At 36.8% G+C, this 288,358-nt stretch overlaps 1 protein-coding gene and 1 non-coding gene across 2 annotated transcripts; one reads left to right on the top strand and one right to left on the bottom strand.

The window, feature by feature from the left end:
• Positions 1–69,937: 69,937 nt before the first annotated feature.
• Positions 69,938–273,012, top strand: FAT4 (FAT atypical cadherin 4). Its single transcript, XM_049885365.1, has 17 exons — positions 69,938–76,612; positions 166,420–166,551; positions 174,147–174,408; positions 175,741–176,091; positions 181,788–182,710; positions 183,412–183,586; positions 210,568–210,748; positions 230,228–230,478; positions 232,572–236,921; positions 247,346–247,450; positions 252,303–252,610; positions 258,485–258,570; positions 259,399–259,578; positions 261,715–261,839; positions 263,514–263,731; positions 268,117–268,378; positions 270,104–273,012. The coding sequence occupies exons 1-17, from the start codon at positions 71,438–71,440 to the stop codon at positions 271,966–271,968; spliced, it is 14,949 nt and encodes a 4,982-aa protein (XP_049741322.1). The 5' UTR covers positions 69,938–71,437; the 3' UTR covers positions 271,969–273,012.
• Positions 200,609–200,715, bottom strand: LOC126077611 (U6 spliceosomal RNA). The gene has a single exon (XR_007517787.1). It is a non-coding gene; the product is annotated as a U6 spliceosomal RNA (small nuclear RNA).
• Positions 273,013–288,358: the final 15,346 nt, after the last annotated feature.

Raw genomic sequence — 288,358 nt, 5'->3', positions numbered from 1 at the left:
CAGCAAATTGTGGCTTTCTAACATACTTTCCAGATAATATGAGGCATCATCCCATTTAAAATACTTAATTAATGCTCAAAGACCTACAGCTGGGAATTTCCGGTGCCATACCAGGGTGCATATTTAGGGTTTTAGGGCGATCTTTCTTGTTCCTCAAATGGTACTGCGAAAGCAGTCCTTCCTTTGGTAGTACTTCAGTGACATTAAGTTTGATTTTTGTCCCAAATCATTAAGTAAGTCCCTGCAGTTTCCCTGGGATAATGGGATGGAGCATAGACTAGTAAGTAAGCACTGATGGCCCTAGCAGTTCAGTGTGCTAGAAACACTGGAGCACACATGGGAACATGGTGGCAAACAAAAAAACTGGAGTAATAACCATTCACTAGTTTGAATCTGCCAGGTGCTCCTTGGAAACTCTACAGGGCAGTTCTACTCTGTCCTATAGGGTCGCTATGAGTCGAGACCGACTCAGCAGCACTGGGTGGGATACTAAATTAGATCCCTAGACGGCACATATGGTTTGCTCTTGACCACTAACCAAAAGGTTGGCAATTCAAATTCACCCAGAGGCACTACAGAAGAAAGGCCTAGAGATTTGCTTTTGTAAGATTACAGCTAAGAAAATTGTTGAGAAAAGTTCTATCTGAAGCATATGGGGTCGCCGTACATCAGAATCAACTCAACACAAAGCATTTGTTTTCTTTCTTTCTTTTTTTTTTTTTTGGTAGGGGGATTATACTAAATTGTCATTTTTAAGCACATGTCAGCTCACCAATTCACTTGAGGGCTATTTCATCAAGTGAACAGTTTTCTAACTTTTTTTTGGCTTTTAGATGCTTAGTTTTAATAGAGATATTTTTATTTTGTATATAAGGATTTTAATGGATATATAATTTGTCTTTGTGTCTACTGGTCAACCAATGAGAGAGAGGTCTTTATATTTATAAGGAAGATATGATTTTGTAAGCTACAAAATGTCTATGGAAAATACCTTTATAAGCAAGAATATTACATATTTATAAATAAGTAGATGACATGCTAATGAAGATCATCAAAATACTTATTAGTTTTATCTGTAAATGTTATTCATCAGCAAAAATATATTCCAAAATAATATTAAATAGAATATATTCAAATTTATTCTTGAAAATATTATTAAATGTATTCTTGAATAAATTCTGTTTTTATGTTGCATATAAAGAACTCCTATAAATATACAAACCAAAACCAAAAAACCAAACTCACTGCCATCAAGTTGATTCCAACTCATAGCGACCCTATAGGACAGAGTAGAAATGCCCCATACGGTTTCCAAGGAGTAGATGGTGGATTTGAACTGCCGACCTTTTGGTTAGCAGCCATAGCTCTTAACTACTATGCCACCAGGGTTTCCATAAATCCATAAGTTCTTGAAAAATATGTTTATAAAGACTATGTATAAGAATTCTTTACATTTAGAGGTATACTTTTTATTTTATATTTAAACAAACAAACAAAAAAACCTGCTGCCATTGAGTGATTTCTGACTGATAGCAACCCTATAGGACAGAGTAGAACTGCCCCATAGAGTTTGCAAGAAGCAGTTGGTGGATTTGAACTGCTGACCTTCGGTTTAAAAGTGGAGCTCTTAATCACTATGCCACCATGGCTCCTATTTTATGTTTATTCATGTGTATTTATAAAATATATCTACTTATAAGATTATCTTCAAAACGGATATGTTTGTGAGCATAATCATGAAATGCATTTTTATGAATATGCTATTCAGTGCACTCTTAGACAATTTTCCAAAAGCTAGATCTCTGAAAGTCAACACAAAAATGATGTATTCAAAACTGGAATCTTCTTTTGGAAACAGTCTTGAAACATCGATGATTTTTTTTTATGGTTATAAAAATATAGATAAAACACTTGCCAGTTCAGCATTTTTCACATGTACAATTCAGTGAGACCAAATACATCAATCATGTATCTATTGCCAAAATGTCAATCACCATAAACAGAAAATCACTACTTCCTAAACTGTGATCCCCTTTCCCCTCTCCTTCCTGCCAATGGTACCCACTCTTAAACTCTTACCCCTATACATTTGTTGCCATAGAGTCTGCAGCTAAGAAAATGCTATGGGGCAGTTCTACTCTCTCAGATGGGGTCGCTATGAGTTGAAGTCACTATGACAGCAGCTAACAACAACCTTCATAAAAATTGTTACTCTGCATTTTTTCATGATGTCATACAATGATTAGTCTACTGTTTTATAAGAAATTTCCATGAATATATATGTTTAGAATGCAAAAGTTATCAAAAGAATATCCTCAAAAAAACATGGAGCACCTCTTCCTTCTTTCCACTGAGCAAGTCTAGTGCTCTATCGTAGCAAATAGAGCTAATTCTCCTATCTACTTTGTTAAATATACTCAAGGTTGCTACTGCTGGTTTATGATTTCATCATGAGTTAGACTGTCTAAAAGATCTGTGACATGAATTATCTTTTTCAAATCAACAAAATACATACTCACACACGATATGGAAAATATGGCCTGACTTGACTCATTCTTTTATTAAGACATGTCTAGAAAACTGAACAGGCAAAGATTTAGTCATTATGTATACACTCTTGGCTTATACATTTTTATAACCCTTTGTTCTAATCTCCAGGAAGCACATTTCTTTTAACACTTAAAGTGAAGTAACTAACACCTGTTTCATTAAAACCTAACCAGTATATAAGTTCTTGTCTTTTTGAAAATAACTTGTAATTTTGCACATCAATCTTATCAAGAAGAAAATCGAAACCCATTACCTTTGAGTCAATTCCAACACATAGCAGCTGTATAGGACAAAATAGAACTGCCCCATAGGGTTTCCAAGGCTGTAAATCTTTATGGAAGACTACTGCCACATCTTTCTCCTACGCATCCACTGAGTGGGTTCAAACCACCAATATTTCAGTTAGCAGACAACTGCTTTAACCACTGTATCACCAGGTCTCCTTCTCACTGAGCATAGTGGTAAGATAACAGGGATTTGGCAGAAATAAATTTTATCCCTAAAGAACTTCTTGTTCATTTAGAAGGAAAGGTAAGACATATGTAAATACTTTTGATACTGTAAAAGGCAGGAACTAATAAAGGTCAAACAATAAGCATTGATAAAAAGCTGTCCTGTTTAGAGGAGGGGCAGATAAGCCCCAGCTGGGAAACTTAAGGAAAGATTCATGGAGGCCATGATGATTCAAACTGGCCTCATAAAAAGGTGATATTTGCATAAGTGTAGATGGAATAATAGCAAGGACAAAACCCAACATCAAAAATAAAAGAGAACTGCATTCACTGAGTACATTGTGGCAAAGGTTTTACATTCACCATTAGTGTGAATTAATAGCTCCAATGCCAGTGTCAACAGCACCATAAAGAGGATTCAAGTGGTAAGCAAGAACTCCATATACATTCCTTGAAAGAAACCTGGGCCTTTGCCCATCCCTACCATCACTACGACCATCTGCCTTGGGACAATCTGCCTGTGGGCCATCAAGAACACTATCTCTATGCATATTTCTCTTGTTTTTAGTTACAGAGAACCTCATAACTCACAGGTCTGATCTCCACAGATAGGGTGATCGTATAGCAAAATTTACCTAGGAAAGTTTCTGTATCTACCTGTCTTGGTGTAATCATAACTAAGGCATCCTTTTGGATCTTCTGTATACACCGCTTGCCTGAACACCAGATTTACATATCCAACTGCTTACTCAACATTTTCACTTCGATATCTGCTGGGGATCTCCAACTTAACATGTTAAAAACTTAGCTACTGATTTCTCTTACTTCCAAAAACTACTCTTCTTTCAGATATTCCCATTTCATTTAAAGTGAACTCACTCCTTCATGTTGTTCAATCAAAACATTGTAATCATCGCTGACTCCTCTCTTCCTCTCATTCAGCACATTTGTACAGTGTGCCAGTTAAGTGTCTTGTGTTCTTCTGTGTGTTCCTGGAGCTACCTCAGTGAACAAATGAGAAAAAGAATTTTGTTCTCTTGGAGCATATAGAGTAGTGGGAAAAGTCAGACAATAAACAAAACAAATATGAAGTATATATCGACGACACTGGGTACTGGGTTTTGTAGTGTGTTATCATTTGACTAGTGGTAGAGATAAAAACAAAGCTGTGATGGGGGATAAAGACTCTTGTGGGTTTTAAATAGGATATCATTGAAGGCTACATCAAGAAGGTGACAACTGAGCGAAGATATGAAAGATGTGACAAAGTGAGGCATGTGGATATGTGGGGGAGGAGCGTCCCTGTCAGAGGAAATAGCAAATGCAAGCATTCTGAGTCAAGAGTGTGCCAGGTGTGTCCTGGGAACAGCAAGGAGATTTGTGCAATAGAGCTGTGTGACCCAAAGAGAAGGCACTAAGAAATAAGGCTGCAAAGTAGGTGAGGGTCATATCTAGGTCATTCCAACAACATTATTGTTTACAAAGTGAGATAGGAAGCCACTGGAGCTTTATAATTTGATTTCCCTTTTAATTAGATGACTTCATATCTTCTTTGAGAAGAACATATTGTTTTTAGGTGCTGTCAAGTCAATTCCTACTCATAATGACCCTATGTACAACAGAAAGAAACACTGCCTGGTCCTGCTCCATCCTCACAATTGTCGCTATGTTTAAACCCATTGTTGTAGCCACTGTGTCAATCCACCCCACTGAGGGTCTTCCTCTTTTTCACTCTCTACTTTACCAAGCATGATGTCCTTCTTCCAGGGGCTGGTCCCTCTTGATAACATGGCTAAAGTACATAAGATGAAGTCTCACCATCTTCATTTCTAAGGAGAATTCTGGCTGTGCTTCTTCCAAGACAGATTTGTTCCTTCTTTTGGTAGTCCATGGCATATACAACGTTTTTTGCCAATACCATAGTTTAAATGCATCAATTCTTATTCAGTATTCCTTATTCATTTACAGTTTCCCATGCATATGAGGCAATTGAAAAATACCATGGCTTGGATCTCTCGCTCATCTATGCCAAGAAATTTGGAAGGCAGCTACCTGGCCAACTGACTGGAAAAGATCAGTATTTTGTGCCCATTTCAAAGAAAAGTGATTCAACAGAATGCAGAAATTATTGAACAATATCACTACTAATACACTCAAGCAAAATTTTGCTGAAGATAATTCAAAAATGGTTGTAGCAGTACATCGACAGGGAACTTCCAGAAATTCAAGCGGCGTTCAGAAGAGGACGTAGAATGAGGGATACCATTGCTGATGTCAGATGGATCTTGCCTGAAAGCAGAGAATACCAGAAAGATATTCACCTGTGTTTATTGACTATGCAAAGGCATTAAACTATGTGGATCATAACAAATTATGGGTAACATTGCAAAGAATAGAACTTCCATGACACTTAATTGTGCTCATACAGAACCTGTGGATAGATCAGGAGGAAGACATTGGAACAAATCAAGGAAGGAGATACTGCATGGTTTAAAGTCAGGAAAGGTGTGCATCAGGGTTGTATCCTTTCACTATACTTCAATCTGTGTCCTGAGCAAATAGCCCAAGAAGTTTGACTATATGAAGATAAATGTGACATCAGGATTGGAGGAAGATTTAACAACCTGCCATATGCAGAAGACACAACCTTGCTTGCTAAAAGTGAAGAGAAGGACATACATGAAGGCAATAGAGAAATCAAAAGATGAGTTAGAAGGGCTACTGTAATAATCTAAATTTTATGTAGTTGTTAATTCCAATAACAACTTGTTGGAAGAACTATTATTTTTCCAGGTTCTTGGCTAAAGCAGTATGCAAATATTTAATAAAGATTAAGAATCACTAGTCTTAATCAACTAGTACAGACATGTCCATGTAAACCATGTGACTACCAATCCTTTTCGGCTGAAAACAGACATGTGGAATAAAATGGGCTGGATCCCTATTCTGTAATACTTTAAAAATATTTTTTCTTGTAGGGCCTTATAACATATCATGGATGTCAGTCCATTGCATAAAATTGAACATGCGAAAGAATTTTGTTGTTATTTTAATATAAATTATTTTTGTTATTTTACAATCTCTAGAAGCTAGAATGCATTTTTTTGTCACTGCATATGCTGAAATGCTGATGATCAATTTTAGAATACAGAGGCAGACTATTTAGTAAATCATTAAGTTTTAAAATTTATCAGCCATTTGACAGAAATGGAATCCCTATACTAAATAGCCATTTAATATTTAACTCCATTGATTTATTATGCTACATATAATGGTAAAATATGTGAGAATGATAAATTGATTTAATAGAAGGAGGATTTATTTTTTACAGGCTACAATTTCTTCGATCTAAATATCACCTCTGTATTGACTTAAAGGAATCGATCTTAATTGTCAGGAAAAATAGATAAACACTTCTTTTACATTTCAGTTACTCTCTTTGCAACTTTAATGGAGTTATTACATATTGTGCCTAAATGTTAATCAAACATTGTTGAACTGCTTGGCTCTCCAGCGAATTGGAAGGAAGGCAATGCATAGTCTTGGCTGCGAACTATCTACCAGTGGGCTTATTGCTACAAGGCAAGCATGCAAGGTCAAAGAATTTATGACACACTCAAAAGTCCTGCTTTGTTTCCTTTAACTTTCTAGTATATTGTTGTGTGTCTATACTTTTCCCATGCTTATAACAAATACACATATATATATACACAGGTAATATTTTTATAAAAGTCAGATTAAATTATTCATGCTACTAAAACTGATTTTTCCAGTACGTAATTTGTCACAGGCATTTTTTTCAGATCAATACTTATAAAACTAACTTAATATTTTAAATAGAAGCATAATATTTTCTAAGGTAGAACAAACATCATATTCAATCACTGTCCTAATAAGCATTCAAATTATTTCTAGGTTTTTTTTTTTAATGTATTTTATTATTATAGGCCCACAATACATTATTTGCAGTCACCAAATGATTTCTTTTTTCTGATTCATTTGCTGGGAAACCTGACCTGAAGCAATATGTGACTATTAATAATCTTTATTTAACCCACCTAGCTTGAATAATTATATATTTTGTTGCAGAAATGTTAATATGTTTGATTATGAAGTGCTGGCCCAGGTTCCTTGGTGGTATTAATACATGGAATATGGATCATAATATAGTCACAAATTCCCCAAACACCAGAATTCTTTAACATATCTTGCCCCAAAGGTTTTGGTTAATGGCTTACAAATCTGTATAAGGAATGCTGCAATAAAAATCCTTGTACCTATGTCCTTACAGACTGGGACTTTCATTTTTATAAATTAGTTTTCTAGAGTTGACATTTCTGGATTATATAATATTTAGTTTTTAATTTTCATAAATACTCTAAATTCCTTTTCAGAATTGTCGTAGTTCATACTTCTACCAGAAATGTGTTAATGTTTCTGTTTCATATGATTTCACCCACAATATGCTTTAAAAATATTTTGATATAATAACTACATAGACTGCCTTACTTTCTATACTGATACCTGTTATGATTAGTATGTCATACTAATCATAAATAAATAATCTATATACGCAGGAGACAATTTAAAAGAGACAACTCAGGATTCCTTTCCAACATCTATTGTAACTTCAGTTGATTTATTTTATGTCCTTTACTGCCATCCTATCCATGTTGTTGTCTATTAAATGTAAATTTTAATGATAGTCCATATTAGTCAGTTGGCTCTCGTCTTCCCCGCCCACTTCTCTACTTCTTTTAAGTTTCACATGGAGATTACTCATCTTCCAAACACACCTTAACTTTTGGTGTCCCCTAGATTTCTTCTTAGGAGTCCCTGGGTGGTGAAAACTTTTAAGCAGTCAACTACTAGGTGAAAGCCTGGTGGAACTCAACCCAACCTCGGAAGACAGGTATGACAATCTGCTTCGGGAAGGTCACAGCCTTGAAAACCCTAGGAGCAGTCCTACTCTGCACACATGGAGCCGCCATGAGTCAGAATTGACTGGACAGTAAGTAACAACCAAAGACTTATTTTTCACTCCCTATCTGCTTCCATATTCTCCTTACAAAAGTATTTTCACTTACTTTGTTGTCAAGCTAATAATCCTCAAATTAATTTCCCTTGCCTAGTTTCTCTTTCCTGTTTCACACACATACTGCTACAAAATGTGCAGTACAGTGTGTGTGGTCCAAACTCCAACAGCATTCCCCATAGGCATTGCATACCCCACCTGTCCCTCACCATCTGCCTTCTTAAAATGGACAGCCTATATCTCATGTGAAGTCTCTGGGTGGTGGAAATGGCTAATGTGTTCGTTGCTAATTGAAGGATCGGAGGTTGAAGTTCCCTCAGAGGCACCTTGGAAGAAAGGTCTGGCCACCTACTTCTGAAAAGTCAGCCACTGAAAGTCTATGGAGCACAGTTCTATCTGACACATAAAGGGTCACCATGGGTAGGAATCGACTCAGCAGCACCTGGTTTATATCTTATGTATCCCAGAAGCAAACAATGACTGTATATTGATGGACTCAAGAAATGTTTGATAAATATGTGATGAAAAACAATAGTGCTCTAAATTTCTATGAAACATTTTCGCAGTCGTTAACCAACATTTAAAGATAGTCAACAAGATCACTTTGATAAAGGCAGGATAGTTTTGAAGTTAAGCAGTTTGAAAAAGGATATAAGAGTCATGTGGCAAAATCAGTAATAAAATTAAGTTTTCTGGTTTCAAAGCTACATCTCTATGCATTTAATTGTGTATTTTAACATGTAACCCTTCATTTATTCACTTTTATTAAGTGTACCTTGACTTCTTGTTGTACTGTAGCTTAAGCACATCATAAAAAATGTAAAACCACCCTGAAAGATTAAATCGACTGGTTGATTTGGGAGTGGGTAATGAATGTGAAGCATTCGCTTAAAATTATTGCCTGTAATGTATAAATACATAAATGCATGTATGTGTGTGCATACTAAATTTCACTCAGCTTGACTAATAGCCCTTCTCAGTGGAAATCAAAGGGACTGGCAGAGCCCCCGTAAGCCAGAAAATGATATATTTGGTTTTAGTCTGCCCATTCTGTATCTAATGATAATATGGATGTAAGTAAATGGGTTTGATTTTTCAAACAGAAAGTATTTTATTACCTGCAGCATGACAGTACAAAGAAATGCTGTTTTATTTCATGACTAGTTACATGAATCATAATCAGTTATTTGCATTGTTTCTATAGAGGTCAAAATCAATCCAAGGATACTATCTTCTCTTATTTCACAATATTCCCGAAAGATATATGGCCAGCAGACACCCCTGAGCCTGTTCCTACATGTGGGGACGCTGAAGCGTGTCCATTAACCAGACCCTCCTTCTTGCTGCTTCCTCATTGTGGCACAATAGAATTTTCTCACGCTGGGTGTCTTCGAATGACTCAGTAAAACTTTCAGCTTGTCTGTAAAGCTTTTCTCCAAGCCACCCCCTTCCAGAGTGTACAGAGTGCATGCCTGTGGTGCCTACGTGTCAGGATTTGATCAAGAAACTGAATGTGGCTCTGCACCTGGTTTGCATTTTACAGTCACAAAAGAGGTTGGGCAAACCCATCTTTCTGTAGACCTTTTCCTTGCCTGGAGCGTCAGGCCAATTTTGAAATCACTGGGTTCCAGAGAACTCTCTGGCCTTTTGAACTGACTACTTTTCTGCTTCATTTAGGCCAGCACTTTTTAGATATCTTTTTTACTGACAATCTTTTACCAAGTCAGGTAATTATACAAATCCACGATCGATCTCTTTTGCAATTCTGACATTAACTCATTTTGAGGTAAACCCTGACCTGAGCAGACATAAAGCTAGCCTTAATCTTTTATTTATTCTATTTAGTATGACTGTGCATTAGGGTCCTACAGAAGTATTAACGTGTTTGACTATGGGGTGCTGCCCAGTATGGGGGATGTGCTATGTAATGTACGGTATGTGTATCATATTATCTTTTTAAAATAAAAAAAGAAAAATCAGCATTTTGAAACAGAGTGAATACCAAGAGTTTTAGGCAAAAGATTGTGAACCTGTAGGTAAATACTGGGCTAAATCTATATGTACTATCTTGGAAAAATGCCCAGGAGTAGTAGATTTTAAATGTCCCAAAAACGTATAGTGTCATCCTATTAAAAAATATATATATATGCGTTTGTATACAAGGTGTGTGTTTACATGTATGTAAAATGACTAGAAGTAAATGTTATTCTATTGTATTTTGTCTTGCACAAATCAGTATCTTCATATGAAAGATCATGAAGTTTCTTTGGACAGTTGGATTAGGTAGGGGGAGCATGGAAGAGGAGACAGTTATGGAATATTCGTGCTACTACAAATATGGTTGTAACTAAGTCTGCTACTGCTAAAGAAAATTTACTAAGCGTTTACTATGACCAATATTGAAGTAAGCACTTGGATGCATTATCTTATTTAATATTCAAAATAATTGTTTGAAATAAGTGTTATTATCATCATTATTATTGTTGTTCGCATTTAATTTAATGCATGTTTTACTGTTAGAATTTGTTAAACGGATCAAAAACACATAGGATCTAACACATAGTAGAGATATCCATTTTGACTGTATGACATTATAAATCGGTTAATTAAGAACATTAAAAAGAGATCCAATTTTTGAAATGCAATGAATATTTACTACAAAATATATCCAAATAAGAGTAATAAGTAGTAATGTGTTGATAAGTGATTAATTTATGAGCTTCTGGGTCAGGGTGAGGACAGAAAAGTCTTGATTTATAGCATTGGCCTGTTCCTGTGATACAAATAACTCCCATCCTGGCCAATTTCAAGCGACCAGCCCAACACCCTGAAGAAAGAGATGCAATGCGATGTGCGTAATTGCTCTTATGAGCCAGTGCAAGTCAGCTCTAGCGCACCCCAGATATGACTAAGTTAATTTTAAAGCACAGATATAAATGACAGTGCTAAAATATCTTAGGAGTGTTCATTAAACAGGAAAAAATATAAGTAAAACAAAATAAGCAAGGTTATTCTAATTAAGTTCATTATCTTGTATAATATAGACCAGAATTTTTAAAAAACGTTAAGTAGCCATAATTACCGACTGTCATTGAAACTATCTGAAAAGTCAGGCTAATTAACTACATTCAGAAGTTTTAAGGAGTGAGGCCCTTTAAGGTTACACAATCCACTTCAGGTCACAGGACTGAGAGAGTAAGCACACGGTGAGAAGGCCAGTTCAACATTTTTCAAAGCTCTGATTCCTTAAACTATTGATCATAAAACTCTGATTATTTTACCCAGTGTTCTCCATACTGGAATTTGGAAGGCTTCTTACAGCAAAGTGAATGAGAAGTTTAGAAAACACTGGCAAAAAAATTAAAAAAAATGGTCCCTGTCATATAGACTATTTAAAGTAAAGATGAAATTTCTTAGATCCCAGTAGAATCCAGATGAAATTTTTGACTGTTGTCACTGAGCCATCAATAAGTTGTATTTTTTTATGTTTGCTTACTGTGTCCTGGCTTATTGTTTTGTTTCATTTTGATATGCACAATTATGCTGGTCATGTGAACTACTTTGATTACTGGAGTCTTTGAACTCTCACGTTCTGTCACCAGGTGGTTAGAGCTGTTACTAGGCATGTGAGTCCAGGAGTCTATTTTCTTGTATGGATTCAGCTCTGGTGTCCAGGTCTTCACTCACCTACAGTCCTAGATGGGCAGGGGTGGTTGGAGTAGGCACAGGTATCTGGCTGCAGTAGGGGGTCATATACTTAACATGGCTGGGGGTTGGCAGCTGCCCCTGAGTGTCTGGGTGGAAGGCTTGTCCCTGTTCCCTAAAGCACTTAGGTGGATGGGTTTTGCAGCTGGATTATGGGCATCCAATGCTGTTGGCTGTAAGGACTGTGAGGCACCACTTATTCTTGGACCCTTTTCGTGGGTGGCTAGGTAAAGTCGGTGGAGCCACCAGTCCTCCTGCCCCTGATGTGGGTAGGTGAGGACCCTGCTTAATGGGCAGGATGGTGTCAAATGTCATGAATCTGCCACTCCCTCTTATAGCTGATGCAATTGAACATAGGCTTCAGGTATATAGCCTGTTGTATTGTGTTAATGAGGGCCTATGCTGTTGAAATGGGCCCACATGGGTCTATGCAGGGGTGAAAGGCATTCAAAGTCTATGGACTCCTTATGCTTGTCCCTAGACAAAGGGACTGTGCCTGCCCTGAGTTCCCGAATTTTTTCCTGTTTGTTGATTTGTTCATTCTCCAAAGCCAGGAAGATGGCTCAGGGCTTGCTAGGGAAACTACTTCCCACCCGGGGGCACAGCAATCACTGAAGCTGGACCTGGACCTGGGGCAGAGCAGGGAGGGGGCAAGTAAATGGGAAAAATGTACTTTGCGGGGAGAGGGTTGATCCACCCAGTAGGTTAGATGCTTGTACTTATCTTTCGCTGATTGAGTACCGCTTCTTGATGATTCTGGAGTCTTGAGCAGATTCTCCACCACCTGGTCTCTCCCAGTGTGAAAAACGCATCCTGAGAGCCACTGCTTTCCTCATCCCACATGCGCAAGCCAATTCAGCCTTCAGGGTGCTAGTGCCGGCCAGGTCATTTCTGGCAACTCCTTGCTGTTTCTGAACCGTCTTTCCCTCCCCCTGCTACTCAGTCCAATTCCTCAACTTTGTCTTTGATGTTCAGGGCTCCTCAATTGACTTGTTTTTTAGGATCTTTTTTGTAAAAGGGAACCACAGGAAGTGTCTGACTGCTCCACTATCTAGGCCCCACCTCCCAGATGAAATTTTTAAAGGGAATTGCTACATAATCACTGATCAGATCCATGAAAAATATAATACCCTTATCCCCTTTTCCAAAAATTAATTATGAAATGGAAAAATTAGTACACATTCATTTCTTCTAAATTGTAATTTAGGTATTGAAGTATTCATAAAAAATGATATTTAATTTATTTTGTTTGAAGAAAATCCATACAAAAGATTAAAATAAAATGAAATCCAAAGTCCTTGCTTTGACCTACAAGGCCCTACAAGATTCACTCTGCTCCACCTCATGAATGCTCTGGCTCTATCTCTTCCTCCTTCTCTCCCTTGTGACCATTTCTTTCCAGGCATATCCTCATAACTCTTCAAATATGCCAGACAAATACCTGTCTCAGGACCTTTGTACTTGCTGCTACCTCTGCTTGAAGTGACCTTCCACCAGATAACGAGAGGAGAAACCCCTCAACTGTTTCCTCGTCTCTTTATTCAAATGTCCTCTCTCCAATAAGACATTCCCTGACTTCTTCATTTAATGTCCCAATAGCCTAAATGAAAGCCAAACTATAAGCCTACCCAATACTTTCTATCATTCTTACTTGCTTTGTTTTTCTCCCTTAGCACTTTCTGGTGGGTTTTTTAGACTTATTAATATTCAATATACTGTAAATTTACATATTGTGTAATTTGTTGTCTCTGTTCTCCACCAGAATGTCATCTCCCTAATAGCAGGAGTTATCCTGTTTTCTTTACTGCTGTATCCTCAGTGCCTAGAAAGGTGTCTGTGACAAAGAAGTTATTCAACAAATAGTAAATGAATGAATGGATGAGTCCTCCTTGTGGCAGATGTGTACTATGTATGAAACTGTACAGAACTCTATACAACAAATATCAGATGTTTCAACACTATAAACATTGAAAGAGTGATAATGAAGAGACTATTAAGAAACCATCCAATAAAATATCTTCATCCTAGTTTCAAATAGTGACTACATTATATTGTTCTCAATTTGTCTTTTACTCCTATTTTATTAATATCTATTCCAAATAATCATAATTCTGTCTGTCTCTAATACTAATGATCATGCATGGCACAGCTTAGTAATTTAAACACAATAAATATTTATTAAATAGCTAGTGATTGATATTATACACACTGTTATATACAAGGCCCCATTGAGTCAGTTCCAGCTCATAGTGACCCTACGTGCAACAGAATGAAACATTGCCTGGTCCTGTTCTATCCTCACAATCATTGCTATGTTTGAGCCCACCATTGCAGCCACTGTGTCAATCCATCTCATTGAGGGTCTTCCTCTTTTTCAATGACCATCTACTTTACCAACCATGATGTCCTCCAGGGACTGGTGCCTCCTGATAACTTGTCCAAATTATGTAAGGCAAAGTCTTGCCATCCTTGCTTCTAAGGGGCATTCTGGCTGAAGTCTTTCAAAACAAATTTGTTCTTTCCTTTCTCAGTCCACAGTATATTAAATATTCTTAGCCAACATCATCATTCAAAGGCATCAATTCTTATTCCATCTTCCTTATTCATTGTTCAGCTTTTGTACGCATATGAGGCGATTGAAAATACCATGGGTTAGGTCAGGAGCACCTTAGTCCTCAAAGTGACATCTTTGCTTTTTAACACGTTAAAGAGGCCTTTTGCAGATTTGCCCATTGCAATATGTCGTTTGATTTTTTGACTGCTGCTTCCATGGGCATTGATTGTGGATACAAGTAAAATGAAATGTTTGACAATTTTTCTCTGTTTACCATGATGTTGCTTATTGGTCCACTTGTGAGATTTTTCTTTTCTTTATGTTAAGGTACAATTCATACTGAAATCTTTGATCTTCATCAGTAAGTGCTTCAAGTTCTCTTCCCATTCAGCAAGCAAGGTTGTGCCATCTGCATATTGCAGGTTGTTAATGAGCCTTTCTCGGATTATTTGAACACCATACAATTTGAATAAGCATGGTGAAAGGATAAAACTCTGATGCATGCATCTCCTGATTTTAACCCATGCAATGTCTCCTTGTTGTATTTAAATGACTGCCTCTTGGTCTGTGTTCAGGTTTCACATGAACAAAATTAAGTGTTCTGAAATTCCCATTTTTTGCAATGTTATCTATAATTTACTATGATCCACACAGTCAAATGACTTTTTATAGTCTGTAAAACACAGGTAAATATCTTTCTGGTATTCTCCGCTTTCAGCCAAGATCCTTCTGATATCAACAGTGATATCCCTTGTTCCACATCCTCTTTTGAATCCAGATTGAATTTCTGGCAGTTCCCTGTCAGTGTATAGCTACAATCATTTTTTAATTATCTTCAGGAAATTTTACTTGCCTGTGTTATTGATAATATTGTTTGATAATTTCCACATTCTGTTGAATCACCTTTCTTTGGAATGGGCAGAAATATGTATCTCTTCCAGTCAGTTGGCCAGATAGCTGTCTTCCAAATTTCTTGGCATAAACAAGTGAGTGTTTCTAGGACTGCATCTGTTTGTTGAAATATCTCAGTTGGTATTCCAACAATTCTTGGAGACTTGTTTTTCACCAATACTTTCAGTGCAGCTTGGACTTCTTCCTTCATTGCAATTAGTTCTTAATCATATGATACCTCTTGAAATGGTTGAATGTAGGACAATTCTTTTTGGTACAGTGACTCTGTTTATTCCTTCCATCTTCTTTTGGTGTTCCCTGAGTCCTTCAATATTTTGCCCATAGAATCCTTCAGTATTGCAACACAAGGCTTAAATTTTTTCTTCAGTTCTTTCAGCTTGAGAAATGCCCAGCATATTCTTCCCTTTTGGTTTTCTAACTCTAGATCTTTGTACATTTCATTGCAATACTTTCCTTTGTCTTCTTTGAAATCTTCTGTTCAATTCTTTTACTTCATCATTTCTTCCGTTTGTTTTAGATACTCCACTTTCAAGAACAAGTTTCAGAGTCTCTTCTGACATCCATTTTGCTCTTTTTTTTTCTTTCCTGTCTTTTTAATGGCCTCTCGTTTTCTTCATGCGTGATATCCTTGATGTCATTCCACAACTCCTCTGGTCTTAGGTCATTAGTGTTCAATGTGTCAAATCCATTCTTGAGGTAGTCTTTTAATTCAGATGGAATATACTCAAAGTCATACTTTGGCTCTTATGGACTTATTCTAATTTTCTTCAGCTTCAATTTGAACTTGCATATAAGCAATCTATGGTCTGTTCTGTAGTCAGTCCCTGAGCTTGGTCTGATTGATGATATTGAGCTTCTCCATTGTCTTTTTCCACAGATGCAGTCGATTTGATTCCTGTAGATTCCATCTGGTGAAGTCTACACGTACAGTCTCCATTTATGTTGTTGAAAAAGGTATTTGTAGTGAAGGAGTCTTGGGAAATTGTCATGCAATCTTTGGTGTAGTTTCTATCCTCAAGGCCATATTTTCCAACTACTGATCCTTCTTATTTGTTTCCAAGTTTGAATTTCAATCACTGTTACCTATCAAGGGTCTTAATTGCATGTTTGATTAATTTCAGACTGTAGAAATTGGTAAAAATCTTCAATTTCTTCATCTTTGGCCTTAGTGGTTGGTGTGTAAATTTGAATAATAGTCCTATTAACTGGTTTTCCTGATATGCATGTGGATATTATTCTATCACTGACCGTGTTGTACATCAGAATATATTTTGAAATGTTCTTTTTGACGACGGATATGAAGCAATTCCTTTTCGCTTTGCCATTCCCTGGAGAGTAGGCCATATGATTCTGCTATTCAAAATGGCCAATAACAGTCCATTTCAGCTCATTAATGCTGTTACCGAACCTGGGAAGGTGGGTCCTTGTCTGACAAGCTCAGACTTGCCAATTATCTGGACACCAGTCTTTGAGAAAGTAACTTTATTGCAATGTGAAGAGCAAGGAGCTGGGAGTAAGTTTCTCAGATCAGACTCCTAGAGCTACAGAGAAGCAGGGAGTATATGTGATTTGGGCAGTAAGATGGCGGCCGCACAGGAGCACTGAGGGGGGGGAACTCTAGAAGGTGGCCAGGAAACAGGAGGTGACATAGTTCTCGTTGGACCTCTAACTTTGGAATAAGGTCTGGGTGATGATTTTTCTTCTGATTCATTCCACCTGTTGCTGCATCCTCTGTTGAGGCCAACCAGCTTAGTGGTCACAGCTGGCCCTTCTGTACAAGCAGGGTGGGCAATCTGACTTGGGCTAGTTTAAGGACTAATGGGAATTTACTGGCATTCATAGGGTCAGGTTATAATGCCTAGAATATCTATCTGCAAGCATTCTACTTCATTTTTGACAACTTCCACTTTTCCTAGATTTGTACTTTATATATTCCACATTCTGATTATTTCTTCTCATTTTGAGCTTTGTCACATCAACAAATGAAGGTCTCAAAAGCTTGACTTCATCCATGGCATTTAGGTCAACTCTTCTTTGAGAAGGCAGCTCTTCCCCAGTCTTATTTTGAGTGCCTTCCAAACCAAGGGGCTCATATTTCTTCACAATGTCAGACAATGGCCTGCTGCTATTTATAAGGTTTTCATTGGCCAAATTTTTTAGAAGTAGATCTCCATGTCTTTCTCCCTAGATGGTCTTAGTCTGGAAGCTCTGCTGGCGCCTGCCCCCCATGGCAACCTTGCTGGTTTTTGAAATACCAGTGGCATAGCTTCCAACATCACAGCAACATGCAAGCCAGCACAGTAAGACAAACTGATAGACGAGTGGTGGATATACACAATATGTTCACTGATACCATTGTTTGATACTGAATATTAAGTGAGTGCCCCTGTGTATCCCATGCCTTGGTTGCCTTACATTAGAAAGTGCATATTTAAAATATTATCTTAAAAATGTATCTTCAGTATAAGACAGTTATCTAAATATCTCTTTATAATTAAAAAAAAAATCAAATAGGGTCTTTGCTTAAATGTCTTATTTCGGAAATTTGGCATCTCCCACTCCAAAGTTGCTTTACATGATTTTTAAAGATACCCCTAGTTCTAAAATAATGTAATATTATAAGAATGGAACATTTAGCATTCATTTCATTTTAATTACGCAGCTGAAAAATGATATAGTTTAACACAGTGTAGTAAGGATCCTTGAATTCTGAAGTCGTCACTTCCACGTTTGGTGCATCGTTTTACTTTCCTCTGCTTTAGGTTCCTCATGTCTAGGTAGTATTAGCTTATTTCTAAGGTGCTTCTCAATTGCAAGGAGCCCTAATTGTACAGCTAACATGCTTGTCTGATAACCAAAAGGTTGAAAGTTTGAGTTCATCTAGCAACACCTCAGAAGAAAAGTTCGGCAATCTACCTCCAAAAAATCAGTCATTGAAAATCCTATGGAGCCCGGTTCTTCTCTGACATACATGGAACCAACTAACTGGCAACTGGTTTTCCCAATGCTGATGCTCAATTTTTTGAGTTTAAGGGTACTGACATTTCTAGATACTAAACTATAAACTGTCAAAATACCGTCCACCCAACATAATAATGTGTATTCACCAAATTCAAATAATCCCAGTGTTTTTATAAAAGCCACCTTCTTGTCTTTTGTTACTTTCTGGAATTTACAAATTTGGCCTACAGCAACGCAAAAACAATGCCAGAGAAATCTTAAAAGTGCTGTGCAATTGAGCAATTACCTCCCTTGGCTTATTTGTTTGCCTTCGTTTGCCTTGCTAAGGGATTCATTTTCCTCTTTCATTACAAACAAGCCCTAAGCCCTCTATTCCTGGCTTACTATCATTACTTGCTAAATGTTGCTCTTTTTAATTTTTGCTGGTTCCTCTTGGGGACTTCATTATGAGAAAGAATTAGGAACAACAGAGCCTGCTTTAAATAAAGATGTTTGCCATTGTCCTTACAAATATTTGGATACTAAAAATCTGTAAATATTTGTGGGCCCACAAACAAAGAGAAATAATTCTTTTTTTAATGCAGTGAAGGCTTTATAATTTTTTTTTTCTAGTAGAAAATACTGGTAGAACTGGTATATGACTGGATGTAAACAACATTCATTATCCCTGTATTTCTTTTAACCATTGTTCTTGAGAGTAATGTTGCTAGAAAATGTACTAAAAGAAAAGGGAACAAAAAGAAAGATAATATTACATACTCTTGACGTAAAGGAAACATAACCTGGATGGTTGATGGAGGCATTAAAAAAAGAGATAAATAACAATCATAGAAGAAAAAATGAATATTAAATGTCAAATGATTATCATAGATATATAATTTTAGGTGTTGGGAAAAGAGACTTTTCACAGGTGTCTGTCTAGATTCTTTGGGAAGCTGACCCTGAGGTTAAGATTAAGTGCCGACCTATTATTTGGTAAGTATAAGCCCGGAAAAATGAGGATGAGTAAAAAAAAGTAATACAAGGAAAAATATAATGCTATCTAGTGATATAAAGCACTGCTCTACTGGCCCCTTCTTCCTAAGGAACCCTGAAGGGAAAGAGTGTGTTGCTGGCAGGCATGTTCACTGAGCACAAGTATATCTCCCAAAGGGTTGCAAGACAGAATCACCCCTCAGGGTGGTCCACAGGAGAAAGAAAGGAAGTGGTGTTTATGTCCCACATCCCACAAGTTCATATCCTAAGCTTCTAGGACTGTATTTTATCTAAGTCTGCAAAAAGGGCAACTCAGCTTGGATGGTGTGCCAACTAAGAAAGAGAAAAAGGAAATCAACAAGGAAATAAATCTGAGAGAATACACCATGTTTAAAAGGTAAGACAAAACATCTGTGCTTAATCTAGGCTTTACGAGTGGGTAAAATTTGGAAATTACAGAGAAGAGAGAATGTTTTTGGTAGGGAAACACTTTAAAAACAAAGTAAGAAAGAGGGGAATGCACTTGCCATTTACAGCTTGGTGAGAGTAGAGAGATGGTTTTGGGTAAAAATATCACTGGACAGACAGTTGGTTGGAGATTTTTAGCAGCACTGAGTGCCAGGTGAAAATATTTACCCTTATCACAGGTTAGGGCCTGACTCAGTTAAGGGAGGCATCCGTTACTCCTAAGTAGGTTAGTTAAGTGATGAATATGAGATATTTGGAGTGTCAGTTTGACAGTATAGGACCTCTTTGTGAAGTGAGAGAATGATGGCAGAAGAACAATGAAAGGAAGGTGCTTTAAAAACTGTCATTTGTTGTTGTTGTTAGGTGCTATGTTCTACAAAACCAATGTTGGCTTTTGCCCTCATGGAGTACACAATTTGGGAATAAGTAGTCCAAAAATATAGCCAAGTTGATAAAAACATAGATTCTGGAAGCAGATAAACTTGCAAGCTGTGTAAAGTGTAGATAGGTCACTCAATCTCCCTGCAACTCAGAAACCTCACTGATAAAATGGGGATAGTAACAATATAGCATAAGCAGCCTTATGTTTAACAGAATGAAATGGTGCCAGGTCCTGTACTGTCCTTAGAGTCTTGGCTAGGTTTGAGCCCATTGTTGAAGCTACTTTGTCAATCCATATCATTGAGGGTCTCTTTCTTTTTAACTGACCCTCTGTTTTACCAAGCATGATGTTTTTCTCCAGCAATTGGTCCCTCCTGATGACATGTCCAAAGTAAGTGATATAAAGTCTCACCATCCTCACCTGTAAGGAGCATTCTGGCTGTATTTCCTCTAAGAGAGACTTGTTTATTCTTCCAGCAGTCCATACTGTATTCAGTACTCTTTGCCAACACCACAGTTTGAAAGCCTCACTTCTTTGGTCTTCCATGCGTATGAGGCAATTAAAAACATCATGGCTTGGGCCAGGCACGCCTTGGTCATCAAAGTGACATCTTTGCTTTTTAACACTTTAAAGAGTTCTTTTGCAGTAGATTTGCCCAATTCAATTATGTCACTTGATGTCTTCACTGCTGCTTTCATGGATATTGACTGTTGATCTAAGAAAAATAAAATCCTTGACAACTTCAGTTTCTTTGCCATTTACCATGATGTTGTCCAGTTGTAAGGATTTTCATTTTCTTGTATTCAGATGTCATCCATACTGAAGGCTATAGTCTTTTACCTTCATCAGTAAGTGCTTCAAGTTATCTTCGCTTTCAGTAAGCAGGGTTGTGTTATTTGCATATCTCAGGTTGTTAATGAGTCTTCTCCAGTCCTGATGCCCCATTCTTCTTTAAACTGCCCAGATTCTCATGTTATTTGTTCAGTATATAGACTGAATAAGTATGGTGAAAAGATACAACCCTGTCACACACTTTTTCTAATTTTAAGCCTCACAGTATCTTTTTGTTCTGTTCAAATAACTACCTCCTCATCTATGTATAAGTTCTGCATGAGCACAAAGTGTTCTGAAATTTCCATTCTTTGAAATGTTATCCCTATTTTGTTATGATCCACAGTTGAATGCCTTTATGTAGTCAATAAAACACAAGTAAAATAGTTCTGGTATTCTCTGCTTACTACCAAGATCCATCTGATGTTAGCAATAACATCCCTTGTTCCACATCCTCCTTTGAATCTGGCTTGAACTGGCAGTTCCCTGTCGATATACAGCTGCAGTAGTTTTTTAATCACGCTCAGCAAAATTTTGTTAGAATGAAATATTGATGATATTGTTCGTTAATTTCCACATTCAGTTTGATTGCCTTTATTTGAAATGGGCACAAATATGGATCTCTTCCTGGCAGTTGGCCAGGTAGCTAGCCATCTTCCAAATTCCTTGGCATAGCCTAAAGAGCACTTCCAGTGTTGCATCCATTTGTTGAAACATCTCAGTTGGTATTCTGTCAGTTCCTGGAGATTTATTTTTCATCAACGCCTTCAATGTCACTTACACTTCTGTACCAGCTGTTCTTGATTATATGCTACTTCCTGAAATGGTTGAACATTAACCAGTTCTTCTGATACAGTGACTCTGTGTATTCCTTTCATCTTTTTTTGATGCTTTCTATATCATTAATTTTTTTTCCCTATAGAATTCTTCAATATTGCAACTCTAGGCTTGAATTTTCTCTTCAGTTTTTTTTAGCTTGAGAAGTGTCAGTTTTGTTCTTTTTTGGTTTTCTAACTCTTTAGTATTCACACAATTCATAATTGTATTTATCTTGTCTTCTTGAGCCACTCTTTGAGATTTTCTGCTCATCTCTTTTATTTCATCATTTCTTCTGTTTGTCTTCAGCTACTCTGCATTCAAGAGCAAGTTTCAGGGTCTCTTCTAATTGCCATTAAATGTACATAATATGATAGATAATATGGTAAGCACCTTTATGTGTTTCTCATTTAATTCTATACAATAAATATGTGAGGCATCTTAAAGATAAGGAAAATGAGGCCCAGAAAATTAAGGACCTTGTTCAAAATCACACAGCAAATACTTATACCCATTCCGCATTCAGATACAGACCAGTGACAAAGTTTATATTTTAAATACTATGTAAGCAATCTATTTTTTTATTGCACATCATTTTCAGTTAATAAAATCCAAACATGTATGGAATAAAGTTTAAATATGACTTTTCCATTGTATTAGAATTTCACTGAAGTCCCAAATGTTGAGACCAATATAAGAACCCACAAAACCCTCATATTCTAAGGTGAGATAATAGACCAACTACTCAGAATATTGTGAACCCGTATCTGTCAGCATTAGCCCATTATTCACACCTGCCTTACAGAAGAAAAGATAAAGAGTGAATTCGAAGTTGAATTTTGAAGTTAAACAACCCTGGAGTGCTGTTCTCTCCATAGTTCCCAGCACATAGCATTGTAGAGAGAAGGGTGGTGTGTGGTATCAGTTTTTAAATTTTCAATTATAGGAATAAAATGCTATAATTTGTTTTATTATGCAGATAACATATATATGAATATGCTGACTTACCTTTGACTCTGTCTCCTTTGTTTTCTTTTCTCACACCATTTCCTGTAGCTTTCCCGTCAGTAAACCATGATGTTTGCTCAAACTACATACACAGACATGCAAACACGAACACATCCAGTAGACGTAATTGAGTCTCATATATGTTTCTTATATGAATAGGTAGAAGAATAAATGAAGAAATGAACAAGTATATTTATACTTATCTCTCTCCATGTAGAGCTGGAGCACTGGTGGTGAAGTGGTTAAAAGCTCAAGCTGCTAACCAAAAGGTTGGCAGTTCAAATCCACCAGCTACTCCTTGGAAACCCAATGGGGCAGTTCTACTCTATCCTATGGGGTCACTATAAGTCAGAACCAACTCGACAACATACAACAAAAACATGATGAGCCAACAGTCATTTTAATTTAAATTCTTAGAGTTTTGTTCATGTCATACTGAGGCTGGATAAGAAAAATTAAAGAAAATGTATAATTTCAAATGGCAGTCTTTATTTCTCCTGGTCATTCTTTTTTTTAGCATTATTTTTCCTCATAACTTCTGAGTCCAACAGCTTTCCTGTTTTCTATTAATGTTACTGCAATTTTGCAAGTTAGAGCCTCCTGCCACAAACAGCCAATTCTTGAGACAGGGATGAGGTGGGTAGCAAGAGCTTTAGTATATGTTGATATATAGGAGACAGAGAGGAATAATCTCCTTGAACTGGAGGCCACCTAGGGTTTTATAGAGGACGGGACATGGGTTTTAGGAACTTGTTTGTGTGGTTTTGGTGGTCACGTCTCAGACATGTTGACCTTTTCCTGTCATTATCCTGTCAGCCCATGGGGTTACTGGTGCCATCCTGGTTCCTGGTCACAAGATGACTGCATTGTCCTGTCTGACAGGCTTAGATTGATATCACTTGTTTTTCCACTAAAAAAAAAAAAATTTTTTTTTTTTTTTAGGGGGAACATTGGTTAACTTTTAACTTTTAGGGGAACTCAACAGCAAAATCATAGTTGGAGATAGAGACAGGCTAAGGAAGGGAAAAATGGCTCAGGCTCTGTTCAAGATATGGCTGAGCAGCCTGTTCTGCTGATAGTCAATTCTGAGAAAAATAAGAAACACAGATTCCATATAGAAATATTCTTCTATAACTCCCCCTGTGCCCTGGGATCACTGAGTGAAGGCTGGGAAAGGATTCGACAGATAGCTTTTTCTTTTTCTCAACCTTCTTTTAGTTATACCTCAGAAACACAAATCAATGTCTCTATGCTACAATTGTCTTCGTTTTTAGAATAGCATTGCGTTCTTGGATGTTTCTAGATGTAGTACTACCTATATCACTCTTCTTTCAGCTGCTGGGTGTGTGAGAATATGCATGTGCCCCTGTGCTATTGCCTGTGTGTGTGTTCATGGGGGAAGTCACCGAGGGGAGGGATATGGTTAGGAAGAGAAGCGCAGAAGGATGGAAAAGTATCTGGGAATATGTGCTGATTTAGTGTCTCCAAGTACACTGTGCTATTCCATAAAAAAATCAAATTTACTGTGCGGTGATGTTTTATTGATTTTTCAGGTATAAGTGATAAGCTTAATTGCTCTTTATTCTTCTCTTTCCTTTGTTAATGATAATGTCTTTGTATGCCATTAAGTCAGTTCCAACTCATAGCGACCCTACAGGACAGAGTAGAGTACCCTATAGCATTTCCAAAGCTGCAGTCTTTATGGAAGCAGACTGCCACAACTTTCTCCCGTGGAAATGCTGGTGAATTTGAACTGCCGACCTTTGGTTATCAGCTGAGCACTTTACCACTGCACCACCAGCACTCCTTTTAATAACAAATAGAGATAATAACAACAACAGCACTCATAGCATGTTAACTACATGCAAGTCCTCTTCTAGGTGCTCAGCATACACGTTGTAACACTGCTTTTAGGCAAATGCTTTTATTATTCCCATTTTGCAGGTAAGAAAATTGAGGCAAGGAAAGATTAAGAAACTTATCTGAAGCCATCCAAAACTATAAATAACAAAGACAGAGTAAGAATCTACAAACAGCTATCTTGACTCCAATATCAGTGTCTTAAACCACTTATATTACAATTGATTTTTGCTTTTAGGTAGAACCTGTATCTGCCTGGTCAAAAGGAGGAGAGTCAGGAGAAAATCTATTCGGTGAAAGGAAAGTTGTCTTCCTCCACCCTACATTGTAACCTTTGGGACTTGGGAAAGAGGGTCCCATCTAATAATGAGGTGAAACCATCTGACCAAAACAGAACCCTTCAGAGTACATAAAACCCCATTTCTAGATTATGAGATTATGAAGATAACTAAGATGCAGTGCCCACCCTGGATTTAATTTTGTAAATTTCTGGATGTTACAAATCATTTAAAAGAGTAAAACGTGACAATGATGTTTTTTTTAGAAACTTTGTCCTTTTCTTGGTTAAAGTCTGCCACCATGTGGCTACTTTGAAGAACAACATTTTTAGAAGTGAATTTTCTTAGATAACGTGGGTCTAGATGGGGAGACAGCAAGGTACACAACATAAAATGTGAATGTCCAACACTATAACCTTAATTTAATCCGTACAGTTAGCCCATTAGTTGTGACAGTATTATTATTCAAAGCATTCTGCATGAGTTATTTATGTATTTCTCACTACCAGCCTGTGAGGTAGATACACGTGATGTCTCTGTCGGCTGCAAGTGCTATTCCCTTGGCCCCTCAGAGCTCCTAGGAAAGCTCTGGACAGCTATCCTCAGATTCTAGCTTGGACTTGAAGGTCGTCAACTAGCTGTACCTCTGTAGTATCACATGACTACCACGTGGTAGACTTGGATTTTAAGTCTAGACCTGTCTGAGACTGAAACTAGATATTTTAGAGCCTAAGCATTTTCTTTTCCCATACCTTGAAGTTTCTAGCTATTTTTTACTGTATTTACATTTGTCAGTTAATGGAGCTACCTAAAGTTCTCTTGTGTTAAGCTGACAAAAAAAACAAGTAGCAGTGCTAAAAACCAAACCAGCTGCCACTGAGTTGGTTCTGACTCACGGTGAACCCGTGTGTGTCAGAGTAGGCTGTGTTTCATAGGGTCTTTACTGGTTGATTTTTCAAAATTCGAAGTATTGTCATCTTACTAAGAATTAGTATCTAAGGATTTCAAAGGTTTTTTTTTTTTTTTTTTTCCACATTGCGTCAAACAAAAGACAACAAAAGCAAAAATAAAAATAAGTCATGCCGTAAATGCGGGATCAGTAGATACATACAGGATACTTGCTTCACGAGCTTCCTACTGAAATGAGATGAGATATTATCACTGTGTAAGAAGTATTATCCATTTTTTATGTAATAGAAATCACTAGCAATATACTTGGATTAAGAATTGTTACTAATTTTTAAGATTTATGTTTTGAACCCACAAATAAATTTTATAAGGTGGATTTCCCCTTTCCTTGTCCTCAGAATTCTTCACACCAGGGATCCCAATCAGTCTTCTCTTCACTAGAATTCTAGGATTAGTTCAATTTATTTTCCTAAGAGCTAAGCTGACATACTTCACTTTTCATAGTAAAATTTCTGAATTGTTAGACAATTTAGGTAAAGGATTAGTCAAGAAAAAGATAATCTTAACCTTCTAGATGCTTTTTCTTTCTTCTTCCTAATGTTATACCAGAAAGGGACAGTGAACGGGTAACCACCTTCTTTTATTTTCTCCTAAAAATTAGAGGTAGAAGAGAGTCCAAAGCTTTTAGAGTATTTTTATTTAACCTTTCCCCCAAAACATAATTGGAAAAACTGTGGCCTAGATCTCCAGGAAATGTCAAGGAAATTTTAGAACATTTTTTCACAAGGCACTGAAAAATTCACCAAATTTGAGCTGTTATGCTCTGATTTGATCTTCTCCAACTTTCTGAAGACAGATTTACCTTCAAAAGGTTGAGGTACGATTTGTAATACTATGGATGTAAGGTGATTTGGCACTAGAGAAATCTATTTCCCTTTCTTTATTTATTTTAAAAAATCCATAGTCTTTGCACCTCTGCCGCTATGCAATATATATTACAATTTTCCCTGTCTGCAGTCATCATAAAAAACTGCTCTAGACAGCTGCTTAAACTCCAGCTTAAGGAAGTTTATGACATTTCAGGTTGGGAGGCTATAACTAGTGATAATATTCCTTGTATTTATTCATTTGACGTATTTTTGTTGAATTTAAAACTGCCCCATAGGATTTCTAAGGAACAGCTGGTGGATTTGAACTGCTGACCTTTTTGGTTAGCAGTGGAGCTCTTAACCACTGTGCCACCAGGACTCCAAATATTTACTTCCTGGTACATTTTGTTCTAAGGACTACTGATACTGTTTTAAGAAGACAGTCAATGGCGCCACCATGTGGAACTTACTTTGTAATGGGGCAGACAGACAATGACAAGTAAACAAATAGGATAACTTCAGGTAGTCAGTGACAAGTACATTAAAGAATATTAAACAAAACACTAATAGTGAGTGACTGGTGGAAAGCAACTCGAAATATAGAAATTGGAAAAGGGATTTCTGAAAAAGGCACATTAAACCAAAAAAAAAAAAAAAAAACCAAACCCAGTGCCGTCGAGTCGATTCTGACTCATAGTAGGCACATTAAACCAGGGACTTAAATGATAAGAAAGAGTGAGCCGTATAAACACCTGAGGGGAGAGCACTGACTAGGAAAGAACACAAAGTACAAAAGCCTCAAGGGGAAAAGCTAATTTAGAAAGTTCCAGCAAATAAATGAATAAGCCTGGCTAACTGGTTTGGAGCAAGTGAGAGGGACACAAGTTGGTTTGATAAGAAGTTTTTGCTTGTTAGTTTTTTTTTATTTGTTATGTGTCAATTGCCTTAAGAAATTTGTTGTTGAAGGTTGAACCATCACTTAACAAGGATGACGTGTATCTCAAGTTACTTCTCGAATTACGTGGAGCAAAGAAGAGTGAAGAACATCAAAGACACAAGGAAAATATTAGCCCAAGAGACAAAAGGTCTGCATAAACCAGAGACTCCATCAGCCTAAGACCAGAAGAACTAGATGATGCCTGGCTACCATCAATGACCGCCCTGACAGGGAACACAACAGAGAGTCCCTGACGGAGCAGGAGAAAAATGTGGAGCAGAACTAAAAATAAATAAAATACTTCTAAGAGTGTTTTTCTAACTTGAATATGTATAGTATTATGTTAAAATAGAGTTTTGATTCATTAGATTCTGATGATTGAGAGAGGCATTCGGGATTCCCTGTTTCTAACAAGCTCCCACTTGAAGCCAGCCCTGCTGGTCTGCGGACTCACTTTGAGAAGCAACATTGTAGACTTTGGTGGTTCACAATCTTTTATGTGCATTTGTTAAAAATGAAGATTATGAGTTCCTACTCTTGGTAAAGTAGAGGGTCAGTGAAAAAGAGGAAGACCCTCAACAAGATGGACTGACACAGTGGCTGCAACAATGGGCTCAATTATAAAAACGATTATGAGGATGGTGCAAGACAGGGCAGTGTTTCGTTCTCTTGTACACAGGGTCACTATGAGTCCAAACCAACTCAACAGCACCTAACAACAATTCTTGAATTAATTCTGTAAGACTAAAGTAAGGTGGGAAAACACGTATTTTAACAAGAACTCTCGATAATTCTGATGAAGATGGTTCTTCAGAATTCAATAACAAAAACTCTGATTTTCCTTCCATCTCTAGTGCTCATTCTCAGAGTGATTTGATAGTTGACATGGAGAACTCCTTCACCCCTGCCTGCACCTGTTTTCAGAGTCATTTGACAGATATCCAGTGAATATTCAGTGAATATTCGCCAAAACAACATTTATTGATTGTCTACTCAAAAAATACTGCACTGTGTTCTACACAACCAATGTTGGCTCTTTCCCTAAAGGAATTCTCAATTTAGGGATGAGTAGTCCAAGAATATAACAGAATTGGTAGCAGTTTGACTGCTTTGGGAAGCAGATAAACCTGCAAGGTGTGTTTGGGCAGGCCACTTAATCCCCCTGGAACTCACAAACCTCGTGGATAAAATGGAGATAGTATCAATATCACACAAGTTTCTGTAAGGATTAAATGAGATGGCATAAGTAATCACTATAATATCTTCCACAGAGTAAGTACACAGACAGTATTGAGCTATTGGGTAGCTGATGATTTTAAATAATTATTTTTAATTTTTTTAGGCATGGTAATGCCATAATGGATATGTGAAGGCTAGTCCTTAAGAGTTAGAGATGAGTGTTGAATTCTTGTGGGTGGAATGACATGATATCTAGCATTTGCTTTTTTTTTTTTTTTATAATGATTTTTATTGAGCTTTAAGTGAACGTTTACAAATCAAGTCAGTCACATATAAGCTTATATACACCTTACTCCTTACTCCCACTTACTCTCCCCCTAATGAGTCAGCCCTTCCAGTCTCTCTTTTCGTGACAGTTTTTCCAGTTTCTAACCCTCTCTACCCTCCCATCTCCCCTCCAGACAGGAGATGCCAACACAGTCTCAAGTGTCCACCTGATATAATTAGCTCATTCTTCATCAGCATCTCTCTCCTACCCACTGTCGAGTCCCTTCCATGTCTGATGAGTTGTCTTCGGGAATGGTTCCTGTCCTGGGCCAACAGAAGGTTTGGGGACCATGACCACCGGGATTCCTCTAGTCTCAGTCAGACCATTAAGTCTGGTCTTTTTATGAGAATTTGGGGTCTGCATCCGACTGTTCTCCTGCTCCCTCAGGGGTTCTCTGTTGTGCTCCCTGTCAGGGCAGTCATCGGTTGTGGCCGGGCACCATCTAGTTCTTCTGGTCTCAGGATGATGTAAGTCTCTGGTTCATGTGGCCCTTTCTGTCTCTTGGGCTCATAGTTATCGTGCGACCTTGGTGTTCTTCATTCTCCTTTGATCGAGGTGGGTTGAGACCAATTGATGCATCTTAGATGGCTGCTTATTAGCATTTAAGACCCCAGACGCCACATTTCAAAGTGGAATGCAGAATGTTTTCATAATAGAATTATTTTGCCAATTGACTTAGAAGTCCCCTTAAGCCTTAGTCCCCAGACCCCCACCCTTGCTCCACTGACCTTTGAAGCATCCAGTTTATCCCAGAAACTTCTTTGCTTTTGGTCCAGTCCAGTTGAGCTGGCCTTCTGTGTATTAAGTTTTGTCCTTCCATTCACCTAAAGTAGTTCTTATCTACTAACTAATCAGTAAATAACCCTCTCCCACCCTCCCTCCACCCCCGCCTCGTAACCACAAAAGTATGTGTTCTTCTCAGTTTATACTATTTCTCAAGATCTTATAATAGTGGTCTTATACATTATTTGTCCTTTTGCCTCTGACTAATTTCGCTCAGCATAATGCCTTCCAGGTTCCTCCATGTCATGAAATGTTTCACCAACTCGTCACTGTTCTTTATCGATGCGTAGTATTCCATTGTGTGAATATACCACAATTTATCTAACCATTCATCCGTTGATGGACACCTTGGTTGCTTCCAACTTTTTGCTATTGTAAACAGAGCTGCAATAAACATGGGTGTGCATATATCTGTTCGTGTAAAGGCTCTTATTTCTCTAGGGTATATTCCGAGGAGTGGGATTTCTGGGTTGTATGGTGGTAGTTCTATTTCTAACTTTTTAAGAAAACGCCAGATAGATTTCCAAAGTGGTTGTACCATTTTACATTCCCAGCAGCAGTGTATAAGAGTTCCAATCTCTCCGCAGCCTCTCCAACATTTATTATTTTGTGTTTTTTGGATTAATGCCAGCCTTGCTGGAGTGAGATGGAATCTCATCGTGGTTTTAATTTGCATTTCGCTAATGGCTAATGATCGAGAGCATTTTCTCATGTATCTGTTAGCTGCCTGATTATCTTCTTTAGTGAAGTGCGTGTTCATATCCTTTGCCCACTTCTTGATTGGGTTGTTTGTCTTTTTGTGTTTTTTTTTTTTTATTATTATTAACTAAATCCTATAGATTTTAGAGATCAGGCACTGGTCGGAGATGTCATAACTGAAAATTCTTTCCCAATCTGTAGGTGGTCTTTTTACTCTTTTGGTTAAGCCTTTAGATGAGCATAGGTGTTTGATTTTTAGGAGCTCCCAGTTATCTGGTTTCTCTTCGTCATTTTTGGTAATGTTTTGCATTCTGTTTATGCCTTGTATTAGGGCTTCTAACATTGTCCCTATTTTTTCTTCCATGATCTTTATCATTTTAGTCTTTATGTTTAGGTCTTTGATCCACTTGAAGTTAGGTTTTGTGCATGGTGTGAGGTATGGGTCCTGTTTCATTTTTTTGCAAATGGATATCCAGTTATGCCAGCACCATTTGTTAAAAAGACTATCTTTTCCCCAATTAACTGACACTGGGTCCTTGTCAAATATCAGCTGCTCATACATGGATGGATTTATATCTGGGTTCTCAATTCTGTTCCATTGGTCTATGTGCCTGTTGTTGTACCAGTACCAGGCTGTTTTGACTACTGTAGCTGTATAATAGGTTCTGAAATTAGGTAGAGTGAGGCCTCCCACTTTCTTCTTCTTTTTCAGTAATGCTTTGCTTATCCGAGGCTTCTTTCCCTTCCATATGAAGTTGGTGATTTGTTTCTCCACCACATTAAAAAATGTCATTGGAATTTGGATCGGAAGTGCATTGTATGTATAGATGGCTTTTGGTAGAATAGACATTTTTACTATGTTAAGTCTTCCTATCCATGAGCAAGGTATGTTTTTCCACTTAAGTAGGTCCTTTTTAGTTTCTTGTAGTAATACTTTATAGTTTTCTTTATATAGGTCTTTTACATCTTTGGTAAAATTTATTCCTAAGTATTTTATCTTCTTGGGGGCTACTGTGAATGGTATTGATTTGTTTATTTCCTCTTCGATGTTCTTTTTGTTGATGTAGAGGAATCCAAGTGATTTTTGTATGTTTATCTTATAACCTGAGACTGCCAAACTCTTCTATTAGTTTCAGTCGTTTTCTGGAGGATTCCTTAGGGTGTTCTGTGTAAAAGATCATGTCATCTGTAAATAGAGATAATTTTACTTCCTCCTTGCCAATCCAAATGCCCTTTATTTCTTTGTCTAACCTAATTGCTCTGGCTAGGACCTCTAGCACAATGTTGAATAAGAGCGGTGATAAAGGTCATCCTTGTCTGGTTCCCGTTCTCAAGGGAAATGGTTTCAGGCTCTCTCCATTTAGAATGATGCTGGCTGTTGGCTTTGTATAGATGCCCTTTATTATGTTGAGGAATTTTCCTTCAATTCCTATTTTGGTGAGAGTTTTTATCATAAATGGGTGTTGGACTTTGTCAAATGCCTTTTCTGCATCAATTGATAAGATCATGTCGTTTTTGTCTTTTGTTTTACTTATATGGTGGATTACATTAGTGGTTTTTCTAATATTAAACCAGCCTTGCATAAAAATTTTAGCTACCTGGTATAAATCCCACTTGGTTGTGGTGGATTAAGTTTTTGATATGTTGTTGAATTCTATTGGCTAGGATTTTGTTGAGGATTTTTGCGTCTATGTTCATGAGGGATATAGGTCTGTAATTTTCTTTTTTTCTAATGTCTTTACCTGGTTTTGGTATCAGGGATATGGTGGCTTCATAGAATGAGTTAGACAGTATTCTGTCATTTTCTATGGTTTGAAATACCTTTAGTAGTAGTGGTGTTAACTCTTCTCTGAAAGTTTGGTAGAACTCTGCAGTAAAGCCTTCCGAGCCAGGGCTTTTTTTTGTTGGGAGTTTTTTGGTTACCTTTTCATTCTTTTTTTTTGTTATGGGTCTATTTAGTTGTTCTACTTCTGATTGTGTTAGTTTAGGTAGGTAGTGTTTTTCCAGGAATTCATCCATTTCTTCTAGGTTTGCAAATTTGTTAGAATACAATTTTTCGTAATAATCTGATATGATTCTTTTAATTTCAGTTGGATCTGTGGTGATGTGGCCCATCTTGTTTCTTATTTGGGTTATTTGTTTCCTTTCCTGTATTTCTTTAGTCAGTCTGGCCAATGGTTTATCAATTTTGTTAATTTTTTCAAAGAAACAGCTTTTGGCTTTGTTTATTTTCAACTGTTTTTCTGTTCTCTAATTCATTTAGTTCAGCTGTAATTTTTATTATTTGTTTTCTTCTGGTGCCTGATGGATTCTTTGGTTGCTCACTTTCTATTTGTTCAAGTTGTAGGGACAGTTCTCTGATTTTGGCTCTTTCTTCTTTTTGTATGGGTGCATTTATCGATATAAATTGGTCTCTGAGCACTGCTTTTGCTGTGTCCCAGAGGTTTTGATAGGAAGTATTTTCATTCTCATTGCATTCTATGAATTTCTTTATTCTCTCCTTAATGTATTCTATAACCCAGTCTTTTTTCAGGAAGGTATTGTTCAGTTTCCAAGTGTTTGATTTCTTTTCCCTAATTTTTCTGTTATTGATTTCCACTTTTATGGCCTTGTGGTCTGAGAAGATGTTTTGTAATATTTCGATGTTTTAGATTCTGCAAAGGTTTGTTTTATGACCTAATATGTGGTCTATTCTAGAGAATGTTCCATGTGTGCTAGAAAAAAAAGTATACTTTGCAGCAGTTGGGTGGAGAGTTCTGTATAAGTCAATGAGGTCAAGTTGGTTGATTGTAGTAATTAGGTCTTCCGTGTCTCTGTTGAGCTTCTTACTGGATGTCCTGTCCTTCTCCGAAAGTCGTGTGTTGAAATCTCCTACTATAATTGTGGAGGTGTCTATCTCACTTTTCAATTCTGTTAATATTTGTTTTATGTATCTTGCAGCCTTGTCATTGGGTGCATAAATATTTAATATGGTTATATCTTCCTGGTCAATTGTCCCTTTTATCATTATGTAGCCTTCTTCTTTATCCTTTGTGGTGGATTTAACTTTAAAGTCTATTTTGTCAGAAATTAATATTGCTACTCCTCTTCTTTTTTGCTTATTGTTTGCTTGATATTTTTTTTTTCCATCCTTTGAGTTTTAGTTTGTTTGTGTCTCTAAGTCTAAGGTGTGTCTCTTGTAGGCAGCATATAGACGGATCGTGTTTCTTTATCCAGTCTGAGACTGTCTGTCTCTTAATTGGTGCGTTTAGTCCATTTACATTCAGCGTAATTATAGATAAGTATGTGTTTAGTGCTGTCATTTTGATGTCTTTTTATGTGTGTTGTTGACAATTTCATTTTTCCATTTACTTTTTTGTGCTGAGATGTTTTTCTTTGTAAATTCTGTGTTCCTTATTTTCATAGTATTTGACTTTATGTTTGTTGAGTCGTTACGTTTTTCTTGGTTTTTATTTTGAGTTATGGAGTTGTTATACCTCTTTGTGGTTACCTTAATATTTACCCCTATTTTTCTAAGTAAAAACCTAACTTGTATTGTCCTATATCGCCTTGTATCCCTTTTCATATGGCAGTTCTGTGGCACCTGTATTTAGTCCCTCTTTTTGATTATTGTGATCTTTTACATATTGACTTCAATGATTCCCTGTTTTGAGAGTTTTTTTTTTTTTTTTTTAATTAATCTTAATTTGTTTTTGTGATTTCCCTATTTGGGTTGATATCAGGATGCTCTGTTCAGTGACCTTGTGTTGTGCTGGTATCTGATATTATTGGTTTTCTGACCAAACGATTTCCTTTAGTATTTCTTGTAGCTTTGGTTTGGTTTTTGCAAAGTCTCTAAGCTTGTGTTTATCTGTAAATGTCTTAATTTCACCTTCATATTTCAGAGAGAGTTTTGCTGGATATATGATCCTTGGCTGGCAGTTTTTCTCCTTCAGTGCTCTCTATATGTCATCCCATTGCCTTCTTGCCTGCATGGTTTCTGCTGAGTAGTCTGAATTTATTCTTATTGATTCTCCATTGTAGGAGACCTTTCTTTTATCCCTGGCTGCTTTTAAAATTTTCTCTTTATCTTTGGTTTTGGCAAGTTTGATGATAATACGTCTTGGTGATTTTCTTTTTGGATCAGTCTTAAATGGGGTTTGATGAGCATCTTGGATAGATATCCTTTCGTCTTTCATGATGTCAGGGAAGTTTTCTGCCAACAGATCTTCAACTATTCTCTCTGTGTTTTCCGTTGTCCCTCCCTGTTCTGGGACTCCAATCACACACAAGTTATTCTTCTTGATAGAGACCCAGATGATTCTTAGGGTTTCTTCATTTTTTTTTAATTCTTTTATCTGATTTTTTTTCAGCTACATTGGTGTTCATTCCCTGGTCCTCCAGATCTACCAGTCTGCATTCTAATTGCTCGAGTCTGCTCCTCTGACTTTCTATTGCATTGTCTAATTCTGTAATTTTATTGTTAATCTTTTGGATTTCTGAATGCTGTCTCTCTATGGATTCTTGCAACTTATTAATTTTTCCACTATGTTCTTGAATAATCTTTTTGAGTTCTTCAACTGCTTTATCAGTGTGTTCCTTGGCTTTTCCTGTAGATTGCCTTATTTCATTTCTGAGGTCATCCCTGATGTCTTGAAGCATTCTGTAAATTAGTTTTTTATATCCTGTATCTGGCAATTCCAGGATTGTATCTTCATTTAGGAAAGATTTTGATTCTTGAGTTTGGGGAGTTGTAGAAGCAGTCATGGTCTGCTTCTTTATGTGGTTTGATATCGACTGCTGTCTCCGAGCCATCACTAAGATATTGTAGTGATTTATTCTATATTTGCTCACTGAGTCTTATCGTGTTTTGTTTCCTTTCAATATACGTAGATGGGCTATTAGATTGAGCTGTCTTGATTGTTGTAGCCCTTGACTCACTTATTCCTACTACCAGCTTGTTTGGGCTGTTACCAGATATGTAAGCCTGAGTCCATTCACTATTCTTGGGTAGAATCTGATTTTGGGTCCACCTAGAGAATTAGTGGTGATAGTTGTGTGCACCAGACCTCAGGCCCCCAATGCAAGTACCTCTACAGATTGGTAGGTGTCACCATCCTTAGACCCCTAAGGCAGGAGGCTAGGTGATCTGGGGGGAGCTTCAGCCCTCAGTTCCCTTTTGTGGGTCAGTGAGGGTTCTGTTGAATATGCAGAGATATCAGACCTGGGAAACTAAATCCGCTAAAACAATTGCAGTCAGATCCCTATCAGAAATGCCTTTGCATTATAATAGCCACCTTGTTCCCTGTGGGGATGAAAGCCGGAGACTGTGGATCACATATGCTTGGCTGGAGCTGGTTCTGTATTTTTAGTCCAATTAGGGAAGGATTTTTGGTCCCTGGGTTTTTTGTGGTTGCTTCTCTCAGGCCAGATGAATAGGTTAGGAAAAGACCAAAAAAAAGGAAAAGAAAAAAAGAAAATCCGCAGAGCAGTTCTCCCTCTGGCTCAGGAAATTCCAATGTTAATGAAGCCACCTGGGAAGGGGACGGGAGGGTTCAGATAAACAGGAGAGAGTAGTACCCCAGAATATAGACAAAGTTACTTATCTTGCTTGGGATGACTGTTTTATCTGAGATTCCCGAGGGGCACGTGGACTGTGTGCGCTGGGTGGGTAGAGATTGTCCCCGATGGTCAGGCCCGCGTCCTGTGCTTGCACTGTCTCAGAAGCTGCGGTTAGTTCCTCCGCTCCCAATCTAAAGCCCAGCGCCAAGGTTCCCCAGCTGGGATGCTGCACTCCCGGCTCGAAAACCAGTCGCTGCCTCCCATTGACTTCTCCTCCTGTCAGCCGCGTCACTGTGCTGCCTGCGTACACTGGCTGGGCTTCCCCCGAGGTCAGTTCAGGGGGTTAGGGCTGCGCCCCGTTTTTGCGCCGTCTCAGGGTGCCGTGCTCAGCTCCCCTGCGCCCAGTCCAAAGCTCGGCGCCAAGGTTTCCTGACTGGGACGCTGCCTCCAGGCTCCGAAAACAGTCGCTGCTTCCCCTTGGTTGTTAGTTCTCAGTCTCTGGCACTCAGGTCAACTCTTTAGATCTGTGTTTGATGGTCAGAGTTCTTAGATTGTCATGTATGTGGTCGATTCACTTGTTTTTCTGAGTCTTTGTTGCAAGAGGGATCTGAGGTAGCGTCTACCTAGTCAGCCATCTTGGCCCCGCCTTCTAGCATTTGCTTTCAACTGCCTCTGGGGGAAATAAAGTGGGAGAATTAGATGAAATAGGATTAGCAAAATATTGGTGATTTTGAAGCTGGGTGATAAGAACAACTTTTATATATGGTTTCTAAATACAACTTTTATATATGGTTTCTAAATACAACTTCACATTAAAGGGAACCAAAATTCCATGGAGAAAAGGCTGATTTGGGGTCTCAGCAGGAAAAGTACAAGGTGAACCCAGACATCTTGCTGTTCCAGAAAGAAAAGGACTGATCAAAGAATGTCAAACAGCCAAAAAAAGTTTTATGGAGCTTGTTCCATCCAAATTTAGGGCATTTTTCAGCATTAAAAATAAATAAATAAAATAATGAATGCAATTGATCATAGAATATTGGACTAATTAAAAGCTACTATTAACTTTTGAGTAATAAAATAAGTAAGCTTTTTAGATAGGACTCTGTTACTTACCAATATGAATTTCAAATTCACTCAAGTCTTTTTGTGGCTTCATGGCTTATTTGGTTTGTTTGCTGAATAATATTCCATTGTATGAATGTACTACAGTTTGTTTATCCATTCATCTATGAAGAACAGCTTGGTTTTTCAGGTCTTTGACTATTACAAATAATCCTTACCCCACAAAAAACAAACAAATAAAAAAATTGCCTTTGAGTTGATTCTGACACGTGGCAAACCCATGTGTTTGAGAACAGAACTGTACCCCATAGAGTTTACAATGGCTGTAAGCTTTCAGAAGTACATTGCCAGGCCTTTCTTCCAAGACACTGCTGGGTGGATTCAAAATGCCAACCTTTCAGTTAGTAATAAGTTGCTATTAACATTTGCATGTAGGTTATTATGTGGACATAAGTTTTCAAATCCGTTCAGTTAATACCTAGGAGAGCAATTGCTTGATCACATGGGAAGACCATGTTTAGCTTTGTAAGAAACTGCAAAACTGCCTTTTAAAGTGTCTGCACCGTTTTGCATTCCCACTAGCAATGAACAAGAGTTACTGATGTTTCTCATTCTTGACAGCATTTGATATTATTGCTTTCTTGGATTTTATTCATTATAAATGATAAACAGAGGCATCTCATTTAAATTTGCAATTTCCTAATGGAAAATAATTTTAAGTATATTTCATATGATGATTTGCCATCTGTATATCTTCTTTGGTGAGGTGTTTGTTCAGATATTTTGCCCATTTCTTAATTGGGTTTTCTTTTTTAAAAAATTTTATTGTGTCTTCAGTGAAAGTTTAGGCACAAATTAGTTTCTCATTCAAAAATGTATACACAAATTGTTTTGTGACATTGGTTGCAATACCTGAAACATATCAACACTCTCCCCCTTTCCCTTTCCACCCTGGGTTCTCCATATCCATTCATCCAATTTTCCTGTCCCTTCCTGTGTTCTTGCCTTTGCCTTGGAGCAAGTGTTTCCCATTTTGTCTCCTATACTTGATTGAACTAAGAAACATGCTCCTCACCAGTGTTATTGGACTGTTTTATAGGACTGTCTAATCTTTTACTGAAAGTTTTATAGGACTGTCTAATCTTTTACTGAAAAACACATGTTTTATAGGACTGTCTAATCTTTTACTGAAAAATTGACTTCGGGAGTGGCTTCAGTTTTGAGTTAGCATGGTGTCCGGGAGCCATAGTCTCTGAAGTTCCTCCAGTCTCTGTCAGACCAATAAGTCTGTTTTTGTGTGTGTGTGTGAATTTGAATTTTGATCTATATTTTTCTCTTGCTCTGTCCAGGACCCTCTATTGTGATCCCTGTCAGAGTGGTCAATGGTGGTAGCTCTGCATCATCTAGTTCTTCTGGGCTCAGGCTGGTGGATGCTGTGGTATTTGTGGTATTAGCCCTTTGGACAAATATTTCTCTTGTGTCTTTGATTTTCTTCATTCTCCTTTGCGACTAATGTGATGGATCAATAGGTGTTTCTTAGATGGCCACTCACAAGCTTTTAAGACTCCAGAAGCTAATCCACAAAGGAGGATGTAGAATATTTTCTTCATGAACTGTGTTATGGCAATTGACCTACATGTCCCCTGAGACCATGGTTCTAACCCTCAGCCCCAGTAACTCGGTCCCTCAATAGGTTTGGATATGTCTATACAGCTTCTATGACTTAGTCAAGTTGTGCTGCCTTTCCCTTATATTGTGTGTTGTTTTTCCCATCATCAAAGTTAACTTATCTACTGTTTAGTGATTTTCCGTCCTCACTCCTCCCCTCCCTCGTAACCATCAAAGATTGTTTTATTCTCTGTGTAAGACTTTTCTTGGGTTTTTATACTAGTGGTCTCATACACCATTTGTCTATTAGTGATTGACTTCTTTCACTCAGCATAAAGCCCTCCAGATTCATCCATGTTGTGATATGTTTCTTGGACTTATCATTGGTCTTTATCTTTGAGACCACAGTACTCCATTGTGTGTATGCACTATAATTTGTTTATCCATTTATCTGTTGGGCACTTAGGTGTTTTTCTCTTTCTGCTATTTTGACTAATGCATGCATATGTCTATTTGTGTGACGGCTCTTATTTCTCTAGGATATATTCTTAGTAGCGGAATTGCTGGATCGTACGGATTTCTATTTCTAGCTTTTTAAGGAGGCTCCATATTATCTTCCATAGTAGTTGTGATATTTAACATTCTCACCAGCAGAGCATAAAAGTTCCAATCTTCCTTCAACCTCGCCAACATTTGTTATTTTCTGTTTTTTTGATTAATGCCACTAATGTCGGGGTGAGATGCTTTCTCATTGTAGTTTTGATTTGCATTTCTCTAATGGCTAATGATTTCAAGTATTTCATCATGTGGCTCTGAGCCTCCTGAATGTCTTCTTTGATGAAGTGCCTGTTCCTATCCTTTGCCCATTTTTAATCAGATTATTTGTCTTTTTGTTGTTGAGGTGTTGAAGTATTTTGTAGATTTTAAAGATTAGATCCTTGTCAGATATGTCATAACCAAAAATTTTCCCCAGTCTGTAGGTTCTTTTCTTATTCTTTTGGTGAAGTCTTTTGATGAGCGTAAGTGTTTAATTTTTAGATTCTCCCAGTTACCTAGTTTCTCTTCTGGAGTTTGGGCATTGCTATTTATGGTTTATATACTATTTATGCCATGTCTTGGGCCCCAAGCTTTGAACTTATTTTTCCTTCCATGATTTTTATTATTTTAGGTTTTATATTTAGGTCTTTGGTCCATTTTGAGTTAAGGATGAGTGTTGAACTTTATCAAATGCCTTTTCTGAGTTGATTGAGATGATCATATGATTGTTTTCTTTTGTTCTATTTATGTGGTGGGTTACACTAATTGCTTCTGTAATGTTGAACCATCCTTTCATACCTGGTATAAATCCCATTTGGTCAGGATGTATTATTTTTTTTATATGATCCTGAATTTTATTGGCTAGAATTTTGTTGAGAATTTTTGCACCTATTGTTATGAGAATGTTGGTCTGTAATTTTCTTTTTTTGTGGCATCTTTTCCTGGCTTTGGTATCAGGGTTGTCCTGTCTTGGCAGAGTGAATTCAAGAGTATCCCTTCCTTTTCTATGCTCTGAAAAAGTTTGAATAATACTGGCGTGAGCTCTTCTCTGAATGTTTGATAGAATTCTCCAGTGAAGCTGTCCAAGTCAGGGCTTTTTTTTGTTGGGATTTTTTTTTTTTTTTTTTAATTACGTCTTCAATTTCTTCCCCTGTTATGGATCTCTTCAGATTTTCTATCTCAGCTTGTGTTAGTTTAGGTAGGTAGTGTGTTTCTAGAAATTTGTCCACATCCTCTAGGCTCTCAAATTTGTTGGAGTATAATTTTTCATAGTATTCTGTTATGATCCTTTTTATTTCAATTGGGTCTGTCTTAATGTTCCCCATCGCATTTCTTATTTGGATTATTAGCTTCCCCTCCTGTGTTCCTTTTGTCAGTTCTGCCAATGGTTTGTCAATTTCGTTGACCTTTCAAAGAACCAACTTTTGGTTTTGATGATTCTTTCTATTGTTTTTCTGTTCTCTATTTCATTTTTTTGGCTCTAATCTTTATTATTTCCTTTCTTCTGGTGCCTGCAGGCTTCGTTTGCTGTTCTCTTTCTATTTGTTTGAGTTGTAGGACTCATGCTTTGATTTTGGCCCTTTCTTCTTTTTTGAGGTGTAAGTTTATTGCTATAAATTGACCTCTGAGCACTGCCTTAAGTGTGTCCCAAAAGTTTCAGTATGATGTGTTTTCATTCTCATTTAATTCTAGGAATTTTTTTTTTTCTGGTTTTGATTTATTCTATTATCTAGTTGTTTTTAAGCAAGGTATTATTCAGTTTCCAAATATTTGATTTTTTTTCCCTTGCTTTTCCTGTTATTGATTTCCACTTTTATAGTGTTGTCATCTGAAAGAATGCTTTGTATTATTTCAATGTTTTCGCTTTTATTAAGGGTTGCTTTGTGGCCTGAAGTGTGATCTATGCTAGTGAATATTCCATATGCATTGGAAAAGAATGTAAACTTTGTTGCTATTGGGTGGAGTGTTCTATATATGTCTATGAATTCAAGTTGGTTGATTGTGGCCTTTATATCTTCTGTATCTTTGTTGAGTTTCTTTGTAGATATTCTGTCCATTACCAAGAGCCATGTGTTGAAGTCTCCTACTATTATCTTGAAACAATTTCTTTTTTCACTGCTGTTAATTTGTTTTATGTATTTTGGAGCCCTGTGATTGGATGTACTGGTATTTACTGAGATTATGTCTTCTTAGTGGATTGTCCCTTTAATCATTATATAATGTCCTTCTTTGTCTTTTATGGTTGATTTGGCCTTAAAGCCTATTTTGTCTGAGATTAATATTGCCACACCTGCCCCTTTTTTAGTTACTCTTTGCTTGACATATTTTTTCCTTACTTTGATTTTTAATGTATTTATGTCTTTGTGTCTAAGGTATGTCTCTTGTAGATAGCGTAGTGATAGGTCCTGGATTTTAATCCATTCTGCCACTCCCTGTCTCTTTATAGGTGCATTTAAACTATTTAAATTCAATGTGATTATCAATAGGTATGAGTTTATTGCTGTCATATTGTTGTTGTTGTTGTATTATGGTGCTGTTGTTTTCCTTGTTCCTCTTATTTTCCTGTGCTGAGTTCCTTTTCTTTGTGGATTTTCATTTCTTTTGTTATTTCAGGCTTTTTGTTTTTTGAGACTTTATGTTTTTCTTTTTTTAATTTTGATGAGTAGGTTTGTTAACTTTCTTTGTGGCTACCTTAAATTTATCCTTATCTTCCTGGGTTTGAACCAGTTTTTATTACTTGTGACCATCTTGACATCCTCTCTGTTTGAAAATTTTATACCTACACATTTATTCCTCCTTTTACTGTTTTAACATTATCATCATTTGCAGATTGATATCTCTGTTTCCTTGTTTTAAGTCTTTTAGCTTTGTTTTATTACTGAGACTTCTTTACCTAGGTTGGTATCTGGCTGATGCTACTCTATGTCTAGACTCCATCTGTTGTCTGATGTTGTTAGTTCTTTAACTGAAGGACTTCCTTTAATATTTCTTGTAAGTTTGGTTTGGTTTTTACAAACTCTCTCAGTTTCTGTTTATCTGGAAATGTCCTAATTTCAACATCATATTTGAGAGAGAATTCTGAAAGATATATTATTCCTGGTTAACATTTTTTTTTTAGTGCTTTATATACATCTTCCCATTGTCTTCTTGCACCTGGGTTTCCTTCTTATTGCAGAATTTTAAGAGTGTTTGTTTAATATATTTTGGATGTCATTTCTTCCCTCTGCTTGTTTTAGCTTTGTTGCTCTTCTTTCTCTAGTTTCTTAAAGTACAAAGTTATTGATTTTCTTTTCTAATATATTAAAATTTTTTTTATATTTAGCGATATAAATAATCATTGCATCCTACAAATTTTGTGGTTTGTTGTCTGTTATTAACTTTGGAAGGTTTCAGCCATTATTACTTCAAATATTTCTTTTGCTCTGTTTTCTGTTTCTTCCCCTTTGGTATTACAAGTATACGTATGTTATAACCATTGAAACGTTCTGAGTTCTTGGAGGTTTCAGGTTATTTTGTTTTTCCTCTTTGCTTTTCCAGTTAAGAAGTTTCTATTAACCTATAGTCAAGTTCGCTGATTCCTTCCTTGTTCATATCCATATTAATGAGTATATTCTTAATTTCTATTATCATGGTTTTTATTTATTTTAATTTTTCATATAATTTTAATACATTCTTAGGGTTTCCATCTCTCTGTTTTTATTACTCCTCTATTCTTTAATGTGTAGCCTTCTTTTTTTTGCTATAATATCTCTTAACACATTAATTATGTTGTTGTTGTTAAGTACTGTTTAGTTGGTTCCAACTCATAGTGACTCTAGGTACAACAGAATGAAACACTCTCCAGTCCTGCACCATCCTCACAATCATTGTTATGCATAAACCCACTGTTGCAGCCATTGTGTTAATCCAGCTTGTTAAGGGTCTTCCTCTTTTTTGCTGACCCTCTAGTTTACCAAGCATGATGTACTTCTCCAAGGACTGATCCCTCTTGACAACTAATACAAAGCACATGAGATGAAATCTCGCCATCCTCACTTCTAAAGAGCATTCTGGCTATACTTTTTCCAAGACAGACTTCTTTCTTTTGGAAGCCTATGGAATATTCAATATTCTTCTCCAAAACCACAGTTCAAAGGTGTCAATTCTTCTTCAGTCTTCCTTATGCATTGTCCAGTTTTCACATGCATATGAGGTGATTGGAAACACCATGGCTCGGGTCTGGTGCACTTTATTCTTCAAGGTGACATCTTTGCCTTTAACACTTTAAAGAGGTCTTTTGCAGCAGATTTGCCCAATGCAAAAAAAAAAAAAGCACCATTTAATTTCTTGACTGCTGCTTCCATCAGTGTTGATTGTGGATCCAAGTAAAATGAAATTTTTGACAACTTCAATCTTTTCTCTGTTTATCATGATGTTGCTTATTGGCCCAGTTGTGAGGTTTTTTTTTTTTTTTTATGTTGACATGTATTCCATATTGAAGGCTGTAATCTTTATCTTCATCAGTAAGTACTTCAAGTACTCTTCACTTTCAGCAAATAAGGTGGTATCATCTGCATAACACAGGTTGTTAATGAGTCTTCCTCCAATCCTGATGCCCTGTTCTTCTTCATTTTGTTCAGCTTCTCGGATTATTTCAACACCACACAGATTGAATAAGTATGGTGAAAGGATACAACCATGATGCACACCTTTCCTGACGTTAAACCATGCAGTACCCCCTTGTTCTGTTCAAACAACTGCCTCTTGATCTATGTACAGGTTCCTCATGAGCACAACTAAGCTTTCTGGAATTCCCATAAATCACAAAGTTATCCATAATTTCTTATGATTCACACAGCCGAATGCCTTTGCTTAGTCAATAAAACACAAGTGAACATCTTCCTGGTATTCTTTGCTTTCAGCCACGATCCATCTGACATCAGTAATATATCCCTCATTCCACTACCTGTTCTGAATCTGGCTTAAATCTTTGGCAGTTCCCTGTTGATATACTGCTTCAGCCACCTTTGAGTGATCTTCAGCAAAATTTTTACTTGCCTATGATATTAATAATATTGTTCAGTAATTTCTGCATTCAGTTCAATCACCTTTATTTACGATGGGCATAAATATGGATCTCTTCCAGTTGATTGGCCAAGTAGCTGTCTTCCAAATTTCTTGATGCAGCTAAGTGAGCACTTTCAGTGCTGGATTCATTTGTTGAAACATCTCTACTGGTATTCTGTTAGTTCCTGGGCCTTGTTTTTTGTCAGTGGCTTCAGTGCAACTTGGACCTCTTCCTTTAATACCGTAGGTACCTGATCATATGCTTCCTCCTGAAATGGTTGAACAACGATTAATTCTTTTTGGTTTAGTGTCTGTGTATTTCTTCCATCTTCTTTTGATGCTTCCCGTGTCTTTTAATAGTATCCCACAGAACCCTTCAATGTTGCAACTTGAGGCTTGAATTTTCTCTTCAGTTCTTTCAGCTTGAGAAATACCAAGTGTGTTCTTCCCTCTTCGTTTTCTAACTCCAGGTGTTTGCACTTATCGTAATGTTTTACTTTGTCTTCTTGAGCTGTCCTTTGAAGTTCTTCAGTTCAACTCTTTTAAGTCATCATTTTTTCTGTTTGCTATAGCTATTTAACATTCAAGATTAAATTTGAGAGTGTCTTCTCTTCTGACATCCATTTTGGGTCTTTTCCTTTTTTCCTGTGTTTTCAATGACCCCTTGCTTTCTTCATGTATGATGTCCTTGATGTCATTACACAACTCATCTGGTCTTTAAACATTACTATTCAATGTGTCAAGTCTATTCCTGAGATGGTCTCTAAATTCAGGCGGGGTATACTCAAGGTCGTACTTTGGCTCTCGTGGATTTGTTCTAATTTTCTTCAGCTTCAACTTGAACCTGCATATGAACAATTGATGATCTGTTCCGAAGTCAGCCCCTGTGCTTTTCCATCATCTCTTTCCACAGATGTAGTCAGTTTGATTTCTGCGTATTCCATCTGGCAATGTTCACATGTAGAGTCACCGTTTATGTTGGTAAAAAAGATGTTTGCCTCGAAGAAGTCTTTGGTCTTGCAAAATTCTATCATGCGATCTCTGGGTTTTCCAGCTGCTGATCTTATTTCTTTGTTTCCAATCTTCATATTGGAATTATCAGTGCGTCCTGATTGCATATCCAACCAATTTCAGACTGCACGAGTTGGTAAAAGTCTTCAATATCTTTATCTTTGGTCTTAGTGGTTGGTACATAAATTTGAATAATAGCTGCATTAACTGGTCTTCATTGTAGGCATGTGGATATTATCCTATCACTGACAGCGTTGTACTTCAGGATAGCTCTTGAAATGTTCTTTTTGATGAGGGATGCAATGTCATTCCTCTTCAAGTTGTCATTCCTGGCACAGTAGACCATATGTTTGTCCAATTCAAAATGGCCAATACCAGTCCATTTCAACTTACTAATTCCTAAGATATCAATGTTTATGCTTTCCATTTCCAATTACTGTTAATAATATATTATTATATTAATTAATATAACACTAATCATTGTTATTTTTAATTCTCTGCCTAGTTCTAAAATATGTGTCATATCTTGAGTCTGGTACTGATGCTTACTTTATCTCTTTAAACTGTATTTTTTGTTGTCTTTTCATGACTTGTAATCATTTTGCTGAATGCTGGTCATGTATTTGATGACAGAAACTGAGGTAAATAGATTTTAGTGTGAGAATTTGTGTTAATCTGGTTAGGAATTGTGCTGTGTTTACTGTTTGCTGTAGCTATAGATGATAGAGGCTTCACTTTCTTCTACTGTCCTTATTTTTGTCTTCCCTTTTGACTTTGATCTTCCTGAAGCACTCCCTCTCAGAAGTCTACATCTTGTACCTCTTTCAGTTGTATTCCTCTGTCATGATACTATGTATGGTAGTAAGGTGTGGAGGAGAGAAAGAGCTCTATAATCTTATAATTCAATCTCTGTCTTTTTGGGCCTCTATCTCTGGAATGTTACCTTACCTTTGTCTCTGTAGTTGAGTAGCTCCCTCCCTTAGATGAGACAGGAAGACTAAAGTGGACTGAGTGGGAGGGATCCTCTTCCCCATCTATGATAAACCAAAAAACCAAACCCATTGTCATTGAGTTGATTCTGACTCATGACAACCCCATGTGTTACAGACTAAAATTTTTCCATAGGGTTTTCTTAGCTGTAATATTTACTGAAGCAGTTCATCAAGCCTTTCTTCTATGGTGCCTCTGGGTGGGTTTGAACCACCAGCCTGTAGATTGGTAGTCAAGCCTAAACCATTTGTGCCACCCAGAGAGACCAATGATAAGGCTCTGTTAAATTTTTTTCCCCTGGAGAGTCAGCCTTTGTCATTCAAGAATGTACTGGGCATATTTCTTAATGAGTACTCTCTCTCTCTCCCTACTAGAATCACAAAGGAATATTTTTTGAATGCTCACTGTGAGAACTTAGTGAGGTTCCTGGAAATAAATTCCATGAAAGTGTAAAAAAACCGCCAACACTATAATCCCCACTAGTCTTACACTAATCCACACTTAGCCTTCAGCAATTCATCAAAACGACCAGTTAAGTATTCCTATCAGTTTATGTCTCCAGTAGCATCTGCGCCATCCAGGTTAGCAGATCTCATCTGTGATTCTCTCCCTTTGCTGCCTTTTCAGATTTCAGGGTAACAAATTTCTTAGAAGCCCCAGTTCTCTGACGAGTCCAAGAAAATTGATTTGTAGTTTGTTCTTTTTGTTTGCTTTAGGAAAGGGAATGACTACTTCCAAGGTCTTTACATGTTGTAGTTGAAACTAGAAGTCCATATTGTGGTGTTCCTCAGGCTTCTTTTTATGAAATAGCATCTTCTCTATGGGTTCATAATGTATAGAAAGATTCCACAGAGAAAAACTAATTGCATAAGGACCTCTATTTTTGGCTTGTCAAAGCAGTGCACATCTTAACACTGTCAGTCATTTTACTTTAAAAAAATCAAACATCTTTCCATACAGTACTGCAGCCTCTGAATTTAGGGGGCTTGCTTTATCAACTTTGCATGGATGTATTAACTCTTGCTTAATATGTTTAGGAGTCCCAGGATGGTGCAAACAGTCAATGCACTTGGCTACTAACAAAAAGGTTGAAGGTTTGAGTTTACCAAGAGGCACCTCAGAAGAAAGGCCTGGCCTTCTACTTCTGAAAAAGCAGCCATTGAAAACCCTATGGAACATAGTTCTACTTTGACACATATGAGAATCTTCCCCAAAAGTCAGAATCTATTTGATGGCAACTGGTATGGTAAATACATTTATGGTTCTGACTGCACTTTGCAAATGCTCTTTTAACACCCAGTTCACCTGAGCTGGGATCAGCTAGTGAATGAAAGACAGGGACATCAAACACCAATCATGAATAGTCACTACCTGGGAAGTTATCAGTGATATATTCTGTGAATTTAAATACGCCATCTTGACGAATTCCATGTCGTATGGTATGGATTGAATTGTGTTCTCCAGAAAGATATGTCAGAGTCCCAACCCCCAGTACCTCTGAATATGACATTGTTATGACGATGTTATCATGTAAATTAACGTGAGGTCATACTGGTATAATGTGGGTCCTAATACAATGTGTCTGTTATCCTTATAAAAAGAAGAGAATAAACACAGAGATGTAGTGACAAGGGAGAAGGAAGCCATGGGAAGATGGAAACAGAGATTTCAATGATTCATCTACACCCCAAGGAACACCAAGGATTGCCAATAACCACTAGAAGGTGGAAAGAGGCGAAAAAGGATCTTTTCCCAAAGCATTCAGGGAGAGCACTGCCGTGATGACACTTGAATTTAGACATCTAGCCTCCACAGCTGTGAGACAATAAATTTCTGTTGTTTAAAGCAACTAGTTTGTGTTATTATTATTATTATTTTTAAGACAGCCCTAGGAAACTAATATATGAAGCTCTGAACTGTGTAATTGAGCAACAGTATGATGGCTGCACATAAATGCCAGGTAACTTCTGTTTCTCAACCGAGGTGAATTCTGCAAGAAGAGAGTATTCCAGGTATAAGGGTCTATAAGAAGCATGTGTTTCTTCATTATCCTACAGTGGTCAAAGATGGAGTCTTAGTTATGGGCCAAGCATTTTTGGGAATTGTAGGCAACTGGTGTTTTGGAGCTGTGCACAGGCGTTTTGGTTTTCACGCTCCCAGTTATTGTATTCTCTTGATTCTGAGGTCATTTGTTGATAGAACCTGACATGCTCCAGGAATGGTTCCTAACATGAACTGCAAACAAAGAAATTAAATGATCTGTGTCACTATCACATCTATCCTTAGCACGCACTTTACTGGAGGCCTACAGTGCTCTGGTCCCTTCAATGTAGTGCTCTCACCACTCAGCTGTCTTGGACCAACATCTCTGTCTGCAACACAAACCTGGCCCCTATCTAACCCCCCCTCATCTTTTCTGCCAATATTAATTATTTTTAAGAAGGTTACTTAAAAGAATAAGCAAAGGGGGAAAATATATTGAATCCATCAATAAATATACAATAGGATATTGTGATGGAGTCTTCATTTGGAGCCTGTTATGGATTAAATTGTGTCCCCCAAAATATGTGTTGGTGTCCTAACCCCAAACCTGTGAATGTAGACTTGTATGAAAATAGGGATTTCTTTGTCATGTTATTTACAGCATACCCAAGTAGGGTGGATTCTAAATCTAATCACTTTTGAGTTATAAAAATAGTAGATTAAACAGAGATATACACACACGGTGGTGGGGGGGAGACTACATATAAGGAAGGAACTGAAACATGTATAAGACCCTAAATTGGACTTTTATTCTCCAGAAATGTGAGAAAATAAATTGCTGTTCTTTAAAGCCACCAATTTGTGGTATTTCTGTTACAGCAGCACTAGGAAACTGAGACAGAGTATAAACTCTGGTTTGTAATCTTGAAATTGGTATTTCTTTAAGCCTCTATTTTCTAATCTGGAATAGTACTATTCATGAAATATCAATACATTGTAAACTCTAAATTGCTATGTAAATCTCAGATAATCATTTCCTTTTAATTCCTTAGTACTTAAAACATTAAAAAAGAGATATTTTTGTCAAATATTTTGATTAGAAATAAAGGTATTTCATCCTGTAATGGAAAAAAGAAGAATATTAATGAGTTTAAACAATAAACTACATTTTCTGCTTTATGATTTTTGTTTTTACGGAGTGTGGTAGATCAACTATAGGGGAGCTCTAGAATCTCCATCTTCTGGCTTCCATATTCTTGTATGATCTCCTTCCCTTGAGTGTGGACTGGCCTTGCCACTGGCTGCTGAGCAAAAGAATGTGGTGAAGATGATGTGACGTACTAAGTCATGCGTATGTGTTGTGAAAGATTGTAACTCATCTAGATAAGAGATACTATCTCCCTTCCTTGCTTTGAAGAAGCAAGCTATCATGTTGTGAGCTGAAAAGTGGAGAAGACCATGTGTCAAGGATCAAAAAGTGGCCTTGGGCTTACGGTCAGAAGGAAGCTAAAGCCCTAAATTGGGCAGTCTGCGAAGTACTAAATTCTGTCAAAACCATGTGAGTTAAGAAGCTGGTCCCTCCTTATTCGAGCCTCAGATCTGACCACTACCAATTCCTTGATAACACTTTTGTGAGACCCGAAGCAGAGGACCTGGCTACTGATTTAGAGAAACCGTGAGATGATAAATGTGTGTTGTTTTAAGCCACTAAGTTTTTAGTAATATTGTTATGCAGCAATAGCTAACTAATACACAGAGTTATACAGCTTTCTTTTTAATTTAAAGACTGACCATAACCCCTATGGGCAATCCTATTTATTTGCTCTAAATGATCAGTTTAGTTAAATTTGCCTTGATAAATGAAAATAAAAAAACAAAACAAGCAAGCAAACAAACAGCTTAGGTTTATTGAACTCTCCTTAGGTATCAGGCACGTGCTAAACACTTTACATGTATTATCTGACCGGCATTATTTTCCAGCATGTAAGGTACACCTCTCAACCACCACCCATCAAATAAATAAATAGATGTGTCTGAAAATGACCCGCCGTTCAATGTTCCTACAATACAGATACAAGAAAAAGCACTTAATTCTAAGAGATATCTGGTGGACTGTAAGAATTAGAATTCACCGAGCACAAAAACTGTGATCTCAATTGTACGGAATACTGAAAACAAGCAAAATAATCATAACTTTTGTCAAAATTTAAAGACAAAAATGGTTTTGAAGCAGTATGACATTTACATCATGTTTTTTAAACTTCTTGGCAATAGCACCAATTTAGTTCTTCCAGTTATGTAATTATTCAATATATTTAACCATCCAAATGGGGTGAAAAAATAGATTTACTATTTGCAAGCAGTAGACTACAATGAGGCAATAACCATGATGCATCTTCCAAGAGGCAAAGATGAAACACAAATTACTAAAGTAAAAGTGTGTACTTCTTACCATATTATTCTTTTAAAGAGAACTCTTAGATAAAAAATAGTAGGTCACAGACCCACTGGAGATCAGAATTTGGGTGATTCTCCTAATATATTGGTTGTAAAATTATTACCACCCATCCCCTGACTCAAAATCAACAAAAACAATTTTATAAAATTAAATTCAGCCATAACATATAGATTCTCCAAAGAACCTGGAGATAGGACTAAAAAAAAAAAAAAAAAAAAAATCCATTGCCTTCAAGTTGATTCTGACTCATAGTAACCATATAGGACAGAATAGAACTGCCCCGTAGGGTTTCCAAGGAGCAGCGGGTGGATTCCAACTGCCAGTCTTTTGGTTAGCAGCTGAGCCCTTAACCGCTGTGTCACCAGGGCTCTGGTGATAGGACAGCAGAGTAGTATTTTGCTTAATTGCTATTTATTAACATTCAGTGACATATTTACTTTTATCGAAAATGTTAATATAACATTAGATTTTTTCAAATGCATTTTTTGTTTAGATCCAGTAAATTTTTTACCAGCTTTTCTAAAATATTTGTCTATCTGTTACTTTGACTACCTATACAGACTTCTGTTCAATTTTATATGGTTTTGCTGGTCTTTTGTATTAAATTTTATTAATATATTGCTCTGTTTGAATCTACTCTAAAAGAATTTACTTAAACATTTTATAGTAAATACACTATTAGTATTTCCTTTCAAACTGCCGTATTATAGAATTTGACTTTATTATGCATAAATACAAGGGCATTGTAGTTCAGTGGCAGAATTCTTGCCTTCCAGGTAGGAAACTTGGCATTGATTCCTGGCCAACGTACTTCAATCTCAGCCACAACCCCACCTGTCAGGGGAGGCTTGTGTACAATGCTGAGCAGTTTTCAGTGGAGCTTTCTGACTAAGAGGGAGTAGGAAGAAAGGCCCAACAACCTACTCTTGAAAATCAGTCTATGAAAACCTATGGATCACAACAAGTTCAATCCCGTTGTGCTTGTGGTGACCCTGAGTTGGGGGCTGATTCATGGGCAGCTAACAACAACAATATCCATAAATATAACAATATATTTATTTTATAGTATTTTTCTTGTTTTGTTCCAAGGTTTGTAGAATATTAGTATAGACGTCAAAATTCTATGTGTACAAGTATGCAGTACATTCTTAAATGCAAAAAATATATATATTTCCCCCTGTGAAATTTAAAATTATGTTTTCGGCCTTTCCCCCAATATGTGCATGAATAACCATATTTATCTTTTATCCAGGACTTTTTAAAGATTCTTGAAATGTGTTTTATACATTGTCAGAAGGCAATCAATTCACAGCTACTGTATAAGGAACCCTGGTGGCATAGTGATTAAGAGCTACGGCTGCTGACCAAAATGGTGGCAGTTCGAATCTGCCAGGTGCTCCTTGGAAACTCTATGGGGCAGTTCTACTCTGTCCTACAGGGTCGCTATGAGTCGGAATCAGCTCGACGGCAATGGGTTTTTGGTTTGTGTATGCTAACTGAATTTCTCTCATTTTATAAATGAAAATCACGAAATGTCAAAATGACTTGTGTTTGACCCTAGAGAGAGTGGGAAACAGTCAGAACTGGATCGAATGATTGTCAGATTTTAAAGCTGCTTTTTTCTTTAAAGTATAAATTAAGTCTTAACCACAATAATGTTCTTAGTTTTTATGTTATTTTAGCTTAGCATTGTTTTGTGTGTGTTAAACTGTAACTTTTTGTTTGTTTGTTTCTCCAGAAACAGCTCCTTAGCATAGCTGTAACCACAGATTTGAACTGACAAGTATTCTTTTTTTTTTTGATCCTTTGTTTGTTTGTGTTTACTGTTTTGTTGTGCCTTGTTATGAGTTCATGAGTAGGATGGGAAGAAAGGGGTTAATATGTTCTGCCACTCAGAAATTACTACCCACCACCAAAATCATAGTTTAGTTTCTTCCCGAAACATATGTTTGCCATTTTTAATCACAGACTCGGTGATTAAGAATGGAATGAAAAAGAGACATGACTAAGGAGCAATTCAAACAAACAAAGAATTAAGATGTTGTGATATGTTTATAAAGACTAGGAACATCTGGAATATTCCAGCTAAATAGTACAGATAATGCACCCTTTCTTTTAATAAGGGCTTTGAGCACCATAATATATCAAAATTGTTCAAGTGCCACTAAACACCTATGTTAATTTTCCTTTACCTTCTAGCATTCGCCACGTTCGGAGTTTTTTTCTTTATTTCAATGTGTATTATGTTCATTACTGCTGACACATATTTTAAACATCTTTATGGAAGAGAATCCATCTTGTTATAAAATAGTATCATGTTAATCAAATTTTGATGAATTATGCTTTGCATACAGGACTATTCACATAGACCGTTTTCGTTGCTGTTGTTCAAAAGGAAGATTGGCAATGTTAAGGAGAAGTTCAAACATTTTGACATCAAGCAAATAATTTCTCCTTGACTTGAAAGAGAAGTGAAAATATAACTTTTTAAAATTTTTTTATTGTGCTTTAAGTGAAAGTTTACAAATCAAGTCAGTCGCTCATACAAAAAATTATGTACACCTTGCTATATACTCCTAGTTGCTCTCCCTCTAATGAGACGCCACACTCCTTCTCTCCATCCTGTATTTCCGTGTCCATTCAGTCAGCTTCTGTCCCCCTCTGCCTTCTCATCTCCCCTCCAGATAGAAGCTCCCCGCATTGTCTCATGGGTCTATTTGATCCAAGAAGCTCGTTCCTTACCAGTATCATTTTCTATCTTATAGTCCAGTCCAATCCCTTTCTGAAGAGTTGGCTTTGGGAATGATTCCTCTCTTGGGCTAACAGAAGGCCTGCGGACCATGACCTCTGGGGTCCTTCTAGTCTCAGTCAGACCGTTAAGTCTAGTCTTTTTATGTGAATTTGGGTTCTGCATCCCACTAGAAAACTGCTCTCCCAGAAAACAGAATAACTTTTATCATCTTGTGATTGTATCAGTCAAAGTTCAGATGCCAGAAACACAAGGCACGCTAGGTGGTTTAAGAAGGACATTTACTGTAGCGAATTGGTTACTGTCAGAAGAGCTGTAGAGAGAACTGCCTCACCTAGGACAACAAAACCAACAAGGTGGAGAAATAGGAGACCACCACTGGATTATTTAACTTTGAGAACATACCAAAATAACTGTGATCCAAGGATAAGAAATTTGCTACAGCCGCAAATGCCATGGCTCTTGCTTTTCAACACTCACGTGGACTGGATACTGGCACACCGTGTGGAAATGCCTGCATAGTTGTGCTGACCAACAGAAAAAGAGCTAATGGAAAAGGAAACAGCCATTGCCACATATTTGCCTGCCAAATTCCATGTGAGTGCATCTAAATATAGAAAAATAAAATGAAGAACCATGTATGAGAGTCTGTAAGAAAAAAAGGCTCTTGAGTGTTGGAGTAGAAGCTGAATGTCAATCTATAACACCATGGTGTTTTGAATCTTTTTTTCTTTACTGTATTATTTACCATTCTCTTCAAAATCCAGGACCTCTAGTTGCATGGTGGTTAAGAGCTCGGCTACTAACCAAAAAAAATGTCAGTAGTTTGAATCTACCAGTCCCTCCTTGGAAACCCAATGGGGCAGTTGTACTCTGTCCTATAGGATCGCTATGAATTGGTATCGACTGCGGGGCAACCGGTTTGTATTTCTTTCTTTTTTTTTTTTAATTTTCTTCAAAACCCTCTCCTTAAACTCCTGGAATAATTTGTGGGGACCACTATTATTACCACATTTTAGAAAACAATGTTTTAATCTGTGAATTTTCAAACTGTTATGCTTTGGCGCCATAGTAGACAGAGAAAACAATTATTTATGTCCTCTACACCTGTGGAAACCCTGGTGTCGCACTATTTTTTTTCTTTTTTTATTTTAACACCTGTGGCGGAAACCCTGGTAGCATAGTGGTTAAGAGCTACAGCTGCTAAACAAAAGGTGGGCAGTTCAAATCCACCAGATGCTCCTTGGAAACTCTATGGGGCAGTTCTTCTGTTGCTGTTAACAATAACAGCAACAACCAAAAAACAAAACAAAAACAAACAAACAAAAAAATCCCTGAGACCCCAACTGATTACATTGGTAAAGAACATAAATTCTGAAAGAAGAGATACAAACAACTAATATATGAAAAATATAATAAAAGCACAGTTTAAAAGAAGACCCTTTCTGGCTTCCCCCTCCCACACACATATGCAAGGGGCCAGGATTTTAAGACATGCTACACTTAAATGTGTTTTTTTCTTTGTTCATCAGCTTCATCAGGTTCAATTATAAATTGTTGCTTCATTTCTGGAAAGCAGCTTGGCAATACACAATAAGGGTCATTAAAATTTTATATTCTTTTTTAAATTTCTGTGATTTGATTAAACATGACAAAAGCTGTATCTACATTACTGAACATTTTATGCTCTGTAGCTTTGAGGTAACTGACAGTTTCTTTTCAATAAATTGTTGGAATAAATGAATACATGATCATTATCAAAACATTAATTATAACGGCAAAAATAACTCAGAAGAATTTTAAATGTCAACATAAAAGGAATGACTAAAAAAATTGGTCTATTCATATGAGAAAATGTTATCTAGCCAGTAAAATGATATTCATATCAAATTATTTTAATTACAAGAAAAAGCTCATTAAGTAATAATGCATAGTAAAGTAGTCTGTATTGTATCTTCTCGAATAAAAAAAGTAAACAAGAAAAGTGAAGAATACCTTGAAGCACTTACTGATGAAGGTAAAAGACTACAACATTCAGTATGGATTACATCTGAACATAAAGAAAATGAAAATCCTTACAACTGAACCAATAAATAGCATCATGATAAATGAAGAAGAAATTAAAGTTGTCAGCGATTTCATTCTTCTTGGATCAACAATCAGTGGCCGTGAGTGAAAGCAGCAGTCAAGAAATTGAATGATGCATTACATTGGGCAAAAGATCTCTTTAAAGGATTAAAAAGCAAAGATGTCACTTTGATAACTAAGGTGCACCTGACCCAAGCCATGGTATTTTTAATCACCTCATGTGCATACAAAGGTCAGACAATGAAAAAGCAAGACCAAAGAATTGATGCATTCAAATTGTGTTGGTGAAGAATATTGAATATACCACAGACTGCCATAAGAATGAACAAATCTGTCTTGGAAGAAGTACAGCAAGAATGTTCCTTAGAGTTGAGGATAGCAAGATTTTCTCATTTACTTTGAACATGTCATCAGGAGGGACCAATTGTTAGAGACAAATATCATGCTTGGTAAAACAGAGGATCAGCAAAAAATAGGAAGACCCTCAACGAGATGGATTGACACAAAGGATGCAACAATCAGCTCAAATATAATAATGATTATGAGAATGGTGCACGACTAGGCACCGTTTCATTCTGTTATACCTAAGGTTGCTACGAATTGGAGCAGTGGTGTCCCTAGGGTGATGTGGGGGTACAGATGGCTCAGGGTGACACTGTCAGAGGAGGTGACACCAAAATGACTGTCCATAAAAATATTCCTGTAGTTAGTTATAACAACAAAAACATTTTTTGTAAGCCCAGGTTACATGTATCAATATGCTTACAAGACTAACCTCTATGCTAATTTATTTCCTAATCTTCTAATGTGCTCCCATAAGAGCTGTCACTGTTACTCAATTACACTCACTACAATCAAGTGCTGTTGTTGATACTGGTCTTTTTATAGTCACTGATTTTGTCACATTTTCTGTTGTTTTAGCTACAGTATTGTGGTAATTGGTGTTTGTGAATCTATCTCAATAACTTTTTTGAGAATGAAGTGGTAATTAAAGGAAAAGAAGTGATAATATGGGAATTACGATTTGAGTAATATTAGCACAAAAAAAAAATTACCTGGGTGCTGAGTGGCTGGTATAGAAGGGGGTCCATGTCAGGGGGGTGACACCACGAGTTACTGCAATGGGTGACTCCAACCCTAGTGACACTATTGAATTGGAGCTGACTTACCAATAGCCAACAACAACAACAAAAACCAGAAAATGTGATAAAATGTTAGCTGTGGATCAGGGTTACTTGTGTTCTTAGATTCAACAGTTCCAGCAGCAGTGCCCTGATTGTCCAATTCTCCTTTTGATGATGGAGGTTACAGTTAAATTGTTCTGTATCTTCAAAATTTTTCAAATAATAAAATCTAGCCAATCCAGACTGAATATCATATTTTACCGAACTGTTCTCTGGCATGGCAAACATATGTATTTATAGAAATTAAAGACATCTATTCTTTTTTCTCTTTATATTCCTGCATGAAATTCAATGCCAGCTTCATTTTATTGTTTTTGATAGGAAACATGTAGTCTTTGGCTGTAATGCAATTAATTTGTTTCTTAATATTGTTTAAATTTGAGACAGACTTAAGACTCCATTACATAATGAAGAATTAAAATATGACCAATTCTTGACATATTATATAATCCAACAAAATGGCAGATTGTCACAAATAGTTCTTGGACTGAGAAGCATCTCCAAATTACGGTAGGTAATTACTGGTTTGTGGCAAATGCCACAATATTCAGCAACCTAGTCTCACATTTAGTATAAGCAATTTCCATTCCAGCGGGTTTGCTCACAAACTCACATGTACTGTACTATGCGGGATTTCAAAGCAAACCCTTCATTTTGTTTCTCCCATAAGTGTGATGTTAAAAAATATGATTCTAGTTTCCATCATGTAGTTTTATATTTATTTACATACACAGTTGGTTCCACGTAACTTTGGAAATTGAATACTAACTAGAAAAAATTGGGTAAACATATACCCCATTGCCCATTGCCGTTGAGTCGATTCCGACTCATAGCGGTAACATATATAACTACATGTATTATATATATTATAGAACAAGGAGATATGGATAATAGAAGAAGAAAGCTAAGTACCAAATAATAAAGGCTAGAGAGTCACATAAATAGTTAGAAAAGATAAATGGTTAGGAAAAAAAAGTAGCTTTCTCCTATACCCTCTGTTGCCTTGAGGCGATTATTGCCTGCTTCTTTGCAGACAGAAATCATCAGCAGACGGCAAGACAGCACTGTACTCATAAAATAAGTGCAGACTGGCCAGCTGCCTTTAAACATTGGGTCCCTCAATTCTACCATCTGAAAACTCCCAGGGCTGTAGATTACAAATTATTACCTCCCAATTCTGCTTCACTTCACTCTTTAAAACTAAAGACTACAAATGGGAATGATCAACAGCGGTCATCTGGTGACGCTCTCTGTACGGAGCTCTCCTTCTGTGCTCTAAACCAGGGGTTGGCAAACTACAACATGCAGGCCAAATTCAACCTGCTTTCGGCCTGCTTCCTATTTTTATGGAGCCCAGGTGGCGGACATAAAAGCGCAGCTGCTAACCAAAAGGTCGGCAGTTTAAATCCTCAGAAACAGTATGGAGCAGTTCTACTCTGTCTTAGGGGGTCACTAGAGTTGGAATCGACTTGATGGCAATTGGTTTGGTTCCTATTTTTATTGTAACATAATCACATCCGTTCATTTACATATTATCTATGGCTGCTGTCACACTATTTAAGAGCAGAGCTGACTAGTAGAACAATGTCTGGCTCTGAAAGCCTAAAATATTTACTATCTTGCTTTTTACCAAAAAAAAAAAAAGTTTTCTAACTCCTGCTCTAAGCTAACAGACTAAAACCTGGCCTTTGATATCTCCTCTTCAACAAATTTTATCAGAGCAGCTGTTGCCCACGAGAATAAGAACTCATAAACTAAACTAACTAAATACATAAGGAACGCAATACCTCAAAGAAAGACAGACTGAACAACATAGGTGTGTGGAGCAAAAAAACTCCATTTGGCCTTTTGTCTCTAGTTTCTGAAAATAACCCTTGGAATTCCCCAGCAATTAAGATGTCTTTGTTTTTCTAAAACAAATAGGCAACACTTAAACATGTGCATATGAGTTGAGAGCCCCCAACTCATCACCTGGCAACTAACTTCAGGAACTGAGTGGTATATGATGTAGTCAATCATGCGTATTCAATGAGTCATGCATATTCATTATCTAGAGTCCCTGGACCTCGGTGCTGTCTTGGGGCTTCTTGGAATGGCAAGAACATCCATGCACAGGAGAGTGTAGCAAGTCTCTGGGAACAATGGAAACTTTGTGCCATGACCTCTCTCAGACCTTGTCTGATGTGTCTCTTCTCTTGTATTATATCTGGTTATAATAAATGTGTAACTGTAAGTGTACGTAATAGTCTCCATGAATTTACTGAGCTGTTATAGAGAATTAACAAACATACAAGGGGTCATGAGACTCTGACTTAGATCCAAGTGGCTGGGAGACAGAGAAAGGCTGCACGGGCAGTGAATGAAGAAGGATAGAATCCTTCTAGCTGACGTTCTAGCAGCAGGTGGCTAGACAGGCAGTTAGTTTGAAGTGTAGGGAGTTGTGCAGACCCCTGAGCCTATGACTGGTACCCAGTAACCTGACCATGGGTGGCCAGGGATGTTTTGACCTGGCTCACGGTGGCTAGGATAAAGTCTGACCTAACTCTGTGTCAGAAAGAGAGGAAGTCCCATGAAAGTGGCTATCGATGAGGAATGAAGATGTGGGAAGGTGAAGCTTGGGTCCACTTCCAGGTGGGAATTGGATTCATGCTTATTTTTACCATGTAGTTTGACTATCGTGTCCTTTGCTTGGTGCACTTGGCATCATAAATGGACACAAGAAACAGAAGAATTTTAACAGATGGGAGGAGAATCTAAAATGAGTGTGAAACAGACAGACACATAGACAAGTAGATAGATGCCTGTTGTTGGCTGAATTGGTTCTGACTCATAACAACTCTATAGGAGAGAGTAGAACTGCCCCATAGGGTTTCCAAGGAGTGGCTGGTGGATTTGAATTGCCAACCTTTTGGTTAGCAGCCGAGCTCTTAACCACTGCACCACCAGAGATCCAGACATGCCCCACAGGGTTTTCAAAGATTGACTGGTAGATTTGAACTGCCAGTCTTTTGGTTAGCAACCATAGCTCTTAAGCACTGCACCAAATATTTCCAATATAAAACAAGAATTAGAATTAATTGAAAAAATTAATGAAGTGGACATTTAGGCATGAAAAAAATATTTCGATAAATGAGAACAAAAGATTAGTCAGTGGTATACCTGAAGAATGAAAAAACAAGTTACGTGTATCGAGAGAAAGAGATTTATTTATTTCAAGGAATTGGCTCATGCAATTGTGAGTTTTCGCAAGCCTAAAACTCATCAGCCAGACAGTAGCCTAGAAACTCCAGCAGGATAGCTATATTATAGTCTTGAAGCAGAACCCTTCTTTTGCTTCCTTGTGAAACCTCAGTTTTTGCTCTCAATGCTTTCAACTGGATAGAGGCCCACTCACATTATGGGGAGTAATCAGCTTTATTCAAGGTCAAATGATTTAAATGTTAATCATGTATAAGTGCCTTCACACCAAGATCTAGCATTTGACCAAACAACTGGGCAACATAGCCTAGCCAGGCTGACACATAAAATTACCATTACAAGCATCAAATTCGGTAATTTTCCAAAAAGACAGGAAGAAAAAGCTAAAGAAAAATGTATGACAGATGGAGAAAGCCAAGTAACAAAAGAGTTGCCAAAGCAGGGGCAGGAGGGATGGAAAGAAGAAGATATTCTGATAATATGCCAGGTTATTATTTCATTTCTGAAAACAACTAAAATTACTGATTTTTTAAATATTTTCTTACATGATCAAAAAGCTGCCATGATAGTTAGATGTTAGCAGATAGAGTTCTAGGCAAAGGTGGGACTCCACAGTGGTAAACACAGCACTAAAGTTGCTTTTATCCTGAGGACATTTGCCAAATTTGGCAAACTTGAGCTTTGAATTTTAAGGTGTGATAGGGCATGAAAGAAAACTAAGAGATAAATCCTGGGTTTCATCTCAGGGTGTGGACTCTAGTCAGAGACTTCTCCTGTTGAAGCTGTGTCCCCCGAATTATTCTTGTCCTCAGAGGTTATCTCTCTCTCTCTGTATGTGTGTATACATATATATATATATACACATATACATATGTGCGTGTGTGTGTATATATATGTATATATATATACTTACTGATCTTGCCTTCCTCAAGACACTGAAAGTAAAGTTGCCTTAGCAATTGAGTAGAGCAGGAAGGAGAGAAAAACTTCATTCTGGAGAAGTTGGAGCCACAAGCTGACTCTCAAAATTACATTACTAGGGTGTTAAAACAAATAAAGATCTTCGAGCTGTGAATTTACCATATTTCATTGTTTTAAGATCCACTTTTGCAGCGTATATTGTAACACTTAACAAAGAAAGATTTAACAATCAGGATATGTCCTTACATTTTTTTGATGGCCCAGCAACAGTTATGATTTAAATATGATTGGCTGCACCTGAGTTTCAAGTTTGCACTGTCAGATATTAGAAAAAAATTACAGCCACAATAATGGAGTGCTCTTTTAATAAGTGTTTTACCCCTTTCAGCTGCATTTTCAATGTGAAGAAAATGTAAATGTTCAATTTATTTTACTTATAAAACATAGAGAAAAATGATATAACAATGTAAATGAGCTTAAAGAGATCTTTAAATAAAAAAATTGCAGTGATGAGAAAGCATTTTTTTTCATGGCTTATTTGGCAGATTTTTTTTTTTTAATTGTTGGCATCTTACCCTCAATGGAAACAGTAGCAGTTGCAGCCTAGTAGTTACTCACATGTTCCCAGTGAAAGCATAATCAGATATTCTTTAGAGAAGAACCCCTCTCCTAAACAGCAAAGAACATTCACAAATAATGTTCCGATTTTAAATGAGCAGTTCTTATTCAAACATAATGAAACACACAAGGAAATAATTTACTATGAGCTAGAACTAGCAACAACAATGGAAAGTTGAAATAGATCATTGATTATTTCTGATATTGGAATTATCAGTAACATAGCTAAAACAATAAAACTGTGTTATTGATTGAATTGTGTCTTCTCAAAATGTGTGTTGTAATCTTAAATCCTATACCTGTGGATGTAATCCTACTTGGAAATGAGGCTTTCTTTGCTGTGTACATTAGGTCATACCTGAGAAGGCTGGGTTCTAAATCTAATCACTTAAAAGTTACTAAAACAGCAGATAAGATATACACACACACTTACACACACAAGGAGGTTATGGCGGGTGTGGGGGAAGAGACAGATGACACGTAGGGATCATCTACAAGCAAAGGAACTCCAAGGACAACCAGCAGACGTCAGAAACTAGGAGAAAGGCTCACTCACAGAAGGAATCAACAAGACTAAGACCCTGATTTGGATTTTTAGCCCCCAGAACTGTGAGAAAAAAATTTTCTATTCTTTAGAGCTCCTCATTTTGTGGTATTTGTTTTACTGCAACACTAAGAAACTAAGACAATATGCATAGCATGTTCAAAGAAATAAAAAACAAGCTTGAAAATATCTGCAGGGGACAGTTAACTACGAAATAATAGAGAAGAACATTTAGGTGTAAAAATTCAGTAATTAAACTGAAAAATTAAATGGATGAGTTTAGTAGCAGATTAGACAAAAACGAAGAAAGAGTGAACTAGAAGACAAACACAAAAATTATCTGGAATTAAGTTTATGGAAAATATGAAAGTGATATTAAGAGACATAAAAGATATCAAGAGAATTTCTAATCTGTGTCTAATTGAAGTTCCTGAAAAAAATAGCAAGGGAAAAGGAACAAGGAACAATTTTTGAAGATGTAATGGCTGAACATTTTCCAGAAATAATAAAACAACAATTTGTATCATTAAAATCTCAATGATTTTCAAGCAGGGTTACAAAAAAATCACATCTACACATAAAATAAAAAAAATAAATAAAAATGCAACCCCATCCCGCCCCACTGCCATAGAGTCAATTCCAACTCACAGTGACCCTATTAAAAAAAAAAAGAATTTTAACAACAACAAAAAAAGCTCCTTGTATTTTAACAATAACAATAAAAAAAAAATAACAATAGTCAGTGGAAAAAGGCAGATCACCCTGAACAAAAGCAAAAAAGGAAAAAAAAAATTAGATTAACAGTGAAATGAAAGCCAAACTTCAGTGGAATGATACTGTATTAAAAAAAATACAGAGAGTAGTGATTCTGATCACCCCCTTCCCCCCCAAAAAGAAATAGATTGTTGATGTGAAGTGGTGTTAGATGTATCCTAATCAGTTTATGCCCTTTCTGTTTCCCTTTTTTATATTTGCACAATAATGGCGTCTGTTAAACATCTTGGTCCCAATGAGTCTAAAATAATTTTGGATTTAGAATTTTATTCTTAGAGTTAAAATATTCAAGAACAAGGACACAATAAATTTATTTTTTGATCAAAAGAAGGAAAAGATAATATTTGTTACCAGCAACTGCCATTCTAAAGAAAATTCAGAAAAATGTATTTCAGGCAGAATACAAGTGATCCAAGATAGAATATCCATGACAGAAGACTGAAAAAAAAAATGTAGAAAATAATCATCTTAAAAATATAATAATGCTATAAAAACCAACCAAATCACTTGCAGTGGAGTCGATTCTGACCTATGGTGACCCCAGGTGTTGTAGAGCAGAGCTGCACTCCACAGGGTTTTCAGGCTGTGACTTTCTGGATTCTGACCTATGGTGACCCCAGGTGTTGTAGAGCAGAGCTGCACTCCACAGGGTTTTCAGGCTGTGACTTTCTGGATTCTGACCTATGGTGACCCCAGGTGTTGTAGAGCAGAGCTGCACTCCACAGGGTTTTCAGGCTGTGACTTTCTGGATTCTGACCTATGGTGACCCCAGGTGTTGTAGAGCAGAGCTGCACTCCACAGGGTTTTCAGGCTGTGACTTTCTGGATTCTGACCTATGGTGACCCCAGGTGTTGTAGAGCAGAGCTGCACTCCACAGGGTTTTCAGGCTGTGACTTTCTGGATTCTGACCTATGGTGACCCCAGGTGTTGTAGAGCAGAGCTGCACTCCACAGGGTTTTCAGGCTGTGACTTTCTGGATTCTGACCTATGGTGACCCCCGGTGTTGTAGAGCAGAGCTGCACTCCACAGGGTTTTCAGGCTGTGACTTTCTGGATTCTGACCTATGGTGACCCCAGGTGTTGTAGAGCAGAGCTGCACTCCACAGGGTTTTCAGGCTGTGACTTTCTGGATTCTGACCTATGGTGACCCCCGGTGTTGTAGAGCAGAGCTGCACTCCACAGGGTTTTCAGGCTGTGACTTTCTGGATTCTGACCTATGGTGACCCCAGGTGTTGTAGAGCAGAGCTGCACTCCACAGGGTTTTCAGGCTGTGACTTTCTGGATTCTGACCTATGGTGACCCCAGGGGTTGTAGAGCAGAGCTGCACTCCACAGGGTTTTCAGGCTGTGACTTTCTGGATTCTGACCTATGGTGACCCCAGGTGTTGTAGAGCAGAGCTGCACTCCACAGGGTTTTCAGGCTGTGACTTTCTGGATTCTGACCTATGGTGACCTCCGGTGTTATAGAGCAGAGCTGCACTCCACAGGGTTTTCAGGCTGTGACTTTCTGGATTCTGACCTATGGTGACCCCCGGTGTTGTAGAGCAGAGCTGCACTCCACAGGGTTTTCAGGCTGTGACTTTCTGGATTCTGACCTATGGTGACCCCCGGTGTTGTAGAGCAGAGCTGCACTCCACAGGGTTTTCAGGCTGTGACTTTCTGGAAACAGATTGATAGGCCCTTCTTCTGAGGTACTGGGGAGGTTCAAACCACCCCGCTTTGGTGAGTAGTTGAGGACTTAAACATTTGTGTTGCCCAGGGACTTCATGCTAATATTAAATAGAGTTAAAATAAAAGGAAGAATTTAAATACACCACCAAATTAAGATGCAAATTGGGAAGTGAACGTATGTATATAAAATGTATTGTCTAGGAAGAAGTCTGCTTTTCCTTAAGGCAGTAATCATTTTAGACATGGAGAAGTATCCAAGTTGTTAATTTCCAGAGTTAAAACTAAAATAACAGAAACAGAGTATTAAACACCAAAAGTAGTAGAGGGAGAAAAAGGGAAAGCAAAATAAGAATAATAATTAAAAAGCAGGCAAGAAACACAGAAACAAACAAAAATATATGACAGAGTAGAATCACCCCATAGGGTTTTTATGGCTGTAATCTTTTTTTTTTTTTAATCTTTATGGGAGCAGATTGCCAGATCTTTTCTCCTGCACAGAAACTGGCGGGTTCAAACCTCTGATCTTTTGGGTAGCAGCCAAGTTCTTAACCATTGCATCACCATGACTCCTTTAAGGCTTTGTAGGACTAGGCTAAACAAAAACAAAAATCCTCACAATAAGCAGTATCACGATAAATGGAGAAAAGGTTGAAGTCGTCCAGGATTTCATTTTACTTGGGTACACAATCAACATCCACGGAAGCAGCGGTCAAGAAATCAAACAACACAGTGCACTGGGTGAACCTGCTGCAAAAGTCCCCTTTAAAGTGTTAAAAAGCATTCAAGTGCACCTGCCCCAAGCAATGGCATTTTCAATCACCTCATATGCATGCAAAAGCTGGACAATGAGTAAGGGAGATGGAAGAGCTGATGCTTTTGAACTAGGGTGTTAGCAAAATATTGAATATACCATGGACTTCCAGAAGAATGAACACATTTGCCTTGGAAGAAGTACTGCCAGAAGCCTCCTTAGAAGCAAGAATGGAGAGGCTTTGTCTCATGTACTTTGACATGTTATCAGGAGGGATCAGTCCCTGGAGAAGGACTTCTTCCTTGGTAAAGTAGGTCAGCAAAAAAGAGGAAGACCCTCAAGAGATGGCTTGACACAGTGGCTGCAACAGTGGGCTCAAACACAGCAATAATCGTGAGGATGGTGCAGGACTGGTGTTTCGTTCTTTTGTACACAGGGTTGCCATGAGTCAGAACTGACTCGATGGTACCTAACAACAAAAACAGAACTAGGCTATTGTAGTAATCAGCAGGAAATGTATAGCTTTAAATATTTATTAGGGAATAAGAACATTTAATATACTGAATTACACTTTTAGCTCAAGAAGTTGGAAAAGAAGAGCAGAGCAGGATCATAGAAATAAGGATGAGCGAAATAATACAGTTAAAGACTAAAATCTTATCCATCTGTATTCACGAAAGTCAACCAGTCCCTAAGCACTTCCATCTCCGAATGTTTGCATCCATGAACTCCACGTTTTCCCAAAGCTCAATGAGTTTAGCTCTCTGCTTTGCCCAGAAAACCTGTGTTCTACAAACACTGCTTTTTCTTGTTTAGCAAGCAATACACTTGGCTGTTGTTTCAGATTTTGAGTAGTGGCCTCTTCCTTTGACACTACAGATCCAATTCAGTTCCATATGGGGACAGTTATAAGGATGCACTTTGAAGATTTATCTGTGATGCCAGAGAGTTGGAAGTGAACTGAATGTTTCTATACCTGTGTAGGTGGATAGGTTAAAGGTAACGGATATTTACTGAACCAAACCAAACCCAGTGCCGTCGAGTCGATTCCAACTCATAGCGACCTTATAGGACAGGGTAGAACTGCCCCATAGAGTTTCCAAGGAGCGCCTGGTGGATTCGAACCGCCAACCCTTTGGTTAGCAGCTGTAGCACTTAACCACTACACCACCAGGGTTTGCAATGGATATGTACTTTATAGTAAAACACAGAAATCAGAAGCAACAGTTTAGATTACACACAGAAAATATATAAATATTTCAAACATAGTACTGGGTGGAAAAAGGTAAGAAGCAGGATGAGATACATATATACTATAACATAGTATCATTAATCTCAACTAAAATTACCAAACAACTAAATAATATACATTTTTCAATTACATATAGAAACAGTAAGGGTGGGATAAGGAGAGTGGAAAGAAAAAAAAAAAAAAAAACAGACCCGTTGCCATCGAGTCTATTTTGACTCATAGTGACCTCACAGGACAGAGCAGAACTGCCCTATGGGTTTCCAAGGAACAGCTGGTGGATTTGAACTGCTGACCTTTTGGTTAGCAGCCAAAAGCCTAACCAAAGCACCACCAGGGCTCCAAAGGAGAGTATAGTCAAGCCAATCAAGTGAGGGGAGAGGAATGGAGAAGCGAGAAGGGCAGTTGAGCCTAGAGGGGCCTAGAAGAGGGGGGAAAGGAAAGGGAAAGAAAGGGGAGGAGAGGGGAAAGGAGGAGAACGGAAAGAGTGAAGTGGAGGCTAGGTCAAGGAAGGAGGAAAATGTTGCTAAAATGTTATGACCTCCAGGAGTATATTAACGTAGTTTCTTCACCTGTAGTCTAAAACATGAAAAAAAAATCAGTTATTTAATGAAGTAATTATGGTAACTATGTATAGATCATGATAACAAAGTGTTACAAGAGTTATTTGTTTTAATGCATATGTTCTAAATTTCCCATGAGATTTTTTTTCTTTATTTTCTTTCAAGCCTGGACATACAAATACTATTTCCCCCCAGAGTCTATTAAAAATTGATGAAAACATTTCTCTCTTAAAAGCATCTAATTTCATATTTATTAAATGGCTTGACTAAATAACCCTTTTCTCAAGTAATTAAACTTTTGATGAAAAGGCAAAAATAAACTAAATTTGTTTTTATAAGGGCAATTAATCAAAGGAAATGCACAATGATAAATTACCCTTATGTCTATCACTGTTTTCCTGGGATTTTTGCATATTTCATGCACACAATGAGCTGGATATATCTTTAGTTTCTTTCATTTTATTATTATTATTATTTTTTACATCCTTATTTTCATTACTACAGCAATTTGTGGAACCCTAACCAAAACCAAACCAAGCCCATCGCCGTCAAGCCGATTCTGGCTCATAGCAACCCTATAGGACAGACTAGTACTGACCCCATAGAGTATCCCAGGAGTGCCTGGTGGATTCAAACTGCCAACCTTTTGGTTAGCAGCCGTAGTTCTTAACCACTATGCCACAAGGCTTTCCTGTGAAACCCTGTGGGGATAAATAAATAAAACAAAGGATTCATTCATACACGTAAATTTTATCTGTAAACGATTGTATTTCTTTAATCATCATGGATGATGTCCACTTATTCAAATATTGATAACATTGCCTACATAGGCTTTGATAATCTTTTTATTAAACTGTCCAAAAATTATTCTATGTAATGAAAATATACACATTTTCTGTATTAATTTATTTTACCACATCTTGTTTTTTTAAAACTAAAAACAGTGTAGTGCACAGATTGAGCATTCCCCGTTTTCACACAATGGACTACGAAAGATTTTCACCTGTTCAAATTAAGTCCACTTATAAAGAATTTTGGCTTTGGTTAGTTAATATGAAGATCTTTCATGGTAAAATTACACCAAAAATAATTATATGAAGATAGTAACTTGTCAACAGAGACACGATTTTTGAAAAATGGCTTAAAAATGCCTCTTTTTAAAAAAATCATTCCAATGCTTTTCAAATCCCCCAAATGCAGAAATTGTTAAATTTAACTTTGTCTGTTTCCAATTCCCTCATTACATTACAGTAGAGGAATATGTAGAAGTGAATGTACTAACCTAAACAAAAGAACTGATGACAGCACTTTTAGAACTAGGTTTCCATATATCAGATTTGGGTTACCCGGGCTGTCTGCATCAGCAGGACTTGATTTAGCTGTCTGCCCTGTTGCTCTTACTGTTATTATTATTATTATTTTACCTTAAATAAAGAGAGGCAATAGGAGATTCCTAAGGATCTTTTTTCTTTGCCACTATCCCAAGGCAAGAAGGAGGAATTAGCCTTGTAACCAGATACTTCGGGGTCTCTGCATCCAATTTTGAAGCAAGAAACGAAGCAGCTAAAGATGTAAGATTAACATAAAACAGCAGAGGGCAGTATTTACTCATGCCTGAACTCTCTCTGCGTGCAGAAAAGTTTTAAATTTGGAGGGGTCATGTGGCAGAAATGTATGACACATGCCCTATATTTTGTATTGTTTGGCTTAAATTCTTATTTTCTACCTTTTTTTTTTCTAAAAGAAAAAAACACTGACCTGATTCCTAGTCACTTTTTTTTTTTCTTTTAAAGAAGCGACATATGCCCACAAAAATTAGCGGCAGTGAACAGCAGGGAAAGTCATCTGAGCGCAGTGTGTGGCACATGGGCATTTTTTAATATTTAAGCTTATATTTCATTTTATTTATTTCAATTTTTCTCAGATCTATCCTTCCCGCAGAAAAAAAAAAAAAAACCAAACAAGAGTTCATTAGGATTCCTTTGGCTATAAAACGTCCAGGGGGAAAGTAACTCCATCGGGATTAAAATGCCGAAAGAACTAACTTTGTAACAGGAAAAGGTCTCTCTCTCTCGGTTCCAAAGGGCTTCCATTGTTATTGTTGTTGAAACTCTAAGGTTCGGCTACTGGCACCTGGGATCCAGTGAGGAAGGAAAACCAAACAAAACAAACACTGAGTTCCCCTGGTTTTTCCTAAAGGAAGTCGAAAGCGCGGCTGCTACCGAGGCCTTGTAGTCCAGAGTCACCTGGAAGGTGAGGGAGGGGGCAAAAGAGTGCCGGTTTAGGGATGAGCTCGCCCTATACTGCAAGGAGCCCTCTCTGTGGACAGAAAAGGAACGGGGAGGGCTCGGTTTAGGTTCTGTCGGATCACACGGTACAGTTCTCCCTCTCCTCCCTTCGAAAGAAAGGGGGCAGGAAACAGTTAAAGCCAATCTGCGCCGTGCATTCCCAGACAGGCTTTGCTTAATCCTTCCTCCCCGCTCGAACAGACCCCTACCCCCCGCCTTTCTTTTATTTCTCTCGACCCCCTTACCCCTGAGTTATTACCAGCATAACAACCTAACGGTCTTACCCCAGAGCCCGCCACCAAAGTTATTTATCTGCAGACCTGACCCCACCCCCATCTATTCTGCGGCAGCCTTTTGCTGTTATTGCTCTGACGCCGGCCAAGATTCGACAAAAAAGAAAAAAAAAAAATCGGACCCTTTCTCAATGCCTCCGCCTCTTCGGGCTCCACACTGGACCGCCTACAGGCCTCCGGCAGGCTGGAGTGATTAGCATCCCGGCAAGCCAGTAGGAGGCGGGCAAAGCTGGAGGGCGCTCCGGGTAGGAGTGCCAGGCGCGGAGGCCTCAGCTCTGACCCAATGGGGCTGGGGCGAGGGAGGGGCAGTAGGTGACAGGACCCGGAGCTAGGAGGAGTCCCGGCGAACTGAAGTGCGGGGATCAATGAGTGGCCAGCAAAGTTTCTGAGTCTGGCTCCGGCTCGCGGTTTTCCCTCCCCCTCTGTTTGTGTTTTGGCGACGCGCTGTGTGTGTGGGTGTGTGTGTGTGCGTGTTGTGTGTGCGCGCGTGCAGCAGGGAAGGGGCGGGGAGAGCGTGAGGCACCAGCCGGAGGATTAGAGGGTCTCCCTGAGCTCCAGCTCCAACAGCGGTACAGCCTTCAGCCGGGGAGGCGAGAGCCAGAGCGCTGACAGGCGCCGTCCGAAGCTGCTGCGGGCGCCGCCACAGCCCAGCGCCGCCTTGCCGCCTCCACCGCCAACAGTGAAGGAGAAAGAGGGAACCACTCCCCCACCCCAATACAAAAGCCTTGTGGATTACAAAGTGAAACTGACACAGGACAATAAAAGCAAAGATAACGAGGGCAGGGGCAAGGCGCACTACAGTGGGCGTCTGACTGGGACCGCTGGAGAAAGACGCCCCTGGCATGGTGAGGGGAGGGAACTGGGGGATCGCGCGCTGCTCCTGCCTGACCCTCGAGAGACCAAGAAGAAAAGAGGACCTGCGCTCGCTTTGGATGTACAAATAATGGGTTGGCAGACGCCCCCGCAGAGGTGAAAAATGCCGAGGAGCGCTGGCTGTTGTCTGAGCCCCACCACGGGCACGAAGCCGCAGCAGGGGCGGCGGCGGCGGCGGTGGCTGCGGGAGAAGGGACGGAGCTGAGTGCTCCCGAGTGTCGGAGCCACAGCGCAAAGGCGAGCGCTTGGAACGCCTTTCGAGAGCTGCCTGAGAGCAGACGCCGCCGCTTGGGCCTCAGTGGCCAGGGCTGCAGCCCTGTTGGAGGGGAGTTGCAGCCTTGTTCTTGAGGAGTGGGGACTGGAGGAAATCCCTCTTCTCCAGCTTTTGGGAAAGGAATTCGATTCTCCCGGTTTTCCACCATCCTTCCCCGTGCGCAATTGTGCTTGCACACAGAGCTACCGGCCTTTTTTTTTTTTTTTTCCTTCTCTCTTCAGTTTCTTCGCAGTGGGTAAGTTCTAAAGTTTCTCAAGACAACTGTTTGCAATGATTCCGCATGTACCTTAAATACAAGCCTTCTCTCTGAACTCACATTCACCCGGCAAAAGACTCTGACTTTCTAGATTCAAATCAAAGCAAAGAGGGGAAATGTACGTGGCTTGAGAAACTTTCTGGAAACTCATCAACGCACACGAGGTCCCGCGGAATGCTCTGCTGCTTTTTGCCACGGCATCTTTCTCGCATCACTCGTTCAACTGGCTACCTGGAGACTTTTCGTTGATGCGACTTGCTTTTGTTGGACTGGAGGTTTTTTGAAATAACAGAGCTCTCAGACAGAGCCTTTGGCTGCTTTTTTTTTCCCCCCCCCCCGGGGCTACTTAATTCCTATAGATATTATTACGTTTGCTTAACCCCTTCTCTTCATCACACCGTTCAAGGGAACTAGGACCATGGACTTGGCAGCAGAAAGGGCTCCTGGCCGCCCGTGGCTCCTGCTGCCCTCTGTATCAGTATTTGAGATCCTTCGCGTCTTTTGGTTGCTTTCCCTGCTCCCGGGGCCGACTCGGGTCCGCGGGGCCGAGCAGCGCCAGGTGTTCCAAGTGTTGGAAGAGCAACCTCCCGGCACGCTGGTGGGCACCATCCAGACGCGCCAGGGCTTCACCTACCGGCTCAGCGAAAACCACGCCCTGTTTGCCATCAACAGTAGCACCGGAGCTCTGTACACCACCACCACCATCGACCGCGAGAGCCTGCCCAGCGACGTGATCAACCTGGTGGTCCTTTCCAGCGCGCCCACCTATCCCACTGAGGTGCGGGTTCTGGTGCGGGACCTCAATGACAACGCCCCTGTATTCCCGGACCCTTCGATTGTGGTCACTTTCAAGGAGGACAGTAGCAGCGGGCGCCAAGTCATCTTGGACACTGCCACCGACTCGGACATTGGCTCCAACGGTGTGGACCACCGCTCTTACCGGATCATCCGGGGCAACGAGGCGGGCCGCTTCCGTCTGGATATCACCCTGAACCCGAGCGGCGAGGGTGCGTTCTTGCATCTTGTATCCAAGGGCGGGCTGGACAGGGAGGCCACGCCGCAGTACCAGCTCTTGGTGGAGGTGGAGGACAAGGGCGAGCCAAAGCGGCGGGGCTACCTTCAGGTAAACGTGACTGTGCAAGACATTAATGACAACCCCCCGATTTTTGGCAGTTCTCACTACCAAGCGGGGGTGCCTGAGGACGCGGCTGTGGGCTCTAGCGTCCTCCAGGTGGCGGCGGCGGACGCGGATGAGGGCACCAACGCGGACATCCGCTATCGGCTTCAGGACGAGGGGACCCCCTTCCAGTTGGACCCCGAAACGGGACTTATCACGGTGCGGGAGCCTCTGGATTTTGAGGCCCGCCGCCAGTACTCGCTTACGGTGCAGGCGATGGACCGAGGCGTACCCTCCCTCACTGGGCGCGCGGAGGCGCTGATCCAGCTGCTGGACGTGAACGACAATGACCCCGTGGTGAAGTTCCGCTACTTCCCCGCCACCTCGCGCTACGCCTCAGTGGATGAGAATGCTCAGGTGGGCACCGTGGTGGCTCTGCTCACAGTGACCGACGCAGACTCCCCCGCAGCCAACGGAAATATCTCTGTGCAAATTCTCGGGGGCAACGAGCAGCGCCACTTTGAGGTGCAGAGCAGCAAAGTGCCGAACCTGAGCCTTATCAAGGTGGCCAGCGCCCTGGACCGCGAGCGTATCCCTTCCTACAACCTCACAGTTTCTGTCTCTGATAACTACGGGGCGCCCCCTGCCGCAGCAGTCCAGGCCCGCTCTTCTGTGGCAAGCCTGGTGATTTTTGTCAACGACATCAATGACCACCCTCCTGTCTTTACACAGCAAGTGTACAGAGTTAACCTTAGCGAGGAGGCACCCCCAGGAAGCTATGTGAGTGGAGTGTCTGCCACTGATGGCGACTCTGGTCTCAATGCCAACCTGCGTTATAGCATTGTCTCTGGCAATGAACTAGGCTGGTTCTATATCAGTGAACATAGCGGCCTGGTGACCACTGGGGCTGCTGGGGGCCTGGACCGTGAACTTGCTTCTCTGATTGTACTGAATATCAGTGCGAGGGACCATGGGGTGCACCCCAAGGTTTCCTATGCCCAGCTTGTAGTAACTCTCCTGGATGTGAATGATGAGAAGCCAGTATTCAGCCAGCCAGGAGGGTATGATGTGTCTGTGGTTGAGAATGCCCCCACAGGGACAGAACTGCTGGTGCTTGGGGCGACAGACAGGGACCTGGGTGACAATGGGACAGTGCGCTTCTCACTACAAGAGGCTGAGACTGTCCAGAAGTCCTTCCGTCTGGATCCTGTGTCTGGGAGGTTGAGTACGATCTCCTCTTTGGACAGAGAGGAGCAAGCTTTCTACTCCCTCTTGGTCCTGGCAACAGATCTGGGCTCCCCTCCCCAGTCATCAATGGCTCGCATAAATGTGAGTCTCTTGGATATGAATGACAACAGCCCTGTATTCTACCCTGTCCAATACTTTGCTCATATCCAGGAGAATGAACCTGGAGGTAGCTACATCACCACAGTGTCTGCCACTGACCCAGACTTGGGTCCCAATGGAACCGTCAAGTATAGTATATCAGCTGGGGACAGGTCTCGGTTTCAGGTCAATGCTCAGAGTGGGGTTATTTCTACAAGAATGGCCCTGGACAGAGAAGAAAAAACAGCTTACCAGTTGCAAATAGTGGCAACTGATGGTGGCAATTTACAATCCCCCAACCAAGCGATAGTGACCATCACTGTATTGGACACTCAAGATAACCCACCTGTATTTAGCCAGGCTGCCTACAGCTTTGTGGTCTTTGAGAATGTGGCTCTGGGATATCATGTGGGTAGTGTATCTGCATCCACCATGGATCTCAATTCCAACATCAGTTATCTCATTACTACTGGGGATCAGAAAGGTATGTTTGCTATCAACCAGGTCACTGGGCAGCTTACCACAGCAAGTGTGGTTGACAGAGAAGAGCAATCCTTTTATCAGCTGAAAGTAGTAGCCAGTGGGGGCACAGTGACTGGAGACACAGTGGTTAACATAACAGTTAAGGATCTGAATGACAACTCTCCCCATTTTCTTCAGGCAGTAGAGAGCGTAAACGTGGTGGAGAATTGGCAGGCAGGGCACAGCATTTTCCAAGCCAAAGCTGTGGACCCTGACGAAGGTGTCAATGGCATGGTACTCTATAGCCTGAAGCAAAATCCCAAGAACCTGTTTGCTATCAATGAAAAGAACGGTAACATTAGTTTACTAGGGTCCCTGGATGTTCATGCCGGTTCCTATCAGATAGAAATCTTGGCATCTGATATGGGTGTTCCGCAGCTGTCCTCTAGTTTCATCTTAACAGTGTGTGTCCATGATGTAAACGACAACCCACCAGTGTTTGACCAGCTTTCTTATGAGGTCACCCTTTCTGAGTCAGAACCTGTGAATTCTCGATTCTTTAAAGTGCAAGCTTCTGATAAGGATTCAGGAGCAAATGGTGAAATTGCATACAGTATTGCTGAAGGAAATGCAGGAGATGCTTTTGGTGTATTCCCAGATGGCCAATTGTATATAAAAAGTGAACTGGACCGTGAACTTCAAGACAGATATGTTTTACTGGTTGTTGCTTCTGACAGAGCCGTGGAACCCCTTAGTGCTACTGTGAATGTTACTGTGATTTTAGAAGATGTAAATGATAACAGACCTCTTTTTAATAGTACCAATTATACATTTTACTTCGAAGAGGAGCAGAGAGCTGGGTCGTTTGTGGGTAAAGTGAATGCTGTAGATAAAGATTTTGGGCCAAATGGAGAAGTAAGGTATTCTTTTGAGATGGTGCAGCCAGATTTTGAGTTGCATGCTGTTAGTGGGAAGATTACCAATACTCATCAGTTTGATAGGGAGTCCCTGATGAGGCGGCGAGGGACTGCAGTGTTTAGCTTTACAGTTATAGCAACAGATCAGGGGCTCCCTCAGCCTCTCAAGGATCAGGCCACTGTACATGTTTACATGAAGGATATAAATGATAATGCTCCCAAATTTTTGAAAGACTTTTACCAGGCTACAATATCAGAGTCAGCAGCCAACCTGACACAAGTTTTAAGAGTATCTGCCTCAGATGTTGATGAAGGTAGCAATGGACTTATTCATTATTCTGTGATAAAAGGAAATGAAGAAAGACAGTTTGCTATAGACAGTACTTCTGGCCAGGTGACCCTAATTGGTAAATTAGACTATGAAGCAACACCTGCCTATTCCCTTGTTATTCAAGCAGTGGATTCAGGGACAGTCTCCCTCAATTCAACCTGTACCTTAAATATTGATATTTTAGATGAAAATGACAATACCCCTTCTTTCCCTAAATCAACATTATTTGTCGATGTTTTGGAAAACATGAGAATTGGCGAACTGGTGTCCTCTGTTACTGCAACTGATTCAGATTCGGGTGACAATGCTGATTTACATTACAGTATTAGTGGGACCAACAACCATGGAACTTTTAGCATTAGCCCAAACACTGGGAGTATTTTTCTTGCCAAAAAACTGGACTTTGAAACACAGTCTTTGTACAAATTAAATATAACTGCGAAAGACCAAGGAAGGCCTCCTCGTTCATCCACAATGTCAGTGGTTATACACGTGAGGGACTTCAATGACAATCCTCCTAGCTTTCCTCCTGGGGATATTTTCAAGTCTATTGTTGAGAACGTTCCCATTGGCACATCTGTCATTTCAGTAACTGCTCATGATCCCGATGCAGATATTAATGGGAAGCTATCCTATGCGATCATTCAACAGATGCCAAGAGGCAACCACTTTGGCATAGATGAAGTCAAAGGGACGATATATACTACTGCTGAAATAGATCGGGAGTTTGCTAATCTTTTTGAGTTAACTGTAAAAGCCAATGATCAAGCTGTGCCCATAGAAACTAGGCGGTATGCTTTGAAAAACGTGACCATTTTGGTTACAGACCTCAATGACAATGTTCCAATGTTTATATCACAAAATGCCCTTGCTGCAGACCCTTCAGCTGTGATTGGTTCTGTTCTGACAACAATCATGGCTGCTGACCCAGATGAAGGTGCCAATGGAGAGGTGGAGTATGAGATCATCAATGGAGACACAGACACCTTTATTGTGGATCGTTATAGTGGAGACTTGAGAGTGGCTTCTGCACTGGTGCCTTCACAGCTGATCTACAATCTCATAGTTTCAGCAACAGACCTTGGCCCTGAAAGGAAGAAATCAACCACTGAATTGACAGTCATTCTTCAGGGCCTTGATGGACCTGTTTTCACTCAGCCCAAGTATATAACCATCCTGAAGGAAGGAGAACCCATTGGGACCAATGTAATATCAATAGAAGCAGCTAGCCCTAGAGGTTCTGAAGCCCCAGTGGAGTATTATATTGTTTCAGTTCGATGCGAAGAAAAAACTGTCGGACGTCTCTTTACGATTGGACGACTTACTGGCGTCATTCAGACTGCAGCCATTCTGGACCGGGAGCAAGGAGCATGTCTTTACCTGGTGGATGTTTATGCCATAGAAAAATCAACTGCTTTTCCCAGAACCCAGAGAGCAGAGGTAATGATTTTGCAGTCATTTATTAATTATTTGATGATGTGCCTTTCAGAAGGGTTATTCTCTTTGTGTTCACTTTCTATGATTGCTTACCTTTATTGTTTATTGTTAGTTTTATGAAGAGGGGTACATAAAACCGTTCTGTCACAAAGAAATTCTATAAAGTTAGCTTTAGTCTTGGCCAAAAGCAAACAATGAACATTGTTCACTTTATTTTCACCTCATAGCAATTGTATATATAAGGCTAGGGAGAAATCATTGTCCATATTAGGAATAGAGAGAAGAAAAAAAAAAGTTTTTATAAGCTAGAGCACTACATTGGGCTAACCTCCTTTCAGTAAGGATGTCTATTAGTGGACAGGCAATTCAGGATTATGAGATCCCTACTCCAAAATGAAGAACATTAATAGAAATCAGCATTACACCATAGCTTTTTGAGGTGGGAGTGGCGAAGCAAGATGGACTGGCATTTTACATCAGGGCAGTATTAATTTTCACATCCTCAGCAGTCTTGGTAGTTTCTTTATAGACAGTGACTAATTTTAATGTGCTGAGCCAAGCCTCGAGAGATTCCTGATTTGCCTTCCCGTTTTAGACACTGTCTTTTGACTTTGGGTAATCCTTTCTCTTCCCTACTGAAGTAAAGCAAGAATGTACTGTGAATGATCAGAGATTAGAACCTTTCTTGAGACACAACTGTGTTGTCCTATGCCAAGGCATCGGTGCATTTTGTTCTGTCTGCTGCATAAGCCAGAAGTATCCCAAGCTTCGTCTTCCTTAGGGTTTTAGGCTACTATGTCTTTGTAATTTTTTTTTTTTTAAACTACTTCCAATGTTGTTTCGATAATCAAGTTGAAATGATACAGCTATTTTATGGAAAGCTCTTGTTTACCCTCTTCTAAGTTCTTCCTTCCCTCCCCACTCCCCCCAAAGACATTCTGGTATCACTCAGCCAAAAACACCAAATATCAAATGTGGTTTGTGATACTTGGCAGCGGCCCAGACACAACATGCTTGTGAAAAGTGTTTGTTTCCTTGCTTTCCTTTTTTTTTTTTTAGAAGTGGGCATTTTCTTCATTTAAAATAGTTAGTTATTATTATTCATTTAATCCTTAGTGATTCTTTTTTCCATAATAGCTATGTCTGCTGTATGGAAGGTGAAGTATATTCAGGACTTAGAGAATATTAGTATTCTAAGTAAGATACAATTTTATATACTGCATAGCCCTGAAGGGATTTCTAGGCCAAGTATCCTTTTTTACCTAGTTATTGTTTTTAGAGATCCCAACATAGATAGGTCTTACATGTTGGGCTATGGGTATGTGGTTTAACTTGGGCCATGCTTTGCATGTAATTTTGTTTTGATTTGAGGTCATCCCTCTCCCCAGACCTAAGCCTATCTATACCTTCCTCCTCAGGAGTTATTTCTTAGATGAAGAGATTTGATCAATTTGAAAACCAAAATATTTATTGAAGTAAGCAAATAAGCCCTTCCAAACTTTAGGTGAGTTTGTTGAACTGTAAAGCAAATTATGTTATTAGTTGTTTGTTTTTTCAGGGTATTACATTTTATTAGAACACTCTGGAGAATGAGAATAAAGGTCTATTATCATTAGACTTATATTGTCTTGTTATCTACTCATTAAATAGGAAAATATCACCTTGGCTTAAATTTATTAAATAGTACTGGCATTGCACTAGGCATGGGATATAAAAATAATCATTATAAATCATTTTGTTGGTAATAGGAAATGATATATGTTACTTTTTTAACTTCAAGTGAAAATGAAGTTAATGAAAATTAAAAACTATTATTTTTATTCATTGTACTCTAGTCATTTAAAAACCTGAGAAGAATTCAATATGATGACTTCTTAAAAAAAAAAAGTCAGGGTATCTTCTGTGAACTAAAGTGCTGAAATTTAAGCCAAGTTTGAGCTCCCAAGCTCCAACCACTCTTAAAATTAAAAGCAAATGTGTTTCTCCAAAGAATATTGAAAGCAATGGTTGGGAGCTAGAATTTCATATTATAATTGCTTGTACCTTTCAAGTATATACAAGAAAGTGCTCTTTTCCATCTACTCAAGCATGACTAATTTACCTTGATTCTGCAAAAAGAAAAAAAAAGAAGAAGAAGAAAAAAAGGAGTTATCAATTACCTCCGGTTGTCAGAGGTGATTTTTTTATTGTTTGTTTCCAAGTGCAGACTTTGCTGCAATGCATTTTTTCAAAATTTATTCATGTGCACTGAGAGGAGTCTGGGTTGCTTGCTCAGGTTTCTGCCTAGAGTCATGGCTTATCGCATTCCATGGGCAAGCTGAGGGTCAGTGGGTAAAGGAGAAACAATTTAATCTGCATTCTTGTTCGGGCTCGAACATTTGGGTCCTAGGGCTGAGGGCTGTGATCCTGATATTGCTCCTTCCAGAGATTTGTCCACTTGTACACCTTCACTTGCCTTACCTATTGTATCTAAAACTTTGGCATGCATAAGAGTGTCTTTGAAGGATGGTTTTTGAGTGCGCAGGGCTAATCATCCATTAATTTTACCTCTTTACATTCTAAAAAAAAAAATTTTTTTTTTTACATTCTTAGAAGAGGGCGTGTTGTCTTGATTATGTTAGTTCACATCAAGTTTGTGCCATTTATTTTTAGGTGCAATGGGCAATAGAGACACAATGGATAAATATACATTTCTCTTTTAATATGTGTTGTACAGAAACATGCAAGTTAGGGGCTTGTCTGGACCTCATCAAGGTCTGGGGCTTTGTTTTATTGTTATCTCAGGGCCTAGTATATTATTTGATGTCTAGTAGGTGCTCAGTACATGTTTGTTGAATGAGACGGTGGAAGAGCCAAGACCAGAACAATGTATGCTCTTGTGCCTCAGGAATGAATCAACAGAGAAAATCTGATGGAAGTGGACAGAATTAGTAAACATGATCTTGAATATTAATTGAACTAAAAAACAAACAAACCAGTTGTGTCTAGTTGATTCAGGCATATTTGGGTTTATAGGTGAATTGAGAATTGGCAGAAAACTCAAAGAGAAACTTGGGTGGGTGGTCTGACATGGAGCTTGGAGTTTAAATAGGGAGAAACAGAATGTATGCATTAAGATAGTCTCCAGGGCTGCAATTCTCAAACTTTTTAGTCTCAAGACCACTTAAAAATTATTGAAGACCTCAAAGAACCTTTTTTAGGTGAGTTTTATCTGTTGATATTTACCATTTTAAGCACTGAACTGAGAAAATGTATAAAATATTATTTGTAATTCAATTAAAATTAAACCCATACCATATTTTTATTTTATTAAAAAAAATATATTTTCACAAACTAGAAAAATACTACTGAACAGAGTGGCATTTTACACCTTTGCAAATCTCCTGGCTTAATGGAAGACAGCTGAATTCTCAAAACTTTTTCACCCAATCTACTGTGATATATTGTTTTGGTTTAAGTATATGAAATAGGGTCCATCCTTACACACATATATATGGATTTGGATAAGGGAGGAATATTTTAAAATGCTTTTCAGATAGTCGTCTTTTGTTGTTGTTACTACATTAGAAAATGATAAGTGGTATTTTGTTGAAACTTACTTGCAGTTTGGAATCTGAAACCACCTTTGTGAACTTTTCATACCATACTCTCTTACATAAAAATACATTGGTCTATACTGGACTTTTAAGTAGATTTTTTACCTCTGCATGGCTTAGAACCATCATGGATCGGTCATTTGGTAAATGCCGGTTAAGTGAATTTTCAGATTTTCAAAGCATAGACGTATTTCATTATACAGTATCAAAATTCACATTGGTTAATATCACCAAGGATCTTATCAGGATAGTCTTTAAATATTGGGACACACAGCCTCATGGCTGAAGGATAGAAGTTTTCTAAAATTTGAATTTTCACTTGAGAATTTTATCTTTAGTAACATATATTGTTAGTTGTTGTCCTTAAGGTGCCAGGCTCCATTTGTTTATTAAAAAAAAAAAAATGCCAAATACTCATCTATAAAAACCATAGTTTCCTGTCAGTTATTCTTTCAAATTAAAACAGTATTTCATAAATAGACTGGCTAGTTCAGCTTGCAACTCTAACAATTACATATGTGCTTTCCTTTAAGACAATTGTAGCACTTAGGTATCAGCAATGGTTCTTTGTGTGTATTTCACGTTTCGTCATACAGAATATTGAAAAGACATTGAAATTTAAGGGTCTAGATTTAGTACAATGAATAATTTTACTATTTCTTTAAGGAAGTTTCTTTACTTTTTAAGTAAAATTACAGTTTTAATTTTTACTGTATGTGCCAGTGAAGAATACAATAACGGCTAGAACAGTTTGGAGCCACTGCTTTGATTTATGCCAAGGTACTGGCAGTTTTAAGGAACCCTAGTGGCACAGTGGCTAAGCACTTGGCTGCTAACCTATAGGTCAGCTGCTCGAACCCAGCAACTGATTCTTCATGGGAGAAAGAGGTGGCAATCTGCTTCCATACAGATTCACAGCTTTGGAAACCAAATGCCAACACAATGAACAAGGTAAATTATATTTTGCATTTTTATGAAAATAGTTTTGCCCTCTGAAGCCTTTTAAATGGGTTTCTGGTATGTCTAGAGGTCCCTGGTCTACAGTGGAAGATCCGCTGATCGAGATATTATGTTTAGTGTCAATAAAAAATGTCACTAGAAATATTATATTAAAAGTATAGTTAGAGTATTTAGTAAATGAATTATGATACATTAAAGAGTAGAAATTAATTTTAGCAATTGTATAGTAAATGAACTCATTTCCACACTGAAACCATCAAGATGTCCAAGAGAAATGATGAAAGCATTGTTAAGACCATTGCTGAACACCACGTTTAGAGATTAGTTTCTTTCATGAGACTTAGAATCGGGATGAGCGTACTACAGATTAAGTGACTTTATAAATTGATGTATTATCCATCACAGGCAAAATATAGGCAACAGAATGAGGTATATTGTAATAAATAAATAATTATTATAATTCCCTAAAAATATATTGAGTATTTTTGTGTTCAAAGTCATTGAGTGAAGTAACTTTTAAGCATTTTATCATCTGAGCCTCACAAGAACCCTAATAAATCATTTCCATTTCATAGCAGCAGAAACTGAGGTTCAGGGAAATTGTATAACTTGCTTAAGGCTGTCTAGATAGAAAGCAAAATCACATCTTGACCTGCACAACTCCAGAATTTGTATTCATAACTGTAACCAAATGAAGGTTCTTGTCCTGTCCCATTAGCTGACCGAAATAAGATGGATGCCACACCAACAGTTGCAAGGAAAACAAAAGTGGAAATTTATTGTTTGCATAAACAAGGAGCAACTGGGGCCTAGCAGCCAAAAGACCATGTGCTCCCAGCCCCAGGGGAGCTTGGAGCTTTTATGTCCTCCAGTCCCCACAGGACAGGATTGCTACCCAAATCTGACGCCCCGTCCTTCCCATGTCCATAACTGGAGATTCAGGTACTGAGTCATTTGCAAAGGAAGGGAGCTTTCACTTTGCAAATGGCCTCTGGTGCAGCTGTGTGCCAGAGAACATCTTCTTCTCCTGCAAAGTTCGAGTCTGAGGTCAAGTTCAGGGTCACGGCTCTTCAGGTCCTGTGCATGCCCTGAAATCTTGGTTTGCGCCCATCGGTGGGATTTGGGAGCCAAATTCAAAACCCGGTTAGGGCCCACTTGTGATGGGGCCATACTGCAGTTAGAAACTGTGGATTGGCTGGCTGTGAGGGGGGAACTGCAGCGGAGTGGGGGGAAGCCTCCTCAGTGGCTTTGTAGCCACTATTCTATAAAACCAGGGAATCCATGGTTTTAGTTAAGAGAAAGGTTCTTTGCTCTGTAGATATGGGCATATGTTTCTTAAATTTTTTTTTTACCTCCCTCTTTGTCGTTAAAAATTCTTTACCAAGTGTAATTATGTACTCTCTGAACTATGGGGCAACAAGATTTTTGCCTGCCTCAATCAGAACAATCAGCACATGCAGTAGATTGCTAGGGGTCAGTGAAGAAGTGGTAGCAGCCACTCCAAACTGGGGATCTGTGGATGTGTTTTGGGAGAAGGGAGGTGGGTGAGAATGTGGGAGAGAAGAACCAGTGACAAAGGAAGAGCACAGATATATATAGTGTGTGTCCTAACCCACTACACACCGTACAGCGTATGAGGGTGGAGGGTCCATTTCTACGTTTGTAGGTGATGAATCTTCCTCTCCACGGAGTAATGATGGGGCTGGGGTAGATACAGTATGAAAATTATATTAAATGGAGGTTTAAAAAAAGGGGGGGGGAGGAAAAATGTATTGCTTTTTCTGCTTTGGATCTCTGGAATATTTCTTTAAAGACACCCTATGATTTATTTTCTGATCCTTTTTTTCCTTTTGGTTTTTTTTTTTATTTTCCAAAGTTCTTAAAATACTGTGAGTCTTCAGGACATGTGCAAATGTTTGTCACAACCAGGATTATTGATGGCCAGTTAAGCTCATGCTGCTTATTTTATATATGTCTTCAGGATGCTTACATTGGCCATGCTGTTTTGGTGATAGATTTCCACAGACATAATTTATATCCTGATGAATGTATTGCTTGTTTCTTTTTTGCCATTTTTAAAACACTTACCATTTTAGTCCTTTATTGTGCCATTAGATTCTGAGGCAGCTATTCTAGGAATAGTTTTCAAAAATACTTATGTATTTAGCATTTTGTGGGATCAATTTTTCATTGCATTGTCTGCAGCCTGCACTTCGTCATCATTAGAATGAAAAACTGCCTAAGAACCTCATTAGTTGTGAGGATATGTTGTGTTAGGCCCTGAGGTGGGTCTTTTATTCCAAGAATTAATAAATCTATGACTCAGTTCTTTACAATACTGATAAAAGGAGCCTGTGAGTGGAACTAGGAAAAGGATGACTGGCAAATGATATGGCCAAGATGGATTAAAAAGTTCCATAAAGTGTCCTACAAACAGAGGATGATAAATATTCTCTAATGCTTCCAGGCTTTAAGTAATTCTCGGACAAGAGTAACCAATTTTAATACTATGCCAAGTAAAAATGAAAGAGTAGGAGAAGCAGACAAGTGGAAAAAAATTCCATGAGACAAATGTTCTTTTTAAAATATACACATACAATTTATATGTTAACATATATGCACCCATTATATAGTGCCTGCTGGTTTTTCCCTGATGTTAATACTCTGACACAAAATCAGACAATCAAGTTTGAAAATGAAACATAATCCAGTTGGCAGGTGATTTATATGTTGTAATGGAGAATTGACTATAGGAATACAGTCTATAGACACAGTCTATATATATATGTATATATATGTATCTCTCCATGTTTAAGAAATGATCAGTAAGTAAAAGCAAAGAATTTTAAGGGTTTGGAGGAAATGGTGAGAGACATGTACAAACCATGCTGTTGGCAGCTGGAAGCCAGTGGCATTGTTGTAGGTTATTTGTTACAGATTATTTATTTGACATTGTTCTGAAGCACTTTATCACTCATATTCTAACATGTATAAAGTACTTAAATTATGTCAGGCACTGGTGAAAACTAGGGATTATCTTGTCATCACAATGATTTGGTAGGTGGGAATGTACCTCATCATTCCATAGATGAGACTACTGAGGTTTATGGAGGTTAAGTTTATGGAGCTGGTTTATGGTGAAAGCAGGATTTGAACTCAGGATTCTGACTCTAGACTCTGTGCATTTAACCCCTACACAATAGTGACTGTTTCTAATTATTATAAGTATGGTTAATGCTTTCTATACTCTAGTAGGCATATAATTTTTACTGCATAAAAGTTTGCCTTCATAATTTTGTATTTCTTTATATGGCTGATTGAAGAAATATAGGGTAAAGTGAAATTTGGAGAGGGACTCAGTAGCAGGATTGCTTTACTCCCCTATCATTCTTTGTTTAGGTTAGGATTGAATAAATGGTGCTGTTATCTGTCAGTTCTTCATTTTGCTTTTTTAAGCGTGGGGGGGGGATTTATTTGCTTTCTTCCAGGGACTGCCTCATTTCATTTCTTGTCTTTTCAGCAAACCTCCTTAAAAGAGTTGCCTATAGCCACCTTCGTTCTTCTTATTCCTTCTAAAATCCACTCCCATCAGGCTTAGCTCCTGCCCACCAATGAAATTGCTCTTGGCAAGGCCACTATGACAGCCATATTGCTAGATCCAACCATCAGTTCTCAGTGTTCATCCTATGTGACATGTAAGCAGAATTTGACCAAGTTGATCCGTCTCCCTTAGGTGAAATACTTTGTTTATTTGGCTTCATGTCATCGTGCTCTCTTGGTTTTATGTCCTATTTCTTGGACCACTTCCTTAGCCTCTTTCACCAGCTTCTCTCCATCTCCCCAAATTCTAAACGTTAGACTGTCCCTGGAATCAGTTTTTGAAACCCTTCTCTTTTCAATTTTCACTCATTCCATTGAGGATCTCAACCATTCTCATGACTTTTAATAACTTACATACACTGATGACTCCCAAAATTCTGTTTCCAGTCCACGTATCTCTTCTGAATTCTGTATTCATTTAACCAAATGCTTACTCAGTATCTTTGATTGGATATTTAATAGATATTTAAAATTAGCATTTGCAAATCTGACACCCTGACATCGTCCTCAATAATAACCTACTCCATCTTCATCAATCCCCTCCTCAGTTGATGCTAGTTTCAGCCTTCAAATTGTTCGGATCAAAAGCTTTGGAGTCATTTTTACTGCTCTCTTTCTTTCTCATCCTTTGTGTAATCTGTCAGCTAATCTTGTTGGCTTAACCTTAAAATATATATCCAGAAATTTATCATTTTTCATCAACTCAACTGTAACTACCTTTGTCTAAGAGACCATCATCTTTTCCTTGAGTTATTGAAGATATTCCCATGTTGGTCTCTGACATCCTTTCTAACTGTTCTTGCTTTTTCCCTCTGCTTTTCCTACACTAGCTTCTTGCTAGTCCTAGAAATTGCTAGGTACACACCCGCCTTAGGGCTCTTGTTCCTGTCTGTTCCCTCTGCATAGAATGCTCTTTTCTCCAGACACCTATTAGGATAATTCTTTCCAGTGCTTTAAATGTTTGCTCATATCTCACATTCTTAATGAGGCTAGACCTTCTTTTACTAACTTATTTATTACTTCAACCACCCCCTCCGCCTGCCCAGTCCCAATTATTCTGCCGCAGTTTTTCATATTCTATTACCCCAAAAGGATTTAGCAGCCTTCATAGTCAGCTTTTCCCTGTGTCCCCAAATGTTAAATGTCCAAACGCCCTTGAAATCCAGTTCTGAAAATTCTTTTCAGTTTATACTACATCTTTGAGGAACTTAGTAAACCTCATAACTTTCAATAACATATATCCACTGTCTATGTATTGCTCTATAGTTTTTTTGTGTTTTATCTGTCTTCCTCCAAAGGTAATGAAGTCCCACAAAGGCAGGTATATTTATCTGCTAAGTTCACAGATATACCTCAGGAGACTAGGACATAATTTAGAACAAGGTAGGCACAAGATACATTTTTGTTAAATGATTGAATAAATGAATGTGTTTAGGAATGAATGAACTAGCTTCTCTGCTTCTGCCATTGTCCCCCGTTCAGTCTAGTTTCATAGCAGCCAGAGTGATCCTTTAGAATGTAGGTCAGATAATTTCACTCATTTGCTCAAAATGCATGACTTCCCATTTCACTCATGCTAAAAGCCAACTAATTCCTCACAGTGACCCATAAGGCCCTGTGTGACCTGCTCTTTTCCATTACTTTTGTGACCTCTCTTCCTCGTGGATCTGCCCCACTTGCTTACCTCAGCAGCCATAATAAGAGCTGCAGGTCCAGGTATCAGGCACTCTTGCCTCAGAGTTTTTGTGCTTGCTTGCTGTACTCAGCCTGCCTTGATCACTCCCTCACTTCTTTTACATCTTTTCTCAAAGTTATCTCAAATTCGTCCTTGCTCCCAACTTCTGTTTCCTCTTTTCTTCTTTTTATTTCGCCTTAGTCCTTATCCTCATTCAGCATAACACCTATGTTACTTCTTTGTTTTATTTATGACTGACTCTTTTTGAAGTCTCTGGGTGGTACACAGAGTTAACATGCTCAGCTGCTAATAGAAAGGTTAGCAGTCCTAGTCCACCCAGAGGCACCTTGGAAAAAAGGTCTGGTGATCTACTTTCAAAAGGTAGTCATTGAAATCTCTGTGGAGCACAATCTTCCTCTGACACACATGGGATTGCCATGAGTTGGGATTGACTCCAAGGCAGCTGGTTTTCCTCTGGTCCCTCTAGAATATGTTCTATGAGGGGAGAAATTTTCTTTTATTTTACTGTTTTGTTATATTTTTATTGAAAGTATACACAGCAAAACGGGTTCTCACTTAAGAATTTCTACACACATTTTTTCAGTGACATTGGTTCCACTTTTCATATTGTGTCAGTGTTCTCATATTTCTGTTCTAGTTGTTCCATTCCCATTAACTTAGCCTCACTTTTGTCCCCCCTCCCACTCCTAACCTTCCCATCCATGCTTTAGAGTGACTGTTGACCATTTGGTCTCATATAGATAATTTTTCCCCAAAAGAGCTCAATACTCAAGGGTGACATTCTTTACTTTTTGAGCTAACCTGCTATTTATTAAAATGTCACTTCAGGGGATAGTTTCACTTTAAGGTTTAAAGAATATGTCAGGGTAATAGTCCAGTCTCAATGGGTCCAGTAATTCTAGATTTTTTGAGAATCTGAAGTTCTATTCCATGTTTTTCCACCTTTCTATCAGGATTCTTCTACTGTGACTCTGATCAGAACATTCGGTAGTGGTAGCCAGGCACCATCTAGTTCTTCTGGTCTCAAGGTAGAGGGGGCTGTGGTTCAGGGAGACAGTTAGCCCTGTAGACTGGTTCCTTCTCTGATTCTTAGGTTTCCTTCTTTCTATTTTGTTCCAGGTGAAGAGAAATGGATAGTTCTATCATAGAATGGCCACTTTCAAGCTTTTAAGACCCCAGGCACTACTCATCAAACTAAGATGTAGAAATAAACTTTATGAACTATATTATCCAATTTGACCAACTAGTCCCATGAGACTATGACCCTAAGTCTTCAAACCAAGAATGTTAAACCCATGAGGTGATTGGTTATGTCTAAGAAGTATCTGTATCTGTAGCCCCTATTTGTTTATATGTATACAAGAAAAAAGATGTATTGGTAAATGCTATGTTATATATAGGAGCCCTGGTGGTGCAGTGCTTAAGAGCTTGGCTGCTAACCAAAAGACTGGCAGTTCAGATCCACCAGCCGCTCCGTGGAAACCCTATGTCGCAGTTCTACTCTGTCCTTTAGTGTCACTGTGAGTCGAATCGACTCGATGGCAATGGGATTTTTGGCTTTATGTTGTGTATAACCTTGCAAGAACAAAAATAACATATTTTTTCTTTTGTACAACTTAGTAGCGTCAGTTACATTAGTCAAGCTGTGTATATTCCACCCACATTCAGTGCTACCTTTCCCATCACCATAAACAAAAAGTGACTAAAATCTAGAGAATGATTCCCCTTCTTCCCTCCTTACCCTACCCCCGGTAACCACCAATGAACTTGGTCTCTGTATATGTACCTATACTTGTCATTTCATGAAAGTGAGATCATACAATATTTGTCCTTTTGTTATTGTCTTATTTTGCTCAGCACAATATCCTCCAGGTTCACCCATGTTGCCAGATGTTTTAAGAACTCATTTTTCATTGTGGCTGCATAGTGTCTCATTGTATGTATATACCACATTTTATTTATACATTTATGTGTTAATGGGCACTTAGGTTGTTTCCATCTTTTTGCTATTGTGAATAGAGCAACAATGAACATAGGTGTGCATGTGTCTATTCGTGTCTCTTTCGCTTATTATAGATTCTCAATATTTCATAAAGTAAGAGATTCCTGTTGAAAATGCTGAAAGCATGTTGCTTAAGTGCCAGGGAGCTAGATTAGTGATGCATGCTGAAGTAAAGGAGTTATTTTTCATATCCCAAGCCAAATCTGTGTAGCTTCTTCTGAAAATAGTGAAGCTAGCTAATTAGGCAAAGGCTGATTTTCCTGAATAAATTGACAGTGGCTGCATGACTTGGCTGGCTAAGAGCCTTGAAACCCAATCTCCAGAAATCTTTAGTGTCGGCAGTACGGTAGGATCACCAATGTTTATTTTATAGATACTTTGAGAAAAGAGAGCATTTAAGTATGTATATCACAATCTATCTACACTATTACCATGTCTCGTTGCTTCCGTAGAACTTATCTAATTTTGCTTTACAGAGCAACTTTAAACAAGTTGTAAACTATCTCGTGTCTCAGCAAAACGTTGAGTGCATTTAAAAGAAAAATACTACTTTCAGAATTGGTAAGTTTAAATACTACTTTTTTCCCCCAAATATACCATTCTTGCTCAACATTGAGTACTAATAACCTCCATAAACTTGATAAATAAAATGTAGAAAAGAAAATATTGCTTAATAATCATCCTGATTGAGGTTCAGCTGAAAGAGCATATGGTTTGATTTGGAAGAAACTTGATTGCAATGTGGTCTTGGCTGCTCCAGGAATCTCCTGTGTAAAATGGAAATGTAAAACCTATTTCATAGCTTCTTGTGAGAAAATAAAAAAAGAAAGGCATTCAGTAAAGTCAGATCCCTTCATTCATTCTTTCCCCAAAGAGTGCTAGCCTTTTTTCTTGATTTCCTTTAACAAGTCTGTAAGAAGGCAAGAAAGCATTTTCACCTTCTTTTTAAACAAAAAGGACAGCATTTCCCAACTTGTGTATGGTCAGAAATCAGGACACAAATCAACATCCAAGTTTTTCTGACTTTGGTCAACATGGTTGGCACTAAACTACACTGCCTAGTCTGTGGTTCAGTTAATGCAATTTATCCGTCTATCATTATATTGTTGTTGACAAAATTCAATAATAGCTGGAGTCTCCCAAGAGAGGCCATTTATTAATTCTTAAACTTTGTAGAGAGGCTTAGTTGCTCATGATACAAACAAATTAATAGATTATTCAGAGTTTGGTTTATTTTGAAGCTTTTTCTCTGATTTAATTGGAGTGGAAGCAAAACATTCCAGCCAGAATATTCCTTAGAAGCAAGAATAATTACACTTTGTCTCAGATACTTTGGATCTGTCATCAGGAGGGACCAGTCCCTGGAGAAGGACAACATGCTTGGTAGAGGGTCAGCAAAAAAAAGGAAGACCCTCAATGAGATGGATTGACACAGTGGCTGCAACAGTGGGCTCAAACATAGCAACGATAGTGAGGATGGCACAGAATCAGGCAGTGTTTCATTCTGTTGTCCATAGGGTAGTTGTGAGTCAGAACCCACTTGATGGCACCTAACAACAAGTGAAACATTGGCTATCGTGAAATTGTGTGTGTTTATCTGTGAACTTGTTAGGAAAATTTTTTTGAGTTATTATTAGATGCAGTTATCTTAATTGAAATCAAATAGGCTGGTTCCATCAAATCGAGGTAAATCTGTCTTTTCTTGAAAACACCTTTGTTTCGTACAAAACATAAATTCTGCTAATATCTTAAGAGTTTTCTAACTCATAATGATAATATTTCCCTAAAAAAAAAATTTGTTACTTTCTGAAATTTTCAAAATAAACATATCCAAAGAAGATGCACTTTCCTTCTTCGTTTTTTTAATGGACTTTATTTTTTAGAGCACTTTTACATTTATAGAAAAATTGAGCAGAAAGTACAGAGAGTTCCCATATACCAACTTCTCTTTTGACATAGTTTGTCTCCTATTATTAACATCTTGAATTCATGTGCTACATTTGTTACGGTTGATGAACCAATATATATTTTTTTATTTTGTTGAGAATATACACAGGAAAACATACACCAATTCAACCGTTTCCACGTGTACCATTCAGTGACACTGATTATATTCCTCGAGTTGTGCGGCCATTCTCATCTGAGTTGTTCCATCCCCGTAACATAAACTCACTGCCTCCTAAGGTTCCTACCCAATCTTTTGAGTCACTGTTGTCATTTTATCTGATGAACCAATATTAATACATTATTATTAACTACAGGGCATAGTTTACATTAGGATTCACTCTGTGTTGTGCAGTTCTTTAAGTTTTGACAAATGTAGATCATGTGTCCACCATTATAGTATCATACAAAATAGTTTCACTGCCCTAAAAATGTCCTGTGCTCCACCTGTTCATCTCTTCACCCCTTCTCCTGAACCCCTGTCAACGACTAGAGTTTTCCCTTTTTTAGAAAGTCGTATATTTGGAATCATACGGTAGGTAGCGTTTTGAAACTGGCGTCTTTCACTTAGCAATATGCATTTAAGTTTCCTCCATGTGCCTGGGTGGCATAAATAGTTAAGTACTCAGGTACTAACCAAAATGTTGGTTGTTCAGACACACCCAGAGGTGTGTCTAAAGAAAGGTCTGGTGAACTACTTCTGAAAAATCAGCCATTTAAAACCCTACGAAACACAGTTTTATTGTGAAACACGTGGGATTTCCATGAATGGGAATCGGCTCAGTGGCAACTAGTTTGTGTCTCAATAGCTCATATCTTTTAAAATTTCTTTTTATTGCTGAATAATATTCCATTGTATGTATGTAGTCCCTTTTGCTCATCCATTCGCCTATTGAAGGGCATCTGGCGTATTTCCAGTTTCTGACGATTATCAATAAAATTGCTATTAAACATTCTCGTGCAGGTTTTGTGTGGACATAAATTTTTAACTCATTTGGGTAAATGCATAAGATTGTGATTGCTGGATCACATGGTGTCATGGGTTGAATTATGTTCCCACCGGAAAAAAAATGTGCATATTAACTTGGTTAGGCCATGTGTGGTTGTCCTCCAGTTTGTGATTTTCCTGTGTGTTATAAATTATAATCTCTGCCTGTGGTTAAAAAGGATAAGGGTGGGATCCCTGATCAAATAAAAAGGGAGTTTCCATGGGGTGTGGCCTGCACCACCTTTACCTCTCAAGAGATAAAAGGAAAGGGAAGCAAGCAGAGAATTGGGGACCTCATATTTCTAAGAAAACAGCACCAGGAGCAGAGCGCATCCTTTAGACCCGGGCTCCCTGTGCCTGAGAAGCTCCTTGACCCAGAGAAGATTGAGGACAAGGACCTTCCCTTCCTCTGGAGCCAACAGAGAGAGAAAGCATTACCCTGGAGCCAACGCCCTGAGTTTGGAGTTTTAGCCTACTTTACTGTGAGGAAATAAATTTCTCTTTGTTAAAGCCATCCACTTGGGGTATTTCTGTTATTGCAGCACTGGATGACTAAGACACATGGGAAGACTATGTTTATCTTCGGAAGACTTTGCCAAACTGTCTTCCAAAGTAGCTGTGCCATTTTACATTCCCAGTGGTAATGAATAAGATCTCCTGTTGCTCCACATCTTTGTCAGCATTTGCTATTTTCAGCATTTTGGATTTTAGCCAAACGGTAGCTCCTGGTTTTGAATCGCAATCCTCAAATGACATATGATGTTGAGTATCTTTTCGTATGCTTATTTGCCATCTGTATATCTTCTTTGGTGAGGTGTGGCTTCAGATCCTTTGCCCACTTTTTAATTGAGTTGTTTGTTTTCTTATTGCTGAGTTTTAAGAGGTTTTTTTTTTTAAATGTAAATCCTTTATCAGATATGTGTTTTGCAAATCTTTTCTCTGAGTCTGTGAGTTTTATTTTGATTCTCTCAACAGTGTCTTTTACAGAGCAGAAGTTTTTAGTTTAACTGGCATTCAGTTTATCAAAATTTTCTCTTGTCTATCATGATTTTGGTGCTGTATGTAAAAATTTATAGCCAAACCCAAGGTCACCCTAGATTTTCTCCTGTGTTATCTTCTAGAAGATTTATATTTTCGCTGTTTACATTTAGGTCTGTGGTTCATTTTCAGTGAACTTTTTCATTTTTTTTTTAAAGTTGTAAGGTTAGTGTCTAGATTCAGTTTTTTTGTATGTGGATGTCCAGTTGTTTCAGCACCATTTGATGAAAAGAATATCCTTTCTCCATTGACCTGCTTTTGCTCTTTTATCAAAGATCAGTTGACTATATTTGTGTGGGTCTATTTCTGGTCTCTCTATTCTGTTTCACTGATTATTTGTCTATTTCTTTGCCAAAACCATACTGTCTTGATTACTATAGCTTTACCATAAGTCTTGTAGTCAGGTAATGTAGGTCTTTAAACTCTGACCTTCCTCAGTATTGTGTTGACTATTCTGGGTCTTTTACCTTTCCGTATAATCTTTGGAATCAGTTTGTTGATAGCCACAAAATAACTTGCTGAGATTTTGACTGGAATTGAAATGAATCTGTAGATCAAAGTGGGAAAAATTAACTTCTAAATAATATTGAATCTTCCTATCTGTGAACATGGAATATCTCTTCATTTAATTAGATCTTCTTTGATTTCTTCTTCCCTCCTTTCTCTGTATAATGTTCTATAGTATATAGCCTTTTTTCTTTAGTTCAAATAGTTACTATTTATATTTTTACATCCACTTGATCCCACAATGGATTCAAAGCAACTTATAAAAGTGTATGTAAAATGAGAGGATAGACTAGTAAAATGAATCTCTAGGAAGAGAAAATAAGTGCAGCTAAATCAAAAATCCTGGAGTAAATAATATTAGCATACAGAAATATGTGATTTAGGAAGGCTTCAGAGTTTATGTTTAGCTTTCTAAAAGCCAAATCAAATAGAAAACTAAGATGAGGCATGTAAGTCACGGTATCCTAAAACTAAATAAACACATACACACATAAAAGAGTTAATAAAAGAGAACAAATACAAATTTTCCAAACCCAGAGACCTAAGAGGAAATTGTCCCACAGATGCTCAAAAAGCAATCATACTGTAAAGTGATGATTTTCTCAATGGCACCCTCATGAGTTCAGTGGCAGATTTTTGACATCTCTTTATTGTGATGTCTTTTAGTGTGGTTTCACAGAAAATTGTAAAAGTGCAGTTCTGGCAAATTATTTATAGATCAAAAGAGATTTCCCATTGGCAAAGTGCTTTTTCTCTAGTTTTATTTCATGGAGTCGATTAATATTTTATTATCACACAAAAGAATGCTCCTATTGGGGTTTTCATATTAGCATATCTACTACTCATCACAGGGAAAATCTGACTATAGGGGTTTTCAGTAATATTTTAGCTTAATTCATGTGGAGATGTTACTGGAATTAAATATATATATATATACTGCAATCGATTAAAATTTTGTCACAAAATCTCTAGCAATATGCATCTTACATTGCAAGCCTCTCTCAGGAATTGAAGCAATTATCTTGTGAGATAACAAAATTTCTTATTGAAAGCACTGATGCCATTTTAAATATGTGATATAGTTTCAGACCCTAAAAATATAAAACAATAACTAACAGCCACATAGAGTCTGCGTTGTCATCTAGTAGAGTCACTAACATCCTGAGGCCAGTAAATGAGGAATCAGCACTGCCTAAAGGATGGAGCACGGGTGGCAATGGCGAGGAGCCTCAGGTTTGTCATTCTAGTACAGTCATTTGGCACCTCATTTTCAAATGATAAACTGAAACAATAGTACTTCAGTAGCTCACTCACTTGACACTCTTGACGGAGGAGTCACAATCAGAACTCCTTTCAATCAAACCTACGCAGTGTTGGCTCCGGTTCTTAAATGGGGATGTGAGGAAGGAGAGGTCCTGCTGCTTCATAATCACCATTTCTCCATCAGCATCCCTCCAAAGACATCCCAAACAGATATGGGATTTAAATTAAAAGAAGTTGTTGTTAATGCCAGTGTAAATTCAGGATGAATCCTTTCGACTCCTGTTTCTCCCTCCTTCTCACCTGCCTCTTCACTCCCTCTCGTGCACCTCTCGCCTCTCCCCAACCAGGCTGCTATTCCTAAGCCTCTCTCTCTTTTCCCAAGATTCTGGAACCATCAATGGCTATAATTTTAAAAACTTCTTGAAAAATTAAAGATTTAAAGACTTCTAAATCTTTTATAAAATTCCAAGAAATTTATTTACTATCAGGCGCTGGCATTATTTGATTTCTAGGCATTTTATGCCTTCAAATTAAAAAAAAAAAAAAAGTATTACACATGCCACGATTATTTCAACTTTAGGACAATTTGTAGATGTTGACAGTCCCGTGAAAATATTTGCTTACAATAAAACATGTTCTTTGTTTATTTAATACTAATTGCAATTTTGATTATGCTAAGCTTTACCTAATAGGGAACATTATCAGGAGATCGTAAATGCTGCTTGGAGTGATATTGTTGGAGGATTTTTCCTCCTCAGTAGCTGTATGAGAGTCCTTTAGTTACTACAAAAATTTGACCCACATTCTATTGTTTAGATAGTACATTAAATTATCCACTGAAAACATTTAAATACTAATTCATCTGAATTACTATGTGGGACAAAAAAGCCTATGCTGCCACTCCAACTTAATATTTTATTACTTTGCATAATAAAATAGGGACACTTATTTACTTATTCATCGAGGTTGTAATTAATTATAAGTAATGATTCTTCAGTATTTCAAGTCCAGAGCCTGGCAGATTTAGAGAACCACTTGACTGTTGGCTTGCTGGAAAATGAAGGAAGTGGGAGTGAAAATTTTCTTTGTAGCGCAAGATGAATTTGGATGGGAGGGACAACAAATACTTGCCAAAAATGTGGGTCACCCTGAACACAGATGGCTGTAGCTGATAGAGTTGTCTATTATAATTTTTTTCTTCTCAGCACTTTGAGTGTGTATCAGTATATTTATAGTTAAATGAAGAATTTTTGTTGCCCGGCAACCAAGAGAAATACATTCAGAGAATCCATTTTTGTTAACAACAACAACTACAGAAAAATGGTGCTGGTAGATGGCGCATGATTGGGAGGGCAGTCAGTGGTGTTGTTACTGAGTGGTAGTAACATGTGAACAGAGGTGAACTTCCAGGAGAGAGGCATCTGCTATACATGTTTTCTTAATCTAAATTTAAATACATCACATTACACATTTACTTCTTGGCTTGTCTCTACTTTCTGCCTGAAATACTATTTGAAACAAATAACCTCAGTAATTGTATTATATTAGTTGATAACTTTTTGTATTGTACAAGGTAAACATTTGAAAAAGTAAAACTCTAATTTGACTTTTATTTTCATGCAAATTTAATATTTTCTCAAGTTTTTAACCTCACTTAAAGGATTTAATGTATTCTTTTTCAAGAAGTTCTGTAGTATCCTTAATATTGAGCGCAGTTTTGCAGTGCACGGTTATATAGTAAACACAAATTTGTAAGTCAGAATAGTTTTATTCAAGTCCTGGCTCAACCCTAGCATGCTGTGTGACCTTGAGGAAGAACCAGAACTTCTCTGAAACACATCCATTAAGTTGTAGAATTCTGTTTACTTTATTAAGTGTTGTGATGAAAATGCCCAGGCCACAAAGAAGTGCAGATTTTCTAAAGGACTGTTTGGTTTAATTTACTGAAGTGCTTTCAGTTACTCACTGCTTGTGTGGTCTGGAACGCAATGATTGAAGAAAAAAATGTAAACATTTACTGGGCATGTAAATAGCTACTGTTCTAATAAGAATTGTGATGACATTTCTAATGATATTATGGAGATGGGAAAACAAAACGAAACAAATTTTATTTCCTAGTTTTCAGGAAATTATTAAGGAAGCACATTAAAAATACCTCTGGGGTAATTTTATTCACTATACTGTAAGAAAAAGAAAAACAGTTTTAAAATGCCAGTGACTAGTGAAGCAAAAGACATTACTAAGAAAAGTTATTAGCTAATACAGAGAAATGGATATGGTTTTAAAATATCGGTTTCACATATAATTTAAGTAAATTGCAGGGCTCTTTTTAAATTTTAATATAACAGAAGGCTAGATGAGTATTCTCCAGTTTACAGACTATGCTTGAAAAGGCTGTCAAAGACTGAAGTTATTTTTAAAACATAGGCAACCCACTCAAGAAAAACAATAAAAACAAAAGTTTTATTGTAAGTTAGGATAAGCAGGTTGCTAACAAATATCCCAGGAACTTGACTTCACGATGTATTTAGACTGTAAAAGATCTTTATTTCATTTAGCAGAGACAGACCATTACGTACTCCAACTAATGTGTGATCATTGTATGCATTGCAATTTTATGAGTTCACTTTCTAAGAAAACTTATTATGAAAACTACCCATTTTATTCGTACTCTTCTGATCAAAGAGTTTTCTTTGTGTTCTAATTGAGGGAATGGAATGTGTTTATTTTGATTTGCCCTTCTTTTGGCAGTCCATGGTATATTCAGTGTTCTTCATGGGAAATATTCTGTTGTGATTTATAAGGTTATTTATTTATTTATTGTGCTTTAGGTGAAAGTTTACAGCTCAGGTTAATTTCTCATACAAAAGTTCATACATATATTGTTTTGTGACATTAGTTGCAATTCTCACAACGTGATAGCACACTCCCCCTTTCCACCCCAGGTTCACTATATCGGTTTGACCAGTTTCTGTCCCTTCCTGCTTTCTCATCCTGCTTTTGGACAAGAGCTGCCCATTTGGTCTCGTATATCTGATTGAACTAAAAATTTAGCACATTCCTCACATGTATTATTTTTTGTTTTATAGTCCTGTCTAATCTTTGTTAACCCAGAAATGAGATCGTTCCCGAGATCCATAAGGTTTTCATTGTCCAATTTTCAGAAATAGATCACCAGGCCTTTCTTCCTAGTCTGTCTCAGTCTGGAAGCTCTGCTGAAACTGTCCACCATGGGTGACCTTGCTGGTATGTGAAATACTGGTGCTGATAACGTCCAGCATCACAGCAACATGCAAGCCAACGCCGTACAACAAACTGACAGAGAAGTGGTGGCTATAAATATAACTATATAAATTACTGTATACTGTATACATACATAACTATATTTAACTATATATATTTTTTTGAGGATTCATGTTATTCATGTTATTGCAAGTCTCCCTTCTCAGAGTAAGTGATCAGAAAAAAATCTTGAATTCAAATATAGCAAACCATTTTAGAGAGGCTACATGTTTTTTTTTTTTTTTTTTTTACATGGAAAGTGCAGTGGGAAGAGCAGGACTTTTGATTCAGATACACTTGCATACAAATCATGACCTGCCTAATATTTCAGATAATCAGTTACCTCTTTTGTGAAATCTGTTTCACAGAGCTGCTTATTAATAAGTACACCCAGGATACTCATACAAACTAAGTATCAGTTCATTTCTCTCCCCCCTTTACATTTGCGTAAATGCTAATTTTGCTCTTTGATCAGGCAAGTAGCAAGGACATAGCACTGGACACTCATCTTTTCATCCCTGTCTTTTACATGAGGACAAGCTTGAGAACTTTCCTGGGGTATTTAGGATTTTGGTTTTCTTCTGAGATGGAGGAAGGGTGTGAAAACAGAAGTGATGTTAACTTTTTTCCTGGCCATTTGCCCAGTTGTATATTTTCGCCTTGCTAAAATCGTGGTTCTGCAAGTTATCATGCAGGTAATAACCCAGGCCTTCAAAATGAGAAGGAATAAATACTAGAGTTTTTTCCTCATATTTTATTGTGAAAAATTTGTTTGCTTTTGTATCCCCTCGCCATCCTTTTTGACTTTCATTTCAGTATTCACTATACCAGACATAGTGTTGAGTTGTGGAATTCAAATTTGAGTAGTCCAGATTTATGCCCTCAAGGGACACTCTAATAGAAAGATAAACATCACAGAAACCATTACCATAGAATGTAGAAGATTGTTGTAATGAAAAAATTACCTGTATTGTACATAGGAAGAATCAGAGAAAAGTAAGCAATATCTAAGGAATCAGAGAAAATTTCACCAGTCTGTTTATTTTAACTGATTTCAACCAAATGAGATTATTTATCCTACTTAGTTATGCACTTTTTTGGGTTTTGTTCATAATAAGAGTTGGTCTGCATATTTTAAACTATTTGAAATAAAATAATGTTTTTGGTCTGTGAAACAATACTACCCTTTATTCTTATTCTGCTTTTAAAATATTTGATAGTGAAATATCACTGTGCCATCAAATGGAATCTAATTTAAAGTGCACCCATCTTGGACCTCATCGAAGGGATACTGTAGTGCACTTTGGGCTAAGTCTCATCACTCCTTCTGTGCCTTCCCTTTCCTTCCTGATTTAACACAATCTCTTTTGTAGTGCACAGAGGCCCTGGTGGCACAGTGGTTAAGCACTCAGCTGCTAACTGAAAGGTTGGCAGTTCACACCTCCCAGCTGCTCAGCAGGGGAAAGAAGTGGCGGTTGGCTTCCCTGAAGATCGTTTTTGTTAGGTGCCATCGAGTGGGTTCCAACGTACAGCCATTCTAAGCACAACAGCATGAAGCACTGCCAGGGCCTGTGCCGGCCTCACAACCACTGTTGTGTCTGAGCCCATTGTTGCAGCTGCTGTGTCAAGCCATCTCGTTGAGGGGCTTCCTCTTTCTCGTTGACCCTTTACTCTGTTAAGATTACAGCCTTGGAAATCCCATGGGGCAGTTCTGACTCTGTCCTGTAGGGTCCCTGTGAGTCAGAATCCACTCCTCGGCACCTGGTTAACGCTGTCATGCTACCATCTCTGCCCTTAAGAACTTCTTTTGCCCAAAGATGCCACAGAGCATGTTTATATTTGATGACATATTGTATATCTTGGTCAGGAAAGGTATTTATTCATCTGTCTTCAATTTTTTTTTTTTTTTTATTTCTGGTAATAATTGTTAAACAATAACAAAAAAAAACCCAAACCCACTGCCATTGAGTAGATTCCAACTCATAGTGACCCTGTAGGTCAGAGTAGAACTGTCCCAGAGGGTTTCCAAGGAGCAGCTGGTGGATTCGAACTGCTGAACTTTTAGGTTAGTAGCCGAACACTTAAGCACTGTGCCACCAGGGCCCCAGAGGAGTTACTAAAACCCTGTTAAATAAGTATTGAACAATAATAGCAAATACCTCTAAAATAATAAAAAACTAACATTTATTAAGAACATAGTATATGCTTATTTAATTCAAACCTCAAGACAGTGCTATGAAACAGTATTGTAATTACCGTTTTACAGACAGCAAAACTAAGGCTTAGAGAAGATACATTTACTCCCATTTGGTCATATAGTTAGAAGATAGTAGATCTGGAATTTAACTCCAAAACAGATTCTTAACAATAACACATTTCGACTACAGTTTCTTTCTGATAAACCTGTAGGTATGGAAACTTTCTCCTCCTTCTTCTTCCCTTTTTTTTTTTTTTAGGAACTAATATTTCCAATTTACATGGTAATTATTGGTATAATTTTATATGTGTATATGGTTTAGATTTTTTTTTTTAATTTCACTTTAAACTTCTTTTGGAATGAGTTATAAATAAAAAAATAATTTGAGTGCAGAAGCAGGATTTATTCAGATGAATCTGAGAAAAATACTCTTTAAGATATTGTTGGCTCAGACAAAATGTGGTAATTTAAGAAAAGATATTCTTCCACCTATCTTTTCAAGGGCTTTTATTGTTCCTATTTTGTACATAGTCAAATTAAGCAAAATTTAATCTTAAAAAATCCATTTCCATGTGGTGATGTATCATTATAGTTTGATTTGTCCTCAAAACTTAATGTACCTAAGATTTTTTTATGTAGATGCTTCTTTAGAGTACAGATTATTTTTCAAACTGTTTTGGGGGAGGTCTATGGAACATGCAACTTTAACAAGTCCCCCTAGTGATTCTCATGCAAATAGCTCACAGAGCACATTTTAAGAAACCGGTCTTCTTTAGCAGGCTGTGTTTTGTATAGTAGATTAATCACACATTTGCAAGTTTGGATACTCGTCTGTGAAGTGGTACATGTGCGGACCAACACATGGAGCACTAATGGATAGTCAGTTCTTCTGATTTAATGACTCAAAAATACTATAACAATTTGGCATTAATTGGCAACCTATTTCAGGTATCTGTAGCAATTAATGAAGTAATAAATGCAAGATAAAACTACAGTTACAAAATAAAAATATACATTGTCCTTGTTATTGATTCAGTAAACTCTGATAAATGTATTATCTCTATCTTTCATAATCTTACACTGGATTCTAGAAAATTATCTTTAAACATTTACATTTATTATATATTTAGACAAAAGATGAGAATAATAGATTTGTTAGAGTAAATCAAACTTTGATTCAAGCTACTTAGGAAAAGCAATATTTCAGGAAGGTATGAAGAGAAAAAGAACAATAAAGAACTGTGTAAGGTCGCCAGTGTAAGGAATGGCTTTATGAGGCATCCCTAGGGTAGGGTAGTATATTTAAAATAAACAAAAATCATAAGGATCTTCTGCTTGGAATAGAATGCGTGAAGTGTTTTAAAGAGTATTTGAGGTAGCCTGAGGCAGCAGGTATATGGGAATTTATGTTACTCTTAGAGATATAGATATAATAAAAGTAAATGATATATTATGGGCTTTATTGATTTATTGGAGTAAGCCCTTTAATTTTCATATGATATTAATTATCTATTTTGTTCTATTATTTGTAGAATTGTTATTAGTATACAGGCTCAAAGTGTTTATTTCCGAAGTCTTCTAAACATGAAATCATGAGTGGTTTACCAATGCCCATTTATGAGAAAATTGGTTAATGATTAATAGAACATTTTTCAGTTGTTGGAACCCATTCTGTGCTCAGTATATCTTTTTAAGTTCATGGCATATTGTGTTATGCAATGCCTTTTAAAAGTACCGTCCATTTGCAGATCAGGTTATAACCAGCAGCAATCAAAATACAATCAATAAGCTATAAATATAACATTCTGTATGTAAGAGAATAAGAGAAAACTTGTAAAAATTGTAATTAAACATACTTGAAACGCATGCCTAGCCATCTGGAGCACTTCTGATAACATAAAGATATTTTGCATTTTAAAAAAAGGTTTCTGAATTCAATCAGAATCCTTTTGTACCTTTCAAAGACATTGATGTATTGAGCGTATGAGTGGCTTTCCATCTTATAGAAGAGATTAATGATTGCCTAAATGCCCTTTTATTCCTTCTTTTAATAAAATAGAAACATACATTCCAGCAAAATGAAGTGTTGGTGAAAGTAAATAATGCTGAGTATTTTACTTCAACAATCCGCCAAGTAATACAAAATACAAATTCTTCCAAGTATAATGTGATGCTTGGCATTAGTGAATGTCAAATGAATGAATGAATAAACTTTAGATTATCTGACTATATTACATGCCAGTGATCTCTGTGATACACATAAAAGAATACTGTAAAGCAATTCTAATTTATGATGACAAACTTCTAAAAAAATTAGCATGTCTATTGATGTTGATAAACATACAGAATCGAGCAGACCTGGTCTTACTAATGTGAAATGATTGAAATAGAAACATTTTGGAGAGTGGAAATTTTTATTAAGTTCAAGTGATTATGAAATCTGAAATTAAATTTGCTATTGTTCTGACTGTAATAGCTCCTGGTATTTGAATTTTTTAGTACTATTTTTTATCAAGATCACAAAATTATATAACTGAACATTTTAATTTATTATTTATAGTAAAAAATAAAACCTAGACCCAATTCTGCAGTGGACTATTTCTGTGTAAAATATTCATAGGCAGTTGTCATCAGAGAAACATATATTTGTCGTTTTTTCTTTAGAACACATGGGAATCTCCATAGCCAAATATACTATATGGCTTTATGTAACTACATGTACGCAGGTTTGGGTAACAGAATTATAAAGAAAACAAAAACAAAACAATTTTAAGGGCTAGCAACAACACCCTGAAAACTCAACTTGACAGTGACCGAATTTAAGCTATTAGGTCTTTATTGGCTAATGAGAAGTTCCTTTCAGTGACTGACAGTTATATATTCTGAATAAAAAATAAAACCACATCTTTCAAAAATGCCTTTTGTGTGTCCATTAAGCTTGTCTTATGAAGTTGACTCTTGTTAAAATGTTATTTATCTTATAAAATATATCGATTAAATTCACCAATAATTATAATTATAGTTTGATTTTACTTTATTTATCATTCTAAAATGAATGAATATGAGAATTGCTGAGTTTCTTCTCTGATTAGGTTTGTATAAGAAACATGTGAATTGCTAGAAATAATAACTAAAATTATTCTTAATTAAAAATATAATTTTGTTTCACTGATTCTTACCTTGAGCAAATGCATTCTCAGAGTAGGCTATAATCAAAAAATATTTATGAAATTGTTACATGATATCTATTTTATCTAACTTTACAATGTGCTGTGGGGTTTAATGTAAATATATCTAAATTAAAAAAAAGTAAACATTGTAACATTGAGAGCGTGAGGTATGTACATCATATATATTTAGAAAAACATTTTTAGGTTTAGCATATCACTTTTTATTTAATGTACAAAAGGTTTCTCTCACTTTTTTTAATGTTAACGTAAGAATTTAGGTTTCTGTATTTTTACTTTTTATGGCTTCTATTATGTTTTAGGCTGCTGAGTTTTCTGTCTCCATTAGATTTTAAAAATGTCCTTAGCTGTACTGAATGATGGCCGTCTTATCTTATGTTTCTGCCTTCCTGTGTCAGGCAATATATTTTGATCCATATTATAAATCATTTCAATATACTCATAAAAAAACTTATTTTCCTTAGTAGTCTATTTAGACTGGTATGCCAAGTGGTAAGGACAGTGTCCAAAGTTTGCTAATTAAATTATTTAACAATTACACACACGCACACACACACATTCATCCACTTAAAAACTATTGAGTTCTTTGATGATAGCTTATTTTCTTTTCATACTTTAAATCCAATGATTACATGATTGCCATTGTGCTTTACTTTAGATTAGGCTCATGAATTTCAACTATAACCTTTTTTTTCCCAATAATTTTCTCATCTATTTTCTTACTGTGAATGTATTTTTAAATATTAAAAATGTCTAAAAATAAATAATCACAATTTTATGTGTTATGGCTGACATTTAAAAATTCCTTAGATGCTGTGATACATATTCGAATGTTATTCTTCATAAGAATAACTGATCAAAGAGATAAACCAAATTTTATACTACTCCATTGCTAAAAATATTAAGATGCTATATAAAACTTCAGTGTATAAAGTTTTAGTTCTGTTCATTCATTTGCACTGCTGTTATCATATTTCATTTTTTTGAATACAGCATCATTTATTTATCCATTACTGATGAGAAAACAAAGCTCTCAAATGGGTTGTTTCAGAGTCCTAATGGATCAGTGGTATGAAAATTTTGAGGGAAAAAAAGAAAAACATGTAACATCTATTCACTTACTCTTTTTAAAAAAATATTCAGAGTATAGATACTTTTTATTGCTCGGTTATTACATTAAGTCAGTGTTTTTAAACACAGAAATGTTCCATCTGTGTACATTCTTTTGAATAACAAATCAATATTTGTGATTTTGAAGTTATAGATTGGGTTATAATTAACTACACTTGCCAATTTAGTTGTATAAGTCTTTAAGTTACTATATAGCAACAGCTCTGCCCAATTTTAATCTTATTTCTGCAGAAGTTTCATAAGCTTTAATGATTAGTTTTGCAGTTTTCAATTCTCTCCAGTGGTTTCTTTGAAAACAAATCCGTGGTTCTCAAAACAAGGCTTCTGTTTTTTTTTTTCTTCCGTAAAAACTGAGATATATCTTAAATTCTCTGGTTCTGTTCTTAGGCATAGTGAGAGGTTACTCACTGTCATTGACAGGTGGTCTTTTTAGAAGCTACTTAGTGCTTTTTCCCAGTTATGTGCATCTATAACTCTAATGGTTTGAAAGCAATTGTGTATTAAGTTTCTGGTCCAGGGGGCTGGTTATGTTAACGCTGCAGGGGCTAGAATCCAGAGTGACAAGGCCAGAGGCTCCTCCCACGTCACCGGCCTGCCCAAGTTACCATCCAGTTAATGTCCTTCTATTCTTTGACCCCTAAATCAGCCAAGAATTCTCATTTGATTTGTAGTTCCTTTTGGTAATAAAGTTATTTTGATGAGACTGTATTTCATTTCTTAACACAGTATTATCAGTATGTTTAATGATTTTAATTCTTAGACTTTTTAAGCATATTTTTTTAAAGTGAGTTTGAATATTGACTACCTTGTGTGTACACAACTTCACTGCTCAATAGTTTAAAGATAGATATTGACCCTATCACCATAGAAGAGAAATGGAGCAAAAGTTGTGGGAAGTTACACAAAACAGGTAATCACATGATTAGATGAATTCAAAATGGCTTTCTGGGAAGGAAGTTGATCTTGGATTTACGTGAATCACTAAACATAAAACAACAGCAACAACAACAAAACTAGGCATTTTCAAATACAAAATCAACCCAGGACAGTGGAAAATGAGGACCAGGAACAGTAACTGAGGTGGCGACAGGACAGTGGTGTGCAGTAATAGATGAACTGGTAACAATTTAGTTTGTGATGTGAGTTGGAGGAAACGAACAGAAGTGTATTAGGTATTATGTGTTTTCCTTCTTTTTTGTAATCTCATGCCGTGTTATTTACACTGTAGCTCAGTGCTACAGTGTAAAAAGTTCTTAAACATTGAGCAGTGTTGTAAATTTTCCCAGAACGTATGAAAGAGGCAGTGCTCGTGGGTTTTTAATACGATTATCTGAACTATAAACTTATTATTTAAACATACTGTACTTTAAAGTCTCCTTTTCTGGGGTGAATGAATCTTCAAATTACCTGGAAAAAATTCCGAAGCAAATTTATTAGATAAATTATTCTATTGTTTGTGATAATCGATCAAACAGCAGGCGCACAGTGAAACTAGGAGGCCTCGTGCCATTTTAATATATTTTTCCCTGCAAGCTCACTCACGTAGAAACAGCCCATTAGTGCCTAAGTTTTCCTCTCCAGAAACTTCTACAGCACCCTGCAAACCCCGGTCACCATTTTGGAAATACCCATTACCGTGCACGGTGTAGCTTCTTTGCAGTGCTCGTGCTGATGGCCATGATTTACCTTCCCTGTGTGGAAAAGTCCTTCTAATTATTCACTGTTTAGCTTAAGAACACTCTTGTGAAAAAATCCTCAGTTGCCTTCCAGGTAGAATTAATTAGTCCACTCTCCTAAATTCCATGACTTTTCTTTCACCCCGCAAATTAAGTTACCGCATGGAATTACCGTTACTTGGATTTCTAGCCTCCGGAACCTGATCATGTCTTCTTCCTTCCTGCTGTAATTTTCACCTATGCCTCGGTCGTCAGTGTCTACAATACTGCCTGCCAACTAGCAAGGCTTAGTTAAGGGAATGAATGCATTGAACTGAATTGAATAAATGAATAGATTTTGCTTTTTTGGTGTTGCTGTGGTGGTCATTTTCAGATTATTTCCCTCTAACTTTTAAAGGTACACGTACACTCTAGCCAGAGTCTGACTTGCTAACAGAAAGAAAGGGCACAGTTTATTTAAAGTCCTCTAGTAGCTGGCGCTTTCTTTTACACATTGCACGTGGACTCTAATGTTTGTGAAACTGGTGAATTGAATGAATGTCCAGGTATCTTCTGAAGAAACAGTGAATGGAACAGGCCTTGCTCCTGCTTAATCATCATGACGCTTCTTTTACATTGAGGAGAACAGTGTTAAGAAAAAGAAAAAAAATCTTTGTAACCAAAAAATAGCGGGCAGTTAACCGAGTGTGAAGTTTGCCTTTTCTGTGCTGCTGGTTTGGCAACTATGTGTTTGAAATGACACCGATGCGCTTCAATTTACTCTCTGTTAATCTGCTGCTTACAGCCCCAGAGAAATGTCTAAGGAACTGCTAAGAGCCACTAAAAAAAAAAAAAAAGGGAAAGGTGGTTAAAATAATATGTATTATTTTCCTTTTAGTAAATTATTTTACTTTATTTTTGGGGGGAGGGGATTTTGTTGATGTTGTTTTATTACCATTTCAGTTTAGCACCTCTTAATGATCACCTTGGATACCACAAAAGGAAAAATGATACACAAATTATATTATTTTCCCTTCACTTTCCTATTAGTAGAGAAAAGCATAACTTTTTTTATTCTTCTCTCTGAAGCCCATAGCCAGGGAGGTTGGCTTTAGTAACACTTAATGATTTTTCCGTTCCCCTAAATATTGTTCTGGCTTGAATTAATGCCCTTGGATTTGTATTTGCATGTTGACATTACTTTTTGGGATATACTTTGATGAGAAAGACACGACGTTTTGAAAAGTAGTAGTTTACACAGCTTGTCTTAGTAGGTATTGGTAGAGTATATATATATTTCGCCTTAAGGTGAAGTATTACCTACATTTTAAGGGAATCTGTACATACAGTGCTTTCAGTGTTAACCAGGCAGATTTTTCCCAGCTGCCCAGTCAGAACACCCTGTATTCAGTGTCACAGTGTAGCTGAGCCCTCCTCATCTGTAGGAGATCAATCTCTCAGAGAAGTCAGGGAAGGTTTTCTTATGTAATTGGCGTCCACAAGGCCCTTAAAAAAAAAAGAAACGGTTTTAGTGGGCCTTTGGACTTTGAGAGTTTTTCACTTTGTTAGCCCAAACACTAAAACCTTGTGTCTTTTAACACTGATTAGTGACACTTTAATAAAGTCATTTGAAGTTCAGTGGACTGAATTTTCCAACTTTTCTGATGTTTCTATGGTCACAGCAAAGCAACCGGTATCGAAGCTTGTATACAATCTTTTAAATGCAAATCTCGGAAAAACTGTGTGTAATTTTGTGTATCTGACTTCAACGCTGACTGCAAAATGTGAAGGGCTAAAATAAAAGCATAGCAGTTTCTTCTCTCTTGTTTTTTCAAGTCCGGGTGTAGTAAGGGGTGGAAAATGGAGGAGTTGTCACTTGACTAAACTTGGGTCTTTGAGGATAAAAAATTTGCAGATAAAAACTTTTATGGCTATACTTTTTTTGTTTTGTTGACACGCCAGTGGGGAGAAAACCTCATTTTCTTCCACATGGTTAGATAATTGTAGTGCGATCTCTTGAATGAAAACTTTCCTCAAGATAGATCCCTGAATTTTTTTTTAGAAGTAAAGGAAAAGTATGTCCAATTGGCTGTAATTAAATCATGCATGGTGAACTCACTTTGGGGGATTTAATGCATTTTGTATTGGATTGCGACTTGAGTGAACATTTACAACACGTGAGAATGGGAAGGATGAAAAATTATGGTTGTCTTTTGGCTCACAAGAAGCCAAGGAGGCAGGTCACTGACTTGATTTTCATGGGAAGACTGACTCTAGCCTGCTCGCATATTCAGGGGCCTCACAACCTGGTATTGACAGCCGGGGTTTGGGAGTGGAACTTGCAGTAGCATTGTGTCATGGTTTGTTGAGGAAAAACAAGGGAAGATCTAAAACAAAGCTGTGAATGGGAACAGTAATCCTTGTGTCTTGAAGCTGACTGACTTTTCCCCTTTAGTGCTTCGTGAAAGTGTTATCCTTTTCTCTAAGTCTATACTGTGGTAAGAGAAATATTTAAGTTATAATTCAGTGACTCTTGGGAGTCGAAGCACTTAAATTCACTCAAAGGAAATAAGATTGGAGCAGTGAACTCCAAATGCCTTGAGAAAGCATGAGCCTGTGAAGTAGGCCCTGGGCTAGTCAGGGTACATCTAGACATGCTAATTCTTAAGATTCAGGTTCGTTTTTTTTTTTTTTTCAAAATTAGTACCCTAGCATGTATTTTGGTTTTCCAAATGTTGATATCAGTAAGTTTGGATATTTGTATAATATAATCAGTCACATAGGAAAATGTGGCTCAGCATTTAATTATTGACTTAATGAATTGTAGAAAACATTTTATTTTTTTTCTTGTATCAGTTTAGTTAATCCCTGGATGTTTTCTATGAGTTTATGGAAGTGAAACAGAACTGGTATAATTTAGATAGGATTCCATACCAAAAATATCAATATATTCACTAGGGACTTAATAAATTCTCCTGTTTAACAAGTGAGAATTTCAATAAATTATGATAAGGTAGAGAGAAACTAGTGGCTAAGGGTGAATACAGAGCTTCTTTGCATTTTTAATGAGTAAATATATTGTGCAATAATGAAAATATTTACTTTTAATGAAGCAGTCTTCTGAAAACTGACAAAAACAAAGGTGTTCTTTGAATTCTTTATTATTGAGTTTTCCCTTCATCGTATCTTGTGAAAATAACTAATAGAAATGCTTTACTTCTTCCTGTAGCTTTAATGAATGAATATCAACCACAGATATATTTTCAATCATATGATATAAACTATATATTACAGGCTTACTAGTATGTATGTATATATTGCATACATACTTGTCTATGTTAAGAAATTTGGAAGATAGCTACCTGGCAATCGACTAGAAGAGATTCATATCTGTATCCATATTTGTGCTCATTGCAAAGAAAGGTGATCCAACAGAATGCAGAATACAAATATCATTAATATCTCACATAAGTAAAATTTTGCTGAGATAATTAAAAAATGGCCACAGCAGTACATCGACAGGGAACTGCCAGAAATTCAAGCTGGATTCAGAAGAGGACGTGGAACAAGGGATATCATTAATGACTCAGATGGATCCTGGCTAAAAACAGAGAATGCTGAAAGATATTCACCTGTGTTTATTGACTATGCAAAGGCATTTGACTATGTGGATCATAACAAATTTGGATAACATTGCAAAGAATGGGAATTGCAGAACACTTAATTGTGCTCATGAGGAACCTGTACTTAGAACAAAAGGCAGTCATTCGAACAGAGCAAGGGCCTACTGCATGGTTTAAAGTCAAGAAAGGTGTGAGTCAGGGTTGTAGCCTTTCATCATACCTATTCAATCTGTATGCTGAGCAAATAATATGAGAAGCTGGACTATATGAAGACCATGGCTTCAGGTTTGGTGAAGACTCATTAACAACCTGCAATATGTAGATAAAACAAGCTTACTTGCTGAAAGTGAAGAGGACTTGAAGCACTTACTGATGAAGATGGAAGACCACAGCCTTCAGTATGGATTACACCTCAACATAAAAAAAAAAAAAAAATTTGAGTGGACTTGGATCCACAGTCAAGCCTATGGAAGCAGCACTCAAGAAGTCCAATGACGTATTACAATGGGCAGATTTGCTGCAAAAGACCTCTTTAAACTGTTGAAGGCAAAGATGTAACCTTTAAGACTAAGGTGCACCAGACCCAAGCCATGGTATTTTCAGTCACCTCATATGCATGTGAAAGCTGGATGATGAATAAGGAAGACTGAAGAAGAACTGATGCCTTTGAATTATGGTGTTGTCAAAGAATATTGAATACCATGGACTTCTAGAAGAATGAACACATCTACCTTGGAAGAAGTACAGCCAGAATGCTTCTTAGAAGCAAGGATGGTGAGACTTTATCTCACATACTTTGGACTTATTATCAGGACTAACTAGTCCCTGGAAAAGGATATCATGCTTGGTAAGGTAGAGGGCAGTGAAAAACAGGAAGACCCTCAACAAGCTGGATTCACAAAATGACCGCAACAATGGGCTCAAACATACCAATGATTGTGAGAATGGCACAGGACCGGGCAGTGTTTCATTCTGTTGTACGTGGGTTTACTATGAGTTGGAACCTACTCAATGGCACCTAACAACAATGACAAACATACACAATATATAGTATATATTCTCTCTATACATATATGTTTATATATATATCATTCATAAGATTTAGTGTACATAATTTCAATGGTTTTATATAGGGATATGGATACATAGACTAATTAATAATACTAATTTAAAATGGTACAACAAAGAGTAAATGAAGAAAGACCAGGAAAGCCAGTATAGAAACATTTTTAGAAGTAAAAGTAAATTTCAGTAGAACTTCCAGTGAAAAAAATAGTCAATCTTCTAGAACCGTTTATGTCTTTCACTAGTAACTTTTCAAGTTTGTTGACATTTAAAGAGATGGCTTCTAACTCTTAAATTAAAACATTCATTTTGAAAAAGAAGATTTGTATGAATATATGTTTAATATATAATTTGAATATTATATGTCAAAATATATAGCATGAATAAAATAAGTACTAATAAATGCTAGTAAATTTGTATGGATGCTTACTTTGTTATATTTGTTAGGGTTTGAGTCCATTGTTCACCATTTTAAAATAATAACCACATTTATTTTTAAAAATCAACTTCCTTAAAATGCCAGTAAGATTTTAGTATTTCCTAAAATTTTGAAAAGACTCAAGTCTTTATAATCTTTGGACTTCTGGGATATATGGCTGAAGTTAACTGACTTTTCTATGTGGATATGTAGACAATTCACTTCACTATTTTAATTGTATTTACCAGTTGTTAAGAGTTTACAAGAATAATCATACTGAGGTTATATAAGAGCCAGACCACTGCATCAATGACTTGGGATTCCCAGCTTTGAGAAGACTTGCTACACATCAATGTTAAATGAGCTAGAAAGATCATGAGTTTTGAAGTCAGACGGCCAGGGTTTAAGTTTCAGCTCCCTCAGCCAAAGAATGAATTCTGTGATGTCAAGAAAGTTGCTAAATGTTTCTGATCATAAATTTCTTTTTAAATAAAATAATGATACTAACAACTGCTTTATATATTGATTATGTCACTTTAATTGGTTACTATAGGTAAAACACGAAATGTAGCAGTTTTTATATTTAAGCCATATATTTAAGGAATTAATTGTCTATAACATAAATTGGAACACATCCTTTGATATTATAAAGTGGCCCAATGAATCATAACTTCGAAGGCCAGAGAGCATCACAACAACATAGCAAAGTGCCCCGTATCTGCAATACAGTGAAGCTGTATGTCAAGAGTGTACTGTTCAAGAGAGTGAGCAGCCCTTTCTGTCCTCATTTGTCTTGATGATCAGTGTATCCCCAGTGTGGAGCCCAACACCTGACACCTAGAGTGAAATCAATAATGATTCATTAGGTAAGCAAATCAGCAACAAGGATAAGGGTGGGAGAAAACTAATTAATGTGAAAAATGTATTCTAATCGAAGATTGCACAGTGAAGAGGCTGCTTTTTTATTGTAGTAGATATATAAAGTAATAATCGCAGAGAATATCTACAGATGATCTAAGTAAAAATTTAAACTTTGAACCATATGATGGTGTCTACATGGATAAAATGACATTGAGAGAGTTGTATTTTACTTTTAAAACAAGGCATTTTTTTTTTCTCCTCAAAGAGGTATTCTTTATTACAATAATTAAGTTTAAGATGATTTATATTAAAATGATCACTTCTAAGAGAAAACCGCAGACGTAGTTTACATTGCTAAGGAATATGGAGGAATCTGATAGTTATATATAGATAATCTATAGATAATTCCCTGAAAATAGCAGTTATTTTCTGAAATCCAACAAAATTCAGGGAGAATATTAGAAACTAAAATAATACATACAATATAATATATAATATATAATATATAATATATAATATATAATATATAATATATAATATATAATATATAATATATAATATATAATATATAATATATAATATATAATATATAATATATAATATATAATATATAATTATATATTATTTAATATATAATATATAATATATAATGTTGTGTATAGTTTTGGTTACTACAATTTAGAGATAATGGAGTGCCGAAAAGGAACATAAATTATCTGTAGGGGTTTAGAAGACTATAAAGGCAATAAAAAAAAATTAGAGCTCTTAAGTCACAGGAAGAAAATGAAAAGGCATTTTTGTTGAAGTTTATAAAATGATGTAAAGCATTGCTGGAACTGGCATTTGTTCAGAATTTCCCAGTATATTAAAGATAATGGCTAACACTTGTAGCTTGAAAGACATGTATTTAGAAAAAAAAATTATTATATAGTATTTTATTATATTTACTCTATTATGACATGTTACAGATTGAATTTGCACCAATATCACAAGAGATGAAAAGGGTTGAAAGTGTAAGTTTAAAAGAGGTTTAAATTAGTTTTGAATTGTTTTCACACCCTTCTGCAAATGGCCCTGTGCTTCCACAGTCAAAGGTGGAATATTGAATCTAATGGATCTGAATTTCTTGCATTCTAGGGTTAAAGTTCATATGTAGAGATACTCATGGTGATTTAGGCAAACAAATAACAAGTTGAATTATATGTGTAATATGTACCAGGGCATATACGTATTCAGTTTTAAGTATATAGAAGGAGTACAATTGGAATGGCGTCTCTGAGTGGTACAAATGGTTAAGTGTTCAACTACTAACTGAAAGTCTGGCAGTTTAAATCCACCCTGAGGCCCCTAGGAAGAAAGCCCTGATGATCTGCTTCTGAAGTTACGGCCTTGAAAATCCGGTGGAGTGCCATTCTACTCTGCACTCGAGGTTGCCGTGAGTCAGAGGCAACTCGACGTTAACTAAAAACAACATTTGGAATATAATAATGTACTCATTTTGAATATTGTCATTTTGCTTGATATTCATATTTTCACATAAATTAGATACAAATTATATAAAGATGCATAAAATTTCATTTCAGAAATAACAAACAGATTTTATTAATTTTTATGAAGGTAAAGTATAATATATACTGATTAAAATCTGGCTTAGTACTATTCAAGGTGTTTCCATAGTGCCCTAAATTCAATGTGAGATTTCAGACATACGTATTTTTTATAATCGCTGGCCAAATTAAATTTATTTTGTAACTACAGTCTCCTTTTTATGTGTGAATCCATTAATTTGAATTAAATTTGAGTTCAGTAGCTTTTATCCAATACAGCCAAGTTATTTGGTACTTCATAAAAATGCACATTTCACCATAATGAATAAATCTTTTATTTTATCATGGTTTTTCTTGGATAGGATAGTTTCTTGCAGCAACATAAAGAAACGGTAAATTTTGATTCTAGTAATTCAGTTTAAAGCTGGTTGAATGCTGAAGTAGTTTGGTTGTGTTTATCTTTGGTCACAGTTAGTGCTTTCTTTCTCTCCAAGTAAATGAGAAATTTGAAGCTTTTTCCCTACTTGGGCAATGTCAACTCAAAGAAAACGAGAAGTCATAGATTTTGTTTTGGGGCCACAATTGCTGTGATTTTATCTTTATTTTTCCAAATTCAAAAATAAAAAATCATCTTACTTAGATGATCTTTTTGAATTTCTGTTACTTAATGCTGATTTTTTTCTTTTTTTTAACAAATCAGTTTCAATGACTTAGTTTCTTGTATTCTTGTATAACCAGAAAGATCCAGTTTGGTCTTTGAAAGGAGTGAAAGACTAGGAAGGCCAGGAAGGAAGTGTGTGTCGTATAGCAGTGTTTCAAGTTGGTAGTTTTTGCTTTTGTTTACTGTGTTTCTCATTCAGTCTGAATGTTCCTATCAATAATAAGCTTTGGAGAAGCACCTTTGTCCCCAGAGCTGGCCTCCAGGAAGGCTTGGATCCTGACAAGTTTGGGGAAATGGGTACTGGCTGTCATCCACAGGAAAACAGAGCAAGTTTACAGAACTCCTGCTGGTTTCCTTGAAAGTCCTCCTTCCTCATGCACTGCAGTGAGCCATTTAACACCTTTAGGGACAAACACTAAGCAGAAAGATTTCTGAGTTTTCTATTCATCTTTCCCATTCAGGCAATCCACGAGTTTTAAAGAAGAATATAGAATCCTTACTTAAGGCAGGGTACTTTGTTGTATTCCCCACTCTTATAGTTTGGAATGAAGGAACCATTAAATTATTATTATTATTATTATTGGATTTGAGAAATAGGGATGGCAGTTGAGAGTTCTCAGGAGAATATTTGTGATTGAGGGTTTCGCATCATTCGCAGCCAACCAGAACTAGCGTTTGGTGGACTTACCTGTGGTCATACGACATGGTTGGTTGGTCAAGTAGAAGTAAACCTTGGTTTTTGTTTTTAATTCTGATTTACATCATCTCTCTGTAATTAACTTACACTCAGAGGCAAAGAATTATATTAATTTCTAATTTAAGGATTAAAGTGTTTAAGAATGCAAAGCTTGGTGCCACCATTTTGGAATTAAAATATACCAATGAAATACTAGGGCTATCGCTGATTCAGTGATTACTTAAAAATGTTTGTCATTTTCTTATTGACTTTGGTCAAAGTGCTTTTTCACATTTAGTTTACAACTTTTAGCTACAGAAGTATTAATCATAAATAAATTAACAAAATACAATTTTGTATTTTTAAGAAATCATGAGTAGTGTGATAATGTTTGATTTTGTTATGCTCTGTTGTCTTTTACCAGTATTTTCATTAAGAGATTATTTTTGCCTAGTCACATTATTTTTATCAGCCTGTCTGCAATACTATATATCTTCACATTTCTCTCTTTCTCTCAGAATAAATTCAATTTTATTACCTGTGCAGGTTCTCTTGTTCATATCAAAAGCTTTTAACTTGCTTCAGATGATAGCTTCATTGTGCTAACATAGAGCACTGAAATAGATATCAAGCTAGGAAATAAAATGATTTTTCAAAAACCTTAAGTAAAAGTCAGAAATGTTTGTACAAGCTTTTGCCCTGTCCTAACCTGAGACAGGAGCCCTGGTGGCACAGTGGTAAGGAGCTTGGCTGCTAACCAAAAGGTTGGCAGTTGAATTCACTAGCCACTCATTAGAAACCTATTGGGCAGTTCTACTGTGTCCTATAGAGTCGCTATGAGTCGGAATTGACTCGTCCGCAGCGCTTTTTTTTCAACCTGTGACAAAACTTCCATATTCAGAATTCTTCCTACCATGAGACATTCATCCTAAAAAGAATGAGTTCTTCAGAATTCTCCGAAATTTCTCCACTTCCTACAGAAGTTCTTTCTACCCATTACTGTTGAGTAGATTCCCACTGTCAGCGACCATACGGGACAGAATAGAAGTGCCCCACAGGGTTTCCAAGGCTGTGCTCTTTACCGAAGAAGACTGCCACATCTTTCTCCCTCAAAGCAGCTGGTGGGTTTGAATCACTAACCTGTAGCTTGGCAGCCGAATGCTTAAACGCTGCACCATCAGGGCTCCGCAAAAGTTCTAGACTCCCCTCAATTCAGGGTAAACTCATTTTTAGGGATACAGCTTTGGGCATAGAATTTCATGCAGCAATTCATTTTCAGAAAGGTAAGTACTCCCTGTTGAAGCATTTTGTATGGAAATTTCAACAAATAGTAGTAAATTATGCTTAAAAACTTTTTTATGAAAGGAGTTTAGGTGGTTTCAAGTAGATATTATTTTGATTTTTATGATTTCTCTAACATACAATTAGTTATCATGAAGAATATTATACACTGAAGTGCTGTCCTTATATAGCATATAACTATGTGATTATATTAAAGGCAATTAAAACATTCTTGAAGCATTTTGATCATCTAGTGCAATGATTCTTAAACTATGATTTGAAGAGATTTCAAAGGCTGGGGGAAACTTGATCATCAGTACTTCTCTTTCTCCACCATTTTCAAATAGAGTTCCTCCAAGTTTAACCATTTTAAATTATTTCTTTCACCTAATATTTACCCTTAATATAATAAGTCATTTTTTTATGACTAAAAAAAGTTTGAACAGAATAGGTCATCGCTACATGTTTTGTGTGAAAGTACACCAGCATGCAAGTTGCCAACAAATTTGGGAAAACAGAGAATTCTATAAATACGTTGTTTGACTGTCTTGTAAATAAAGATTTCTTTTTCAATTTTTATTTTTAAACCTATAAGTCAGTATTTTCAAGTATTTTATTTGTGCATATTGCCATTAGGATATTTTCAAAATAGGACTTAGGTCCCTTATTTAAAAAGAAAAAAAAATTTTCAAGATTGTTTTCCAATGTAACTGAGAGTAGAGATGCTTTCCTCTCTGAATGCTGCAAGTCTTCTTCTCTTCATGGCCAGTACGTTTAAGTTGCCCTTTAGCAGATGAAACAGGGACTTTCCTGTGTTTCTCCAACACCATGCGATCTTGGCATTGAAGGAATAAAGCCAGCATTAACTTTATAGGCCCATATGACTCAATTAAGTTGTATCGGAAGGTATTAGCAAAATGATTGATTTCCATATTGCCCTGTCTTCAGCACAGTGCCTTGCACACAACAGGCATTTGATGAATGTGTTTTTAATTCATGATTAACCTTCTTTTGTATGGTAATGTTAAAATATAATTCCACTCTAATTTGAAGATGTTTTCAAATCCTTCTGAAAATGTAGCAAGATGCACATTTTAGAAGATGCAAAGGGCACCTTCTTAACAACTAATAAAGATTTTTAATGACCCAAACCAGATCTTCTATTTCAAGAAATGTTCAGTTCTGTAGAAAGTTTGGCATTCAGTCAGAATGACTTCTTTATTCAACCAGTTGTACAGTAACTTGAAAATAAAAACCAGCCGGCATTAAGTGATGATAGCCTACAGAAGTTTCACCAAAACATTACTTCATCATGAACAAACTATTCATTGCCTGTTACGCATCATTTCAACATCTGTCCACTATTGACTTGTCCATTTTTATATAGTTTGAGAATATGATGTGAATTAGCATTTTTAGTATTTTCTCTTTAGTTTAAAATTGTATTATGCCCCAAGTTGGAATCGGCTCAGAAGCGAGATAAGCGTGTCTTAAAGCAAATCTTTTTCTTAATCTGTTTACCATCCTTTATCAATCTGTTGGTCTAAGCCTTGATGTTATCTTTAAAAACACAAATTAGTATTTGTCTTAAAAATGAAAGAGTGCTGTAACAGGGTCGCCATGAGTTGGAATCGACTTGACAGCAACAGGTAACACAGCTTATGGTTACATAGATTTGGAGAGACGTGAATCAGATTATCCCTCTCCATCTCTGTATCTCTGTGGTGTGTTTCTATCTCTATCTCACAAAGTAGAAAGTCCCAGTGCTGGTATTTCTTTATAAATGACATCTGTTGTTTCTAAATTGTGCCTTACATACAAACATCTTTATTAAAGTGAATTTTTTTTTTTTTTTGCATTTTAGTCTTAGAGTATATTACTTAGTGACTGAAAAATTCCAGTAGAAGACTAAGTAAATATACTTTGGTCAGTCTATGGTTTTTGAGAATTTGCAAAGCCATAATCATAGGATTTACCCAAATGTCTCAGAGATGTCATGCAATTGATCATCTTTTCTTTAGAATGGATTCAATTTTAATCATCTTAAGAAGACAGATTTTCTATTTCAATCATCATAGCAGGAAGAAGGATTATTGTTATTCAAAAATCTTTCAAAAATGAGTGAAATTCAAAGGGTGGGAAAGTAAATACTGAAAGCATGCTATTTAAAAAGAAACAGAAATTGGTATTTATGTTTCAAAGGTAAAGGTGGGAAATGATATTGCGTTTCAAATGTTTTAGAAAAATACCGTAGACCACTATAACTAAGCTCATTTTATACAGTTTTGCTGCAGATTCTCCATAGGTCATAAGTGGGCAAATGCATTATCATTGTCTCTAATCAACTGGTCTTAAAATTAATGGAAGCTTTTTATTTCTAAAGGATTTTTTTTATTAATGAACATTTTTTATTTATAACACTCAGCCTATATTTTATTTGCCTATGGATATAATTTTTGATCCAAATCCACAGGAATAACTAAGATAATTTGGGGTTACACATAGTCAACTTTCAAACTGCTATACGTAGACTTTTTTTTGTTGTTATTGTGATAGCCTGTTAATGGATTGTGATTATGTCTCTGCTGATGAAATATTGACAAAATTCTCACTCCCTTTTCATATCCAATGTATAATTAAAGTGCATACCAGATAAGAAAAGAGAGTTCCAAGCAGATATAAACAGTGATGGAGTTAACCCTTCTCAGTCTGAAGAAGCCTGACCAGGGATAGAAATTAAACCATGGTGTAGTGTCCACAGATGCAGCTGAGAAATTAGTGCCAAGCCTTACATCCTCACACTGGAAAAATGCATGGGAATAGAAGACTGAAGGCAAGATCAGTAGGTGGGAGAATAGTGAACGTATCATACAGGCGTTAATGAAAGGAACTGGTTGCAACAACTGGGCTAAAAGGAAAAGAAATCTGAAGTTCAGTGTTTATCGTGAACAGAATTTGCATCAAGCGTGGTATATGCTAAAGGAGCTATTCAGTATGGTTTCTTAGACTTTCAGAATTTTAGGATTCAGCAGTGTGGGAGAAAGTCAGACTAGTTTAACTTCAGCTGTACATTTATATCGTGGCAGCGTTTGCTATGATCCACGTATCTTTTTCCTTTAGGTACACACATAAAGAAATTTAGTACAGCCTCTACTTATTAATAATTTCAATAATTACTCTTCCAGTATCCCTGTGTATTATCAACAACTTAGGTTGTAATCTGTTTAGTTCTACAGGATCCTTCTATGCTGTATGTTGGATAAGAGTTAAAGACTATTTTAATGAAATAATCATTTCCAAGGAAATGATTCATAGATACATTTACTAACTTTCCATAATCTTAAGGGAGAAACCTGGGTTGTATGAAGAGTTAAGGCACTTGGCTGGTAACTAAAAGGCTGGAGGTTTGAGTACACACAGAGATGCCTTGGAAGCAAGGCCTAAAGGTCTACCCCCTAACAATCACACACAAAAAAAATGTTTTTTTTTTTTTTCAGTCGTTGAAAATCCCATGGAATGCCGTTCCACTGTGACATACGTGGAGTAGACATGAGTCAGAGCTGACTTGAGGCAGTTGGTTTACTGGACTGGCCTAACTCTAAAACACATTTACTCCTCTATAGTAAAGCTATTTAGTTAGCTAGCATTAACAGAAAAATTCAAGGGTACTTTCAGTGAATCGATATCCTCCACATATTTTAATATAACAAAATATAATAAAAATTCCTTTGATGCATCTTATTACAGAATGCACTGCAGGCCTGAATTTAAATGCGTTTGGGTAAATGAAAAGTAAAATGTGTTTCTGGGTTTGAGGTGATATGATGGAAAAACTGTCACAAACTTGTTTTGAATTTCAGTTCTTCATTTACCAACTTATGCTCTTGGTCAAGTTCCTTAATTTATGTGACCTTCAATTTTTCTATCCCTAAAATGGGGAAAACACCCATGTTTAGGATTTTTAAAGATTAAATGACATAAGAAATGACCATACCTATAAAAATGTCTTTTATGATACAGGTGAAATATCTCATATCTTTATCTTATTTGCTTCTCATGATGTAGAGATGGTAATTCAATTGTTCTCCACTAATTAACGGACTCAGGTGAAAGGGGGAGGGGAGCTCTTTATGGAAGAGAAAAAAATATCAAAACAAAACGTATGCCAGTGATAAATGATGATGATGAAAATGATTACTAGAATTTTTTTTTTTTTTTAGCAGATCAACTTGCTGTAGTACCTTTCAAAATCTGCCTAACGCTGATAAATAGGAGCCCATAGAATTTCTTCCTCTCCCCAGATATTTTTGCCTTAGAGGGTTTTCTCTGTCACAGCTGCATCCCCTGATTGACATAATAATATCCTGTGAGTAGCAGCCCTGCTGTTTGGATCATGTTTTGTTTTCTGTCAGCAGTGTATCACAAGTATTTTCCTCAGTGGGCTAAACAGACCCTGAGTGGGAGGCCGATAAAAGCAGCCTTCTCATCATGCATCACTTTGAATGATTTCAAAGAGAAAAGAAACAGCTGTGACAGTGTTCACACGAGCCACTCAGGGTGGCCTTATCTTTGTAGTCTAACAATAATAGTACACTCCAGCCCGCATTCCTCAGCTCGAGAAGACCAAAGCCGCCTAATAGCCATACATTTTTTTTTTTTTTCCTTGACATTTCTTAAAATTGGATCTGCGATAAAGGGAATGACATCTTTACCTCCCTGGGTCATTTATCTTCAAAGGAAACGGAGGGAAGTGCTCTTTATGGATTTATTACATGTCTGAATCAATATTTATTTTATGCAGATACTTGAACTAATATGTAACAGATTGGTATTCACATAAGCAATCTGAAGTGCTTTATTTGAATCGTTAAAGAAATGTGAAAATCTACGTCTGCAGAGGATCATTCGAGTAATACGATCTCTGCTCTAAAATTATAGATACAAGTTCTTATTTATTTACTTATTTTAGCCATTTTATGGGGCACGAGCCTCATTTGTGTATTTCAAGATATCCTATGTGGGAATTTTTTTTTCAAAAGTGACTGTCTAATACAAGCACATGAACTAATATAAGATCAGATAATATGAGTAGAATAAAAAACTGAGCCTAATACAATGCACACTTAAATGAATGTCATCACCGATATATGGATGACTGGATATTGCTGTAATTCTCCAAGAGTTCCATGTTGAGCATCCATGAATCTAAATAATAGGAAAATTAGTTCCCTGAGGCTGACTGTGTCTTAGCATTTCTTTTATTTTCTGCTCTTACTGTAGCCACCCCTCCCAGCACCTCCCACTATCTGCTTCCACATGAAACACATAGCAATCATATTGCATGAATAAAACGGAAAGTACTTCTACCATGTTTTGCGTAAAATGTAATAGAAGGGGGTAGTCAAATGAATGAAATAATAGCTCATCTGTTTACTCAACTGTAAAATTATGTGTTTCTGAGTTCCTGTGGTTTAAAAAAAAAAAAAAGAGATTAAAACCTCTCAGGGGTCACAAGAGATGATATGGTAAATGTTAAGTGTGTTTCTAGTGAGTAAATAAATATGTCTGAATAAAGTATTCTTGGTTTCAGTTATTTTGATGAATTTGGACAGATGTACATTTCTTGATCTGTAATGTAAATTGCCATTTGCTCACTTAAATTGAAACAGGCTTTTCCTATAGAGCAAAAAAGATCAATAAAACAGGATCTGGGCTAGATTTATATTTTAACCTGGGCAGTTTTCACCCTTTTAAGCAATAATAAAAAACACAGAGGAAGCAAATGGAATTTTAATGGGAACAATTTTACTTAAATTTAATTAAATAACATGTATTTACAATTCTAGCTTTATTTGAAAACACTAGATTTTTCACACAAAAACACAGGAGATGTTATTTTACTACTCTTTCATATGGGTTTTACTCTTTTCACTAAGGGAAAACAAAATATTTTTATCTCTTCACTGCAGCTCCAATTTAAAGTCTAACAACTAAAGCATAAATTGTTGACCGCTACTGGCATGTGCCCTATGGATATATTTGAATTTTGGATTTATACACAGGGCTCAGCTCTTCCTCCTAGGGGGTTGTCATTTGCCACGGGTGCTCTTGTTCTTTGTGGTGAACAGCCTCAGAGAAACTCTTGAAGTTGTTTGTCAAGTTCCACAGATTAATGAAGTAATGGGGCCACAGATCCCTTCCCCTTCACTTATGAAAGGAATAGCTAGCTACTTCTTAGCTAGCTGTAAGATTATTTCCTTTTGCCCTTTGGCATTAGTTTCTTCTGTTGTCATTTGATCTTTACATACATATATCCAACTAGAGTTCTTTTAAGTAAGCCAACAAGGAGAGGGGAAACCCTGGTGGTGTAGTGGTTAAGTGCTAGGGCTGCTAAACAAAAGGTCTGCAGTTTGAATCCACCAGGTGCTCCTTGGAAACTCTATGGGGCAGTTCTACTCTCTCCTATAGGAACACTATGAGTTGGAATCGTCCCAGTGGCAATGGGTTTGGTTTTGGTTTGAACAACGAGAGGGGGAAAAAACATAATATTATTATGAGTGTATGTTTGGGAAAAAAAGGAAATGGAACTGCAGTTGATTGATACTGGCTTTTTCTTTCTTTAAATGAATTATGCTAAATTTAAGTCTATTTTTATAATAATTGAAACTTATTAAAAACATCTCGCCTGTTACATTGTGAGATATATCATTTTTTATTACCATCGATGTCCATTTTCTGAGGATTTGGCATGGGGTTATGGACTTGGAGAGCCAAAATTATATCTGTTAGAAGAAAGAGCAGATGGAAGTGGGAAATAAGGTCACTGATGCCACTCTCGCTAGCATGCTCGTTCTAGGTATTTAATCATACAAAACACGACTGAGTACTTTACCGTTGTTTCATTTAGAAAATAGTTAATCATGCATGAGTAATGATTGCCATTGTTGACTTGTCCATATTAAATTTTTTGTGATTAGACTTGGCAGCCAAATACTCAACAAATAATAGAAGCAGCCCAAAACACTTATATAGCATTTACCAGGTTCTGTTCTAGCATGTCGATAAATATTAGTGCATTTAATGACCCCAACAGTCCTGTGAGGTTGGTACTGCTACTATTTTCAATTTCTCAGTTAGGAGCCTGAGTCACGAGTCATAGATAGTGTTGATTCATCTAAGGGATTAAGGCCAAATGTGAAAATTTTTCTTACTCCAGTGAATTAGATTACTTGGTAAATATCCTTGATTTTAAAGGATATTGTTGATTTCCTAATAAGGAAACCCTGGTGGTGTTTAAGAGCTACGGCTGCTAACCAAACGGTGGGCAGTTCGAGTCTACCAGGTGCTCCCTGGAAACTGTATGGGGCAATTCTACCCTGTCCTATAGGGTTGCTATGAGGTGGAATGGACTCAGTGACAACAGATTTTGTTGTTTTTTTTTTTTTTTTTGGAATAAGTGAGTCAGGAGTCTAGGAGGTACAAATAGTTAAACACTTGACTACTGACTGAAAGGTTGGCAGTTCAGATGTACCCAGAGGTGCTTCGAGAGACAAGCCTGGCAATCTGCTCCCAAAAGGTCACAGCCTCGAAAACCCTATGGATCAGTTCTACTCTGCACAAATGGGGTCGCCATGAGTTGGAATGGACTCAATGGCAACTAACAACAACAATAACTGAATTATCTGTGTTAGACTCTTAAGCTTGTAACACATACTGAAGGTCAACTTATCCCTTTTTTTAAAATATACTGGATTTATACAGGGGGTAGTCTAAGACAAAAATACTGCTTATATAGTCAAATTCAAATAATCTACTGTCCCATATTAGGCCTTATTAGGCCACATATTTGACTTTATTAGTATTGCTCTATTATTACTCCCTCAGGGGGTCCCCACTCTTAAGTCATTATTTCTTCACGTAATAAACTAATTCAGGAACTATTCAATCAAAACCTAGAATGTTCAAGCACCTGAGGAAGCACTTACTGTCCTCAAGGAGTTCACAGTCTAGTGGGGGAGACTGAGAAGCTGAGGGATAATTACAACGCGCTTACTATTTGCACCGAACAACAATGCATATGCACTTAATTATAGTCCCTCCCCTGACTATACTCACAAAACCCAATATGTCTTTTGGGGAGGGGAATACATCGAAGATTTAATGTGGAAAGCGTAGCCGTGTTCATTTACACTTTGATATACTAACACAAAGATTATAAACACATTGAATATGGTTTGGTTATACAGATTCTAGGATATTTATAGATATGAATACACTAATATTTATTGTTTCGAGTACATTTTAGTAAATTTGGTGCCAAATTGCTAGCTACTGAGTTGCTGAATGCTTCATTTTTTTCCCTATAGGGCAAAGTTCGAGTCAATTAACTACAATGAATATGAATTAGATCTCAACCCTTTCAGAGAGGTACTGTGATAGGTATTGGAGTGAATTCAGATAATAAAGCAGTGTGTCTGTTCTTTGGGATTTCAGTCTATTATTAGCTAAACAAATTACACATATGAAACGGTTCAGTATGATATATACTATTATGGAAATATAACAAGGCTCAGTGGGAATACAAGGAAGGAGATCCATCAAATTGTGGTTACTTGGATGGCTTGTGACAGTAAATGAAGGATGATGCAATTTCAATAGTTAGTGATGGAGTAGAGGACCACGTGCCCAAAAGACAGTTTGGAGGCATATAAAGTAGTTGTATTTGTTTCAAGCCTAATGTGGTGTACGCATGGTAATGATGGAAAGTGATCTAACAAATGTTTACTCAAAATCTGCTACATGGACAAGGGACTGTGATAGATGATATGAGAAGACGTGAACTCTGCCCTAATGGGGAGGGCAGGCACCTGGACAATTGTTTTTTAAACTGTAATTCTTGCAAACTTGGGAGTATCGTAAGCCACAAAAGCCAGCCACATAGAGACAAGGTTATTAACTTTGTTGACAGCACAGAATCTGACAAGAGGTGGTACTGTTTGATCTATGTTTTGTATACATATGTGTATATATGTATGTATATATATAATACATATACATATAACATATATAATTCTTTTCTAACTTTTCTGTTTTAAGAGTTTCTTTCAGGAAGTAGAATAGGAGAGATGTTGGGAGTGGAAACCATTCACATAGAAAATGTGATCATTGTCTCACCTGTAGTTGTCGTTGATCCTCTGTATTCCTGTGTCCTACTTTGGTCATGAGTTCCAGTGGTTTATTCTCATGTGCAGGTTCCAGGATCACTGGGGTAGATTTCACAAAATTAGTGGGAGAAAAGGACTGTTTGGCTCAGACTGGACTTCAGTGCCTTGGGTAGAATGTTGACCTGTTTTTGGTTTTTGTTTTATATTCTGTCATTTCCCTAACTGACCATAGGTGGACTTAGGAACAGACCTTCTCATTGAAAGTTATACTCAGTTTTGCTGTTAGAGTCTTCTCTTACCCTAGACTGCTCTTAGTTGTAGCACCTCTCTCCAGATTCATGACCTGGTAAGAATACTATGTAAGATTTGTCCATTGTTACTTCATTATATTAACACCTCTATTACCAGCATTAGGAAACCCTGGTAGTGTAGTGGTTAAGTGCTATGGCTGCTAACCAAAGGGTCAGCAGTTCAAATCCACCAGGCTCTCCTTGGGAACTTTATGGGGCAGTTCTACTCTGTCCTGTAGGGTCACTATGAGTTGGAATTGACTCTGTGGCAATGAATTTTATTATCAGCATTATTGATTAATTTTTGTGCATATTTTTCTTTTCTTTTCTCAATATAAATGTAGGCTGTATGTTTTCCTTTTAAGAAGGGAAGAGTCTGTAAATTCCTTGAGGGCAAGGGCCATAACCTATTCAGCATGATATTCTGAGAACTTAGCCAGTTGTCAGGTATACATTGAAAAATATTGGCTGAAAGACTAACTGGACATGTCATTATGACAAGAGTCAGGAGTATTTTATGAAGTTTGGTGATATGATATTTAAAAGAGAAATGATCTTCTTTTGATAAGAGAGTAATTATAGAATAAAGTTTCCCAAAATATGTAAGTGCAAAATCTATTAGAGAACCCTTCAGTTTAGGAGCTGCTCTAAAGGTGTACAAATTTACTGTTTGGCCATTATTATGTGTTGAATTCAATAGGAATTTATTAGTAAAATATCCAAAATCACTATTGAGAACAGAAAATGTATTCAATGCATATTTGTCTATGAATAGAGAACTTTGTCAAACTAAGAATAAATACAGGAGAACTTCTACTGAACATTTTTATTCAAAAGCCTGTATGAAGGGATTCCAGCTATTTTGATTATGTCAAAAAGGGAAAATAATATATATTTTTTAAGCTGGGCATTAGATGGGTTGTATATATAAAGATGGTGAAACTCTTTTGAATCATTAGGAAAATTTTTCCAATTAAGCAAAAGGAAATTTCTCCTTTAGTAAAAAATAAATAAATAAGACTGAAATTATGAAATTAAATTTCATGGTAGTGAAAAAGCTCCACAAAACAGACTGTATACATATATATGTGCCCTCAGATAGATTAATGGGAATGAATGTATACTTTCAAAAAAAGTATAAGTTGGAATCAGCAGCCATGTTCTCTGCTACAATAAAGCAATATATTGATAAAATAAGATATTCATGTATAGGAGTCCCTGGGTTAAACAAATGGTTAAGCACTTGACTACTAGCTGAAAAGTTGGTGGTTCAAACCCACCCAGAGGCTTCTCGAAAGATTGGCCTGGCTATATGCTTCTGCAAGGCCACAGCCCTGAAGGTCCTGTGGAGCAGTTCTACTCTGCACACATGGGGTCACCAAGAGCAGAATCAACTCGATGGCAACTAACAAACAGTAACATATCTATCAATCTCTCGATCGATCGATCAACCATCTATTTATCTATGCAATTTCTTAGTTTGAGGGAATAAAATAGGAGAAATGCTAGAACAAATGTAAGTACTGTTGTAATATTCATATTCGGTTATGATTACTTCTGTTTTGCTCTTTGCTTTAAAGAGCACTGGGAATAGGATCCTAAAATTAAACTTCAATTTTAAAATAAACATATCACTTTACCCAATTAAATTGTTTTACTTTATTTTTTCAGTTCTAAAGCAAAAATACTATTTTTTATATCTTGTTTTGTTTGGAGAATTGCAAAGGTTGTGAACTGTTACTGACATTTACCTTTTACTTCATTATCATTGCTTAGTTAGCAGAGTCCCTGAGTAGTACAAATGGCTAATGAGCTTGGCTGCTAACCAAAAGGGTGGAGGCTTGAGTCCACCCAGAGGTGACTTGGAAGAAAGGCCTGATGATTTACTTCTAAAAATCAGCCATTGACAACCCCGTGGGGCACAGTTCTACTCTGACACATGGGGTCACAATGCATGGGAATTGACTCTTTGGAAACTGATTTTATCTAGTTAGCAGAAATGTTTACTTAATATTTTGTACACATATTTATATACTGATTCACCACCATCACCAGTTGCCATCAAGTCCATTCTGGCTCCTAGTGACCCCATGTGTGTCAGAATGGAACAGTGCTCCCTTGAATTTTTAGAAGTAGACCTTCAGGCCTTTCTTCCGAGGTGCCTCTGGGTGAGTTCAAAAGTCTAGCCTTTCAGTTAGCAGTAGAACACTAATGCATTAACGTTTGCACTCCTCAGGTATTCCTACAGATTGATAGTTCCTGGAAATCTTTTGATGCAAGTAACTCATTCAACAAATGCTTATTTAGAACCCACTACATATAGGGTCACTACGAGTTGGAATCGACACAACGGCAATGGATTCGGTTTGGTTTATGTGTTAAGTTCACTAGCTGCTCCTTGGAAACCCTATGGGGCAGTTCTGGTCTGTCCTATAGGGTCGCTATGAGTTGGAACTGACTCAGCAGCACCTAACAAGTGTGGGAGCCCTGGTGGCACAGTGGTTAAGTGCTCGACTGCTTACCCAAGGGTTGGAGGTTCAAACCCACCAGCTGTTCCACGGGAGAAAGATGTGGCAGTCTACTTCTGTAAAGATTATAGCCTTAGGAACCCCATGGGGCAGTTTTGCTCTGCCCTATAGGGTCACTATGAGTTGGAATCAACTTGATGGCAAAGGTTTTTTTTTTTTTTAAATGTGTAAAGTATTGAGACTCTAGATACTGGAGACACCACAGTAAGCAGAAGCAGTTGTTAATGATCCTCCTTGGAATTTGATTTTTTTCACTACTTCTTTGAATGTTCCCATTCTGTCATTCTCTCTGTCTCTCTATCATCTGTGTCTAATCTGTCTTCCGTCTCTACAATATCTTTTTAGCAATCCCCCAGCTTCAACTGTCATGTTTATGTTGATGACTCTTTACTCTCTTCTTCAGTGTTGCATTTGGGCTAGCTGGAAATTTCCAACACACTTCAGTTCACCCTGTCCATTGAGAAAAATTTATTAACAAGGTATTTCAGTAAATTACAATGGCTTTTTTTTTTCTACAGCTGCTAACCAAAAGGTCAGCAGTTCGAATCCACCAGGCGCTCCTCAGAAAGCTTATGAGGCAGTTTTACTCTGTCCTTTAGGGTCGCTACGTGTCAGAATTGACTTGATGGCAAAGTGTTTTTTGTTTTTTTTAATATGATAGGCAGAAAACAGAGTACTTGCTTGCAAGCAGCCCTCTAAGGCATAACAATTGATCTCTATTCACATGGAGCAACAGAGTCAGGAAAATGAGGATGATATAGAATGTGTGGTTAATTGTCTCCATGAACAACTGCCTCCTTTGCCATGAGACAAATGGTAGATGAATATCATTACTGAACATTTTCATCAAAGATTCTATAAAAGAATCTTGATCAAAAGGGGTAAATGCAGAATAAAATTTCAAATTATCATGGACTCCAGACTTTCTGGAGTCATGGGGGCTGGCTCCATGAAACTATTGCCCTGAGATAATCTTTAAAACTTAAACCAAAACTATCTCCTGAAGTCTTCCTAAAACCCAAACAATAATTTAGCTAAACTGGTAAAGAATATCTTCCTTGAGCATTATGCTCTTTTAAGAACTATCTGCATGGGATCAAAGTGACAACAGCAACCCAAAAGATTAGATAGGAACATTAGGGGACAATGAGTTTATGTTAATGTGGAAGGAACAGCTCAGAAAAGGAGGATGAGAATGGTTGTACAACTCAAAGAATGTAATCAATGTCACTGAATTGTACATGTAGGAACATTTGAATTTTGTATTTTACTGTGTATGTTATCAACAGGAACAACAAAATAAATATATATATATATTAGAAGGGAACCTAACCTAGACTGTGGGTCACTGAAGACCTCACTGTGGAAGTGATATTTAAACTGTAACTTGAAGGACCACTTGAAATTAATTAAGCAAAGTTTAGTGGTTAGGCGGCAGTGTTCCAAGTACGAAGAATCTCAGGAGTAAATGCCCTGAGGCCGGAGAGAGTTAGATTCTGAGTAACTTAAGAAAGAGCAGTTAATTGAGTTGGCTCACGGACTGCTGAAAGGAAAGAACTGGGAGGTGACATAGGAGAGTTAGTCTGTGTCCAAGCGTGAAGAGCCCTGGGAGCCAGGTTAAGAAGTTTGTTCTCTCTCATACTAAAATGAGAGATATTTCTTTCAGATTATTGATTTTATCATACTTGTGTTTTATAAAAAAAAGCCTTCTTGTTAAACAGAACCAAGGGTGGATGCAAAGAGACCAGATAAAGGTTGAGTTATTGTGGTCTTAGTAGTTTAGCATTGAGATCAAGAGCCCTGGACTAACAGTTGGCAGTGAGATTGGAGATATGTGCATCAATTTGAGTTGACAAGCTGGCATTGGCTTTTCTTGGTGATTAATTGGATGTGGGTGTGGAGAATAATGGAAGTGGCAAGAGTGACTGCTGGTTTTCTGTCTCGAACAACTGAATAGATGGTGAGTTAGGGAGCATTATTGGAGGAATAGCAATAACTGTAAAATGATGAATGTCCTTTGGGTCTTGTTAAATGTGAGGTTAATCTGAGACACCCAATGGAAATAGCCAGCACACAGTTGGATATTTTGCATCTGGAGCACAATAGAGCAGTCTAGGGGAAAATTCCATTCTGGAGCTTAATGTCTGTCTTAGGCTGGGTTCTCTAGAGAAGCAAAACCAGTAAAGTGTATAAACACAGAGACAGAAAGATTTATATCAAGGAAATGACTCATGCAGTTGTAGAAACTGGAGCTTTCCAAATCTGTGGGTCAGGCTGAAGGCTTCTCTTGATTCACATAGCCACAGGGGCTGGCAAACCCAAGATCAGTGGGTCAGAGAGCCGGCCTCTTGCTCACAGGCTGCGAAGACTGATGAATCCCAAGATTGGTAGGCAAGACCTCAGGTAAGCAGCCAGTTCAAGTCCCAAGAACCAGAGGTCAGACAAACAGGAGCCAGATGTAGGATCCAGAGCAAGCAAAAGCCCCCGAGCCTCGCCAGAATGCCCACTTATATTCAAGGCCACGCACTCAAGGAAACTCCCTTTCAACTGATTGGCTACTTACAGAAGATTCCATCATTGGAGGTGATCACATTATATCAAATCTCAGTGTAGAAGAAATCACAACATCATACTACTGCCAAACCACTGAGAATCATGGCCCAGCCAAGTTGACACACAACCATGAACATCACAGTGTCCATCAGAGTAGCCATGAGAGTAGGTGTGCTATCCAAAGGAGAGCGGATTAAGCACCATCCCCAACTCTCAAAACCTTAACACTATTCTTGGACTCCTCTCCTTTGTTCTTATTCCCTACATGTAATCAATTTTCAAATCATATCAATTTTACTCTCTATTATCTTTCCTATTAAGACCACCATTTCTATTTCCAATAACCTAGATTGGGTTCTGGTTACTTCTCACCAGAACTATTCATATTCCAGTGTAGCAAGACTGGTTGCAAGATTACTAGGCTGTTGTAGTAAGCTAGGAGAGTTAACACTGTCACTTGGAAAAGGGTATTAGCTGTGGAAAAGCAGGGACATGAGAAGATTTAACTCTTTATTTGTTTAGTGGTATACCCACCATTTTTATGCTTCTATCCAAAAAAAAAAAAAAAAAACCCAGTGCCATCGAGTCGATTCTGACTCATAGCGACCCTATAGGACAGGATAGTACTGTCCCATAGAGTTTCCAAGGAGCGCCTGGTGGATTTGAGCTGCCAACCCTTTGGTTAGCAGCCATAGCACTTAACCACTATGCCACCAGGGTTTAATAGGTAGTATATTATTCTGATTCTAATGCATTTAGCATCAAGGTGGGTCCCTTTTGAAATATATGAAGCTCAGCATACTGTGGTTGGAGCTTCATGGTTGTGTAGGTTGAGCATTCTATTGGGTGATACTTCCTAGATGTGTTAGTTTTGTAAATTTTTGCCTTTTTTCCCCTTTATTTCTGTGAGATAAGGCTTGCAAGGGTAACCGTAGCTTTCCCATGTGATAGAGAGCTCTGATGGGTTTGTTTTGGGTTTTCTGTGTAATATTTGGAAAACAGAGGTTCCCCATGTAACCTAATGGCAAGGCACCCCCAATAAATCCTCTTTTTAGTTCTTATTGGTATATTGTCATACCACAGATCAGTGGCACCAGAGTGCTACTCATCCTATTGGTGACTTGTATTACCAGATCATATTTCTCAAGATCCATATTACCAACCAAAACTTTCAACACATTCAATTAGTTAGCATGCATTCCAATACTGAAAACACATGCCATCAAAAATTAATTAATTAATTAATTAAAAATTCAGTAATAAAATGGGAAAGGGGGACTGGAGAATGAATATTTGATTAAAGCTTTGTAGGTAGAAATTAGAAATACTTGGGCATATGAGTGGACTAAAAGTCTTTTCCTCTTCAATTTTTAACATAGCAAGTACTTATCAAACTGTACCAATTTACTTTACCATACTGTACAGCAAAGCTTTATCTAGCAATAACAATTTCAACCAATTTTAGATGTTGTTATTGTTGTTAGTTGCCATTGAGTCAGCCACTGGCTCACGGTGACCCCACGTACAAGGAACAAAACACTGGCCAGTCCTGCACCATCCCCAAGATCAGTTTCCGATTGGACTGTTGTGATCCACAGGGTTTTCATTTGCTGAGATTTGGAAGTGGATGACCGGACGTTTCTTCCTACTCCGTCTTAGTTTGGCAGCTCTGCTGAAACCTGTTCAGCATCATAGCAACATGCAAGCCACCAGTGATAGATGGGTGGTAGCTGCTCATGAATTGCATTGGCCTGATATTGAACCCGAGTCTCCGGCGTGGAAGGCGAGAATTCTACCACTGAACCACCAATGCCCCCATCAATTTTTGATAGAGCCAGGAAAGATAAGTATTTACCAGACATCTTTTAAAACACTTCACGTATAACCAAAAACCAAATCCAGTGCCGTTGAGTCGATTCCGACTCGTAGCGACCCTATAGGACAGAGTAGAACTGCCCCATAGAGTTTCCAAGGAGCGCCTGGTGGATTTGATCTGCCGACCCTTTGGTTCGCAGCTGTAGCACTTAATCCCTACACCACCAGGGTTTCCCTTCACGTATATTAACTTATAAAAATCCTATGAGACACATATTATGTCATTTTACAGATGAGGATATTGAGGAATAGAAAGGTTCCTGTCCTTCTGAAGTTCACACGGTTTGTAACTGGCAGAAACAGATTTGAACACAGGTGTTCTGGTTCTAGAGTGTGCTCTTATCCAAGAAAATAAAGGATCACAAATGTCGTAAGCGTCTATTAATGTGCTAACAATGGGGTATATGAAAAATGCATAAGATTCAATATTTAAATACATAGAATTTAAATATATCAGGTTGGGGAGAGAGAACATATTCTGTAATTAGTTTGAAAATCATGTATCATAGAAAGTAAAGAAGTTATTTCATTGTTCAGAGTGAATGGAGTTCAGTGAAAGTTGGTTGTAATGGGCAAGGCCTCCCGTAGGGAAATTCAAGGGTGACCATTACTATTTATAATCAGACATCTACAACATTCACCTTTTCTTATGCCTCACATAAGAAACTCTGCAAACTAATATATACAAAAGTTAAATTTGGTGACTTCTGCCAATAAATTTGCCATAGTTTTATATCAGGAGAAAGGCTGAAGGGTGTAGAAATTCTACTCTGTCTCGGGTAGGTAGATACTATGAACAAAAGGGGAAAAGGCAATTTCCTACCTGATGGTGTATAACTCTTTAAATCTACCAGTCCAGGTTTGGTTTTTTCCTTCTTTTTTCTCCATCTGTTTTAGGTTTTATAGGACTTTCTAAATAGACAATTTAGTATTTGTTACTAGTTTGAAAATTATTTTTCTGGAGCCAGTATGAAGTGTGAAGTATTTATAGACAGAAACTTTGGCAAGGAACAGAGAATCTTGAAACAGCCTTTTGCTACAGCAGAGGAGCCTGAGTAGATTCAAGTGCAAATCCAGATTTGTAGAGAGTTGTAGGGTTTGTGGAAATATGTATATAATTGAGAAAGTTGGTCTTTCCAGTATAACTTTGTGATTATTAAATAGCTGTGCTTTTTCTTTTTTTTCCTCAATCACTTGGAGGGAAGATACAGAGCATTAATAGTAAACAATTTATGCAGTTAAAATATGAAAAAGACAAAGAAAAGCAAACTAAAAAGACATTTTAGAGTAGAATGGGAACTGGGCCAATGAGCCTGACTGGTAGAGTTTTTGGAAGGAAGCCAGGAAGTCTGTGATATTTCTCTAGTTAGGATATATATATATATATATGGTATTGGATGAAAAATGTTAACTCTTTACAATGAATTTGAGACTTTCCTGATTCTGAAACTCAAAACTGAATGCAAATTAAGGTTTTTAAAAGTATGATTAAAAAGTATACCACATGCACACATGACATTTGGCAATGGCTTAGCTCTCTCTAAAATGTCATGACAGGAAAACATCTAAAACCTCTTTTGGTGAAAAAGAGAAAACTGGATTTTTGCCAAATGCCTGCTGAGGAATTCTTACTCTTAAGGTAATCATGTTCTCCATGCTTGCTGTGGCCCCAAATGTTATTTGAGTGAATTTGAAGTTTCATCTATTTGTGCCTTGTTGTTGTTCATCCTTCAGACTTCAGTGGTTAAGTTTCACTCTGGCAAGGTGACAAAAGGAAAATATTGTGTTTGGCACCACACAATCTTAGACTACTTCAAGAATAAATATGCCAAAGGGAGAGTCATATTATGTAGCTTAAATTATATTTTTCATGTATGATAGGTACAAATCCTTATGCTAGACCAATCTCTATCAGCCTCTGCTTTTCTAACAAAATAAATACACATGAGGCAGTTAATATACACATGCCGTGGTTGGAGGTCATAAGTGAGATGTGATTTCAGATGGGTAAGTTAAAACCAGCAAGGAGCTCTAATCTGAACTTAGTGTTTTAAGTCTTATCAACAATGTTTTTTTTTTAAGGGAGAGGAAACAACTCTCTACCATCAGAAATGACCAAGAAGAAAAAAATGCCCAACTTCCCTGCAACAATTTGGGTTATTACAATCACCCATATAAATTAGTTCATTTAGTTGTTTAATATAAATCGTGACTATTGGGCAATAACATTGAACTTTAATATTATCTAATCTGTGAAAAAGATAGGCATGGGGTGATAGAATACACATTGGAATTGGAGACAGAAAATCAAGATTGAGTTCTGCCACAATTAGGTAAAGCTCTGATTTAGTTTACTCATCTGTGAAGTAGGGATAAAACTGTATTATTATTATTGTTTGTAGCTATTGGGAGGAGCCCTGGCAGTGCAGTGGTTAAGAGCTCGGCTGCTAACCGAAAAATCAACTGTTCAAACCTACCAGCAGCTGTGTGGGGGAATGATGTGAAAGTCTACTTCTGTAAAAGATTACAGCCTTGGAAACCCGCAATTCTACTTTGTCCTGTAGGGTCACTATGAGTTGGAATCGACTTGACAGCAAAGGGTTTTTTTCTGTGTAGCTAATGAACAATAACGTGCCTCATACTGTGTTGAGGGCTTTCAATATATTTGCTCATTGTATCCTAATTAAAACCATTTGCCATCGAGTCAGTTCCAACTCATGGTGACTCCATGTGTTTCACAGTAGAACTGCATTCCATAAGGTTCACCAGTGGCTTTGATCTCTCAGAACCAGATCACCAGGCCTTTGTTCCGAGGCTTCTCTGGGTGGATGTAAACCACCAACCTTTAGGTTATTAGCTGAGTGCTTAACTGTTTGTGCCACCCAGGGACTCCTTGTATCCTGACAGGGACCCTATAAAGTAGGGACAATTCCAGTCACCAGAGTGGTTGTGAGATTGTAAAGAGAGATGGGAGAAACTGTTCAGTAAACCTGAAAGCACTGAGCAGCATAATGGATCAGTCCTATGCCTACAAAGTGTCTGACATGCACAGGAACTCAAGATGTGCTGTTGCAGAACAAAAACTGTTCTGTTCATAGCCACAGTCTGCACACCTTATCAGTTGTTTGAAAAGATGCCTAGATAAGACACTCTTGCAGTAAATATAAACAATTGCCAGGACTAAAAAAAACCCAAAAAACAAAAACTTCAAAGCACAACAAATAGTAATAAAATTTTGTCATGTTAAAATTGCGTAAGGTAAATCTGATTTCCCAGTAAAATTGATACTTGAATGATGGTGGTAAGGGGTGGTGTGTCATCTCTCTGAGGTCAATATTTTACAGAAACCACCACAGATTCCTTTGTTAATCAGCTATTTAATGTCTACTGATATGCTTCTGAATTATTTTATAGGAAATTAAAAAAAATATTGTATGTATAAATATGGCAGCATAAATATTGGATCACACAGGTACATTTGGATTTCATCAATAATTCTCTAAGGGAATAACTATGAAGGCCTTTTCTAGAGACTTTAAAACAAAACTAAACAAATCGAAAGCAGTGATTGAATGGAAAGCCAAGAATGCCCCAGAATAGCTGCAATAAGGAGCTAAAGAACGGGAGGGGACTTTGAGGCTGTAGGCTGGTGGCCTGGGGTATGTTTACTAAAAAAACTAGAGCTCACCAACTGCCTGGATTTTATGCTGTCTGCTATAAGTACCATAAGTAATAATGGAGAAGTTGATCCAACATTTCATTATTTAATAAACAGTGAAAAAGCCACTAGAATTTACAAGGTTTGTTCTAGGATATGGCAATGTAGTAATAAATACTTGTCTTCATTATCTAGTACTGCTGTAACAGAAATACTACGACATAATGTAACAAAGAAAACCCATTCCCAAATAGGATTATAACCACAGGTATAGGGTTTAGGATTTGTAACACATATTTTAGGAGACACAATTCAATCCAGAACAATACTCTTGTGGGAGATCTTTCTTAAGAAAGAATCAACTGCTGGGGGAGATGGAAGATAATTAAACAAATATATAAATTGGATAATTAAGAATAGTGAAAAAAATATGAATGAAATTAAAGATTGTGATATAATGAAGAATGATGGAAGTATGTTATGAATTGAAATGTGTTTCCTCAAAATATGTGTTGTAAATCCTAACCCTCCCATTTGGTAATGGGTTTTCTTTGTTATATTTATGAGAAAGTATTAGTGTAGGGTGTATCTTAAATCAATCTCTTTTGAGATATAAAAGAGATTAGACAAACAAGCAAACAAGCTAGCAAGCAGAAATGGGGAAAGAAAGATGCCAAGTCACATGAAGATCGCCCAGGAGCAGAAGCTCAAAAGAGATAAGGACCTTCCTCCAGAGCAGACAGAGAAAGGAAGCATTCCCCAGAGCCGATACCCTAATTAGGACTTCTAGTCTCCTAAACTGTGAGAAAATTAATGTCTGTTTGTTAAAGACACTCACTTGTGATTATTTCTGTTATACCAATGCTAGGTAACTAAGACAAAGGTTATTGCTATGTTGTTAGGTGCCTTAGATTGATTCCAACTCATAGCGACCGTGTGTACAACAGAACGAAACACTTCTCAGTCCTGTGACATACTTACAGTCATTTTTATGCTTGAGCCCATCGTTGCAGCCACTGTGTCATTCCATCTCCTTAAAGATCTTCCTCTTTTTCACTGACTCTTTACTTTACCAAGCTTGATGTCTTTCGTCAGGGACTGGTCCCTCCTGATAGCATGTGCAAAGTATGTGAGACAAAGTCTTACCATCCTTGCTTCCAATAAGCATTCTGGCTGTAATTCCAAGTCAGATTTGTTCATTCTTCTGGCAGTCCATGGTATAGTCAATATTCTTCGCCAACACCATAATTTAAAGGCATCAATTCTTTGGTTGTCCTTATTCATTGTCCAGCTTTCTCATGCGTATGAAGCGACTGAAAACACCATGACTTGGGTCAGGTGCACCTTAGTCCATAAAGTACCATCTTTGCTTTTTAACACTTTAAAGAGATCTTTTGCAGCAGATTTGCCCAATCCAATGCGTTGTTTAATTTTTTGGCTGCTGCTTCCGTGGATGTTGATTGTGCATCCAAGTAAATCCTTAAATATTGTAACTGGAAGCTTGACTTTTTCTTCAGTTCTTTCAGCTTGAGAAATGCTAAGCCTGGTCTTCCCTTTTGATTTTCTAACTCTAGATCTTGGCACATTTATTATAATAATTAACTTTGTGTTCTCAAGAAACCCTGGTGGCCTAGTGGTTAAGAGCTTCGGCTGCTGACCAAAAGGTTGGCAATTCGAATCAACCAGGTGCTCCTTGGAAGTTCTACTCTGACCTATAGGACCTCTATGAGTTGGAATTTACTTGACAGCAACGGGTTTGGCTTTTTGATTTTTGTGTTCTCGAGCTGCCCTTTGAAATCTCTTTTACTTCATTTCTTCCTTTTGCTTTAGCTACTCTGCATTCAAGAGAAAGTTTCAGAGTCTTTTCTGACATCTGTTTTGGTCTTTTGTTTGTTTGTTTTTTGTTTCTGTCTTTTTAATGACCTTTTTCTTCCTTCATGAATGATGTCCTTGATGTCATGATGTCATCCTAGACTTGTCTCACCTTTGGTCATTAGTGTTCAATGCATCAAATCCATTCTTGAGATAATTTCTAAATTCAGGTGGGTTATACTCAAGGTTGTACTTATGCTCTCTTGAACTTGTTTTAATTTTCTTCAGCTTCAACTTGAACTTGCACATGAGCAATTGATGATCTGTTCTGCAGTTGGCTCCTGGCCTTGTTCTGACTGATGATATTGAACTTGCCCATCTTCTGCTTCCACAGATATAGTTGATTTGATTATTATATATTCCATCTGTCATGCTTTAAGTGTATAGTTGCCTTTATGGTTTTTGAAAAAAAAAAAAAAAACTATTTGCAATGAATAAGTTGTTGATCTTTGCAGAATTCTATCATGAAATCTCCAGTGTCATTTCTGTCACCAAGACCATATTTTCCAACTGCTGATCCTTCTTCACTTCCCACTTTCACATTCCAATCACCAGTAATTATCAATGCAGCTTGATTGTTTAACCAATTTTGGATTGTAGAAGTTGGTCAAAATCTTCCATTTCTTCATCTTTGGTGTTACTGATTGGTGCATAAATTTGAATAACAGTGGTATTAACTGGTCTTCCTTGTAGGTATGTGGGTATTATCTTACCACTGACAGCATTGTACTTCAAGATAGATCTTGAAATGTTCATTTTAAGGTTGAATGTGAACTCATTCCTCTTTGATTTGTCATCCTTGTGAAGTAGACCATACGATTGCCTGATTTAAAATGTCACACACCAGTCTCTTTTAGCTCAATAGTGCCCAGGATTTCGATCTTTATGCATTTCATTTTATTTTTGATGTCTTCCCGTTCTTCTAGATTAATACTTCATACAATCCACATTCTGATTATTAATGAATGTTTGCAGCTAATTTCTTCTCATTTTGAGTCGTGCCACATCAGGGAATGAAGGTCCCAAAAGCTTTGCTCCATCCAAGTCATTAGGTAGACTCTACCTTGAGGAGGCAGCTCTTTCCCAGTCTTGAGTGACTTCCAGACAGAGGTATATGGATGTATATGGAGAATCTCCTTTAGACAGTGTAGTTTAGGGAAAGCCTTTCTGAGAAGGAGTCATTATAAATATCGGTTGATTAGTAAATCAGGTGTAGAATCTTTTCGTTATTGGTCAGTGCATCTGCAGTACCTAGTATAGAGCCAGACACCTAGTAGGCATTCACTAAATGGTTATTGATTGTAAGAAGAGTTAAGTTGAACGACACTAAAGTAGGTGTGCTCTTAAGGATGATGGATTAACAGAAGTGACGATAGTAATGATACTACTGTATTTTTATGCAAATAACGTGTGCCTTCTGTGTTTGTTTGCCGGCTGTTCCATCCCGCCTCCCCCTTCTCCTCTGAGGTACTTTCCTAAGTGAGCTATGCTAATTTTTTTTCACATCAACATGTAGAAGAGGATTGGCACGGTGGCACTTCTGACGGTGCCTTAGAGGGGAGGCGGGATGGAACAGCCGGCAAACAAACAACAGAAGGAGCAAGTTATTTGTGTAAAAATACAGCAGTAGTCCAAAGTAGTACAAGTCGTACGATGATAACTTACAAGTGTAAAAACTTTTAAAAAAATGTTTTAATAGATATCATGGTACTTAATCTTTTGAACTATTTGAGGTAAGGTGACAGGAATTATTAAGTATATTCGATGAATTTGAGATGCATAGATCACACAACTAGTGAATGTCAGAGATGTGTTTTATAAAAAAGGACGAGGACTTTCTCCACTCCTCTTCTTGCATATCTGGTTGTTGTGTGCCTTTGAGTCTTTTCCAACTCATAGCAACTCTATAGGAGAGAGTAGAACTGCCCCATAGGGTTTCCCTGGCTGTAATTTTTATGGAAGCAGCCTGCCACATTTTTCTCCCACAAAGTAGCTGGTGGGTTGAAACCATCAACCTTTTGGTTAACAGTCAAGTGCTTAGCCACTGCACTACCAGGGCTTCTTAGGACACATTAATTTATCATTAATTGTGTTGTTACGGTTGAATTTGGAATTTTTACAAGAATACAAATCACATCCCGTTTATGTAATAATAGACTAGTTTCAGTGTTTTGATATATGCTTGTATCCCTACAGTCGTCCAGTGAGAAAGACAAAGATAATATTGTTGTATTTGTGTTTATAGACACAGAAATAGAAGCTGAGGAAAGTTGTCTTGGTCAATACCATATAGCAGTAGGAAGTAGAAAACCCATGATTTCAATCTAGGATTGAATGCTACAAATCTATTCTCTCATGCATTTCTTTATGGATTCAAATATTAAAAAAAATAAATAAACAAAACCCTAAAGGTAACAGCTTTGTTTTTAAAAAAAGAATATATACTGTTTTTTATCTTTTTTTTTTTTTACAAAATATTAGTTTTATTGTATAAAGTTTCAAAAATATACAAACGCACAAAGCAATAACAGGAATAATCACTGTTAATAATTTGGTATGAAAAATTGAACTACTTCCTATAAAATTAAAAAGTTGAAGTGTGTTTTTAAATTCATGGAATTTCTGGAGGATAATTTTATGTAAATTTATTATTTAAAGTTATTTGGTGAAGTAATAATAATTCAGTTAGTTGCTTAAATAAGAATTGCCATAATGTAGCTTCATATATATGAAATAAATCAGCATGAGGAATATAGTTTTCTTAAAAATTGAATGTGTATATATATATATATTTTTTCTTTTTTGGGAAATTTCTATTCATGTTCTATATACGAAGCTTTCCTCTTGGCACTTCTCGTAACTCCTCAGCTGATAAGCATTCTAACAGAATCATGCTTTGTCCAAAAGAAGTTGTAGAGATCAAAATCAGATTTCTAAAAAAAAGTTGGCATTTATTATTGTGTACCTAAAATGTGCTCTGTTTAATAAATTAAGCTTTAGTTCTATAACTAGAATCTATATATATGTATGGGTGTGTTGACTGAATATTTGTCTTCTATTGCTGGCAAATAAAGCTGCAGGAGTGCACTACCCAGTAATACTAATACTAGTATCTGTTATTTTTAAATGAGCACTCTGTGGCAGATACTGTTCTATGTATTTTACATACTTTGTTTCATTTGGCCTTCATACAACAACTGTATCAGAGAGGTACTTTTATTATCTCAAGTTAACTAATGAAGAAACACTGACATAGGAGGTTATGCAATTTTCCAAATTCACAGGAGCTCTGGTGATGCAGTGGCTAAAGCACTTGGCTGCTAACCAAAAGGTCAGCAGTTTGAACCCACAAGCTCCTCTGTAGGAAAAAGATGTGGAAGCCTGTTTCCACAAAGATTCATAGCCTTAGAAACCCTATGGGGCAGTTCTACTGTGTCCTACAGGTCACTATGAGTTGGAATTGACTTGACAGCAATGAGATTTTTAATGGACACAGATGAAAATGACATAGCCAGGATTTAAACCCACCAGTAACACTATAGCCCTGCATTCCTTTCCTTTAGAAATTAATCAAGGGCAAGAGAAACATTGTTTACCGTCTAATTTCAAACAGCACCTAGAGAAAGACAATTGTATTACAAAAGCGATGAGACACATAATCTCACAACATACAAAAAAAACTAACTCAAAATGGATCAAAGACCTAAATGTTAAACCCAAAACCATAAAATTTCTGGGGGGAGGTGGGAACAGGGAGAAAACTATGGGACCTAATCTTTTGTAAAAATGTATAAACATAACAAATATACAGACAATGTAGATAAATGAGACCTCATAAAAATTAACAACTTATTCTTATGAAAAGACTTTATTAAGAGTAAATAGACAACCTACAGACATGGGAAAAATCTTCCAAAATCACTTATGCAATAAAGGCTTAATCACTAAAATCTGTAGAAAACTGCCTCGACTCAACAACAAAAAGACAGACAACCCAATCACAAAGTGGGCAAAGGACATGTACAGAGCCTTCACCCAAGAAAACATCTAAGCAGCCAACAAACAGGTGAAAAGATGTGAGATGCAAATCAAAACTACAATAAGATATCATCTTACCCCCACTAAAATGGCGCTGATAAAAACCAGATACATGTTGGTGGGGATGTGGGGAGATTGGAAGCCTTATCCATTTCTGGTGGCACTATAAATGCTACAACCGCTATGGAAAACTGCATGGCGCTTTCTCAAAAAACTAGAAAGAGAACTACCCTATGATCCAACAGCCCCACTCCTAAGTATATGCCCTACCAAAACATGTTACAGTCGAGTCTATTCCAATTCATAGCGACCCTATAGGAAAGAGTAGAACTGCCCCATAGGGTTCCTAAGGAGCAGCTGGTGGATTCGAACTGCTGACTTTTTGGTTAGCAACCGAATGCTTAACCACTGCACCTGCAGGCCTCCGGTATAACTTAATGAACCAAAATACCAAACCCATTGCCATGGAGTCAATTTTGACACATAGCAACCCTATAGGACAGAGAAGAACTGCCCCATAGGGCTTCCAAAGAGCATCTGGTGGATTCAAACTGCTGCCCTTTTGGTTAGCAGCTGAGCTAATACCACTATGCCACCAAGGCTAGAGACCTAAAAATAATGACTCAAACAGACATATGCACACCCATATTCATTGCTACTTTATTCACAATAGCAAATAAATGGAAACAACTGAAGTGCCCATCAAGGGATGAATGGGTAAGCAAGTTGTGGTATATGCACACAATGGAATATTATGCAACCATAGAGAACAGTGATGAGTCTGTAAAATATTATAACATGGATGGACATAGAAGGCATACTGCTAAGTGAAATAAGTCAAGCATTTAAGGACAAATATTGTATGGTCTCTCTTTTATAAGAAGAAAAGGATAGATATATATAGAGAGACAACTGTTCATTGGTGGTTTTGGGCCGTGGGGAGGAAAGTACGCTTTAGATCATAGAGACTTACTATTATGGGTGATTAAAAAAGTGACACTGAATGTGAATGTAGTGAGCACAGCACAACCAGAGTAAAAACAAGTGTTTGAGCACATATGCATGGTTATAGTCATATTGGTATAGCTGTGTACAGGTACAGTTAGGTACAGGTGTGTACATAGGTGAGAACGGACAGAAGTATCTATAAAAAAACTAGGTATGTGTAAATACAAATGTGTGGGACTAGGCACATGTATTCATTGAAGACACAAATACAAATAGTCCTCAGACATAACTAAACACCTTCCAAGGTTGATTTTCTGGGTTTGAAAATTTAGCACTATAGTCTCATAGGATGACTCCGTTAATTGGCATAACATGTTGTTGTTGCTAGGTGCCATCGAGCTGGTTCCAACTCATAACGACCTATCACAACAGAAGGGAACACTGCCCGGTCCTGTGCCATCCTCACAATTGTTGATGTGCTTGAGCCCATTGTTGCAGCCACCGTATAAATCCATCTCTTTGAAGGTCTTCCTGTTTTTTTGATGACCCTCTCTTTTACCAAGCATGATGTCCTTCTCCAGGGACTGATCCCTCCTGATAACATGTACAAAGTATGTGAGACGTAGTCTCGCCATCCTTGCTTCTAAGAAACATTCTGGTTGTACTTCTTTCAAGACAGATTTTGGCAGTCCATGATATATTCGATATTCTTCGCCAACACCACAATTCAAAGGCATCAATTCTTCAGTCTGCCTTATTCATTGTCCAGCTTTCGCATGCATATGAGGCGATTGAAAATCCCATGGCTTGGGTCAGGTGCACCCTAGTCCTCAAGGTGCTTTTTGACACTTTGAAGGGGTCTTTTGCAGCCAATTTGCCCAATGCAACATGTCTTTTGATTTCTTGACTGTTTTTCCATGGGTGTTGATTGTGGATCCAAGTAAAATGAAATACTTGACAACCTCAGTTTTTCTCCATTTATCATTGGTCCAGTTGTGAAGATTTTTGTTTTCCTTAAATTGAGGTGTAATCCATACTGCAGGCTGTGATCTTTTATCTTCATCAGTAAGTGTTTCAAGTCCTTTTCACTTTCAGCAAGCAAGCAAGGTTGTGTCATCTGCATAATGCAGGTTGTTAACCAGTCTTCCTTCAATCCTGATGCCCTGTTCTTCTTCATATAGCCCAGCTTCTCGGATTATTTGCTCGGTATACAGATTGAATAAGTTTGGCAAAAAGGTATAACCCCAGTGCACACCTTTCCTGACTTTAAACCGTGCAGTATCCCCTTGTTCTGTTCAAATGACTGGCTCGTGGTCTATGTACAGATTCCTCATGAGCACAGTTAAGTGTTCCAGAATTCCCATTCTCCACAATGTAATCTATAATTTGTTATGGTCCGCACAGTCGAGTGCCTTAGCAAAGTCAATAAATATAGGTAAATATCTCTTGGTATTCTCTGCTTTCAGCCAGGACTCATCTGACATCAGAAATGATGTACTCTTCTAAATCTGGCTTGAATTTTTGGCAGTTCCCTGTCGATACACTGCTGCAGCTGCTTTTGAATGGTCTTCAGCAAAATTTTGCTTGCATGTGATATTAATGATATAATTTAATAATTTCCACATTTGGTTGGAACACCTTTCTTGGTAATAGGCATAACTATGGAGCTTTTTCAGTCAGTTGGCCATGTAGCTGTCTTCCAAATTTCTTGGCATAAAGGAGTGAGCACCCAGCACTGCATCCATTTGTTGAAACATCTCAACTGATATTCCGTCAATTCTCAGAGCCTTATTTTTTTACCAGTGCCTTCAGTGCAGCTGGGCTTCTTCAGTACCTACCATCAGTTCTTGATCAGATCTACCTCCTGAAATGGTTGAACGGCAACCAATTTTGGGGGGTATAGTGATGACATAACATTTCACAAAAATCATGATTTGCATCCTAATGAAATGAATAGCAGCTGGGGCCCTAAAATCTTGTGAGTGGCCATCTAAGGTACAACTACGGGTCTCTACGCACCAGGATTAAAACAATAAGAAAGCAACCAAAAGCTCAGAGAAGAAACAAGCCTACACAAACCACAACCTCATCTACCCTGAAATCAAAAGAACTAGATGATGCACACCTACCACTGCTGACCAGGGTCACGTTAGAGATTAGATAGTCCCAGACAGAGTGGGAGAAAAATACAGAGCAGAACTCAAATTCTTAAAGAAAAAAAAAAAGGCAGAAATTGAAACAGTAGAGAACAGAGGACTCCGTGAGACTATCTCCCTGAGACACTCTTTAAAGTTAGAATGCAGCCTATCCCCTAAGATCACCTTTTAGCAAAATATCAGAGTGGTACACAAAATAAAGGATATTACCTGAAAGATAGGTGTTATACTTAAAACCCATATGTATGAGACCAAAAGGTCAACAATTACTCAGAAGAAAGATAAGGGGACAGGGAAACTAGAGTACTGGAAAGGGAACAAACAGAACACAATTAAAGAGAATGTTGACACATGGTGATAAATGTAGCTAATATCACTGAACAATTTATGTGGAAAATATCAAATGGGAAGCTAACTTGCTATGTAAACTTTCACCAAAAACTCAATAAAACATTATTAAAGAAAAAGTGATGAGTACCAGATACATTTAAGTTTAGACAATTCTTTCCTTTATAAATACTGTGGTTGTCGTTAGCGCCTGACTCATGGTGACTCCATGCACAACTGAACAGAATTCAATACTGCTCGGTCCTGCATCAGCCCCATGATTGGTTGGGGATCAGATAGTTGTGATCCATAGGGTTTTCTTTGGCTGATTTTTGGAAGTAGGTTGCTGGGCCTTTCTTCCTTGTTTGTCTAAGTCTACTGAAACTTATTCAGCATCATGGCAACATGCCAGCCTCCACCGATAGACAGGTGGTGGCTGAGCACAGGGTATATCGGTAGGGAATCAAACCCAGACGTCCTGCATGGAAGGCGAGAATTCTACCACTGAACCCAAAACCAAAAACCAAACACATTTGCCTTCGATTCTGACTCATAGTGGCTCTGTAGGACAGAGTAGAAGTGCCTCATAGGATTTCCAAGGAGTGGCTGATACGTTCGAACTGCTGACCTTTTGGTTAGCAGCCGAACTCTTAACCATTGTGCCACCATGGCTTCCTACTACTGAACAAAAAAACCCCCAAATTAGCCTCTTGGGGATGCTGTAACAAGGTACCACAGCTGGTGGCTCTAAACAAAAGAAACTTATGTCTCACAGTTCTAAAGGCTAGAAGTCCAAATCAGTGCATCTGTGGGACCATGGTTCCTCCAAAATCTGTATGGAAAGGTCGTCTCTTTTCTCTCCCAGCTTCAGGTAGCCCCAGGCATCCCTTGGCATATACATTCACCTTCATATGGCCATCTTTCCTCTGTCTGTCTCTCTGTGCCTCTTATAATATACCAACCAGCTTGGATTAGGACGTATGACCTCAAATTAACTTAATTGATAACATCTTCAAAGACCCTATTTCCAAATAAGGTCACATTCATAGGTACAGGGGATTAGGATTTCAACATATCTCCTTGGGGGAAACAGTTCTATCCATAACATAAGTGTCAAGTAACTTTAAGTGAAACTTAAATTCATAGACACTTGTTGGCATCTCCAGAACGAAATGAATTAACACTTCGGAGGCCTGTATTTTTATAGATTACCACTTGAGAAAAGGCAGCATTGTAACATTTGGTGACAAAGTGTGAAATATTCCTATAGGTCTTAATGATTTAACAACTCATAAAACTAAAGAAAAGAATGTTTGGTCATTATTTTATGTTTCCTCTAGGTGATTCTAAACTAAGTATAGCAAGAATGTTTTCACTCATAAACTTTCTTAAAATTCCATAGTATGACACACTTGGTATAGCAGCAAAACTATTTCCCATGCATTTGTTTGCTTGAGGCAATTATTACAGAAAACCCCATGTGAACTTAATTGAGAGCATCAAACAATGCCTGTAGCTCCAATGAGCGTTTGCTTGAGTGTTCATTTCACTGAAGGATCTTTCTTTATGTACTTGCTCAGGACCCGGTGCTGTGGCCTGGAGATGTGTATTTTTAAATTAATTTATTTTTTCTTGTTGTTGAGAACCTACATAGCAGAACGTACAGCAATTCAAGAATTTCTACATGTGCAATTCAGTGACACTGATTACATTCTTTGAGTTGGGCAACCATTTTCACCTTCCTTTTCCAAGTTGTTCCTTCTCCATTAACATAAACTCACTGCCCCCTATGTTTCCTGTCTCATGTGTGTTTTGAAAATTCTTTCCAGGTTATTCTAATTTGTAAACCTGGTTAGAAGCCTCCTCACTAGAAGTGATTAAACACTTTTAGCCCTCTACTCTGGGTTTGGTAATTTCCTTTCTCCACTAGATAAATCTTTTGGAACTTGGCTCAAAAGACTTTCATGATTTTTGAAGTCTTCCATAAAAGCATTTTAAAGAACTGTGTAATTAACACTGTTAACAAAGTACAAGATTTCATGAGCAAACATTTTAATGTGTGATAATTATTACTTTGTTTTTCATTTTAATAAGTAATTATTTAGATTTGTGGTCACCTGTTCTGCAATTAAGCAAAACCTGTTCTTAAAAAAAAAAAAATTTTTTTTTTTTTTTTGTTCTTAAGATTTCCTTATATTTGCCTGGTATAGTAAGAAATCTCACTCCTAATTGCCTTTTGTACCCCATTTTATATATGAGGAAGTTGAGGAATAGAAAAGATCACAGGTGGCTGGTTAATGACAGCAAAACTAGAACCCGGGTAGTATAGGCATCTGGACGAAGGTAGCTCTGTCAAGTCCCACACGGCTAATGAAGAACTTAATTTCAGTAAAACCATATTGGTCATATCCAATTATTGTTATTTTTTAATTCTGTTGGGCTTGTAATTTTGTGTGTGTTCAGATTGTGCATTTCTATCGGTTTTCATTTTTATTAGAACTATACATATGCAAAGTTTATATCTTTACATATTTAAAGTACCAAAACCAAGCCCGTTGCCATCGAGTCGATTCTAACTTATAGCGACCCTATAGGGCAGTGTAGAACTACCCGTAGAGTTTCCAAAGGGTGCCTGGTAGATTGGAATTGCTGACCTTTTGGTTAACAGCTGTAGCTCTTAACCTCTATGCCACCAGGGCTTCCTTTACATATTTAAGCAGTGTTATAATAGTGGGGCAATGGTGCTTCAGTGGTAGAATTCTCACCTTCTCTGCAGGAGATCGGAAACCCTGCAGGCGTAGTGGTTAAGTGCTACAGCTGCTAACCCAAGGGTCGGTGGTTCAAATCCGCCAGGCGCTCCTTGGAAACTCTACGGGGCAGTTCTACTCTGTCTTACAGGGTCACTATGAGTTGGAATCGACTCGATGACACTGGGTTTAGGTTTTTTTTTTTTTTTGGTATGCAGGAGATCTGGGTTAAATTCCTGACCAACACACCTCATATGTAGCTACCATCCCTCTCAGTGGACGCTTGCACGATGCTGAACAGGTTTCCGTGGAGCTTTCAGACACTGTAATATTTTTTTCTTTCAGAAAGAAACTATACACTATATATTTGAATAAAACCGTTCTCACTAAAATGGTTAGGGATAATACGACTCCCTGTTGATTCTGCTTAAGAGAACCATTAACTGAGAATTTGGGGAAATTCATCTCGGTTTACTGTTTCAATTCCAAATTATACTGCTACTTGTATGCTTTGCTTGCCTTCCAATCAATCTTATTTTAGAAACTAGACCCAAAACAGGTTAGTTTTGTTTTTGCTAAGATTTGTTTAAACATAACCCTTTAGAAATTCTTAAGTATATCATTTTATGAGTATTAATACATATTTGAGCGGCTATTTATTCTGATGCTACATATGTTCTGAGAAGTCATGCATACTTTAACAGTCAAATTATTAACCCAAGCAAACCTTAAAAATTTTTTAATTTGTATAGGTAGCATTCCCTTTTTGAGAGTACTGAATTTCTAAGAGTTAAAATCTGCTCTAATCATGAATCCACAGATTTAAAATGTTGGTTAATTCTCACTGACCAATGTAAAATAAAGGTATTTTAGTTGCTTTTAGTGTTACCTTAAAAAAAAAAAAAATTACCTTAGCCAATAAAAATATAAGATATAGATATTTTTAAATAGTCAACTATAAGTAGAGTTAGTTTTGTTCAATTATTCACACAACCGTTACCTCTAGTAGGCACTTCAGTGTAAATATATACATTTTTGGTTGCTTTAAAAAAAAAAAAATTATTTATTTTTTTTTTAATAAAGAGTTTGCTCAAATGAAAAGCCTGAAAGAATGGTGCTGGTATATATAAGACTGTAGGTTTGGGAGACCTGGTGGCACAGTGTTAAAGCACTCAGCTGCTAAGCAAAAAATGGGCAGTTCCAACCCACCAGCCGCTCCATGGAAGAAAGATGTGGCAGTCTGCTTCCATACAGATTTACAGCCTTTGAAACCCTTTGGGGCAGTTCTACTCTGTTCTGTAGAGTTACTATGAGTAGGAATTGACTCAGCAGCAATGGGTTTGGATGTTGAGTAGCTTATTGTTATATCTTGCTGAACAAGACATGTTCTCCCCACTACTTGAAGGCTTTCAGTATACATTGTATACACTTGAGCACAGCTATTGCCAGATGGAAAGTATGCCAGCTCCACCCCATATTGTCAGATAGAAAGTATGCCAACTCCACCCCATACTGACAGATGGATTACTGGCTGCATGTATTGCATTGCATTGGCAGTTTTGGAATTTATTTGAAACATTTCATAGTTGCTATAATTCAAAGAACTAAATTTCTAATATGTACTTCCCGATTTTGGTGAGTGAAGATGAATCTCCACTAAAAAGACATAATTTGGAAGAGGTAAACTTTGGCTGCTGTGAATGTTATTAGCACAATCAAGTAACAATATTAACTGGCAAAGGTCAAGTCATTTTGTACATTTTGATGCTGAGGAATTTTTAGAAAGTTAACTTTTAAAAAATAGGTCCCTGGATGGTGCAAACAGTTTGGGCTCGACTACTAACTTAAAGATTGGTGGTTTGAACCCAACAAGCATAGCCATGGAAGCACTGGTGACCTGCTTCTGTAAAGAGTACAGTCAGGAAAACCCTATGAAGCAGTACACATGGGGCGGCCATGAGTCTGAATCGACTCCATGGCAATGGATGTGGTTTTGGTTTTACACAATGTAAAGTACAAATAGGGAGCCCTTGGTGGTGCAGTGTGTAAGTGATGAGTTCCGAAATGTTGGTAGTTCGAACCCATCAGCCACTCTGCAGGAGAAAGGTATATTGGCCTGTTTATAAAGATTTACAGCCTTGAAAACCTTATGGAGAAGTTCTACTCGGTCCTATAAGGTCACTATGAGTTGGAACTGACTCTGTGGAAACAGAAATTTTTTATTTTTTTGGTTAATGCACAGGTGTTTTGGGTAGTTTTCACATTTTATGTTAAAATTGCATAATTTTTTTTTCATATATAATACGCCTCACTGCCCTCGAGTGGATTCCAACTCATAGTGACCCTGTAAGACAGAGTAGAACTACCCCATAGGGTTTCCAGGGTATAAATCTTTATGACAGCAGACTACCACATCTTTCTCCCTCGAAGTGGCTGGTGGATTCGAACTGCCGACCTTTTGGTTAGCAGCGAAGCACTTTAACCACCGTGCTACCAGGGCTCCATATATAATACATACAGTATTAAAAATTTTTGTCAATTAAAAACATGTTAACAATGCTTTAGTATTAGTAAAAAAAAAGTTAATGAAGGCTTAGGATTATAGTTTATTCTTTTATTAAAAATGATTCTTTAATCAACTGGAAAAAAAATTGCAGACTCTTGACTAAATAAAGCATATGAGGAAAGGGATAAATTTCCTGTAACATTTATAAGCAGATGGAAAATTCTCTTCCTCTAGCAGAACTGTATTTATTTGTGTATTTATTTATTTATTGAATGCCTTTCTCATTAATTTTGACAGATGTGAAGTGCTTGCCATTCTGCACTAACAGGTTTCCAAGAATCCTCTATACGGCTATATTTTTATTCTTGCATACTTACAAGACGTTGTAAAAATGCAATGACTTCTTAAACATGAGTGCAGAAGAAACTAACTAGGAATAGATTACACAGAACATTTCCCTCCTTGTTGATAAACATGGTTTTGCGTTACCTTATTTAATATCATGAATTCATCTTTGTGCTAATTTGGAATTGTCAATTGCCAAGACACCCTAATGCCAAAAATATTACGGTAATTGTCAAGTAGTTTTACTGAGCAGCTAAAATACATTTGCAAGTGACTAGCTATAATTTTAGTGCTGATTTCAGTTGAGTAATTTTTGAGAAAAAAATCAAGAAACTTAGCCATTTAGTTGATCTCTTGGCATGTGTTTGGAAGGGACAAAAAGCCTAGATAATACAGTTGTCATGGATCATTGGCCTTTTTCTTTCTTTCTACACTTCTCTATGCTCATAGGTTATGCTTATATTGTTCAGTTTGAGTAACCACTTGAATTTTTTTTTAATCTTCCTTAAAATACCGTGATCTTGGGTCATTGTTGTTGCTGGTTGCCATAGAGTTAAATTCTAACTCATGGCGACCCCATGTGTGCAGAGTAGAACTTGCTCCATTGGATTTTCAAAGCCCTGACCTTTCAAAAGCAGATTGGGAGGCCTGTCTTTTGAGGCTCCTCTGCGTGGTTTCAAACTGCCAACCTGTGGGCTGGTAGTTAAGCACTTAACCTTTTGGGCTATCCAGGGACCCCTTGATCTTGGGTAATTTTATGGAATTCTGTACTCAGGAGGTAGCTAAACCAGAAGCCCTGGGTAGTACAAATGGTTAACACACTTGGCAGCTAACTGAAAGGTCTGAGGCTTGAGAACACCCCTAATCACCTCAGAAGAAAAGCATGGCTATCTGTACTTCCAAAACACCAGCCATCGAAAATCCTGTGGAGCACACTTGTACCCTGACACACATAGGGTTCCTGTGAGTCAGAATAGACTCAACAGTAACTGGTTTGGGAAAGCTTAACCAGTTCAACTCTTCCCCTTCTCTACTGGATGAGGTACCTGTTTAAATACAAAGGCCTGTAACTATATTTTAAATAAATTCACTGAAACTTTTTTAATACGTATAACCAGTAACCAGTTGCAGCCTAGTTGACTGACTCATGGCAACCCATCTGTGTCAGAGTAAAACTATGCACCTTAGAGTTTCCAATGGTTGATTTTGCTCAAGTAGATTGCAAGGCCTTTCTTCTGAGGTACCTCTGGGTGAACTCGAACCTAGTAGCCCAACCTGTTAACCATTTGCACCGAGAAACTCCTTTAATAAGTATAAAGTGTGGTAAAATTATTGGAATGGCCAGTATCAAAAACTTCATCCTTGTCACTGAGCACAAGGGTGATTCTATAAAATTTACTAGTATGATTTTTGAGGCATGCTTATTTTAGAGAATGGAGATGCCTTATAGACATTTTTAAATGTATTGATTTTCTAACGGTATTTATAAAAGGGCTGCTAAAGCTTGATACTGTTTGTCAGCATTGGACCAGTACTCCAAAAAAAATGCATCGTGAGTTTGTGTAGAGAAGAACTAAATCAGTAAACTAAACAAAAAATTCAGGCTAGGAATCTAGATATTGCCTAATTCACTAATTCTGGAGTAAGGTTGTACATAGGAAATAAAGGTTGCATATGTTTGTATTTGGATATGCATCTGCCTTCCAGTAAAAGATACAATAACCATATACTTTAAAAACTCAGGAGACTGACTTTGAATGTATAACTAGAATCTCTTATATTAATATTTTATAAGAAATAGTGGATTATTATGGGAAAGGAGATATTTATTATTCTGATAGGAATTTGTTTCCTTTTTCTATTTATCAATTTTATTTAGCAAAACTATAGTAATATGTTTTTCATAATGATTATTTTCCAATTATTATTAATTTATTATGAGTTTTACCAAGTAGAATGAAATAAGAAGAACCCACCAAAAAGTCTCTTAAGCTAGTATGTCTTTTTTAGGGCAATCGTTATAAAAATTAAACTTTGTAAAAGAGTTTATTATCTTTCCAAATCGCTTATGATGAAATAAACCTCTTCTTCAAACACTCACTTCTGGCTTTTGTGTGAATGTGACATTTTCCACTGCAGTGTGGTAGGAAAAAAAATCATTCTGTGGTTTCGACGTGTGCTGGTAATGTGTTTTCAATCCTTGGTATGATCTTGCTCTTCATTAGTACTTTTTGTTTTTTGGCTTCATAGAACTTCTTTTTGTTGAAGTTGGCCTTTAATTGAGTGTATAAGACTATGGACAAACCAACTTGCATGGCCCTTTCTTTAAAAGAAGTTAAAGCTTTTTAAATCCTATTTTTTTTATTGTTAAGTGAATCCCTGGTAGTGAAGTGGTTAACAGCTACGGCTGCTACCTAAAAGGCCTGCAGTTCAACCCTATGGAGCAGTTCTACTCTGCCCTACAAGGTCACTATGAGTTGGATTTGATTCAATGGCAATGATTATGGTTCAGCTTTCAGGCTGTGTTGTTGTTATTGCTGTCCTTAGGTGCCATAAAGTTGGCCTCTGACTAATGGGGACCCCATGTGTTATACAGTAAAACTGCTCCGTAGGGTTTTCTTAGCTGCAATCTTTTAGGGAAGCAATTTGTCCAATCTTTCTTCTGGGGAGCTCTGGGTAGGTTCGAGCTACTAACCTTTAAATTAACAGCTGAATGAGATTAAAGATTATACTATGAGAGGGCACCCAGTGTTTGTATTAAGAAAATACTGAAAGGATAGCCAAAATGATAATTAATTTTTAAGGACAGCCATGGCACTGAAGATGTAAGTTCAAGTACATGTCTGAATTTTTAGGTAGAGAATTTGTCATCAAGGTGCATAATAATACATTTTTTGAGATTATATGTATATATATTCTCTGTGTGTATGTATAATAAAATAATAAAAAAGAATTTCTTTTCTCATTAGTATGTAGTTAGCTCTCAATAGAAACTAACTGAACATATCACTAAATCAAAACTTACCCTGAATTAGAAAAAAAACAAAATTTTTTTTTTTTTTAATTAGAAGTGCACTGAATTTTCTTGAGCGAAACATTTAAAGCCAACATAAAATTTTTGTATTGCGAGATTACATTTATGATAGTGGCAAACATACATTTTAAGGCCTGTGTTGCATAAATTGGTCCACATGCCAGAGTCTGTGGCACACTACCTGATACCATTGTTTCTGGTCTTTGTGTTAAACACCTATACTGCATTAAATTTCCAGCAAGGGTCATGTCTAATGGTGTTAAAAGCAGCTTAACACCTATGGGTTTATAGTCCTCTGCTTCCCACATTTAGATTAACTGCACATGTTATGCAGGCATTTGATACTGTGACACCAAACATAAAATAACTTTATTTTTTTAAAAATTAACACAAGGTAAATGAAAGCTAGTAAATTGTAGGACCTGGTGTTTTTTCTTTCATGTAGTCACCTGGCATTTACTTAATCTTCTAAGATAGACAGGTAGATGATGGATGAATGGATGGATGGAGGGAGGGAGGGAGGGAGGGAGGGAGGGATGGATGGATGGATGGATGGATGGATGGATGAATGGTTGGATGGATGGATGATAGATAGCTGCCTTTGAATCAATGTGATGTACAACCTTAATGTACAAGAGAATGAAACATTGCCCAGTCCTGCGTCATCCACACAACTGACAGCATGTTCAAGTCTATGCAAATATTGTGCCAGTGCATCTCACTGAGGTTCTCTCACCCTCACTGGGTCTCTACTTCACCAAGCTTTATGTCCTCCTCAAGGGATTGATCCCTCCTGTTGACATGTTCAAGGCAAGCAAGTCAGACAATGCTCTGTTGTGGTCCAGCAGATTTCATGGGCTAATTTTCAAAAGTAGATTGTCAGGCATATTTTCCAAGCCTGCCTTAGTCTGGAAGCTCTGCTGAAACCTGGCCACCATGGGTGACCCTGCTGATATTTGAAATACCAGTGGCATAGCTTCTAGCATCATAGCAACATGCAAGTCACCACAGTACAACAAACTGAGAGATAGGTGGTGGAATCTTCTAAGACACGTTTCAAATGAGGGTGGTTTTAGTCAATGTAATAGCTAAAATGTATAATACTCGATGATGATGATGATGATGGTGATGATGATGATGATAATTGTAGTCACAACGACTTGAGTACCTACCACTGGGGAGATAGGCACGTGGTAAGGACTTTTACACATATTTTAGTATTTAACCTTCACTACAACCAAGTACTTATTATTATCATCTCCATTTTATATTTGAGCAAACAAACTGAGAGCTGGCACAATAAGTTCTCTGCTCTGCTGCTAACTGAAAAGCCAGCAGTTTGAACCCACTAGCCACTTCACAGGAGAAAAGACCCAACTATCTGCTCCCCTAAAGATACCCAAAACCCCCCAAAATCTAAAGGAGCACCTGGTGGATTCAAACTGCTGACCTTTGGGTTAAGCAGCTGTAGCTCTTAAACACTATGCCACCATAGTGCATTTAATTTTTTTTTTAAGTTTTGATAAGTGAATTCAAGATTTTGTCAGAAGAAGTTGACATTTTAAGTCAGATAAAAACTATATTCACTCCTGTTTATTGACCAGCTAATTCTCATACATATATATGAAAATTATAATAATTTTGAAGTAATAAAAAAGAACTCCAAATACTAAAAAGGGCCTTTTACCTCACAGTTTGAGATAAATGTTTAAAAGGTACAATGAAATTTAACTATAGTAGACCAACTAAATTAATAACTATAAGTCAAAATTCTGTATATTTAGTATCAAGTATAGAAATCTCTTTGATTCAGCAAGGTGAAATGAGGCAGAGGGACTATTTGACATTGTAGGAATTCCATGAATAAGTCAGCCAGGTCCCATGCAGGCACCAGAAACCCTAAAAATTAAAGCCATTTTCTCCACAGGGCTCCTTTTTTTTTTGTTTTGTACTTGTGCTATTGTTGTCTTGTAGTTCTCCCATTTATTCATAGTTCTTATATTCTTAAGACAGGCAATCTGAATGACTCATCCCAGCCTATCATGTTTAGGAAAATAGGGCATTGGTCATGTATTCCCACCTTCTCTCCCCCAGCCGTTGAATTGTGGTATAATGTGGTGGCCTCGAACGCCATGACACATTAAGCAGCCACATTATACAAATAAAGAATTGATTAAAGGGATCATAGCCATAAAGACTTATCACTCAGAACAAGACATACATACAGATTTAGTATACATTAGTTTCTTTTTCTTCTTTGTGTGTGTGTTGGGGGGGCAGGGGGTATCTCTTTCTCTCTCTGTTTTAACTTACGGTTACAGTTTTGTTATAGAAAAAGAATACAAATCAGAACCTGCCGAAGGTAGGGTTGCATAGGGTGAGGTCTAGAAATGTCCTAAACTGGAAGCTTTCATTTCCCCTGGAACCTACCCCCATCCCACAAGTGCCTGTTATTTTAAACAAAACAGTAATATACAGAGCATCCAAATGAAATAAAATAGTCAATTAATGGATCCATTGTTCTGACTTGTGTATCTGTTAGCCATTGGCACAGTAATGTTGCATAATAAATGGCTACAAAATCTCAAAGGCTGCCAAAGGTTATTCTCCTGCAACTGCGGGTAGGCTAGAGTTGAGCTGATCTGGACCGGGCTCATCTGGGAAGCTCTGCTTCAGGCTTTAAGCCTCTCAGTTACCTGAGACCCCTCTACGCCATATCTGTTACCCTCCTTCTAGTACCATGTGCTAGTAGGGGCATATTGTTCTCAGGACCATGACATAGATGCAAGAAAGCAAGTACATTTCAGGCCTTTACTTATACCGTGCTTGCAAACATGTCATTGCCCAAGCAAGTATCGTGAATGAGCCAAAGTCAAGAGGAGCCAGACACCACCATTAGTGGGAGAGACTGAGAAGTTGCTTCCAGAGAGGGGTGAAGAATCAAGATAATAATTCAGTCTGTTATAGCTTCTCTTTAATGTATATCAAACTATTTTTCTACTTGTACAGTAGTCCTAACAGAAGTTTTCTCTATTTCACAATACTTCCATATCTATTAGGCCAAAAAAAAAAAAGAAGAAAAAGTGTTGGAATGTTTTTTGTTTGTTTGTTTAGTACTACATTTTTTCTTTGATACATGTCTCCCACATTCAGATTTACAATTGAAAAGTATCCTACAGAATACTTTGGGAGGGTGTTTGTTTTGAAGAACAGTATAAAAATTTCCGTAAGCTTCAGTTGCAACCACACATATTTTAACTTGATCTCTTATTCTGCATTTATTTTTGGGCACCCTTAAGAATCTGTTAAAATGCAGAAATTATGCAGTATCGATTTCAGGAAAAGTTGAAGTGGTTACACATGATTGCCTTTGCCTTAAAAGAAATCCTTATTTGGTTCTAATTTGAGCAATATTGAAAGCACAACAAAACTAGCTTTTTATTATGTCACCACACATTTAGCGAGTTATGGAAAGCATTTTGTTTCAAGAATGGAGTTAACTATGTCTTGTCCTCACTTCTAGTCATTCTTGCCATTTCTGGCTGCTCTCCAAACCTGCCTGTTACTCATACATATTTCTTTCTGAGTAAGAAGTATATTAAAGTCCCAGGAACATAGGCTGCCAACTGCTGGAAGAGTTTTTAGTGGTAAGAGATTAACATAATTGCTTTTGTTTGAGAAATATAATTGGTCACAGTTACATACATGTAGTTTATATGAGAATTATGTACTGCTTTAAAGCTCGTTATGTTTAATTTTACTTTGCTTTAAAAAATGAAACTAAAAAAAATTACAATGTGTACATTTTCCTTTTTCGCCCATATCCAAGAATATTTGAAATAGAGGTGTATCTTTGGGAAAAATTAATTGACAAGTATTAAATATTCACAGAATTTGTATTTAAGGTACAAAGTTGAAAATGGCAAAATGCTTATCAGCCTAAAATTCCAAAGGAGAGGAATATATTCATTCCCGAATCCAATGTTGCTTCCTCACATGTTACCATTGTACCATGTTTCTTTTATGAATTTATTTTTTTTATAAAACAATAGAGTCAAATAGTGTTTAGTATATTGGAGCAAATATATTTAAATGCCCATTTCTTTAGGAAAATACAATGATTATTCGTATTTTTCTTGTGGTTCTAAAGAAAAACTATACCTACAATGCATATATCTGTTTTCTGATGATTCCTTTTAAGTCAGAAGAATTTGAGCCTGAAGCAGACTTGTGTCCTAAATAATTTATGGTTTGCTCATACATGCAGAATTGACCCTAATAAGGCTTTCCCTAATAGGTCACACATAGCCCTTGCCAGTTTTCATAGAGTGAGATCATAGGGCTTTTCTCTAAAGTTTATTTTCTTCCACTTTCTTCAAGAGCTCTGTTTCAATGTTCAGTAAGTCTGTCAAGATGAGACATTATGCTACTATTCCACCCACTGTAGACCCTTTTGAATTTAAATTCAGGCCGTTATACATCAAAAATAAATACATACCTAAAAGCATTTTTCACAGGGTAAGATCAGACCTCACATACCTACCTAGTCCAAACATTAGATTCCTGACATTTAGGGCATTTAAATGTAAACCGTTTTTTGTTAGGACCTTCTCATAACTAAGATGTGAGTCACTTGAAACCATAATAGATTTTGGCTCTGCCACATGATGAAGTGTTCTGGATACAGTGAAACGTTTCACCCAGGCTCAGGGCAGCAGAATTCCCAGTGGTCACCCAAAATAGGGAAAGAAATGAAGACCAAAATGAGGGAAAATTTGCAACCCCTGGCACCCTCTTTTCCTTGCAACACAGCTCTTAGTGCTGCTGTTGTTGGTTAAGAAATGAAGTATTAGAGCTTAAACCCATAAATGGCAGCACAAGTGAGTGCTGAATCTTCTTTTCCCTAACGACTGCAATTAACTCCATACTTGAAATTTTACCAAAGATCCACACACACGTATATATCTCTGTGTGTGTGTATACCAAAAGAAATGATGCAGGTTATCTCCTCTGTGAAAATGACTAGTGTAGAATGTCAGGATTTCTGCTGACATATGATTGATTAGACGTGCTTTATAATCTCAGTATACAAAGGCTTTGAAATAACTTTTCTAAATCAAGTTTTGTTACTGGAAGTTTATATAGCATGCAAAGTGCGTCAATTCCATTGAATTAAGTGAATCAGGTACTATTTGGCTTAATTTGAAGAGAGAACATGGAAAGCTATTGCCAAACATTTTAAACCCAAATTTGACTATTTACTTGAAGTCATAGTTCTGATATTTCCGCCCTGATGTCTGTTTTAATAAATGATGCCGTCTTGATCCCTGAGTTTAAAGTCAAGGGGCAGACTGTGTCTTTGCACACACAGCCCTGGTGCAGTGACGTTGAGTTGTCCCCAGCACTGAGCCTTCCGTCGTGTAGGGGCAAACGCATAACTCCCCGCTCCAGATGCATCTCAGGCAGGAAAGGTGGAGTTTTCCTTTCCAGGGGCAAAGGAAGTGACAGCTCTGGCGGGCTGGTTTTACGGATCCTGGTGTGGGTTTCACTTTGGTTAATTTGCTTTCAACTTTAACTCCTCACTGGAGCCTCCATACAGAAAATTAAATGGTAGTCTTCCAGCGTCTTGTTTCACTGTGATGAAATAAAAATTGCTTTGAGTGTAATGTTAAACTTTTATCCTCCCTGAATTTCGGTAGTGCATAAAAAAAAAAGTGCGTACACAATATAAAATCGAGCTTCATTTAGCAAAGTGTTATTGCAGAGACATCGTAATGGCCTACAAAGAGTAATTCACATTTGAATAATCTCTGTTATTCTTTGAGGGTAGCTACTGGTGGGTTTGATTTAGCTGAGTCTTCGGTGTCTAATTTGGTAGCTTCTGAAGTAGTGGTGGTCATTGTTTAGGAGCTTTTATTCCATTTTCCCAAGAAGGAGATTTTTTTAAACAAAACATATGTAAAATGTTATTCTGAAGCTATCTTTAAGTCATGATTCTGAGTATGAAGTTATTGAATTTTAAAATACTGTTTTTGCCATCATAAAAATGCACTACAGGCAGCACAGCAGAATGGAAAATTTGGGGGTCCCAAAGAACTAGGAAATCAATAGGATTGGTTTGGTTTAAATGATACTGTAATAGATGACATATTTGATTAATACACTATTTCACATATCAGGAACATATGTACTTTATTATTGAAATTGCCAAATATGTGATTCTGGTAAAATTATAAAAATAAGCTGAGTTTGCTTCCAAAACAGAAATATCTCAAAAGGAACAGTTACATGCTGGGTGTGGATAAGTTGTGAGAATGCAAAAGTGAGCAACACAGTCTATGGTCTCAAAAACTGGGTCTAGAAGTCACCGATTTAAGCAGTAACTGTGATCTTTGGTAACCTGAGGACTAAATTTATTAAAGAAATCATAGTGACAAAATGTTAATATTGACGTAAAAAAAAAATTTATGGTAGAGCTGTTTGTTAACTAAAAAAGTCATTGCTGTTCTGACAGCAACCCTATAGGACAGAGTAGAACTGTCCTATAGGGTATCCAAGGAGCAGTGGATGGGTTCAAACTGCTGACCTTTTGACTAGCAGCTGAGCTCTTAACCACTAAACCACCAGGGCTCCACAAGGTGTATTTAAATACAATGTTAATGTCAGTATCTTCATATTTTTGGAGGTAATACTTGTGAACTCTAAACATTATTTTTGGAGCAATGCTTTGCCACAATATATGTGGTCTAGGTGATAATAGTCTGTAAGATATTTAATTTTGGGGTGTCAGTTTCATGAAAATGAAAACACAATGATGTAAATAATTAGGTTTGCCCTAAATAAAGCAAATCAAGCATTATTTGCCTTGATGTACCTTTACATTATTTCATAGTTCATGTAGTTTATGTCTGTTCCACTATTTAGATTTTAATCATTTCTGAAAATGAATATCTATTGGTGTTGCATCTTTTAAGAAAAAGAAAGAACTGCTTTGTAGATTTTTTTAAAACACTCACTTCACAGAAATTATCTAAAGTTTCCTCTCTTGTAATATATGTCCACCGCCTTTCTGCCAAATAATTAACAGTCCTCTGGTGGCATCGAGGAAACCCTGGCGGCGTAGTGGTTAAGTGTTACTGCTAATAGCCAAAGGGTTGGCAGTTCGAATCCGCCAGGTGCTCCTTGGAAACTCTATGGGGCAGTTCTACTCTGTCCTATAGGGTCGCTATGAGTCGGAATCGACTCGACGGCACTGGGTTTGGTTTTGGGTTTTTTTTTGGTGGCATCGATGAGATAAGCCCTCACGGATTTCTTTTCCCTTGATATAAATATGGAGCAACCTTAAAATTAGAAAGAAATTGGATAATATAGTATTTGTAGAGCAGCCTATCAAATATTGATTTCTTCAAAAGTTATTTTCTTATTGTGGCACATTAAATGCATATTTTGTACGATCATTGTCTTCATGCAAAGGTTGGGATCATTGGTCTAAGTCAGGCGCACCAGTCAGCTTGCTCCCCACCTGGCTTCTCTCCACAAGTAGACAGGAAAAATCAGTGGGCAAGGGTTAAGAGGCCTAATGTACTGCTCTGCTTAGAGAAATTACTTGACATTTCAGTACCTTGGTTTTGATTCTATGTAACACAAATGAGTTTGACTTGGGGATATTTAAGATTCAAATTCAAAATCCTTTAAAATATATATATGTGTGTGTATGTATATTTTATTGTGGCAAGTACTTATAAAACAAAATTTTGCCATTTAATTAAGAGCTATGATCTATACAAATTCAACTTTCAAAGAGCTCCTATGAAGTTTAGGGCTTCTAAATTAGAAATCTGAGTTCATGATTTTGTAATTTCCCCTTACATTTTATAATAGTTGCAACTTATGTATCATTTATTTTGAAGTTAGTTGGCATTGATTTTGTTCTTTTGGCTTTCTAGCTAAATTATACTTGTTTGTGTGTGTGTATGTGTGTGTGCTTTAGGGGAAACTTTACGGAGCAAATTAGTTTCTCCTTCAACAGTTTATACACGTTGGTTGCAGTCCCCACAGTATGTAAATAATCTCCCCTTCTACATCCCAGTTGCCCATTTCCATTCCTCCGTTTTTCCAGTCCCATCCTGCCTTGTTGTCTTTGCTTTTTAGCAGATGTTGACCTTTTGGTCTCGTATACATGATTGAACCAAGAACACACTCCTCATGTGTGTTATTGTTTGTTTTACAGACCTGTCTAAACTTTGTCTGAAGGGTGAACTTTGGGAGTGGCTGTAGCTCTGAGTTAGTAGAGTGTCCAGGGCCATAGTCTTGGTAGTTCTTCCAGGCTTTGTCAGACCAGTAAGCCTGGTCTTTTTTTGTGTGAATTTGAATTTTGTTCTATGTTTTTCTCCTGTTCTGTCCGAAATCCTCCATTGTGAACCCTGTCAGAGCAGTTGGTGGTGGTAGCTGGGCACCATCTAGTTCTTCTGGGCTCAGGCAGATGGAGGCTGTGATGCTTGTGGTCCATTAGTCCTTTGGACTAATATATCCCTTGTATCTTTAGTTTTCTTCACTCCCCTTTGCTCCAGATGGGATGGGACCAGTAGATGTATCTTAGATGGCTGCTCATAAGCTTTTAAGACCCCAGATGCAACTCACCAAAGTTGGACGTAGAACATTTTCTTTATGAGCTTTGTTGTGCCAATTGACTTAGATGACCCCCATGTGCTCACTTTTTTACCTTGTATTTGTTATTTGCATCTTATCTCCTCCATGACGTGGAGATGCTATGTCTTCTTTATCTTTTTCTTTCACAGAACTTTTCAAATGCTCTAAAAATATCTAGCAAATGGATAGATGGCTATAAAATACTTCTCACCCTGGGAAGTTAATAATCTAAGCAAAGAACAGCCTAATTAAAAAGATATAACATATGTACAAAATATACCTAACAAGATATATATAATGTGAAATGCACTCAGGGCACATTTTTTAAAAAGTCACTTATCCAACCTCAAGAATCCTGAATACACCCAAAATATGAGTTAAGTGAGAAAAGCCTCTAATCGACAAAACATTGTTTTTGTCGTTAGTTGCCATTGGGTTGGCTCCCAGTTCACGGCAACCCCATGCACAATGAAACAAAACACTGCCCGGTCCTGTGCCACTCCCCTGCTCTATTATGGATCAGATCATTGTGATTCATAGAATTTCCATTGGCTGATTTTCAGATGTGGATCACCAGGCCTTTCTCCTGGATTAACCAAATACCAGAAAAAAACAGTTGCTGATCAGCCAGTCGAATCCAACTCATGGTGAACACATTTATGTCAGAGTAGAACTCAGCTCCAGAGGGTTTTCAACAGCGGATTTTTCAGAAGTAGATCACCAGGCCATTCTTCCCGTTGGCAGTTCTTGTGGTTTTTATTTAAAATATAGAAGCTTGTGCTGTTCAAAAGGTGATTTTTTTTTTTTGCAAAAGAAATATTCAAATTATTGTTTTACTTCAAGTCTAAAGAAATGTAAAGATAAATGTTAAAACACTTAAGAGGCAATGCTAGCACTAAAAGCTTAGACATGCAGTAGTATCTGGTTTGTTTTTTGTAAAGCATTGGACTGTACTTACAATATATACTTTTTTTTTAATTTAGGAGTGATATTGTAGACTATTTTGGGATCTCAGAATTTTAAAGTAAGACATTCATAGTCACTGTATTTTTTAAAGTGATCTAATTTGCACAGAAAAAGTCTTTTAAAAGTTATTAATGTCTTAATCCTTTTCCAGCTGTCTTCTATAATCTTTTAATGTTTAATTCTTGTGACTTATATAATAAATTTCAAAACAAATCATGTCAAATCTTAGTCTAAACAGGGTGTAGTAACAGAATAAGACTCTTAGATTGGTATCAGATCCAAGAGAGGAATTCAGGCACACGTTAAGATCTGGTATCATCAAGACACATGCCAACTGCCAATGGAAAGTTATAGTCAGTTCAAAGAATTATACATAGAGTGGAGGACAAAACTCTTGGAATGAAGATGTCAAGAATGTATTTTTTTTTCTGAGGTAACTGTAAATTTTTCTTTTTGTATATATTTCTATTATATTTCACCTCTTAACCTGCAAGGAGTTGCAGTGTCTTATTGCCTTCTATAATTTTGGTGACTCCTGTATGCCTGTTACATGACAGAGTCTAAAATATTGAACAAATAAATATTGGAATCAGAATCCACATAATAGACAAACAGGGACCTACAATCTTGGAATTCTTGTGTAAGTTCAAAGATTGCAGGGTAGCGCTTATCTGCACTGAGTCCAAATTTTCTATCCTTAGATAATTCATACCTCAGGCTGTTGATATAAATTAGAAAAACTTTGCTGAAAGATTTTGTGTAATACCTAAGGAATTGTGGGGTAGAAGAGAGGGGCCTGGACAAATAAGAGAAAATCCAGATTTCAAAAAAAAAAAAAAAAAAAATGGAATATGACATTCTTAACATTTTGATTGGTGAGGTGACACTAACTTTGGGGAAAAGGTTAGCCTATCTTATTAAATGGAGGATCTTTGGTCTTCATGTCTACCCTTACTCAGAAATACAGTGTTTGTGCATATCAGGATATCATAATGAATGTGTACTAGATCTGTGTTTACAACTGATGTATCATAGATACATTCCGAAATGTTTAAGTTTTAAACTTAGTAACATTAAACTACGTTTATTCTAATAACTGTACCTGAAACTATGGAATTGGCCAACATGTCAGAGAGTTGAAAAAATCAAAGACTTTTAGATCTACCCCTAGGGATTACCTAGCCCAGTTTTTTAGTAGTGACAGAGAGAAACATATTGGCTGACCTAAGATCAGATAGCTGGTTAGTTTGTATGAAAATGATCCATATCCAAGATGTACCAGAGGTGAGCAGTTGTATTGGGATTCTGATTTATTGAACTCCCTCTCCACAGGCTATTCCTGGCTCTAAGGAACTTGTAGGTCTGTTCTGACAGTTTGAAAACCAAGATCTCTACTTTTTATTAAGCACTTCCCTCTGTTCCAGAAACTATGCTAAGAATTTTACCTACGTCACCAAAGTCCAGTCTTCATAAAATACTCTAAGACACATATTATTGTTCCAATTTTAAGATGAAGAGACTGAACCTAAGAGAAATTAGATGTCCATGTTCACGCATCTATTACCTGGTAGGGCCAAAATGTGAATCTCAGCCTTTCTTATTCTAAAACCCGTGATCTTTACAACACTACAAGGAAGTTGAAAATGCTTTTTACAGGCTGCAGTTGTGGCTATTTTGGAAGTTTTCTTAAAGGAAGTGGTATAGGGAATGACTGTTGCTATCCAAAACCAGAGGTGGCAGAATTCTAACTGCGGAGACTGGCTTAACCATTCTCTAGCCTAATTTGATCCATGTGCTTATGATCAAAACTCTTCCTAAAAGGTGGAACTAGAGGTATATAATTATTTAGTAATTTATTTTGTATATTATTTTCCTGGATCTTTTTTTATTTTTTTATCAACTGCTCATCCACTTAGTTGTCTAGATCTCCTATATTCCTTGTCAGAGAATAATGACAATCCTACCTAACTGCCTCTACTCTTTCAACTCCCAGGAAAAATAGAAACCAGATTGTTTTGCTCCCTCGTCTCTTCCCATATTCATGTATCACCCTTGGCTCTGATAGACTTTTTACAGCATAACTATAAAAGATGACATTTCATTCTCTGATGTCTTGATGGAGTTTTTCTCCATGACTTAATTTGTGACCCCACTGGGGGAGGTTTCATTTTATTAACAGCTGTCTTCCCTTTAAAAAAACCCTTTACTTCTTAGATATTCATTTTTTAGGACCTAGCTCAAAAGAGAAAACACGTGGTTTGAAGTTATTATTTAGACTTCACAAATCCTTATTTCTTAACAATTATTCTTAGGTAGGGAAACAAACAAATAGCTCTGGCTAGGATCTTTCAAACAAAGTGTTAATATTTGCAATGTACGTAAATACTACATCTGAAAGGAATGATTAGCTTTAGTCACAAATAAGAAGTGCTGATAGTAGTCGGAATAGAAAGAGAAATATATGTGTATACCTCCCTCCCAGGAACAAATGTTGAAAGTTGACATTAAAGGGGGAAATGTTGATTGTTTCTTAAAACAAAATGTGAACTTGTTTTTCCTCCCAAACATTAGTTGTCAATATGTAAGTATTTCAGGAAGAATTTTATACCACCTCCTCTGTGTGTCCAGTGGCATTTAATAATTGGATGATGGATAGTGCCAAGGCTTGACAGCTCTTCACTGGTGTGCAAATCTGGGGATTAAAATGATAGTTGATGAATGGACATTTTCTAGTATAAAGTCTGTGACAACCGCTAAGATCAATCACTACCAACAAGTCAAATGATCTCTGCTTAGATTTTATGCTGTCCTTAAAGATTTCACAGCTATTTCTCTTTTTTTGGATGTTATATGCGAAGACTGATTCATTTTGATAGGCATAGGTGAGTCAACTCATGGTATACATTATACATTTTAATTGGTATCTCATAGATTTGTGGGTCATAAATGCCTTTTTTTTTTTGGTCTCCTTGTAGGTGGAAATAACACTTCAGGATATCAATGACAATCCACCAGTATTTCCAACGGACATGCTCGATCTCACTGTGGAGGAGAACATTGGAGATGGCTCTAAGATTATGCAACTGACCGCCCTGGATGCTGATGAGGTAGCTCAGAGCCTGTCTCTGAATTTTAGAACTTTTATAGTACAGTGATTTATCACATTTTGAGTGTGTGTTGACATACTTTATTGCCCAGTAATTAAGGTTAAGTGCTATGTGCTTCTTTCCAAAGAGTATTAATTCTTGAAATGTGATATTAGTATGCTAAGATGGAGGCAATCAAAGAGATAATTTTCCTTTGATCGAGTAATTCACAGCTCAGTTCATTGTTGGTTAAATTCAGATTTCTTGGCCGTATTATTTTATTTTCTCAATAAAAATATCTGCAGCTACATCCATTTTTTTTTATGCCATTATGTTTCCAGTATGCTATCTTCATAGAAGCTAAGGATTGATTTTTATTTTACTTGTAATTGAAAAAACAACCCATTTAATACTACAAAATCTTTAAGTTGTCTTATAACTTTGTGTTTAATTTTGTGTGTGTGTGTATATAAAACAAAATAAATAATTCTATAATAGAAAACCCTGGTGTCATAGTGGTTAAGAGCTATGGCTGCTAACCAAAAGGTCAGCAGTTTGAATCCACCAGGCGCCCCTTGGAAACTCTATGGGCAGTTCTGCTCTGTCCTATAGGATTGCTGTGAGTTGGAATTGACTCGACAGCAATGGGTTTGTTTGTTTTTTTTTGGTTATATTTTATATTTAAGGTTATATTTAAGGATATTACCTAGGCAAGCTAATGGTTTTCAATTCCTTTAAAGGACAGAAATTTTGTGCCTACTGGTTAATGTGAAATATTGGGGGCACGGTTTTAATTACTATCATCTGTATTTATAGTTTAAGTTTAGCTATGTAAGCATGATGCTCCAAAAGACATAGAAACTTATATGATTTGTAATTCACTTTTTTTCCCATGAAACAAATTCACAGCTTGTTTTCACCTTCTTGCAGGGTGGAGGGTTTAATTAATGCTCGGGAGTTGCAGAAAGAGGATTGACCTTTCCAGGCACCAGTGTCCTCTTCCCCCTTTCCCATAAGCCAAGGCCAAGACGAGAGAGTTTAATTCCTTCACCCTCATCAAAACTCCACGAATATCTGAAAACTTAATTTTTGACCTATGATTAAGCTTCTCATAAATTTAATTTTTATAACTTTAAAAAGGTAAACAACTCTAAGTAAACAATGGCTTAATTTTAACACCCAAGAGAAAAAGGTAACAGTTTAATAATTTATAAATTTTGCTGAAGTCCAACTAGTAACAAGAAATGATAAAATGGTACACATTTAGATCATTGTAGTTTTACTATTAGAAAAGATTTTGTATTTTATAATTTTTTTTTTTTTTACACATGACTAAATTTTGGGTGGGGAAAAGTTCACACTTATTCCACATTGCAGCTGTCATTAAAATTTATATGACTATTTCTTTTATTTATTGATATGAGATCTCATCAGCTATGATTTAGTAAATACTTCACTCCTTAAAGCTTGGCATTGATAATATATATTGGATATTTCAATTCATAACATTCAATTGACTGTCATTTGGAAATAGAAAAGAAATAGCTCATGTTATTGACATAATAAGTAAATTAACCCAGACAATTATAATTACAAGGGCTGATTCATTAGCTATACCCTCAAAAGCTATACCCTCTGTAGGACTAGAGCAGAGAAAATTCATTTATTTCATGCAATTTATTCTAAAAATGAAGCAATAATCATATTATCATCTATATTTTCTAATAGGTTGTTTATTAGAACTCTGTGGAACATTATGATTAGAATGGGATTACTCAATATAGGACTTAATGAATCACCAATAAAATTATATTTGGAAATTTTGTTTTTTAATCATCTTACTTCTGTCAAAAATAAAGCAAACCCATTGCCATCAAGTTGATTCTGAGTCATAGCGATCCTATTAAAAACCAATTATTTGAAAGAGACATCAACATTCGACCCTTTTAATACTGTTCTTTTGATCCTGTTGTGATTTTATTTCCCTCCCTATTTTTTTTTCCTTTCAAGATGATAAGTAAGTGTCTATATAAATGCAATGCTGCCTGCACACGTATTTATCTGCATCTGACTTTTCCATGTGTGTGAGCGTGTATATTTGGGTGTGCATTGTGTACCCACTTGCATTGTTTCAGATTCACCCTTTGAGATATGTTTATATTTATGATGTGATTTGAGTAGGGCAGTAAATTCCCTCTGTCTCTAGGTGCTTGTACAAACACTGGTTTTAGATAAACAAAGTAATAAACATTTTATTTTGAGGCATAGAGATCATTGCATACTATGTAATTATCTCATATTGAATCTATGTGAATGGTTGGATGGGCAGGAAGGGAGTATGTAGTACACCTACAGCTTTAAAGGAAAGGGGAACATATTTGTAAAAAAAGAAAAAAAAGTGCTCTAGGACATTTTTCCTTCTTGAATACCTTTTCTCTAAACATTTTAGTAACTGCTGACTGTTTCAGTTCCTAGCCAAAGGGAATGGATACCCAGGCTTCTAATGGCATTCAGAATTTTTGGCTGCTTCCTTTTTTTTTTTTTGAGTGGCTTAACTTTAGTATTACTACTTTTAGATAAACCTTTGTTCCATTTCCTACTCTAATTTCGGAATGTAACCTCTTGGTTGAGTTTGGAAAAAAGATACTACCAACTCTCTTAACAAAATGGCTCTGTTGTATTTCTTCATCCAGTTTGAGTGGAACTCAATATTGAAATGCAAGGGATTTCTTTTACATTGTGGGTAGCATTCAGATGTCATACAACTATCCAATAGATTCATTTTAACAGACGGGTAGGTTTCTTTAAAACACTAGAAAACACTAGGATTATGTAGGTCATCAGCAAATTATGTGTAGAGATATTCTTTATTATTTTTATACTTCTTAATTACTAAATCTAATATAAAAGTGTTAGTATGTTGGAGAAAGTCTAGCAGGGCACTGGAGAATAAAAAAAGTGTTAGTATGTTGGAGAAAGTCTAGCAGGGCTCTGGAGAATAAAAGCATGGGTAAAGTAATCAGTTTTAGAACGGCAGCCATGTACGTGTTGAACTTAATTTAAATATCATTTGAAACATGTGTTGGATCAAGATACACGTCTTTCAGAAACATGTGACCCTGTCAGTCTCTTGTTCCCTTTCATAAACAAAATTACTAAGCTTGTAATGTGCCAGGATACTCAAACTTTGTTTCATGGTACCATACTTGTTTTTGAAAATGTTACTTAAGGGTGGAAAATGTATTTGCAATTTATAGCTATTTACTTTTAGAATTCCTTCCACGTGTTTTTGTCTCCATGGTTCCTCAGGAGAGTAGAATATTTTTAACCAGCATTATTTCCACTGCGCTGCAGCCGAAACACAATACTTGTTTCTCGTGGTCTTGCTGATTCTGCATATTTTGGATATTAAATAAATAAAGAAAACTTTCAAAAGACCTAATGAAATCATTACTCTTGGCCAGACATTTGCAGGCGTTCACTAGCATTATTAATTCACCAGATCAGCTGATTTTGAATACAAAAAAATATTGCTTCGTCAACACAGTCTGATGCCTTTGTTTGGCTCAGAAGAACTATCACAAGTTTAAGAATTTTGATAATTATTTCAGTCACTCTAAGACAGAAAACATTTAAATATCAAACAATTTGTATAATAACTTTAAATAGATTTTTGCTTCATTGCTTTCCCCTAATTTTCAAGGATTTCCTATTTTAATAGGTCAAAGTTGAACGTAGCTGCTTTCGTACCTGGACCACATTATGAGAACAGTGGAATTCCTAGTGAAATAAGACAAATAATACAGAATGTGGTCAGATTACAAGTCTAAAATTTTTATTGAATGTTTTTGTTAAACCATAAAATTACTTTATATACTCCAGGTACACCTGAATATACAAGATAAATGTGGAGTAGTGTGTTAAACTCAGCTGTTCCATTACTAAATTAAAATGCGCTTAGAGGTATCTGGGAAACCCTGGTGGTGTAGTGGTTAAGAACTATGGCTGCTAACCAAAAGGTTGGCAATTCCCATCTGCCAGGTGCTCCTTAAAAACCCTATGGGGCAGCTCTACCCTCTCTTTTAGGGTCACTATGAGTTGGAATCGACTCGTAGGCAATGGGTTTGGTTTTTATTTGAGGTATTTGCTTTACAGAATTTTAACATTGGCTGGGGAATGCAGTACAAAAAGATAGCAAATGCCACTAAAGACATACTTTGAAAGAGTGAGTATTTTTGTCTCAGACTGTTAGAAGTCATCCCCCTATGAGTTCGACCATGAAGGAAAAGACGTATGAAACTGATGATGGAAAAGATGTATGGAAACTGTAGACGCTCTAGTCTTCCAGCATGTCATTCTTCTATTATTACCCTCCCCTAAACTTATGTTCTTCTTAATATTGTTTCTGAGAGTTTTCGTCTGCATATTTTAGCACAATGGTTAAGAGCTCAACTGCTAACCAAAAAGGTCAGCATGTTCGACTCCACCAGCCACTCCTTAGAAACCGTATGGAACAGTTCTATTCTGTCCTATGGGATCACTATGAGTTGGACTCAACTTGATGGCAACAGATTTGGTTTTTCTGTTTTTTGGTAATCATGGTAAAAAAAATATAATTGTTTTAATTAAGTATATTTAAATCAAAAAAGTAATTTCTGAAGTTACTAATTGCAACAGTACTTCTCAGTGTCAATAATCAATAATTATATATAATAGGAAATTAAAAAAAAACATTTATTCCCTGGGATATATAGCAACTTAAGTAGTGTTTTTAGGTTAAATTACTCATTTGCAGAAATATCAATCACCAAATACATTTTACCCATCATATTTTGCTAATAAGAGAAAAATAATGAAAATAACATCTAGCATTAACTATTTGTCAAGGATTGCTCTAAGTTCTTTACATTTATCAACTCATTTAATCTTCACAACAATCCCATGCAGTGGGTAATATTTTCATCTCCATTGTACAGATAAGGAAATGTAGGCTCAAAGAGTTTAAGCATGTGACCTAATGCTGCACAACTAGTAAGTGGTGAAGTAGAGATTCAACGCAGAAGTGTATTTCTAAAGCATTATATCTCAGCCACCACAGGGTATTTTAACTCGCTATTTCAACTATAATGTATATAATTAAGAAACACCTGAATAAAATTGCATAAAGTTTCAACATTATATAGATACATTTATAATAGATTTGAAAATTGACTTTTAACATCCCCTGTCATCAAATCATGTTCCTTAATTTTAATTGTCCTTAATGTCTTTATTTTTGACTGTGCTAAAACTCACCCGTTGTTGAAATCCTCCCTTTAACCTCTGTGTCAGGCTGCTCTTTTGACTCCCCTCCTGAGTTCCTCTTCGCTTTTCCTCTGTCAATCCTTGCCTCTGCTCCGTCTTCCAACTTTTTAAACACAGATGAAAAAACCAAAACCGCTGCTGTGGAGTCCCATGGGGCAGTTCTACTCTATCCTATAGAGTCCCTATGAGTCAGCATCGACTCCGCAGCAACGAGTTTGGTTTTTCTCATCTGTGTTTAAAAAGTAGGAAGACGGAGCAGAGGCAGGGATTGATGGAGGAAAAACAAAGGGGCATCTGGTGGATTCGAACTGCTCACCAAGGAGCATCTGGTGGATTCAAACTGCAAACCTTTTGGTTAGCAGCCAAGCTCTTAACCACTGTGCCACCAGGGCTCCTTAAACATGAACACTGAGCCTTTATTCTGGGGCTTCTTTCCCTCTATATTCTAATTTAAATTGTTAACAACTCTTGTGGCTTCGACTGTCACCTACATACGATGACTTTCAGAAATTATTTTAAACCCCATTCCCAAATCTCTGTTTACCAATGACCATTACTCAAAACGCTAGCTTTCATGCATTTAAAATACCATACATAAAATCTCACTTTATAATTTTCCCAGAAATGTCTTCTGTATCAGAATTCTCCTAACTTCCCAGTCAAAATAATGTGAAATTTTATTTCTTTTTTTTCAAATATATGTGCTTTCTCCACCCAAGTCCTGGGTAGGGCAAATAGTTACACACTCGACTACTAACTGAAAAGTTTGTAGTTCAAACTCACCTTGAGGTGCCTTGGGAGAAAGGCCTGGTGACCTGCTTCTGAAAGGTCACAGTGTTAAAAAGCTCATGGAGTTCCTTTCTACTCTGAATATGTGGAGTTGCCACCAGTCAGAAACAAACTAACGGCAATAAGTTTGAGTCCTTTTCTTTTTTTGTATTTTTCCCAACCTTTCCATTTCCACTGCCAACTTCCTATTTCATTGCTCAAAGTTGTGAGGTTCACAGCTCGAAATTTTGGGAGAGCACAGTAAGTCATCTCTACTTACATTTTATAGAACAGATACCTGAGGCCCTCAGAGAATTTGGCTTGTTATAAAGTCATACCTTGAGGAAAACAAGTCCCAGTCTCTATGGGGCCAGGGAAAGTCTACTTACTGTCTCCTTGCCTTGCCTGTTCCCATTCTAGTCCATTCTGCAATATTAACAGCCTTAAAACATTGCTTCCAATTAAGAAAAAGGCCCGTGATTTGTATATATGTACCGTATTTTTACATGAATAACACATACCTTCTACGTTTCTTTGCAAATGTACCCTCCCTCCTCCGAGGTATTTTTGTAAGTGTGCTATGCCATTTTCTTTACACCAACATGTGAAAAAAAATTAGCCTAGTGGTGCTTATGAAAATACCTCACAGGGGAAGGCACAGTTGGCAAACAAACATAGAAGTGTGTTATTTACATAAAAATACGATATTGTCTAACATATAAGCTTAACTTAACTTCTGTAGAAACCCTCTCTCCTGACCACTCAACAGTGAGTTAGCCAAGCACATGGTTGTTCTTTTCCCTGCACTGTTGCTTAGGCTTAAACAGTTTTCCTTAGTCTTTGCTTCTTAAAAATTTTATTTTCTACAAAACTCAGTTCTCCTCATGCTTTTCATTATAATATCTTCCCTAAATAAATCAAGTCAAAATAATCCCTCTCCCTTTTCAATTTTTATAGTGTTTCTTTCAAGCCTTGTTCATTCATCACTTTCCTTGTCAGCATGTTACTTTTTCATGTTGTACCAGAAGGAACATGAGCTCAGGGTCAGGTAGACTTTGGCTTGAAACCCGCTAATGTTTACAGTGTGACCACTTGTAAATTAGTTAGCATCTCTGAACCCAGTATCTGCTTTTGTGGAACAGTACCTCACAGAATTGTTGCAAACTGAAATGAGATAATATACACATAGCACTGTTACAGTGCATAGCACAGAGTAAGACTTTAGTAAAATTCCTGGTTGTTGTAGTACAATTTGTATATTACCCAATGACAAAGTTATTCTTTTTCATGCTTAGGTTTTGAGAATATGTATATGTATATATATAAAATACTGAAGGCTGAGATTTATTTTGCTTTTTAATTGGATGAGTTGCAAAATATTATGTGATACTACATTGTTCCATTGCCTTTTGAAATTTTAGAGTATCCCAGGAAATCAGAGCCCAAAAGCCTCACTTTGTCAAATACATATTCACTAGAAAACTTGAGTGACGCTTTCAACGTTCTAACTCCATCAATTCAGATGCCTGGTCTCTTTTTCTTAGGGTGCAAATGCTCTTGTCACATACGCTATCATCAGTGGAGCTGATGATAGTTTCCGTATTGACCCTGAATCTGGAGATCTGATAGCAACCAAAAGATTGGACAGGGAACGCCGTTCCAAATATTCACTACTGGTTCGTGCAGATGATGGTCTTCAATCCTCAGACATGAGGATTAATATCACCGTCAGTGATGTGAATGACCACACACCCAAGTTCTCTAGACCTGTGTACTCTTTTGACATCCCAGAAGACACAACCCCTGGTAAGTCTATTTTGCCCTTATGTGATCACCTGCCTATACTTATGGGATCTGTTTTGGCTGGCCTTAACCAGTGACTTGTTTTTACTATATGCTACTAGTTACGAAAATATATACACTGAATTTTGAATCTTTTAATTAATCATCTTTAGTAAATTTCCCCAGCAAATCACCAGCCTTTTGCGAGCAGACAAGGTTAGCCACTTGTCTGATAACTAATCTCAGATATTTCTGTTTTGGAAAGTATTTGTGACACAGGTTGGTAATTTTTCTGCCAATCACATTTGTCGTACTATTTCCCACTTTAAAAATATATAATTATGTTACAGTGTTTAGAAAGAACAAAGAAAAATACATGGAAATCTGTGAAACACTTGAATACACATTTGCTAGCATATGACCCAGGGCAAGTTAATTCCTTTCTCTTAGATTCATTTCCTTCTGTAAAATGGAAACAACATTTCCTATTAGAAAAAAGGTAAAGGTTAATTTACAAAATACATGTGATTTTTCTAACATGGGGCTAGGGGATTTGCAGTTGCTCAATAAATGTTAGTAGACACTGAATTCTGAATTATAATCTTGCCTTTTTCAATATATACTGTGATTGTTCAGTATGAGCATTCAATGTCCATGTTTCTGGTGTCTACATTCTCATTATTGGAAATTCTTACTTAAAATTGAAATTCGATTCTCAATTACATTTGGAATGAGTTTGCCTAATAAGGCATCTGTTTGAGAAACTCCATTTGGCAGAAAACATTGAACATTTATAGAGGACTACGTCTTACTGCAGTTTTCCATTCCCCCCTCAAGAAGGGTTGTTTATGTCCCTCATGAAATCCCTGTAGCATTAATTTCTTGCCTTAATTAAAGCAATGACCACAAGACCTGTATCGTGAAGAGTGGTATCCCCAGGGCATAAGTGTATCTTATTACTCGGAATCCCCAGTGCTTAGGACTAGCAACGGAATCCAATATATGCTCACTGAATTCATCAATAAGGTGATGAATTCCTAACGCCATGTAGAAAACCAATGTCAGAAGTAGAATTAAGTTGGTCTGTTCCATGGAACAGTCCATTTACACAGCAACGTGAGATCCGCTAGATAGCTAACATGGCACATGCTTTATTAATACTTGGGAATGTTATTGTAAGTGTGAATAAAGAACACTGCAAGATGTTACCTTTACAATATGTGCACATATAAAGATAATTCTCTACTTAAAATATTTTTCTGTATAAATAAGACTTCTTGGTACCTTTGTTTACGGTCTCTCAGTAATATCCCTTGTTCCATTAATTTTAAACTATTAATTGATTCTTTTCGATAGGTTCTTTGGTAGCGGCTATTTTAGCTACAGATGATGACTCTGGTGTGAATGGAGAAATTACATATATCGTAAATGAAGATGATGAAGATGGCATATTTTTCCTGAATCCAGTTACTGGAGTCTTCAATTTGACTCGAGTGTTAGATTATGAAGCACAACAATATTATATCCTCACTGTTCGAGCTGAAGATGGTGGGGGACAATTTACTACCATCAGGGTTTATTTCAATATACTCGATGTAAATGACAACCCACCGATATTCAGCCTGAATTCATATAGCACATCACTAATGGAGACTCTCCCTCTAGGCTCTACAGTTCTTGTGTTTAATGTTACTGATGCAGATGATGGTATGTACTTTATTTCGCTTACTAAAAAAAACTTCGTTAGAAATGTCGTCAGATTTATATGTTTTTACTGTGTTCAGTTGTCACGAAATTGCATTTTGTGAATATATGTCCAAAATTGAGGAATAGATTTATAATTAAAACTACAGAGCACTGGAAAAAAAAATTAAGTACTTTACCAATGAAGTTATTTAGAACAGTTACACAGTATGCATTGTTGCCTTTTTATAAACTCTATAAGCTTTACCTTTCTTTTTCCCCCTAATTTTGTCGCAGTATTGCAGTTTAGTAATGTAGAGGCCATACAACAGCTTTTTAGTAGCTTTTTTTTTTCCTAGTAAATAAAATATTTGCATTTACATATGTATTTTAACTAAAAAAGAATAAAATTTGAAATGAAAAGAAAGACTAAAACCTTAAAGAAAAATAGGATGCATAACTAAATTTTATATTTCTGGCTGAAAATTGCTAATAATATTTTAGTACAATTTCATGGTTTGAGTCAAAGGACATTTTTGATCCCTTTAACTCATGATATACAATCAAGTTGGAGATTTTGCATTAAATTTGTACTTTACATGTTTGGTTTGTATTTATTGTAGAAGCATTTACCAAATTTCCTTTACAATCTGATTGCCCTGGTCTTTCTTCTAAGACCTATTTTATCAATACACACCTATGTACATCTATTTTGTAAATCAGGTAACATAGTATTGGCTATAACATTGCCGAGCTTATCATTCTTTAACTGAATTGTTTGGAAATTAGTACCTTGTCTTGCCTTCCGTTGGATGCAGCTACATGTCCTATCAGTGAAGAAAACACCAGGACAGTACTTAGAAGAGGAAATAGGTCTCTTGCCTGAGGATATGCCTTCTGACAGAGGCCTGTCAAAGCTAAATTAGAATTTCCTGGTTCTTACTGATTTAGATGATTTATGTAATCTCAGAATTCCATTCTGTCTATATTTAGTTTCCTTTCTGAAGTGTCTAGAAATAACAGAAAGGTATGAGAGATTAAATGCACAGCATTTTATACAGGCTCAATTCACAAAATTGGAAATGCTTTTCTTTAGAATGTATTGAGTAAGTGAAGGTTGAAGTTTTCCCCTTTTATTCAAACACCATATATGTATATGGTTTCAATACTAGCACTACTACTAGTATCAGTGATATCAATAATAATGTTATTATTGGTTCTGACCTCATGTGTGTGGAGTATAACTGCTACACAGGGTTTTTAGGGCTATGACCTTTTGGAAATAGATTGTCAGGCCTCAATTTCCAAGGATTAAAAATAATAACAACCCACATTTGTTTAGTGTTTAATTTGTACCAAGTCCTGGCCTAAGATCATTGTACCCTCTATTGCTTGCAATCTCCCAATAGCCCAGCTCTGAGGATTGGCTAACATTAAACTTTTATACACAATTGATATTAATCTCTATTTGGGAAGTTGACTTCTCTGTTATCTAACCTTTAATTAGTTTAGCTACTCCTGGGATGGGAAACCCTGGTGGCGTAGTGGTTAAGTGCTACGGCTGCTAACTAAAAGGCTGGCAATTCAAATCCGTCGGGCACTCCTTGGAAATTATGGGGCAGTTCTACTCTGTCCCAGAGGGTCGCTGTGAGTTGGAATAGACTCAATGGCAGTGAGTTTGGTTTGGTTTTTGGTACTCCTGGGATATGACTGTTTTCAATATCATTCCTATATTCTTCAGTTGTCACCATGAGTGTGCCTAACTATGCTGTAGTGAAGTTTCCAGGTTATTTCTTTGTTACTTATTAATTATGTGTTGCGGGCAGACTGTTGTTTCATGGATTTGTGTGCTGCTTTAGAATAAATTTTACTTAGCCTCATAACTTAAAATGTAGGAGCACTAGTTAAAAAGAAAATAAACCTTCCTTGTGAAAAACCTGCTGGAATACTACATGTTCATGGGCACAGATACATGTTAACTATTGACTCAAATAATTCTTCATGGATTTTTTTTTTCCTTTAATTGTGTTGGGCGAGTTTCAGACTACATTTTACCATTGTTTTTGTTCTGAATACTTTTATCAGTGTAATTTCCTGTACCTTGACCTAAAATATAGGACACAGTTCCTATTCTTTCTGAATTTCAAGGATAATGATAAGAATGTACAACGGTAACCTTGTTTGTTAAAAATTGCTAACACTGTTACACTAAATAGTTCTCAAACAGTATTTTTTAGACATTTTTTAAATTAACAAATTAATCTTAGTCTTTGATTAAATGTTTCTAATAAGGTAATATTGTCATCTTCTTTTTTTCTTAAGTAAAGAAATTTTATATGAAAATAAATTTAACATTTTCTGTTATCTCTATCTCAGTGTTTAACCTTTAAGAGGTCAGGTAACACGATCATTTTGTACAAACAAAGCAAAATTTTCACTGTTTTCGCAAGGAAATATTGGAGGTATTAATCTCAAAGCTCCCAGGCATACAGTTAAATATTGATGCTAAATATAAAGAACTTGACCATCATGGAAATATTCTGACTTTGATAATTATTATATTCTAGGAATAAATTTAATATATTCTTCAAAATATTGGGAGTCATGTAAGAATGTTTTTATAATAAAGCAATGAAATTAGTGCTGAGTATATTTACCCATATGTATATGTGGGTCTCTTATGCCAATGATCTGATGACTTCTTGTAATGGTTTCAAAAAGATAAATGCTTTGAGAAACACTTCCTTGTGTTCCAGCTGTGTGAGTAGTTGACACGTACTAGTTCTTTGTAGAAATCATCACACGATATTTATGGATCAGGAATAGATGTGTACTTTTTATAATATAGAACTATACGTAGTATTATACATATTTTATGTGCTATATATCCTGGAACTAAATTATTCACAAGACTGAAATAGGAAAGAATGCACACATAAAAGTGCCAGGAAGAATCTTGTGACTAGGTCATTTTCAGAACATTGGGCAGAAATGGTTAGAAATATGAACTGTTTTAAGTTTAAAGATCGGATAGGTTATAACCCTAAATTCAAGTTCTGACACTTACGGCTAAACTATAGAATTTAAAAATAACACATTTACTGTTTCCTGATTTGGCCATTTTATGCAAGAGCAGAGGAAGAAAATAAGTCTGAGCTGCATATTTTTCAGGGTAATACAAATGTTCAGGGAGAATTTTGAGTTTCAATATGTCAACATCTCTTCTCTAGATGGAGGGCACACACACACACAGTCACTCATAAGTCTTGTCATGAATGAAAAGCCCTTTGCTTTACAGTTTAGTAAATGTAAATTGCTTCCATGGTCCATAATTGTAGCAATTAGCTTTCAATTCCTGAGATGAGAGCTGTTTCTTAGATGATATTGTACAACTTTATACAAAAAAAAAAAAAAAAATGCTGTATTTTTATGCTTATTCTCTCAAAGATAATGATATATATCTTTAGTTCATTTTTAATGTGATTACCTAACATATTTGTCATTATAGCTTTGCAGCTAAAAATAAAATTTCTCTTTTTCCATAATTTTAGGTAAAGTGAAATATTTATTACCTCCCCACCTACACATCTCACCAACCTTTTTTTCTTTTAAAAAGAGGCTGTTCTGCTCTTTAGAGCAAGGCTATAAAATCTTGGTATCATGTTCTCTTTTTGCCTCTGCTATTTAATTGTTGACTCAAGGAAGTAGCATACAGGGTAGACTAAGAGTGTTCAGGTCCCTGGTTTAATTGCCCACACTCCAGCTGATTTATGGAAAAAGGCTACACCATCATTTGATGGCCATGTGCCATTTTTTTTTCAATATTTCTAGTGTCTCTTGAGCTAAGGCATTAAAGATTTTATGTACTTTCACAGAACCAAATATTATATCTCTGCTCATTGGCATTTTGGCTTTACTTTTATTCAGATGTTTTCATAACTTTTCTTCTCAATAATAATCATGTCTAAATTTGGGCCTTATGGGCCTCAAAAGAATATAAATTCAATATTTACTGATAGACTTTGCCATTAAAATCCAAAAACTTTCTTTAGAAAGTAATTTTATTTAAGATATATGTATGTATCATTTTATTTGCACCCCTTGATGGAACTTTTTATCCCATCAAGCTTGTGGGATTTTAAGACAAGGTGCTGAAGTGGGCTGTTGACCTTCTTTTAGCCAGATCTTAAAGTTATTTTCTCTCCTGCTGGTGAGCTGACCTGTGCCCTCCATTAGCTTTATTTATCCACATTCTACCTAATTCTCAAACCGTAATTATTCTGAATTTACAACTTCTTCTTTGTTCACTTGTGAATAGTCTTAAATAGACTGTAAAGGTAAAATCCACAACTTTTGAGAACTTAATGAACTTCAAGAGAAAGCAAATCTAATTCATGTATTCACAAAATTCTGAGAATGAGTATTTTTTGAGGGGAAAAAAAGAGAAAATGTATAATCAAATTCTGCAAAAAGTGGGCATCATACCTGGTGGGTGGAATTCAGGAACTCAAGATTTGAAAATTTTGGGAGCAATTCAGGTTACTTAATACAATTTTACTATTTCCAGATATAAAAAATATTTACTAAGGAATGATTATGTAGATGAATGGTATCCTTTTTAGCATAATATCCTATAGCGGCCCCAACATCCTTAGAATAAAATATAAAAATGCACATGGCATTATGGGCAGTGAGGAAAGTACGATTCTAGGTCAGTGAATCAGATCTATTTTCACTGATTGTTGACTATTCACGTTTAAATTAGTTGCTCACACAATACGTTGACTCATTCTCTATATCATCTGTAAGAGACTACAATCATTTTTTGAAAGAATGACTTAAGTTTAATTGTTAAAAATTAAAACGTTACACAGATTCCTAGGGAAAAATAAGATAAAATATAATATTAAAATAAAACCTAATAATACCATGAGCATTTATATTTGGAGCATTTTATTTCTAACTTTACCAATAAGTTTGCCTTGAGACAAAAAACCCGAATGCATTATACATATATAATGTTTTATATATGAAATGTAAGTATATATTATATAACTATATATATGTGTGGATCTATGTACATATACATATATAGTGTTTTATGTATAATAAAATCTGAGAGAGAAATCTTTTCTCAAAGGCCATTCCTTGGCCAGATGCTTAATAGGAATTAAAAAGTATTTATTAGTTCTGACAAGAAATGTAAAAGTAGACTTAAAGCATCCATGACTAATGCCCTACATCAGAAAATTTTATTACCCTTCTAAGAAAATTGGTGTCAGGCTCAATAAATTACTGGAGTTATAAATGTTTGACTAATGGTATAGAGTGTGGCCTATTTAGTGTTGGACCCTCAGGAATTATGTGATAGAAACAAGGAAATGGATAGAAAAATATCCGCCCTTTGGAATATTTTTCTCCTCTTTAGTTTTGTGATTTAACATTTCCACACCATAATAAATAGCAACCAGAAAATGGATCATTGGTTCACCAGATTGTAAACATATTTTCAGATCAAAAGTTACCAAGAAAAGAGATGTGTGTAAGTATTATTTACTAAACAAACAAACAACAACAAAAAAGTGTAGCTACATCATCCATAATGTGTGTTTGGGCCGTCATATATGAAACAGGCAGAATTACATGCCAGGATGTTTGTTACAATCTAGACTGCAATCAGCAAACATTTTAGAAAATTAAAGTTTTCGCTTCAATTTCAGGTATCAACTCCCAATTGGCTTATAGCATTGCTTCTGGTGATAGCCTTGGGCAGTTTACAGTTGACCAGAATGGTGTACTGAAAGTCCTAAAAGCTTTGGATCGGGAAAGTCAGTCCTTCTACAACCTGGTTGTTCAAGTGTATGACCTGCCACAACTTCCAGCCTCCAGATACACAAGCACAGCTCAAGTCTCCATTATTTTGTTGGATGTAAATGATAACCCACCAACATTCCTTTCCCCGAAATTGACATACATTCCGGAAAACACTCCAATTGATACTGTTGTTTTCAAAGCTCAAGCAACTGATCCAGACAGTGGTCCAAACAGCTATATTGAGTACACCCTGCTGAACCCTTTGGGAAACAAGTTTAGTATTGGGACCATTGATGGTGAAGTGAGGCTCACTGGAGAACTGGATAGAGAAGACGTTTCTAATTATACCCTAATGGTGGTGGCTACGGACAAAGGTCAACCATCTCTCTCCTCGTCTACAGAAGTTGTAGTTATGGTACTTGACATCAATGACAACAACCCCATCTTTGCACAGGCTTTGTATAAAGTGGAGATTAACGAAAACACTCTTACTGGGACAGATATAATACAAGTATATGCAGCAGACGGCGATGAAGGTACAAATGGACAGGTTCGCTATGGCATTGTTGGTGGGAATGTAAATCAGGAATTTCGGATCGACTCTGTCACAGGCACCATCACTGTGGCTAAGCCTTTGGATAGAGAGAAGACTCCTACTTACTTCTTAACTGTTCAGGCAACAGATCGGGGCAGTACCCCAAGAACTGATACCTCCACTGTCAGCATTGTTCTACTGGATATTAATGATTTTGTTCCAGTATTTGAACTTTCTCCATATTCTGTAAATGTTCCTGAGAATTTAGGAACACTGCCTAGTACAATTCTTCAGGTCAGTATATTGAAGTAAAACAAATCTTGTTTTCACTAAAATTCATCTACTTGAAAAGCACCCTTCTCTCCCCATGTTCACGCTTTCTCCATCCTCATCCTCATCCTCATCCATAACTGCTCAATTTCAGCTGTAGAAAGTCTTGAAAAGAGAAAGTTTATGCAGATTATACCCAAGAATCTAATGATTTCCTTGTAGATTAAAATACTGTATTTTCAATCAGGCCTGTGTTTATTAGTGCACATATTTATGCATTTGTTCTGTTTTATTTTTTATTAGAGCAATATATATACAACAAACATAATATTTCATCAATTTCCACATGAAGATTTTTGTTGTAAGATTAATAACTGCACATAATAAGAAATAGAAATTTGAAAAATTAGCCACAAACATCATTCTTCCTTCCCTCTTTACAAATTTCATGACCTCAACGAAACTGCTGTTAAAATTTTTGCAAAGCCTTCTAAAAATTCTATGCAAATAGTTTATGCATATTTTTACACAAACACACTTGTGCAGAACATGCTATTCTGCACCATTTTTCCTTTACCTGAAAACTTAAAAATATGTCTTTGAAATCTTTCAATCTTAGTACAAATAGCTTTGCCTCAGTATTTTTTAAGGGTTATATTTTACGTCATGATTTGCATTATGTTAGTTTTATCCACATCCGTTGTATGTGTTATTGTCTCCTGTAGGTGTTGGCAAGAGATGATGATCAAGGTTCTAACAGCCAAATCTCGTATGTTCTATTCGGTGGTAATGAAGACAATGCTTTTACCCTCTCAGCCAGTGGAGAACTTAGAGTAACACAGAGTCTGGACCGGGAAACGAAGGAGCATTTTGTCTTGACAGTCACAGCTACAGATTCAGGTAAATCAGTTATAAACTTGTTCAGTTATGAATAGTTTCTTTGTAATATGAATAAGGGAAAATATTTTTGTCTACTATTAAACATTTTTTGAAATTTGCTAATGCGTGGAACTCTCTTGAGTATATCTATGTAATTTATAATATGTCTATCACTTAATGAAATTTCTGTGTTAATGGTAAGGATTTAAACCTATCACAGGCAAAGCTCTATTCCTGAAACCCAGAGTGAGCCTTTGCCCTGTAGACTGCCTGTGTGCTACTGGGTGAGACATAATACTCTATCACCTGAGCCGGGAGGCCTTTAAAGCACTTGATCTTTGAAAACACCCAGAATGTTTCTAACTGGTCATGAAGATAAATCCTCTAGATTCTCCAAAATTACAACTACCTAGAGAAGCCATTTAATGAAGCCCCACAGAACTCCTAAAAAAAAATCAGTGAGGCCCAAGGTTTTCATTAAGTAAGCTGTGTACTGAACTACCATGGAAGTAATGAAAAGCGGAATACATTACCTTTCAGTGTTGGTTGGAAAGAGCTAGTGCATAAAATTACACAGAAAGTAGCATAGAATAACATTTATTGAAATCAGCTAATATTATCATTTACCACTATTTTATTTTGTATATATTGACTATTCGTAAACACTGAATAATTCTGGCTGCAACTTGAAAGAATTAAAAATTTATTAAGGAATTTTTGTCTTGATTACAGTAAGTGTTGCTTAAGTGCTTTCTGAAAAATGTATGAATGAATAAATGACTCACTGATTTTCATAAAGATTTTATGAATTATAGGACATTGTTCTTTTGTAACATTTATGTATAAAAATAAATGTCACAACTCAGTTTTTAAGTATTAAAAAATTTAATAATATTGACATAATGGCATAGTTAAAAATATTTGTTGAAATTATTTAAGCCAAAGCAGGTTTGTTGGAACATCAAATGATTGGGGATTCAAACTGCTGACCTTTTCGTTAGCAGCCAAGTTCTTAACCACTGTGCCACTAGGGCTACACACACACACACACACACACACATATGTATATATATATACACACACACACACACACAGGAGCCCTGATGGCACAGTGGTTAAGCGCTGCTAAGCTAATGGTTGGCGATTCGAACCTACCAACTGCTCTGCATGAGATAGATGTGGCGGCAGTCAGCTTCCATAAAGATTATATGCTTGGATAGGCTATGGGGCAGTTCTACTCTGTTGCTATGAGTTGGAATAGGCTCAATAACAAGAGGTTTCATGGTTTGGTTTTGAATTATATATAAATATATAAAATTAACATATATATTTGTATGTTTCATTCTGTTGTGCATAGGGTCACTATGAGTCAGAACTGACTCAATGGCACCTGGTGGCTCAGTGGCTAAGTGCTCGGCTGCTAACCAAAAAGCAGGTGGTCTGAACCCACCAGCCACTCCTTGGGAGAAAGATGTGGTGGTCAGCTTTCGTAAAAACTTATAGCCTTGAAAACCATATGGGGTAGTTCTGCTAGAGCAGTAATTACACATCTACATTGAGATTAACACACATATATATGTATATCCATGTATATATAAGTATATACACATAGCCTGTAGGGTCACTGTGATGCAGAACTGATTCGATGGCAATGGGTTTGGTTTTGGCTATGTGTATATACTTATATATACATGGATATACATGTATATGTATGTTAATCTCAATGTAGATGTGTAATTACTTATACAGAAGAACATTTCTGAGCTTTCAAATGGGCTTTCTTTAAAACTGTTGAAATGTTTTTGAGTCGTATATTAATATTTTGGTTATACATGATCAATTTTAGAGTATACAGTATATTTCTTATGGCACCATTACTCAAGTAGGAGTAGATTTTGATACTACGAGTTAAAATAAATTTATGTATTTAAATATTGTTTAAATGGTTTTAAATGATAGTGTCACTGATTATTAATTGAAGTTCCCTATATTTTTAATTTGTCTTTTCCTTTGGAGATATCTGAGTCTATTCTTTTATGAAAGAAAACAACGTCCCCAGCATATTTTTTAATATGTGTGAATGACCATGTTACATTATATGCAAACTGTATAATCCTGAATGATGCAGGACAGAATGGAGTATGGTAACCACTCAAACCAAGTTATTCTGGAACATGTTTCATTATGGAGGTCATCAGTGTTGTGCTGTGAGTCAGAATCAACTTGATGGCATGGGCTTGATTTGTTTTTTTTTTTTTAATACAACAAAGAAGTAGCAGAATAGAGATCCAGAGTCTGGAGCATCTAACTTCAGAGTTCAGGTTGCATTTTGGTTTTAAGTGTTTAGGTAAACTACGAAAAATATTCATTTTCAAAGTTATTTCATTTACAAAGCATATCCAAGAATTAGTATAATATAATAATAAAAGTTTTGAATTTGAACTGATCTCAATTTGAGTACTGTCTCTGTCATCATTTTCTATCTGTTTCAGGGAACTTAAACCTCAGTATCTTCCTCAGTAAAAGAAGATAAGAATAATTTCAAAGTAGTTTTTTTTTTAATAAGGATTAATTGATTCAATATGTGTTAGGCTACTAAACCCCATGGTTGTTGTGCAGTGTATAGAATAATTTTAATAATAATAGTGATTCATGCACTTCAAACATTTTATAATCATTAGAAATTATTGTAATTTTTCTTTCACTTTGTAAGTATTCTTATTGAAACAGTATGTATTATATTTTTAAAAAATCATTTAAAAAATTGTAGTTCATGTTGAGTCTCATTTATAGATTGTTATATTAGGAATTTCTTTTGTGTATCAGATATTTCTTTTTAAATTCTTCCAAAGAATGTATTGCATAACAAGTATTTAACCATCTAAAAGACCATAGATTTTAAAAACTAAAGTTCAGTCAAATTATGGTTAAGAAGAATTTTGTTGGCAAGCCAGCAAATGTAGCCACCAGTTTTAGCATTGGTTCTCTGTCAAAAAGAATATTTATTAAGGGCGGGGGGTTGGGGAAAGAAAAATCTTGAAATGATACAGTGAAATTATTTCCTTCTGGTAGATATGGGTGAGTCAGGAAGTTAGGAGGAATATTCACAAAGAAGCCGTTCAATCAATGCATTGGTCTAAGTCTGAAGTCTGCTCAAGAAGCAAGTCCTGGGTCCAGGGCAACCAAACTGAATGAGTTCCCCACGCCGTGGTCTTGAGGAAAATCAGGGACTTAGAATTCTTAATATATGGACAAATATAGAAGTATAACTCTAGTGTGTATGAAGGACTGTTGCCATTAAATGAAGACTGTGAAGATCATGTGCGAAGATTCTGCTAAACATTGATCTGTGGTACTGACAAGGAGCAGGATGTATCCTCACGGAGTTTCGGTGACACCCGTGGCTCAGGTCACAATATCTTGGCTGTCCTGGAGATTAAAGAATTCATTAAATTTTGCCCCACAGTGTAGCTTTTTGTAAGAGTTATTATTTCCGTTTGCTATGAAATGGACTGGTATTTCTGAGATCCCTGACATAGACGTATTCAATTAGATAGATGTGCGAAGATCATTAACTACACATGATGTAGAAAGCAATCAGAACTTGGACGAGGTGATCTTAAAGTCACTAAAACTTACATGTGATTCCAATTCTGTGTTCAATTCTCTTGCATACTTTTGGTACATGAACGGCCACTTTGTCTGGAGAATGTGAGAATTTTAGATATCAGATTTCAGCATCTGCAGGCTAACCCTGTTTTCTAGGCGTGAGACCTCTGATGTAAGACTTAAAATACATACTCACTGTTGGTTTAAAAGTCAGATTGGCAGATGACACAAAAAAAATTCAGAAAAAATATGGAAGCTTTTAGATCCTAGATGCCATGTTATTTTCAAATTTGTGGCTTTCTAAGAACCAGGGAAATATCAAAGTTTTCTAAACAAGAAAAATGCCTGACAGTTTTATCCTTTAGGTCATAAATTACTTTTCCTTTGTCCTTTGTAAACTTTTACTTGATGTCAGCACCAAGATGAGTCAACTCTAGCCACAGGAATTGAAGTGGCAGTTTTTTATCATTGCAAATCTCTAAATCCTTGAATATTTTTTGGAGAAAATATTAACATTCCAGCTCTTATCAAGTTTTTATTTATTGACTGCATGGCAATAGAGTAGCACATCTGGAAACTCTAACTACTCCTGTCTGCTGTTTAAAATGAGCTACAGTCCAAGGGTACCACATGTGTGTGGGGCTGTTACATTACTAAAAAAAAAAAAAAAAAATGGAGCTGGTAAAATTCTACATCATTTCTTTCCTGTAGGATTAAATTAGTAAACAGACTACAGCTCAATTCAAGATATTTTGTCTGAATATTATTTGAAAATGTAGATTTTCTGCCTTTGTTATGTATTTTTTATTTTTTCTATTTTATTTATTTATTTATCTCTTCTGCGTTGATATTTGGAAGCCCTCGTGGTGTAGTGGTTAAGAGTTATGTCTGCTAACCAGGAGGTTGGCAGTTTGAATCCACCAGGCACTCCTTGGAAACTCTATGGGGCAGTTCTACCCTGTCCTATAGGGTTGCCATCAGTAGCCATTGACTCGACGTCAATGGGTTCGTTTTTTATGGTATGTTGATACTTAGTCTTATGACACAGCTAGAAATCTATTCTTTTTAAAATGTGAACCATAAAGACAAAATGATTGAAAACTGTGTTGACTATTATGTTTAACTTATTATCATTCTTTTACCATTTGTATATCTAGTAAATTTCTGGGTTATGCATGGGAAAATTGTTGGGTTTTGGCAAAAATTTGAGGGTCTGTAATTCTTCTTTATCCCAATAGCTTAAAAATTAGAATAAGAATTAACATGCAATAAATAAAAATATAGATAAATGCATCATCTATATATACAGTAATGGAGAAAAATTGAAGTTGCCAAGTATTTCATTTCACTTGGAACCACAGTCAATACCCATGGAAGCAGCAGTCAAGAAACCAAAAGACACATTGCATTGGGCGAATCTGCTGCAAAGGACCTCTTTAAAGTATTGAAAAGCAAAGATGTCACCTTGAAGACTAAGGTACGCCTGATCCAAGCCATGGTATTTTCAATTGCATCATATGCATGTGAAAGCTGGACAATGAATGAGGAAGACCGAAGAAGAATAGATCCCTTCAAATTGTGGTGCTGACGAAGAATATTGAATATGCTATGAACTACCAAAAGAACAAACAAATCTGTCTTGGAAGAAGTACAACCAGAATGCTCCTTAGAAGCAAGGATGGCTAGACTGTGTCTTACATACTTTGGACATGTTGTCAGGAAGGATCAGTCCCTGGAGAAGGACAACATGCTTGGTAAAGTACAGGGTCAATGGAAAAAAGGAAGACCCTCAATGAGATGGATTGACAAAGTGGCTGCAACAATGGGCTCAAGCATAATAATAATTGTGAGCATGATGCGGGACCAGGCAGTGTTTTGTTCTGTGGTAATAGGGTCGCTGTGAGTTGGAACCAACTGGACAGCACCTAACAACAACAATAGGGTCACTATGAGCCGGAATCCACTTGACAGCAATGGGTTTGGTATGGTTAAGCACTTTATGAAAAATGTGATTCCCATAAGCATAATGTCATTGTTACTGCAAATATCTTTAGGACTTACTCGGTGCCAAGCACTGAATTAATTTTCTGTTCATGGGAATATTACTGATTACGGTCTGTCTAATCTTTAGATTTATGTGATTTTATCCTTCTTACCTCTGCCTTCCTGTTTTTTTGCATGTCCTTGGCACGTAAGGAATTTCAATGTTTGTTATAAAACACAAAATATGGTATTATAACAATACATACATTCTGCTTCAGATAAGTTTCCACTTTTTAGGTTGCTACATTTAAATATTGATTCTTGCTAATGGTAACCCTTTAAAATATAAATGAAGCACCTTTGTACAATATGGTTTGTCAGTCAGCTATTGGTGAATTTAAAAACAAAATAAAACAAAGAGCAAAGAAACAGTACTCCAAACTCAAAAGCTTGAAAGAGAAACCATTTATTCTTGCTTATGTCTCTCTAGGTTGACTTGGAGTTGGGCTAGGCTGATCCCGGCTGGTCAACTGGCAGGAGCTGTGTTAAGCAGCAGATCAGACTAGGCGGTGCTTGTGGTTGTGGGTCAGACATATCTGTTCCATGACTATTTATTTTGGGGTCAGGCTACGAAGGCAGCAGCTACCCAGGGGATACTTTTTCCATGGCAATAATACAGGATGCAAGACAGCATGGCCAACAGGGAAATCACATTTAAAGCTTTTAATTGCATCATACCTACTAACATTTCTCTGACCAAAGCAAGTTGTATAACTGAGCACAAAAGCAAGAGTCAGGAAGAAACAAAAAAAGAAAGTCACCCACAGTGGATTCAAAGCAAGGAACATGAGTAAGTGAATATTTCTGAACAGTAATCCTGATTTGCTCATATGGATTAGCTGTTGCTGTAAACTATGATGTTGTTCTTTTGATGTTTTAAAAATTTGGTCCAGAATTTAAGATAGCTGACCACCAAATAGTGCAAAGTTTTTTTTTTTTTCCAGCAGAAATGAACATTTACATATTCAATAGAGTTTAAACATATTTTGCAGTGACCCTTATGTACAGATATCTTACTTTAGCCACAAAAATTTTTATCAGTTCACAAAGAAATTTGGCCTTTCTTTACCAAAAGTGGAAATTATTTCATTTTAATAATATGGATAGAGCAATTATGAATGTTAATGGTATGTAATAAATTTTATAAAATAAAATTACACAAATTAAAGAATATAAAAAGAAATTTATTGATATATTTTCTATGTATTTTTTAATAGTTGTTGACTTCTCTTTTACCTTTTGCAGTCCCAATCATTCATTTGTTTATTCTTTCATTGAACATTTCTTATGAGCCAGGTATATTCTGGATCCTTGGGCATGTTAAAATAAAAAAAAATTAAGCCAATAATAAAATTGATTGAAGTGTATTTAATATATGATTTTTAAATTAGAGCAACATTTCTGACTAGAGAGTCAAAAATGTTCCAAAGAAGAAAGATCCTTCATGAATTTTTATGCCCCAGATTATCACTGAGTATTTATTGCCCTGGAACAAGGACCAGAATCGTCTTTAAAGAATAACTTTTAGACATGTAGGGTTCCATACAGCAGTTTTTTGAAGAACATTTCAAATTATTACTGGTTGACCTTAAAACATAACTTCTAGTCTGACCTTTGGAATTGCTGTTATTGAAACTGATTGCACACAGATGATGCTTTAAAAGAACACAATGGCCAAGGCAAACATTCTTTACCAAACTACTGTTTGACTTAAAGATGGCTTTCAGGAGACCTATTTTGGATCAAAGTTTAAGGTTCAAAGATTACCTCAGGACGAGAGTTTAGTGTAGATCATCTCAGCCTCTTTAGTCCCAGATAATCTGGATTCCATAAGAATTAAAAATTCCATCCACAGGGAGAATTCAAATCACACTAAACCAAGTCCTCTACCAGTCAGCACCCCCAGGGTCATTTTTAAAGAAGTTAACTGTCAAACTCTTTCTCAGTGAATTCTCAAGATCATGATAAAACTGAGATATATTTATTTTAAATACTTGAGGATATGTAATTTTCATAGTAAGTTTTAATTAAAAATTTCAGATGTGGCTTTGAGTATCATTATACAGTTGGTTGCATTGTGATGAGAGATAAACATGAATGTTACTTATGGATGTGCTGAAAAATACAGCTTCCTTAATATGTATATTGTCACTTCTTCATTGTAGTTTTGTGAAAAAGATATAAACATATCTTGTGCCAGAGAGAAACTCCTAGGAGGCTGAAGTTTCCAGTGAGTCCAGCACTGTGTGTAATTTCCTTCTAAGAGGGGAGCGTTCACTAAAGCAGTTAGTGTCCTTCATATAATTAAGTGTTCTATTCCCAAGTAGCCTCGTTTCTTTACAAGATTTTCCCTTATCATTTTCTCATATCTGCAGAAGTAAAATAATGAATTTTTAATGTAGTAAAATGGCAAGGGGTTACCAGGGAAATCAGACCAATATAAATAAATTAGATAATGCATTAATGGAATGGAAGTATATAATAATGTGAAAGCACATAGGCTTTATAATTAGACCTAGGTTCAGATTTTTCTTTTCCATTTCCTAGCTGCATGCCCTTTGACAAGTTGTGTAGACATCCACTGTTCATATCTGTAGAATGGAACTACTGATACCTACATGAAAAGTTTATTGGCAGGCATACCTAAGAGAATGGTTTATTTTAGCTCTTGATATCAGTCAATATATTTACTAGACAGCTCAAGTATAGTAAAGTCAAAGTTAAACTTTTTAATTTCTCCTCACCTCCCCACCCTGTTAAATTGTTTGTTGCCCAGGTTCAAAATTGCTGGAGGCAAAACTTAGTATTGTTCTTTATTCCTCTTCTCCAGTACCCTACATTTGACAAGTCCATCACCAAGTTCTGGATTCTGTCTCATAAAATGTCCAGAAATGTGCTTTTCTTCATCTCCACTAATACCATCATAGATGAAACCAGGGCTGATTTGATAGCTTCCTAACTGTCTTAAAGTTCTCCCCATAGTCCTTTCTCCCAACAAGCAGCCCATGAACATTTTAACCATATAAATCAGATAATCATATTATATCACTTACTTAAAAACTCTTCAGTGTCTTCCAAGAATGAAACAAAAAATTCTTACCACTGCCCACATAGCACTAAATGACCTAGGCTCTGCCCACCTATCTGACCTCTTCTGCTACCACCTGCCACCACGCATGGTGTGCTGGAGCAAGCTTAACCACGGTCTCCTTTCAGCTCCGTGTTCAGTGTCCGTCATGTGGCTATCTTGGGAGTCCGTTGTTAAACATTTACTACACAATGAAGATACCAGCCAATATGGCGTCCTTAAAAAATGTCAACCTCTTTCGGAACTTGGCCATTTGTACTTGTAATTTTCTCAATCTTGAATTTTCTGCTTCCAGATGTCAACATAGTGACTTTTATTTTTCCCCCCTGGGGGGGGGAGGGAGTGGTTGAGGGTTATTTATATCTTCATTTCTTGATCATTTTGTCATTCATATCTAGGTTAAATATCAACTTTCCAGAGAAGACTTTTCTGACCCCTAATCAATCTGAGTTCCCCATTCATATCTCCTTAATGTCACTTTCTATTACATTACTTTGTTGTAGTTTCTTCTTAACACTAATTGCTATCGAAAAGTATATAGTGTACATTTATGTGTAATGTAAAATATATGAACATGTACAATTTGTCAAAGTCTGTAATTTTTCCTGTAGAATGTAGACTTCCTAAGTCTTGTTCAAAACTGAATTCCCAGAAACACCCAGAATGGGACCTGCCACATAACAGGGCTTGATGTATATTTGTTGAATGAGTGAATTTATGAGTGAAAAATGACAGCGATAATTAACCCAGTTATCAAATAATCAACATTCTATTTAAATATGCAACTATTATTCATATTTATTTACTTATATACAGTTTAGGAGCTCTGGTGGCACAGTGGTTAAGTGCTCAGCTGCTAACCAAAAGGTTGGCAGTTTGAACTCACAAACCACTCTGCGGGAGAAAGACGTGGCAGTCTGCTTCTGTAAAGTTTTATAGCCTTTGAAAACCCTATGGGCCAGTTCTACCTTGTCCTATACGGTTGCTATGAGTCGGAATCAATTTGAAGGCAATGGGTTTGGTTTTTGGTTTATATTTAGTTTATCGTTGCATATTTATCATTTGCTGATTTTCAGAGGTCTTCCGAAAGGAAAAGTGCAAATCTTTTAGCTGATGGCTGAAATTCCAAGAAGTTTTTGCTACATTGGTTGTGGTCGTCCAAACTGACCTCTGCTTTCAAAACTAGCAGTAGCGTTTAAAGCTTTGTGGTGTTTAGTGTGATATGATAAATTGCAGTCATAGTAATAACCCAATGAAGCATTTTATGGCTTTAATTCAGTTTGAATTGCTTAAAATGCTGCTTCAGCTATATTCTCTGGTTCTATGACTCTCCCCTTAACCCTTTGGCTCTTATTCAATACTCTTATCTATTTGACATTTCTAGATTGGCCTTATCTCTACTCTATGCTTTGTTGCTTACCCTCTGTTAATTTGTGTCTGGGATTCCCAAAGCAAAAAGCTTTAGACTTCCTGGTTTTCCAACATCCAAGCACCTTTTTAGACACAAAATATATCCTACATGTATAAGTATGAGGCCATATCATGCTTCATATTAACTTAATAGGGAAAACTTTGATTGTCTTTAAATGTTTCATTGCAAATTTGGTGTTTGGATAAACTATTCCAGTAGATATACATCCACATAAGTAATTTTTCCAGTTGTCATGAATGTAATATTTTTAAATAAAACTTAGGGTGATCTGATATCCTCACTAGTAATTTCAAAGCCTGCAGGCCATTAACATCTGCCATTACTCTTTCAAGGAATTTAATTAGTGTGCAAGAAAGCAGTAAAACAAGATGAATGACACTAAGGGAATGTTACAATTGTAATTCTGTATGTAATATGGGGGGATTTCTAAAGCGAACTATTACCAGAATAACCAAACCCGTTGCCGTCAAGTCAATTCCAACACATAGCGACGCTGTATTTGCAAAAAATTCTAAGTTAGACAGATCTGACTCAAAAATGATACTTTTGCAGCTGTAAGACTTGGAGATGAGGCAGTCTATGTCTTTTATTTTCCAGGTAAGGGAATTGGAGTCTGGAATAATTAAGTTTTCCAGAGCTCCCAGAAGCAGGTAGTGGCAGAGTCAAGTATAATATACAGGATTTCTGTCTTTCAATTGAGTTCTTGTTCACCTAGACCATGTTTACTAAATCTTTTTTTTAAGAAATCAGGATCTGCAGACTCTTGGCATGACATAGAATTCTAAAAATGCAATTTTAAGAAATCTTTTCTTCTTATATGATACTCATTGTACTATAATAGATGAAAAATTCAACTGCTATTTTTCTTTCTCCAAATAAATTAGGGAAGTTATAAAATATTTTTAAGTAAGGCTAAATTACCTGGAATCAATAATTTCAATATTGATCTTTGAAAATAAGCTGAAATTTAGGCATTGTTTAACTTAAATTGCTAAGTAGGAGAAAAAAAAAAAAACATTGCCATCGAGTGGATTCCGACTCATAGAGGCCATATAGAATGGAGTAGAACTGCCCCATAGAGTTTCCAAGGAGCACCTGGTGGATTCAAACTGCCAACCCTTGGTTAGCAGACGTAGCACTTAACCACCACACCACCAGGGTTTCCAAAGATATAAAAAATGCACTAGGCTTTACGAGTGGAAGATGATAACATTGCCAATTATCTTTTTGTATTTATTAAAATAAACTATGGTGCTTTTTTTATGGTGCTTATTTGATATATTCTATCAGTGATGTTTGATTTCAGTCAATGAGACTAATATGCTACTATAGATTTTATTAATCATCTTAATATTGTTTTATCAGAAAATGTTTATGGGGCACTGTTTTCCAGGTATTCTTCTAGATGCTGGAGGTGCAATGTTGAAAAACAGAAAATCTCTGCACTTAATAGAGCTTATATTCTCATCAGAAAGATAGACAATAAACAAATATACTATAATCTACAGACAAGGAGTGATGTGAAATGTTATAAAGTTAAATAAAGCAGGTTAAATGGATAGAAAGTGTGGAGTAGAGGCTTTGTTTTTGATAGCATAGGCAGGAAAGTGAAATATGAAGATCTTGATAAATACTGTTGCCTGGATATGAAACAGCCCTAAGGCAGGGGTCACGTTTGTTCTGTTCCAAGAAGAGCAAGAAGGCCTGGGTGGATGGACTAGAGTAAAAAGAGGTAGGCAGGAACTAAATTCTGTAAGGCCTTTTAGGCTACAGTGAGGAGCTTGTATTTCATTCACGGAGAGAGGCTAAGCATTGGGAGATGCTAAGCTTTGAGCAGGAGAATGACATGATTTTGGAAAGATGTGATTTTGTGGAGAAGAGATTGTCAAGAACAGTGGTGGAGAAAAGAAAGGAAACAGAGATAGGGATTAAAAGGTAATTACAGACAGGTTGGTGGTTCAAACCCACCTGGCTGCTTTACAGGAGAAAAGACCTGGCAATCTGCTTCTGTAAATATTACAGCCTAGAAAGCCCTATGGAGCAGTTTTACGCTGCAACATGGGGTCGCTATGAGTCAGAATCGACTTGATGGTACCCAACAACAACAGTAATCCCTGAAAGGGATGGTAACATTTGAATTTAGGTGGCAGTGGTGGACGTGGTGTTAATGGATATTTTACCCTTTTTGAAGGTTGAGTCAATTGAACTTGATGATGGCATTGGAGGTACAGGGAGTTAGGAAAAGAGATGAATCGAGCGTCAGTCCTAGATTATTGGCCTGAGCAATGTATTTAACACTGGGTGAGAAAATATTTTGGGGTAGAACATCCAGAATTCTTTTTTGGGTATCTTATATTTGAGACTTTATGGGATATTCAAGTGGAGATGTTAGTAGATAGATGATTATAAAGTTTGATTCCTAGGGAATACATCCCAGAAGAGATACAACTTGGAAAGTCATGATCACTTAGATAATATTCACTGTGTCTATACTGAGTGGTTGTTATCTGCCAAAATTTGTGCTATATTATCTAATTTAACCTCACAACAGCCCCATGAATTAGGCACTGATATTCCGGGCTTACAGACTGAAACACACACACACACACACAAACAAAAATAAAAAACTGAGTATTAGAGAAGTTAAGCAACCTGACCCAGATCACATAGCTATTTAGCAGTGAAAACAGGATTTGAATACAGTCAAATTGATTCAGGGGGACAATTTATTAACCATTACACTGCTGTTTTCCATGCATTAGCCTGTCTGGTATATTTTGTTTTATATAGACCATGTTTATAAGAGTTTCTTCTATTTGGAGAGCATTGGTTATGAAGTTAAAAAAATAAAGTAAAATAAAATAAAATAACTTGTGATTCTCTGCCATTTAAGTATCTCAGAACATAAGCAATATTCATAAATTGAACATCCCAGGATTGTTCACTTTGTCAAATCAATAAATGCATATCTAAGCAAATGTTAGACATTATACTAAGGATATAAAATATGCTTAAGTATACATACATATGCACACACACACATTATGTTGTTAGGTCGTGTGTGTGTGTGTATGAGTGCCTGTGTATGTGTGTTTGTGTATGTGTGTTATGTGAGAGACAGAGAGATTGTATTTAATTTGAGAAGTTGGAATTAATCTGCATAAATTAAATAAGTTATCCCCTATATATCTATCCATTGTCTAATATACTAAAGGGACAGGGATATTCTGACTATAGATTTTGGCCAAAGTGTTCACTTGTGAAGTGTCTATGTGTCAGCATAATTAATAGCTCTGAGTTCAGTTATTAGCATTTCTAATTAAGAGCAATTTATCATCTTACTGAAGGAGCCCTGGTGATGCAGTTGTTAAAACTCTCAGCTGCTAGCTGAAAAATCTATAGTTGTAACTCACCAGCCACTCTGTGAGAAAAAGATGTGGCAGTCTGCTCTGTAAAGATTACAGCCTTTGGAAGCCCTGTGGGGCAGTTCTACTGTGTCCTACAGGGTCACTATGAATCAGAATCAACACAATGGCAATAGGTTTGGTTGGGTTTATCATCTTACTGAAGCAAGAGGATAAACTTCATCCTTATGCATCCTTAAAGGGGGAGAAACATTATGCTTACAAAAGGTAGTGCTAAAAGCTAAAAGGCTTAATCACAAAACTTTATATTCTTGGTGAGGCTATGATGATATGTTTAATTAATACTACATGTCACATTTTTTAGTTGAGGGGCCGTTGCAATACAAATGGCCCTGTAATCAAGACAGACATTTTCCATTTGAAGAGAGCTGTCTTTTAAATGTTTCAGAAAGACTGCACTTTGTCAGTAGTATTTGTGGGAAATTTTTAGAGAAGAACTTGCCCTATAAACTTGCCTCATAAACATTTTTGCTGTCTCTCTATGGATTCTTGCAGCCTATTAAATTTGTCATTATGCTCTTCTGTAATCTTAAATTCCTCTAATGCCATGTGTGTGCATTCCTTGGCTTGTTCTGCATTTTTCCTGATCTCCTTCCTGATCTCTTGAAGAGTTCTGTATATTAATCTTTGGTATTCTACCTTTGGTAGTTCCAGGAAGTTTTCTTCATCTGGGGGATTTCTTGACTCTTTGTTTTGGGAGCTTGTTGAAGCGATTATGGTCTGCTTATTTATGTGATTTGATTTTGACTGTTGTCTCTGAGCCCTCAATAAGTTATTGTGTTTATTTATTTTATGTTTGCTTACTGTGTCCTAGCTTCTTGTTTTGTTTTGTTTTGATATGCCCAAATAGGCTGTTCAAGTGAGCTAGTTGGATTATTGGTCCTTTGAAACTCTAATGTCCTGTCACCAGGTGGTTAGAGCTGTTACTAGGTATATGAGCCCCAAAGTCATTTACTTGTCTTGTATGGATTCACCTCAGGTGTCCAGTAGTTGGTCACCAAGTGTGTGGTGCAGGCTCTCACCTACAGTCTTAGACAAGCGGGGGTGATTGGTATAGGCACAAATGCCTGGCTGCAGTAGGGAGTCACATGCTGAGCAAGGCAGGGGACTGACAACTGCTCCTGAGTGCCTGCAAGGAAAGCATGTCCCTGTTCTCTAGAGTGCCTAGGTGGGTGGGCTTTGCAGCTGGACTATGGGCACCCAGTGCTGTTGGCTGTAAGGACTGGGAGGCACCACTTATCCTTGGACCTCTGTTGACAGTGGCTAGGTGGCATGCATGAAACCACCAGACCTCAGGCCCCTGATATGGGTAGGTGAGGAGTGTGCTCAATAGGCAGAGTGGTGTCAAACATTATGAACCTCGCTCTCCACCGTATAGCTGAAACAGTTGAAGTTAGACTTCAGGTATATACTGTGTTGTACTGTGTAATGAGGGCCTATGCTGTTGAAATGGGTCCACACAGATCTATGCAGGGGTGAAAGGCATTCAAAGTCCATGGACTGCTTATGCCTTTGCCGAGGCAAAAGAGCTGTTTCTGCTCTGAGTTCCAAGCTTAGGGGAGCTGGCAGATTATTTTTTCCCACTGTTTGTTAATTTGTTTCTTCTCTGAGGCTGGTAGGATATCTCAGGGAGTACAACAGCTACTGATTGCAGCCCAGGGGAAACCAGCTATCACTGAAGCTGTCTCAGACCCAGTGCAGGGTGGGAAGGGGTCAGTTAAATGGGAGAGGGTTTTTTTTCCAAAGGGGCCTCCATTAATGTGGAAAATGTGTTCTGAACTCCACTGCTTGTCTCACTGCAGTTGCACCAGACAATCTGGCCTGCAGGGTGCCAGTTCCCTCTGGGTCAGGTCTGGCAATTCCTCGCTGCTTCTGAACCACCTCTCCCTCTCCCAGCTGCTCAGTCCAATTCCTTAAATTTGCCTTTGATGTTCAGGGCTCCTAGATTGTCATATAAAATCGATTCACTTTTTTTTTTTTTTTTTTTGGGTCTTTGTTGTAAGATGGACCATAGGAAGCATTGGTGCCATCTTGGCCCCACTTCCTGTTATGATAAAATTTTTTTTTTTTAATTTTTAATGTGCTTTAAGTGAAAGTTTATAAATCAAGTCAGTCTCTCATAGAAAAATTTATATACGCCTTACTGCATACTCCTAATTGCCCTCCCCTAAGGAGTCAGCCTGCTCCTTCCCTCCACTCTCTCTTTTTGTATCCAGTCCACCAGCTTCTGAACCCCTCTGCCTTCTCATCTCCCCTCCAGATAGGAGATGCCAACATAGTCTCAAGTGTCTCCTTGATCCAAGCAGCGCATTCCTCACCAGCATCTTTTTCTATACCATTGTCCAGTCCAATCCCTGTCTGAAGAGTTGGCTTTGGGAATGGTTCCTGTCTTGGGCTAACAGAAGGTCTGGGGGTCATGACACGGGGGTCCTTCTAGTCTCAGTCAGGCCATTAAGTCTGGTCTTTTTATGAGAATTTGGGGTCTGCATCCCACTGCTCTCCTGCTCCCTCAGGGGTTCTCTGTTGTGTTCCCTGTCAGGGCAGTCATTGGTTGTAGCCAGGCATCATCTAGTACTTCTGATCTCAGACTGATGAAGTCTCTGGTTTATGTGGCACTTTCTGTCTCTTGGGCTCATAATTACCCTGTGTCCTTGGTGTTCTTCATTCTCTTTTTTCTCCAGGTGGATTGAAACCAATTGATGCATCGTAGATGGCCACTTGCTAGCATTTAAGGCTCCAGATGCCACTCTCCAATGTGGGATGCAGATTGACTTAGATGTTGCCTGAAACAATGGCCCCCAAACCCCTGCCCCTGCTACACTGGCCTTTGAAGCATTCAGTTTATTCAGGAAACTTCTTTGCTTTTGGTTTAGTCCAGTTGTGCTGACATCTCCTGTATTGTGTGTTGCCTTTCCCTTCACTTAAAGTAGTTCTTATCTACTATCCAATTAATGAATATCCCTCTTCCTCCCTCCCTCCCCGCTCTCATAACCATCAAAGAATATTTTCTTCTCTGTTTAAACTACATCTCAAGTTCTTATAATAGTGGTCTTATACAATATCTGCCCTTTTGCAACTGACTGATTTTACTCAGCTTAATGCCTTCCAGATTCCTCCATGTTATGAAATGTTTCACAGATTCCTCACTGTTCTTTATTGTTGTGTAGTATTCCATTGTGTGAATATACCACAATTTATTTATCCGTTCATCTGTCGATGGGCACTTTGGTTGCTTCCATCTTTTTGTTATTGTAAACAGTGCTGTAATGAACATGGGTGTGCATATATCTGTTGCTGTAAAAGCTCTTATTTCTCTAGGATATATTCCAAGGAGTGGGATTGCTGGATCGTATGGTAGTTCTATTTCTAGTTTTTTAAGGAAGCGCCAAATCAATTTCCAAAGTGGTTGTACCATTTTACATTCCCACCAGCAGTGTATAAGTGTTAAAAATATGGAATGCTTCAAGAATTTGTGTGTCATCCTTGCACAAGGGCCATACTAATCTTTTCTCTATTGTCCCAATTTTAGTATATGTGCTGCCAAAGCGAGCACATGATAAACATTTTTAATAACAAAAAATTACTTGAAAATGTTCCTTATGGCAACAATAATTTTATAAATCAAATTGCAGTAGCGTTATCTTCAACTACCGGAAAATGATTGCATTTAGCTTACTTATGTAGTTGAGTCTGAGGCAGCTTCAATAATTTCCATTGGAGTATTTAGATAGGAATTTTGTTTCCAAGGTTGATAATTTGTTTTGTTTTCTCTTGTTTCAAGTAAGACTTGGTGCCACATCTCTTAGTGCCATAAAATTGTTTATTATAAGTCATTTATTTAAGTAGCTTTGTTTAAATTGGTCTCTGCTTTGTAGAAAAAAAAAATTCCTACATAGAATTTCATTTGTACCCTAATACTTTTTTTTAAAGTGATTTAACTTGAAAAATTCTACTAAATAAGAGATATAATTGCCATTATTTTGTATACAGTTAAAATTTGGCAAAAGGAGTTTCAATCTACTCTTTATTTACTTCATGTAAACTATAAATTTGTGTAGACGAACCCATCTTTGAAATGGCAATAAACTGCAATGCTTACGAAAAAGTTTATGCCACTTAAAAGATAAAAATTACGTGCAATAGAAGTTAACACTTGGTTTTGTTATGAGGAATTTTCTCTAAAATTTCTTTATTTATATACTGTTTAAACTTAACCATTTTTGTAGCCAGTTTTGATAATAATTCCATAAATATACAATTTGATATCTTCACTAATAAGACAGGAGGTAGGTTATGATTAAAATTTGGTGGTAGCCTCTAGTGTTTCAATATATTTGCTGGGAGGGTTTTTTTTTTTTTTTTTTAATGTCCTCTAAACCGTGATTCATTATGCCATGCTTTTCATGGAGGGTACAATATTTAGCTCACCTTATATTTTATTTTATTCATATCATTTTCATAACATTACTAAAAAGTTTCTTTTAGTTTTACTTGTCACTTCTATTTAGTATACCAGTTTACATTAAGAATATATAGTTTTTTGGTATAAGGTTCTTGCAGAAATAATGAAAAAATCAACTGATACGTAAGCATGCAATACCTAATTTATACAAATTTGTTTATATAACCAATCAGCAGCAATATTTTGTATTATGAGATTGAAGTTTTAAAATACAAAAGCTATTGGCCATATTTAAAATTTTACATAGTTGTTTGCTTTATAAATTTTCTGGATTCAAATTTAAATCTAACTGCATGATCTTCAGTGCTAATTTAGAATGGTTGACTTTCAATACGTTTTCATGCCTTACTTGGCTGTGAGAAAAAACGTGTTTACTTCATGGGAAAAAATGAAGCTAATACTTTATTACAACAAACACACTCCCAGTCAGGGCATCCATTCACCAAATGTTTGATGTCAAGAATAAAATCGGCTTTGTTGCAAAGCAACAGATTTCAGTTAAGCAAAAATTCTATTTCTGACGAATAGCTTTTCATGTTGCAGGAAAATGGTATCTTTAATTTATAGAGGCTGACATAAAAAATGTAATCTGCTTCCAGTTTGAACTTGACTTGGTCATTTAAACTCATTCATTACAATGATTAAAAATGTATTTTCTGATAGAGTAGATGTCTGAATCTTTTTTCTTTTTTAAAATTTTATTTTAAATTTCTTTTTATTTAATTTTTATATATTTGGACTTATTAAGCTTAAAAGTCTTAAAAGGCAATACTAGCTTAATTATTTCCCAAATTCAAAAGTGTAAAATGTGACTCAGACAGGGTCTGGGACTACCCATGGTGTAGCGAACAATCAGAGGATTAAACTGTGGACAGTCTTCCTGTGTGTGTTTGTGCATGTGTGTGAATTTGCGTGTGTGCGTGTGTGTGTGATTTGTTTGCTTTTCCTTTTTGTACACTTTTAAAAATGTCAGTCTAGATACTTAAAACGTGCATTCTTTGCTATTTGTTGTAAAAATTTGAGGTTTTCTATTAATCTACTTATATTTGTTTTTTACACACATACATGTATGTATACATAAAATACATGTAACTTTACATATTGAAATTTGTGATTTCTTTTATCTTATGACTACTAGTGTATTTCACATAGCCACTGCTCTTTCCTAGCTTCTCCAGTTAAAAATATCCACACCTTGACTTTTTATTTCATTCTTCTGCCCCTACCAGGAGCCTGTGCCGTTATATCCTGCCTCTTTTTTCTGATTGCATCTGATTCTCATAAATCAGTCTCATATTAACCAGAATAATCTTGCCCTGTTACCCAATATCCATATAATCCATCATTATCAGATCCATCCAAGCTAAATATTGTCCCCCAGTATTCTGATTCTTTTCACAGGATTCCAGATTAATGGGGACACTCTGTTTATGAGTAGCATACTATCTCCATGGCATTGACCTTCGTCTGCAGCCTTGTTCTCTGATCCCAGCCTTAGATTAACACCTATATTTCAAGATTCTATATTTTAGAAGTGTTCAGCTCTTTGAACATTCAGCTATGTAATCACTAGGCCAGATTTCCATAATAAAATCTAAGGAGAAGTTAGCATAGATTAAACACAAGGCCATCATGTGTTTATATAAAAATTAATTAAACAGAATGCCTGCTCTCAATTGGCTTACAACTCAGTAGAGAATATAGAAGAAGTACATTAATAATAATATGGATAAAACATTTGTAATAAGAGTGACATAGTTTTATCTGAGCCAGGGAGCCCTGGTGATGCGGTGATTAAAAGCTCGGCTGCTAACCAAAATATCAGCAGTTTGAATCCAACAGCTGCTCCTATGGGGCAGTTTTACTCTGTCCTATAGGGTCACTATGAGTTGGAATTGACTCAAGGACAATGGGTTTAATGATCTTAGAAAATATTTTTGAGTTCAGAATTGGATTTCTGTCCTCTTGTGCTAAAGATAAATAAATTGCTTAAATTCTTTGATTTCCTTGTTCTTCATTCAAAAAAATGAAATAATAATACCTACTTCAGGGATCTATATATTAAATGAGTAATATATATATAAAAACTTATACATAGATTTGTTATCAAATAAATATTCCATACTATGTGTATATAAATATACATGTACATATATATTTCAATTTATATAAAATGTATGAGAAAGGTTTACAAAGAATAATTATGATTTCAATTTTGGGCATACTGAGGTTGAGTCTCTTTGGTAATTTTCAAGAGGAAACAACAGACAGTTAGTTGGATGTGTCATCCTGGAGCCTGTAAAAGGTCTGGACTGAAGATAAAGTAATAGTAAACATGCATGGCACTTCACATTGGGTATAATGGTAAAAGTGCTGGGAATTTAAGCGCCATAGGCCACTTCTTCACATGGTTAAAAGGAAAAGTTCAAAAACAAACAAACACAAAAGCAACAACGAAAGCATTGCTTCATCAGCTGAGAAGAAATGTCAAGATCTGTGTGTGTGCCAAGAGCTAGGGAACTTGTATCCTTTCCCTGGGAAGGGTGCGGTAGAAATGAGACTCACTTGAAATCAGGGGACACACCATTTTGTTATTTGATTTCATCTTCCTGCCCAACCCTGGGAGACAGTGACATCTGAGGTGCGTGCTATCAATAGGCCAGTATGGAGCCGGAGTCTGGTGGCAGGGTTAAGAATCCTCACCCCATGCCCCAAGAATAAAAGCCAAAAACAATAGGAGCAGATTTAAAATTGAAGGCTAGTTAAATCTCAGTAAGGAGCTTAGAAACTATAGAACAACCTCTTTGGAAGGTTTGCTTTGTGAAACTGGAAAAAAAAAAAAAGACCCAAGTACCCATCTTCTGGGCAGCAAAAAAGTAAGGCAGCTGGAGAGGTTTTGCCCCGCTCTCTATCCATTCTTTAACTGGGAAGAAAATAGAAAAAAATTAAAAAAAAAAAAAGATCCCCTTATAAAGTGAGTTGTGGCAGCTACTAAGGGGGGCTACTTGTGGGAACGTTCTTGGCTTGAGAAGGGCCCCTGGTGGATGTTGGGTGGCCTATGGGAACCACTTCTCAAACCAGGATCATCTCTTGTCCCTTGTGTACTCTTCTGTATACACGTCTTCTGGAAAGATGACAATGGTCTCTGGTATGAAGACAGTGAGTCTTAACTTGCTGAATATTTTCCTGGGTAAACAGCTTTATTTTTTTCTTTCTGCTTACTAATTCAGAAAATGTATCAGTAACAATATTTATGTAGTTTATAAACAAGAGAAATAAATCACAAGTCTCTGACCAAGTGAATTAGTCATCATTTTTTGTGGTTTTCCATATGTATGTCACCGGACACTTTAGTATAAAAACCAACGATAAAACCTTTGTCTGGCATTTACTGGGGTTATTTCTTAACAAATTTAAGAATTGTGGATCAGAGATGAATGAGCATATCAGAAATATTCAAGGCATCCTTAAATATCACTGTAAATTTTTAAATTTTATTTTTTTAAATTTCCAATTCAATATGTCCTCAACAAAGCTGTGAAGTTTTTTGAGAGCTATATTAAAAAAAAAAAAAAATGCCATTGAGTCAACTCCAAATCATAGTGACCTTAAAGCTGTGCTTCTCATATATTTATACTACAAAGGTATCATTAAGAGTAAAGGATGATTGCTGTCAATAGGTTGTATACCTGTAAAAAGTTGAATTGGCAAAAGTTGTGTGATAGACGTACTTACAATGACAAAAAAAAAAAGAGTAGCTGCTGAGGCTGCTTTTGTACAGTCAAAATTCTCATGGGATTTGCTTTCTTGGTTTGGAGATTTAGGGTCATGGTTTCATGGGACATACCAGTTAATTGGCCTAATAACACGTTTAGTGCTTCTGTTCTACATCCTAGTTCATTGCATAGTGCCTGGAGTCTTAAAAGTTTACAAGTGGTCATCCAAGGTACAGTATTTGTTCTCAATTCACCTCGCCCAACCAAGGAAGAAGGAGCTTCAGAAATAGAAGAGGATATGGAGTGTGTGTTTAATTGCCTCCATGAACAACTGCCTCTTTTGCCATGTATCTTAGTCATCTAGTACTGCTATAACAGAAATACCACAAGTGGATGGCTTTAACAAAGAGAAGTTTATTCTCTCACAGTACAGTAAGCTAGAAGTTCGAATTCAGGGGGCCGGCTCCAGGAGAAGGCTTTGTTTCTGTATTGGCACTGGAGGAAGGTCTTTGTCATAAATCTTCCCTTGGTCTAAGAGTATTTCAGCACGTGAACCTCAGGTCCGAAGGATGTGCTGTACTCCTGCCACTGCTTTCTTGGTGGTATGAGGTCCCCTTGTCTCTCTGCTCACCTCTCTTTTTTTATATGTCAAAAGAGATTTGCTTAACACAGTAATCTTTTAGATCTCTTCAGTATAACTGCCACTAATCCATCTCATTACATCATAGTGATAGGATTTACAACACATAGGGAAATCACATCAGATAACAAAATTGTGTACGATCATATAATACTGGGAATCATGACCTAGCCAAGTCGAGATATTTTTGGGGGATGCAATTCAATCCAAGACACCATGAGACTGGAAGAACTAGATGGTGTCTGGCTGTCATTACTGAACATTTCAATCAAAGATTCTATGGAAGAATCTTGATGAAAAGGAGGAAAATGCAGAACAGAATTTAAAATTTCCATGGACTCCAGACTTCCTGGAGCCATGAAGATTCGATGAATCCCTGAAGTGATTGCCCTGAGACAATCTTTAAAATTTAAACCAAAAATGTCCCCTGAAGTCTTCTTAAAACCAAACAATAGTTTAGCTTAACTGGTAGAAAATGCCTGCCTTGAGCATTCTGGCTTCTTAAGAACTATCTGCATGGAATCAAATTGACAACAGGAACTTGAAATATTAGATAGGAATCTTAGGGGGCAGTGAGTTTATGCTAATGGTGGGTGGAACAACTCAGAAAAGGAAGGTGAGAATGGTGGTCCTACTGGAAGAATATAATCAATGTCACTGAAGTGTACATGTAGAAATGGTTGAATTGGTGTATGTTTTGCTTTGTATAGTCTCAACAACAACAAAATAAATAAAATTAAAAAAAAAGTAAAGGGTAAATCAAAATAATTTCCTGGATAATATTATAATAGGATAGAGAGTATTGGTGGTTTAGTGGTAGAATCTTCACCTTCCATGTGGGAATACACCTTATGCTCAGCCATCACCTGTTTGTCAGTGGAGGCTTGAATGTTGCGATGATGCTGAACAGGTTTCAACAGAGCTTGGAGACTAAGACGGACTAGGAAGAAAGACCTGGTGATCTAATTCCAAAAATCAGCCAGTGAAAACCCTGTGGGTCACAACTGTCTGATCCACAACCAATCGTGGGCATGGAGCATGTTCTGTTGTGCATGAAGTCACCATGAGCCAGGGGTCAACTGAACATCACCTAATAACAACAATAGCAACAAATTATTGTAGGATAGAGTTAAACATTTTATCGGGGGAAAATCCCGAGAGCTATGGTACAGAAATTTATAAGACCTAAGAACAGACATTTGATACTTTAGTCAATTCCCTATTATTCGTGTTTCTAAAACAAGTACAACAACAGTGAGTAATATAGAATACATGTTAAATATGTGTCAGGCATCAACCTAAGCACATTGTATACGTTATCTTATCTCTTTGGTTAGGTTTTATTTTTATTATTCCCATTTTACAGATGACGATACTGAGATTTAGTAAGTAGATGAAGATGTCAGCCAAAGAGATAAAAAAAAGTCCTGCATCTCCCCTCATCCTTTGTCTCTAGGGCTGTGATCTAGTTATCCCCTCTCTCAATTCATCATGTGTACCTCTTCTCCCGTGGCATCTACTTACCCACCTAAATACACAGTTGTTCTCTTGTGAAGGTTTTATTAAATTTTTTTTAATGCAACCAGTGGGAGGCTTACTAACATGATTCAGTTCATTAACTTTCATTCCATCAAATTGTATGTAATTAAACACAAATTCATGAAATTTAGGCCAAACCTTGGAAGCAAACAATACTCCAAAAAATATTTACTTTAGCTTTAACTTATACCTAACCCTGTTAGCATAGTGGTTAAGAGCTACAGCAGCTAACCAAAAGGTCGGCAGTTCGAATCCACCAGGTGCTCCTTGGAAACTCTATGGGGCAGTTCTACTCTGTCCAATAGGATCACTATGAGTCAGAATCTACTCAGTAGCAATGGGTTTGGATTTTTCTTTGGTTTGTGAGAAATTCAAAATCGGTACCTAGATTATTATCTCCAAGTGCCCCAGAAACTTAAGCTGGACCATAGGTAGGATTCACACGATGGGCCTTCCCCTCCACCCGTGTGCCTCATTTTGGTTCCTGAGCTCAGCAACAAAAGCGTTGCTTGTTCTAGAGTTCCAGAGCGGTGCACTGAGTGGCACCAGCACCATCTTCCAGCAGGGTGGCAGAATGACCTCGTGTGAAAAAGCTTCAAGTCCAAGTCACACAGATCAAGTTCTAGCTCTGTTTTTCACCAGCCGTGCGGCCTGGTAGTACAGTGGTCAAGAACTCAGCTGCTAACCAAAAGGTCAGCAATTCGAATCCACCAGCCACTCCTTGGAAACCTGTGGGGCAGTCTACTCTGTCCTACAGGGCTGCTAGGAGTCAGAATTGACTCGATGGCAACAGGTTTGGTTTGGTTTGGGTTTGGTGGCCTTGAAAAATTTACCTAACCATTCTAACCCTCAGCCTCTTTCTATATAAAATGGAGGTAACAGCAGTACTACTTTATCAGGAATGGATAAGACACTTCATGTAAACTTCTTAAACCAAGACTTGACCTACCTAAGGACTCAATTAGCTATTATCATTATTAATATGTTGAATGAGATTTTTAAAGCCTTAATTTGGATATGCTTCTCCAGTGTTCATAATACTGCCAGAACTACTTTGGTGTATGTGTGAAATATTTGTGATGTAAACTTAACTATTGTTTATACTAAGTGACTTGTGAAAAAGCAATTGAATTATTTTAAAGAGTTTGCAGTTAACTATAAATATTATCAGTGGAGTGAGGGCTAATTTTCTTCACTTTAATGTAAAATTAAACAGCTAATAGGTGATACTTCTGCATTAATGAACTTAAAAAAAATTGTTCATGCAAATGGGATGTGTAATATACTTTACTGAGAAAGATGTGCATGGCAACAAGTTATTGGCACACCCAAAAATCCCTTGCCATCAAGTTGATTGCGACTCATAGTCAGCCTATAGGACAGAGTAGAACTGCCCCATAGGATTTCCAAGGAGCGGTAGATTCGAACTGCTCAACCACTATGCCACCAGGGTTTCCAACAATCATTGGCATGCAGCCTAAATGTAATTTTATATGTTTCTGGGAGGTATGACTGCTTACAGTGCCTGCTCAACTGCTCATACACATTTCTTTTATCTAAGGTAGAATCTAAGCTTCCTGTATAGAGCACAATAATAGCAGATCACCAAAACCGTTGTATTCCATAATTTTCCAATCTGTTGATTTTGGTTCCTATACATCTGAGGCTTGGTACTATGCTGTCAGTAATTACAATCTAAGAACATAAAAGAATGGTTCGGAAAGGTGCAAGATTATTAGAAAAAAATCATATTGGGATGTTTTAAATCTCGACACCATTCTGTGATAGTAAGAGGGTACTCCATATACATTTTACGGATGAATGAATGAATGAGTTTATTTACAGAATGATGACTGCTGAAAATGAGTAGGATTTAAACTTCCTATAATACCAAACCCACTGCCATCAAGTCAAATCCTATTCGTAGTGACCATATAAGACAGAGTAGAACTGCTGCATAGGGTTTCCAAGGCTGTAATCTCTACGGAAGCAGGCTGTCACATCTTTCTCCCGTGAAGATACTGGTGGGTTTGAACCACTGACCTTTCGGTTAGCAGCCAAGTGCTTTACCCACTAAATAACATTTTGAACAGAATAGGAGAATATTAAGGCCTTGATTTTATTTTAGATAAACGGTTAAAGGATTCTTCATTGTTTCTATTTAGAAGACTCGAAGTTTGAAAAATGGTTTTGAAAACAGAACCAAAGGTTGATGATTTGCCTTTTAGTTATGGTGTCAACCCACAGAATCTAACCAAATACGGCATCTGACCTTCACCACAAAATGCATCCGCTAACTGTGTGCAATACAGATGGTGTATTCCAAGATTTGGTAAACTTTGGGTTTTCATTATGTGTTGATAACCAAACTGGAACAGGAAATAAAAATGAATTATTGCACTTTTATGTTAAGTATGAACTAGATCCAACCAAAATGATTCAAAGTCAGCTAATCAACATAAAGTTTTTTCTACCAAGTGGAAGATTATCATTTCGAGATATAACTTGAAGCTTATTTTTCCCCTACAAACAAATATTAATTATCATGGAAAATGGGATTTAAAGACTTCAGAAACCCAGTTGGCATTTTTGATATTAACGTTGATAGTCACATCTAGGAATAAAGTCTGTAACACTGCCTTGTCAGTTGGCCAGATATTCCGTGCCTGTGGGTATTCTTCAAATTTGGTTTGTGCTATTTTAATGTAATTTCAGAGAAGCCAGAAGTGCCTGTTTTGTGGAGTTTAATCATATTGTTGTACTCCACATTGTCGAATCAGCATCTTGAAAATAGAACAAGGGCATGACACACTCTTTTTCTTGCAGTATCACTAGAAAGGAGCTCAAATTCCAGTACATAAATGTAAATGTTTTTCTTATACCAAAATTAAAAGTTGCTCGATCACATCTTATGTGTTCAGAAGTTTTACTTTGACACATATGTTCTAAATCTTCTTCAGTAACATAGTATATGGCTAATTATTATTAAATATGTTAATATTTTTTGGTATTTATAAATGTTAAGACTTGATTTTCTTTTCGTTTTAGGATCTCCTGCCCTGACTGGGACTGGAACAATTAACATCATAGTAGATGACGTCAACGACAATGTCCCCACTTTTGCCAGTAAAAGGTATTTCACAACAATTCCTGAAGATGCCCCAACTGGAACAGATGTTTTGCTGGTAAATGCTTCAGATGCTGATGCCTCAACAAATGCAGTTATCAGGTCAGGACATTTTCATTTGAAAGGGATGATGATTTTTTCTTTTAAACAGTAGCCTTTGAACTACATGAACATAATGCTGAATATACTGGGATGGGTATAATAATAAAATTGACCTTATAGGGTTATTATGAAGATAAATTAAAAAAAATTAAGTAAACTACTTAGAATACCTGGAAAAAAAAAATACTGAATACCTGACAATCCTTGTTGCTCTGATCCATGCAAAGCACCTAGTACTCTAGATAGTTGCTTTCTAGTGAACTCTGACTCATGACAAGCTTGTGTACAACTGAACAAAACATTGTCTAGTCCGGTGTCATTCTCACCGTCACTGGCATGTTCCAGTCCATCTTGCAGATATTGTGCCAGTGCACCTCACCAAAGGCATCCTTCGTCCTCTCTGGCCTCTACTTCACCTACCTAGTATGATATCCTCCAGCAGTTCATTTCTCCTGATGTCATCTCCAAAGTAAGAGAGTCTGAAAATGTTCTATTGTGAAAATAGTCATAAAGTTTTAATTGGCTAATTTCCAGAAGTAGATTGATAGGCCTTTCTTCCTAGTCTGTATTAGTCTGGAAATGCCACTGAAACCTTTCTGTCATGGGTGACTCTGCTGACATTTGGAATATGGCAGTAGCATAGCTTCCAGCATCAAAGCAACAGATAAGCCACTGTTATGTTGTTGTTAGGTGCCATTGAATCAGTTCTGACTCATAGCAACCCTGTGTATAACAGAACTAAACACTGCCTACTCCTATGGCCATTCTCACAATTGTTATGCTTGAGCCCATTGTTGTCAATCCATCTTGAGAATCTCCCTCTTTTTCAGTGACCCTCTCCTTTATCAAGCATGATGGCCTTCTCTAGGGACTAGTCTCTCCTGATCATATGTTACTACAGTACAACAAACTGATTGTGGTGGTTAGCATTCTACCTGTCATCTATTGTTGTTGTTATTAGGTGCCGCCAATTTGGTTCTGACTCATAGCAACCCCTGTATACAACAGAACGAAACATTGCCCAGTCTTGCACCATCCTCACAATCATTGTTAGGCTTGAGCCCATTGTTGCAGCTACCATGTCTATCCATCTCATTGAGGGTCTTCCAGTTTTTCACTGACCCTCTGCTTTAACAAGTACTACGTCCTTCTCTAGGTCTGATCCCTCCTAATAACATGTCCGAAGTATTTGAGATGAAGTCTTGCCATCCTTGCTTCTAAGGAACATTCTGGCTATACTTCTTACTAGACAGATCTGTTTGTTCTTTTAGCAGCCCATACTATATTCAGATTTTTTGCTGACATCATAATTCAAAGGTGTCAATTCTTCTTTGGTCTTCCTTATTCATTGTCTAGCTTTCACTTGCATATGAGGCAATTGAATACATCTTGGCTTGGATCAGGCACACCTTAGTCTTCAAGTTGACATCTTTGCTTTTCGACACTTTAAAGAGGCCTTTTGCAGCAGATTTTCCCAACACGATGCGTCTTTTGATTTCTTGACTGCTGCTTCCATGCATGTTGACTGTGGATCCAAGTAAAATGAAATCCTTGACAGCTTCAATCTTTGCTCCATTTATCATGATGTTGTTTATTGTTCCAGTTGTGAGATTTTTGTTTTCTTTATGTTGAGGTATAACCCATACTGAAGGCTTTGTTCTTCATCAATAAGTGCTTTAAGTCCTCTTTACTTTCAGCAAACAAGGTTGTACCATCTGCATAATGCAGGTAGTTAATGAGTTTTCCTCCAATTCTGATGCCGTGTTCTTCTTCATGGAGTCCAGCTTCTAGGATTATTTGCTTAGCATACAGACTGAATAAATATGGTGAAAGGATACAACCCTGACACACACCTTTCCTGACTTTAAACCACGCAGTATCCCCTTGTTCGTTTTGAACAATTGCCTCTTGATCTATGCACAGGTTCCTCATGAGCGCAATTAAGTGTTCTGGAATTCCCATCCTTAGCAATGTTAACAATAATTTGTTATGATCCATGTCATCTATTAGTGCTCATTAAATTTCTGACAATAATTTTGAAGAAATCTCTTCTCCGGTTACAATTCTTTATCTGCTGTGCAAATGAGACTTTCTCTAAAAACAACATATAGAATATTGCCAATCAGTAGCTGGACAGTAGTCTTCTTCGAGATGTTTAAAGTCTTGACTGTGAAGCTGATTGTTGACCGCACAGATCACATGATCAAATTGCTTGAAGAAAATGCTATGATATGTTGTTTTCTTCTAGGGTATGTTAGACAAAGATTCGTTGTGAAATGTCATCCTATATTCATGAGCTCTGGTGATCAGTATAGAATTGGTTTAGAAAGCTCTGTTTACATGTTCAGAGTATTTACACAGTTGTACTTGTTGGTCTGATGTGATCGTTTTGGTTTGATACTATATATTTGAGTTGTTTTGTTGATTGGATTTTCTTCTTCCTTTACTCTCAGAGTTTTAAGTTTATACTTTTATATTCACTGAAATCTACAAAAGTCAATGGTACAGATTGAATTGTGTCCCCCCCAAAATATGTGTTGTGAATCCTAACCTCTACCTGCCGTTATAATCCCATTCGTAAAGGAGTTGTGTTTGTTATGTTAATGAAGCAGGATTAGGTTATGTTAATGAGGATTAGTTTATATTTATTATGTTAATGAAGCAGGATTAGGATGTATTTTGAGTCAATGTGTTTTGAGATATAAAAAAGATTAAACAAGCAAGCAAAAGAAGCATAGATAGGGGAAGAGAGATGCCAAGCCACATGAAGTTGGCCCAGGAACAGAAGCTCAAAGATGCAAGGATCTTCCTTTGAGTTGACAGAAAGAGAATGGCTTTCCCTAGAGCCAGCACCCTGAATTCAGACTTCTAGCCTCCTAAACTATCAGAAAATAAATTTCTGTTTGTTCAAGTCACTCACTTCTGGTATTTCTGTTATAGGAGCACTAGATATCAAAGATACTCCTGTATGAAAATCTCTGAGTGACTATACAGACTGTTCATACAATTAGTTAAAATAAAAATGGATGTTGTCTTTAGTTTGTGGAAAAAAAATATATATATATATTCATTTGTAAATTAACATAGGGCAGATAATTATTACAGTTTAACATTAAAAAAGTATTTTCATAAAGTAAATAGTTATGACAACCAAAATCCTATTTAGTCTGGCCTGATAAATTCTTTTATTTTTATTTGGTGGGGGGAACAAAATTCAATCTATAACACTGCCTTGCCCAAGACCTTCCCTGCCCAACTCCCCTAGGGATCAATTTAGTGAGCAAATATCAACTCCTCTGCTTTACGATTTTCCATGGCTCCCTATTGCTTATGGGGCAAAGTCTGAATTCCTGAACCTGGCCTGAAAGGTGTTTGATCGTCAAATATGTAGTAAGCATCAATTACGTGCTAACCTCCTTGTTAGATAAGGCCTGCTGTCATGTCATGCTCCAGCCAAAGTATGAAATTGCAACTCTCATACTAATGTAACTTTGTAACTCCCAGAATACTTGGGCTCCCACTCTTTTATAACTTTGCACATGCTGTTCCCTCTGCATGGAATCCTTCCTCCACTTGTGTGTCTGGCAAATTCCCATTCATCTTTTAAGACCCAGCTTTAGTGCTGCCTCTCCTGGGATATCTCTTTGATTTCCTGGGCAAAACCAATCCCCTCTCCATGTACCCACTGTGTTTGTACATACCTTCATTAGAGCAATACTTATATTTTAATTATTTGCTTGTCTTTCTCTCCGCTTTGTTTCTAGCAAAACACTGATGTAACTGATGCTAAATAACTGAGTGTAACTGATGCTAAATAAATGTTTGCTGGTCATCTGTGTATTTCTTAGGCTACTTAACATAGACTACCGGCCAAATTCATTTATGCATTCAACAAATATGTATTAAGCATCAATTGCATGCCAGGCACTGCCAGGGTCAGTATTTCATGGTGGTAAACTGTGTAGGCTCTGGAGCCTTACCTGGCTCCGCTACCAGTCAGCACTGTAACTGTGAGCAAGTTAACGTCTCTCTGCCTCAGTTTCATCTGCAAACGGGGATAATATTGTACTTAATTCATGGCAAACTAATTAGAATTAAGTGAGATGATACATGTCCAGAGTTTAGCATGGGGCTGGCACATTGTGAGCACATAATAAGTGTTAGCTGCAATAGCATGTAATTATTAAATAACATTTATATTATCATTCATGTTACTTGTTCTCTGATAAATTCTTAATGAAATATAATACATTTTTATATTACGTGTTAATCGTTTCTTGCTATTCATGGAATCCAAGAGAAAAATCCATTCTCTCTTCTGATTAACTGAGCTTGTATTTTAATTTTTATAGCCCATTTAAATTATACATATTTAAGTAATTTATTCAATTAGCTGCTGGGCTTTCTAATGGCACAGTGTTTGTGTTTCTCATAGTTTGTCAATTGCCCACGTGGCCTAGCATGATCTTGTTCACCACAGCCAACTGACAATTATTTATGTTTTTATCTCTACTCATTTCATTTGCTCAAACTCTGTATTTTTATGGATCATGTACTTACCTTCAAATTTACGTTTATTTGGCCTTTAATACGTTCCCTTCTAGTAAATCAGAGAGCTTTAATTCCTAGCCTTGATCAGCCTAGTTCATAAATTTGTCTCCCAAGCACAGATAGTTTACAATCCTTTTTCATCACAACACTGGAGAAAGTTACAAAACTGTATTGACAACCTCAGCATTGAAATGCAAATCCTTTTACCTGTGTGCTTAATCCCATCCCATCTCATTTCTTTCAAGTCCTTTTAATTCAAAAGTTATGGCCTTTCTCTCTTGGATTTTCTATGTATCCCTCTCTCCTGAATCATTTCCTTATCCTTACGGATTTCTCAGTATATCTATTATTGGATTCTGGTTCTTTTCTTTACCTACTGTAACTTGAGAAAGCCATTTTAATGTCTCTGAGGCTAATTATGTACATTACTATAAGTGGAGATAAGAATTCTTTCTTTATGGGTTTATGAGAATTAAATATTTTTTGACCACCTACTATGTGCCATGCAGTATAGATGGCATCAACTGATATAAAGTCTCTAGCACAATTATCAGGACATAGAATTCACTGTGTTAATGTTAGTTTTGTTTTGTTTTTTTTCTTTCTCTCCTGCTCATGTCCTTTTTGTTTCTAATGCATTCTTCCTTGCACAGTGTCTGGCACTTAAATAAATGCACTGAATGAATGATTCCCATACTTTCTAGAACTGCTTTTACTCTCTTGACTTTTGCCATCGAATGTATTGAAAAGGTGGCTTGTATTTATTACCTCAACATATGTTTTACTCCTGAAGATCTTTCAATCTGATTTTCTCTTTCCTTGCTTTATTTAAAAGTGGCTCTGGCAGAAGGATTCTATTGAAATTTGTCAAGTCCGGTGGCCTTTTCTGAATCCTTGGTCTCATCTTTTACAACATTTTCACTATAGGTCATTCTCCCCTTTTGGCAAGTTTCTTTTTTTCTTTCCTCTTCAATGTCTAAGTCACTGTTCCTTACTTCTCACCCTACATCTCTGACCACAGCTTCTAATTTCCTTTCTACATCTCCTCCTTCTCTTCCCACAGAATAATCTGGGTGTTTCCCATGGTATTTTTTTCTCCGTTCTTTCTTTATTTTGTGTGTGTATGCATGTGGTGTGTGTGTGTGTACGTGTATGTGTATGTGTGAGACTGTGAGATTGAGAGATTGTCCATTCCATGGCCTCAACCATCAATTCTATGCAGAAAACCTCCAAATCTGTACTTTCAATCCTGACTCAATTTCAGAGCTTCCCACCCATTTTTAGCTGTCTGCTGAACCATGCTACCTGGAAGTCCAGTTGGTATCTTAAGCACGATATGTCTGAAGCTCCTAGCCTCTCCTGTTTCTCCTCTTAATTTTGTGCTTTCTTCATCCATGCTTGGTGGCTCAGGGTCATCCTCTTCTCCTGCATTCAATCAATCTTTCTTCTTTTCTAATGTCTCTGACGCCTATCCCTTTCTCTGTATTCTTGCTGTCAACAGTCCATTTCAGTCCATAAAAACATCATGCCCAAACTATTATAATAAAAATTAACTTGCTTTCCTGATCTGGTTTCTAACCTCTCCCACCTATATACTGCACTATACTGTATAATTATGGAGCACTTAATATGTCCCAGATACTTTGTACAGGACTCAGTCCCATAAGGAGAAATTTAATATCAGAGGTAGTTTTGTAATCTTGCAGTTAAAGTACCTTTTACAGGTATTGTTTCAGTACAGAATGTGTAGAACAGCATAGTCCATGCCACCTAAGGAGATCAGTAGAATTTTCAAGTGATTGATGACTTTTAGAATGACAAAAGCAATTTATGGTCAAATAAAGGGGTGAAAGACATTCTAGGCAAAGAAAACAGTATGTGCAAAGGCAAAGAGCTATGCAAAAACGTGGCATTAGAGACATAAAACCATTCAATATGGTTGGTGTGGGTTTGGAATGGGCCTTGTGAACCAAAGGAAACATTTCAAAATTTCTTTCTGCACCTAATGAGAGAAATAACTGACTTGTTTTAAGCCAGAAAATAACATGACCAGATTTACATGTTATGATCCTTCCTCTCTCACTGTTGTAGAAAGTAATTTGTAGTAAGCAAAGCCTACATCAGTGAATGAATGACAGTTACAGTAATCTGAACCAACTTGGCCATCCAAGGGCCTGGCTTTAAGCATGATACACTCTCCCTCAAAATCTTACAACTTCCAGTTTGCCTATGGCATGATACCTAGTCTCCGTATCCCAGTCGCTCCATAAATGGCCCAGCATCTTTCCAAGCTTATTCTCTATAAATTCTCAACATAGAGCCAGAATTTCAGTCTCCCTAGCTCATTGCAGTTGCAGTTTTGCCATCCATGTGTTTCAGAGGGAGTTGGCCTGTTCTTTAATTTGGGCGCCCCTCATAGGAAATATATAAATCAATATGAAGATGTTTGGTACCTGTGTGCACATGGGCTGTTATATTTGCTTGTAGAGTGTGTGAAAGTCATGAACCCCTATTTATGTCTATCCTGGCCAGACTTATTTTCTAGGACCTGTATTTTGTGCCTGGATGCTTGATGGTGTATATGCATATTGCGACTTGTCTTTTCCAGCAAGAACCATAAATCTTCATACTTAAAGAAAAGATTCATAGCCTAGCAGGGTGACTCCAGGCCCCACAGGGAGGTATGCTTTAGAGACATGCCCCAGTTTTTCACATCAAAAGAAGTCATAATGGGAGAAGCCTGTAGGCAAGAGGAAAAGACCTTTGTTTTCCCAAACCTTATGGCCCTGCTCATGTCGTTCTACAGCCAAGACGGGGTGGAAAACTATGCTCTGCCAGCCAAATCTGACCATGGCTTCTTTTTGTAAATAAAGTGTTATTGGAAAACAGTCAAGCCCAGTCATGTTCATATTGTCTACAGATACTTTGCACTACAATATCGACTGAAGATTGCAACTGAGACTGTTTGCCCACAATGTTGAAAATATTTACTATTTGCACCTTTACAGAAAATATTTGCCAATCCCCAGCCTAGAAGACTTTCTTTCTCTCTTTTTTCAACACTGTTGTAAGAAGGGTTATCATTGTTATTGATGCTGTTAAATAATGGTCAAGTGCTACGGCTGCTAAGCAAAGGGTCAGCAGTTTGAATCCACTAGGCACTCCTTGGAAGCTCTATGGGCCAGTTCTACTCTGTCTTATAGGGTCGCTGTGAGTTGGAATCGACTTGATGGCACTGGGTTTGGTTTGGTTTAGCACTGGGCTCTACTCTTTATAGGAACAGATCGCCAGATCTTTCACTTACAAAGCCACTGGTTGAGTTCCAACTGCCAACCTTTGGATGAGCAACCAAGTGCTTAACTATTGTACCACCAGAGCACCTGTAAGAAGGGTAAACCAAAAACCATTGCCATTGAGTCGATTCCAACTCATCATGACCCTATAGGACAGAGTAGAACTGCTCCTTGGGGTTTCCAAGGCAGTAAACCTTTATGGAAGCAGACTGCCATGTCTTTCTGCCATGGGGCAGCTGGTGGGTTCAAACCGCTGACCTTTCGGTTAGCAGCTCAACGCTGTTAACACTGTACCACCAGGGCTCCATGTAAGAAGGGTAACACCTTTATAGCTTAAATTCAGCCCTCTCCAAGAAAACTTTGTTTTGTTCATTCTAGTCAGAAGTGGTCTTTTTCTCTTTTGACTATCTAGACTATGCATTTTAATCTAATAGCACTTAAACATACTGCCTTGTTTTGTATTTACTTTCTGTATCTCTTTTTTCCTTTTAGAATATAAGCCTTGAGGGCTGAATTTTTTTAGCTACTCAGCTGTGTCTCTTGTCCATTTGCCATTTTTTTTTTATCTAAATATCTACATATATATATATATACCTTATAACATTTGTCCAACTATCCATTTAAGTATCTACATAGATAGGTAGATTATAACAGTTTATCTACCCATTTAACTATCCACATATATAGATAGGTTATAAAATATTATAATGTTATTATATATGTATGTAATATTATATGTGTAAATACAGACTGCTTCCCATATACCAATTACAGTGCCAAGTGCTTTTCATACAAAACGCTTCATGTTCAAAACTACCAAATGAAAGAAGTACATATATGATCACCATTTTGTGTATGAAGAAAGTCAGGCTTAGAAAGATTAAGAAATTTTCTGAATTTATTGGTACGAATTAGTGAAGCCCCGGGGTAGAGCAAACAGTTAAAAGCTTGACTACTAACCAAACAGTTGGCAGTTCAAATGTGCTCAGACATGCCTCAGAAGAAAGGCCTGGCAATGTTTCTGAAAGATCACTGCCTTGAAAACCCTATGAAGTGAAGCCCTGTTCTGCACACATAGGGTAACCGTTAGTTGGAATTGATGCAACAGCAAATGTTTTTATTTTATTTTTTTAATTACTGAGATCAGAATTCACATACCTGTGAACTCTGTTCCAAAGCTCATTCTCTTAACCATTAATAAATTATTGCATTCCAACCAAATACAACACAGTGCCTTATCATCCTAGTAGATCTCATGGAGAGGGAAAAAAAAAGAAAAGTTTAGAAAAATCAACTGGAGGTATGTTAGCTTTACAAATGCAGCAATGATTGATTCAGATTTCAGATAAAAGTCATCTCAGTTTATGCTAATAATTTGAAAGAGTAATTTTGTATTCTAAATTCAGTAAGTACATTAACATATTTATTGATTAACATTGAAGTAAATCAATTCTATGTAGACCCACCTTGCTAAAGTCTGTTTTGGCCTTAACCACGGGGTATAACATTTCTTGTCTTCATTACGTTCTCTCAGGCTGAGTTTTACCTGCTTTATACTATCATATAATGGAAAAAGCACCTAACGAAGACACAAATATAGAAGCTCAAACTCTAGCTCTGCCTTTTATAGACTGTACTTTTTTTTTGTGCATGTGTCTCTTTTAGATTCCTATTCCTCATCTATGAAATCAGAAAATAAAATCAAACTTTTAGGATCGTTCTGAGGTTTAAATAAGAGCATATGTAAAGTGCCTCATTTTTTTTTTTATGTAAAGTGCCTCATAGAGTTTGTGGCACATGGAACACACTAAAAACTCAGTAAGATGCTGCAAACATTGAAAGAATGGCAGAGATGTTTAGATGTTAAGAACACAATACACAATTTAAGAACGTTATTTTATGCAAGCAGGTGAAATCTCCATAGAAGGGATGAGAGCTGAACTGAACCTCAAATAAAAGAGGCAGTGAAAAGCCAGGTGTGTTATCTTGGCAGTTTATCCATTTATAGAAACTCTGGTGGTTCTTCTATCATTTTATTTTACTTTTTTAAAAAAATTTTCCTTTAAGTGAAAGTTTACAGCTCAAGTTAGTTTCTTCTACAAAAATTTATGCATACATTGTTCTGTGACCCTACTTGTTCTCTCTATCATATGACAACACACTCCTCCTTTCCACCCCAGGTTTCCCGTGTCCATTCAACCAGCTTCTGTCCTTTTCTACCTTCTCATCTTACCTTTGGACAGGAGCTGCCTATTTGGTCTCATGTGTATACTTGAACTAAGGAGCACACTCTTCATAAGTATCATTTTATGTCTTATAGTCCAGTCTAATCTTTGTCTGAAGTGTTAGATTTGGGAATGGTTTTAGTTCTGGCTTAAGAGAGTCTGGGGGCCGTGTCTTCTGGAGTTTCTCCAGTCTCAGTCAGATCATTGAGTCAGATCTTTTTACTAGAATTTGAGTTCTGCACCCCACTCTTCTCCTGCTTTGTCAGGGTCCATCTGTTGTGTTCTCTGTCACGGCAGTCATTATTGGTAGCTGGGCACCATCTAATTCTTCCGGTCTCAGGCTAATGGAGTCTCTGGTTTATGTGGCCCTTTCTGTCTTTTGGGCTAATATTTTCCTTGTGTCTTTGGTGTTCTTCATTTTCCTTTGCTCCAAGTGGGCTGGGAACAACTGATGCATCTTAGATGGGTGCTTACTAGCTTTTAAGACCCCAGACGCCACTCACCAAAGTGGAATGCAGAACATTTTCTTAATAAACTTTGTTATGCCACTTGACCTAGATGTCCCCGGAAACCATGGTCCCCAAACCCCCGCCCCTGCTACTCTGTCCCTTGAGGTGTTTGGTTGTATTCAAGGAACTTCTTAGCTTTTGGTTTAGTCCAGTTGTGCTGACTTCCCCTGTATTGTGTGTTGTCCTCCCCTTCACCTATGATAACTCTTGGCTACTATTTTTGGGTTTTTATCTAGTTAGTGAATACCTCTCTCCTTCCCTCCCCACCCTTGTAACCATCGAAGAATGTTTTCTTCTATGTTTAAACCTTTTCTTGAGTTCTTATAATAGTGGTCTCATTCAATATTTGTCCTTTTGCAACTGACTAATTTCACTCAGCATAATGCCTTCCACATTCATCCATGTTATCAGATGTTTCACGGCTTCATCATTGTTCTTTATCATTGCATAGTATTCCATTGTGTGGATATACCATAATTTGTTCATGCATTCATCCATCGATGGGCACCTAGGTTGTTTTCAACATTTTGCTATTATGAACAGTGCTGCAATGAACATGGGTGTGCATATATCTATTCGTGTGATGGCTCTTATTTCTCTAGGATATATTGTAAGGAGTGGGATTGCTGGATTGTATGGTACTTCCATTTCTAGCTTTTTAAGGAAGCACCAAATTGATTTCCAAAGTGGTTATACCATTTTACATTCCCACCAGCAGTGTATAAGTGTTCCAGTCTCTCTAAAACCTCTCCAGCATTTACTATTTTGTGTTTTTTGGATTAATGCTAGCCTTGTTGAGGTGAGATGGTATCTCCTTGTAGTTTTGATTTGCATTTCTTTAATGGCTAATGATCAGGAGCATTTCCTTGTGTATCTGTTAGCTGCCCGAATGTCTCCTTTGGTGAAGTGCCCGTTCATATCCTTTACCCAATTTTAATTGGGTTATTTGTCTTTTTGCCATTGAGGTTTTGCAGTATCTTATAGATATTAGAGATTAGACCCTGAATGAATATACCATAGCCAAAATTATTTTTCCACAGTCTGTAGGTAGTTTTTTTACTCTTTTGGTGAAGTCTTTGAATGAACATTAAGAGTTTGATTTTCAGGAGTTCCCAGTTACCTAGTTTCTCTTCTGGTGTTTGTATATTGTTAGTGTTGTTTGTATTTATTCTGTTTATGCCATGTATTAGGGCTCCTAGCATTGTCCTTGTTTTTTTCTTCCATTCTCTTTATTGTTTTAGATTTTATATTTAGGTCTTTGATCCATTTAGAGTTAGTTTTTGTGCATGGTGCGAGGTATGGGTCTTGTTTCATTTTTTACAGATGGATATCCAGTTATGCCAGCACTATTTGTTAAAGACACTGTCTTTTTCTCATGTAATGGATTTTGGGCCTTTGCCAAGTATCAGCTGCTCATAGGTAGATGAATTTCTGTCTGGATTCTCAATTCTGTTTCATTGGTCTATGTATCTGTTGTTATACCAGTACCAGGCTGTTTTGACAGGTTCTAAAATAAGGTAGTGTGAGGCCTCTCACTTTGTTCTTCTTCTTCCATAACACTTTACTTATCTGGGGCCTCTTTCCTGTCCACATGAAGTTGGTGATTTGTTTCTCCATCTCATTAAAAAATATCATTGGAATTTGGATCACGATTGCATTTTATCTGCAGATCGCTTTGGGCAGACTTGACATTTTCACAATGTTGAGTCTTCCTATCCATGAGCAAGGTATGTTTTTTCACTTATGTAGGACTTTTTTGTTTTTTTTTGCATTAGTGTCTCACAGTTTTCTTTGTATAGGTCTTTTACATCTCTGGTTAGATTTATTCCTAGGTATTTTATCTTCTTGAAGGCTGTTGTAAATGGTATTGATTTGGCGATTTCCTCTTCAAAGTTCTCTTTGTCGGTGTAGAGAAATTCAACTGATTTTTGTATGTTTATCTTGTATGCTGATACTTTGCTGAACTCTTCTAGTAGTTTCAGTAGTTTTCTTGTGGATTCTTTGGGGTTTTCTGTGTATAAGATAGTATCATCTGCAGATAGGTATACTTTTACTTCTTCCGCACCAGTTAGGATAGTGTTTACTTCTTTATCTTAAAAAAAAAAAAAAAAAAATTTTTTTTTTTTTTTTTTTTAATTGCTCTGGCTAGGACCTCTGGCACAATGTTGAATAAGAGTGGTGATAAAGGGCATCCTTGCCTGGTTCCCGTACTCAAGGGGAATATTTTCAGACTCCATTTAGGATGATGTTGGCTGCTGGCTTTATATAAATGCCTTTTATTATGTTGAGGAATTTTCCTTCTATTCATATTTTGCTGAGAGTTTTTGTCAAGAATGAGTGTTGGATTTTGTCAAATGCCTTTTCTGCATTAATTAATTAGATCAAGTGGTTCTTGTCTTTTGTTTTATTTATGTGTTGGATTACATTGATTGTTTTTCTAATGTTGAACCGACCCTGTTACCTGATATGAATCCCACTTGGTTATGATGAATTACGTTTTGACATTATTGTTGAATTCTGTTGGCTAGAATTTTGTTGAGGATTCTTGCGTCTATGTTCATGAGGGATATTACAGTCTTTTCTGTGGTGTCTTTATCTGGTTTTGGTATCAGGGTTATACTGGCTTCATAGAATGAGTTTGGGAACAGTCCGTCTTTTTCTGTGCTCTGAAATACCTTTAGTAGTAGTGATATTAACTCTTCTCTGAAAGTTTGGTAGAATTCTCCAATGAAGCCATCAGGGCTGGGGCTTTTATTGTTGGGAGTTTTTAAATTACCTTTTCAATCTCTTCCTTTGTTATAGGCTTATTTAATTGTTCTGCTTCTGTTTGTGTTAGTTTAGGAAAGTAGTGTGTTTCTAGAAATTTGTCCATTTCCTCTAGGTTTTCAAATTTGTTCATTACAGTTTTTCATAGTATTCTGTTATAATTCTTTTAATTTCAGTTTGGTCTGTTGTGATATCACATGTCTCATTTCTTATTTGGGTTATTTGCTTCCTCTCTTGTTTTTCTTTTGTCAGTTTAGCCAATGGTTTATCAATTTTTTTGATCTTTTCAAAGAACCAGTTTTGGTCTTGTTAACTCTCTCAATTATTATATTTTTTCTCTATTTCATTTAATTCTGCTCTAATTTTTATTATTTGCTTTCTTCTGGTGCTCAAGGGCTTTTTTTTGCTGCTGTCTTTCTTTTTGTTCAAGTTGTAGGGCTAATTCTTTGGCCTTTTCTTCTTTTTGGATGTGTGCATTTATTGGTATAAATTGACCTCTGAGAAGTCTTTTTTTCTGTCTCCCAAAGGTTCTGGTAGTATGTGTTTTCATTCTCATTTGATTCTGTGAATTTCTTTATTCTGTCCTTAATTTCTTCCATAACCCAGTAGTTTTTGAGCAAGGCATTGTTCAGTTTCCATGTGTTTGATTTTTTTCCTTGCTTTTTCTGTTATTGATTTCTACTTTTGTGGCTTTATGGTTAGAAATGATGCTTTGTAACATTTTGATGCTTTGGATTCTATTAAGGGTTGCTTTATGCCTGTGTGGTCTATTCTGGAGAATGTTCCACGTGCATTGCAAAAGAAAGTATACTTAGCTGCTATTGTGTGGAGTGTTCTGTATATGTCTATGAGATAGAGTTGTTTGATTGTGGCAGTTAGATCTTCCATGTCTTTATTGAGCTTCTTTCTGAATGTTCCGTCCTTCACTGAAAGTGGTGTGTTGAAGCCTTCCATAATTATTGTGGAGCTATCTATTTCTCTTTTCAATGCTGTTAGAGTTTCTTTTATGTGTTTTGGAGCCCTATCATTGGGTGTGTTAATATTTGTTTTTGTTATGTCCTCCTGGTGTATTGATCCTTTAATCATTATATAGTGTCCTTCCTTATCCTTTGTTGTGGATTTTACTTTAAGGTCTATTTTGTCAGAGATTAATATTGCTGCTCCTGCTCTTTTGATTGCTGTTTACTTGATATATTTTTTCAGTCCTTTGAGTTTTAGTTTGTTTGTGTCTTTAAGTCTAAGGTGTGTCTCTTATAGGCAGCATGTACATGGATTGTGTTTTTTAAATTCATTCTGCCACTCTCTGTCTCTTTATTGGTGCATTTAGTCCATTTACATTCAGCATAATTATTGATAGGTATGAGTTTAGTAATTATGAGTTTAGTGCTGTCATTTTGATGTCTTTTTTTGTGTGTTGTTGACAGTTTCTTTTTTCCGCTTAATTTTCTGTGCTGAGTTGTTTTTCTTTATGTATTTTCTTTTCATCCTTTTCATTGTTGTTGATTTTGTCTCTGATGAGTCTTTATGTTTTTCCTTTCTTTTTTTTTTTTTTCATTTTAGTGTGTAGCAGTGCTAGTTTCCTTTGTGGTCACCTTAATATTTACCTCTTTTTTTCTAAGCTTAGATTAGCATTTTATTTCTTTATATTGCCCTGACTTCCTCTCCATATGAAAGATCTATGACTACATTATTTAGTCCCTCTTTTTTGTTTTAATGTTGCCATCTTTTACAATCGTTATGTTTGTTTCCCTATTTTCAGTGTTTTAGGTCTGACTTATTTGTGATTTCCCTCCAGTTGTTCTGTCCTGTGTTCTAGTCTTGTATTGTTATCTGATGTTATTAATTTTCTAACTGGAGGACTCCCTTTAGTATTTCTCGTGATTTTGGTTTAGTTTTTACAAAATCCCTAAACTTCTGTTTGTCTGGAAATGCCCTAATTTTGCTACTGTATTTGAGAAACAGTTTTGCTGGATATATAATTCTTGGCTGGCATTTTTTTAATTTCAAGGCTTTATATATGTCATCTGATTGCCTTCTTGCCTGATTGGCCTCTGCTGAGTAGTCCGAGCCTAGTCTTGTTGACTCTCCTTTGTAGATGACTTTTTGTTTATCCCTAGCCACTCTTAAAATTCTCTTTTTAGCTTTGGTTTTGGCAAGTTTGATTATAATATGTCTTGGCAACTTTCTTTTGGGATATTCCTTGTGTGGGGTTTGATGAGCATCTTGGATAGATATGTTCTCATCTTTCACAACATCAGGGAAGTTTTCTGCCAACAAATCTTCAACAATTCTGTCTGTATTTTCTGTTATTCCCTCCTGTTCTGGTATTCCAATCACTCATCTGTTATTCTTGGTAGAGTCCCACATAATTCTTAGGGCTTCTTTATTGTTTTTAATTCTTTTATCTGATTTTTCCTCAGATAAGTTGGTGTCAAGTGCTTTATCTTCAATCTTACTAATTCTGATTTCCATTGCCTCAATTCTACTCCTTTGACTTTCTTTTGAGTTGTCTAATTATGAAATTTTATTGTTAGTCTTTTGGATTTCAGTTTGTTGCCTCTCTATGGATTCTTGCAGCCTGTTAAATTCATCGTTATGCTCTTGTATAACCTTCTCAAGTTCCTCTATTGTTTTGTCTGTGTGTTCCTTGGTTTGTTCTGTGTTTTGTCTGATTTCCTTCCTGAGCTCTTGAGGAGCTCTGTATATTAATCTTTTGAATTTTACCTCCAGTAATTCCAAGAATTTCTCTTCCTCCAGCATATTTCCTGGCTCTTTGTTTTGGTCCATTGCTGAAGCTATCATGGTCTGCCTCTTTATGTGATTTGATACTGACTATTGCTTCCGAGCCATCAATAAGTTATTATATTTATTTATTTTGTTTGCTTACTGTGTCCTAGCTTCTTGTGTTGTTTTGTTTTGATATCCCCAGATAGGCTGGTCACATGAGCTACTTTGTTTATGGGTACCTTTGAAGTTCTCACATCCTGTCACCAGGTGGTTAGAGCTGTTACTAGGTATGTGAGCACAGGAGTCCATTTAATTTTCTTGTATGGACTCAGCTCAGGTGTCCAGGTAGTCAGTCACCAAGAGTGTGTTGCAGGCTCTCACCTATAGCCATAGATGGGCAGGGGTGATAGAAGTAGGCACAGGTGCCTGGCTGCAGTAGGGTGTCATGCACTGAGCAAGGTAGGGGGCTGACAGCTTCCCCTGAGTGTCTGGGAGGAAAGTGTGTCCCTGTTCCCTAGAGAGGGTAGGTTTTATAGCTGGATTATGGTGGCTGGGTGGCATGGGTGTAGCCACCAGTCCTTAGGGCCCTGATGTGGGTAGGCAAGGACCCTGCTTAATGGGCTGAGTGGTGTCAAATGTCATGAACTTGCCACTCTACCTTATAGCTGGTACAATTGAAATTAAGCTTCAGGTATATACCCTGTGGTACTGTGCTAATGAGGGTCTACCCTGTGTAGGTGGGCCTATATAGGTCTATGCAGGGATGAAAGGCATTCAAAGTCCGTGGACCCATTATGCCTTTGCCTAGGCAAAGGAGCTGTGCCTGGCCTGAGTTTCCTGCTTAGGTGAGCTGGCAGATTATTTTTTCTTGTTTTTTGATTTGTTCCCTCTCCAAAGCTGGGAGAATGAATGACTCAGGGTGTGCAGTGTGTCCTACTCCCAGCCCAGAGGATACAGCAATTGCTTCAGCTGGACTAGACCCAGGTGCAGAGCGTGGAGAGGGCAGGTAAATTGGAGAGAGGTTCTTCCCAAAGGAATGTTTTTTGATCCAAGCAGTAGGTTAGACTCATGTACTTACCTTTTGCCAGTTGAGCACCACTTTTCACTGGTCCTGGAGCCATGAGCAGACTCTCTGCCGCTCAGTCTTTCCCGATGTGAAAAACTCATGCTGAGTGCCACTGCTTACCTCACTACATGTTCCAGCCAATCCCACCTGTGGAGTGCTGGTTCCCGCTGGGTGAGGTCTGGTAACTTCTTGCTGCTTCTGAACCATCTCTCCCTCCCCCTGCCAATCAGTCTGATTCCCCAACTTTGCCTTTGATTTTCAGGGCTCCTAGATTGCTATATATAATTGATTAACTTGTTTTTCAGGTATTTGTTGTAAGAGGGACAATACGAAACATCTGACTACTCCACCATCTTGGCCCTGCCCCCCTATTTTTTTTTTTTTAACTTACAAGTATAAATTTACTTGAAACCAGCATTACAGAAGAACTCATATTTGAAGTACACTTTTGATACACATTAGAAATCTAGTAAAGTCTAGCAGATAGTTAATCACACATTAATAAATATGACAATCAATTCTTTAATTTTTAAAGGATAGTAAAAATAGTACACTACTTTTCAGCAGATAATCATATAGGCCATTTTAAGTACAATAAAATGGGATCAAAAAATAAGCATTTCAAGCCTGCATATCATTTTTGGATTAATTATTTGTACCTGCACTAGAACTAACATTTCTGGCCTTTTAACCCATTGCTCTTTCTAACACACTATGGTCTTGTCAGGTACAAAACACCCATTCTTATTTTATTTTTATTTTTGAATGTCAAAGGGAACAAGGATTTGATTGAATTCTGCTCTTTGCTGTCATAAAGGTGTCAGGAAGTTTATAGTGGCATGAATTACTTTTATTCCCCTATTAGTTATTCAGCAATTCCTACATCCACTGATAGCAACAAGAGCCCCCAAAATGCAATCACACAATTCTCATAATTTAGGTTCCTATAGACTTTCTCAGAAAGGCAAGTCAGTCAGATTATCTCGTGAGTCCTAAATGTTGAACCTTTGAATATTCTTATTTTGATGAACCAATAGACCTCTTCTACTGTTGAAGATGGTAATTATAGAAGAGTCACTTCTGGTCCAGGAAACATATTAAGTGTTATTCTCATTCACTCCTGAAATTAGCATGTAGGTATGCCAAAAATCTTAAAAATCTGAGCAATACCAAGTACTTTATCAATATAGTAATCATTTCTCAACCAAATCCCCTTTCTACTCTTTGCCTATTTTGCTGTATTTTACAGGAGTGCTTCTCTTTAAATGTCAGCTCCCCAACACTTCACGATTGTACTAAAATAGGATGAAAATGTTTGTTTCACACTTAAGCATAGAAGGAGTATAGACTCCATTGGCTGTAATGTAGGTTTTTTTTCTGTTGTTCTATTAGACACATGCTGTTGCTATGTTTTTATGGAAACAAACCAAACTATAAAAACATGTAATTAATTCCAGCAAGAGTATCTCTTTGTTGGTATAAAGGTGAAAACTTTTAAAGAAATGTATATACCTGTTACCCTTCAACTTTTAAAATGTGTGGACCACAGCCAATTTATGAACCTTCAAGCTTAGCTACTTAATTCCTAGCAGATCTCTGGGACCCCACCTCAGTCACAACATCAGGAATATTTACAGCTAGTGATAAAGTTTATTCTTCACAAAGAAGAAAGAAGCTATTCTCAGTGGAAACTCCTGTCTGTTGACCAATCTGGTTAACATCAAGATATCCATGGGGATGTCATACCTCTCCTGACAACAAGAAAGCAACATACCCATATGAGGAATGACAAATGAGAGAATTAGTAACTAAGAATGTCTTTGTATAAATAATCAGTTCTTCAGGATAGTTAATATATGTCAAATATAGTGTTTTGTCTTTAGAGAATAAAACCTCCAACTGATCTCCTCTGGTGTATTATGGGGTACAGCAGACAAATAAGTTAGGTTCATTTAACAGATATTCATTTGTGATCCTGGCCACTTACCACAACATTGGAGAAAGGCCCTGATTTATGTTTCCAGGCTAATTTATTTAAAATAAAATATTCTTCTAGATTTATTTTGGGGCCTTGCATGATTTGAGAGGCCCCAAAATCTTGAAGGGACCAGCCTGAGGTCATTAACATGAGGTCATTGGACATGTCAAATAAAGATTTTGAATGTGATGATGCTTGCATTATATTAGAAATACATATCTCCTGGCCATATGCTTTAATTGTCTCGCAATCTGAGTTGTAATTTTTTTCCTTTGCTATTTTTCTCTATTTTTAAATTATAATAAGTAGATGTTTACAATATTAAAACTAGAAGAAACGTGTCGATCTCTCCTCTCTCTTTTAGCTATAGGATAATTGGAGGAAACTCACAGTTCACCATCAACCCGTCCACAGGGCAGATCATCACCAGTGCGTTGCTAGACAGGGAAGCAAAAGAGAATTATACCTTAGTAGTGGTCTCCAGTGACGCAGGATCCCCGGAGCCTCTTTCCAGTTCTACCAGTGTGCTAGTCACTGTGACTGATGTCAATGACAACCCACCACGATTTCAACATCACCCCTATGTCACACACATCCCATCTCCTACTCCTCCAGGTAATCAAACCAGCTCTGATGCTGCACGGATCAAGGCAAATTATATATTAATATATTTATGTTCTTTTTACTTATATATCTCCGATATAGCCTAAGTTTGCAAATTCTCTAAAATTCAGCTTGTTTTGCCTAATTAAATTAAAGGAACATTGAACTTTGTAAATCAATTCTTTCTTCCCATACCGGTTTTGATTAGGATTTCATCATTACCAATTCTCTCATATTAGTCTTTCTTAATGTTACTTGAATATTGCTGAATGATTGAAATAGATATCACGTCATAGTGTAGGAGGGTCCTGCCCTGAGGTATAAGTTGTGTGTAATTTCTCTGAGAGGAGGGGCATTATCTCTTTTTCATGCCATCTTCCATCACCTGAAACACTGTCTGGCAGATAAAAATAATTCTAAAATACTTGTAGATATAAAATTAATATTTTACTTCAGGGACTTTGTTTACTCCATGATTCATAGGTAGGTTTTCAAAAATGTTTAATGGGTGAAATATTCTAATGTTTATGTCTTTATCCACATTTTGCTGAATGAAGTTTTTTTCTGTTAGTAAATTTATGAAGTCATTTTTAAGCCACTTTCGTATTGACAGGAGGTATTTATCTCTCTGTACCTCTTTTAAATTCAGTTGCTTGATTTCGTTTGCTTATTTGCAAGGGATGGCATACACTCTTAAGAACTTCATAAATAATCTGCCATTTGTAATTTTGAGATGACTTTTCGAAACGGAAAAAGTACAAATATAGCTCATAATCAATTTATTCTTCCTTCTTTTAAAATGGAGACCTGGTGGCACAGTGGTTAAGATCTTAGTCTCCTAACCAAAAGGTCAGCAGTTTGAATCCACCAGCTGCTCCTTGGAAACTCTGTGGGGCAGTTCTACTTTGTTCTATAAGTCGCTATGGTTTGCTTTCAAATATGTTTTAATTAGAAGAAAAAAAAAGTATCTGGTATTCTTCCTCTCAGTGATCTTTGATCTTTATAATTTGCAAATGTCTAATTGATTCCAATTGAAATTGTAAAATCCATAAATTCATGTGCCAAGCTTCAGTCAAAAGGAAGTGTCAATATCAAGGCCATAAAACCCAAGAAGGGCCTTAGCTGAAATGATACCGATTACATCTAGAGTGCTGTGGTACAATGTAGCATTCCCTGTGTAAAGACAGTTCTGCTTCAGTGTCTTTGTCTCATTAGACTTACTGGAATTAATTAGAACCACCAGCCTTTTGTTGTTGTTTTACAAAAGGCTTTTCACTTTTCCGCAAACTATTCTCTGGGGGCGGGAGTGCACGTTTGGGAAGGGTTTCTGAATGACTATGTTGAAAACATGTCCTATGGCGGCTTTTCTGCACATTTGTACTACAATCTGTTGCATTGGCACTCATTCCAAGCACTAACTTTTGGAATCCAAATTTGGTTCATATTTTTCTTCAGTTCTTATTCCTCATTACTTTATAATTATTTTAATTGATTTAGGTGTGTCCACACAGACACATATATAAATCACACATATATATATGATTTATATACATGTGGTAATAGCTCACAGATAAAAGAATTATACCACGAAATAGTGGATATAAGGTACCAAGAGTAGTTATAAAAAAAAAAAAAAAAGATATCATTTTTGTTGACGTGATTACATGTATGGTAATTCAGGGATATTTTAAGACATAAGAGAGTAATTATCTTTTCTCATTGGATAGAAGCATAGCTCTTTGCAGCGCTCGCATACCGTCCTGTTTGTTGGAAATTGTATGTGCACAGATTTTTCTCCTAGGAACAATAATTTGAATGACTAGCTATTTCTCTTCCCTGTGCATTTCTCAAAGGCATACTGAAAAGTATGAAATTCAACAGACTGTATGTGTTCTTGTGAGAAAAAAGCAGGCCAGTCTTTGAAGATTATGGTTAAGCAGATAGGAGTTAGGAATCTTAAATATACGAGGTACCGGTATCTACAGTACTAATGAGAAAATAAAATTGTATCAGGCAGCAATAGAGTGTTTTGTATATATTAACCTACTACCAAATATTTTATTTGGATTCCATGTGATGGTAATTATGAACTTCATCTTTTATAGGTTCCTTCGTCTTTGCAGTTACAGTCACAGATGCTGATATTGGAGCCAATTCTGAACTATATTATTCTCTTTCGGGGAGAAATTCTGAAAAATTTCACATTGACCCACTGAGAGGAGCTATTATGGCAGCTGGACCACTACATGGAGCTTCAGAAGTGACATTTTCTGTACATGTAAAAGATGGTGGCTCATTTCCAAAGGCAGATTCTACAACAGTGACTGTTAGATTTGCAAACAAGGCAGATTTCCCTAAAGTCAGAGCCAAAGAACAAACTTTTATGTTTCCTGAAAACCAGCCAGTAGGCACTCTTGTCACCACCATTACAGGAACTTCCTCCAGAGGAGAACCTTTATCCTATTATATTGCAAGTGGGAATCTAGGCAATACTTTCCAAATTGATCCATTAACAGGACAGGTCTCAATCAGTCAACCTTTGGATTTTGAAAAGATACAAAAATATGTTGTATGGATAGAGGCCAGAGATGGAGGTTTTCCTCCTTTCTCCTCTTACGAGAAACTCGACATAACAGTGTTGGATGTCAATGACAATTCCCCAATTTTTAAGGAAGACCCATTTGTATCAGAAATATTGGAAAACCTTTCTCCTCAAAAAATACTTACTGTTTCTGCAATGGACAAGGACAGTGGACCAAACGGACAGTTAGATTATGAAATCGTAAATGGCAACCAAGAAAATAGTTTCAGTATTAATCATGCTACTGGTGAAATTCGAAGCATTCGACCTTTAGACAGGGAAAAGGTTTCTCAGTATATACTCACCATAAAGTCTTCTGACAAAGGGTCTCCTTCTCAGAGTACCTCAGTTAAAGTCATCATTAACATTTTAGATGAAAATGATAATGCCCCTCGGTTTTCTCAGATATTTAGTGCTCACGTTCCTGAAAACTCCCCCTTGGGATATACAGTTACACGTGTCACAACTTCTGATGAGGACGTTGGTGTAAATGCAATTAGCAGGTATTCTATAATGGACACAAGTCTTCCATTTACAATTAATCCCAGCACAGGGGATATTGTTATTAGTAGACCTTTAAATAGGGAAGATACAGACCTTTACAGAATCCGAGTTTCCGCACATGATTCTGGGTGGACTGTTAGTACAGATGTCACAATATTTGTGACAGATGTCAATGACAATGCCCCGAGATTTAGCAGACCCTCCTATTATTTAGATTGCCCTGAACTTACTGAGATTGGTTCCAAAGTGACTCAGGTATCTGCCACAGACCCTGATGAGGGATCAAACGGACAAGTGTTTTACTTTATCAAGTCTCAGTCAGAGTATTTCAGGATTAATGCCACCACAGGAGAGATTTTCAACAAACAGGTCTTAAAATACCAAAATGTCAGCGGCTTCAGCAATGTGAATATCAACAGGCATAGTTTTATAGTGACATCTTCAGACCGAGGCAACCCTTCCTTACTAAGTGAAACAACAGTTACCGTCAATATAGTGGACAGTAACGACAACGCACCTCAATTCCTTAAACTGAAATATTTCACTCCCGTCACCAAAAATGTTAAAGTTGGTACAAAGTTAATCAAAGTTGCTGCAGTAGATGATAAAGATTTCGGACTGAATTCTGAGGTGGAGTATTTCATTTCTAATGGGAATCATTTAGGGAAATTTAAGTTGGAGAATCATACAGGATGGATATCAGTAGCATCTCCCCTAATTTCTGACTTGAATCAAAACTTTTTGATCACAGTCACTGCCAAGGATAAAGGAAACCCTCCACTTTCATCCCAAGCAACTGTTCAAATAATTGTCACTGAGGAGAACTACCATACACCTGAATTCTCTCAAAGCCACATGAGTGCTACCATCCCTGAAAGCCATAGTATTGGGGCCATTGTCAGAACCGTGTCAGCAAGAGACAGAGATGCAGCTATGAATGGCTTGATTAGGTACGGCATTTCTTCAGGAAACGAAGGAGGTGTTTTTGCAATCAACTCCTCCACGGGTGTGTTAATACTAGCCAAAGCTCTTGATTACGAGCAATGCCAGAAACATGAAATGACTATTAGTGCTACAGATGGAGGCTGGGTTGCAAGAACTGGTTACTGTACTGTGACAGTAAATGTGATTGATGTGAATGACAATTCTCCAGTATTCACCCCTGATGAATATTTCCCCACTGTTTTGGAAAATGCCCCAAGTGGGACAACAGTTATCCACCTAAATGCAACAGATGCTGACTCTGGAACCAATGCTGTGATTGCGTATACTGTACAATCATCTGACAGTGACCTCTTTGTCATTGACCCTAACACAGGCATCATCACCACTCAAGGCTTCTTGGATTTTGAAACCAAGCAGAGCTACCACCTTACTGTGAAAGCCTTCAACGTCCCTGATGAAGAAAGGTGCAGCTTCGCCACTGTTAACATACAATTAAAAGGGACAAATGAATATGTGCCTCGTTTTGTTTCCAAACTTTACTATTTTGAAATCTCAGAAGCAGCTCCTAAAGGTACTATCGTTGGAGAAGTGTTTGCCAGTGACCGTGATTTGGGCACAGACGGGGAGGTACACTATTTGATTTTTGGTAGCAGCAGGAAGAAAGGTTTCCAGATCAATAAGAAGACTGGGCAAATTTATGTTTCTGGACCTCTTGATAGGGAAAGGGAAGAAAGGGTCTCTTTGAAAGTATTGGCAAAGAACTTTGGTAGCATCAGGGGTGCAGATATAGATGAGGTCACTGTAAATGTCACTGTACTTGATGCCAATGACCCACCTGTTTTCAGTCTAAACATCTACAATGTTCAGATCAGTGAAGGAGTCCCAATCGGAACTCATGTGACCTTTGTCAGTGCCTTTGACTCAGACTCCATCCCCAGCTGGAGCAGGTTTTCTTACTTCATCGGATCAGGGAATGAAAACGGTGCTTTTTCCATCAATCCGCAGACAGGACAGATCACTGTTACTGCAGAATTAGATCGAGAAACCCTGCCCATCTACAATCTAACAGTTTTGGCTGTTGATTCAGGGACCCCCTCGGCCACAGGAAGTGCCTCCTTATTAGTCACTCTGGAAGATATAAATGATAATGGGCCTATGTTGACCATCAGTGAAGGAGAAGTCACGGAAAACAAACGCCCTGGAACCCTGGTGATGACCCTCCAGTCCACTGATCCTGATCTCCCTCCGAATCAAGGTCCTTTTACCTATTACTTGCTGAGCACAGGTCCTGCCACCAATTATTTCAGTCTGAACACTGCCGGAGTTCTGAGCACAACCAGAGAGATTGACAGAGAACAGATTGCAGACTTCTATCTGTCTGTGGTTACTAGGGATTCTGGTGTCCCTCAAATGTCTTCAACAGGAATGGTGCATATCACAGTTATAGACCAAAATGACAATCCTTCACAGTCTCGGACAGTGGAGATATTTGTCAATTATTATGGCAACTTGTTTCCTGGTGGGATCTTAGGCTCTGTGAAGCCACAGGATCCGGATGTGTTGGACAGCTTCCACTGTTCCTTTGCCTCAGGAGTTACAAATCTCTTCAGTATTCCAGGGGGCACTTGTGATCTGAATTCCCAGGCAAGGTCCACGGATGGCACCTTTGATCTGACTGTCCTTAGCAATGATGGAGTTCACAGCACTGTCACAAGCAACATTCGAGTTTTCTTTGCTGGGTTTTCCAACACTACGGTGGATAATAGCATCCTACTTCGTCTCAGTGTTCCAACAGTAAAGGACTTCTTGACTAACCACTATCTTCATTTCTTACGCATTGCCAGTTCACAGTTGACAGGCCTAGGGACTGCTCTACAACTCTATGGTGCATATGAAGAGAACAATAGAACATTTCTTCTGGCAGCTGTGAAGCGAAATAATAATCAGTATGTGAATCCCAGTGGTGTAGCAACCTTCTTTGAAAGCATCAAAGAAATCCTTCTCCGGCAGAGTGGAGTAAAGGTAGAATCCGTGGATCATGATGCATGCCTTTACGGCCCGTGTCAGAATGGAGGGAGCTGTATCAGAAGGCTGGCTGTGAGCCCTGTATTAAAGAGCCATGAGAGTCTTCCAGTCATCATCGTGGGAAATGAACCTCTGCAGCCTTTCTTGTGCAAGTGTCTGCCAGGATACACTGGTAGCTGGTGTGAAATAGATATAGATGAATGCCTTCCTTCCCCTTGCCACAATGGTGGGACCTGTCACAATTTAGTGGGAGGGTTTTCATGCAGCTGTCCAGATGGCTTTACTGGGAGGGCCTGTGAGAGAGATATCAATGAGTGCCTGCCGAGTCCTTGCAAGAACGGTGCTGTCTGCCAGAATTTTCCAGGAAGCTTCAACTGTGCTTGCAAAACTGGATACACAGGTATGACAGTGTTTTAGTTTTTTCCCTAAGATTTAAGCCATGCCATATATAATATAAAGTAGGGAATTTTATCATTTTTAAAGGAGTTTCCATAAAAATGGGTATAACCGTAGCAGATGGTTTTAAGAATTTACTGTTATCCAGACACTATTCTAAACACTCCGTATGTATTTATTTTACTTACTCCTCACAAGAACCCTATGAGGTAGAGGTGATTATTTCCCCCTTTTTCAAAAAAAAGGAAGCGGAAGTAGTGAAAAGTTAAATGTCTTCTAGTTAATTTGTTGTGTAGCCTGGATACAAGCTCACACAGTTAATTCTAAAGTCTAAGCCCTTAAGCAATCTGCTAAGTGTCACTGTTGTTATTGGGCGCTGTTGAGTCGATTCCAACTCATAGCGACCCCAGGTAATAGAGCAGAACTGCCACATAGGGTTTTCTTGGCTGTAATCTTTATGAAAGCAGATTGCTGGGTTTTTCTCCCACGGAGACCCAGGGTAGGTTAGAACCACCAACCTTTCTGTTAACAACCAAGTACTTAACCACTGTGCCACCAGGGCCCCTTAAGTATCTTTGCCTAGTGCAAAGAGTATAATATCTTCTTAAAAGAGTGCTTGTATGTGTAAGTTTAAGTTTAAAGGACATGGCATATATAAAGCGTAAGACCCAGACCATTTTGCTTCCCAAATAACTGTTAATAATTATTGGTTTTAATTCTTTTATCATTATCTTTATTATCTTTTTTTATCATAATAATCATCGTTATTGAAATTTGATCAATATTGTGAAGACACTACAGGAAGAGTTGTGTTTTACAATTGAGATGAAAGTGGTTATTTTCCAGTAGTTGTGCAGAAAGCGTAACAGGTTGATTTCTCAAGTAAGCCAGTTCAAAGCTGAACAACAATTTGCCTTGGAATTTTAGAAACAATGTCAAATATATAGTGGAAAATTTGTTCGATAAGTTGATGGCATTCTATCAGGTATGATATACATATATACATATGTATCTCTGTCTCTGTTTATCTATCTATATCTTATCTATGTAGCTAGTTATCTACCTCCCTACCTATCTATCCACCTATTTATCTATCTACTTTTTAATCACTGGTTGCTGCTTCTTCAGATGTGAATACATGGTGTACTCCTGATAATTTTGAAGAGGGCAAAATTCTGTCCAATAATTTGGATGCTATATAATTTTACATTACCTATATATTACATTGGGATGCTCTGTAATGTTTATAAGCAAAATTTAAATTCTAGTGAAATAGCTAAAACCAAAATAGAAATTTTTTGTGTTTTTTTGTAGAATTATGTTTTAAAAGATTTTTTTTAAACTAGTACATTTGTTTATCATTTATTTGAAATGGCTCCTATCATGTGTATATGCATGGTTTTATATTTGGAAAATTGAATGGCTTGATGCAGATATAAAGCAAGTTTGACTAAGCTGAAGCACAGCATACAGGCTTTGCTTTCTAGGAAAGTAATATCCTTGAAATGTAAATGAGGGAAAGAGGCAGTGAACATGGTATAAGGGAGAGAATAAGGCATTTGGCAGTATTTGATTTAGTTCTAGCTTTTGGGAAGTCACCTAACCTTTCTGACTCTCAATTTCCCCATGTGTAAAATGGGAATGATATACTTTCTTAGCTTCACTGTGTTCAACATTCAGTAAGTTGCAACTCTAATTAGTAGTATTAATAATTGTAATGTTAGCATAGATTTGTACCATGAAACTTTTAAAAAGATGAGAAGCCAAGATAACCATGAGTCTTTTCAGAGTTGTGCCCTTAGGTTCATGAATATTTATAGTCCTGTGAGGCCCTGGTGGTTCAGTGGTTTGGCTGCTAACCAAAAGGTCGGCAGTTTGAATCCACCAGCCACTGCTTTGAAACCCTACGGGGCAGTTCTGCCCTGTCCTCTAGGGTCCTTATGAGTCAGAACGGGTTCCACGGCAACTCCCCCCCTCCCCCCGAAAGCAGTTGTTACAAGTTCAGGATTTCTAGATAACCTTCCTTTTTTACTCTTTCTCAACTCCCTACCCTGGGTGTTATCTCTGCTGGGTATTCAACAATAAAAGTTATTTCTCTGTCCTATTTTAGTATAACACAATCATTCACACCTAGAATGAAGTTAAACTTAGTTCTGGAATGAAGAAAATAGGAATGAATTTGGTAGTCGACAGTGAACAGGGAAAGTACAGGGGAATGAGGGAAGTTACCACATCGTGACACAGAGGTTGCTTACTTCATGGTTGGGTATAGGATTAGCCTTATTCATATGACTTCTCTCTAGTTTGTTTCTTTGTTTAGTTTATTTAAATGTACCTTGCATTCTTTTTCTAAATGTGGTAGTCAATATTTTTAGGAATGCCCTACAGGTTTTCAGACATAATAGTAATATTTATCATGTGCATACTTAAAGCACTGCTTAAGGCCTCTTGCATTATAGACATTATTTCATTTAATTCTTTTCACAGCTCTGTGAGGTGGATAGTAGTGATATTCCCATTTTAATTACAAGGAAATTGTGTCTTAGAGGGATTAAAAACCCTTTGCCATTGAGTCAATTCCAATTCATAGCTACACTAGAGCACAAAGTAGAACTGCTCCATAGGGTTTCCAAGGCTGTAATCTTTACAGAAGCAGACTGACACATCTTTCTCCCCTGGAGCAGCTGGTGGGTTCAAACAGTCAACCTTTCCATTGGCAGCCAAGTGGTTAACTGCTGCACCATCAGGGCTCCTAGAGGGATTAAGTGAGACTAAATAACTTGTCTCAGACTATGCCACAAAAAGTGATCTAACTGGGCTTTTGCTATAAACTTTACTTCAGAGCTTCTGTCTTAATATAACTTCAGTTTGTATTGTAATAGAGTATTATGACTAACGTTATCAAGTCGTTGATATCTTCTAAGAATTTTTTTGACAATTATAAGGAACAGTAAAACAAAAGACAAGGTGACAGACTGTTTGTACAGTATATTAGGGATGTATTTTTCAGATGTCTATATCCCTTTAACGTTCTTTGTAAGGTAGTTCCTGAAGGATCATCTGAGTTACTTCTTTCCAGCTAGCCTCTGCTGGGTACCCTGACTCAGGAAGACAGAACTAATAAAGCAAAACATTTTAGACAGCGAATACAAACCTCATAAGCCAAAAGAGAAAATTAATACATAAACACACATACACACAAATATTATAGAATTAATTTCAAAAAACACTAATACTAGCTAGATTTTACTTCTGTTAAATTTATTAAATACTAGTGTTGTAGTGAAGCCTGGTTTCTTTAAGGAGTGTACCTATTCTTAGATCTTTATTAGACCACAAGAATTATTTGAAATCACCTGTATTTTTAAATTTTGTGGACTTTAACCTACATTATATCAGTTGTCTTCAAAGTCTGTGGCATTACAAATTGGAGCTGTAAAATGAGTAGACTTTATTATGGTACAGGACATGTAAACATTAATTTTTATATGTTAAATAAGATGACCAGAATTTATATCAGTTATCAATATGCCTCAGTAAATCAAAACTGTTTTTCATATTATTCATGCCACAGAAGCCCAGGAAATCCTGGAGGAAAATAGCCTAATAACTACAAGACCAATATTTCTTTCCCAATACTAAAAGAAAATTTCTTGTATTTAATAGACTACTAACAACACAACAACATAACCAAATCCATTGCCACTGAGTCAATTCCAACTCATAGCAACCCTATAGGACAGAATAGAGCTGCCCCATAAGGTTTCCAGCGAGCAGCTGGTGGATTTGAATTGCCCAGCGCTTAGCCACTGTGCCACCAGGACTCTGAAACACTAATTAGAAAGCACTATTACAGTTAAGGAGCCCTGGTGGTGCAGTGGTTAGGAGTTCAGCTGCTAACCAAAAGGTCGGCAGTTTGAATCCACCAGCCACTCCTTGGAAACCCTACAGGGCGGTTCTGTTGTTGTTAGGTGCCATTGAGTCAGTTCCAACTCATAGCAACCCTATGTACCACAGAACGAAACACTGCTGGTCCTGCGCCATCTTACAGTCGTTGTTATGCTTGAGCCCATTGTTGCAGCCACTGTGTCAATCCACCTCGTTGAGGGTCTTCCTCTTTTCTGCTGACCCTGTACTCTGTCAAGCATGAAGTTCTTCTCCAGGAACTGATGCTTCCTGACAACATGTCCAAAGTATGTAAGACGCAGTCTCTCCATCCTTGCCTCTAAGGAGCATTCTGGTTGTACATCTTCCAAGACGGATTTGTTCGTTCTTCTGGCAGTCCATGGTATATTCAATATTCTTCGCCAACACCCCAATTCAAAGGCATCAATTCTTCTTTGGTCTCCCTTTTCATTGTCCAGCTTTCACATGCATATGATGCATGCATATGATGTCCTATAGGGTCACTATGAGTCAGAATTGACTTGATGGCAATGGGTTTGTTTTGGTTTTTTGGTTCATTACAGTCAAGAACCACGTCAACATTTGCCTTCCTGATCTTAGATATTTACTCTTTACAGCACATCGGTGGCCTGAAATCCCCCAGATGTGTATGGTGTTAGAAAACTCAACATGCAGATAGAGCTTCTTTCTAAATCTGAATCTCTTACAATTAGTTCGTAACTCCCTTAGACTGTCCTTTCACTTTTACACATCTGGTTGTGTTTTAGATGTGGTATTTGGAGTAATGACAGGGGCTTATTACCATATGGAGACGTTTTCCTTTGTCCTGATATTTCAAGGAAGGATGAGATTTGCTCATTCATCACTTTGCATCATTTGACAGTAAACAGGATTTTTTTCCAGACATATAAACTTATGTACAGTCTGTGCATAGTAATGTTACTGAGAAGCTTGGCCCACATAGATTTTTTAAAGAAGGGAGGAGTAGCCTCGAGTACTTCTTTTAAAATCACAACAATCATATGTTAACGTTGTAAATGATCGTGTGACCAGGAAACCATAGAATATAAACTAAATTTAGTGAATAAATATTAAATGAATCTTTCCAATAGAGAAGAATGGCTCATGGAAGGAAGGATAAAAGGCTCAATGCTTCTTTAGAGTTTATTTCAAATAGTGAAATTTACCAGTTTACGTTTGATGGTACATTACTTTATTAAGGTATTGACAACTTAGTTTTCTAGTGGCTGAAAGGCTTCTTAGCCCTGCAGACAACAAGCATATATTCCTCAGTTTACTGTGAATGTCATCTCATTTTACAGAGTCATTAGTGGTCACAGTGAGTCTGTAACTGTACAGGTTTTAAAACACAAAGGTAAAACAGTCTGTAACTGTACAGGTTTTAAAACACAAAGGTAAAACAGTTTTTTTGTTTTTTTCCCTTTTGCTTTTTTGGGGCCTTGGTGGCACAGTGGTTAAGAGCTCGGCTGCTAACCAAAAAGTCAAAGTTCGAATCCACCAGCCATTTTTGGAAACTCTATGGGGCTTTTTTTTTTTATGGGGCAGTTCTACACTGCCTTTCAGGGTCGCTATGAGTCAAAATTGACTGGACGACAACGGGTTTTTTACTTTTCTTACAGGCAACCCTTAGAAATTATATTTTTGCTTTTGTTTTATGTAATATTTATGTAAGATTACTATTTGAGAAGGATATTTAGATGCATTATCTTTGGAGCACCATTTCTAGTAATGCGAAACATTTACATAAAGCCCAGACAATAGCTAGTTTCTGCTAAAAGACAAAAAAAAAAAGAAAAATTTATTAGCATAAATATTCAGAATTAATAGCATGTAAGTATTATTTATACATGCACATATTTTCTGTTCATTGTATAAATACAAGAGATGGAGAATTAATACTTGCAAGTTCTTAGCATATATATAATAACTAAGATATTAAGTTGAAAGTTAAATCAACTAATGGTTATCAGAAATCATCATATCCATCATATTGTACCATGGGATAGCCCAGTTTTAACAGGTGAGAATAAATGTAGCTCTGTTCCACATTACCTAACATTAAAATGTACTGTTAGTACAACTGAAGCTTGAGGTCGCCTCTGTATGTCCAGTTGTTGAATTGACTCTGACTCACAGTGACACCATGGGTTTCAAACTAGAATGGTGTTCTATAGAGTTCCCAAAGGCTATGACCTTTTGGAAGTAGATTGACCCTTTCTTCTGAGGTCCCTCTAGGTGGACTTGAACTGTCAACCTTTTAGTTAAGAGCCAAGCATGTTAACTTCTTATACCACCCAACGGAATCCTCACTATCCCTGGATGACAAAAATGGTTAACCACTTGACTACTAACCAAAAGACGGGTGGTTCTAATCCACACAGAGATGCCTCGGAAGAAAAGCCTGGTGATGTCCTTCTGAAAGGTCGTAACCATTAAAAACCATGTGGAACCAGTTCTACTCTGAAACACATGGGGTATTCATAAGTTGGAACTGAGTCGGTGGCAACTGGATTGCCTTGAAAACATCAACAACATAGACAATCACAATACATTGAATTTGCATTCAACATTTTTTCCTCACATATTCTGCCCTTGAGCATGAAGATAACAGCTAAATTTCTCCTGTAAATTTAAACTGTAGACTTGCAAAATCTACGGATACCACAGCCTCCTATTATGCATTCATTTTCATCTTGAGCAATTCACATTCTTGATATGCTAAGAATTTACACTTCCTGAAGCACATCTCCTTCTAGCTGTGATAGTGTATGTCAACACAATTAATTGATGGATGTCAAAGCAATGAGATCAGCTCATTCTTCTAAAGAGCTGCTATGACAGTTAACATATGTTAATGAAAAAAGCCTCCTAGTTTTCAAAGGGCCTGGATGCCTTTCTTTGTGCAAGCCCTATCAGTATACTTCTGAGCCTCCGGTGAGGCACTGACAAGTATTGTCAATTGACTTGCAGCATTAATTAAGTTAATGATCCAAGATTTTGTTTCACAGTGCTTTGACACATCAGATTATTTTACTGGGAGCATATAAGAGTAATTCAAACTGCTGTATTCTCTGATAATCACTAGGCCATTAACACTGGGATCTGAGCAGATAGACCTGTGCAGAACAATAACAGAATTTGTTGTTGAGTTCTAATTGGGTCATACATAGAGCATTAACTTTCCAAACCCGAGAAATACGAATTTAAAGCCTTTCTTTTCACTCTAAGTAAAATTATGAAATCCTTCACTCACTCAAAAGAAAAAAGTCCTTTAAAAATAATTTAAATTGCAAAATAATTTAATTTTCAGACTGTGTATTTGAATCTAAATTTATAGTATGGCTTCCTCATAGAAATCACTTATTTTTGCTCAGTTAAATGGAGTTACATTTTTGAATGGTAAATAATTTCCATGCTTTAACACCAACAAATAAGATTTTCATTTTTTTCAAACTGAACGGTAAATTCCTTTATTTCACCCCTAGGAAAAACGTTTAAAACATTCTTGATAATTACCTACTAAAGAAAAATAAGAAAACAGTCTGTTTTAAATTAAAATATTAAATGAAAGGTTGCGTTTGTTTTTCTCTTACCAGTGCCTAATTCTATTGTGGTATTCTCAAAACATCAGATTCTCTTTAATATTTTATTTTAACTTTTTAAAGAACTTCATTGTCAGAATTAATGTTTTCTTAGTTGTCAACTTCTGTTGTTTCTTTAGTCACTGTATGGTTCAATACATGGGTGAATCTTATTTTCCTGAAGAGCTATTGTCACCTTCCTTTTGGATTATCTGCAATATCTTATAGTTTATAATTGAATTAAACTTATGTTTGTGTTAAAATCTCATGTTGTATGGGATAGAAAACTGTTCTAAAAAAATTAGAAAAACGACCTAAATCTCTGTTGTTGTTTAAACTAAGATTCAGAAAGGTAGTCTTTTCCAAACAAGATTGTAAAGAAGGACATAGGTGCACATCATAGGATCAATGATTTGGGTTTTTATAGCTAACAACATTTGTGAGGATGGTGCAGGATCAGGCAGTGGATGTTATTCATAAGGTCGCTCTGAGTCGAAACCAACTTGTCGGCACCTAACCACAGCAACAACATGCTCACATATCTTTTTCTTGATGATCACATATAATGCAATATTTAAGGAAGTATACATGCCCCTCTAAATTCTTATCCTTTGTTCCCCATTTCCCCATTTCCCCATTTCCAGTCTTCAAGAAGTGAAGTTGGTTGTTAGCCCACTAACATGTTTTCATAATACAAGATTATGTTGACCATATCTATAAAGTATATTAATCCAAGTATTTAATGCATGCTACTTTTAACGTAGCTCTAAAATAAAAAGAATAAAAAACAGGGGAAAAAAAAAAAAAAGAAAGTGAGACCTTATTTAGTCCAATAACATGTGAAAATTATGTCTGCTCTTACAGGGGAAAAACTGCAAGGAATTTTTGATGGCAAAGAAATGACCAAAGTCATTGCCAATGTTGTTAGGTGCCGTCAAGTGGATTTCAAATCATAGCAACCTTGTGTGACAGACCGAGTCATCTGTCTGCCTTCTAACCTGTGAACTTGATGGGAACAGATGACTCAGTCTGTCTCCCGCATATAGCAGCTGAGTTATTGGGCAATTGCTGGTGTGGTATTAAGAAAACAAAATTTCCACTTGTCTCAAATTGTTTGTCACAAATTCAACTGGATATCACCAGAGAAAGGAAATTGTCTTCTGTTACTCAGCATTTCTCTGGTGTGATATTTTGCACAGACTTAGCATTGTCATGATAAGTACTCGAATGTAACATAAAACCCCATTGCTGTCGAGTCAATTCTTACTCAGTAACCCTAAAGGACAGAGTAGAACTGTCCCATAGGGTTTCCAAGGAGTGGCTGGTGATTCAAACATGCCGACTGTTTTGGTTAGCAGTTGAGCTCCTAACCACTGCACCACCAGGGCTGCTACCCAATTCCTATGACTCTAGATTGGTAACTTGTTTATTTTCATTTTTCTCCTTAAGATAAAAAGAATTCTGAAATTGTTAGCTCAGTATTTTGCCTTGTAAGGAGGTTCCCAATTTTATTTGCAAAGGAAAGACCATGATGTTTATAACTCTACTATGTACAGAAGTGTTTAGTTAGCAGTGTCATGCGGTCTGACTCACACTTATAATTTCAAACTAGAACAACTATGGCAACGTAGTCAAGCCACGGTAACAGAACCAAACTAAACAAAAATGTTATGTGTGTTTTAAGCATAGTTATTATGATGAAATGGATTATGCATATCCAACATTAGCTTTAGTTGTGCGTTTGTGAATATAAAACTTTCATGCTTTCATTAGACAATTAATTAATAAACGCGTTAGTGCTATTCATGCTGGGAGTTAGAAAATAGCTTGACAGAGACAAACTCTACAGAAGAATTAAAATCCTCCTGTCAATGAATGGAATAAACAAGGAACTCTGTAACTTCTCACTGGTTCTTAGAATTGGAACTCTAGAGACTAATTTAAAAAAATACGTTAAATTACTATAAGAAAATAAAGTTAGCAAAGACTGACATATTAAAGCACATATATATCTAATTAAACCAACAAAGGCACAACAACATCATAGATATGGCTAGTCTTTACCATAAATTTGCCAGTCGGTCTTAGCTTTATAGAACTTGCATGTGGGAGAAGAAGACCTGTATTAGTCTGTGCCATAGTTTTACAATTTTTTGAACAAAACATTAGCCTCCAAGGGCCTTTTATTCCTCATTTGTGAAATGTAAATATTTTCTGTTGTGTGGGTTAACTTTCCTACTAAAATGTAGACACTGTGGGTCAAACACATGTCTGGCACATATTGGGCGCTCAGTCAATATTGGTTGATTGAATTTAACAAGATGATATATGAGAGAAGTCTTCGTAAACTAAAAAATGTGCTAGTTAAATATTTGAAGAAAAGACAAAGTGTCCATAATCTGTAGTTCAGAATAAATTCTAATAAATATTTGAAAATATATTTGATGTGTTTTTTACATATCATTGTGTTTCACAACAGATATGTATGAGATAAAGGTATTTCTTGAGAATGAAATGATCGTAGTTTGACAAATGAACTAACTGAAATTGATATTAGTGTGGGAAGAAAATCTGTAGAGTGAAAAGAATACTGAAAAGTTTTAACTTTCTATCTATAAGATCTGAAGGATGAAGGAACACATTTCAGTGAAAACATTTAAATATGCTCACAAGTTGTCATTTCCCTGTACACTGTTTTTCATTTGAAGATGTTTATATAAATTATTTTATATTATAAAGTTCATTATGCACATTGTTACAATAGGAAGACTAAGTAAGATTTTGATCTCAAAGATGCCATTCCATTTTCCTCATGTCAAGATATGATCCCTCAGGAAAGACTTGTACATATGGTTATGTAGCAATGGAGTTAATATATTTATATGTAAATTATAATTTTAAGGAATTCGATGCTTTTCAGGGAAAATGTGTGAATCTTCGGTCAATTACTGTGAATGCAACCCCTGTTTTAATGGTGGTTCCTGCCAAAGTGGTGTTGACTCCTACTATTGCCATTGTCCATTTGGTGAGTATCGTTTAGTTGTTGATGTAAAAATATGAATTTATTTGTCAAACGGTTTAACAGTTGTGTTTTCCTGTGGCTACTAGTGATTAAGAAAATGTTAATTGTTTTACGTGGGAGGTGTTAGTAATATAAATTCTTATGGGTTTAACATTTTTAAAGTTAATTATGGAAAACTCATTGAATATATTGCTTTGCTCCTTATAAAAAAAAAAAAAGAAAGAAATAATCAACTCATGGTAATTGAATGAATTGAATGTAGTCTCCCCAGGACATTTCCACTCATGTATTTATGGATGTCTTCAATTTTTTTTTTTTTTTCAATTTAGCTTGTGTGTGTTGTGTGCTGTGGAGTCAACTCTGACTCCTGGCGACCTTACGTGACAGAGTAGAACTACCCCATATGGTTTCCTAGGCTGAAATCTTTCCGGGACCAGATTGCCATTACCAGGTCTTTTCTCCCTCAGAGCCGCTGGTGGATTTGAACAGCTAATCTATCAGTTGGCAGCCAAGCACTTAACCATTGCACTACCAGGGCTCCTTAGGTATCACTCCTTATTTCAAAATTTTAAGAATTATCAGTTGCAAGTGTGTTTTTGTTTTTGATTTTGTTTTGTTTTACATTAACTCAACTACTTCGATTAGAAGGATTTAGTTTCAAGACACTGTGGTTTTTATGACTGGCTCTTTCTAGGATAGATAGCTTAACTAATCAAAATTCAGGCCTATATGTTCATTTGAGGAAGAAAGTTGTTAAAAAGAACTTTTTCATACACATATATTTCACACATATACATACTGAGCTATTGACCTAAGTCAAGTGAGCTAACAGATTCCTTCCAGGTCTCAGCCAAATATTACTCAACACTGAGCTAGCCAAGGACTGTGAGAAGCTTTGGTTGAAGCTTTTATTTTTAACTTGGTTTGTTTTGTAAGTTTGTGATCATTCCATTTACTTAAAGGTTGCTTTGCTTCACCGCATAATATCCATATCCAGATGTCCTGAAGTAGTTAGAGGCCCTGTCCCTCTCCTTAAGCAAGAGAAGAGAAGGATATCTTTCTAGTCTTCCCTTGAGCATATTTCTAGGATAAATGGACCTGCAAAGTGAAGCTTATTTTGTAGAAGAGAATAGAACTTAAAAGGAATTTGAGATATATAGTAACTAATAAGATTTGCTAGGTGTTATCCATTTTCAAATAATTCCTTGACTACATCTGTTTTTTTTTTTTTAATTTGTTTGAATTAAGCACAGAATTGATAGAATAATAAAGACTAACAGAACATAAAGGAACCTAATTTTAAGTCATGCATTATACCAATGGTTCTGAAGCCCAGAAATTGAATGACTTGTCCAAGGTCAAAAAGTCAACTCAAAATGAAAAAAAATACCCCATGATGAGGTAATGACTGGAATACACATTTTATTTTCCCTCCAGTATGTCTTTCATGGTACCCCTCTTTTAAAAAATTATTTTGAGATTCTCACCAACGATACCCATGAAGCAGCGAAAAGTAGATCAAGTTCAGAATAACCACAGATTTAGATGGCCTATAACTCCTTTATTTCAAAGATTCCTTATGATCCTAAATGGTGCTGCTGTGTACAGATATCCGCAGTCAGGTTTCATGGCTTAACGTGTTTTGGAATCAAAGATAAGTGGGTTGGGATGGAAAATGGATTTACAAGTGACTCAACAGAGGTGTTTACATTTTTTAGGGATTCCTTTGCATTCCAGTTACAAATTATGGGCATTTAATAAAAAGGATAGCAAATAGGGGCAAATCGCTGCTGCAGTTTAGCTGATACTACAGTCATTGCCTACTGGGGGAGGTGTTTGGGGGTTGAAATGGGCCTTCCACTTACCCAGCCAGATATCCCGAGGAAAAGTGAAATAGCACAACAGTGTGAATTAAAATAGAGGCAGATTACATGTAGTTTGCACTGCATATCTCTCTCCCTATTCCATCCAGTGGCAAAGACAAAAAAAAAAAAAAATTTATACTTAGACATTGTTAGTTAACAACATAATCACTTAAGAAACAAAAATACCTTGAAACGACAGTACATAATTTGAGATCAGAGACAGAATTAAAAACATTTTCCTTCTCAAACTAATCTGGGAGGGAAGCATGCAAATAAAATGGCAGAGGAATGCCCCCAACAAATACCGTAGGTAGTGACATATGCATCCTATATGAAACAAATTTTAACTAGAATTCTGTAGTTGAAAAAACTTTGGTACTATTTACCTTCTGATCAGTGGAAGATTTGCTGCTTGGATTTTAAAAAAAGATTTTTTTTTTAATTCTTTACAAAAAATGTAAAGTGCTTCAGATTTTATAAAGACAGCCTGGATAATGATCACTTGTTAGAAGTGCTTCCATATTGTTAATAGATATATGTGTCAACAGTATCCCTTATTCCTTTATTTACTTTGAACTTTATGTAGATTTATTTCACAGCATTCTATTTAGAGGGTGGTTTTAACATCCCCTTTAAATTTTATTATTATTTCTCAAAGAAGAAAAATTACCTTTTGGTGAAACAATAATAAAAACTCTTAGGAGAAAAAAATCCATCGAGAAACATTTTCAAGGTTGAGAATACAGTATCAATTTAATGAAAATATAAAACATCTTTTCCGTATCTGTGTAATTTTTACAAATACTGATACTCAAATTTTAAGTGTATTTCATGTTGTTAGTTGTTGTTAGGTGCCATCCAGTTGGTTTCTACTCATAGCGACCCTATCTATGTACACCAGAGGAAACACTGCCAGGTCCGCGCCATCCTCACAATCGTTGTTATGCTTGAGCCCTTTGTTGCAGCCACTGTGTTAAACCATCTCATCAAGGGTCTTCCTTTTTTTCACCGACCCTCTACTTTACCAAGCACGATGTCCTTCTCCAGGACTGGTCCCTCCTGATAACATGTGCAAAGTACATGAGACAAAGTCTATCCTTGCTTCTAATGAGCATTCCAGCTGCACTTCTTCCAAGACAGATTTGTTCGCTCTTCTGGAATTTCATGGTATATTCAATATTCTTTGTCAATACCGTAATTCAAAAGCATCAATTCTTCTTCAGTCTTCTTTATTCATTGTCCAGCTTTCACATGCATATAAGGTGATGGAAAACACTATGGCTTGGGTCAGGAGCACCATAGTATTTAAAGTGACATCTTTGCTTTTTAACACTTTAAAGAGATTTTCATAGGTTAATTAAATTTTAACCAGGAAAAATATGAGAGAACACATAGTATAAATTCTTCTATTTCATCTGTATACTTTATCTTTGCCTTGCCTTTAACTTCAGTTAAAGTTTTTAAAAATAAACAATGTATAGAACATGTATAATAAGTGTATAAAATATACATTATTTATCATAGATAAACATAAATTTAATAAAACAATTTTATAAATTTTGTATATGTAAATTTTACAAAACAAATACAAATATGAAACAAATATATTAATATAAATTATATTTTTATAATATATATGATATATATAATATATATTATTCCTTTGCCTTTGCTTTAACTTCAGTTAAAGATTTGAAATAGATGTACATAATGCCTAGTCTCTTTCCATAAGCCACCTAAGCATAATTATAACCTTGGAAAATAAACTAATCTTAATGACATAAAATAAGAATGTATTTTTCGTTAGCAATATCTCAGCCATGACATTGTGATGATCACTGTAAGGTTCAGATTAAAAGGAAAACACAAATGACACAAGCTTTTGTCAAGGTTATAGACCATTTTGAAGAAAATTTGGATATAAATTGTGTTGTAGTCAAGACAACTAGACAATCAGTAAATTTGGGGTCATATTTTGGCTCTGTCTCCCTTGGTTCTGTGACCTTGGGCAAGTGTAAATTTTCTGGAAAATGAGGGCATTTGTTCCTTTAGCTGAACAATTCCCTGATTCTAAATATAATGCATTTACAAGAGATGTACGGCCAAAATTAAGGAATGAAACCTTCGCGAGTTAATAAGAATCACGATGTATTGGCTTGGGTTAACTTTCCAATCATTTGACACAGTCGACTAATATTTGTGGGAAAAGAATTTTGGCATAGTACTGTAACATCAATAAAACTCATTTTTCAAATTTGAAAAGAAACCAGCACAAACAAATGGAAATGCCGGATTTCAGAAAAACAGAAAGCAATTTTTTTAAGTAGTCTGCCATAAATCATAGCCACAGAGGGTATAAAGCAAGAAAGATAAAAACTTAAAACAATCATTTTCTTCCTTAAAAGCAGTGATTAAAAAAAAAAAAAAAAAAAAACCTGTTGTCATCGAGTTAATTCCAACGCATAGCACTGATTTCCTTCCCTAAGTCTGTGGCTGTTGAAAATACCATTAGTATGGGCACAGATTTTTTAAAAGTCACAGCAAAGTTTGTATCCCTCAATGAAAATAAAAATTCTGTTTTTAAAGATTATACATTGTGAGGAAATGTTCTCAGTTGAAAATTCTAGCATATCAAAACTAAAAAGATTGACAAACTGGTTTTGGAATTTTTGAATAAAGAAAACCATTCAGAAGTACTGCATTCCCGTTAAGTCTGTAATTTCTGGAAATGGGACATATATAGAAATGTTCCCTAATTGACTAAAGAAAAACAGTCACATCAGTTTGTCATGTCTGTGATATTCACGAAAGATAATCATTTCATCCTATTTCAATTTTAGTTTCAATGGTATTCTTTGGGAAATTAAAAAAAAAGTTGTTAAAATCATGACTCATTATTGTGACTTTAAAAAAAAATAATTTAATCCAAGTTATCTAGAACAATGTCCCTGGATTTTGATTTGTTTATTTGTCAATTTTCCCATCTACAGGTGTCTTTGGAAAACACTGCGAGCTGAATAGCTATGGATTTGAGGAGTTATCATACATGGAGTTTCCCAGCTTGGATCCCAATAACAACTATATTTATGTTAAATTTGCAACCATTAAAAGTCATGCTTTACTGCTTTACAACTATGACAACCAGACAGGAGACCGGGCTGAGTTTTTAGCCCTTGAAATTGCTGAAGAGAGACTAAGATTCTCCTATAATATAGGCAGTGGTACATATAAACTCACCACAATGAAGAAGGTATCAGATGGACATTTTCACACTGCAATTGCCCGGAGAGCAGGAATGGTAAAGCATTTAATTCAAAATTAAACCTCATCTCATTGTTGTTTATCCTGCCATTTAGCCTTTCAAGTAAAGCATGAATTGGGATGCAAATAGAGTTACATTATGTGTATTCATTATTTTGCCAAATTTGGCAAAAATTGTTGTTTTTCTTGTGGTTGTTGTTGGCTGCTGTTGTGTTGGCCCCTGACTCAAGGAAACCCCATGTGTTATACAGTAGGAAGCAGTTTGCCAGGCCTTTCTTCCACAGAGCTTCTGGGTGGGTTCAAACTACCAAAATTTAAGTTAGCAGCTGATTGCAATTCACTCATGCCACTCAGACTCCTTGTTAAAACTACAGATGGTTTATAGGTAATATTTTTCTTTTGGTCATGACAACTATGCTGTTGTCTCAAAAACAATAAAAGGGAAAAAAAATAAAAAGAAAATAGCCTAATGTGTAAGAATTCCATTGATATTCCCTGTGTATTTGAAGGTCATGTCAGGACTGTATTTAAAATGGGTACTTTTCTAAGTATTTCTGCTCTAACTGAAGAAACAATTTAAGAACTAAGGGGAAAAACTCTGCTACGAAAAATTAATGGACAAAAGAAATGGTACTTAACACTTAGCTCAATGTAATACTATTCTTAGTAATCTCTTTTCCATTATAAACTTAACTGACATCTATGAGGTTCATGACATGAGACTGTGTTAGAAATAAGCTTTATGTTTTTACCGTCTTCCTGGCAAACTGAGAATTACAATGCCATAATATTCAAGATTCCCATATTATAGTGAACTTTATCTTATTGCTCTCAATGGTACATATTTATTTGGAGTTGTGTTTATTGAGCAAACGTTTTTACTTTTAAGAGAGGCATGCATCATATCTTATGTTAATAGTTGAAAACATTCGACATAGCTGTAATAGAATTAAAGGGCTTGCTAAATTTTTATTCATGTATTTATCTTCCCAACTATCTCTCTGTAGTTATCCCCATTCCCAACAACGATCAAGAATTCTTGAGCAAGTAAATGCTAAGAAAAATCATCTTAAACTACATTTCTATTTTAACACAGAATTTTTAAAATCGTAATTATCATTTAAGATTAATGCTGCATCTTCCAAACAGAAATAGAATTGGTTAAAATATTTAATCTTGTTTTAAAAAGAAAATATTAGTCCAAATAACAAAATAAATGCTCAGAAATAATTCTTTCTTACTCGGAGAAACCTAGCATAACAATGACTATAATTTTATCTCTAAAGTTAATGTCAATCTAGAAAAAAACATGGTGAGTTATATAGTTCTGTGAAGCATACATTTGTCTGAAGAGACAAATATTTTTGCCACTAAGCTTTGAGGATAATTCACATTGTTGGACCAAATATAAGCAAAATTTAGTCATGACATTTAAATGCTTTTACCATAATCAGTTCTTTTTCTCTGACTCATAATTCATTTTAAAGGTAAAATTTTGTGCCTTCTATATTTAGAAATTTCATAAAGGAATAAGATCAAAGCTATGTTATATTACTGAATTTTGTCTGACCAATGTGGATAACAGGCAGTCTTTTATTAAAGGACAAAATTCCCTGTTTCCTTTTGGGAATTTTTAAATTTAAATTTGTTTTGAAAAATATGAAATACAATGATTTTTATTCTCTACTGTAATATACCATTTAAATGATTTAAGCCTGAATGCTTCAAAGTCAGCGGAGCAAGGGCGGGGATTTGGGGACTATGGCTTAAGGGGACTTCTAAGTCAATTGGCAGAATAACTCTATTATGAAAACATTCTGCATCCCACTTGGAAATGTGGCGTCTGGGGTCTTATCTGCTAACAAGCAGACATCTAAGATGCATCAATTGGTCTCAACCCACCTGGATCAAAGGAGAATGAAGAACACCAAGGTCACACGATAACTATGAGCCCAAGAGACAGAAGGGCCACATGAACCAGACACTTACATCATCCTGAGACCAGAAGAACTAGATGGTGCCCGGCTACAACCGATGACTGCCCTGACAGGGAGCACAACAGAGAACCCCTAAGGGAGCAGGAGATCAGTGGGATGCAGACCCCAAATTCTCATAAAAAGACCAGACTTAATGGTCTGACTGAGACTAGAGGAATCCCGGCGGTCATGGTCTCCAAACCTTCTGTTGGCCCAGGACAGGAACCATTCCTGAAGACAACTCATCAGACATGGAAGGGACTGGACAATGGGTAGGAGAGAGATGCTGATGAAGAGTGAGCTACTTGTATCAGGTGGACACTTGAGACTGTGTTGGCATCTCCTGTCTGGAGGGGAGATGGGAGGGTAGAGAGGGTTAGAAACTGGCAAAATTGTCACGAAAGGAGAGACTGGAAGGGCTGACTCATTAGGGGTAGAGTAAGTGGGAGTATGGAATAAGGTGTATATAAACTTATGTGTGACAGACTGACTTGATTTGTAAAAGTTCACTTAAAGCTCAATAAAAATGACTAAAAAAAATGATTTAAGCAACTTTTTAAAACTCAGCATTAGTTCCAATTTTGAAAGAGGGGAAAGAATAATGATTAAATATGACCAAGTAGTGCTTCCTCAGGATCAAGGTTATTGTTAGTTGCCCACAAATTGATTGTCACTCATGGCAACCCCATGGTTTCAGGTGCTCCATAGGATTTTCAAGTCTGTAACCTTTTGGAAGCAAATCTCCAGGCCTATCTTTCCAGGTGCTTCTGTGTGGTTTCAAATTGCCAAACTTTTGGTTAGCAGCCGAGCACTTAAAGCTTTGTGCCACCAAGATTCCTTGGGATATGTAGATGGAGGCTTAAATTAGTCATAATTATTTCCTATTACTGCAGTGTGACTCTAATGGGTGATAGTAGGTATGTACTCACCCCAATTCTCCCAGCATACGTAAGATAACCATAGTGCTTAGAAGCTGTCAAGGAGACTCCTGTATTGAATAGGAAGTTTTATGTGACAACCTCCAAGGTTGTTCTAAACTTTAAGAACGTTGAGCTTTTCACCCAAGGGCTTGGGAGCAAGAAGAAGAGTGGAGAAGGAGGGCTATTGAAACAAAACAAAACAAACTTACAATCTGTCAAATGTGGTTACAGTCATCAATTTTTGGATAATATCAAATATGGAAAAGAACAGTTTGCCATTAGTACTTCTGTCATAGGAAAAATGCCTCCTTATTTTGGAAAACATTCCAAAATCAGGTCCCTACTGGATTTTGAATCTTCATTTTCTACAGTTCAAAAGGATTTTGTTGGAAACTGGTAGAATCATTAACTTTTCAGCTTTGAATCATTGCAAAGACAGGATAGGAACATCTCAATTTACAGAGGTAGTGGTAGAAAAATTCAACAGTAAAAGAAGGAGCATTTAATCACAAAGATTAAATTGCATGTTTACTATTCCAATAAAAGATCTCCTCAGGTATCTTTTCCTTTGATGGAGCTGCTTCACCAAGTTTTTAGAGTGTAAGAAATATGTATTAAATATTAAGATTGACTAAAATATTAATATTGACTAATTTTTTTTTAAAAGGGATGGGTTAAGATTTTGCTTCAGAAATAAAAGAAATTGTACTTAAATCAAATAGCATACATAAAAACTATAAGTTATATCATGATAGCCTGATACTGCCTTTGAAATTGAATGTCACCAAGTTTTATAGATCACTGGGGCAAAAAAAGCTATACCTCTCAAAAGGTTAACTAAATAGGGTTGGGATGAAGCATTGAATTGGAAGTGTGTTTCTTAAAAATGTTAGTATTTATTATAATTGAGAAGATAGCAAGAAAAAAATTACATAACTAATTAGAGTTTATTGTATGGAGCTTATGATAACTAGCTCATAGAATCATTTTAAATTATTTTTGCCAAGTAACATTTTGGTGCTCAGTAACTATAAATTGATCCCAGTGATTATTTCTGAAATGTGAGGTATTTAAGATATTCTTCTACAAATCTCCCATCTAAGTGTATATTTCTATGAGAAATCCTGAAAAACCATATAATATATTGACAAACAATGGGGTATTAAGGAATGAATCATTTCTAGCCATAATGAAAGACAGAAATGTCTTCCATTCTGGAAGACACAAAAACTGGAAATGATCCTCTTTGTAAGTAAGTGAACTTGCATAACCCCCCTGTGCTATGCTGCCTACATTTGCGCTGCGCTGGTTAAACTTAATTTCAAATGATAAACATTCTGATAACTGAATACCTGCATGGTACTCATAATTTGATTGTATAAATATAACAACATTGGAGTAGCCCTGTTCTGTGGCATTTGTCTACATTTAGGTAGAATCCGTCATCTACCTAAATCCTTCTATGGTTCTGCATTTTGGATTATTTCTCTCCTTGAGATTTACCAGCCACGTTCTTAAATACCACACTCCAGATATCATCCCCCTGGTATACACAAAGTTTTGTCATTTACTGAAGTTTAGGGGACAAAGGAAGGGCATCCTAACAGCATTGCAGAGCACAGAATACTATGGCTATACCACAACCTTGGTCTTAAACTCTACCTTGGCCATCCTCTGTGGCTGTTGCCCAGTGTAGATCTCTGAAAAGTAGCATATTTTTGGGCCTTTTTTTTCTATGAATTTATGACTTTAATTATTGATTAAATGGAGTATTCATATGTCCTACTAAGCAGAATGTTTTTGTCTTTCCTTAGGATGAAAAAATGTCTACTGTTAGTTGTGGTTCAAATAATATTTGGGGAGTTTCCACAATATGTAATAATGCATTCTGGTGATACATAAACATGCTGTAATATGTTATATATATATAATAACTCACAAATGCAAAAAAAAAAACTAATTTTTTTACTTTATCTCTACCTTTATCTTTAATACAAGTATTACAACCTTCATCCGAAATCCGTTGCTGTCAAGTCTATTCCAACTTACAGTGACCCTATAGGACAGAGTAGAACTGCTCCATAGGGTTTCCAGGGAGTGGCTGGTGGATCCCAACTGCCGATCTTTTGGTTATTAGTGGCCAAGCTCTTAACCACTGTGCCACCAGGCCCCTACAACCTTGATAGGTTGCTGTAACAGTATTTATGTTCTACTTTCATAATCTTCTGTGAATAAGGTTGAAATATGGGAACTAAACATTTGAAAATCAGATATCAAATGTCTCTTCATTTTTTAGAATAGCTGGATAGTAGAATAAACATGTTTCTTAAAATTGTAACCCCAGGAAGCTGTCTCAGACCTACTGTGTGATATTTTAAGGGAGGTTAATGATATTTTAATATTTTCATCTATAAAACAAGGTGGCTGGAAAACATTTTCCAAGCACTCTCCCACCTGTTACATGTAAGGATATCACAATTTTAATTTTAGATGTCTTTGAGAAATACAGAGTCCCTGGGTGTACAGAAAGTAGGACAAAGTAGAACTGCCCCATAGGGTTTCCAAGGAGTGGCTCATGGATTTGAACTACCAGCCTTATGGTTAACAGCCATAGCTGTTAACCACTGTGCCACCAGGGCTCCTTGGCTAACGAAGAGGTTCAAGTACACCCAGAGACACTTTAGAAGAAAGTCCTGTCAATCTACTTCCAAAAATCTGCCACTGAAAACCATCTGGAGCACAGTTCTACTCTGACGCACATGGGTTGCCATGAGTTGAAATCAACTTGATGGCAACTGTCTTTTTTCTTTTTTTTTTTAAGAAATACATGCTCAGATCTTGATACTGTATAATTACATCATTTTTATGTATTAAATGTACATATACTATAATACATTAAATCAAAGTGTTATCAAAATTATGACCACATAGGCATAAGCCCTGGGTGGTATTGCCTGAAAAGAATAATAGTGACAGTAGGACCCACAGTGAACATTTCCTTCTCTTGTTTTATAGGCAGCATCCTTAACTGTGGACTCTTGTTCTGAGAACCAAGAACCAGGGTATTGCACTGTCAGTAATGTGGCAGTTTCAGATGACTGGTAAGTAAAATTATTAGTGTGATCTTTACTATTACTTGAAATTAAAAAGGAAATTATATAGTTAAAATAATTATGTAAGTGTTACGTAATAATTTATTTTCCCCAAGGGGATTTTCATACTAGAAAACCAAAACAGTTAATAATTAAAGTACAGCATATGATGTAAAAATGGTGTGAAATGAAGTGGCAAAGATAAGGATTAAACCAGAGAAAGGAAAGTTTACTGCACCCTGTATTCTTTGAAAACTTCATGAAGTAGTTGAATGTGACCTGGCTCCTGAAAGAAGGGTAGGATGGTGATTCTTTTAAACACAGCCTCTGAAAGCTTTTTGTAACAATTTTCAACAGATATTTTTTGATAGCACCTACAACTGGAACACAGCATCAGCTCATCTAAAGCATAATAGAAATAATAACAACTCCCCCCCCCCAAAAAAAAACAATAGAAACATATCACCCATTGCATTAATCAACTTAGTGGCATCCCTTGTCAGGTCTGTAGTGAAGGAGTGATTTAATCTGAGCTTAACATTACAGTTGTCACTACTTCTACTGTGTTATGCTCCTTCTTGTTGACACAATATTATTATATAAATCTAACTTGATTGATTGGAAATATTATAAGTTTTGTTATTTTACATACCTTGAAAAAATCTAACAGTTCTGTAGTTATACATTTAAAGAACACGTGTGTCAATATATGGCATTTTCCATCCAAATTTGCCATGTGGTAATATATGCCAGATAAAGTGATATTCACTCTTCTTTAAACATTCTGCTGAATCTTCGAGTTGATGCTAGTATACTTTTCCTTCCTTTCTTATTTAGGACACTTGATGTTCAGCCAAATCGAGTCACAGTTGGAGGTATCAGATCACTAGAACCAATCCTTCAGAGGAGAGGACACGTGGAAAGCCATGATTTTGTTGGGTGTATAATGGAGTTTGCCGTCAATGGAAGGCCTCTGGAGCCCAGCCACGCTTTGGCAGCACAAGGCATCCTAGATCAGTATGGCAGCTGAATTTCTTACTATTTTAAAGGCAAATACATCAAGTGTGTAATTGAGTGTCAAAGATAAAAATGTTTATTGTGCCAAAAACATTAAAAAAGCAAATGTTTTACATTGCTTTGGATTTTTAATATTTATTTAAAACTTTGAAATTTGGTATAAAGTGTAATATTTAATTAGAAAATTGTTTTTCTTTTCTGGAGTCTTTCTCTCTCTCTCCCTTTATATATATACTATGTATACCATATTTTATGCAAATAATGTGTGTTTTCTACATTTGTTTGCTAACTGCGCCCTCCCTCCCTGAGGTACTTTCATAAGCACAGCTATGCCAATTTTTTTTTTTTTTTTACATGTTGCCGTTTTCCCTGAGTGGTGCAAACAGTTAAGCACCCAACTGCTAGCCAAAATGCTGGAGGTTCAAACCCACCCAGAAGACAGGTCTGGCTAAAAATGCTGTGGAGCAGTTCCACACACCTGGGGCCACCATGATTCTGAATCCCCAGTATGACAACTAGCAACAACAACACCTTTGTGTGTGTGTATATATGTACGGTATTTTTACGCAAATAACGTGCACCTTCTATGTTTGGCATAGTGGCCCTTATGAAAATACATTTGAGGGGGAGGGCATGGTTGGCAAACAAATATAGAAGACATGTATTATTTGCATAAAAATACAGTTTATATATGTGTGTGTGTGTATATATATATATATAACATGCTTTACCATACTTTATGGAGCCCTGGTGGCATAGCGGTTAAGAGCTCGGCTGCTAACCAAAAGGTCAGCAGTTCAAATCCACCAGCCACTCCATGGAAACCCTATATGGCAATTCTACTCTGTCCTAATCTATAGGGTCGCTATGAGTTGGAGCCGACTCCACGACACCTAACAACATCAACATATCTTATAGACATGTTGTGAAAATTAAATTAATTCACTGGGCATCCATATTCAACTTCCTAGTCAACATCACAAGTGGATTTCTAACAAACATCTCAAACTTAGAATGTTTAAAACCAAACTTCCAATCTTCCTTCCCTGCTCCTCCCAAACCTACTCCTTCCGCCCAGTGTTCCTTAGCTCAGGTCATGATATCTCAGTCCATCCAGCTACTAAGCCAAAGCTTATACACTTGCCTTTGACTTCTCTTTTTCTTTCATACCTCACATCCAGATCACTAGCAATCAGAATGACATTTTAGAAACAAGTCAGTTTTTGTCACTTTTCTTCTCAAAATGCTCCAATAGTTTACCATCGCACTCTGAGTTACTCAAAGTTGTTGCTCTGAACTACAAGGCTTCCCTTTATCTTCCCGACTTGATCTGCCTGCTGTTCTCTTTCTGTTCACTCTGTTCCAATCACACTGAACTTCTTTCTTTTCTACAACATGCTAGGAATGCTTCCACCTCAGGACTTCATCACTCGTCACTTCTTGTGCCTGGAATAAGGCTCTACCGGATATACTCTGCTCCCTGCCTTCTTTTAGGATTTTATAATAAGTGGGTTCTTTCTTCGCTGCCCAGTCTAGAAATCCTACATCCTCGACAATTCCTATATCTGTTCTCTATCTTATTTTTCCCATAGCACTTCTTTTTAATATACTGTGTATTTAACTATATTTTTCTTTACTGTCTGTTTCCCTCCACAGGAAAACAATACTCCATGAATGTATGGATGTTTTTTTCACCACCATACTTTTATGCCTAGAACTGTGCTTGGCACATAGTATACACTCAATAAATTTTAATTGGATAAGTATTCTGGTGGAGTAGATGTATAATCAAATAAACATGTGACCCCTGGATCAATTTAACCAATAATGCTTATTCAACTAAAATAGTTTGCTCAAATAAGAATTGATTTGTGAACAAACTTATTCCACCTTTTTCTTTATTTTGTGAGATATCATTTCTGTTTAATCTTCTCCTTTACACGTGTGTAGACCATGTGATACAGAACAGCTTCTAGTGCAATTTTTTACTCCAAATGTAGTTACAACCTGGCCTTCAGATGACTGAGTTCTTGAGTTCAAACAGATCAATAAAATTTATGTTTAAAAACACATATTGAGCTACTTTTTCCCAACCCTGTTTTGTGTTTGATGCTCTTTATTATGATTTTATTTTAGGTGCCCTAGACTAGAAGGTGCCTGTACTCGCAGCCCCTGCCAACATGGCGGCATATGTATGGATTACTGGTCTTGGCAGCAGTGTCACTGCAAGGAAGGGCTGACGGGGAAATACTGTGAGAAATGTAAGAAGATGTTTCATCATCCATTAGAAATTATACTAACCCTGAAGCCTATAAATATATATACCTAGATATGCAGTTGAATTTTTAAAAAATACCTTGTCCTTCTTATATTAAAAATATTAAATGGACAATCTTTGGTAAAATAGTGTGACATTTTAAAAATTATTTTTGTATTACCTGAAGAAGAGTGACATTCTTTTCAAGGATTATTTAGTAACTAAATTCTTCACTTCTGTTCTATAAAGGTTTCATCAAGTTGTTTTTGTTTTACCTATGGGTACGGTGGGCAATTTGTAAGGCCATTTATAAGGCCAGAGAGTATATCCAGTATTTGGCTTAATATTTTATGCCTTTTGGAAAATATTTCCTCGGTGATTTTTTACTTCTATTTGGTGAAGAGATATATACATTAAATCACTAAGTACTAAGTATTTACATTACATAATGGCTGTATAATCTGCTAAAATTAATGGTGATATTTGAATTTTAAAATGCAATTACTAGAATTGGCTTTGAATGTTACTTCTTTGATAATTACATTAGTTTTTTGTTTATAATCTGAATGTTATTGTTAAGGAGACATTATTGATCTTTGAACCATCATTAAACAGTGGCATTACCTAAGTTTAAACCATATACCCAACTAACTGACCCTATTGGGACCTCTCTTATAAAACTTGTTTCATTTTCAAATATATTGTTACTGCTTAAATCATTCCAGTTATCTGGCTACTTTTTAGGGACTTATTTGGTTCACTTATAAGATGAAAATGATTAGAAATTCATGATACAGTAAAGGATACACTATAAGCTAAAAGATCTTAGTAACAGAAGGTATAATTGTGTTCAGTTAGTTAGGATACAGTCAAAATATAAAAAAAAGTTGTCATGAGACATTATTTTTTTTTAAAAAGTAATGAGTATTTAGGATGTTGAAACCCTATGTTGAAACCCTATTATATGCGGAATATGAGATGAGTTGTTGTTGATTGATTCCTGAGACCTCTTTTTCTTTTTTTTGAGATACAATTCACATACCATAGAATTCACCATTTTGGAGTGTACCATTTAGTACAAAGACCTTTCTGAGCTTGTTTTCCTTATATCTTTTCTTCAGCAATATTATTTGTTACTATAACTTGAACTTCTACACTTTTGTAGCATATACATTTTACAGATTATGTGCTACATGGCGATTACTGACATAAAGTTAGATTTAGAAATATTTGCCTTTATGCTTCTTTGTCCAAATACCTAGCATAGTGAAGTCTAAAGATCACAAATTATTTTAACTTTGAAAATATATGTTCACTTGGAAAGTTTGGAAAAACAGTGAAACTGATTCTATATGAATTTTTCAAGCGCATGTTTTCAACAGGTAGCTATCTCTTCAGGTATTTATGACTTATATTATGTATCAATTATTTTAATAAGCATTTCACAAATGATTAATGACTGTCATGATTTTTTTTTTCTATCTCATGGTTCTTGAATGGATTTACTCATTTGAAATCAATTTTTTTTTTTCAAGAGGAGGCTTGGGAGCGTTAATTCAAAAATTCTTAGTATTTTCATTGTTACTTTCCATAATTTTTGTCACCATAGAAAACTCTCTAAGAAATGCCAAATGGAAGCACTCACTTTTGTTTTTACCCATTTTTCATTGGCTTTCAGCTATTACCCCTGACACTGCCTTATCATTAGAAGGCAAAGGGCGTTTAGACTATCACATGAGTCAGAATGAGAAGCGGGAATATTTGTTAAGACAGAGCATACGAGGTGCCATCTTGGAGCCTTTTGGTGTGAACAGTCTGGAAATAAAATTCAGGACAAGAAGCGAGAATGGCATTTTAATCCACATCCAAGAAAGCAGCAATTACACTACTGTGAAGGTAAGATAAAAGCTCATGGTGACTTCATTTGATTAGACCGCCTGCTGTGTCATGGTTTAAATCACTTCTCCCATAATTTCTGTCCTTTTCTTTGCAACCCATTAGAGTTCCGACTAAGGCTGGGCACTCTTCCAATATCATCTATCTTAACTATTCCCCAGGCATTGGCCAGAGTAACAAAGATCTGAATGCTTTGGCTTCTAAACATTTTTGTCTTGGTTTAGACACCACTGCTAGGTAGGTCAATGTAGGAAGAATTTCTTGCCATTTATATTGTCAGATAAACACGTACATTTTTTTTCTACTTTAAAAACAAAAAGATAATGTGTCTTTGAAATGGAAAGACGTTGTTCTCAAAGAGTTATTCCAAAGACTGATATGTGTGTATCAATTGGAATTAAAATAAGAAGAAAAAAAAATTATCTGACTTTATTCTGAAGCATATGTTCTATGGACTATTTAGGTAAAACTTGTGTTACTAGGTATTTTTAGGATTTATTGTAAGTAAAACTTAAGCTAACCTCTGCAAATGATTTCTAAATAAATAGCTTTTAAACATTACATTTCATAAGAATAATGTGTTATCATTAGGCTTTTACATAATTCTTTGTTTTCTGGTCAGGAAAGGAATATAATTTTTAAATCAATGAATAATTTTATTTGCTATGCATTTCCCATCAGTTCTTAGCTTTCCTAATCTTTAAAACTGTTAATCTGCTTTCTTTCACATGCAAAAAATGTCTTTGTCTCTTAGAGGAGCAACTCTTTGGTCAGTAATTTTGACTGCTTTTCATTAATGCCATTTTATATATTGTAAATCTACTGATAATTCTGTGATATGAATTTTAGTAAATTATTAGAAAAGAAGTCCAGATTTTCTGAATTATTTTCACTTATTAACCAACATTTTGAAAACTACTGAGTTCATGAAGGAAAAGGGCCGTATACATAGACAAGTATTAGGTTTAATTTACATAAAACACTAAAAATAAAAACAGATGTTTACCTCTAAACTTCAGCCTCTTTGTCATCAAAAATTTTCTCTGTCCATGCCGACTCTTGTCATCTTGCCTGTGCAATCTTTAATGTGGAATAGAAAAACCATTACTTCTAAATTTTCAAATTATAACCCTCTAGTCCAGTGGTTCACAACTGGGGGTGATTTTATCCCCCAGGGGACATTTGGCAATGTCTAAAGATATTTCTTGATAATCACAAATCAGTGGAGTGTACTACTGGCATCTAGTGGGTAGAGGCCAGGAATGCTGCTAAGTATCTTACAAAGCACTGAACAGCCTCCCATAACAAAGAATTATTTGATCCAAAATGCCAGTAGTGCTGGGGTTGAGAAAACCTGCACTAATGCCATAGGATAGGACATCTTCAGGTTTGAACTTTACCTCCAGTATTGCTACAAAGGGCCTTGTTTCAGGATGAATAAAGCAAGTACAAAATGGAACACAGAAGCCATTATATGGTATTGTTATTTGGTGTTTATAGTTTTCACTGAAAACTATATCAGAAATAAAGACGGAGACTTTCATACTTTAGAAAATTAAGGATCAGGACACATTTTTATGTTTGGAGAGGCTTTGAGCTTTATCTGTTTAAGCTTCTTTCAAGTCCTCATACTATTTGAATGACATATGAAACATTTCTATACATTATCTCTTTAAGCCAAGGAATTCAAGTCAAAATACAATGTGGTTGAAGAAATCAGAGACAGAATTTTTTCGTTCTAAAGGAAGAAGCTGAATGTCAGGATCCATTTTTGTCACCATAAAATCTTGCATTTCCAGTGGGACAGCAGCTTGTGATTTCTTTACATTGGTAGCAAGTGCTTAGAAAAGAGATTTTTTCCCCCTCTTAGGGAAAGTAAATGATAATGAGTAATCCAGACCAAAATGCCTATTTGTATAAAATTTTGAAATGCCTTTTTTCAGGACCTTTAAGGGACTTAGCAGGTAAAGTGAACAGATAAGAAAAGAACAAGGATAAAAGAACTACACAGACAGGAAGAGTGGTTGTTGTAAGCAGGCAAACCATTTGGATGAGAGGAATAGGATCTGCTTATATGGGCTAGGAAGCTGGTTAGAATGGACTGCTACTTATCAGTTAACTTATCAGTGACCAAGGCTCCTGGTTTACTTCTTTCTTTTGGCTCACTTTCTGACAGTTTTCTTTTTCTTATTTTTGCTTGCTCTTAATCTTTATCTCTGTGTCTCTGTCTCTCTGTCACTCTCTGTCTCTATCTCTCTGTTTCATTTGCTGCCTGTCTCTCAGACACACACACAGGCAGCCAAAAGCTATTTTGTGAAAATGAAGAAAAAAAAAATGAGATTTCATATGGTTAGAGAAGAGAGAGTGTGTCAAGCATGGGTAGTAATGGCAATATGAGGAGGGAGGAGAATGTATAGAACATCTAGGCTCTCTTTGACTAAAGAAGAAATTAAGAAGAGAAAATTTCGGAGAGAAAGGCAAAAAGACAGCAGACTTGCATGTAACTGTGTTGACACTGGATTTTAAGTGCTTCACAAAGCTCTCTTCATTCATGGCATAGGTGCTGTATGAATAGTCAGGTGATAGACGTCATTTCTATTCTAAATCAATTCTTTTCTTTTGGTGTGTAGTATCAATTTGACGACGAGTTTGTTTTGGTTTTGTGTGTATATATATATATATTCAAGTGAGGCTACATATACAATACAGAATTGAGATGAGGGATTCAAAGCCCTATAGAGTCAAAGATAAATAAATAAATGAACAAATAAATTGATGAATAAATAAAACCAAATAAAAAAATTAGAATGATATTTTGAAAGTTAGGAAGGCTGTGTTAGGTAGAGTATTACTGGGGCAAAAAGAAACATTAAGGATATTATAACGGGAACTTATATTCTTATTCACCACCCCTCATGATACATTCCAAGTGTTCTGTCTTCAGAAATTTGTCAGATGAAGGGACAACAAGTAGGAGAGAAGCAGAAAACAGGGAGAAGGCTCTTCCTCAATGCTTTCTTTCAAAAAGCTGTAACCAAAGAGAAGCTGTTTTTACATGAGACATTACCCATCTGATGAAACACATTGTCATTTAGCTAGAATGTTCATTCCCCCATCTCATTTTGATGACCGAAATATGTTATTATCTAGAGATTGCTTTAATAAAACAACCCTCTATTAGTAGTGTACATAAATGTATTAGACATATTTTCTGCATAGCACACATGAATGGATTTTTAGTTCTATCAGATGTTTATTGCACATAGAAATAGCATTTGATCTGAGTGACAAAATTAACTGATACATCCCTCTTTCCAGTATTTTGAGGCACAGTGCCACGTCATCCCCCTGCCAAGGCACCAGCTCTGTCTGACAGCAGTGACAGGATTATGCTGTCTGAACCAAATGTTCATTTTGCCTCATGAATTATTTCATTTTCTAAAGTTGTCTACTCAGGATACTGGAAACTTTGTAGCTGGAAACTGGAGTGGGGGCGTCCTGTTACCCGATGTTCTACTGGGCAAAGTAAAAGAAACCAAATATCCTTCAGATAAATTGTAAAAGCCAAAATGAAGGCTTGCCCAGACACCTAATTATTAAGAGCTTGCCATTATTCATCATAGTTTTTCATCTCAAAAACTAATATAAATAACAAGTATGATTTTTCCAGTAAGTAAATAAGAAGTATGGAATTTCCTAAAATTCCAGTGTGTAATAGCTGAGAGGTAAAATTATTTATTTTTGTCTTTATTTTTCCAACTCTGCTTTATTTTTAGCTGAGTAATTCATTTTTCTTCTTGCATGTGGTTTTAACATTTTTTGATCACTATGGGCCAATTGAAGGAGCCCTGGTGGTGCAGTGATTAAAGCACTTGGCTGCTAACCAAAAGGCTTGCAGTTCAAACCCACCAGCCACTCCTTGGAAACCCTATAGGGGAGGTTCTACTCTGTCCTATAGTGTCACTATGAGTTGGAATCAACTCAAGGACAGTGAGTTTGGTTTGGTTTGTTGGTATGGACCAATTACTAAACTGACCAAAAAAGTACGCCCAACATTGCCTTTAATATATTAATAATCATAGAAGAGATGGAATTCACTTACCTTAAATAGGTATTTACTCCATTATTATCGAAATTGTGTCCTGGAGAATAATTCTGTGCATCTTAAAAATATAGATATAAGTATAAGAAGCCCTTGAACTATTGAAACTATTAAATAAAAATGTAGATACATGTACCCTAAAATGTGTAAGTCTATGCCAATACAGCCAAACCCCTTAGCTGATCTGTTTGTTTTAGTTTAGTCAATATTTTAAACTTTATCTCCATTAATATTTTTATTCAAACGTATCATTTTTTAATTGCTGGTTTACTATGCTTTACAGATTAAGAATGGCAAAGTACATTTCACATCAGATGCAGGAGTCGCTGGCAAAGTGGAAAGAAATATTCCTGAAGTGTATGTTGCAGACGGTCACTGGCATACTTTCCTAATTGGAAAAAATGGAACAGCCACGGTATTGTCTGTTGACAGAATATTTAACAGAGATATCATCCACCCGACTCAGGATTTTGGTGGCCTTGATGTGCTTACTATATCTCTTGGAGGAATTCCACCCAATCAAGCTCATCGAGATACTCAAACAGGTAAATGCTTATGTTGCAAAAAGTCACAAAGGAAAGGTGATTTTGTTCCTCAAAAGAAGCTGGGTTTCCAATAATATCGCTTATGGATATCCTAAGATTATCATAGCTCTCTGCTGTGGTTTATAATAAATCGTCAGTCATCACTCCCTTTAGTCTCTTGCAACTGTCCTGCAGGGTTCATAATTCAGCCATATAGTGCTTTGATGCTTTGCTTGTCATCCAGGTGTTTATTTATACATTCATTACTTTATTAGTTCATTTGTTCATTTACATGACAGATACTCATTGAGCCCTGTGGTTGGCACTGAGAATACAATGGGGGACTAATAAATAGTCACCACTCTTATGAAGGAAACCCCGGTGGCATAGTGTTTAAGAGTTTTGGGTTTTTTTTTTTTTTTTTATATGTACGGAGCCTTTGTAGACATTTATTTTCTAAAGCCCCACTTCTGCCTTGTGAAATGTTAATGACACAGCTCTGCTGTGTGTCTGTGCATATACTGTGACCCTTTGGAGGCCCACAGACCATTGTAATAGCTAAAATTTTTTGTATGCCAAAAATTGAAGTTTGCCTCCTTTGGGGTGTTATCACCTCTGTTGAAAATGCATAATGTTATGGCTGAAGCTGCTCACCTATTTGTTGTTGTTCTTCTTCAGTTTTATTTTTCCATTTAATTCAATTATTTGGTGTATTCGATTTTTGGTGTACAGGCTGCAAAAATAAAGCAAGTAAAAATTTTAAATAAATTAAAAAAGAGAGAGAGAGAAAAAATATGCTGCCTGTTGAAATTATTCACAAGTCTTCAGAAATACCAGCATCTGAGCTATCCACTCCACGTTTCTGTCATGAAAATCTTACACATCTTGCTAAGTTTTAAGACGCACAGATTTATTGCCTTTGAACTGCATGGTGGTTCTGAGACTGTGGTTTCTAACTTCACATGATATGATCGAGAAGCTTCTCTTCACCAAATCCTAGCAGTTTAGTGTTTTAAAATTTTGATTTTTCCTACAGCTCCTTACAGCTGCATTTCTCTCTGCAAATTTTTTTAAAAAATTTATTAAATATATATATGTGCATATGCATACATATGCATATAGAGAGAGAGAGAGCCCCGGTGGTGCAGTGGTTAAGAGCTCAGCTGCTAACCAAAAGGTCAGCAGTTGGAATCCACCAGCTGCTCCTTGGGAACTCTATGGGGCAGTTCTACTCTGTCCTATAGGGTCGCTATGAGTCTGAATTGACTCGATAGCAGTGGGTTTGGTTTCAAGTTTTATGTATATATATATATAATATATATAATAAAAATTTGCCATTTTGACTATTTTTAGTGTAAAATTCAGTGACGTTAATTACGTTCACAATGTCACAATGTTATGCAATCACCATCACTATCTGTTCTCAAGGGTTTTTTAACACTCCAAACTGAAGCTCAGTACCCCTTAAGCAATAATTCCTCACTCTCCCCTTTAGCCTACCCCTGTTAACCACTAATCTACTTTAGTCTCTACGCCTTTGCCTGTTCTAGATATTTCATGGGATCACACAATATTTGTGCTTTTGTGTCTGACTTATTTCACTCATCATGTTTTCATGGTTCATCCATGCCTTAGCGTACACCAGAATGTCATTCTTCTTTATGGCTGAGTAATACTCCATTGTATGGATATACCACATTTTGTTTATTTGTTCCTCAGATGATTGGCTCTTGTTTTTCCCTGCAGGTTTTGATGGCTGTGTTGCTTCTATGATGTATGGAGGAGAAAGTCTCCCTTTTAGTGGGAAGCACAGCTTGGCCTCCATCTCAAAAACGGACCCCTCTGTGAAGATTGGTTGTCGTGGCCCAAACATCTGTGCCAGCAACCCCTGCTGGGGCGATTTACTGTGCATTAATCAGTGGTATGCCTACAAGTGCGTGCCTCCTGGAGATTGCGCCTCCCACCCATGCCAGAACGGTGGCAGCTGCGAGCCTGGCCTGCACTCTGGCTTCACCTGTAGCTGCCCGGAGTCCCACACAGGGCAGACCTGTGAAACAGTGGTCGCCTGTCTCGGCGTTGTCTGCCCTCAGGGGAGGGTGTGCAAAGCTGGAAGTCCTGGGGGGCATGTCTGTGTTCTGAGCCAGGGCCCCGAAGAGATCTCCCTGCCTCTGTGGGCTGTGCCTGCCATCGTGGGCAGCTGCGCAACGGTGCTAGCCCTCCTGGTCCTGAGCCTGATTCTGTGTAATCAGTGCAGGGGGAAGAAGGCCAAAAGTCCCAAGCAGGAGAAGAAACCAAAGGAGAAGAAGAAAAAGGGAAGTGAGAACGTTGCTTTTGATGATCCAGACAATATTCCACCCTATGGAGATGACATGACTGTGAGGAAACAGCCTGAAGGAAACCCTAAACCGGATATCATTGAAAGAGAAAACCCTTACCTTATCTATGATGAGACTGACATTCCCCACAACTCAGAAACCATACCAAGTGCCCCTCTGGCTTCAATGGAGCAAGAGATAGAGCACTATGATATCGACAATGCCAGCAGCATCGCCCCTTCAGATGCTGACATCATCCAACACTACAAGCAGTTTCGCAGCCACACACCTAAATTTTCTATCCAGAGGCATAGTCCCCTAGGCTTTGCAAGGCAATCCCCCATGCCCTTAGGAGCAAGCAGTTTGACTTACCAGCCTTCATATAGTCAAGGATTAAGAACCAGCTCTCTAAGCCACTCAGCTTGCCCTACTCCCAACCCTCTGTCTCGACACAGTCCAGCTCCTTTCTCCAAGTCCTCTACTTTCTACAGGAATAGCCCAGCAAGGGAATTACATCTTCCCATGAGGGATGGGAATACATTGGAAATGCATGGTGATGCCTGCCAGCCTGGCATTTTCAACTATGCCACGCGGCTGGGAAGGAGAAGCAAGAGTCCTCAGGCCATGGCATCACATAGTTCTAGACCAGGGAGTCGCCTAAAGCAGCCAATCGGACAGATTCCTCTGGAATCTTCTCCTCCAGTAGGACTCTCCATTGAAGAGGTGGAGAGGCTGAACACCCCTCGCCCTAGAAACCCAAGTATCTGCAGTGCAGACCACGGAAGGTCTTCTTCAGAGGAAGACTGCAGAAGGCCACTGTCCAGGACAAGGAACCCAGCAGATGGCATTCCAGCTCCAGAGTCTTCTTCTGATAGTGACTCCCATGAGTCATTTACTTGCTCAGAAATGGAATATGACAGGGAAAAGCCAATGGTATATACTTCCAGGATGCCCAAATTATCTCAAGTCAATGAGTCTGATGCAGATGATGAAGATAATTATGGGGCCAGATTGAAGCCTAGAAGGTACCATGGCCGCAGGGCAGAGGGAGGACCTGTGGGCACACAGGCAGCAGCACCGGGGGTTGCTGACAACACACTGCCCTTGAAGCTTGGGCAGCAAGCAGGGAACTTCAACTGGGACAACCTTTTGAACTGGGGCCCTGGCTTTGGCCATTATGTGGATGTTTTTAAAGATTTGGCATCTCTGCCAGAAAAAGCAGCAGCAAATGAAGAAGGCAAAAGTGGAACAACTAAGACGGTCCCCAAAGACGGGGAAGCGGAACAATATGTGTGAACTTGTTGTACTGGCATTATAAGAATATAAGAAGAAGAAGTACTCAAACCATTTTAAGCCTGCCGACGAGGTTGGGTCGTGTTTGATAAACAGGCCAGTATGGACTGGTGGTTGAGGAAAACCTTTAAAAAATAATAACCACAATGCTGCTGAAACAGACTCAAAACAACTCTTAATTTAAATATGCTTGGTTCAGTTTGTTTTCCTGCATGCTTTGTATTTTGTAATTAGCTATGTGGCATGCAGCATTTGAAGTTTTTTTCTTATTTACCAGTGTTTGATTTGTGACTTTTAAAATTAATACCGTTACCATTGCAGAAATGAGCTTGTGTTTTCCCAGTGAGGTATGTGTATTGTTTCCATTGTATCATTATTGTTATTATATTTTGCATTGCAAGATCCCTGAGGTTTAACTAGTTCTTGTAAAATGTAAAATAATCATAGAAAAGAGCCCTCCTATCTGTGAGTGAAAGACTAAGCAGTATTAACATGTTTCAGAACTATAGTTTCCACATTTGATGTTGCTCAGAAATGTTTGAGTATTTGAGTAAGTTGGAGATGACAGTGGGTACTAAAGTTAAGTCATTTTGTGTAGCACTTTAGGACTTTCTTACAGAATTGTGTTGAAACTTCTGAATCTCTTTGTAAATGATTATCATCTTCTAACTTCTATCAGGCTTTTCACCAAGAACAAAATGATTGGATGTTGTCCCCAGGACACCGCCACCTTCTTAACTGTGGAATGATACTCTCAGCCGCGCTTCTAAGAGACACTTTTACAAGTTATTTATTGAAAAAAAAAAAGTTTTATGCTTTTAAAATTTTAAAAAATTGACTTAAAGAAAGCCTATGATTGGACTTATTTTTCAACCACTTAACATTCACCCTACATACCGAGTTTTTATAATTTATACAAATTCAAATTTCAACACTTCATTACTTCCTGTCATTTTGTAGATCCTTTTTTTAATACTGTGTAAAAACTTTTTTTTTTTTTTTTTTACACCTAAACTGTGCTTTTGATACTGGTATTTTCCTATGCTGAATAGTTTTCTTACTTTCCGGGAAGGTAAGAAAATACTTTTTTTACATTTGTTACTTATGTAACATTCATATTTTTCACATTTTGGTATTTGTAACATATTGTATGCTTTCTACTTGTAAATGCCAACAATAGAATTAAAATATTTATTTAAAATACTTTGAATTCACAAGTGTAATATTAATTTTTCATCTTTCTAAGCCCTTTTTGCATGCCCAATTGAGAATAGCCTCTGCTTGTAAATAAGGTATGGCAGGTTGAACTATAAATGGGCGATATCATTCTCTTTTTGAAAACATGAATAAGGATAATTGCCAGAACAGATATTTTACGGTAACTTTAGTACAGTCCCGCCTGTCAGAATTCCTGGATGTCCCTGGTGTAGGATGAGTCTAGACTACGTTGGTCTTAGGGGACTAACTTTGTTTTGAACCTGGTTTAAGTATTCTGATAATAAATGTTTGGAAGTTCTCAGTAGAGTGTATTCACCAAAGGCCAGTCTTGGACAAAGCTTATAGTTATAGGAATAGCAATGAATTAAAGCTAATTATGGAAAAACGTCTGGATTGAATTTTCTCCAAGGACCCAGCCCAATATTCTCTAAGTCCAATCATAGGTAGGAAGAACGACAGGGTAAGCTCTCCTACACATGCCTGTCTTTTATTTACTGATGACTGTCTTGTTTAAATTCTAAACGAACTTTATTTTTCCTTAGCTAAAACAAACCTCCATTTTCAAGTAATTGTGTAACAGTGAAAAAGCTCAGGACAAGACAATGGCCCAGCACAAGTTCCATTTGTATATATATTGTTACATCTGAAGTAACAGAACTTCTACAGGTTAACCTCTAATCTCAGAATATTTTAATAATTAAATATCTGTCCCCAAACCTAATATTTGCTAAGAATATTAACCACTAATACTGACTCAACCATATCTAATGGGGATTTTAATAATATATAAAGGTTTTGGTAAATAAATATATTATTAAATCAACACCAGATTGAGATATATTATAGGATTATTTATTTAATAACATTTCGATTATTATTTGTTTCAAAATAGGAAGCAAAACCCAGTGCCGTCGCGAGGAAGCAAAGTGTGGGCTTAATCTAAATCATTAAATTCCTTTAATGTGGTTTAGAGACAGAGTGTGTTTAAGACACTAACCTAATTGTGTTTTTTGTTATTGTTGCTGACTGTGATGAGCCAACATGATTCAGTATTGCCCTAAGATTTTATGCTCCAAATGTGGAAGCACAATGATTGCTTTGCATAAGTCAAAACAGAATACATTATTTTTTTTCTCAAGACACTCTGAAGCATCTCAGTGTCCTCAAGGATATAAACTGTATAATTGAGAACAGAGCTCAAAGTATAATGATAAATATGATAATAGCTAAGGGTTAAGGAGAAAGAACCGGATGCCAAGATTCTGTATTCTTATTCTTAAGAATTCTTTGTGAGTTGGAGAATTACTATTCCCTCGAGTAATCAGTCCCAGTTTAGGACTAAGATAGGATTCTTTATAGGAAAATTTCAAGTTTTGGTTCTTCCTGGAAATCCTTTTCACCAAAGCAAGAATATTTATAGCAAAACCTATCAGAAATGCATGAAATAAAGTTCTCACTTAAAATAGAGAATAATTTCACTAAAGTAGTGAAACGACAAATCATGTACTTTTTTGAGGGGGGGCAGGGTGGACTTACAGATAGTCCCTGATTTATGGGGCATTCGAGTTATGACAGCCTGCATTGTTTTGTTTTGGTACATCTTATTTTGGTAATATGTGGCAATGTGTAATTTGCTGATGTTATCATATCTCAGATGTTCACTCACAGATGTTCAATTTAATGATTTACTGTTCAAAACACTGCCAGATTTATAAAAATGCTAATAATAAAAGGCAATAATAATGAAACTTAAAAAAAAGAAGAGGTATCTGACCTAAGTCAGAACTGACTTACAAAGGGGTCATCACAACAGAACCCCATCCTAAGTCAGGGAACTACCTATATAGACAAATTTACCAGGTAACAATCCCTACAAATAAATGATTAGTAGCAACCTGCATATTCACATGTTTGATCGTGACCTGAGAATTCTAACCCACCCTCTGGAAGTGTTTATTGGATTGCTTGCAACTCTGTCACTCTTTTGAGCTCTTCTCTCATCTGTGTTGTAGAGAAAACATAACTTTATTTCAGGTGCATAATGAAAATAACCTAGTGGGTCAGAAAAAAGAGATGTGACCTTTCAGGCAAAACATATGTGGGCTTGGAGTGGCAACATGGCACAGGACTCTGGGTGCTCATTTCTTAAAGATCACATTGCCATTACTTTCAAGGTTGTTTCTGGAATTCTCTCAACTGGCTGATTTCACTGGTAGCTTGTCCAGATATATCAAAATCATTTGAAGTAAATGGAGTATCAGAAAGACCTGGAGCATCAGAAACTCCCCAATTTCATGTCGCTATGCAAAATGCTTACTAAAACCAAGGTTGCTGAGAAATATATAACTATTAAAAGTTGTTTCCTTTATAAATAATCTATTTATAAGAGAATATAAAAGACATGTCCAAGTGACTTATTACATCCAGATATTCCGTCTTTAAGAAAAATCACTATTTTCATATAAATGCACCTATATTTTACTTGAATTCAACATATGAGACTGAAAAAGGTAAGAATGAGTTTTAAAAAATTTGAATCAATAATTCAGCAATGTAATTATTTTTTTTCTCATTTTCTGTTATAAATTAAATTTTAAAGGTGCTAAAATTTCAAGAACATTACTTCCTTTCCCCTAGGTAAAATAAACACAGAAATGAAATATATTTTAGCACATATTTATTAACACTTTCAGTGTGAAATAAAATATTAAAGTTTATGATTAATCTGGGATATTTTCCTTAAAGATATTTTGAATGAAATATCACATCATTAACGATCTATATGGTTAGTACTACTGAGCCAGCCAGGAGTTTTAAAGGTTTATCAGTTCAAGAGATATAACCCAGTGTTATACATGAACTTGATATTTTCATTACTGAGGAAAAGATTACTAGGTTCTAAATCTGAAAACAAACCAAATATGTTGCCATCTAGTCTATTCTGACTCATAGCAATCCTACAGGACAGAGTAGAACTGCCCTATAGGGTTTCCAAGGAGTGCTCAGTGAATTTGAACTGCCAATCTTTTGGTTAGCAGCCATAGCTCTTAACCACTACGCCACCAGGGTTTCCTACTAGGTTCTAATAAAGTAAAATTTTAGCGTATGCAAAGAAAGAGCAATGATTTAGTTGTAACATTACCTACACATCTATGATAATCATTGCAAATAAACATATTCTGAACTAAAGACCATGAAGTACAATCTTCTCCTTTAACATAAAAATAAATTGATACAAAGAGACCCAGCATCCTGAGTTAAATCTACCTCATTACAAACAGTGATTACTGAGTGCTCAATACATACCAGGGATTGCCCTAGATCATGGTAATAAAACAGTGATGAAAACAGGCAAAGCATCTACGTCAATAATACATTCTACTAGAGGAGATAGCCATTAAAGAAATAAATACAGAGATAAATATGTAGTGTAATCACTAGTGGAGACAAGTGTTATCAAGCAAACTAAATCAGGATGATGAACTAAAGATTGACTTGGGGATGTGCATGTTATATTAGGAGGGTTGATCTAGAGGCCTTTCTGTGGAGGAGGCATTTGGGCAGAAAGCCGAACGAGGTAGGTGAAGGAGCCATGGAGGTATGTGGGGGTCACTGCTCCAGACAGAGGAAGAGGCATGGGGCAGACTGGAGTAGGAGAGCATTCCATATGTTAGAAGGACAGCAAGAAGGCCAGTGAGGTCAGATCACTGTCAACACAACAGTAACAATAGTACTGGAAAAACCTTAGGGAGTGAATGGATATGAAGATAAAGAGGAAGAACAAGAGCTCAGAGCAGGCCTAGGAACAGAACTAATGCTGGTGCAAATTTTTATTTATGGGTATTATCTTGCAAAATAAGAGCACATTCAAATACAAAGTAAATCCTGAGAATGAGGGTATACACTCACTCTGCACTGACTTCTAAGATCCAGAAAACAAAAGGAGAGATGGTGTACAATTGAGATAAACATCTACTAACATTGCTTGATCTGTGGTAGCCTATATGATCAATCCCAACCTGTAGGTATATTAATAGAAAGCATGTTAATATAATATATGATAGCAATAAGGTCGATTTCCTTTTTGCTGAGGCCTTTATATATCTAAAGTATGAGATGTCTACTGGTGAAAAGTTTGCAGAAATCTCTCTCTCTCTATATATATACACATATAACTTCTATTTTCAAGAAGTAGTGTATTTGCAAAGAAGTATTTTCAAACAGAATGATATAAATTTATAGTGATGGAGGTGGGGAGTGATAACAAGATATCTCCTCGACACAATGACTAAATCCAAGGCAACTAAGAATTCCACAAATACTTTCCAATGAGTTTTTCATTTGTTAGTTTGTTTGCTTTTAATTAGTGCAGTTATTTCCATTTTTCATCACTAATAAAATTTTCTCAAAGTATCTTAGGATTTCAGCAAGGGTCAGCGTGGAATGTAGTGAAATAGGTTAAAGATATAAAGACAGGCTTTTGGTCTTTACCATGAAAATTCTTGTGGAAAGTCATTTTATGTACTGTAAACTGTGTATATGTCAAACCCATAATTATGTTAGGATTCACTCAGGCAATTCTTAAAAGGTATAATTGACACATACAAGCAATATAAGGACTAAAGGAATGTGTTGAATGAATGGCAGGCTTATCAAAGCCTTATACAAAGTGTGACATATTCAAAGTAGATAATACTGAAGGTATTTGTGGGGAAGTCTCCATATGAAGATATATAACTAAAATGGAAGGACCAATGACACAGAATTTTAAAAAGACAATGCCTAAATAACAGGTAGTCTCTAGGTGACCCATTTGGATATTTTTGACTTTTTAGTTTATGAATCATTTTGCTAGATTCCCAAATTAGGTTGCAAAGTACAAAGTGTAGTCATCATGATAGTCTGCCAGAAAGTTGGGATCTTAATCTGTACCATTCTAGCCCAAATAAAATAACCAACAATGCACAAAGTTCTTTGGCAGTGTCGCTGAGTTCCCCATTTCAAATTGAAACCATATTGCATGTAGTACAGATGTGGACCAAAATCAAATTCCTTTTTGCCAGAACAGGTTTCTCACTCATCCCATCCTTTTACCCCTTTCTAGTATACTTTTTTTTTTTTTTAGTATACGGTCTTAGGCCAGAATGCTCACCAAAACATACTTGTTCAAAGTCATGTAAGCTCTATAGACATTTCCAAACTCTCTGAGGGACCAAATTGCTGGGTTGAGGACTGCGGGGACCATGGCCTTGGGGGACATCTAGCTCAAATTGCATAATATAATTTATAAAGTAAATATTATACATTCTACTGGGGTGAGTAGCGTTTGGGGTCTTAAAAGCCTGTGAGCAGCCATCTAGGATATTCCACTGGTCTCACTCTTCCGGATCGAGGAAGAATGAAGAAAACTAAGGATACAAGGGCAAGAGTAGTCCATAGGACTAATGGACCACATCTACCACAGCCTCCGCCAGACTGAGTCCAGTATAACTAGATGGTGTCTGGCTACCACCACTGGTTGCTCTGACTGAGATCAGAATAGAGGATCCTGGACAAAGCTGAAGAAAAATGTAGAATAAAATTCTAACTCAAAAAGAAAGACCAGACTTGCTGGCCTGACAGAGAATGGAGAAACCCTGAGAGTATGGCCCCTGGACACGCCTTCAGCTCAGTAATGAAGTCATTCCTGAGGTTTCCGCTTCAGCCAAAGATTTGACAGGCCCGTAAAACGAAATGAGACTAAAAGGGCACACCAGCCCTGGAGCAAGGTCTAGAAGGCAGGAGGGAACAGGAAAGCTGGTAATAGGGAACCCAACGTGGAGAAGGGAGAGTGTTGACATGTCGTAGAGTTGTTAACCAATGTCATAAAACAATGTGTACTAACTGTTTAATGAGATACTAGTTTGTTTTATAAACCTTCATCTAAAGCACAATAAAAAGAAATACTTGTCATACTGCACTTCGAAGTTGAAAAGTAAAACATTCTAGTAAAATGTCTCTTTAGAAAAAGTATACGATTAAAACAATGAACACAGCGAAACCTACTTCAAAAACATGTTAATTCCCTTACAGCTATGGGTGAGTCTGAGGGAAGAGGCGGATATCATGTGCTGGACCTGGGATAACACTACTCAGAAAGTTACGTGATGAGATACAATCTTTATGGTAATGTGAAAAATTGAAAAGGGCCTTGGGCAAACAGAAAATGAGAAGACTTTCAGAGATTTTGGCAGAACTGTCATCCAGAAACTTAAGTTGAAGACCATCTACTATTTAACCAGAAACCATTCATATCTTAAAAACATTTCTTCTAATTCAGGCAAAATAGTTGACAATAGCTTATGCTGCACAGATACATACATGGATCTGGGGAATGAATCTAAACTAGTTTGTTTTGTTTTTAAGCTTTATAGTCAGTGACTATTTTTTTTTTTTTTTTTATTGGCTAGTATTTTTAGGAAAAGGATCATTTGGGCTGTCAGTATTATAAAACATAAAAAGTATACTTTCATTTGAAATATTGTTAATTTAGGCAATTTCAGATCAAGAATGGAATGAGTCCAAAAATTCTCAACCAATTTTAAAGAGCCAAAGACGATTATCTGTAAGTTTTAGGTAACCTTCTATTCATATTTAAGTACAATTCCTGGCCACTCTGCTTTTAATGGCTGTTTCTTTAGTAGATATTTGTGGGCATGAAATTAGAAACATATCTCTTCTTGTCATGGATTGAATTGTGTTTCCAAAAAAATAAGTGGCTAGACCATGATTCCCAGTATTGTGTGGTCGTTCTCCATTTTGAGGATGTAAGTGTCCCGTGTGTGGTAAATCCTAATCTCTTCCTGTGGTTAATGAGGCAAGATTAGATTATGTTGAAGAGGATTAGGGTGGGATGCAACACCTTATTCAGGTGTCACGGCCCTTATCTGATGTAAGAGGAGTTTCCCTAGGGTGTGGCCTGCATCACCTTTTATCTTACAAGAGATAAAAGGAGAGAGAAGCAAGCAGAGAGATGGGGACCTCATGCCACCAAGAAAGGAATGCCACAAGTGGAGTGCATCCTTTGGACCTGAGCTGAGAAGCTCCTAGAACAAGGAAAGATTGATGACAAGGACGCGCCTCCAGAGTTGACAGGCAGAGAGAGCCTTCCCCTGCATCTGGCACCCTGAATTCAGACTTCTAACCTCCTAAACTGTGAGAGAATAAACTTCTGTTTGTTAAAGCATCCACTTGTGGTATTTCTGTTATAGCAGCACCAGATAACTAAGACAATGCCATATAAATTAGCCTATGAGTGAGTCTGAGCCATACATTCACTTTTTAATTTATTCAACATTGGGATTTACTATGTACCAAGAACTGTGTGTACCTACATGAATAAAAGATGACTTTGGCCTTCAAAAAGCTTGCAGTTTTTGGTGAACGGAAGGATCCTTTTACAAAATACTTCAAAATTTGCATATCTCTGTTTTCAGAGATTTAGTAAAATATTCCCAAGGAAATTGCTACTTGTACTAATGTATGTTCCGAGGGCAGACTCCTGGACAATCAATTTAATCAATTCCTAAAATTTGGTAATCCAGTGTATTTTCATAAGTACAAAACAAGAGGTTTAGTGAATTTTGAAGAACATTTTAGGCAATTCGCTAATTGTTTTCAGCAGTTTTTGGATATTTGAATTATGTGAGACATGGTTTAAAATTCTTGAGATTTGAACACTATTTCCAGAAATTAACTACCGTTGATTTTAATCTATCATATACTACTTATTTTGAAACTTGTTCATTTGGTCTCAGAATTATACTTTTTCACAGAATAGTGTCATCCCCAGTAAAAAGTATGTGAGGTTATCCTGATTCATCATGTTATGCTGAGTTCACAGTACATAGGGCTGAATCTTAATTTGGGTCACATAACTGAATAATTATCTCTGACAAGTTGTCTAGCTGTCTCAAAGTTCCATTTGCCTTCTAATTCCAACGCTTTTAATTTTCCATTTAACTTATCTAGGCCCCATTCAAATTGTTATAAGATACATTTGCGGCCATATTCTGTGGAAAATAGACATTCAAAACTGTGAAGAAAAAGAAAAAGAAATGACTCTTTTTTTCTGACAGTTTTTTTTTTTTAATCATCTATTTTTCCAATTATTCTGGTGAGACTGAATAAAATACCTTCATGTGTCCTGGTTTTTCCATTATTTTCCTCTGGAATACTCAACATAATTTTATATTATATTATATTGTAAGACTTGTATTTAAATAAATCACACATTTCCTAAAAGGTGTTGCATTGAGCAACTTGGTTTTTGTTTGCTTGCTTGCTTTTAATCAACTCTGTAATCACTATCAGCTAAATGAAAAATATTACCAAAAATTATCAGGTGTATATGATATTATCATTATTAACATCACAAAACAAATAAAGATAACTGTATATACTAGAATTCTATGATGAATGCATTTTAGAATAACAACTCATTGTTGCTTTTTTATGGTATTAGTCAGAGAACTTAGTTTTTTCTTATGACTATATCAACTTTGGTTGTATTCTGTTCAGCAAGTAGCATATGCCAATAATAATACATATTGTAATATATATATATTATTAATACTATTCTGTAACAAAGACAACACATAGAACAAAGAAAAGGGTACCCTATGGCAGCCCAAACTAAAAGAACATTTTACCTAAAATATTGTATCTTGGTCATCTAGTGCTGCTATAAAAGAAATAACACAAATGGATGGCTTTAACAAAGAGAAACTTACTCTCTCACAGTCTTCTCACAGTCTAGTAGGCTAGAAATCCAAATTCAGGGCATCAGCTCCAGGGGAAGGCTTTCTATCTCTGTGGGCTCTAGAAGGTCTATGTCATCAATCTTCCCCTGCTCTAGGAGTTTCTCTGTGCAGGAACCTCAGGTCCAAAGGACATGCTCTGCTCCCAGCATTGTTTTTTTGGTGGTACGAGGTCCCCATGTCTCTCTGCTCACTTCTCTCTTTTATATCTCAAAAGGGATTGGCTTAAGATACAATATAATCTTGTAGATTGAGGTCTGCCTCATTAACATAACTGCCACTAATCCCATTTCATCAACATCACAGAGATAGGATTAATAACACATAGGAAAATCACATCAGATGACAAAATGGTGGGCAATAACACAATACTGAGAATCATGGCCCAGCCAAGTTGACAGATATTTTGGGGGGACACAATCCATGACATTTTGTCTTAGTTATCTAGTGCTGCTATAACAGAAGTAATACAAGTGGATATCTTCAACAAACAGAAATTTATTCTCTGAGTCTAGGGGGCTGGAAGTCCAAATTCTGGGTTCCAGCTCCAGGGAAAGTCTTTCTCTCTCTGTTGGCTCCAAGGGAAGATCCTTGTCATCAATTTCCTCCTGAGTCTAGGAGTTTCTCAGAGCAGGGACCCTAGGTCCAAAAGACGATCTCTGCTCCTGGCTCTTCTTTTTTGGTAGTGGCATGAGGTCCCTCTCTCTCTGCTCCCTTTTCACTCATTTTATCTCTTGTATGATAAAAAGTGATGTAAGCCACAATCCAGGGAAACTCCTCTTACATAAGATCAGGGGAGTGACCTGAGTAAGGGTGATGCATCCCACCCTAGTCTTCTTTTAGCATAACCTAATCTTGTCTCATTGACAACAGGCAGAGATTAGGATTCACAACTCGTAGGAAAATTACATCAGATCACAAAAATGGAGGGCAAGCACACAATACTGGGAATCAAGGTGACACATATTTTGGGGGGGAGACTTTACACTCCATGGCAAATATCAAACATTGAGAAATTTTTGGAAGTGTTTAAAACATTGGCTCTCAATATGTGTCCTATTAACATCTTTTCCATTTTGGAGTAATTATCCCAGATTTTGGGATAATTCCAAACAATTTTAGACAAAAGTCCATTTTTTTTCAGTTTATTAAGCTAACATTTCCTGTATATTAAAATTATTTATAAAATATCAGAATATACACAATATCAATTAATAAAAGTGGTAAGTGATACCAGTAAATACAATTTAGATATGATGTCGTGTGAGTGAAATTCTTTGATATCACACAATATCACACACAGACACACATTAACACACCCATAAACAGAGCAAATTTTGAGATTTTCTTAAAATTGAAGTTTCTTGAGTATTTTTGAGAATTTTATGATGTTAAGACATAGAAGTATTCTAATTTTCTCAAATCAAATATTGAAAGAGAATAAACTTACAGTTCATATACTAAGTCTATCTTAGCTGTAATTTGATGTGAAGTAAAATACGAGATTTAGAACTAAAGAAAAAAGAAGAAGTTACTGAGGTGGGATGATTAGGAGCATCTGTCAGTTTGCCATACTCTCATGTTGCTGTGATCCTGGAAGCTATGCCACCTGTATTTAAATATCAGGAGTGTTGCCTGTGATGGACAGTTCTCAGCTGAGCTTCCAGGCTAAGGCAGACTAGGAAGAAGGGCCTGGCAGTGTACTTCTGAAAAAATTTAGCCAGTAAAAACTTTATGAATTGCAGTGGAACATTGTCTGATATAGTGTTGAAAGATGAGCCCCTCAGGTTGGAAGGCATTAAAAATATGAGTGGGGAAGAGCTGTCTCCTCAAAGTAGAGTTGACTTTACTGACATGGGTAGAGTTGAGATTTTGGGACCTTCATTTGCTGATGTGGCACCACTCAAAATGAGAAGCAACAGCTGCAAACATCCTTTAATAATAGGAACATGGAATGTAGGAAGTATGAATCTAGGAAATTGGAAATCATCAAAAATGAAATGGGACGTATAAACATTGATAACATCTCGAAGGTAGGAATTCTAGAACTGTTAATTGTGCTTATAAGGAACCTGTACATAGACCAAGAGGCAGTCGTTCGACCAGAACAAGGGGATAACGCATGGTTTAAAGTCAGAAAAGTTGTGCGTTAGTGTTGTGCTATATGAGGAACAAGACATCAGGATTGGAGGAAAACTCATTAACAACCTGTAATATGCAGATGACACAACCTTGCTTGCTGAAAGTGAAGAGGACTTGAAGTACTTATGATGAAGAGCAAACACTACAACCTTCAGTATGGGTTACACGTCAACATACAGAAAACAAAAATCATCAACTGGACTAATAAGCAACATCATGATAAATGGAGAAAAGATTGAATCTGTCAAGGATCTTATTTTACTTGGATCCACAATTAATAACCATGGAAGCAGCAGTCAAGAAATCAATGTATTGCATTTGTCAGCTCTGCTGCAAAAGATTTTTTTTAAGGGTTAAAAAGCAAAGATGTCACTTTAAGGATGAAGGCCCGACCTAATCCATGGTGTTTTCAACTGCCTTATACTCATGTAAGAGCTGGGCAATGAATAAGGAAGACCCAGGAAGAACTGATGCCTTTGAATTATGTTGTTCCTGAAGAACATTGGATATAGCATGGGCTGCCAGAAGAGCAAACAGATCTGTCTTGGAATAAGTATAGCCAGAATACTTCTTAGAAGCAATGACGGCAACTCTTCGTCTCACATACTTTGGACATGTTATCAGGAGGGGCCAGTCCCTGAGAGGGCCCTAATGCTTGGTAAAGTAGTGGGTCAGTGAAAAAGAGGAAGACCCTCAATAAGATGAATTGACATAATGGCTGCAATAATGGGCTCAAACATAGCAACGACCGTGAGGATGGAGCAGGACAAGGCAGTGTTTCATTCTTTTCTACATAGGGTCACAATGAGTCAGAACTGACTCAGTGGCACCTAACAACAACAAGAGCAAATATTTAAGGTAAGATGTAGGAGAGAAGGAACCTTCCAAGTAAAAAGTTGGAGAAGAATATTCCACACAACATGAGGGGAATGAGCAAAGCCATGATGTTGAGAACTGTAATTGTTCTAGGAACTCAAAAGGGTCAAGGTGTCTGCAACATGGTTAGCAAGTAGAAAAGTAGCTCGAAATGAGCAATGAGAAAAGGAGCCTTCAGACTACAGGGGGCCTTGCGATGAGGCATTTGGATCTTATTCTAAATTATACTAAACATTGTTTAAGAAACAGAACATTGAATCCCAACTACATCTCCAGTTCCTCTAAGTTCCATTTTTTTATTGTTATAAAATAGGTATAAAATTTTGATTAAAAAAAGATCAGTAGCGTTATGGTTACACAGAAAGTGACAAGCAGGCAATGCCTAAGCAGCATTGCGTGTATATATCTTTATTGAAGGATGAGCACTATGAACCTATATTACAAGCATCTTTCTTTCACACACTTATTGAATATTTGTTGAGATTTAAGCACAGCACTATTGAACGGTGCTGTCTAAATGCAAAATCATTACCCAATACTTGGCTCCTGTTACAAAATTTCTAAGGTGCATGAAATTAAAACCTATCTGTGAGATTATATTTAATTGTTAATTTGCTTTTGTGATTTAGCTCTTGTCGGTAGTTGAAATAAATCTCTTCTCAATTTCAATAGATGTAAGGGTGAGGTAGCTAAAGTGAGAAATAACCCTCTAGCACAATTTACACTAAGATGTTTCTTTGATATGCAATTGTAAGCCATTACTCTGAGAGCCTGTCATATTACTGTCATTCTTACCATCATTTGTGACCCTGCCTTTTGCATTCAGTGTCATTACCAGTTATTTGATTTAAAACAGTGTGAACTATGCCTTCCTGCTTCAAATCAGGTTGGTTTGTCAGTTCTTTTTATTTTTCCACAGTCCACCGCTAAGCCTCAGTGTTTGATGCTTGCCCTCTCTGCTGGCAGCCAACCCATTTTATCCTGTCTTATGACAGCTGTCTAGGCCTTGCTGTCATCCATTCTCTACACACATCTAATACCATGAAATCATGTCATAATAAACAAATTGTCAATCATTATAGTTGTGCTACATAATTAAATCTTCATGGACTAAAATGAATTTCGCTTCGTTTTTGTTTTAAGAAAAAATGAATTTGGTTCCTTTAGAATCAGGGTGGGTGCTGGCTAAAGTTTGGAGAACAGTGGTAATGATCATTATTCTACCAGTATTTTTTTTTTTTTTCTCTTGCATTTACTGTATGTTGATCTGGGCTGCTCATGGTGGAGCATATAAAAACAATATAAAACAAGATCCAAGTCTCTGAATCAAATTGATTTATAGATAAGATATGGTTCTGTCAAAAAACTAAGATAACAATGTATAGCAATAAAATATATTCCTTTGAAAGTAGATATTATTCTTCCCAATTTTAGATATAAATAATAAGGATGAGAAAGGGCAATCACCACACAGCTGGTAAGGGACAGAGCCAGGATCTGGATTGAGTTTGAACTGGATTTCAAAGCACATTCTTTTGGCACTACTACGTAATACTCATATATGTCTTCTCAGCTTTCAAAGAATTTTCAAATGAGTTTTCTAATTTGTTCATTGTATCGGCCCTGTGAGGTTGATCAGGAAAATATTATTATCCAAATTTTCCCAAAAGGAAAATAATAGACTTAAAGAGACTTGATAAAAATCACACTAAATAAAATAGTGGAGATATGCTTCCCTGTAAGCAGGCTTTTTAATCCCATATTCAGTGTTTTTTCCACAACATCATGGAATGCCAGGGTGATGTTTTTAGTATTAAATGGCAGGATTTGAGGATCACTGGGGAGGAATTGCTTTGGCAACAATAACTGTGTTGGAATATTAATCTACTAATTGAAATTAGGGACAAATAATAAAGAAATTATGACAATGAAGAGCTAAAAATAAAGAGCAATGCATACAGATCATCAGAATATGTTAAGCATCTTATCTACATTACCCTATTAAATTAATTGATTTTATTTAATTTACATCTCAAAATAACCATAAGAAGCGGTACAGTTTAGGCTGTAGTCCAGTCATGGAGCTGATGAAGAAAAGAACAGGGTTCAAACCCTCCTCTCTTTGTTCCACATTCATCTTAACTATTAAGTATACTGATAATTTTCAAGTTATTCAAGGTTCTCTCCTTGCTACTGTGTCCCTAACTCTAGCCTACTGTTCTTAACAATGGTGTATCTTTGCCTTGTTTTTTCACAACAAAGTTTACACATCTTGCACTTCTCCCTTGTTTCTCTTTACTGAAAATGTTGATCCTGAACTAATGTACTTCCACCATTACTTCTTCTTCGTTATTCTTGCCTATCACTCTCTGTGGGCATCATGAGGGTTATTATCACACTACCTCAAAGGGTGGGGTGAAAGCTAAATAGGTTAATTTATATAAGTTACTTAGAACACTGCCTGACACATAATCAAAACTCCACTAGTGATAAGGATACATTGATCCATCAAACTTTTAGTAAATACTTACCCGGACTCCAATCCTGTGTCCAGTGTTTTTGCTGTCAGACTAGCAGAATCTGATCTGGCATCTAGCAAAATAAGTAGGAAGAATCTCCGCGTAGTCCCCTACAATCCTTGATATAAAAGTATAAGCATTTTAACTCCATATAATAGGAAAATGAATTTGGAATACATATTTGATATTATTTTGAGCCTCTAAGGCAGTTCAGATCTCAAGTTCTCAGTGGACAGGCTTAGGGGTTTGTATCTAGACTATGTGAATGAAGGATCCCTATCACTAAGATCTTCATTTTTTTGCTGAAAGTCTATTCTTTCAAAGCCATTTTGAGTGCATAGCTTTAATTCTAAAGCTTAGGTTTCTCTTAGATTAAAGTGAGAGCGTCTTCTCTTGCTAGTTGCAGCCAGAATACTTGTACACCTTGCAGAAACAGCAAGCTAGTTCAGTTAACACAATGGATTCTGGAATAGCCAATATGGTATCTTACTCTAATGCCAGATTTATAAATCACCTTATAGTCTCTGACAGAATCATTACTCTTGTGAAGAGGAATCATGTGTATATATTATTATTACTCATCAATTTTTATTATGAATAATAAAAGTTGTTTAAAAAGAAGTTCATTTATTATAGAGCCAAAACATAACTGGGGAGCTTTATTGTTATAAAATTCTGCATTTCCTTGTGTCCAATATCTGCAAATTTAAAATGCCATGCTCTCCCAGCAGCAGTGGAAACCGCTGGTTTCTGAACGCAAAGCAGCATTTATCTTTGTATGAATTCTTACAGTGCTATTAAAATGTTGTATTGGAATTCTCATTTCTCTCTCCATTATTT

The sequence above is a fragment of the Elephas maximus genome, chromosome 5 (genome assembly GCF_024166365.1).
Source record: "Elephas maximus indicus isolate mEleMax1 chromosome 5, mEleMax1 primary haplotype, whole genome shotgun sequence".
Taxonomy (NCBI): Eukaryota; Metazoa; Chordata; class Mammalia; order Proboscidea; family Elephantidae; genus Elephas; species Elephas maximus.
This window is presented reverse-complemented; position numbering and strand designations above follow the sequence as displayed.

Bases quoted from the DNA above. Each gene is read 5' to 3' on its own strand.
- FAT4 (XM_049885365.1), top strand. From the start codon at position 71,438: ATGGACTTGGCAGCAGAAAGGGCTCCTGGCCGCCCGTGGCTCCTGCTG. The intron at 166,552-174,146 runs GTAGCTCAGAGC...TCTTTTTCTTAG, and splicing joins CCGCCCTGGATGCTGATGAG to GGTGCAAATGCTCTTGTCAC. The intron at 182,711-183,411 runs GTCAGTATATTG...TGTCTCCTGTAG, and splicing joins TGCCTAGTACAATTCTTCAG to GTGTTGGCAAGAGATGATGA.